At 41.0% G+C, this 234,738-nt stretch overlaps 1 protein-coding gene and 1 pseudogene across 2 annotated transcripts; one reads left to right on the forward strand and one right to left on the reverse strand.

The window, feature by feature from the left end:
• Positions 1 to 57,359: 57,359 nt before the first annotated feature.
• On the reverse strand, positions 57,360 to 180,396 carry TTC39B (tetratricopeptide repeat domain 39B). The gene is made up of 20 exons (XM_080819607.1): positions 180,109 to 180,396; positions 143,876 to 143,910; positions 110,142 to 110,237; positions 106,218 to 106,328; positions 103,290 to 103,421; positions 102,194 to 102,270; positions 98,234 to 98,301; positions 95,232 to 95,296; positions 88,073 to 88,178; positions 86,549 to 86,614; positions 84,819 to 84,927; positions 83,947 to 84,014; positions 83,797 to 83,856; positions 82,000 to 82,161; positions 81,285 to 81,376; positions 75,986 to 76,112; positions 71,867 to 71,975; positions 63,624 to 63,741; positions 61,970 to 62,086; positions 57,360 to 59,066 (listed from the first exon to the last, which is right to left on the reverse strand). Exons 1-20 carry the CDS (start codon positions 180,346 to 180,348, stop codon positions 58,976 to 58,978), a joined length of 2,049 nt encoding a protein of 682 aa, XP_080675733.1. The 5' UTR covers positions 180,349 to 180,396; the 3' UTR covers positions 57,360 to 58,975.
• A 34,424-nt stretch (positions 180,397 to 214,820) lies between these two features.
• On the forward strand, positions 214,821 to 231,991 carry LOC308353348 (large ribosomal subunit protein eL30-like; annotated as a pseudogene). The gene is made up of 3 exons: positions 214,821 to 214,885; positions 216,403 to 216,486; positions 231,576 to 231,991. The product of its transcript is annotated as a large ribosomal subunit protein eL30-like (transcript).
• The last annotated feature ends 2,747 nt before the right edge of the window (positions 231,992 to 234,738 follow it).

Raw genomic sequence — 234,738 nt, forward strand, 5'->3', positions numbered from 1 at the left:
GTTACAGAACAAGAAACTAGACACATACCGTCGTCTCCTCAGTCCTGCAGCAGGTGCTGTGTTACGTGAGATAGACAAGCTTCTGTTCCAGTGAAGCCGCCTTGCTGTGTCCTTGGCTACAAGAGCCGGATGTATATGGTAACTCGTTCATTATCTGGGTCACATCATGCATAAACACCAGAGTCCAATATTTGAACCCAAATCTGTATGAATCGAAAGGCCAGTTTCTTACTGACCGTACAGTCTTGCCCGCAGAAACCGAAAGGAGAAAGTGTATCAGGAGGTCAAGCTGGCAGTAAGAAAGGGCAAAAAAGCAAATTGATTTTCACTCGTTGGTGTCTAAAATAAGCCTGTGCCACATCCCCCTGAAAGCTTAGGCCCCCTAATCTTGAACAAGTCAACAGCTCCAAGGATGGAGAGGCATTCTGCAAACCCCAACTATACAAGCACAATGCCGACCATTGCAGATAAGAGCCGGATTCAGGTTTGCTGCGGGAAGCAACATGGCGAATGACCCCACGGAAGTAACATGTTGTCGGGGACACGTCCCAGCTGGAGTCCCAAGAGGCAGCACCAAGGGACCGTGGCTGCGGTCACTCCTCACCCCCACTCATCAAAGGCACTGCTGCCACCCAGATCCCAGGGGCACCCAGGAGCCCAATGCCAGAGAGTAGTCAGTTCAAAATCTATACTTCGAAAGACCCAAGTCTGGCTTGTTTCAGGGACCTAAGCAAGCGGCCCTCTTCCTCAGGAGGGAAGCCTCACTATCCATCAAAAAGGTGAGTTGGAGCGGCGCTTGGGTGGCTCAGGCGGCTAAGTGTCTGCCTTCTGCTCAGGTCATGATCCCAGGGTCCTGGGATCGAGCCCCATGTCGGGCTCCCTGCTCAGTGGGGAGCCTGCTTCTCCTCCTCTCTCTGCTGCTTCCCCTGCTTATGTTCTCTCTCTCTCTCTGTCAAATAAAAAATAAAATCTTAAAAAAAAAAAACAAACAAACAATGGTGATTTAGAGGTTTTTGTTGGATTTAGCTGAAACAAACAAACACTGAAGGACCTGTTTTTAGACCAGAAAGATGTTCAAATCCAGCAAGCAGGCACCCTCCCATGTTTCTATATTGATGCCCTGCCTGCGTGCACCCCCAACCCCTTCCCTGCCCTCCGTAACACTGAAACCCTGTCAGGGAGCGCTTTCGTATAGCATGGGATCGTGAAGAAATGACAGACATTTCTTTTGTGTCTGTGGACCTAAAGGAAAATCACAAAAATCCATTCCGACCCAAATGTTGGGAGCGAAGGACCCCATGTCACAGCCAAGCAATAAGGCTTCCAAACCCCAAATCAGCCCAGCTGTTTGTCCCGCTGGAAGAACGTGGGCCGAGAATGGTTTCCAGCCAGCCCCGCGGGCAGAAACAGAAACCCAACACCCAGAGAAAGTCCCAATCCCCCCATAAACAAAGAAGGGAAGAGCTGTTCATTACAGCCCCTGAAATCTTTTAATATCAGGCTCCAAGTATGTCAAGCACACCAAACAAATTTAGCTTCGCCACCTGTTCCGGAAAAGAAACGCCCATGCCAAAATCCCCCTAAAAGCGCATAGATATTCTCGGTGTGGATGAGCTGGGAGTCTTTTCAAATATGTTCTATATTAGAGTTTGTAAACTGGGCACTGGATGTACACCACATGGCCGCCGTGTAAGACATGCAAAGTTTTTGTTCCGTGCCTTAAAAAAAAAAAATCACACTCCTTTGCTTTACAATTTTTAGATGAAATTTGACAAAACGGTAAAAAGTAAAAAAAAAAAAAAAAAACAACAACAAAAACAAAAAAAACTCCTTTGGGTGTGACTCTGAGTTGGGGTCCTGGGGAACCAAGGAGGGAGCCTGGGGTCCTACTGCAGGGAAAAGACCCACACCCGACAAATGCCATCACCCGAGAGAGGCGATGAGAGAGGGCGGTTCGTCGCCAAGAGAGCGGGCTAGACAGGAATGGACAAAACACAGACTTTAAGTGTGTTGGTGCCAAGAGGTATGAAATGCTCTACTTTAGGCATGTAACAGAGAAACTCATGCCTTGGTGAAGCCACATAAAAGGGTTCAAAAGACAAAAGTGAGAAACAGTCCCTGAACACAGTTCCACTCCACAGGACTTCCTGTCTCTGGGTTCCGAGAGATGAAATGAGATCATGTCTGTAAAGTGCCAGAACTTAAATGCAAGAACCCACTAAACCCACTAAATTTTTAATACACACTGTTACTGTGGTTGCCACTGAGATGAAACTATGCTCCTGGGCCTGTTGTAGCCCACCCACGAACGCCCTGAGCTCCTACCCTTCCTTTAAGACCCAACTCAACTCTCCTCTGGAAAACCTTTATCCCACCCACCCCAGGCAGTGTTAGGAAATACTCTGCCAGCACTCTCCAAGCCTGGTCTTACCTACTCAGATCCCCCTCCCATGAATTCAAGAATAATTTAAAAGGGAGGAATGTAGACTTGTTGTCTAAGCGTTCACACATCTAGCACATAACTTGAACAGGGAATGATCAAGCCCCACGCGTTGGAAGGAAAGAAGTCGGGAAGGCGGGCCGGTGGGAACACGCCCTGAATGTGCCCCACACTCACCAACATTAATACCTCGGTAGGGAGAGAGACAAGCCTGACCACACCGCTCAAACAGGAATCCAATCCTTTGCAAAGCTCCTCTGAATTATGTCTGCAGTGGCTCTCACATGCGTGCGCTCAAATCAATCCTGACCACCATCTCTCTTTCTCCTTGCTACATCTAAGCCCACTCCTTCCCCTTCCCTCCCCTCCCCATGCCCCAGCGACACCTCTGCCTCCAGCAACCCTATGGCAGCACTGGGAGCAGTCCCCCTGCCCAAGCCCAGATCCCTGGGGGTCTGCCCAGCACAGACTCTCCATTCTGGCTGCAAAAACAGCCAGAGTATCGGGCACCTGGGTGGCTCAGTGGGTTAGGGCCTCTGCCTTCGGCTTAGGTCATGGTCCCGGGGTCCTGGGATCGAGCCCCGCATCGGGCTCTCTGCTCTGCGGGGAGCCTGCTTCCTCCTCTCTCTCTGCCTGCCTCTCTGCCTAGTTGTGATTTCTGTCTGTCAAATAAATAAAATATTAAAAAAAAAAAAAAAAAAAACAGCCAGAGTGTCTGGAGAAGGGAGAAGCAGGCGCCCTTTGCCAACACCTGGGACTCTAGGAAGCGAATGGGGGCTGAGGACAGGGGTGGGCTAAAGGGTTGGAGAGCTAAAGCAGGTTTTTCAGGGAACACACACACACACACACACACACACACACACACACACACGGCAGCCACTTCTTCCCTTTCTCCCTGGGTTGCCCACAGGAACTCAGAGAAGCAGAGCTGGGATGGGATGGGTACAAGCGCCCACCCCGGAGTTCTCATGCCGACCACATTGGGATGACAGTCCCCTTCCTCCTCCACCAAAAACTCTCTCAAAGGGCCCTCCCTCCAGGACTTTTAGCCACTAGGCACAAGAGACACAGGGCCCACAGCCTTCCAGCTCTCTGCTCCACAGCCTCAGCAAATCCAGAGACCTAGCACAGACCAAAAAAAAAAGCATTTGTTCCAAAAATTTTTAAACCCTGCAAAATTAAAATGAATAAATATTCAACTAAAATGTTTACCAAATGTGACATTACATCAGCTCAAGTAATATTTCCATATCAGGGAAGCTGATCCTAGAACATGGGTGCATTTTCACACATTAGAGTGACACGGGATAGGTTCTTCAAAAGCAAGCGCTCTGAGAGCCTCTGAGGGTCAAAATCGGCCATTGCTCTCTGCAGCTTTGTTCCTCAGACCATCTCCAGCCTCCTCAGTCCACCAGGCTTTCCTGAGAAGACTGAAATGCAACTGTAGGCACACTCCAGTGCTTCGACAAAAAAGAACTTTTGTTAGAAAGTGTTTGAGTATACACAAAAGAATGCAGCAAGCCAGAGAAACTTCCTCAGTGATAGAGTAGCTGGGGGAGATCTTCGTGGACACCAGCAACGCCACAGAGAATTCATCAACCCTCATACAATAAGCTTTACGAGCCTGCTCCTCTTGAAGAAAAAATAAGTTTTCTTTTAAATATTTTATTTATTTGGAACGGCTGGGTGGCTCTGTCAGTTAAGTTTCTATCTTTGGCTCAGATCGTGATCCCAGGACCCTGAGATAGAGCCCTGTGTCAGGCTCCTTGCTCAGTAGGGAATCTGCTTCTCCCTCTCCCTTTGTCCCCTGGCTCATGCACACATGCTCTCTCTCGTTCTCACTCTCACTCTATCGCAAATAAATAAATAAAATCTTTTTTTTTTTAAATTCTATTTATTTGAGACAGAGCACATGTGAGCAAGTGCGGTGGGAAGGGGGAGCGGAGGCAGAGGGAGAAGCAGACTCCCCACTGAGCAAGGAGCCAGACCTCTGACAAGGGCTTGATGCCAGGACCTCGAGATCATGACCTGAGCTAAAGGCAGATGTTTAACGGGCTGAACCTCCCAGGAGTCAGAGAAAATAAGTTTTTAAATGGGTTTTATTTCAAATTTGTTCTCCCTCTTTCTACAGAGAAAGACCTGTAAGCACTGCAGAATCACACACAGAATTGTGCAACACTGTGAAATGTACTCACAGTTACTCTGGTCATTCTTTGTTCATCTATAGTCAGATTGTGGCGGCTTCTTCCTCTCTGGGAGACAAAGTTGTCTCTTTGCCCCAGAACCCAATCAATGCCTACCGCACCTAGCCGACCTCAGTGCTTAGTATTACCTAAGAAATACTCCTCTCATCTTCTTCTAGCCCTCTTTCATCCATTCCCCCAACCCTAGCTTTGTCCAAACCCAGCCCTCTCTTGATCTGCCCACCACCTTACACTGGGGCACAGCTGAAGCCCCATTCCCCTCCCACAGGCTTTCAGTCTGACTAAACTCTAACAACCTTCCCTTCTCCAAAGTCCCCAAACAGAGAGCTTTACTCCCTACAATTCCACCCTTAAGCTGATGCTCTTGCATATTACCTAAAAATTATTTCTGCTTAGGTCTTACTCCACTAATAAGATTCTCTGATTCCCTCAAAGAAAGAACTGTGACTCACCCATCTTTTCTATCCAGAAGAGGGCTAAGCACCTGATACACAAGCATTACCTGTTATTATTGTAAGTTGCTTTGGAATTTCAGATCTAACCTGAGAACTGGCACTTCAGTTACTTGTGTGCTCACCCGGTGGGATTTCATAACTACATAAATACGTATGCAGCAATTTACGTGTGTGATATGGTGACAGTAAGGTAGAGCAGCAGATTTTCATTACAGTCCATTTGACATGTTGCCATAAAAAAAAAACCAAAAACTATCATTGCCATTTTGACCAATTCATTGATTAGAACCACAGACAACTATCCCAAAACGGGCTGATGTACAAGAGGTCAATGTTAGGGGCGCCTGGATGGCTCAGTGGGTTAAGCCTCTGCCTTCGGCTCATGTCATGGTCCCAGGGTCCTGGGATCGAGTCCTGCATCGGGCTCTCTACTCAGCAGGGAGCCTGCTTCCCCCTCTCTCTCTGCCTGTCTGCCTACTTGTGATCTCTCTCTCTCAAATAAATAAGTAAATAAATAAGAGTTCGACATTAGTGTTCTCCAAGGAGCACACGCTGAGTTTTCTTTTTTGTTTTCCGTGTCAGTATGGACTCATATACTCCTGGAATTCTATTCAATGCACTCCAAAAAGAAAGAAGAGAAAGAAAAAGCATTTTGCAATTTATCCTTAGTTAAATTTGATGTAGCAAGCAAGGTAGGAAAAAAATGTATCGTTTTAGCAGTTTTGCCACACCCTCCTAGGAGTGAAAGAGGCTCTGAGAAATTGATGAGCACTTGGAGTGTAAATTGAAACAGTAAGGATCTGGCTATCCAAGAAGAGCTTGAAATTGCTCTGAGGGCAACAAGGAAAGGAATTTCTTTGTTGTTTTAGAATGAGTCGGGGAGGCGGAGGAGAGAAAGAAGGGGAAAGGGAGCAGAGCGAGATTTACCTTGTGATAAAGCCCTTCCCCCTTTCCCTTTGGAAAGGGACAAAAGATGACCCCGAAAGGAGGGGCCCAAAAGGATTCTGGAGAATTCGTTATGGACTTCTGTTTGTTTACTCTACTACGTGAACTATGACCCCAGCGCTGTATGTTACCCAAATCTGCGGCCACACCATCCAATTAACTCTCTGCTCAACTCAACCTTAATAAAACTCAGTCTCTATACAACAAACTTTTCTCCACTCAACATCTACCCAAATAAAATTCTTACCTACTCAAATCTCTACTCAGTTAAAAACGCTCTCAATTCAATACTGACAGATGCTCTGAGTGAGGATGGTTTTTTAGAATTTGAAGAGGTTGGAATTCACACCACACGTGGGCTATAGCCACATAGCCCAAAGAAAAACACATGCACAGTTGTCAGAGAGGAGCATTCAAATGCAAGTTCCTTGTGAATTTTCAGAAATCTTGATGGGGATGGGCTTCTACAGGCTATGGTTTCAAGGTCCTAGTGTAAACTTACTAGGTATTAAAGGAAGGTCTCCGGTTGATGTGAGACTTACACACATTGTTTATAACTTTGAATACACCTGTGTAGATGCCACAAAAGTAGGAAAAATCCTTTAGAGTTGCTGCAGTCCAAGGTGATGCTTAATGTTGTCTATGCTTCCAGAAAAATCATTTCTAGCTACGAAGTTACTCTTCACATCAGAAGAAACAGAATCCCTGCACAACCTCTGTGACCACCATGCAATACCATTGGTGCAACAGGAGAAGAACAAAGAACTTGGGACTCAGAGGCAGGGCCTGAAGGTGCCCAGCCCAGAATGCATAGGTTGGAGAGCAAGACTATGACCATGAGCAAGTAGAAACACAGGCCATTACAAGGTAGTCAGCAACAGGCGTTTTACAACGCATCCTTTCATGGATAACGAACCTCCTTAGGAATTGCATTTCTGAAATCTTTGTTATTTATTTATTTACACTTTAAAGGGCACATCTGACATAACAGTGGGATGAAGAATGAAGAACAGCAATTATCCACCACCTCTTGAGGTGCCACTAAAATAAATTACAGGCATTAAAAATGTACAAGTGCAAATTAAAAATAGAGCTACCCTATGACCTGGCAATTGCACTACTGGGTACTTACCCCAAAGATACAGATGTAGTGAGAATAAGGGCCACATGTACCCCAATGTTCATAGCAGCAATGTCCATTATAGCCAAACTGTGGAAAGAGCTGAGATGCTCTTCAACAGATGAATGGATAAAGAGGATGTGGTCCATATACACAATGGAATATTACTCAGCCATCAGAAAGGATGAATACCCAACTTTTGCATCAACATGGATGGGACTGGAGGAGATTGTGCTGAGTGAAATAAGTCAAGCAGAGGAAGACAATGATCATATGGTTTCACTCACTTGTGGAGCATAAGGAATAACATGGAGGACATTAGGAGAAGGAAAGGAAAAGTGAAGGGGGGGAATCAGAAGGGGAGGCGAACCACAAGAGACTGTGGACTCTGAGAAACAAACTGAGGGTTATAGAGGGGAGGGATGTGGGGGGAAGGGTGAACCTGGTGGTTCGTATAAGGAGGGTACGTAAAACTGCATGGACCACTGGGTGTGGTGCATAAACAATGAATCTTGGAACACTGCATCAAAAACTAATGGTGTATTTTATGGGGACTAACATAACACAAAATTTTTTAAAAATAAAACAATAATAAATAAAAATGTACAAATGCACCAAGACAAAGAAAAAATGGGGAGGAGATAACTGCCAAAGAGTGAGGTCAACAAATGTTCAACAATGGAAACTAGACAGGGGAGTACTGGCAACTCTAGCAAAGGGAAGTGATCCAGTATCTAAGACAGAGAAAAATTATTTTAAAATACAAAGCCAAATCACCCCCAGTACCACGAAAAGCCTCAGAAGTGGATGCACCAGGAACCAGGAAGTGGACCTAGACCAAGGGAGGAAGGACGATCTGTACACAAAGTAAGGAGTGATCAACACGAAGGGCCTCTCCCCTTTCCCCAGTTCCCTGCAGCCAGGCCCTGGCCTTCTCCCCTTTGCTTAGGAGACTGGAAATTTAGCCTCTGAAAATACAGACCAGAGAGACCCAAAACCATCAGGTAACAGGGGGCTGGGCTGAAGCATGGAGCTTTGGGGATTGAGGGCCTTCATAGTAAACATTGGGTCTACTTATCCTGCTGCTGGGAGCTATACACCCTACAGGAAAGATAGTAACATATACTGATCTAAATAAATTAAACATCACAAGAGGAGAGAAAACTCAGCAGATATTAAATAGGGATTCTCTCAAGGAAAACCTTAGATCACAGCCCTAAGCGCATGTACTCTTCCCCCAGCTTCCAACGTGCTTTTAAGTGATTATTGTTTTAATGAGAAGACAGACAAGGGTCCTCAAACATGCAAGCAAAGTTGGTAGCCTTATACTACCGGATTTCAAGACCTAGGATTAGCTGCAGTAGTGTTCATGCAGGATAAACATACAGAACAATGAAACAGAAAAGGAATCCTATAAATACAGCCAGTTGACTTTTGACAAACTAGATCAGGCTATGCTCTGAGAAAAGAATAACAGAAGGATATTCATATAAACAAAAATTAACCTCCTTGTGTGCATGGAATTAACTCATAAGAGCTACAACCATAAAGCTTCAAGAATAAAACCTAGGAAAAATTTCTCACTCCCATCGATTGGCAAAGACTTTTCATACACAAAACTTAAAAACAAAACAAACAAAAAAAAAAAACTTAAAAGAAACTGATAACATGATAACGTGATTTTTTTTTTCCAAATGTCAAAAAATGAAAAGGTCAGCCAGCCAATTTGGGTGAAAATATGAAACAGATCTGTACCCAGAAAAGAACTCTTATTTCTCAATATGATAAACAACCCATTGTTTTAAATTAGCAAAATACTTTAACAATTCACAAAGGAAGCTAAACAAATGAAAATAGGCACAGGAAAATATTTTGAATCTTTAGTCACTAAGGAATTTCAAATTAAATCTCAATGAGATACCACTCACGAGAGTGGCTACAATTTTAGTTTTTTTTAAAGATTTTATTTACTTATTTGACAGAGAGAAAGAGAGAGTGAGAGAACATGAGAAGGGGAGCTGCAGACAGATGGAGGGGGAGAAGTAGGCTCCCCTCTCAGCAGGGAGTGGGGCTTGATCCCAGGACCCTGGTATCATGACCTGAGCTGAAGGCAGACACATAACTGACTGAGCCACCCAGGTGTCCCATGGCTACAATTTTAAAAAGTAACAATACCAAGTGCTGATAAAAATGTAGAGGAACTGGAACTCTCACATATTGCTGGTGGGATTGTAAAATGGTACACCCACTTGTCAGTTGATCATATACTTTTTTAAATTAACCATAAAATACCATAGAGAACCCAACAATTGCTCTCCCAAGTATTTCCTCAAAATAAATGAAAATGTACATCTATACAAAAACTTGTATATGAAATTAGTTACAGTTCTGTTCAAAATAGATCCAAGCTGCAATGTCCCAATAACCCAAATGTCCATGGATAAGTGGATAATCAAAGGTGATATATCTATATACCACTCAGCAATAAAAAGTAACTGATGTAGATACAGAATGGATGAATCTCAGGACTCCTGAGTGAGTCAGTGGGTTAACCGTCTGCCTTGGGCTCAGGTCATGAGCCCGGGGTCCTGGGATTGAGGCCCACGTCAGGCTCCTTGTTCAGCGAGGAGTCTGCTTCTCCCTCTGCCTGCCGCTCCACCTGCTCATGCACTTGTGCTCTCTCTCTCTCATAAATAAATAAGATTTTATTTTAAAAGATGGATGAATCTCAGAAACATTATGATGAACAAAAGAAACCGGACTACATAGTGGATGATTGCATTTATATGAAATTCATGAAATGATTGCATTTATATAAAATTCATATAAATTGTATTTATATGAAATTAGGCAAAACTAATCCACTGTGACCAAAAAAATCAATGTTCACCTGATCTGGGGGCAGACTGACTGCAAAGGAGTTTTGGAGATGATGGAAATGTTATAATTCTGGATTGCGTTGGTGGTTACCCATGTGTACAAAACTCATCAAGCTTGTATATTTTACAATGGGTACATTTTATTATATGGAAATTGTACTTTTTAAAAAGAGTTTATTTTTGTAAGAAAGAGCATATAAATAAATAAAACCTTTTTAAAAACCAAAAATAAAAATAAAGAGCTCTTTGAAATTGAAAAGTAGCTCAGCTAAAATTTTTAAAAACTCAATATGAGAGTTGGAAAAGTACAATGAAAAAGCCATGAATAATACAGAAGATAAGAAAATCAGGACTGATTCCTAATTCTAACTCAAAATTACACTTGATATCCATGATCCAATTAACAGAAGATCCAGGCAGAGAGAACAGAAAAGAAGGAAGGAAACTGCTAAAGAAATAAAATTAAAGAATTTTCCAAAACTGAAGGACATGGGTCTTCCTGCTGAAAAAAACGCATCACTTTAATCAGCACCTTGCAATTTTCTCAATTATACTTCAATAAAGCTAAAGAAAAAAAAAACTAGTTTATGAAAGACTGTAAATGAGGCCTTCAAAATCCTGGGAGATGTGAGCAGAATTCCATACCAGCAACACTATTAATTAATCGAGGCGTAATATACAATAAAGACATTTACACACTGCCCAAGAATTCAAAAACATGCTTCTCCAGCAAGGCTGTGCTTCAGGAAATCAAGATATGAAAAGGAAAGACAAGGAATGCAGAAAACAACTCATCCAAGACCAGAGAAGTCCTGCAATGATTCCTATGGTGTAGTCCCAGAGAGTCAAGTCTCAGCGTGGTTGAGGAGAAAGATGGAGATAGGGAAGATGGGGGTGAAGGGATGGAACCCACAGATTTTTTTCCAACTGTTTTACACATTTCATCAAATTATTGAAAGATGCTTGACAAATCCGTCGGAGCATCTGGAAAACAAATTATCAATGCATACATCGCAAACAAAGCAAATGAAAAAATAAGGCAATTGTTAACATCAAGTTGAAAAAGTCACACAAGAAAGGAAACGCAGTGCTCAAACATGACTCGCTTCTGCAGAGAACAACTTATAGGATCGTAATAATGTCAATGCCGAGCAAGGATTTAACCAAAGCTGTGGGCACAACTAGAATTGACTATCTTAGCCATGCAAACACACACATACACACACGGTGTGGTTTTGGGAGGGATTTTTTTTTTTTAACTGTTGTCTTCGGGATTTTTTACTCAGTACTTGCACAACTTTTTAACTGAACATCCACTTTCGTCTTAAGTAGAATGATGAAGTGTAAATTGCGTTACGTGAGCTGAGCAAAGGCACAGAATGTTCTCATCCATAGCATGATTTGGAACAACAGATTATGATAAAATGTCAAAACTTGACTACAAAAACAACTTAACCATACTAGGAAACCGCTCTGATTTCAAAGGATCTTGCTGTATTGGAGACTTCTTAGAGCTAAGGCTGCATGCTACTGTTGTGAAGTAACATATTCATAAACATATATTAATTGTTGAAATAGTCCACCAGGGTTGAAGTCCTGCCATATATAGTCCATGCAATGAACTGTGACTTAAAAAAATAATAGAGCTCTGTCTAAAAATAATGCAGTTACTTTTTTAAAAAATCAAATTATGTTCAAAGAGTTGCTTGTGTAACCCAAAGGCATGGCAATTTAAAAAAAAATCAAATGGCAAGCCCAGAATATGAGCCCACACTAAGTCTCCAGCAAACCCTCGCTAGAAAGAAAACAGGTAGTAAGCTGGTAGACACAAAAGGAGGTATTTCTAAATAGACTAGGGAACTTGTAAGCACTTTTTAAATCTAAAACCGAGGAGGTTTCTAAAATCTTTCCTTCCATGGTTACAAGAAAGACCATTTTGCAATAGTCATTATCAAGGCCCGTTCACCATGACAAAGAGTCTGGTGACTTTGAGATTGCTGAGGCCCTGAGAAGCCACATCAGTCACTTCTTGCCAGTAGCCTCTGCAGAGCTGGGGGGTGAATAATGCCAGAGCAACCCTAACAAAGAGTGTACCTCACGTGCAGCGGCTCCCAGAGTACCCACATGTATGTGGACACATGGACCCTATCTGGCTAAGGCGTGTGGAAGGAGGGAGTTCTCGTGTGGATGGTTACATAGTGGGGGTTCAACTGTTTAGTGACAGGAGGGCGTTGTGATTCATGCCCCAGATCCTGACACTCAGTCTGGGCTCAAATCCCAGCTCAGCCACCTACTTGATGTCTGTGCTTCTGATTCCTCACCTATTCAATAAGAATGATATCTCCTTCACAGGATTTTGTGAAAATTCATTGAGCACATACATAGCACTTAGAACAGTGCCCCACATAGAAGAAACACACAAAGATGGCTATCGCTACTATTCTCTGTTTATATTTTTGTTACCATGAAGTCTAAGCTAAAATACAGCAGATTAAGGAAAGGGAACCGACTATGGTGGAAGCAACCAAACTCAGAGGCCAAGATGGTCATGTCCACACTGGGGTGGCCAGGGAGGCGGCACCTCTGGGTTCGAATCCCACCTCTCCCATTTTTGTCACTGGAGTAAAACAGGTTACTCTAATTATACCCAACCTAAAAGGGGGCTGTGAGGACTAAATAAAATTCCAACAGTGAAAGTAGCTGAAAGTGAAAATAACCCAGCAGGTGCTCCCTGAACAGTATTTTACTTCTGATTCCCTTACAAAGTGGCAAACTACCAGACAGCAAGCCCCCCTGGGACTGAGTTAGCAGGTGTCTTGTTTCCTGCTGTTGTCACCAGCGCAGTAATAAACGGTTGTGCTGACTATATGCTCAGTCAATGGCAGTTGAGTGAATGAATAAGTGAACATGTTAGGCCATTACTGGTTAATAAGTGAGTGAATATATTTGCAAAGCATGTATTTCTATGGGGTTGTGCCATCCCTTACAAACTGATATTCAAACAAGAGATTTCACTGAATTGATCACTCCGAAGCAATAGATACAGATGAAATTTAATTAATATACGAGGTACTGAGGGGCACCTGGGTGGCTCAGTTGGTGAAGCGGTCAGCTCTGGCTTTCAGCACCAGTCATGATCTCTGGGTCCTGGGATCAAGCCCCTCAAAAGGCTCTGCACTTAGTGGGGAGTCTGCTTAAGGATGCTCTGCCCCACCCCCAACTCATGCGCATGAGTGTGTGTGCGCGCGCGTGCTCTCTCAAACATATAAATAAATCTTAAAAAAAAAAAAAAGAGGTGTTGAGAGTAACTATGATAACTAAAACGGTTTTGGGATATGGGAAATTATGAAAAGATCAGAATTAACCTAAATTCTGTATGATAATTGATATTTAGGCAAAACACTCTCTGACAAAAGTGACAAGCCTTTACAAAGAATGAGAAAATTAAAAATGGAGAGATATTACAGGGATATTTTTCTGTATATTTTTATTTAAATTAGAAAATATGTTTCCAGGGGCACCTGGGTGGCTCAGTGGGTTAAAGCCTCTGCCTTCAGCTCAGGTCATGATCTCAGGGTCCTGGGATAGAGCCCCACATCGGGCTCTCTGCTTGGCAGGGAGCTTGCTTCCCTTCCTCTCTCTCTCTGCCTGCCTCTGCCTGCTTGTGATCTCTGTCAAATAAATAAAATCTTAAAAAAAAGAAAGAAAGAAAGAAAATACATTTCCAGTCCTGAAGATGTCTGACCTCGGAGATGAGGAGAGTCCAGTGGAAATTAAAGATCCACACGCTAGTGGTGTAGAGGCCACGGAAGTTACTCGTTTTTCAGGACAGACACCAACATTCTAAGGAGTAAAGTCTTCTATATGGAAATTGCAAATGAGAGAAAGTTCAAGACCTGTCCTGCTAGATACAAAGCTCATGAGATAAATGCCATCTGAACAGCACAAGAATGCAAAGGTGCACGATGAATTATGAAGTAAGGATCCATGGGATGACCTCAGAACAGAGCTTATCCCATCATAACAGTTTCAGAAACAAAACCCAAGGAGAACTTTTCAAATGTTTTAAGACACTGTTTCATCACTAAAATAACTATATGGCCCTTCCACATGAGTTTCTCTGAAGAACCACATATATTTAGAAGTACACATTTCAGTTTGCTTGCTGAATTTCAATCTCACCTCCTTATACTCTACTTGTTTTGTACACACAAATGAAGATAGTTTGAGGGTAAAGTGATCTTAGGGATTGGATGATCTGAGGAGCACCCCCATGGGAAGTAAAATTTCCAGTGGCAAACCAAAGTTCTGGAAGAATACTACAAGAAAAGGGGGTGCATCTATTTTCCAAGTAAGATGCTTTAGTAAGTAACAACAAAGGTTCGAGGTATGATCTCAGAGAGAGCGAGCCACCTTGGGAAGGGCAACACCTAGGTCAAGGTTTCCAGAAGAGTCCAGGTACCAGATGTGCCAGGGTTAGGTACCAAACATCTCCATTTCATAAAGCCACCCTTTCTCAAATACTCTTGTTAAGGAGGGAATGAATTCTAAATGATATGCCCAGTTTTCGATTTTTTTTTTAATTAGCAGTCAACCATTGTGTTTCCAAAAACATTCTCCCCTTCTAATTATTTTTAACAATAAAGATCCCTACACAGAATTTTAATATTGTCATCATCTTGTGAGAAGAAAAATTCCATATCAAAACTGAAAAAAAGAATTACGATTTCTCCCTCGTTCTCTGAAAAAAAAAAAAAGAAAAAGAAATAAGAGCTTTGTTTTGGTATCTTCTGATCTTCTATGCACATGAGCGCTGGAAAATGGAATCAGTTAAATAACAACTCGGGTTGTTTCCCCTTCACAAAACAGAATAATAGTGGGAACATTTCTGTGACTCCAAGGAAGCAAATGTGTCTAATTAGTGAACAAGATCAGCTTAGGTAGCTGCTGGGGCATCTGTGCCTCTCATTAGGGACACCATCCTGTAAAGCAAAACAACAAAAACTGCCTGAATTCTGTTTGTGCAGGTTGCCACCTACCGAAGAACGCGCGGTACTGCAGCCAGCTTCCGGGGCTGGGAGCGCGGCGAGAGACGGGGAAGGAAGGAACAAGCAGGTGGGAATCCGGCCATCTGGTGAGACTTCTGCCCCAGAGAAGGCAAGAAGTGGGTACGGCACAGACTTAGCAGATACAGCTCTGGGTCCAAGAGGGTCAGGCTGGAAGGCTTTGTGTGGAGAAGGTAGTCACTGGGCCTCACGGGGTCCCTAGGGCTTAGCAAAGGAGGAGCGCCCGGAAGCGGAAGTAGTTTGGAGGCAGAGATGGGGGAAGCCATGATGAGGATGGAGTCTAGTGAGGGGGAGGAGACCGGCCCGACAAGAGTGTTTACGAAGGGCACTTGGAGGAGAGGAGAGGAAATGCTGAGGGCCTCGGGTTAGTACGTCAGGATTCCTCCCCAAGGCATAAAAGGAACCCCCTGCCTCGGCAAAAGAGCCTCAACCAAAAACACCGGGGCAGTCATTTCACAGTACCTACGGGTAGCGAGTCATCGCGTTGTACGCCTTAAATTCACATAATGTGGGGCGCCTGGGTGGCTCAGTGGGTTAAAGCCTCTGCCTTCGGCTCGGGTCATGATCCCAGGGTCCTGGGATCGAGCCCCGCATCACATCACGCTCTCTGCTCAGCGGGGAGCCTGCTTCCTCCTCTCTCTCTGCCTGCCCCTCTGCCTACTTGTGATCCCTGTCTGTCAAATAAATAAATCTTTAAAAAAAAAAATTCACACAGTGTTATTTGTCGACTATACCTCAATAAAGCTGGGGAAAATATAAAATAAATAACAGGGCACCTGGGTGGCTCAGTGGGTTAAAGCCTCTGCCTTCGGCTCAGGTCATGATCCCAGGGTCCTGGGATCAAGCCCCATATCGGGCTCTCTGCTCGGTGGGGAGCCTGCTTCCCCCTCTTTCTCTGCCTGCCTCTCTGCCTACTTGTGAACTCTGTCAAATAAATAAATAAAATCTTAAAAAAAAAATAAAAATAAATAAAATAAATAACAAAACATGTGAAGAACCAATGGATTGTGGTAACAGGGCTCAGTGAGAAATTACCGTACTGATGGTCAACCTCCGGACTGTTTGGAAATTGTCTCCAAGGAAATTACTTAGATTAAAGATGGACATAGTGATCTGACAGGTAAAATAGTGACTCTAATGCCATCCTGGGCCACCCAGCGCTAGGAGCTACAGCACTTATGGCTGCCCTATCAATCCATCAACATGGGAGCCCCCAGCCTGCCCCCAAGACACTGAAGCCCGGATTCTACCCACACACGCTCCTCTTTCTCTGCTCCCAGAAAAGCAATGCTCCCACTTCTACTTCATTCATCTGTTCTAAATATATTAAGAGAGACCCAACCATGTCCCTGGCATGGGAACAAAGGTGAAGGCAGATATGGTCCCTTCCTTCATGGTACTTGCCATCTAGTGAAGCAAGGAGACAGTTAATTAAATAATTACACAGATGCTAGTATAAAAGTTACAAGTAATCTAAATTCAAGGCTGTGAGAGCCTCACTACGGGCACCTGAATGAGTCGGAGAGTGGAGAAAGGTACCGAGAGGGATTCTTACTAAGGAACGAACATTCGGCCAATAGACATTGGTTATGACAGCAGGAGTCACCTGCAGGAGCACCTGCTGCCACAAGGGGGCAGGCAGGAGCACGGGGTTTGGAGGCCACAGGCCTGCTGTTGCCTTTGACAACTCTCTTTCCCTGGACAGTCACTTGAATTCTTAGTCTCAGTTTGCTCATGTATAAAATGGGGAAAGTAGTGGGAGTTAAATGATAAAATACACAGAACGTGCTCAGTGAAATGACTGGAACATAGTATACCTACAATAAATGTTAGCTGATACTATTTTAGTTATTATTAATCTTCTCTGTTTTCAGGTGGGAGTTTGGACAGTGAGGAAAAAGAGGAAAAGGGAAGAGTTTGCATTTAAAGACTAAATGGCTAAATGCTATTTATATGTGATATGTTACTGAACTTTTAGATTCCAGATAGAACACAAGATCCATTATGACACAGAAGCAAATAAAAATAATACAATTTAGGGGCACCTGGGTGGCTCAGTAGGTTAAAGTCTCTGCCTTCAGCTCAGGTCATGATCTGGGATCGAGCCCCGCATCGGGCTCTGTGCTCAGCGGAGCTCTGTGCTTCCTCCTCTCTCTCTGCCTGCCTCTCTGCCTACTTGTGATCTCTCTCTCTCTCTGTCAAATAAATAAATAAAATCTAAAAAAAATAAAAATAAAAATAATACAGTTTGAACTCTCAGCCATCTAGCTGGAAATTGAACCGTTATGTTTAACATCCTTTATGTGGGGAAACGTGTTCCAATCTAAACTGAATTAGCCAAAAAATCCTTTTGAATACAGAGCATTTGTATACTGGTGACTGTCCATTCTTTCACACAGAAGAGTTCTATAGGTGAGAGTGATGTTTTACATACAGTAGAAATCTCCTGAAACATGGGGCAATGCCTTTCCATGGCTGTTGGCTATTCTACCTGGAAAGGACCATAGTGATACCATGTCCACTGGGAAATTGTCATGGAAGTTACATGACTTACTCAGGGACAGGTAAATGCACCTGGGGCTGAAGTCTCTTAAGTCTGAAGTCTCTCTTCTAAGCCTTTTATTATGTTCACAGGACCAGTATAGGTCAGGAAGCAACAAAAACAAGCAATTTGGAGAGCTCCTGATGACTTGGTCCATTTGAATAATTGGGTGATTCAGGTAGATATTTGCTTATTTTTTTTTTTTTTAGTAAACTTAAGTGAATATTCTACCTAAAATGAAGTCTGGGATATTAAAATGTTTTAATTCTGTTCAGAATGATTTACAAACATGTGAAAAAAACCTATGCATATAAAGAAAAGATGGGGGGAAAAAGTATTAAAATGAATAAAAACTAATTGGTTTCCTGTGAAGAGGACACATAGAAATGGAAAGACATTCCCTGCTCGTGAATTGCAAAAACAAATATTGTTAAAATGTCCATACTTCCCAAAACAGTCTACATATTCAGTGCAATCCCAATCAAAATACGAACAGTATTTTTCACAGAGCTAGAATGATCCTAAAATTTGTACGGAAACACAAAAGACCCTGAATAGCTGAAACAAACTTGAAAAAGAAAAGCAAACCTGAAGGCATCACAATTCCAGACTTCAAGTTGTATTACAAAGCTATAGTCCTCAAAACAGTTTGGTCCTCGTACAAAAGTAGGCACATAGATCAATGGAACAGAATAGAAAACCCAGAAATAAACCCACAATTAGATGGTCAATTAATCTTCGACAAAGGAGGAAAGAATATCCAATGGGAAAAGGACAGTCTCTAACAAATGGCATGGGGAAAACTGGAGAGCTACAGACAAAAGAAGAAAAAGAATGAAACTGGGCCACTTTCTTACACCATACACAAAACAAAGTCAAAATATTAAAGACCTAAATGGGAGACCCTGAAACCATAAAAGAGAGCACAGGCAGTAACTTTCTCTGACATCAGCTGTAGCAACTTTTTTCTTGATGTGTCTCCAGAGGAAAGGGAACTAAAAGCAAAAATAAACTCTTGGGGCTACATCAAAATAAAAAGCTCTGGCACAGCAAAGGAAACCATCAGTAAAACTAAAAGACAACCTACTGAATGGTAAAAGATATCTGCAAATGATATATCCAACAAAGGGTTAGTATTGAAAATATATAAAGAACTGATACAATTCAACACCCCAAAAAACAAATAACCCAATTTAAAAATGGGCAGAAGACATGAATAGACATTTCTCCAAAGAAGACATCCAGATGGCCAACAGACACTCATCATGACAGAAATGTAAATCAAACCTCCAGTGCAGACCCCCACCTGTCCCTCGGTCCCAGAGCTGCCTCCAGCAGTCTCCTCTGCAGTGAGGTTCCACAGCCTAACGTCCTGACCCCAATACCCACCCGTGATTGCCGGCAGAGGCTTGGAGGGGGGAAGGGGTCATCACCAGGGTTTCCACCAGCCCACAAACAACAACATGGCAGCCATCCCCTCCAGCAGCTGGCTTGTGGCCACTCCCCAGTATGACCAGCGCTGCCTGGGCTCCACTTCCAGAAACAGGAAGTGCAGAATATCCTGGGGAAGTTGCCCCTCGCCCCCCCAGGCTCCCCATGGCCCACTTGGGTTGCTGGTGGGCAAGCTGCTTCTTCCAGAAGTCCACTCTCCCATTCATGGCTGCAGTGTTGGAGTCCCAAGAACACTCGGAGTCCCCTCCGGCCTCCAGCTCCACGATCACCATGAGCAAGCCATCTGGTGGCCAGCCTGGCAAAGCCAAAACCAGGCCCCAGTCCTGAGTGATCACCACCAGGCTCCACCAGGCCCTAGGCTCATCAGAAACCCCCTCCCCCTCCTGTAGGCTGCAGCCTACAGACTCAGTAGACTGCAGCAAGCAGAAACAGTTGGACTCTTTTATAGAAAAACCGCAAAACACCAAAAAGGACGCTAAGAGAACCCCACTCTGTACTACCCATGCCCCATGCCTGTGTGCCTTGCACCCAGTGAAAAAACAAACTCCAAGCAACCAATAAAACAAAACAAAACAAAACAAAACAAGCTACATGCACTAGCTTCTCACACCTGTCAGAGTGGCTAAAATCAGAAACACAAGAAACACGTGTTGGTGAGGATGTAGAGAAAAAGGAACCCTCTTACACGGTTGGTGGACATGCAAACTCATGCAGTCACTGTGGAAAACAGTATGGAGGTTCCTCAAAAAGTTAAAAATAGAACTACCTTGTGATCCAGCAATTGCACTACTAGGTATTAATTCAAAGAATACAAAAACAATCATTCAAAGGGGTACACGCACTCCACTGTTTACAGCAGCATTTTCTACAATAGCCAAGATATGGAAGCAGCCCAAGGTCGCTGGTGAATGGATAAAGAAGTGGCATAAATATATATAATATACCATATATATATATATATAAAATGGAATATTATTCAGCCATAAAAAGAATGAAATCTTGCCATTTGCAACAATGTGGATGGAGCTAGAGGGTATAAAGCTAAGCAAAATAAGTAAATCAGAGAAAGAAAAATACCATACAATTTCACTCATAAATGTAGAATTAAAGAAACAAAAGAGCATGGTGCGGGGGGCGGGGGGGGGGAAGAGGGGCAAACCAAGAAACAGACTTAACTATAGAGAAGAAACTGATGGTTACCACAGGGGAGGTGGATAGGGGAATGGACTAAACAGGTGATGGGGATTAAGGATGATGTATGGAATTGCTGAATCGGTATATTGTACACCTGAAACTAATATAACTGTCAACTATTCTGGAATTAAAATAAAAACACTAAAAATATGTTTTCTCCATTTTTTATATTTTCTCCAAGGGATGTAGAAGTTTAACATAATAAAGGAAAACCTTTTACTACATGGGACCAAAAAAAAAAAAATGCAGATAACAGAACAAAAACATGAAACTTCTCTTAACAGGGGAAAAGAATATTCACTTTCCACAACTCTCAGTAATTTCTCTTTATAGTCAGGCACCATGGAAATGCCAGAGGAACTGGGGTAAATATTTTTATTTTTTAATCATATCACCTGGAAGCAGTCCAATTCACTAAAAATCAATTCCCAGAAAACTATTTCAGTGAATTGCCAAATTACAGCAAATTGGTTTTCAGGAAGAAAAAAAAGGACCTAAAGCTGCATTACCCAATTCTTTGATAAAATATACCTAATTCACCTTATAAACAGCAGTACTAGTAGTAAGTGGACACACCCCGCTTCTCCTGCATTTAACTATTTCTTATTTACCTAGAAAGAGTGCAGTGATTTCTAAGACCATTTCAGTAAAGTGTTGAAACTCACAAGGGCTCCTAAGAAATAAGGTATTTTTCCTATCTGAGGCGGGAACAACACAAAGCACTCGATGCCCAGATCAGAATGGCCAGATGCAGAGATCCTACCCTGTCTCAGCTGTTACAAACAGCAAGGAGAGGTCCGGGACCTCTAATCCGGTTTCCCAAGTCCTCGCCTGTGTTGTTTGCTAGTATCTAACATATGCAATCATAGTCTACACACACACGCAGAGACACACACACATACACACAGAGCTATTTCTGCCATAAAACATCTTTTGTATTCTTATAGTTACATAGCTGTGATTCTCAAACTGGCCCTGGCACACGGAAGGCAGGGAGAGACTGAGGAAAGAGGCAGAGCACCCCAGATGGGTGGTGGGTTCAACAAGCACGGGAACCTAACTTACCAGGCTTGTCTCTGGCAGCCGCAAGATGAGTCAATGTCCGCACCTGCTGCCAGTCCTTGGGGTTTATACAGAGGTCTTGCCTGGGCTCAGTCACGTCTTCAGCCCAGGTGATCTCAGCCACACATGGCTCTTTCCAGGCTGTGTCCTTAAGACGGCTCCAGCTGTGGGAATGGTGGGCCGACCAAGCACTCTGAGGATGGGGGGAGAGGGTAACGAGCCTGTGATTGCCAGGGCCAGTTGGAGGGTCAACCCACAGTGCTGTCCTCCTGATGACCTCCCCCAGCAGTAGCTTGTGACTTTTTCTAGGAAGCCAGGCCCCATAAATCCATAGGTCCCGGGTCTGTTAATCATGATCAATTCTAGACAGACCAGGTACTTTCTGCTCTGCTAAAAATATTCCACAATTAGGGACTCTCCCATCAGAGAAAGCCATTAGAGTGCCCGCCAAGAAGTCTGTCATTAATATGTTTATAAAGAGATTTAACCAAGTCATCTCTCTGGCCAGGGAGTCTCTTGGTAAAAAGAACGGGTTGCATGCCTGATGCCACCTTCCCAGCCGCCGAAAGAAAAATAATTTGTATTTATTTGCTTCTTTCTTACTAAAAGTTTTTCTTTCTCATTTCAAAAAAAAAATGTTTGAGGCAAAAAATACAGATAAGCAAAATTTTTTTTATTTTTTTATCTTTTAAAGATTTAATTTATTTTTTTATTTGACCAGAGAGAGACACAGAAAGAGAGGGAACCCAAGCAGGTAGGGTGGGAGAGGGAGAAGCAGGCTTTCCACTGAGCAGGGAGCCCAATGCGGGGCTGGATCCCAGGACCCTGGGATCATGCCCTGAGTTGAAGGCAGATGCTTAACAACTGAGCCACCCAGGTGCCCCTAAGCAAAATAATTTTAAAATATTTAAACTACTAAAATCAACATAATCCCTCATCCCTCTGGATTAACTAAATTAAACAACATTAATAGATTATTAATACATTAATAGATTGTTGGACTTCTTTCTGCCCTGCCCCCAGGCAATGCCCTGCTCAGCAAGCAGGATGTCATTCTGAGACAAGGGGACTGTGTCCCTGTCCCAAGCTCTATAGCGCTTGACCATAGATTTGCCCAGTGAGAGAGACAAGCCCTAAGAACAGAGACCTTTGAATCTCTCCTCAAAGGAATGATTTTATTTGGAACAAGTTATGGAGAAATTTAAGCCCAAGGGCACTATTGAACCAACAGAGATTTTAATGGTAAGCAATTAAGAAAAAGCTGGTAACTTTATAAGAATAATAAGCTAAACTATATGGACACCTGGGAGCCTCAGTCGGTGAAGCGTCTGCCTTCAGCTCAGGTCATGATCCTGGGGTGCTGGGATCCAGAACCACCTCGGGCTCCTTGCTCAGCGGGGAGCCTGCTTCTCCCTCTGCCTGCTGCTCCCCCTGCCTGTGCTCTCTCTCTCTGACAAACAAATAAATAAAATCTTTAGAAAAATAATAGTAAGGTAAACTGTAGACCAATGGAAGGTTAACAGAGAGAACTAAGGAGAAAGACAGCTAAAAACAACACTCCTCGAATCAAAACAAACCTCAAAGACTGACCTCAAAGACTTTTACTCCTCAAAAAGGACCCAAATTTAACTGGACAAGATTGTAGAACAATTTAGGTCCCAGAGCACTGTCCAAAATGGTAGAGCAACCAGCGAGAAATTAGTGAAGACTAGTGGCTGGGTGTGATACCAACAGAGGGGGACGGCCGAATAGAGAGATGAGGGAAAGAGACGGTCAAAGCCAGCCCCGTTCAAGCTACTGTCATCCCACAGCGACTGCAGGCATACCCAAGGCTCTAGCCTATGAGGTGCAACATCAGAGGCTTTATCCTGGAGCAGGGAAACTTCCAGCCATGTCACCGAACAAATAAAAAAGAAATGACACATGAAAGTAACTTCAATCCAAAGGGACAAAAGGAAAGAACCAGAAAAGAAGTAAAGAGGGTTAACATAACAGGCATTACAGGTAAAGGGTTAAATAGCCCAGATCTATGAAACTGGCCCTTCGGTTAACATTCTAGCTCAATCTTCTGGAGACCCGATCAAGGTAAGGAGTCTGACTCCGTGTGGCAGAAACCACCCTGGGAGGGAAGTGCCTCTTCTGAACTGTCACTCTCCGTCTGGCTCCCTGTCTGAAACGGACCACCTCACCACTAATTCCTCAACAGGTGGGATGGGAATTGCGACACTAAGTGTTCGCCATTCAGGCATTGGTAACAAAGATCCCACAGACTGAGGGGACTTTCCTGGCATGTCTCTCCTGTCTTCCACTCGGAACTGAACTTCTACAAGGTCTCCCACTGGAGAGGAACGCCGTATGCTGCCCTGATGCACTGTGACTCCGGACTGACAACCTCCACAACCGCCTAGGCCAAGTGCAAACTCTGATCGCCTTCACTTTCAGTGTTTGATTGACTCTAACAAGACCCCCAGATGGACACTGCAGACACACAAACAAAGGCTTTTCTATTACTTTACAAAAAGCAAATCACACTGCCAAGGCTTGCCTTGGCCCATTTTTCCCCCTTAAAAATATGATAGCCATCTTTCTGATATTAAATATTCTATATTATTTGCAATAAGTGCATAATATTCATTTACTGAATATACCATAATTCACTAAGCCTCGTGTTGGGCATAGTTTTTTTTCCCAGTTTTTCTGCTATTTCGAACCACACCTTAAGAAACAAGTAGAATACCAAATAGTTTGATATATACACAACTCTTCTAAGGATATAGTTCTCTTTTTAAAAGATTTTATTTTATTTATTTGACAGGGAGAGAGAAAGAGAGCACAAACAGGGGGAGCGGAAGAGGGAGAAGCAGGCTCCCTGCTGAGCAGAGAGCACGATGCCAGGCTCGATCCCGGAGTCCTGGGACCATGACCTGAGCCGAAGGCAGCCACTTAACCAGCTGAGCCACCCAGGCACCCCTAAGGATATATTCCTAAAAATGAGAAAGTCACATGTATTCTGCCTGGATTCAGGCTAGTCCTAAAATTTCTACAAAAAGCCTTTTATGACTGTCTCTTTGAAATGAGAGCTTTTATTCAGTCCTTCAGTTCACTAGGTAAAGGCCTTATCCTTACCTATTTCTCAATTATCCTGTTCTGTATTTGTAAGGTTAACTAAGTAGTAAATATTATTTTCCAGAAATTTTCCATAGAATAAATCCACTTGATCCAGGCAAATATACTACTTAATAGCTTTATAAATCTAACAGTCATAGCTTTTTAGTTAGAGTTAAGGAATAAAATTAAGTTTATAGCCTATACATTTCTTTTTTCTTACCAGTAAAACTGAAACAAGGAGAAGTTTCTTTTCGTTCCTGGAGCATGTTTATAAACCTCTTCTAAAATTGGAAGTAATTTATGACTGAATGTTCTGTACAATACAGCTGCGTATCCATCTGGCTCTGGTGCTTTATTACCTGATATGTCTTATAGGGCACTTTTAAAAAATTTCTTTTCATCCACAAGGCTTATTTAATTTCCCTTTGCGTCTGGCCTCAATAATTCCAAAACTCTATTTCATCCTTATGGCAAACATGCAAAATAAATCCCATAATCCTGCATGCTATCTTCCAGCGGTCATATTTATAAGGTCCATAAATCAAGGGGAAGCTTTGAAAAAGTTTTTTCTTATATTTAGAATTTGTCAATCCCATGCATGAGCTAAACGTCCACTGATACTGAAGTTGGCTTTTGTCCCAAGTAGGAATATGCCTTTATAGCATCATAGATCTATCTACAAAGAAATTGCCAACATCTTACAAACATTTCTTCTCAAAGAAGAGATCATGTCTAAGAAGTTACTCACCGTATTTCAAGGGGCAACACAAGCAGGTCAATTAATTCAATAAGCACTTATCAAGCTTTCTCTGACTTTTGACCCAACAGGAATAAGAAAACAGTTACCTCGCGGTTCCAACAAGAGTGACACGGAGGGCTATCTCCTGGAAAGACCAAGAATCCTAAGCTAGGTGTGTGCTGTGGTTAATTATCAGAGGGGACCGGTGTGCGAGGCTTGGTACAGAGACCCAGTCTTTGAGGGCCCTCACTCTCACACTCTTCTTTTTCTAGACTTGAAGGCACAACCATGAGAAAGGCAAGAGGATGAAGTTATTTTTAATGCCTCATATAAGTTCAAGTGAGGGGAACACACTTCCACTGTGAATGCAAAAAGGCAGCATATTTGTGAAACGGCAAATCGTGGATCTTGAACTCAGGCAAAACCTCAGCAAACAAGGGCGGCTTATCTTGAAGAGGTGGTAGGCCCAAGTGACAGAGTGAGGGAAAGGCTGCCTGCCATCTGCTTGGGTCCCTCCACTGACCCATCCCCAACAATAAAATCAAACTTCCACTTGGTCTTGATGCCAATGGGAACTGTGGCAAATGAGGAGATCGTAGTGAGCCCCTCCCAAAGCACGTGTGTTGCCTGAGTTGAGGGAAGCTGGAGTTGGGTGTGGGAAGGGCTGCTTCGTACCGTTCTAGGGTATCATGTTACACATTCTAAAGAGAACCTGGACCACAAGATCGAAGGCCACCTATGTGAGTTTTGTTCTCAGTGTTCCTAAGCAACAAGGAAAATAAATTTGAAATTATAAATTATCCTTAACATTCTCTTCAACTTGAAGCACCTTAAGTACACGGCTAATCATGCCTACCATTATTTGCTTAAAGCTTCCACTCCTCTAGTGGAAGGTAAGGCTTCATGAGTAACATCTCATTTACTAAGTATCTAAAACAGCAGAGTATAAGAGCTAAGTAGTATAAAGCTATATAAGACTCTCTCTGGATTTCCTTTAGGGCAAGAAGTAGGTCTTATTTGCCTTTGCATCCATGAGACAGAGCTGGGCATCCAGTGAGCGCTCAGTAAATCTTAAACTAAATGATCTCAAGCTATAATAAATTCAAGCAGTGAAAATTCCTCCAGAGAGAAGGAAGTCTTACAGTTTTGGCAGTCATTCAGTATTTATTTTTAGTAATGTAAATGACATCATAGAAAAGTTATATCCCCTAGAGTATATTATTCTATTTACTTTAAATATGCCATCTCGAAATACAAAAATCAAAGCCCGAGCCTATTCTAGGAGCAGCATTCAATTTTACTTCCTTGTTAAGAGAGGATTTGTCCAACTTCTCCACAGCAGGACCTGTCCTCCAAGTAGCTTCCACAGAGCACCAGTCCTAAGGGTCACTCGTGGACACACACTCGAGTGTGCGCCATAGGCAATGCCATTGAATGGGTTCTGTGTCAAGTGAGAGTGGGCTGAGGAGTTCAACTAGTGTCTTTGCTGGAAGACATACTGGAATCTTTATACGACCCTAGGTACATTATAAACCTCCCCCAAAGAGGATCCCGGCTGTGGCATTTCTCAGATTCCTTGTGCAGGCAATTTCCTTTTTGTGATACATCTGGAGGGGCAAAGTTTTCCTGAACCCACTTCGGGAAGCCTCAGCCTGGGTCAGCTGTGCCTCTCCACCTATGTCTCCAGTGGTATTGTTTGTTCTACTTTCCTCGCTGGCCGTCCATTTGTAGTCCCTGGGACTCTTCTGCTTGTGGTCTCGAATATTAGAAGAGGTAAGAAACTGAGTGTTCCAGAATTGTCTCTTTTCGAGCACCAGCTTCTACTAAGGTGGCCAAGAAATGCTTTTGGAGGCAAAGATGACAGGATAATTGAGACAAGGAAAACTGAGGAGAACACGGGAGAAGAAGAAGAAGAAAAGAGAAAAAAGAAAAGACAACATAAGAAGGAATACCTGTTGAGAAGGGAGGTGAAACCACAAACAATTATGACCACCTTCCACATTAACAAGGTGACCCCAGAGCTGAGTTAAACTGAAGCCGTCAGTGAAGGGGTATTCCCGGAGGGGCAGCTGACCAGCGAGCCGCCTCAGCCCTCAGCCTCTCAGCCTTCACCTCCTGAGCCAAGGGAAGCCATCTGCACACACAGCCGACCTTTACTGCTCCTATGATGTCTTCCTAATGTTTCTCACTATTAGGGATTCTGCTATTTTGAAGGATAATGTACCATTTACTAAAATGATTTGATCTTGACAAAAGCAAAAGCACACAAAGGTTGAGTGGCAGACAAAGGCCATGACCATTGGGCTTTAGAGTCTCAGATTCGTAACTATTCAGAGTATGAAGGACCTCAGAGGCAAGCCTGTTTGGGTGACTGTCTCTGCAAGTGGCCCTGAGAAACGGGTGTGTGTAAACATTGTTCTTTATCAGGAGAGCATTAAAGGTAAACCACCAACTCCCCTGTTCACGGTGGCTTTCTGGCAGGAGGGGCAGTCGAGGTGATTCCTTGGAGCCTGTCCCCCAGTTGCTAAAATACTTGCACAGGCAGTATCTGATGCTATGCGGGAATTTGAAATGTTACCTGCAACAGTGACACCTGGTGGCTGCTATGTCTTACTGCACCTCCTCAAGGCAGAAAAGAGGTACAGCTTGTCTCCAAGCAATGTTTGAAGCAAGATTTGTTTTCCGTGATTTGCTCTGGAGTACGCCTCACCCACACACCTGCTAAATGCGTCACAGCCAGGTAACCCTGCCCGTGCACTGCGACTTTAAAAATTAAATGGACAACACGCATTCTCTCCTGAGAATTATGAAAGTGGGAGAATAAAAAAATAACATCATTTACCCAGAAAGATGAAGGCAGAGTGTCCCATAAGGTAGACAGATAGCCCAAATGGGCCCTGTATGCAAAGAAGTTTTGTGGAATCAGGGTCTAGGAAGATACAGACAAAGCTGGCCAAGAGAGAGAAGAAAGTAAACAGTGTGCAGAGAGAGTCAAGAAGCACAAAGAGGGCGCCTCGGTGGCTTAGTTGGTTAAGTGACTGCCTTCAGCTCAGGTCATGATCCTGGAGTCCCAGCATCGAGTCCTGCATCAGGCTCCCTGCTCAGTGGGGGCTCTGCTTCTCCCTCTGACCCTCTCCCCTCTCATACTCTCTCTCTCTCTCTGTCTCTCTCTCAAATAAAGAAAATCATAAATAAATAAATAAATAAATAAAAAGAAGCACGAAGAAAGGGCCACCTGGGTGGCTCAATCCTTAGGGTCTGCCTTCAGCATAGGTCATGATCCCAGGGTCCTGGGATCAAGCCCTGCATCGGGCTCCCCGCTCGGTGGGGACCTGTTTCTTCCTCTGTCATTCTCTCTGCTTGTGTTCCCTCTCTTGCTGTCTCTCTGTCAATAAATAAGTAAAATCTTTAAAAATAATAAAAATTTAAAAAAGAAGCACGAAGAAAAGGAAATCAGTGGAGAGAGAAGTGGATAGAGGCAGCTACCCTTGGTTTCTGTCCTCCTGTGAGTCTAATTTTTCTTTTTTCTTTTTCTTTTTTAAGATTTTATTTATTTATTTGTGGGGGGGAGTGCATGTGGGAGGCGGGGCAGGGAGCAGAGGGAGAGGAACAAGCAGACTCTATGCTGAGTATGAGTCCGACACGGGGCTCCATCCATGATCATCCATGATCTCCATCAGAGATCATGATCTGAGCCAAAACCAAGAGTGAGACGCATAACCAAATAAGCCACCCAGGTGCCCTGAGCCTAATTTTTTTTTACTTAAAAAAAAAAGTCACAGAGGTAACTTGAGTGATTTCCAAGGCACAAAGGAGTTCTGGATCTCTTAATTAAAACATCAAGTCTTTCTTGCAAATCTGAATCGCTTTTCATATTGCACTAATTCTCAGTACTCCTGTTGCCTGTGTTCCTTATTTATCTCTGATGCTCAATAGCACTGATAGAGAGGAATTTTCAACTGGAACAAGATTGGACATTTTGCTTCCAAGCAGTTGCATTAAGGACTCATCCATGTAAGAAAAATATAACCTAAGGATTTCTTTGTAACTGACAAAGGCCCAATTCAGTTCGTCACCTGTGCTGGTTTAGAGTCAAACCGAACATATTCAAATCCGCTCACCCATCTTTCCTGTCCCGCCCTGAAGACCTGGTCTCCCCTGTACTGCCAACTCCCTCCCCAGAACCTAGGTCAGAAAGCAAGGACTCATTCTAGATTCTCTCTCCTGCCCTACATCCATTCTGGTGTCACCAAATCTGTTTAACATGGAATCACAGAAGCAGAAATCTTAGCCACTGTTATAGACTGAAAGTTTGTATTCTCCCCAAAATTCATATGTTGAAACCTAATCCTCAATGTGATGGTGTTTGGAGATAGAGCTACTGGGAGGTTCTTAGGTCATGAGAGTGGAATCCTCATGAACAGGATTAGTGCCCTTTTAAAAGAGACCCCAGAGGGCTCCTGGGTGGCTCAGTCAGTTAAGTGCCTGCCTTTGGCTCAGGTCACGAATCCAGAGTTCTGGATCGTGTCCCACGTTAGGTTCCCAGCTCAGTAAGGAGTCTGCTTCTCCTTCTGCCCCTCCCCCCCACTTGTGCTCGCTCCCTCTCACTCACTCTCTCTCTCTCTCAAATTAAAAAAAAAAAAAAAGAAACTGTTTAAAAGAGATCCCAGAGAGCTCCCTTGTCCCTCCCTGTGAGCACACAACACAAGGACAGCTGTCCATGAGCCAAGAAACAGACCCTCACTGAATCTGCAGACACCTTGATCTTCAACTTTCCAGCCTCCAGAACTATGAGAAATGAATTTCTGTTGTTTATCAGCCACCCTGTCTAGACTATTCGGTTACAGCAGTCCAAACAGACTATGATAGCCACCAACTTGCTCTGTGTCGTTTTCTTACATAATGCTTCATTCCCTTGATCTAAATGCTTCTTAGACAGTTAACACAAAAACTTACTCATTGCCAGTCAAGATCAATGGGCATTGTTTCCTATTATAAACTGATACAACTATAGATCAAAATTGTTTCAGCCTCAAGTCAACATTTATTTATCTAACATATAATGGGACTAACTAATATGCACTGGGCACTCTCCTGGGCATGCAAGTAACAAATATGATTCAAATAACTTGTTTTAAAGAGACACACTTACAAATTAACTACAGTTAAATGGTATGCATGCTATAAGAAATATCTGGATAAAAAATACCAGGTAACACAGGAAGAAACAATGAATTCTACCTAAAGAATAGAGATGAGAGGGGGACCTGGGTGGCTCAGTGGGTTAAAGCCTCTGCCTTCGGCTCGGGTCATGATCTCAGGGTCCTGGGATCAAGCCCCGCATCAGGTTCTCTGCTCGGTGGGGAGCCTGCTTCCTCCTCTCTCTCTGCCTGCCTCTGCCTACTTGTGATCTCTGTCAAATAAATAAAATAAAAATCTTTTAAAAAAAGAATAGAGATGAGAAAAGAATGTCCATGTTTAGAATCAAGAAGGTAACACACAAAAAATTATTAGGAATATAATTTGTGTCTGCTGTTATGAACTAAGACAGAAAACATTATCCAAATACATGATTTATCTGATGTGTGATCGACCGCATGTAAAATGTAAAAAAACATTCTTTCCCAGCTATTCAGCACCATCCCATAGAAACAGTAGCAAAATAGGGGGGGAAAATGAGATCTGGCTTTTCCAAGAGGAAGGTGGTAAGGCCAATAATTCTTGAAGTTCTCCCAATGAGAGGACCTGGGGGCAGAGTGGGCAGTCTGTGTGCTGACCTGTCCTCGGGTGCTGTCCCCCACCAACCTGTGCCCCACCCACAGCCCAAGCATCCTCTATGGTCACGTGCTCATCATAATGGCAGATAGAGGATCTGGAAGGAAGAATCTTGCCCACTGATCAAGGTGGAACAGAACAAATCAAGTGAGAATTGTTCTGTGGATCAGAGCCACAGGAAGCAAATGACCACTGTCACACTGTCTTTGCCTTGTTGGTCAGGGATGTCAAAATGGACACCACAGCAAAGGACACAAACAACACAGCATTTTTGTACCAAGACCATTTTCTGAGAGAAACAGACACCATGCTGTGCTCCATATTCTCTCGTCAGTTCAAGGCCATCCGAGGGGGATGTTGGTCATGATGTTACCTACGTCATCCCAGACTTCCCAGAACATTCTAACAGCACACAGTCTTCACTCTTTCAAACATCACGGTGCCTGGTACACCAAAAACGTAGAATCCTAAGAACTCAGGAGAAGCAAAGGAGGGAGAGGCAAAGTGTGAAAAGTCTTCTTTATTTGGGACGTTACATTGAGCCTGAGGTGAACTAAATCAAGTAACTTCCGACCTCACCTCTGGGGACCTAGGGGAGCCGTCTTCCTCCCCTGGGGTGGGAATACAACAATTAACAAAGTGATATGGAATTTAAATACAAAATAAATTGTGCTGAATCTCACATATGGTGCCCTAAAAATGTCCAAAATGATGTCATCCGAAGTGGGGGGGGGGGCTGCAATTAGATGGATGAGGAAGAGGCATTTGAGAAAACAGATTAATGATGCCTTTGACACAATCAGCCTGAGAGGAATACTGGTTTCCATGACAACCAAACCACTTAACCTAAATTAACAAAGCTGTTAAAAGAGAAAAACTTAAAAGATGGGGAGGGGAAAACCCAGTGCATCCTCTTTGGGGAAATTAAGCAGCCTGTCCCATCAGCGCCTGTGAGAGGTGTGTGTTAACTACATATCCACAGGGTGTGTATTCTCTTACACTCCCTGGTTCCCAGTAATTAGTTTTCAGGAGCAGTCCAAAGATGTTGAGAAATTGCCACTAATTAGTGCAGTTTTCTGATAGAACAGCCTTATTATCCCGACGCAGCCTTAGCCAGACAGCAGGGATAGGGAACAGACAAAAGGTTTCCTCTTGCTTTTCCCCAACTTTGCGTGGATGTTTGCAACATCTTCCCAGAACCCCTTTCCCAGAACCAGGCAGGTCAGGCGGAACTCAGGATATCTCATTTGTAGCTGGGAATCGCTGCTTTTATGGAGAAACCTGCAGGCCATTCATGATATGATGCTCAAATCAAATAATACAATGTTTATGCATCACTGAGTGTCTCCCTTGGAATGATAAGAAGTGTATTTTCCTGAGTTGCTTTTAAGACAGTGGAGAACTATCCCCCAGATTTTCAGGGTCTGCCATGAACTTGTCTGAGTTGCAGCGGGCCCAGCCAGAGGTGAATTTATCAGAGCGAGGAGAGAAGAGAGAGAGCATCTCTCTTGGCTTGAAATTCTGCATTCCTAATCCAACACCAGTCCTCCACTCCTCCTGAGCCTGAAGATAACTGGAAAATGGGGATTGTGCCTCTTGGTTGTCTCTGTTAAAGATATGTCTCATATGGCTAGCCAACTGCCAACATAAACAAGAAAGAAAAAAATAGGAACCCAAAAAATATTGAGAGCACTGTCAAGGTTTCGAAGTTCTTAGAGGTGAGATTCTCTGATTTTATGAGGATAAAATATGTAAGTATTGTAATCAATTAAGTTACGGTAAACCCTTGTTAATCTGTATGGTAGTCCTGGGGGCCTGGGTAGCTCAGTTGGTTAAGCATCTGCCTTTGGCTCAGGTCGTGATCCCAGGGTACATGGATCAAGTCCCGCCATCTGGCTCCTTGCTCAGTGGGAAGCCTGCTTCTCCTCTGCCTGTAGCTCTCCCTGCTTATGCTCTGTCTCTCTCTCTCAAATAAATAAATAAAGTCATTTTTAAAAAACAAAAAAATTATATATAGTAGTCCTCCCAATGGATGCTTGAAACCATACAGTACCAAGACCTACCTACATGATGTTTTCTTCCTATACGTACATACCGGTAAAATTTTATTCACAATTAGGTACAAGAAATTAACAATAATAACTCACATTAAAGTAGAACAACCATAATAAAATACTGTAATTAAAGTTATACGAATGTGATCTCTCTTTTGAAATATCTCACCACACTGTACTCCACCTTCTAGTGACACAGTGAGATGATAAGATGCGGGGGGTGGGGGGCTGAGATGAGGGGAGGGGCAGGACAGAAGCGCTGTGACCCAGCTCCCGGCTGGCTGCCTCGGACCTTCTGAGGATATGTGGGGAGGAGGATCGTCTGCTTCCAGAGCATGGCCGGCTGTGGGTAACTAAACATGCAGAAAGCGAAACCATGCAAGACGGAGGACAAGTGTATTACATTTCATGAAACACGAATAACACGTGAGGATTTTTAAAAGGAAATCTCAAGTTTCTCGCAAGTTAAATTGTAATAATGAGGGACACCTGGGTGGCTCAGTCAGTTAAGTGTCTGCCTTCAGCTCAGGTTATGATCCCGGGGTCCTGAAATCGAGCCCTGCATTGGGCTCCCTGCTCAGCAGTGTGCCTGATTCTCCCTCTGCCTGCCACTCCCCCTGCTCATGCTCTCTCTCTCTCTCTGACAAACCAGTAAATTAAATCTAAAAGGTAGGAAACATGCACATTGGATTTTTTTTTTTTTAACAGGTAGCCTGGTGCACACGCACAGAGCACCCACACAGGTGTATCTCCTGTTTCATGCCTTCGTTGTAAATTTGACCGATATTTTGTTTTGCTTCCGATGCTGGGGATGAGAGAAGCATCGCTTCAGCTGAGAAAGAGAGTCACTGTTAATGCGGTAAAAGGAAAGAGTGCCTCGGAGTAAGTGTTGCCTTGCACTCACTTTTCACATGTCATCGGTGACTTGCATTCCTTCCTCTGTGTATTGCCTCTATGCATTTATTCTTCTGTCTTGGAATTTTTCTTGTAACTATTTATCACTTTAAAATTCACGATGTTAAAGTGTACAATTTAGTGGGTTTTAGTATATTCACAGTTGTGCAACTATCACCACTATCTAATTCCAAAACATTTTCATGCCCAAAAAGACCCCCTATCCAGCCTATTGGGGAGACACTCCCCAATCCGCCTTTCCTCCGCTCATCCAACCGAGCTACTTTCTGTCTGTTCTGGACATTTTGTCATATAAGAATCATGTCTTGGGGCGCCTGGGTGGCTCAGTGGGTTGAGCCTCTGCCTTCGGCTCAGGTCATGATCTCAGGGTCCTGGGATCGAGCCCCGCATCGGGCTGTCTGCTTGGCAGGGAGCCTGCTTCCCCCTCTCTCTCTGCCTGCCTCTCTGTCTACTTGGGATCTCTCTCTGTCAAATAAATAAACAAAATCTTTAAAAAAAAAAAAAGAATCACATCTTATGTGGCTTTTGTGTTGGGCTTCTTTCACTTAGTATAATCTTTTTAAGATTTGTCTATGCCTCAGTACCTCATTCCTTTTTTGAGTAATATTTCAATTTTATCCATTTTACCCATTCATCCCTTGATGGACATTTGTGTTGTTCCTACTTTATGACTATATAGTGCTGCTATAAACATTCACGTACAGATTTCTGTGTGGACACGTTTTTAATTCTCTTGGGCATACACCTAGGAGTGAAACTCCAATATTTTGTTTCATAATAATTTTCCCACTAACTTTTTATTTTTGCTCTTACAGTTAAATTCCTATTTATTTAAGGATTAGTTTCAGCACTAATCTCTTCCACTGTCCTGTCACTTCTTTTGCAAAGATACACATTTTCTGTTTCAGTGGCCTTATGTTTCATTACCTCATAGAGCAAGTCACCTTTAATTTTTCTTTTCTTAATTTCTCAACAAGTATTGTCTGTTTACTCTTCACTACAAACTGTACCATCGTTATGCCTTGCCACTGGTATCTTGATTGGGAGTGGGGAATTCATTTGGGAAAACTGAGTGATACCCTTTGCAATATCTCCTCTTTCCACCCACCAAGCATGTTACCCCTCTTCTTTTATTTAAATCTTCTACTATTTCTCCAATTTCCCTCACACAGGATTCACCCACTTCTTGTTAACGGAATAAATGGATAACTCTGAACTCTGAGAAGGCGACAGTAGGACTCCGGTGCTGAGAGGAAGTTAACCAAGCAAAGACCTGAGGAAGACTACCGGGGGCACAGCCGATGATAAAGCCAAGGCTCTCGGGTACACACAAGTTAGTACACGGAGGGAACAGAGAGAAGGTGGGTATAGCCGGGACAGTGCGAGCAAGAAGAGTGGAAGGAACGAAGTCAGACTTCTCAGGTCTCAGATCTAACAAGGCCTTCGTGGTGATATAAGGAACTTGGACTTCTGCCTCACACAAATAGGGAGCCCCGGGAGATTTTAAAGCGGGCATTGACATGATCTCCAATAAAGGCAGTTTGCCTCCAGTCCAGCTGGGAAGTGACTCTCTTGATGGGACCAGGGCCAAGACTGAAGAGCCACAGGGACTCTCCATGTGCTGGGAGAAGCTGGTCCATAAACACTCACCTTTTCTGAGTGGGCTCCTCTCAAGACCGCTAACCCCCCTCCCCAGACACAGGCCACCAAGCCCTGCTCATACACTGACTATGCTGGAGGCTGAACCTGAAGCCACTAGCACCCACCAGAGAGAACTGGGGGTTCTAGGAGTACCCATTCCCCATCTGCCCACTCAAACTCCTATGAAAAAGCCCACACAGGGGTGCCTGGGTAGCTCAGTCAGTTGAGCATCGGCCGTTGGCTCAGGTCGAGATCCTGGGGGTTCTAGGATCAAGTCCCGCGGCGGGGGCGGGGGGTGGGGGCTCTTTGCTCGGCAGGGGTCTGCTGCTTCTTCTGCCTGCTGCTCCCCCTGCTTGTGCGCTCTCTCGCTCTCTCTCTGACAAATAAATAAATAAAATCTTTTTTTAAAAAAAGAAAAAGCCCACACAACGACAGACACCACCAGCACATCTGGAAAGATGCTAGTCAGCAAACACCAGCCTCTCGACTACTCCTCCAATGTTCTCCTTCAGAGCTGCTACCAGAAAGAGCCTTGCAGGTTTCCAATACAGAGAGATGACCCAGAGCCACTGAAATCACCCACAAGCCCTAAGGGGTTCGTCACGGCCTCTTACGCAGCTGGAAGCCGCCATCTTCACAGCAGTTACAGCCTTGACCCCCATCCTTCCTGCTTCCCCAGCAGGCAACCCGGCGCAGAAACACCGCGGAGCTCACATCCTCTCCCCTAGCAAGGAAGCTGAAGCTGCCGCCAGGCTGAGCAGGCTTCTCCACGGTTGGGCAGGTTTCAAATTCTAGAGAACCGTTGCTCAGATCCATCCCAACCACCTTCCAGGGGGCCTTCCAGAACTGAAGACACTTAGAAGTTGAAAACTACATTTCCCAGATACCCTTGCTGCTGTAGCTAAGCGGGAATTCAGTGAGATGCCTGAAGGCAGAGATGAGGCTGATCCATTCTTCCTGCAACTTGGGGCTGTTTCCCCTGGCAAGCCAGGTCTTAGAGAGAAGGGATTTGTCTGCAGCAGGCTTCTGTGTACATATCTAAAGAGCGGATATTTCCTGATACCAGGATTACAACCACACGGCAGGACTTTTAACTCAAGGTTAAATGTGGTAGCCTCTAAATTCTCCACCTTCCAGATTGTGTCCGCTGGTGAGGACTTTTTGTGTTCTGGAGTCATTCCTGGAGTGCCAGCCTAGAACCTTCTTGTCCAACCACTCTAGTGATTTTGTATGCATATAGTCTCCTGGACAACTAAGAAATAGACTCTAATTATAGAGAACATGCTGATGGTTACCAGCGGGGGGAGGGGTACGGGGTTGGGTGAAATACGCGATGGGGATGAAGGAGGGCACTTGCGATGAGCACCAGGTGTTGCTTGGAAGTGTTGAGTGACTATATTGTACACCTGAAACTAACATAACACTGGATGTTAATAGGGATTGAAATAAAAACTTTAAAATAATAAATAAAAACACTTCTACGTTAAAAAAAAAAAAAAAAGTACCTAGAATGTTTTCTGTCAAACCCCAACTGATATTCAAACAGACAAGCAACCAGGAGAGAACCAGCAAGGGGTTTCTGTCCTTAGCAATCCCCTTAGCAGTCCGTGCAGCGTATTTACTGGGCCAGTGCATCGATTTTGCAAGGACTACTGTCCTAGAGTGGAAAGTGCCCACACGTCCTGCCTCTCCTCTACACTTACACTTAGCTATGGATCAAGTCTGAAGGAGCCTCCAAGCTTCTCTTCTCTGGCTACATAACAAATGCCCTTACTTTGCCAAGGCTGCTTGCAAGAGACTGTAAAAGTTCTCAAAGTCCCCAAAGTAAAGGTATAATCATGCCAAGGACCAGAAGGGAGCCACCAAATTGTCTCTGCTGATCAAATCTGTGTTAACACTGAAAGAAGAAACGAGCACATCAGAAGTGGGCTTCTGTGCCTGCCTGATCCTGCTGCCTTTCCCTGCAGCTCTAAAACCCAAAGGAGACTTTCAGCAAGGCAGCCTCCTTCCAAGAGATGAACATCAGGCAGCCTTAAGGCAGGTGGAAAGTAGAAATAGGGGAAAGCCATAGGGCAGCCCATTTAATCTTGAAATAAAATGTTTTTGCACAAGGCAGACTCTCCACATGTGTGTGTGCGTGTGTATCCATGTACACACAAGAACACATGCATGTATACACGCTACATTGGTAGGGATCTTAAGAGGGGAGAAAAAGGGGGACACCCGGGCGGCTTGGTTGGTTAAACATCTGCCTTCAGTTCAGATCATGATCTCAGGGTCCTAGGATCGAGCCCTGCGTTGGGCTCTCTGCTCTCTTTCTCTCTCTTACTCTTCACTCTCTCTCAAATAAATAAAAAATTAAAAAAAAAAAAGGCGGGGGGGTGGATCTCTTCTGGAGCACAGGAATTCTAAGCAAATGCTACCTGGCAATGGAGATTTTTCCCTTTGGCCAACAGGCTGTCTTCTGAATTGTCTTCTGAATTGGTTTAAGTCTATAGGGTTTCATATACAAAATAAACAAATGAGCAAATAAATAAATAAAATATATTAGTAATTATATGAGGAATCTTACATACATATGCATATGTAGAGACTAGGGGTCATCATGGCACTTCTATAGAGTGGCTGAGTTTTCATAGGGTTAGACCACAGGGATACACCCAGCCAAGCCTCTCAAAAAGCCCAGGTTCAGTCCTAACTGAACAGAATTAAACTCACTGCATTTTAACGAACTTGCGGTATCTCTAATATATATATATAAAATAAATAAATAAAATACATTAGTAATTATATGAGGAATCTTACATACATATGCATATGTATGTATGTAAGATTCCTCTTACATACATACATATGCATATGTTGTATGTAAGATTCCTCTTACATACATACATATGCATATGTATGCATGTAAGATTCCTCTTACATACATATGCATATGTATGCATGTAAGATTCCTCTTACATACATACATATGCATATGTATGTATGTAAGATTCCTCTTACATACATATGCATATGTATGCATGTAAGATTCCTCTTACATACATATGCATATGTATGTATGTAAGATTCCTCTTACATACATACATATGCATATGTATGTATGTAAGATTCCTCTTACATACATATTCATATGTATGTAAGATTCCTCATATAATTACTAATATATTTTATTTATTTATTTTATATATATATATTAGAGATACCGCAAGTTCGTTAAAATGCAGTGAGTTTAATTCTGTTCAGTTAGGACTGAACCTGGGCTTTTTGAGAGGCTTGGCTGGGTGTATCCCTGTGGTCTAACCCTATGAAAACTCAGCCACTCTATAGAAGTGCCATGATGACCCCTAGTCTGTCCCACTCAGAAGGAGCCCCTCGGCCTTCCCCTGGGGCATCCTGAAGTAGCAGACTCTCACTCTGGTCTGGGCTGTTATGTGACCTGCCCAAAGTCCCACTAACAGGAGTCCTCACGGAGTCAGGGAGTAGAGGTCCATGATGATAAAATTTGTTTTATTTAATGTATATCTGATGATCTGGGTTCTCTGAGTCTGGCCCACTCAGAAAAGAAGGCTTGGAACTAAAAAACAAACAGCTATGTCTAAAGGCAACTGCCAGGAAATGTTCCATGATGGCCTTTCCCCAAATCAAACTAGGAATATCCTAGTTGTAGACTGTCTATTCTTTTCTCAACATTTCATTTTTGGTGTCTGTGTTTTCTTTTGTAAATAACCATTCTCAGTCTTTTGATGATGCATCATTGCCTACAGTTTGAAACCCTCCTGTCTCAGTAGATGTCTGTCGTTCATACTCAGCATTATCTGAAGGATTTGGGAGAACAAAATGTATTGTCGAGAAGAAAGTGTACATGTCTTAACGACGCAATGATAACAGCCACTGGGTATGAGTTAGAGTCTAACCAAACCCAGGGACTTGAGGAAGGGAAGAGAGGCCGTAAAGTTCCCAGTTTTGCTTCTATTCATCATTCACAGCCTGTAAGGACCGGATGCCTGACTTCGTGAACGTGAGCTCCAGGCCAAGATCTAGCAGAATCTCCTTCAGTCCTACAGACATCCTGTTTTCAGGGCTCTTACTAAATAAATGTCTGAGCTATAACCCAGAACAAGGAAGCCCAGGAGACAGCGTGGAAGCCCGGCGTGAGCACCATCGCCAGCCCTACCCATGAACTATCTGTGTCATTCTGTAGCTACGGCCCACAAAGACAGGAAAGGAAGCAGCCTCAGCTTCTTCTCCAGGTCCTCCCCCAGGAAGGGCCACTGCCAGAAGAGCTAAGAGCAGCTGGAGAGTCCGGGATTGCTCACCACATTCGTGGGAGAGCCAACAAAAGGCAGCAATGAGAGGACAGTTGGTAGCTGGCTGTCTGCTAGAGGCCATCTGGAGAAAGAAATTGCTGCTCTTGGAACAGAAGGCTTTTCCCGTTGAACTAAGCTTTATGAACCACCCTTCCTCAGAGGGCTGAAGATTGCTCAACTAAATCAAGAAGCCAACTTTATGATGAAACAGGTGAGAAAGGAAGAGGTGAAATCACAAGGCTAGGGACACAAATCACGTGTCTGATGCTTCCTAAGATTCTGGAAGACTTCCAGGAATGACTTTCGGGGAAATGAATATCGAGCATTAACTGTTAATGGAAAAATCAGTATCAAGAATATGGAAAAAGAGAGTTTATCTAGAAGGAAAGAAGAGACAGTCATTGAACGTGTCCTTTCCTGTAGCTTGATGTTTATTAAGTAAGAGCCATGAAGATGACCTCTGTCTAGGAGACTCTCTGGACCTGACATTGACTTGTTGTTTGATAACCAATGGCAGACACAGGGCTTTAACATCAATTACTGGGAATCTGTGCTCCCTTGGTCTGAAAATTCTGATGATTTGAGTTCTCTTATACTTAGTATTACTTTCTTATAAGTACTAAGAAATCTACCTTTATTTAGTATCTGTCTGCTTCTCCCACTGTTTCTGTATCCCCATTAGATCCGTCAGCAGACCATGTAAATATTTATAGTGCTCATTAATCTAGTAAGAAATATGTACATTCTGACCTTCCAGTGCCTGAAATGAGTGCCATCGCTAGCTCTATCCAACAATGACATGGATTTTGTTAATCAAAATCCCAGGCGCTTATTGTTCTTTGATGTGTTTGAGTAAACTAAGGCTAGGGATACAAAATTCATCTGAAAAGATGAGGAAGGTGGGGTGCCAGGGTGACTCAGTGGGGTAAAGCCTCTACCTTCAGCTCAGGTCATGATCTCAGGGTCCTGTGATCGAGCCCTGCATCCGGACTCTCGGCTCAGCGGGGAGCCTGCTTCCCCCTCTCTCTGCCTGCCTCTCTGCCTACTTGTGATCTCTGACTGTCAAATAAATAAATAAAATCTTAAAAAAAAAAAAAAGATGAGGAAGGTATCTTGGAGGCACAGAAAGTTACACCAATCTGAAATACCACCCCTCCCCACAAACCCTGCCATCTCACTTTCTGCTTATTGGTGCCTCCTCCCCACTGCACAACCAAAACAAAACAAAACAAAACAGTCAAATTTAAGATGAGGAAAGCTCAGAACTACTATCCTAAACCATACCGTGGGCAGTACTCCACACACAGATTAGCTGAGGGACAACTTCTGGTCCTGAACAATGAATGAAATCTGGTGGCAGAACAGTCCTTGTTCTACAGATGAGCTGAACCTTCCCAGACAGCTCCAACAGAAGATTCCTTTCTAACAGCCTGTTTCGTTGACAGGGAATAGCATGCAGCTATTTTTAAAAGAAGGATTCAACAAAATAAAATAAAAAATAAAAGAATAAAAAGAAGCATTCATCTTTCTGACAGTCAGTAAGTCTGCTGGGTGGGAGGCGGGTGGGGGGGGGGGGACTTTGCCCAGTTTGGCCCTAGGAAGATGGCCTGATGGAGAAGCAGTGGAGGAGGAACAGGTCTTGGTCTTACTGGATGAAAGTCATACATAAATCCCTGATGGAGATTAGGAAAAAAGATTCTCCCAAGGCACTGGAATTGTCAGAATATACATATTTCCTACCAGATTAATGAGCACTATAAATATTTATATGGTCTGCTGATGGATCTAATGGGGAGTACAGAAACAGTGGGAGAAGTGGACAGATACTAAGTAAATGTAGATTTCTTAGTACTTGTAAGAGATACTAAGTACATTATTTTAAGTTTAACAGTATACCTATTGGGCACCTGGGTGACTCAGTCAGTTAAGTGTCTGCCTTCGGCTCAGGTCATGATCTCAGAGTCCTGGGATCGAGCCCGATGGGAGTCTGTTTCTCCCTCTCCCTCTGCCCCTCTGCTTGTGCGCTCTCTCTCTCTCTCTCAAATAAATAAATAAAATATTTTTAAAAAAAGAATACCTATTGTAATTATACCTGTTATACTTACATATACTAAATATATTACATTACCATATTATTATTATTAAAATAATTATGCTCAGATCATTTCTTAAAAAACTGCTTTCCTGGGATAAAGGAGTCTATCTCTTTTCAGAGAAGCCATCTTAAGGACAAAAGACAAAGGGTTTAGCTCTGTCCTTACATCGGTTCTATTTTTGCCACTCTCCACGTTTACCTACATACAGTTTGCCAAACACATATTTTGCCAAATGAAGATTTATTTGATAACGGAGGGAAATAAGATAATACCTGGTGCCTGAAGACTTCAAAAGATCATACTTAAAATCTCGCTTTTAAGAAGCTTTAGTGTTATAAATAACTCCAGACACAAATACAAAATGAAAAGAAAAAATGTTTCCTCTTTTAATGAAGAAAAACATAAAGTCTGCGAAATATTAAAATGACTCTACTTTGAGTCTCAGCATAGAAGGGCTTTGTTTAAATCTATTAATAGTTTACTAACATGAACCATTAAGGGAAGAAAAGGAGGAAAATAAAATGGAAACTTCCGGGCTAGAATGAGTTCTTCTTAATTTCCATTTAATATTTGGGTAGGAACAGTTCTTAGAAATGATCACAAACCCAATAATTACTGGCTTAATCCTAAATAGATTTGCAGTCATTTCTCTGCATGTTATTTTTGGCGTGCTGGCTGTGGTGGCAGGCCATAATGTTGATATAACTGGTTTCTCAGAAAACAAGATTTGTGACAATTTGCTCCATTCTGCTCCAGAGACAATCTGAGGCTTTCAAAAGGGGCTAAAAATGCACACAAATCTTCCCCCTCACAGCTGCTTCTTGTTTAACATTGTCAAATTTTCTTAATTAAAATTTCAGATTTATGCTTGGCTCTTTTTTTTCTCCCCTTTGAAGCTCAAATGTCACTCTGCCCCCTTTAAGAGGCTACAGAAAAGCCAGATAACAGCCCTGTTTTACTGCAAGAGCTCATTTTTATGTCTGTCCTTAATGTTATTCATCTGGATTAAATTGTATTCAATCCGAACCCCAACAGGCTCGATTTAGTTTTGACGGTGAGCAGAGCATATAATTCACCCCAAATCATAATTGTTGATGAAATATCAGGGTTACTCCCTGAACCCTCATTATAAAAGTCTCTGGTCCTATGGCTTTCGATGCCAGCTGTGTGCCGAGAACTCCCAATTTATTGTCTCAACCCAAACTCAAGCCCAACCCAAACCCCTCCCCTAAATTCCAGAGTCCCTTATCCTACGATAAGGGATATCCCTCGATATGAAGATGCCTCATAGATATCTCAAAATCATTCCATCCAAAATTGATTCCTGAGTATCCCCCCAAATCTGTCAATTTCCCCATCTCGGTTGAGGCAACTACGTCCTTCCAGTCGACCAAGACCAAACCCCACACTCTAGTCTGAGCCACCGTCACTATTTTTTTTTTAATTTAAATTTAATTAACATATACTGTATTAGGAGTTTCATTGGGTGCATATAACACCCAGTGCTCATTACATCATTACATCAGGTGCTCTCCTTAATCCCCATCACCTAGTTACCACATCCCCCCACTCCCCTCCCCTCCAGCAACCCTCAGTTTCTTTCCTGGTTAAAAGTCTCTCATGGTTTGCCTCCCTCTCTGTTTTCATCTTGTTATTTTTCCTTCCCTTCCCCTACGTTCATCAGTTTTGTTTCTTAAATTCCCCATGAGTGCAATCATATGGTGTTTGTCTTCCTCTGACTTATTTTGCTTAGCTTAATACCCTCTAGTTCCCTCCATGCCGTTGCAAGTGAAAAGATTTCATTCTTATTGATGGCTGAGTAACATTCCTGTGTGTGTGTGTGTGTGTGTGTGTGTGTGAGTGTGTGTGTGTGTGTGTGTACACACACAACGTTTTCTTTATCCATCATCTGTCAATGGACATTTGGGCTCCTTCCATAGTTTGGCTATTGTGGACATTGCTGCTATAAACATTGGGGTGCAGGAGCCCCTTCAAAACACTATGTTTGTATCCTTTGGATAAATGTCCAGTAGTGCAATTGCTGGGTCTTAGAGCAGTTCTATTTTTAACTTTTTGAGGAGCCTCCATATTTTTTCCCAGAGTGGCTGCACCAGTTTGCATTCCCACCAACAGCGCAAGAGGGTTCCCCTTTCTCCGCATCCTTGCCAACATGTTTCCTGAGTTGTTAATTTTAGCCATTCTGACTGGTCTGGGGAGGTTTTGGTTTGTGGCAAATCTCCCTAATGCTGGGTAATTGTGAGCATATTTTCATGTGTCTGTTGGCCATTTGTATGTCTCCTTTGGCAAAATGTCTGTTTATGTCTTCTGCCCATTTCTTGACCGGACCTTTTGGTTTTGGGGTGTTGAGTTTGATAAGTTCTTTATAGATTTCAGAGTCATTTGCTAATATCTTCTCGCATTCTGTAGGTTTTCTCTTTGTTTTGTTTCCTTTGCTGCGCAAAAGTTTTTTATCCTGATGAAGTCCCAAAAGTTCATTTTTGCTTCTCTTTCCCTGGCCTTTGCAAGAAGTTGCTGTCATGGAGCCACCATTACCTCTTGTCGGCATCACTGCAATGGCCCCCCATCTCTCTGCTTCTGCCCTTACCCACCTCACCCTATTCTCAAAATGGCAGCCAGAGTAATCTTTTCAAATCGTAAGTCAGCTCACAGTACTCCTTTGCCAAAAACTCTGCAGTGGCCCCGCATTTCAGTCAGGATAAAAGCCAAGGTTCTTTAAATGGCCCCATTACCTCATGAAGGTACCTTATAAACCTACCAGTGGGAGAAAATTCCCCTTGAGTCTCTTGCTTTTCTGCACATCTTGCAAGAAGAAACACTTCATTCCAGGCAATCTTTTCAGAAAGGTTTGGATAGCAAGCAGCTTTGGAAAATAGAGCATTTCCTTCCAGAGCCGAGAGCAGTTTGCTTGCTATCCAGTGTGACAATGATCATGTCTCCTCCATGCAAAGGCTAGGTAGGTTTGTTTGCAACCATTATAAGAGACTCTGCTATATCGCGTCCACCTGTGGACCTTGCATTGCCTCCCTGGGACTTGGAGGAAAGGGGAACTGATGGAAATACACTGCTGTCATGCTCCTGGTTGTGCCATGAATAATAAGGGTTTCGGTCTTTGACTCAGGAGTCTTGTGCCTTCTGACAGAATCCACAAAACTGTGCAGGCTCAATCTATTAGCTTGCAAATAGAAGAAAATCCCAGCCCCCACACAGTCCTGGACACCCATCCACCTACCTCCTACTGTAATCCCCTCACTCACTGGCTCGGCCACACTGCTCACTGTTCTTTGACTGCATTTGGCACACTCCTTTCTTAAGGCCTTTCCACTGCTTTTGTTTCTGCCTGAAATACCCTTCCCCCAGATATCTAGTTAGCTCCTTCCTCTTCGCCAAGGCTTTGCTCTAATTTCACCTTCTCAATGGGGCCGGCTCTATCCATCTCATTTCAAGTTGCAACTGACCCTCCTTCCTTCCTCAACATTCCCAGTTCCCTTGACTTGGCTCTATTTTCTCTTTTCTTCACTGCACATATCACGTTCTACACACTATATAGAGGGTCAGCGGATATTTTCTTGAAGGCCAGGTAATAAGTATTTTAAGTCTGTGGGCCTAAAGTTCTCTCTCGCAACTACAGATGGTCCCCAACTTAACGAAAGTTCGACCTACAATTTTTTGTTTGTTTGTTTACTATGGTGCGAAAGCAATGAGACTTCAGTACAAACTGTACTTGGAATTTTGAATTTTGATCTCTCCCAGACTAGCAGTAATACAGCATGATACTTTCTTGCGATGTCGGGAAGTGGCAGCGAGCCACAGCGCCCAGTCAGCCACGTGATCATGTGGGTCAATGACCAAGAGCTCACAACCACTTGGTACCCATACAGCCATTGTTTTCCGCTCTCAGTATGCATTACATGAACTGTTCGATACTTTATTAGAAAATGGGATCTGTGTGAGATGACTTTGTCCAACTGTAGGCTAATGCAAGTGCTCCTAGCATGTTTAAGGTGGGCTAGACTAAGCTAGGATGTTGGGCAGGTTTGGTGTATTGTATGCAATTTTTTTTCTTTTAAGATTTTATTTATTTGACAGATAGAGATCACAAGTAGGCAGAGAGGCAGGCAGAGAGAGAGAGAGAGGAGGAAGCAGTCTCCCTGCTGAGCAGAGGGCCCGGTGCGGGGCTCGATCCCAGGACCCTGGGATCATGACCCAAGCCGAAGGCAGAGGCTTTAACCCACTGAGCCACCCAGGCGCCCCTTGTATACAGTTTTGACTTAGGATATTTTCCACTTATAATGGGTTTATTGAGTGTAATCCCATTTTAAGTCAAGGGAGAGCTCTACTGAAGTCTGCCATTGTGGTGGCAAAGCAGCCATAGGTAATACATATGTGAACGGGTATGGCTATGTTCTAGTAACACTTTATTTACAAAAACAGACAGCAGGGGCACCTGGGTGACTCAGTGGGTTAAGGCCTCTGCCTTCGGCTCAGGTCATGATACCAGGGTCCTGGGATCAAGCCCCGTATCAGGATCTCTGCAGGGAGCCTGCTTCCCCTGTCTGTCTGTCTGTCTCTGCCTACTTGTGGCCTCTGTCTGTCAAATAAATAAATAAAATCTCAAAAAAAAATTAAAAAAAAAAACAGACAGCTGGCCTCTAGGCTTTAAATTGTCAACCCCCATATTATATAACTTAGTTATCACATTTACTGTTTGTTTGCCTCATTGCGCTAGAATATAATCTTCATGAAGGCAGAAATCTGTTTTTTTCACTAATATTTCCTAAGTGCCTGGAGCAGTGACTAAAGGGAATAGCAGGAACTCAATAAATTATTTGCCAAACAAAAGTACAATTGGGGAACACATACTTGTAGATCAATTTTCATATAACCTAAACCGGAATTAGATTCAAACTCACAGACCATATTTGAGATAGACAAAGTCAGGTAAGTCTAACTTCGTAATGATGCCTTTCCCTTAATGATCAATAGGGATAAACTTTCAGCAGCCCCATTTGTTCCAAATGGGCCTGTTCCCCTGGTCACAGTTATGTGAAGGGAGGGTCAGAATCTCTCCCAAGGTAGAATAAACCCTCCTTCCCCTCACAAGGACTTACACTGAAAAACCCAGTCATCTCATGTGGCTGGAAATGTAACACGGCAATTTAAAACTATGGACACATGTGGTAGAAATGTACTTCCCTGTCCCCTTGAAGCTGGATGTATGTACATGATGTGTTTCGAAAAATGAAACAGGAATGGAAATGATGCAGGTGAAAGATCTGGGTGAAAGCTACAAAAGCCAATGTGCTTTTGAACAAATGGTGATGGGATCATTGGACACTCACGTGCAGAAGAACGAAGGAGAACCTCAACTTCACATCATACACAAGAAATTAACTCAAAATGGGTCCAAGATCCAAATATAAGAGCTCCAATTATAAAATGACTAGAAGAAAACCTAAGAGTAAGTCTGTGTGACCTTGAATTAAGCAGGCAGTGGTTTCTTAGGACACCAAATCATAAGCAGCCAAAAAAAAAAAAAAAAAGAAAAAAGAGAAAAGAAATGTGTGTCAAAGGACACTATAAAAAAAAAAAAAAGAAAGAAAGAAAGAAAGAAAAGAAAGACAACTCCTAGAATGGGAGAAAATACTTGCAAATCTTATACAGGCAGAACTTGCAGATCCAGTTCCAAACCAATAGATGTCAATAGGATAAGTTAAATGGATTTTTTGGTTTCCAGGGGATATAAAAGTTATGTTTACACTGTAGTCTATTATGTGTACAACAGCATTATGTCTAAGAAAAGCAATGTACACACCTTATTTAAAATATACTTGATTGCTGAAAAATGCTAACCATCCTCTGAGCTTTCAGAGTTGTAATCTTGCTGATGGAGGGTCTTGCCTCCATGTTGACAGGGTGGTGGCTGCTGATGGCTGGGGTGGCTGTGGCAGTTTCTTCAAATAAGACAACAATGAAGCTTGCCTCATGGATTGACTCTTTCTCTCATGAACAATTTCTCTGTAGCATGCAGTGCTGTTTGATAGCATTTCAGTCAGGTAAAACTTTTCAAAAGTGGAGATAATCCTCGACACTTGCTGTTGCCTTACCAACTAAGTTTATGCAATATTCTCAATCCTTTCTTGTCATTTTAACAATCTTCACAGACTCTTCACCAGGAGTAGGTTCCATCTTAAGGAACCACTTTCTTTGGTCCTCCATAAGAAGCAATCCTCAGCCATTATAATTTTATCATGGGGGCGGGGAAAGCCTGGATGGCTGTTTGTTAAGCCTCCGACTTTTTTTTTTTTTTTAAGATTTTATTTATTTGTCAGAGAGAGAGAGATAGAGAGCACAAGCAGGCAGAGTGGCAGGCAGAGGCAGAGAGAGAAGCAGGCTCCCCGCTAAGCAAGGAGCCCAATATGGGACTCGATCCCAGGACCCTGGGATCATGACCTGAACCAAAGGCAGGAGCTTAACCAACTGAGCCACCCAGGTGTCCCAAGCCTCCGACTCTTAATTGCAACTCAGGTCCTGATCTCGGGGTCCTGAGAAGGAGCCCTGCATCAGGTTTATCTGCTGAGCGTGGAACCTGCTTGAGATTCTCTCTCTCCCTCTGCCACTTCACTGCCCCCTCCATCTCTCTCTCTTTTTATTTGAGAGAGAGAGAGAGAGAAAGAGAAAGCATGTGCACGTGCATACATGAGGGGAGGGGTAGAGGGAGAACCAGACTCCTTGCTGAGCAGGGAGCCTGACTTGGGGCTCAATCCTAGGACCCCGGGATCCAACTGAACCACCCAGGCACTCCTCCATATCTCTCTCTTTAAAAAAAAATTATCATGAAATTGCATCAATTCCGTCACATCTTCAGGACCCATTTCTAATTATTCAAGTCCCCTTGTTATTTCTACCATATCTGCGGTTAACTTCCTTCTCTGAAATCGTGGGCCCCTCAAAGTCATCCATGAGAGTTGGAATCCACTTCTTCCAAACTCTTGTTCACGTTGATATTTTTATGTCTTTCCATGAATCATGAATGCTCTTAACGGCATTTAGAATAGTGACTCCTTCCTAAGTTTTCAATTTACTCTTCTAGATCCATCAGTGGAATCATTGTCTGTGGCACCTATAGTCTTTTTACAAAATGTCTGTCTTAAATAGTAAGATCTGAAAGTCAAAACGATTCCTTCATCTATAGGCTACAGAGAGGATGCTGTATTAGTAGACAGGAAAACACTATTAAACTCATTGTTCCTCTCCATCAGAGCTCTTGGGTGACCAGGTAGACTGTTAATAAGCAGTAATATCTTGAAAGGAATCTTTTTTGCCTGAGCAGCAGGTCTCAACAGCGGGCTGACAATATTCAGTAAATCATGTTGTGAACAGATGTGCTGCCACCCAGACTTTGTTGTTCCATGTACAGAGCACAGACAGGGTCGATTTAGCATAATTCTTAAGGGCCCTAGGGTTTTCAGAATGGTAAACGAGCATCAACTTCTATGTAAAGTCATCAGCTGCATTAGCCCCAATAAGAGAGTCAGTCTGTCCTCTGAAACTTTGAAGCCAGGCATTGACTTCTCCTCACCAGCTATGAAAATCTTAGATGGCATCTTCTCCCAACAGAAGGCTGTTTGGTCTACACTGAAAATCTATCGTTTAGTGGAGCCACCTTTATGAATGATCTTAGCCGAACCTTCTGGAGAATTTGTGGCAATTTCTACATCAGCACTTGCTGCTTCATTTTGCGCTTTTCTGTCATGGAGACAGCTTCTTTCCTTCAACCTCATGACCTCATGAATCAACCTCTGCCAGCTTCTAACTTTCCTTCTGCAGCTCCCTCACCTCTCTCAGCTTCACAGAATTGAAGAGAGTTAAGGCCTTGCTCTGTATTAGGCTTTGGCGGAAGGGAACGTTGAGGCTGGCTTGATCTTCAATCCAGACCACTAAAACCTTCTCCATCTCAGCAGCAGGGCTGTTTCATTTTGTCATTCATGTGTTCGCTGGAGAAGCACTTTTAATTTCCTTCAAGAATGTCTCCTCTGCCTTCACAACTTGGCTAACTGTTTAGCACAAGAGGCCTAGCTTCCAGCCTATCTCGGCTTTCAACATGCCTTCCTCACTAAGCTTAATCATTTCTAGCTTTTCAAGTAAGAGATGTGTGACTCTCCCTTTTATCTGAACACTTAGAGGCCATTGTAGGGTTATTAATTGGCCTCATTTCAATATTATTGTGTAACAGGTAATAGGGAGGCCTGAGGAGAGGGAAAGAGATGGGGAACGGCTGGTAGGTGGAGCAGTCAGAGTATACACAACATTTATTAAGTTTGTTATCTTAAGGGGTGGGATTGTGGTACCTCTAAATAATTACAATAGTAACATTAAAGATTACTGATTATAGATCACCATGACAAACAATAAGAATGAAAAAGTTTGAAATACTGAGGCACCAAAATGTGACACAAAGACACAAAGTGAGCAAATAGTTTCAGAAAAATGGCATCGATAGATTTATTCAATGCAGTGTTGCTCAAACCTTCAATTAGTAAAAAAAAAAAACATAGTATCTGTGAAGTACAATAAAGTGAAGCCCAACAAAACAAGGTCTAGCATCCAGGATAAATAAAGAACTCTTACCAATAAATAAAGAGGCAATGAAATTTAAAAATGAGTAAAGAATTGGGGCACCTGAGCCCACAGACTACATCTCTCTGCCTCCTTCATCATTAGGTGAAGCGAGATGCCTGAGCTCTAGCCAATGGAATGTGAACGCATGATGCACACCATCTCCTTCACATAACCCTCTATGCCTCTGGCAGCTTGATGCTAAGTGACCTCAGCACCCATGCACTGAAGACACCAGAGCCACAAGACAAAGAACTTGGGTTGCTGAATCACAACATGAAAAGTCACCCACTGGCAGGAATACCTGCTTTATGACAGATGTTAGCTTACCCTAACTCATCTAAGGGAGTAGAAGAAAACATTTATGCTAGGTTACCCATTGGTGGTTCTTACATCCTCCTCATTTGATCCTCCCTGCAGCTGAACGAGGTAGTGAAATTGTCCCCATTCTACAGAGGGGTTAGGCAAACTTCAGAGGAGTGAAGTTGCTGGGGAAGAGGATCCCATGCCACTACATAGCCAAGTCCAGCCTCAAATACAGACTTCCTGATTCCCAGAGGCCAATCTTTTCCCACTGTATTACACTGAATGCTGAAGAGTCTTCCTTAAACTGAACATATTAGCACCTAATCTAAACCTCTAAACTAAGAAATAGAGTATAAAAGATGAAAGAGATGGTAATCCTCCCTCAAGACAAGTGGGCCATCCCATTTATCTCTTTGTGCCTTGTGCTCAGTCAAGAACATGGCATAAAGAGAGACCTTTTAAACATGCAAAGGTTTTAAAAAATCTTACCAAGAAACAAAAAGTTAAGTGTATACCATACTACAATTAGAGACCGGCAAAACAGATGTTGTATTGGTGTAGACCAACCACAATAAGACTAATTTCATCAAGTGGAATTTACTTCAATAACATCTAACAATTCAATTGCACGTTGTAGGTAAACAAGTTATGGCAATATGAGAATATAAAATTCTGAGACTACCTGGCAACTTAAACATGCATCTAATAACACAGAGTATTCTGTAATACTGAAGAATGAAAAAGAAAGCATGTTGACTTCAAGTTGGGATGATTTATTTGCACTTAAAAATACAACTTCTAAGATGACATCTGTTTTCAAAAATGTCTTAATGTTAAAAATATGCTACAGGAACTGTTGTCTTCATGTTGAGAATGTGGATGTGGTATCAGCATTAGCTTACAAATCATAGGTGATAACATTAACACAAAATCAGAGAGCAAATACTCATTGGGAACACAGTTTTTATATTAAAAATATCAGAAGTTCACAGTTTTCTTCTTTCTTCCCGACTTATATTGATAAAATGCTTTTGTAGCTACAATCTATTTCACTTTCTGGTGGCAGATCCAATGCCTATTTGATCAGCAGATGGATGCTACTAACACATTCTTCTTACATAGAATTCACACATCTTTAATTTCTAAAAATGTCTTGCTCTGTAAAACTGTGACCACTGGGAATGGGAAAGATAGGAAACTAAGTTCAAGTGTAAGGAGATGAGAAAGAGGGAGAGAAAATGTTGGCAATTTTTTACTAATGAAACATTGAATTATAAAGTACATACAGGTAGCTTTGATGATTCAACAAGAAACCACGCACTGATTTACAAAGTCTGTGACCTCTAACTATTTTTGTTTAATCCAAATGAAAGTGAAAAATACACATTTTCAAAGAATTTCAAAATCCACCTACACGGCAAGGTAACGTTGAGGGTTTTTAGGCAAGCAGATCACAAGACAGGTTTATTTTGTTTGTGTTTTAAGGCAAAGCAAAATTTCCCAAGTGAAATACCTACAAAATAAATTTGCTTTAGAAATAAATTTCAGTAACAAAATAATACTTCTCACTTATTAAATATATATTTTACCTTTACATCTGATTTAGCAACTTGCATCAAAAAATTCAAGAGTTCTATGAATATTTGCAAATAAATACTAAAAACACTAGCATATAAATGCCTCAGCTGGTATTCAGGTGTTTGGATGTCAACAGTTAGCAAAGGGAAGAAAAGAATAAATAATAAACTACCTATTTATAAAACTTTCCCCTAAGACAACATGAGAATGTGACATACTGGTTCAGAATGAAGTTATTTTTCTAGACAGCACATATCAGTGGAACACATGTGTTCTCCTTTACCAAATCAAAGTGCCCAACAGTACTGTTTCCTTCAACCATTAAATCAATAGCCTAAGATTTACATTTACCGTAATCTCTCTTTTCATGTAAAGTATTTTCTTAAAAAACAAATCACTGTATGGAAAGCAACTGTCTACTATGAAGAATAAAATCATTTCAGATAAAAGGCGAAGTAACAAATGAATATTGTTTAAACTCATTTACTAACCGGGACACTTGGTTTCAATAAAGACAAGAAGGAATTAAAATGTCTGTATGATTTCCCAAGCAGGGAGTGTCATCCCTTCAAACTGAGGAAGACTTTCCAGCATTTCAAAAGAACAGAATTTCTTTAAAACTGAAATGATAAGCAATATTCTCAAACATTTCATTGTATCCAATTTCTCTGCCTATCAGTTTGGTTACACTGAGACCAACTTTTTTTTTTCCTAAATAGTATCCAACAGACTACCAATAATTAAAACAAATTTCCTAGAAAATATTAAGTAGCAATAAAACCAAAGCTCCCACTGGGATATGCCAGCATCCCTGACATTCATCACTTTAACTGTGTGTTTCTAAGAGCTACTGGATTAACATACAAGGTGTATTGTGTATTAACATACAAGTTTTACTTTATAAACCTTAGCATTATACTTCAAAGTACCTTGAGATTTCCTATTAAATAGCTGACCTGTAGGCATCTGTATGCATTCTTTATTAAATACAGTGAGGCAGATGCTTGGATTTTTCCATGCAAGGTCAGGTTACAGTATTACTGCCTGATACATTTATACACTGGACAGAATGGGGGTTAGACTTCCACCGAAGCCAGATCTACCCAGCCCTTTGGGATGAGTCAGGCCAAGAACCTGCTCAGCCTTCTGAATCCACTAACTAGTCCTTGCGTCATTTCTTTCTGCAGTTTCCAAGTCATAAACAGATTGGAATGGACTTCCACGCCATCAAAATCAGATAACTGCTCAACAGAGAAGGTATTCTCCCTCATGATAAATTCAAGTTCGACAATCTGAAATAACTAAATATGACAGCAGATACAAAAAAGACAAAGCTATCAGCAATGGCAAGTGGGAACAGGGTTTCAAACAAGCACTTTAATACCTAAAGAAAAACATATAAATAACTGGTCTGCAGGAGGGGAGACAATCTGGAGAAAATTCAGCACTCTTTCTGGAAAAGCAGGATAACACATTGTCTATTTCATATTTATAAGCTATTTTCTATCTACCTACCTATCTGATCTAGACATGTCTATGGAGATTAAAAATATGTCAATTACATGAATACATATCACTCAAGTATATCATACATACTAAAAATATTAATAATAGGCAGCAAAAGGCTTGAAGTATGTAACTTTAAATAAACTATCTGCCAAATTATAAGTGGGTAACTAGTGCCTAATATTCCTTAAATAGTCATATTGGCATAGCTGAGTCAACGCTGAAACAGTGCACACCAAATTCTTCAGAATAATGTTAACCTTGAAAATATTATTTTAGGGGTGCCTGGGTGGCTCCGTCAGTTAAGCATCCAGCTCTTGATTTCAGCTCGGGTCTTAATCTCAGGGTCATGAGTTCAAACCCCAAGTTGGGCCTCATGCTGGGTGTGGAGCCTACTTAAAAAAAAAAAAAAAAAAATATATATATATATATATATATAATTTTAATCATAAAACCTACTAACATCTCAAAGCTGAGTTACTCTACAACTCTAGTAGTTTGTGCTGCTGCTTCTGAAAAAGCAAGGAACATTTGTAAAATCAGATTAAAATAATAATGTTAAAAATAAAGTCTCAGTCTAGTATTTAAGGGGCTCTGGGAGAGTGGAGAAGGACCCAAGATGACCTTGATCATCTACAGAATAAAATGATGAAATGAAAGTTTATGGGCACTCGAAGAGAAAAAGCAAACCTCACAGATACATATTTGAACCCGCTGTAAAAATACAACTATATACAACAACAGGAAGTAAAAGCCCGAACTCCAGGAAGCATGCTTTTGGGAGGTTTTTTCTTTGAACAAAACTGCAGCACATATAAAAGAGCACTCCCTCACACTTGGCATCATTCCAACACATGCCATTAGCCATGTTTCAAGCTAGTCCCAAGTGGCCAGTGGTCACCACACCAGATAGAACAGGCTGAGGGGAAACAAAACCATCCAGAGGTTGGGTGGGGTGGGGTGGGGGAGGAGATAATTTCCCAAGACCCTTTCTAGGCCCTATGAATCACAAAACCTTAGGGCATCTAAACAAACACTAGAGTCTTCATTAACTCATTTTAACTAAGTTAAATTTTTGAATTTATGATTTATAAGGATGGAGAGAATAGGAGAAAAATAGAAATATGTAAAAAGAAAAATCAATGAAGAATTAATCAGAGTAATTCCAAAAATTTTTCCCAGTTAGTCACAAAGACCTTTTCAATTATTATTTTTAGTCACTTGAAAGGAAGGATGAGGGGCACCTGGGGGGCTCAGTGGGTTAAGTGGCTGCCTTCCGGCTCAGGTCATGGTCCCAGGGTCCTGGGATTGAGCCCCTCATCGGCCTCCCTGCTCAGCAGAAAGCCTGCTTCTCCCTCTTTCTCTGTCTCCCAGATTGTGCTCTCACTCTCACTCTGTCAAATAAATAAGTAAGATCTCTTAAAAAAAAAAAAAAAGTAAAATAAAGGAAGGATGAGGAATAGAATCATAATGACCATAGGAACTATCACAATGTAACTACATTTACAGTAGCTTCAAAAGAAACACTCAACTTGTCTTCAAAAGGGGGGAACTTTTATACACATTCCACTGATTTGAAGCCCTTATCAAAGACTCAGAGAGTGACCTCAAAGTTCAACTATAAGTTCCCCAGCCAGGTAAGAATGATAGTCGCATAGCTCTGCTAACCTGCCTACTTTGCCAAAGAGATAGCTATATTCTTAGACGGCTTCACAATGACTAAAAATCTCCCTTGACGCTTATTAATTTGAAATTCACCTCCCTATAGCTTCTACCCACTTGTTGAGGAAACAGAATCAGTGCTCTTCTTTTTCCTATGTGACTTGAGACCTTCTTGTATCCAGGAGAAGCACAGAAACATAAAATATATGTCCATATAGGAGTTGATGTAGTTAACCTTCCATTAATTACCAAGCAGAAGTCATGCCTTCCTTGTCACTGATCCTATAAAGCAGAACCTCTGCTTGAGTCTTAAAATTTATACAGCACTAATCAGAACCCCGGCTCTCCATTTAAAAAAAAAAGAAAGAAAAGAAAAGAAAATTCTACCAAAAATGACACAAATTGTACAAACTGTCAGACACATTGGCAGCCCAAACCCATCACATATGCCCCTCAAAACATTAGATAAAATATTGTCACTTCAGCACTCATTCTTCACAAAGCACCCTGAATCCAAAGGAACTCCAAAAAAGCAGTATTAGCTGATGCCACATGAAACTTGTGCCACCAGGGTATCATGAATAGGGCTGGAAACAGAGAAATATCTGTAGTGTTAATGATCTTACAACAATTAAACACTGAAAGTCAATGGATGATTATCCATATTATCAGATAATTACAAAGAGAATAGGACAATCAGAGAAAGACGATTATCATATGGTTTCACTCACATGAGGAATGTAAGAAACAGCGCAGAGGATCAAAGGGGAAGGGAGGGAAAACTGAATGAGAAGAAATGAGAGACGGAGACAAACCATGAGAGATTCTTAACTACAGGAAAGAAACTGAGGGTTGCTGGAGGGGAGGTGGATGAGGGGGTGGAGTAACTGGGTGATGGGCAGTGGGTGTTACATGCAACTGTTAAATTATTGAACCACATATAAACTAATGATGTTCTCTATGTTGGTTAACTGAATTTAAATACAAAGAATAGGAAATAAAAAGAAAAACAAAATAAGAAAAAATAAAGGAAAAAGTTTAATGAGACATAGGAATTTCTTTTATATTTATTTGGTAACACAGAGTTAAAATAAAAAGAAAAAATAACCACTATACCTCATATTGTTTTCAAATTATACCAGAAAGAGAAGTTTTGACTGACTTTCACTCTGACCTGCAGCTTCTCACAAAAACAATATGGGTCTTTATATTTTGAAAAAATAATGCTACCAAAGCTCTTCTAAGGAATTTAAAAACTATTTTTCAAGTTGTATAAAAAATAATTATCAAACATATTTCCACTGGTGATTTAATAACGGTTCATTTTATTTCCTCTTGTCTGGACCTAAAATAAAGCTATGTAATTCATATGATTAGCACATAGTGAGAGCTCCCCCATGCTGTCTGAAGGGCTAGTTCTCTGACTCAAGTTGTATTAATCATCTCCCACCGGAAACATATCCTCAGTATTGGCCAAGAATTAGTACCTTAAAGAAAACAAGACCAAAATATCTGCCGGGTACAGACTCGCAAAACAGGGAATGAACAGTAAGGAGCAAATTCATAATCTGGGTTATTGTCGGTGCCAAACACAAGAATAAGTTTAAAAGTGTTGGAATTTCTGCACTTCTGTCATTTTACATCAGAGACCACAACTCAGCCAACATTTTCATATTGGTATTGTAATCAGCACATAAAAACCATAATTATTACAGCACTCATATATTCACATAGCCTTTTACAGTTTACCAAAAGCTATCACAGGGATTATCTAACTGATCCGTCACAAGCACCAAGCCGTGTGTTGTCTCCTCACCTACCCCCCACCCTGGGGGGCAGTGAGGGCGGGGAATGGAGTCGCAGAAAGAATGAAGGATCTTACACTGCATCAAGGAACTACTGACTAGCAGAGGTGGGCTCCAGACTCCCAATCTGGGGCTGTTCTGTTAAACTGCACAAGTTCCGTGATAAGTTACTCTTCAAAATGGAATGGAAATAGGACCACACCCTGATTTATGGATCCATGAATTATTTTTCCTCGCCCTGGATGCAATCCTGTCATTAACTCCAACACATGGGAGGACTGGGAGTAGACAGGATTATAGAATAAGACATGCACTTTGTGGTACCAGTTTGGGTTAAACAGTTTGACACTTTTGCTGAAAATGCCTAATACACAGACTCACAGTTACAAAACTGAAAGAGACCTTGAAAAGTCATCTGTTCTTTTTCCATTTCATAGTTGAGGACAATACGCTGCTGCAAAGAGCAGGGAGCTTTCTAAAGGTCACCCCAGTAACTGCTATGAAGTAGCAGAGCCAGGCTCTCCCCACATTCTTCCCTGATTGGGTTTCCCAGATAAAGGACAAAGCATGGTCCAGATATCTACAAGGAACCATCACAGTGCTAGATAGAGAGATTAGAAAATTAGATCTTACTCACCAACATCCTGAGTATAAAAATTATTGATACTTTACATATTTAAAGCAGCAGGAATTTTGCTTCCTATAAAAAAATAATCAACGTAGGTATTTTAGACTCTCATGGCTAAGGTTGAGGATAATTTCTAAAATAGGACTTTTTCTTCCCTTTAGACAGTTTTTTGAGTTTTGTTTTTATAATAGACTTCAGTACATTCAAAAAAAGGCTAGTTGCTCAAAAATGTCACCACCTTTAACTTACATGAAGAATTAAAAAAAACCCAAAACCTAACATTTCACCATCTTTCTAGATATGATTCTCTTCAACCCATTAAGGACATCATCCTGTCCCTATTCACATCCACTGTCTGTCTCTTTCAGGAGACTTCAAGTTATTGTTAATCTATTTTGAATGTAGGTGATTTTTATTTCCCCTCTTAAATTTAAATAGTAGACAACAAAATATCTCTAACCAACAAATCTAAAAGTGGCTCAATTTATCAGCCATTTGTTACTTAAACATTAATTTCCACATTAAAAAAATAAATAATCTAATCAGACTTTGTTGTACCTGTGAGTCCTTTAAAAGACTTCTTCACTCTCCAATTCAAATCTAATATGAAATTCTTTTTGGAGAGGCAAAATATAAGAATTTCTAGATAGTACTGAACATTGAACATTGTTTCACAAGGAAAAAAAAACATTTACACAGACCAACAATAAACCACACAGATGATAAAAAATATTGACAATAAAATTAGTTTTTTGTCTCTCATTCACAAGACCAGTTTCCACTTTAATACAAGGTCTAATCTATAGCAAATGTTGGTGCTAATTGAGGGAAAATTCCATCCTTCATGTTCTGATCAATCAGAGGAAGTTTTTTTCCAGAGGTGAAGAGCTGCCTGAATTCGGAAGTGTAGCCTGGACTCCATGGAGTAATCTTTGTAGTTGTTTCTAAAGAAAATAACAATGAAATTGTAATGTCAAAAATCTCTTTGTATCCAAGGGCAACACCACCACCTCCCCTTCTTCTCATCTTCATTCCTTATTTACTTCCAAACGTGAATATGCATTAACAGCAGATCTTGTTAAAATGTAGATTCTGATCCTCTGAGCGAAGGAGGATGACAATATTCTATACTTCTAGAAGCTCCCTGGCAGGGATTTGAAAGTCATACTTTGAGTAGCAAGTTCCTATTTAATGACCAAGCCATTCACAAACACAGCCACAAACTTATGAAGAGGGTTTCAACAAATTTTGGGAACTCTTCCTAAATAGTTGACTTCCTTTCCTAAACCAGGAATTTTAAAGCAGCTTCACATGAACATGATCGGTCACCGCCCCCTCCACACAAAGAAATCATGCTCAAACCTCATGAAACAACTACAACAAAGAAAGCAGGATTACGTGGTGACACCAAAATTACTTACTCCGATTCTAACAAGCAAATATCAATGGTTTGGCCAACAGTTGTGGGACAATGTCAGAAGGGGCCACAGAAATTACAGATTAAAAATTTTACTTAGATCACCCATGTTCACTCTGTCTGCTAGAATTGTTAAGAATCAGCAGAACGGAATGGCTTTGACTTTGGGCTCCTGCGTCCACACGCTGCCTTGGCCCGTGAGTGAACTGTAACTCCTTTCTTTGCAAGGGCAATGCTTTCCTTCTACAGCTCTTCATTTTACAGAGGTCTAAGAGCTACTCACTGGTAACCTTGACGAGGGTTATTATACACAATTGGGTTACCAAAGGATGTAACTGAGTGTTTTCCTAAATGCCTGGCCACTAATTTTCATGACTTTGCGAAGCTCCAACTGCATAAGGGAAGGTGCAGACAACTGAACGTCTTGAAATTATGGGAAGTCTGTTTATGGTGGCTTCATTAGCACTGGCTTGAGTTAGTGGTGACTTTTGACCACTGATGGTCTTCCATTTTAGTAGTGAATTACCAGTCTTTTATTTTCGTCATTATAAATTTGTTTTATAGTACATTGCTGAGATGACATCAAGTAGATCCAAACAATGAATACTGCAAACAACAGTAATGAGAGTCCCTAATTTTCCAATAGCTAGATCTGAAGGTACATATGTGTCAGTTGAATTATGAGTCATTCTCACTCTGAACAGAATTAGCTTTAAAAGTGACTCACTCTGATATCACCCTTTAAAAAACTCAGCAGCAGCAGCCTCTCTCCACTCCATGATACCCTGAAGCTTCTTTCCCATTACTAGGCTTTATTCACAGCAAAACATCCTGAAAAGTTGCCTGAAGTAGCTGACTCCATCTTCCCCCTTCATGGGTCAAAGTCACTGAGGATCTTCATGCTGCCAAGTTCCGCAGCCATTTCTCTGGACGCACCTTGCTTGACCTCTCAGTAGCTATCCTCAAAAATGATCACTCTCTTCTCATTGAAACACTTTGCTCACTTTGCTTTCCTGGATGTCTTCCTAACTTGCTGGCCACTTCTTCTTAATCTTATTGTTTCATTCTAAAAGGATGGCATATCCCAAGGCTCTGGGCTGGACCTCTTTCTCTCGCTATATTATTTTCCCAGAATCACTTCAAGTATCATGACTTTAAATACCACTGTCTCTGCGCAGGTGACTTTGAAATCTCTACATTCAGCCTTGATGTTTCCACTGAACTCCATGCTTGTATATTTGACTGCAAAGTCCCCATCTCAACATGGACACCCAACAAGCACCTCAAAATCCCATGGTCCTAAAACAGAGTATGTTTTCTCCTTTCCTGGAACCTGCTCTTCTAAGCAAAACCCATTTCAGTGAAGAGCATCATGTACTATCTAGTGGCTCAACCGCCCAGTTTAGAGGTTTCCTAGCTGTGACTTCAGCCAGGAATGCTCCCCACCCAGTCTTTTGGTGACTGATCATCTCAAGACTGGCTTTAAAGATGCAAATCTCAAGTACAATATCTCTCCTCAGGGAAACCTTCCAGACTCAACCCAATCTAAAGTAATACCCAAGGACTCTGTATCATATTAGAAATCTCAGCAAAGCATATACCATTGCTGGTTCTCCTACTTCTCAGCTTATTCAACACCTCTCTCTAACTAACCAAGAGGAAACGCTGCCTGTTTATGTATAGATGTCTGTCTAGAGCCTTTACTAGTGTCTGGCACATAATAAGTGCTCAGTGAATACTTGCTGATTTTGAGTAAATGAACAAACCAATGAATCACTAAGCTATTTATGGCTTAAAGCTATTATCTCATTCTTTCTCTACTGTAACAAGTATTCAGTGCAAACAGACCGCAGTGAGCCATGATCACAAGTCTGAGAGCCATTGTCTAGCAGAAATGAAAAAGCTTCAGAATTACTACACTAGACAGAAAGAAAAGAGAGCTAGAGAAAGATATAGAGAGCTTCTTCTAATCAGCGGCTCTTGAAGGAAACGAGAGATGTGGTTGAAGACACCAAGGGTCAGCAAATTATGACCCAAATAATGGCCAAGTTCAGAGACACCCATTTACTTACATATTGTCTTCTGTGGCTGCTTTCAGTACAATCAGAAGTTGCAATGAGACCTTATGCTTATGAAACTAGAAATACTTACTGTCTGGCCCTTTATAGAAAACATCTGCCAACCCCAATGCAGAAAAGAACAGGTTAAAAATCTGGCATAGCAATGCCAGCAATCACAACACTTGTAAACAGTCACCAGGTGTCAGCCGGTTGGAAATAGCACAACTAGAGCAGAAGTCATGCACTAACATTATTATTCATTTTTCATTCATGTTTTAACTTCTAAGTATATAAAATCACTGCTGTGGTTATACCAGTGTCAATGTTCCTGACTTCATAGCAAGCAGGAAAAGCTGCCATCATCACTTACCTTGCAGTTTCTAGGGTCTTTATAGCCTTGTCAATTTCCCCTTGGCTTCTGTACAGAAAGGCCAACTCAAACAGAGTAAATGGCACTAGATAGTGGTCATACTTCAGTAGCTTTTCACTAAAAGAGTGAAAGGAAAGCAATTAAGTCTTAACAGAACAAGAAACAAATCATTCTTTTTCAAAGTATGTACTTTCCCCATTCTGCAGAAAACAGGTGCACCACTAAGCCTATCACCAGAGAGAACCGTCATTATACAGCCAAGGGATCTAATAAATGATGGCAATAAATAGTTTGTTTTGAATATATTCCTCTTTTATTTTATTCTTTAATCTAAATCCAGTCCCGAGCATTATTTACACCCCTTAGGGAGATGAATGCATGCAAGCTCTTCAAAGATTAACCCTGGAGAGGACAAGGTCATTCTCCTAAAAAAAATGAATGTGTTCAGAAAATGACTCCATTTGGAAATTAGAACACTGTATTACTTTATACTGTTAAGTCTTATAAGGCTAAAAAAAAAGTCCATAAATAAGTGGTCAACACTTCTGTTTTCAGCAATAGTATGAAACCTGACCATAAAGCATCAAGAAGCACTAAAAAATATATATAAGTAACGCACTTCCAAATGCATAATTCAGCTCACAAGAACATAAGAAAAACTCTCAAACTGAAAACAAAGGCAGAACTCTAAGGGTGTGGATGATGTCAAAGCAGCCCTGGGATCTGCTTCAACCTGAGTCACCCAGGGCTTTCTATCTCAGTGTCTGCGCAGCGGAGGCCTTGAATCCACAGAAAAGCAGAGCCTGAGACCTCCATATAAACCTGGGGCCATTCTCCATCAGGGGGAGGGTGGGTTGGAAAAACCCACTCCCTGGCACAGGAGGAAGACAAGGGCAGTTGGCTCCTCAATCTGGGTCCAGGTTGGAAGGAAAAAAACACATTCTTTGGGAAATTAATAACGAACAGACCTGACCTCACATGAATTTGCAATTCAAATTTATGAATTTACATAGCCCAAAAGATCCAAGGACCTCTCAGCAATGCCATTAACATGAACCTGGGAGAAATAAAAGCAAAATCACTTTAGAGACTCTTCTTCCAGCCTAACCTCACAGGTGTCTCAAGATAAGACCCCACGGAAGGGGAGCTCACGGTCCAAAATCACAAAACACATGAGCAAACAATTCACTGTCAATCTGATAAACCTAACACATAGCACAAATGGGTCATCCTTTTGATCCTTCCAGAAACACCAGTAAAACCAAATTCAATGGCTACTTCTTCTTTTTTTTTTTTTAATCAATGGCTACTTCTTTAACATGTTTACTAACAGTAGATTACCTATTTGGGAAATAGACATGGTCCCTTTCCTCTTCATAAGAACACCAGTCCTCACCCGTCCTCTACATTCTCATCTAAGCTAGTGTTTAGATTTTGTGGAACTCAGCATTCCCCTTAAACACTATGTAGAAATGCATAAAGCCATCTTCTACTTGGGCTCTGAGTCTGCTCTCGAAGGACAATGAGAGAGCTACCGGATTCTCTTCCCGGTAACCCTGGAACACTCGCTGCAGGAGAGAACACGTTGCTTTCTCACAGCAGTTCCCTGGGAACCGCAGTCTGCACTCAGCTCGGCCTCCTCGTTTGTCCGTACCTCTGGATGACGTGATTGAAGCACAGCTCGGCTTGCAAGGGCCGCTGCAGGTTCTTCAGGCAACACCCTTTCAGCAGCTTTACCAGACACTCGTCATCCACAGAGTAGTCGCTCATGTCTAAAGCCAGGCAAACAGAAAGCACACACAAAAGGAAAATCACTTTAAAACATCCCAAGGAAGAGGGACAAAGAATAGCTATGAGGTTTCGGAGGGATGGCTGAGAAATAAGGAAGCTTACTACCTCAATACACCATTTGACTAAGGGCTGCCACTCTATCCACTTGAAATTCGTTCTTCAGGTGCTCGGGGTTCAGTCTCTGAGTTAGGTGGTCTTAGGTGTTAAGAGTAGGAAATCTGAACTCTAAATAAAGTAAGAGCTGTATTAATTCTATAAAAGGTAAAGCAGTGAGGAGCAAGAAGGCGGCCTCCCCCTGTGGTTCTGGTGTCTAACTGTGCTGGCTTCGCACCGGAGAGGATAACACGTCCATATGGAGAAGCAGATGGCTTCCTAACCATTAAAAATTCAGGAAGTAAGAATACCCTCTCCAGACCATTCTGTTTTACAACTTATCAATTCTTCCAGGTTTTGTTCTTTTGGGGGGAAAAAATCTGGCATAAAATTAGACAAAATGGTTCCCCAAGTACATGCAAGGTACCTAAAATCCTCACAAACTTGCAAGTGCTTGAGGCTAACAGAAAAGGTTTTCTTTCACCACGTTTTCCCTTTCAAAAATGACTCTGCCTTCTACAGCCCAAGGCTATGGATTATTAAGCAAAAGGAATCATACCCTGTGTGACATCAACCTGAAAAAGGTAGACATTTCCCATCTACCACTTTTGAATCTCAGTGCTTTCACAAGTGACTGAAACTAAATCATTCCCAAGACAGACGGATAATTTATACATTTCAGGCTGTGACAATACAGGGTGTTGGGGTTGGCGGGTGGGTAGTAAACCAGAGCACTGAGGCCTGGGAGTCCTCATATTCCATCAGATTCCCCTGCTTTCAGTACAAACCTCAGAAATCACTACTAACACGTGCCTGTGTTTGCATTAGTAAACTGCTTGTTTATGGGAGGTTAATGATGCCACTTAACCAACGGAAGGGGATCGCTTTACTCCTAGGGGCTAAAAACAGCTGATATTCACCTCTCACTTCCAAGCTCCGATAGCTCATTCACCAGGAAAAATCATGGACACCAACATCACGTTACCATTTTCCAGCCCTTCTGCCCTTCCCCCCCCCCCCAAATATATCTATGTTTCTAATCATGGATGTTCACTGAAATATCTTTCCAGGCCTAGAACCCAACCCTTAGGGGCCGTACTGGATGCTAGTTTTTAATATCACTTTTGTGCATTCTATTGATTTCTATATCAGCATTTTATGACAATTTGTCTTACCATAAACTTCTGGTGCTCAGTGAATGATGGTTTTGCTAAGGAACAGACATAAACTATGGAAAATTAAAGTACCAGTAAATCTGCACTTAGCTTTTATTTAGATCATGAGTTAAGGATATGAAAATGGGTCTGAAGACACCACCTTCCTCCAAACCTTAGCCAAACCATCATTTCCTTAGACCACAGAGTATTCTCTGTCAGATGATTATTTTCCCTTAAAATCTGAATTCTTTATCATGATTCTCAACCTCCTGGGTGAGTTCACAGATGAACATTTCAACACACAATTTCCATTTTACATTTCAAGAAAATTATACGACAATGCTGCCAAAGCACATTTTCATCACAAAAGAGCTGCTTAACTTAATAAAACAGAGGGTAGGCTGAGGAAAAAGAAAGTTTGAAGCCCAAACTACAAAAATATCCACATTGAACTTCTTAGAAACTAGCTGCAATGCAACAAAGGAAAAATTAAAAAACAGATTTAGAAAGTGAAAAGCCATAAAGTAGCATTTTCCCTTTTAATGTAACTCTGATTGCGTTTGCTATAGAATTTCACAAAGCAAATTAACTGTAACGAAGAGTCAGAGAAGATCTATTGTACCAACTTCTGGCTACATGTTGAGTTTAGTTAAGATTTCAAATGAAACACTAACGGAATTAGTGGCAGACACTGACTCCAGGCATATCACACCAAGTGTTCTTCTCTTATTAAACTGTATCCTTCCCTTTGTATCCCTAAAGGCCCTTTCATAATCGCATTGTCAGAGTAGAACACCAACTGTATCTTCTACCTTCTTTTACTTTAGAGACACTTGCCAAGGGGTGAAGAAGGGAAAATACATTCAATTCCCAATACTAGGGGAAAGGGGGTAGAGGCTGGAATCACCTCGGGGTTACAACTTCATTTCACTTTTTCAGTTTTGGATTTTTTCCTCCTTGCTCTGAAAGATAAGAGCTTAATTACTAAAAGGTCATTACTGAGGGGAGGGAGGGAGCAGAGATGGGAATCTGGTCATTTTTCTGCATAGAACAATGGACCTGGTAGAGATTATCATACATTTTGCGTACAAAATCTTCAGAAAACTTTTATTATTATTTTTTTAACCCGGAGGGAACACACACAAAAATAGAATTGTATGAAGTACAGTGCATCTGTCTCTGTGAGCTTTCCCCGGGCCCTCCTTAGATATCTCTAAGCTGATCATCTCGATAGATCATTAAAAGAAGAAGGAAGCAGATGGCTTCCTACCCATTAAAAATTCAGGAAGTAAGAATACCCTCTCCAGACCATTGGACAGAGCAGTCTGTTTTTTAAGCCTCTATTGCACTGTATATCCATAGTCTGATACATATATCACATCTTTACATTTTCCCCCCAACCAATAATGGGACAAAATAAACTTTGAGGTAAAGGCTGAAGAGTCTGTTCAAATAGAGAACAATCCAGAGGTCCCCCAGGACTTCTTAATATACAAAGGCCCCACACTCTGGTGGTGGTAAACATTAGTCTATACTACAAAGGATAGACATTCAAATGTCAGAATTTATTCAACTGAACCAAAGCCCTTAGAGTTGTAGAAAAACACAAGGAACAAGATGGTCCAGGTTTTTTTTTTGGGGGGGGGGGTACTCTACCAATGTTTTCATTTAATAAAAAGAGGTTTTCTTTCACCTCTCAGTTTTTATTATCCACTTATTAAAAAACATATCCATTTTCCCATCTGGTTTGTGGATATGTGGGTTTTAATCATAGATAATTCCCCTACTGGCAGGAACAATGTTTTCTCAGCCTATCACAATTCTATCTCTAGTACGGAAAATCTACGAGTTTTCAAATGAGCAAGTTAATAAAACGTAGCCAAAGTAGTTGAACAAAAATGAATACTAAAATTTGTTTAAAAGCCCAGATGAATTTTATAAAGGTGCATTTTGTGAAATCTCATTTTTTAACGTAAACTTTTGTGGAGTTTCATTTCATCTAAATTTCAAAATGATGTAACTTTATGTCGACTTTACACTCAAATCAAACTGAAATCTTTTTTCCTTTTTGAAGTAACTTCATACTGAAAATAGTAAAGATCATCTCACATCCATCAGAATGGCTACTACAAAAACAAACAAACAAACCACAATAACCAAAAAACCCTAGGATATTACAAATACTGGTGGAGATTTAGAGAAATTAGAACCTTGTGCACTGCTGGGGAATATAAAATGGAGCAGCCGCTATAGAAAACAGTATGGCAATTCCTCAAAACACTTAAAAGAGAAACGCCACATGACCCAGCAATTCTACTTCTGGGAACATATCTCAAAGAACCGAAAGCATGGTGCCTGGCTGGCCCAGTCAGTTAGGCATCTGCCTTCGGCTCGGGTCATGTTCCCGGGGTCCTGGGATGGAGTCCGGCATTGTCAGGCTCCCTGCTCAGCGGGTAGTCTTCTTCTCCCTCTACCCCTCCCCCTGCTTATACTCTCTGTATTTCAAATAAATAAACAAAACCTTTAAAAATAAATAAAAGAACTGAAAACAATGTCAAAAAAATATTTACATACCCATGTTCACAGAAGTATTATTTGCAATAGCCAAAAAGCAGAAGCAACTCAAATGTGCAACAGTGGGTAAATGGAAAACAAAAACGTGATCCATTCCATGAAATATTACGCAGCCTTAAAAAGGGAAATTCTCATATATGCTACAACATGGATATACCCTGAGGCCATTTTTTTAAAAAGATTTTATTTAATTGACAGAGAGAGGGAAAGAACAAGCAGGGGGAGCAGCAGAGGGAGAGGGAGAAGTAAACTCCCCACTGAGCAGGGAACCCAATGGACTCGATCCCAGGACCCCAGAATCATGGCCTAAGCTGAAGGCAGACACTTAACCCACTGAGTCACCCAGGGGCCCCATACCCTGAGGTGCCATTATGCAAAGCGAAATAAGCAGTCTCAAAAGGACAAATCATGTAGGATTCCACTCATATGAGCAACCTAATGTAGTCACGTTCATAGTAACAAAAAATAGAACTATGGCTGCCAGAGGCAGTGGGAGAGGGAAATGGAGAGTATTTTGAATGGGTATGGCAAAGTTCTGCAGACTGGTTGCACAGCTATGTGAATATATTTAACATTACCAAACTGTATAGTTAAGAATGGATCATGTGGTAAATTTTGTGTTATATATAATTTTAACTACAGTTACAATTAAAAAGAGGGGCACCTGGGTGGCTCAGTTGGTTAAGTGTCCGACTCTTGATCTCAGCTCAGGTCCTGGTTTCACGGTCATGAGTTCAAGCCCACACGGGGCTCCACAAAAAAAATAAATAAGTAAATAAAATAAAATAATTTGGGGGGCGCCTGGGTGGCTCAGTGGGTTAAAGCCGCTGCCTTCAGCTCAGGTCATGATCCCAGCGTCCTGGGATCGAGCCCCGCATCGGGCTCTCTGCTCAGCAGGGAGCCTGCTTCCTGCTTCCTCCCTTCTCTCTCTGCCTGCCCCTCTGCCTACTTGTGATCTGTCTGTCAAATAAATAAATAAATAAAATCTTAAAAAAAAATAAATAAAATAAAATAAAATAATTTTTAAAAATTAATAATATTTAACTGTAAAAAGAATCATAGAGAAGCTTAATGCAACTTTGTTTGTAGAAACTATGTAGATAATATGTCAGTAATGGAACATCTAGAACATACAAAGAAAGTCTAAACTGTCCATATAGTGAGTCTGTAAGTTTGTACTCATACATACACTCCTTTGGTTCTCTGTTAAATAGTACAAACTGTGGATTTCTCTTTCATTTCAGTTTCTTGAGACTTTTCATCCACTTGTTTCCCTGGTGCCCAGAAATCACAGAGAATTATCAGTCCATGAAGATAAATACCTCAATATTTTAGCTACTCTATCTAAGCCCCAGTTCATAGGGGCTGAGGTTTAATACTTTTCTGGAAGGGGGAGGGAAAAGGAGAGAAAGGGAACCATGGTTCTTTTATAAAAATGCTGCCTTTAATATGGGAGACGGACATTGCTCACCCTCCATCAACAGATGACCTTTGCAGGTGACTTTTTTTAATAATAAAGTAGAATATTCCATTTACCTGTTCTCCCTCTGATTACCAGTTTATATTCACAGAATGGTTATTTAGGAGATCCGGGGGGCAGGGTGTTGATCTGTGGCCTCAGAACATCATTGCTTTTTTGTTCTATTGACTTCTTCAGATATCCTGTCTGAAACCTTGACCTTATTAGCAACTAAGACCACTGATTCAGCTTTCATTCTTTTATATTTCTTCTCCTTATTGATGGTAATCTAAAACTAGAATTATTTTAAATATGGAAAGCAGCCTAAATGCCCAACAACACTGAAAGGGTTGACTAAATTATGATACATTAGCTCCATGGAGTGCTATGAAGCTTTCAAAATTATTATAAGAGCCATTTAGCAACAATTTAAAAGTCTATGATAAAAATAGAACTACCATATGATCTAGCAATTCCACCTCTAGGTATTTATCCAAAGAAAATGAAAACATCAACTCGAAAAGATATATGCACCCCCATGTTCATCACAGCATTATTTACAATAGCCCAGATATGGAAGCCGTAAGTGGATGAATGGATAAAGAAAATATATACTACATTTTCTGTATGTAGTAGATATATACCATGGAATATTATTCAGCCATAAAAAATAAAATCTTGCAGTTTTGCAACAACATGGATTGACCTTGAGGGCATTATGCTAAGTAATGAAATAAGACAGCAAAAGAGAAATACCATACTTTCACTTACGTGAAATCTAAAACAGAACAAAACAAAAAGATCAAGCTCGTAAATTGGTGGTTGCTGGGGTGGGGCATGGGAGGTGGGAGAAATGGGTCAAGAGAGTCAAAACTATAAACTTCCCATTATAAAATAAATCATGGGGCTATAATCTACAGCATGGTAATTATAGTTAATAACACTGTGCTTCTGGGGCGCCTGGGTGGCTCAGTGGGTTAAGCCACTGCCTTCAGCTCAGGTCCTGATCTCAGGGTCCTGGGATCGAGCCCCCATCGGGCTCTCTGCTCAGGGGGGAGCCTACTACCCCCTCTCTCTCTGCCTGCCTCTCTGCCTTCTTGTGATCTCTCTATCTCTCTCTGTGTCAAATAAATAAATAAATAATCTTTAATTTAAAAAGATAATAATACTGTACTTCATATTTGAAAGTTGCTAAGAGAGCAGATCTTAAAAGTTCGAACAGATGAAAAAAACTTTGTAATATGTATGGTCATGTATGTTAACTAGACTTATTGTGCTGATCACTAGAGAGTCCACAAATACTGAATCTTTATTGTATACACATGAAACTAACATAATTTTATATGTCAATTATACTTCAATTAAAAAAAGCTTATGATATATTAAGTGAAAAAAAAGTAGTCTAGTGTATGTCCAGGTACACTATGATTTTAACTGTAAAAATAAGGCTAGGATGGAGCAAACAAATATTCTAAATTAATTGTATCATAATAGCAAAAACATGGGTAATTTCTTTCACCTACATCTATCAATTATATGCTTAATTTTTTAACAATAATTTTAAAGAAAAATGTCATTTAACATTACAGCCTCATTCTATAGCTCCAAATACAAATGAGGTCCCTCATCCCTGGAGCTATGTTCAATATTTAATTTCCCATGTGGAGAATATATTGAGTATGGGGCTAGCCACTCCATCCATGCCCATCTTTTTCCAGTTAAAAAATATGAGTTAATGGTTACAATTTTCTTTGCCTTTACCTGAACTTCTATGCCCTTTACCATGTTTGTCGCCATGGAAGTTTTCATTTTACTTCTGTGGTTAGAACATTCCAAAGGATAAGACCTAAATGCTTGGGAGGTTGAAAAGGAATACTACAAAGGCTAGCATCTATAGCATCATTTGTCAAAGATAAATCCTCTATTTAAGCTAGAGAATTAGACAATGTCAGATCAAGAAAACTTTGGATACTATCTGTGTATTTTTGGATATCATCATCTCATGATATCCCGAAATGATGAGGTATGTTTCCCAGAGTCTCACAGCTGCAGAGCTGGGACTGTAAACCCAGACGGCCTGATTTTTCCGTCTACTATGCCAGCTGCTTCCAGGAAACGGAGCTTCCAGTAAACTGGAGAGGGGCCCCTAGGACAACCAACAGCAATGAGTAAAAAAATTAAATCGTGATAAAATTTCAACTTGAAAACAATCTTCTGTGTCTGCAAAAATATAATAGTCATTACAGAGCAAAAGAGGGGATGGAATGAGTCACGAATGAAAAACCAGAAATGCACTCTAAAACTCGACTGATCATCTTTCTCAGCGACAGACTTATTCAGATATAATTCACCTACTATACAATTCACCCACTTGAAGTACACTTTGCTGGTTTTGAGTATGCTACAGAGTTGTACAGCCAATAGTATGGTCTTAAAACATTCTCATCACTCCAAAAAGAAGTACCATATACTCTTTAAAAGCTATCACACGCAGACCCCAGTTCTTCCATCCCTAGTTATAAAACCTCTAGTCTACTTTCTATCTTTATAGATTTACCTATTCTCAGTATCTCATTTAAATGGAACCATGCGATATGCTGTCTTCTGTAACGAGCATCTTTCACATAGTCTCGTGTCCCCAAATTTGTCCATGTGGCAGCACGTGTTATTCCTCCCTTCTTCTGATCAAAATCACCCAGATTCTTGCAGCCCAAGAGCTTTGTCCTTGTGATACACACAAATGAACATGGGCAGATAGACACAGGGAAAGGTCAGGAGAGCGGTAATAAAAAAGATTTTCCGGCTTTTACTTTTCACACTTACTTTCATTTTGTAAAGTAGCCTCAGCCTTTTCAACAGTGACCAACAGATTTTCGGAAAGGTCTTTTCTCTTGCTCACTATTGGAAAACCGTTCCAGACGTACATCATTTCCTAACAAGGAAGAATGAAAAGCCATTTGCAATTATGTGAGGTTATTCAATGTCCTTTACAACAACGAAACCAATCTCTTGGTTGCTACAGATCTCAAGGTAACATCCAGAGATCACTTTCCTTAGCTTTCCTCATTTGGAGTGTAGTAATTATAATTTCCCCTTTTCTCATTTTATTTTATTTCTCATTTTATTATATGCCTTTTGCCTTTTATACCATGAAGTAATTCAGTATATACAGTATATTGTGTTTTTACTGAAAAATTTACTCATCTGTTTAAGCATCTACTGGTATTCAAACCTTTTGGAAGATAACGGGTTACAAATACAGAAATAAATAAAATATTTTTAACTGATACTATGAACAATTGTATATGATATAAATTTTTGTCATTACTTTTAAGTAAAGGGAAACATTTTTAAAATATCTGCCAATTATGTACATAAAATGTTCCCAAGGACTTCACTGGAAATGAATATAGAAAGTATTTTAATGGTTCTTTTATCCCATTAAAAACATGTGACAGGGGGCCCCTGGGTGGCTCAGTCGTTAAGCATCTGCTTTCAGCTCAGGTCATGGTCCCAGCGTCCTGGGATCGAGCCCCACATCGGGCTGCTTGCTCCGCGGGAAGCCTGCTTCTCCCTCTCTCACTCCCCCTGCTTATGTTCCCTCTCTCACTATGCCTGTCTCTCTGACAAATAAATAAATAAAACCTTTAAAAAAAAAAACAAAAACCACAAACATGTGACAGTCCAGCGATACAATCCAACATGCAGGAAGCGCAATCATTTAAAGGCCATATGGCTGAATGACAGCCCCTGAAAATGTAAACTAATGATTTCTCATTGAAAATTACATCTCATAGGCTAACAGATGAGAAATTTTTTGGACCAAAAGTAAACATGCTTTTGCTTGAAAATATTTTTCAAAACTTCCTGGTAGCACAGTTCATATTTTTAAGTGTATGAAATAGGGTAATTAGTATCTTCTTGGACATAAATGAATTTTAAAATATGATAAAGCTATTGTTTGAATAGCTTCTTAAAGGGAAGAAGTAGAAATGAGGAAAATATACTCAAGTGGCAGAAAGTCACTCTACTCTATGACACTAAAAACTAAGATCACAACACTCTAAAAAAATTTTTTTTACATCTAAAGTTTCTTATCACTAATGTGTAAGAGCTTGATTCAATAATTAACGGAATAATTAACTGATGATCTTTTAAATTTTATTTTTATTGATAGACTGTTTTATCAGAAGAAGGCAAGCTCATATGTGAGATTCTATAAAAATAACATTTTGGTGAAATTCCTAGTTACCACAAATTCAGACTGATTCTACACTTTTAAACCTGTAGAAAGAAGTACAGTGAGTTGTCCTTCCTTAAGACCCTTACTGAGCAAAATAGGATGTAGTTATGTACACACAAGCATCTAAGTTCTAGAGCACAGAAGGGGCTATTGTGCTTTGAAATCTTTTCACAAAAGTTCTGTGACACAAAGAAGAAATTTCCCAATGCAAATCACCTGACAGAAATCAATCAGGAATGGATCTAAAAGCCATAATTGGTGAAACAGCAAGAGGCTCTCACGTTAGCTGGGAAAGGGGAATTTGGTCACCTTTGTGATTTGCATGGTGTTCCTGTTTTTATCTGTGCTCGGATTTGATGACAGAATGCTATTTTTGTCTCATTCCATCACAGGCACAGAATAACCTGGTCTGACGGTAGTGCTCTCTGAGACTGCTGATCTTAAGTAGAGAAGAACTGGACCTAGGTATAGGCAAGTTCCTATCGGATACCTGATAGAGGCTGCAGTTTTCTTTCTCACAGAATATATAAAGAGCTTCTATGAGTCAATGATAAAACAATAAACAACCTAATGAAAAATTACTTTGGTATATGAACTCACAAGAGAAGAAATAAAAATAATAAGCACAAGAAAAGATACTCAACCATACCAACGGGGGGATATAAATTAAAATAGTGAAATGCTGTTGGTAAAAATTTAAACCAGTAGAGCCTTTCTGGAGGGCAATTTGGCAATGTCAAAATAATAAGTGCATATACCCTCCAACCAGGAATTCCATTTCTAGAAATCTTTTCAGAGAATTATATGACCATGTACCCAAAAAAAGCAATACAAAAGAACATTCGGGGTGCCTGGTGGCTCAGTCATTAAGCGGGTGCCTTCAGCTCAGGTCACAATCCCAGGGTCTTGGGATCAAGCCCCACATTGGGCTCCCTGCTCAGTGAGGAGCCTGTTTCTCCCTCTGCCTACTCCCCCTACTTGTGCTCTCTCTCTCTCTCACTGTCAAATAAATAAAAAAAATCTTAAAAAAAAAAATCCATTGCAACATATTTGTAACTGTAAAAACTGGAAACTAAACTGTTAAAGAGGAATCACTGAATAACTCTGGAATACAATAAATAAATAAATAAATAAATAATCAAGAAACCCCAAAGGAAGACAGCAGACATTCAGTTTGCTTTTAATGGTTTTCCTGTGCTGACTACCTATGCAAAACTGAAGCCCCAAAGAACCAGAATAATATGATACATTCAGTACTTTTATATATTTTTAAAGATTTCATTTATTTATTTGTCAGGGAAAGAGAGAAAGAGAGAGAGCCCAAGTAGGGGGAGTAGGCAGAGCAGACAGAACAGGCAGAAGGAGAAGCAGGCTCCCTGCTGAGCAAGGAGCCCGATTCAGGGCTTGATCCCAGGACCCTGGGATTATGACCTGAGACAAAGGCAGTAGCTTAAACAACTGAGCCACCCAGGCACCCCTATTCAGTACTTTTAAGGAAATATTCATGAAAAAAAAAATTCCTGTGGAAATTATGCCTTTCATGAAGTCTAGTCTTACCAGCATAACGATCAAGAATGTGAGGTCCAGGGGCACCTGGGTGGTGCAGTCGGGTAAGACCCCACTCTGGGTTTTGGCTCAGGTGAGAGCTCAGGGTCAAGAGATAGAGTCCTGCCTTGGGCTCTATGCTGAGCGTGGAGTCTGCTTGAGATTCTCCCTCCCTCTCCCTCTGCCCCGCTTCTCACATGTGCTTTCTCTCTAATAAATAAATAAATCTTTTAAAAAAAAAGAATGTGAGCTCCAGCACCACTGTGTCCAACGCAGCAACCACCAGGCACTGAGGGCACATGAGCACTGGAAATGTGGCTACTCCAAACGGAGATGTGCTCTAAGAGTAAAATACACACTGGACTTCAAATAATCAGTACAATAGAAAGGAATGTGAGATATCTCACTAAGTTCTTACTGGTTACATGTTCAAACAAACATTTACATATATCTGGTTAAACAAAATATATTCCTAAAATTATTTTCATGTTTCCTTTAATTTCTTACATTTTGTGACCTTTTAATTTTTAATGTGGCTACTAGAAAAGGTAAAATCATATAAGTGGCTTGCATGAGAATTCAAGTCAATTCTAATTAAGCCAACTCACCTCTCTGCCTGAATTTCCTTACCTGTAAAATGGGGCTACAGAGAGAAAGTACTCGCATAGAGTTACTGTAAGAATTAAATGATACATATTTTTAAATAGTTTTTCAAAAAAAAATTAAATGATATATTCTTAAATACCGTAATGCCTAGAACATACCAACTAGTAAAAAAACATTAGCTATGATTTTTATGATTATTTGATTATTAATAATTCACAAATGCTCACCTTACAAACACCCTTGCAATGGCATTAAATTGAGCTAAACTTCACAGGTGTGCTTCCCACTGCTGTGACTAGATGATTTCTTTCTAAAATACAAACAGTAGGGGCACCTGGGTGACTCAGTGGGTTATGCCTCTGCCTTCAACTCAGGTCATGATCTCAGGGTCCTGGAGTTGAGCCCCACTATCAGGCTTTCTGCTCAGCGGGGAGCCTGCTTACCTCTCTCTCTCTGCCTGCCTCTCTGCCTACTTGTGATCTCTCTCTCTGTCAAATAAATAAATAAAATCTTAAAAAAAAATACAAACAGTAAATAAAGACAAATACCAGGGCAGGCACGATGAGCTTCACAGGTGCAGGCAATGAGGCGGAGTAACGACGAGACTTCCTGACAGCAAACTTCTCAGTAGGGATAGATTTCCCTGCAATTCTCTGCTTCAAGCTATCCACCTGTCTGTGAAGAACCCAATCCCAACAAAATTAGAACACATACGTTACTGATACCAGCAGATTTCACAGGGTGCTCCCCATACCAGCAGCATCAGTGTCATCTGGAGGTGTGTTCTAAAAGCAAATTTTCAGGACGCCTGGGTGGCTTGGTAAGTTAGGCGTCTGCCTTCGGCTCAAGTCATGATCCTAGGATCCTGAGATCAAGCCCAATGTTGGGCTCCCTGCTCAGTGTCTATTTCTGGGGAGGGAGGGAGGGAGTCTGTTTCTGCCTCTCCCTCTGCCTCTTCCCTGGCTTATGTGCTTGCGCGCTCCCTCTCTCTCTCACAAATAAATAAATAAAAAATCTTTTTAAAATGTAAAAAACAACGCACAAATTTTCAGACTCCACCCCAGTGGTGGAGTGACCTAGTATTAGTGACTCTAGAGCTGGGCCCAGCAATCTGGAGTCTAGCAAGTCCTCTAGGTGATTTAGATGTGTGCTCAAATGTGAGAACCACTGACTGACACATACTTCTCTCTAGTTAACTTGGCTAACAACTGACTTTATCAAATATGATGAAGGAAATCTAAATAGAAAATTGACAATGAACCCCAACATTTACAGCAGCAATGTCCACAGTAGCCAAAATATGGAAAGAGCCCAGATGTCCATTGACAGATGAATGGAAAAAGAAGATGTGGGGTGTGTGTGTGTGTGTGTGTGTGTGTGTATTGGAATATTAGCCAACAAAAAGAATGAAATCTTGCCATCTGCAAAAATGTGATGGAACTAGAGGGTATTATGCTAAGCAAAATAAGTCAAAGAAAGACAAATACCACATGATTTCTTTTCACTCATATGTGGAATATAAGAAACAAAACATGAACACAGGGGAAGGGAAGGAAAAGTAAAATAATATGGAAATAGGGAGGTAAACCATAAGAGACTCCGATCTATAGGAAACAAACAGGGTCACTGGAGAAATGGGTGGGGGGGATGTGATAATTGGGTGATGGGCATTAAGGAGGGCACTTGAAGTAATGAACCTGGGTGCTACCTCTGAAACTAATAATATAGTATATGTTAATTAAATTGAATTTAAATTAAACATTTTAAAATACATAAAATAAAGATAAAAATTGGCAATTTCCATAAGAAAGGAGGAAAAGAATCCAAAGTATTTACTTACACTGTGGGTACTCAGAGAGAAGGAAAATGGTATATGATACATTTTATATTCTTATCTATTCCTACTTATTCCTGTCTATTTCCTAGGACACCGATCTATAGGATGATGTCATAGCTGTCATAGCTGTCAATTAATGTACAGTTAGAGAAAAGATGTCCCAAACATAGGTTATTTTGAAAATAATCAGCTAAAGACATGCACCATATTTACAAACTCCTTAAAAGTCTAAGAAATCCCAATTATGAAATCCACAAGCACACAAAAATGAGAGTAGGACAAAGAGACTATGTTCCCACAGCACTTTCTTACACACAAATTTGTAAGCGCACCAAACCGGTTGCTGAGACAAAGTTCAGGAAAATAAATAGCCAATTACATCACTGAAAGAAAAAGTAAGACAAAACAACAGAAAAAATATTCCAATAAGAGGACAAGATTGTGTTCAGTTCTTTCTGGGCACAATCTGGGAGTATGAATTGTAAAGCAGAATGCCCATGATTTGATGATCAGTAACACTAGTGGAAGAAGCAGTGGACATGTGAAGTGGGGGTTGAGGATGTGGGACAGAAGCAGGCTTTATTCTGACAGGATTTATTTTACAGGAAATCGTGTGGTTTAAAGACTGCAGAGTCTGTATGAAGAAAACATTCACTGGGCGACTCTCCTCTCATTATCCCAACAAATTGATGCTATCACATAGCAGACCTCAAACTTTCTCCTGAAAATAGGACTGGTTACGTGTTTCATCAAAATCGTTTTTTTTTTTTTAAAGATTTTATTTATTTACTTGAGAGAGAGAGAAGAGTGGGGTGAGGGATAGAGAGAGAGGGAGAAGCAGACCCCACTCTAAGCAGGGGGCCAATGCAAGACCCTGGGATCATGACCTGAGCCAAAGGCAGACATTTAACAGACTGAGTCACTTAGGCACCCCAGAAATTGTTCTGATATGGAGAAAACTTACTCCAATGTGGAAGAAACAGAGGGAGACTTAAAAGATTTCAAAATATCTTAAGATTTTATTCCATTCCATTCCACCTGTTATTTGTGTGAAGCGAGGACAGTAAGAGGGGACATGAATCCCACCATGGCTTCCGCTGATGTTGATTCTATAGTTAGTATACATGGTCCTTTTGTAAAAAAGAGCTTTTAGAAAAGAAGATGAAAAGTGGTCTTGGTCATACCTTCAGATTTGCCCTGAACAGTCTTGAAGGCTCAGCTAAGATATTATTTCTCATAACATGGGCACAGAATGCAGGATTCCATGTGAAAGGTTTTGTCATTAGTTATGTTTGAAGAATGTAGCAGAGCTTCTCTGTTCCTGAACTTCCTCATCTCCAGTGGTCAGCTCCCCCTCTACCACCGCCTCCAGCCCCTGCAGTCCTTTCAGACCACACTTTGGCCCCTGGTCTCTTCTACCTTGAAGCACAAATTCAAGCACACCACTCTGAACACCATTCTCTTCGTTCTAATGTGGCTGTTCTAGTAAGACTGTGTTAGTCTACTTGTCCTTCAACCTGCTCCCTATGTACAGTCTTCCTCTCTCTCCCTGTCCCTCCACACTCCTGCTTCGATGGCCCGTCCTTTACCACGGTACGCACTGGCTTCAGTCCTAAACTCCCTTGTCCACTGCCTAGTCACCACACTCGTCTGGCAAAAACCCAACCCTGGATGAGGTTCAGTGACCATCTCCCCTGCACCTGCACTGCAAGCAGACCACTATCCCTATAATTTCATCAGCACCCACCACAAATGGGCCCTTGTACTACCAGCCAGAGGCAGATGCCTCTGCCTCCAGTTTTGTAAAGAAAAACACAAGCTAGGAGATGGAGTGCCCTCCTTCTCATACTACAGCACAGAAGCTCGCCTGCCTCTGCACCTATATTCTAGACTGCTTCCCAGATACAACAGAAGACTGGGTCCTCTGCCTACTTAAAACCATCCATGCTGTCAGGGCTTTGGATTCTAACTCCTCCTGCCCTTTCAGGACACTTACAAATCAGTTATCCCATTTCTCACTTCTGTGCGTAACTTTCCTACCGGATCCTTTCCAGTGGTCCTTGAGAATGCTCACAACTCTCCCGTTAAAACAGGTGCTGATATGCCATCTCCCTCCAACCACCATTCTCTCACCCCCTCCCCTTCATAGTCAGGATTATCCAGGGATGCACTGATGCTCAACTCTGCATTTCTTTTCCTCAGCCACCTCAGTCTGATTCCCTCATCTACTCGAGGACCTTATCAGCCCTATCAGGTTACCAATGATCCCTGCCGCTCTGGCTTATTTTTAAATGAAGACTACATTCTGTGAGACATGTTTTGAGTCACGCTTAGCCTTTCTTTTCTTTTGACCTATAAACAGCTGACCCTTGAACAACATGGATATTAAAGGCACCAACACCTTCCCCCCGCAGAGTCAAAAATCCACATATGGGGTGCCTGGGTGGCTCAGACTTAAGCGGCTGCCTTTGGCTCAAGTCATCATCCTGGGGTCCTGGGATCGAGCCCCACATTGGGCTCCCTGCTCAGCGAGGAGCCTGCTTCTCCTTCCTTGTGTTCCCTCTCTTGCTATGTCTCTCTCTTTCAAGTAAATAAATAAAATCTGAAAAAAAAAATCCAGATATAGTTTTGACTCCCCCAAATTAACTGCTAACTCCCTACTGCTGTCCAGAAGCCTTACTGATAACAAAAACTGTTGATTAACACATATATTGTATGTTGAATGTGTTAAATACCATACTCTTAAAATAAAGTAGGCTAAAGAAAATGCTATTAAGAAAATCATAAGGATGAGATAATACAATTTCAGTATTGTACTGATCCAAAAAAAAAAAAAAAGTCCACATGTAAGTGGATCCACATAGTTCAAACTCATGTTGTTCAAGGGTCAACTGTACCTTAAATGTAGCATGATGTCTCACCAAATTATCACCTTCTGGTTCTTTAATGTGCAGTACTCCTTCCTGCAACAGGGTCCTCTCATGTGCTATTCTCTTGGTCTGAAATTGCACCACCACAGCTCCCTGCTGCCTCAGCAGCTCCTACTCCACCTTCAGACACGATCTCAACCATTACTGCCTCTACGTGCATATCCATATTTCTCTTCCCAGTGGGGGATGGGGGGCACTGTGGGGAGCACTGGTGATGCAAGTATTATCAGCTTCTGGCTTGAGAACTGTCGTCCCAGTCACCAAAAGAGGAAAGAATACTAGGTTTGTCCAGGAAGACTGAACACGGTAAGTTTAAAATGCTTTCAGGGTGCCTGGGTAGCACAGTTGGTAGAGTGTCACACTCTTGGTTTTGGCTCAGGTCATAATCTGGTCCTAGGATCAAGCCCCACATCGGCTTGGGACTCTCTCTTCTTCTCCCTCTGCTCCTCCCTACCCCTCTCTCAAATAAATCAATAAAATATTTTAAAAATAAGTAAATAACTAATTTTTTAAAATGCTCTCACATATCCAAGGAAAGGTGACAAATGGGAGCTGGCTGTATGGGTCGGCAGCTCAGTCAGGAAGTCTGAGCTAGGATTTAAACTTGGCCTGGCTAAGATTTCCTAAGGTTGTGGCTCTAAGACATCAACCTTCAATAGCTGGATAAAACAGGATGAGCCTACAAAAATACTGAGAAGGAATGGCAACAAAGGCAGTAAGGAAAAAAATTAGTCATGTACTACAATTTTGCCATTATTTGTGTGATAATTTCACTGATGCCTGATTCCACAACAAAGTTATACACGCCACAAGGACAGGAGCCCTGCCTGCTTATTCAACACCTCACACAGGACCCTTCACACAGCAGGTGCTCAAAAACAAGGTTCCAGAGGATGGGTGGATACTGATCTAAACACAGTTAAACAGAGCAGTTCACAGCAGACCTTGAGTGTGGTTTTGAAGGGTTCCTGCATCGAACGGGTAGACATTAAAGAAGATATGAAGGTCAAGTATGGGAGAACACTCGGGAAAAGAAAGATACATTCAGGATCTTCGTTCTAGCAAGAATTCCTGGCTCACCTGAATAAAGTCACTACATCCTCTTTCGTTGCTATGACAGCCTCCTCTGGAAGCATACTCAAAATTGCAGCTTTCAAGAACACATACGTTGCCTGGAGGAAAAGAAGAGAAGCAGCTAGTTATAGGGCATCTCTAGGTACATGACATTTCTCTCTTGCAAGTCGGGAATGACCTACAAATGGTCTAGATGTAACATTTAAAAGGTACCAAAGAAATAAAAGGAAATGAAGTCTTACAAGGCCGGTTCCTATTGAGAATAACACTTTTCAGTTAATTTTTACCATTTTCCCATTATACAATGATAGCATTTATGGGCAAGAAAGTACACAGAATGAACAAGAAATCATCTCATTTCTCCCAACTTCTCACAAACAGTTCAGAATTAATTTTAATTCTTGTGAAAAGCCTCGTCACCAGGGTATCATAAATCTATTAAAAAATTATCAAGACTGCTTGATAATTTTTTAAATGTAAGTGCATTTCATCCTCAGAGATAAAACCTCTTTGTTGACGAGGACTGTTTGGATGGCTGTTAGAGCATGTTGTGCTAAGGACCGTGCTTATAAGCAGTAGGTACCTAATGCCTATTTCCTCCTTTGATGAATTCCTGAGTTGAGAAAGTAGGTTGAAGTCATACTTCTGAACAGTCCCCCAAAAAATCATCCTGGACACTTACTAGCAAATAGATAACAGCAACAAAAGCACAGCACTTTACCTTGGACCATTTACTTTCTTTGCAAAGCAGATCAGAATAATAATATGCCTCCATCCAGTTTTGTTGGAATACATAAATCCACATCAGCTCCCAGTAACAGAGATGGTGAAACTGTTTCCATTCTTCTTGAACTGAAATGCATTTTCGAAATATCTCTTGTGCCTATAAGTCAATTGCATAAAGCTGATCATCCAGATATTAGACAAGGAGATAATAACCTAATGGAAAAATACATAAATCACTTTGTACAAAAAGAACAAAAGCATCTCTCATTAAACCACTCAATGTGATGGGATATGTTCCTTTCCCTACATGAAATGATACAATTAAGTTCTGCCTCTTGATTTAGCTTCGTGAGGGGGCTGTGGCACTTTATCATGTGGGAGTAGTGAAGTTCCTTCCCAAGGAAGATATAAAGAAGTCCTTTACCAAAGAACTGAACATAAAAGCCAGAACTCCCAGAAGTTAAAATATACCTTAAACAAAGTTAAAGGCAGACTGGGAGAAGATATTACTACATCCACAACTCTCCAAAATTAATCCTTATCAACAACAATTTAATAAAATCCATATAAAAAGGACAAACAACTCAATGGGAAAATTGTCAAAGATATGAATAGGTAATCAGAGAAAAAGATAAACATGTGATAAACATACACATGAAGAAATTTGTAAGCTGAAAAACATAAATTTAAAAATTGGGCATCTGGCTTAGTCAGTTGAGCATCGGACTTTTGGTTTTGGCTCAGATCATGATCTCAGGATCCTGAGATCAAGCCCCACGTCGGGCTCCAAGCTCAGCACAGAGTCTGCTTCACTCTCTCCCTCCCACTCTGCCTCTCTTCCATCCCGCACTTGCGCAAGTATGTACATGCTCTCTCTCTCCCTCTCTCTGAAATAAATAAATAAAATCTTTTTAAAACTTTGATTATGTTTTGGCTATGATATGGGCAAAAATACAACAGATAATGTGCAGAGTTGGCAAAGTGCATTGGAAACAAGTATTCTCGCATCTTTATAAGTATTTAAATGGAATAAACTTAGTTATTAACCTTAGTTAGAAGGTCAGCTTGGCTAGATTTATCAAGATGCAAACATCTTTGACCTACAAATCCTGATTATCAGTATCTGTGCACGGAAACATACACATAATGATGTTTACAACAGCACAGTTATAGTAGACAAATGTCTATCAATAGTGGACTGCTTCACTAAGTACCACATATGCTCCTCATGGAATGAAATCCAGCCATCAAAATGAATGAGGAAGATTTAGATATACTGACCTGGAAAGAAATCCAAGATGTAAGTAGGGAAAAAAAAAATCAAAGAAAAATATATATGTTTGATTTCATTTGTGCAGAAGAAAATTATTGGTGAGTATACTTATACGAAAAGCCCCACAGTTGTCTTCTTCAAGAGAATCAGTGAATAATTTCCTTTGATGAGGAGTATGTGCAGTACAGTGAAGCTGTATCTTACGCAGGAGAGAGATTTCAAAGTCAATATGCAATACAGAAATGGATAAACTTTCTGAAATTCCTTTAAAGGTGCCCACTTGTATTCTGTATATTCTACCCCGAGCTGCCTCACGTACTTAATACGTAAGTAATAGACCGTATTCAGTAATCTACATAGAGTAGGATACTCACATAAAATTAAATTGGGGCGTTTTGATAACATATTTTGTCTACATTTCTGTCTAGTGCATATAGCTGAATTTACTTATGTTGAATGAGTATGACACAACACCACCTGACAGACACTCTGCAAGATATTCCCCCCACGATAAATTACCTCCTCCACATTCCCTTTCAGCAGCTCTATCCGGGCATGATAAAACAACATGAGGGAGCCCTGGGGAGAAAGGAAGCAGACAGACTGATCAGTGGTCAGCCCTGCCTGACTGCTTATGGCTGAAACATGCACTTAAAATTCTAAGCATACATTTGGAAACTGCTGGAGGAAGGGCGCGAGGAGATTCTCTGCTTCCACAACATTCACTTCTCCTGTACCTAGAAATTCAACAGGAAAAGCCTCAGTCTTCACGAAATAGGGGACACACATAAAAGCAATTCTCCACATATTAGTAAAATATAGCAAACACCTATTCATGGAAAAGATAAGAACTGTTAATTTGGCAAGACAGGGCCCACCCATGACTTTAGTTTAAGAAAAGCTCTAGGACCAACTAATTCTTAAAAATGGAGTGAGTTGGGGCCCCTGGGGGGCTCAGTCATTAGGGTCTACCTTCGGCTTGGGTCATGATCCCAGAGTCCTGGGATCAAGCCCTGCATCGGGCTCCCCGCTCGGCAGGAAGCCTGCTTCTCCCTATCCCACTCCCCCTGCTTGTGTTCCCTCTCTTGCTGTCCTTCCCTGTGTCAAATAAATAAGTAAAATCTTTAAAAAAAAAAAAATGGAGGGAGTTATTGTTGTGTCCTAACTGGGTTTTCTGGTTTTAACAGCAATATTAACTTAGCCAAAAATTTAATTTTCTACTCAAAAAGAAATCCAATATGAATATGCTAAAACAGATCACCTTAAATTTTACAGAATGTTTTTAGTGGAGAACAGATACAAAATAGGCAACCTCTGCCAAATGTTACTATGACAAATGTCAAAAAAAAAAGAGAGAAAAAGAGAAAAAAGTAAACAGATACAGACTACTGGCTCTTGGTGATTTTCTTCCTAATTGTTTCAGTGAAAAAGTAATTAACATACAATGTTCTATTGGTTTTGAGGGTACAATCTAAATTTTTTACTTACTCAGATGAAAGGTAATCAACTTTCTAAGATATAAAACATAATCCAGTCCTTACCAAGTATGAGGGAGATGTAAGTATGAAAAGCTAGTATAGTTAGGCAGCATAGTGGAGACCTCATGCTTCTTCCTGATGCACCTTCCTGGAGCTGCAGGAGGCCCAACTCCTGTGGGAAGCAAATGCCTTTCAGAAGGAGAAAACATGATTGACTCAAAAGTCACATTCAGACACTACAGAAGCCAAGTTCTTGTATCTCCACCCTCCAAGAAGGTGGAGTTTACTTTTCAAGAGCTTAGAACAGGGAAAATGCCTGACCAGAAACAAACTTTACATTTTAAACTGGCATGAGATAAATCTCACAAATTCTTTCCTATTATGTGATTCTAGGGAAAGGATAAAGGCAGTGCTCATCCCATAGAAATGTTGAATTTCTCTTATAAAAATATTAATTTATTAAAACATGTTGAGGATGTAAGTGCAATGTATTATGGTGGGTATGAAAAAATAGAGGGTTTTTAACTTTTTAAATTTAAATTCAATTAATTAACATATAATGTGTTATTGGTTTCAGAGGTAGAGGTCAGTGGTTCATCAGTCTTATATAATACCCAGTGCTCATTACATCACATGCCCTCCTTAATGTCACAAGCAAATACAGGTTTATCTTCAAAGATCTTTCTATCAAGGGACGCCTGGGTGGCTCAGTTGGTTGGGCGGCTGCCTTCGGCTCAGGTCATGATCCCAAGGTACTGGGATTGAGTCCTACATTGGGCTCCTTGCTCAGCAGGGAGCCTGCTTCTCCCTCTGCCTCTGCCTGCCACTCTGTCTGCCTGTGCTCACTCTCTCTGACAAATAAATAAAATCTTAAAAAAAAAAAAAAAGATCTTTCTATTAAATAGGGAAGACACTACATGAGCACACGGTTGTGCTAGAATATGGTGAGTGTTGTAAGAAAGATGTATGGTTCTGAGTTAGGAGTACATGAGCCTCACTGGGAGAGAGTAAGGGAGAGATTGAGGAATAGCTGACATTTATCTCAAACCTAATGTATGGAGAGGCTCTCACAAGAACATTATTTGGGAGGCTGCTGGCTAGGGAGGATATCCAAGATAGAGGGCAGGAGAAGCACAGAAAACAGAAAAGCACAGGACCAGTGGGGCAGGTGGAGGAGGGGGCGGGGAGCAACAGCTTCAAATACTTGTTCTCATACAGTTCTCCAAAACCTGCCCTCTTCGCTAATAGGGACGGCTATTTCAATAAGGCAATCCTGGTAATAGCACATTGAATGTTAGGTTTAATGAATGTTATACACTACAAAAACAGCCACGCAGAAATATAATGAATGAAACTCAGGGAAAACAAAATTTCCTTCCTTAGTTTTATCATGAAACTTAAAAAAGTGCAAGGAAACCCAAAACAGCATGACTATGGGAGACATGGACATCTAGCCTTATTTCCTGGTTTTACAGAACACTCTGTGGTTGCTAAAAGGTTAAGGAAGCATATTTTAAACACACAAGAGTACCAAAGTCCAGCAAGTAGCCATGTTAGTAAAACATAATTTTTAATACCAGAACATAGGTAACAAAGATTTAAAAAAAGTTGCTTTCAATAGAAAAACCACCACAGCTCCTGAAAAGCACAATCAAGACCCCCATGACTTTTTACTGTCCTGCAAATTGTCAATAATTGCCATGCTAGTTAAGAAGATGTGCTGCACTGTCCTCGTATTCAGTAAATAATGTTTTATCTTTCCCTTCAAAATTAAGATAAAATTAAATGTGTACCCTGTTTCCTGAAAATCCTATAAATTCTAGCAGTCTGATAATCCGGGCTGGTAAAAGGGAGAGCATCTGCAAGGGGAAAAAAAAAAAAAAGTCTATTTGTTAGTGTATCTATGTACAGATAAATATTAACCTCCAAACAACTTAAAGGTTTCATGATTTGGTAATATGAAATATTAGAACCAAGTCCAAACCACTATACATATCTCAATCATCACATATTGCACATATGGTTAATCATCACTTGTGAATTAATTTCATTTAATTTTATCATTTTAACTTTTTCATTTAACTTTTCTAAATTAATGAATTAATTTCATTTAAGACAATGAACCTAAAAAATTAAAAAACCAACGAACCAACCAACCAAACAACAACAACAACAGCAAAATCCCTGGCCTTTTCAGGATGCTCAAGAGAATACTTGCTCCTCTTATGTGCAATGATGAAGTGCTGAGAAGGGAATCCCTCAGTGCCCACTTGCAAACAAGACCACTTTTTAACATCCTTTTCCAGAAAGCGAGTCTGTCAAATTCTGCATAATATGCAGGCATCACCTAAAAGTGAACAGCATGGTACTCCAGTTGCCTTCTAGAACATCCCTGGGGAACAGTGGGGAGGGGAAATCCAGGCAGGGCAAGAGCAGGTCACCTGCTTGTTCACTTTGCCTAGAAGGAGAAATGGCCATGTGTGTGATTCTATATGGGTTCATCGGCTGGAGCCAACGGTTTGGCTGTTTGGCTGGACGGTCAGGGATTTGGAAGGAATATCATTGGAATATTAATGACAAGGAAGTCTAAGGAAGAGTATAAACCTCTCCAAATGAGCAAAAAACATGAAGATATTTGTGTTGCATGTGAATGTTCACCAAAGCCCGACCTCAGCAGAGGAGGATCTGAATTAATCAAGGGAGTAGGATGACCCGTTGTAACAGCCAGCCAGCCTCTTTCCCCAGACACCCCTACCACTGACTAACTGGGCTCATGAACAAAGTGGTCACGGTGATGTGCACACTCGTGTGTATTATTCCCTTTACCAATGCATTTTCTCATTAATTATAGTCAAACCTTAATAAATTTCAAAATCTCTAAATAACATATTACAATTTGACAAATATCTATTCAAACTTCCATCTCCCTCACGGCATCAAAATCATGCCTCAACCTGTATGGCTACTGCCTCCCCTATTTTCAATTCCAGAGCCTCCATTGCTAAAGCCACAATATTTCTGATGTGGAAATGGAACCGGATTCCCGGCTCCTTATTACCAAAAATATTGCCAGTCCATTCAGCCTGCTGCCTGCTTCCCCTCTTGTATAATCCAAACCTACTCTAAGCATGTGCAGAACTTTACAACACATACTGGCCAAAGTTACCACTGGGTCACAACACAAAAAAAATTCGATCCCACTCTAGCCATTTGTCAACCAAACTCAGGCAGAGGTTCATACACTGTAGAGAAGGCACTGAAAACCTTAGGTTCTGTTAAAAAAGCTTTTGGCAGCTATTTTATAATTATTTACTTACCAAATTAAAGGCACCTATTCCAAGCTTGACACCCCCTTCAAATTCATAGAAGAACTGTTGTTCATCTTTATTCTTCTGAATTACATGCAGGATAGAAAGACATTCTCTGGATTGAAGAAAAAAGTTGTCACGTAAGTTTTATTATGACTCAGAAAATTAATGTGAAGTCAAAATTCACACAGACACGCTATGAGATGAATGTCATTAGCCAAAATGCTTGGTGATTTTTCAACAGAGGCAACTGTGCTGAGTTTAACCTTAAAGGCTACTTGGATAAATAGTCATGAAGGAAAAACTGACACAGCAATTTCTGCCCTGTTTATCAGGAGCAATCTTCCTGGGCTGAAACAAGACAGGGTTTAAACATCAGCACGCAGGACTCCAGAGCCCCAGGACCACAGGGCTGTGACCTTACAACTTTCCAGCAATGTCTCATAAAAGACTTCCCAGGGGTGCGCCATCCCTCGGTTCCCGTGCACGCTTGAGCAACCCTACTTTCCACCAAGTATCCGAGAAGCTACTGCCAAAAAGATGTGAATTTCAGTGTGATCACCATGATCTCAAATAGACCAAATAAATTAGAGCTTCCAAGTAGGAAAGACTGAAAAAGAACAGAAAATTTCATCAAACTGTACCATTTGTCTTTCTTTATCCTATTCCATCCAAGCAATTCTTTCCTTTTTCTCATTTTAATTTCTTTTCCGGGCCTTTCCCCCCTTCCCTTCATGTCTTTGAAAGGCAAATACTTATTCAGAGAAATGCAAACTAAAACAATAACAAAAATATAAAATTTGGTAATGAACAGGAAATGCTTACCAAATTGACAAATATATATTTAAAGGTAATAAGGAATAACCAGATACTATATATCACCTTGTGTAATATAATTATAAAGCATACAACTTCATTTATGATGTATTCTAGCCAAATTTATTTAACCTGAATCCAGAAAGCCTAGAGATCTAATTTCTAGTTACAGGGAATATAAGGCTCTAGAAGAACGCTATGGGATAAAAATTAATTATGCCCCCTCCAAGTTCATATGTTGAAGCTTAAGCCCCAGTGTGAGGATATATGAAGGTAGGGATTTTTAGGAGGTAATTAAAGGTGGGGTGCTACTCTGATAAGACTGGTGACCTCAGAAGAAGAGAAAGAGAGGAGATTATCTCTCTCTTGGCCCTATTAGGGCTGAGCGAGAAGCAGCTAGCTATCTGTCTATAAGCCTGAGCTTTCTCCAGAAGCTGACCATGCTGGCACCCTGATTTTGGACTTGCAACCTCCAGAACTGGGAGAAAATGAAATTCTGTTCTTTAGCCAGAAACTCCAGAAAGCCATCAAGCAAATCCATGGGATATTCTGCAGGACAACTGGCTTGGGCTTTTCAACAACAATCATGAATGGACAGATGGTTCTAGAATAAAAGATACTAAATGGACATAAACATAGGATGCAGGAGACAGTCCTGCGCTATGTTCTGGTACAGACATACCAGCAGGAAAAGAAACCAGGAAAACGTGAAGATAGACTCGAGTATTACGTGAAATGAAGATTTATTCACATGGAAAAGCAAAGATCATTAACTGAAAAAAGCAGGTTACAAAAGAGTATGCACATTAAAAAGTACACCTATCTTTAGATTTGGACAGAAAATATTCTGAAATAATATATACTCAGTTTTGCAGACATCATCACTGTGAAAAGAATATGGATTCTGTATGTTAATAGCTGCTCATCTACCTTCTCTTATTTTCCTAAATATATGTGCCATTTTCATGATAATAAGCATTATTTTAGTATTTTTAATGGAAAACCAATACTGGCAAATGAAAGAACAAATAGACATATTCATCTACTTTGGTAAAAAGGTGGTTATGGTATGGAGATTGGCAAACTATGGGAACATAAGCATGTTCATCCATTCTATTATTGTCTATGCCTATACTACACATAGAGTTGAGTAGCCACAATAGAGATCTTATGACCCACTAAGCCAAACACATTTACTATCGAGCCCTTTAAGAAAAAGTTTGCCAAGCCAATTATTTTCAGAATGATTTTGCAATATATATCAAAAGTCTTAAACACAGGTGTACCTTTAACCCAATAAATCTAATTTTATTCTAAGGAAATAGCATGGATAAACACAAAACTTACTTATAAGGAGAGATACTGTATTACTATTTATAGTGAAAATGTATAAACAAGCTAAACTGGCAACAACAGGAAATTAATTAAGAAGAGAGTCACATGAGTGCATATATTTATACATACACATGGGTGGTATACCCACATAATAGAATGCTACATAGCCATTAAAATCCATGAACTAAAAATATTGACTTACTGACCTAAATTTGTGACATGAAATGAGAAAGGAAATTTCAAAATGACATGAAGTATATGATTTCATTACATAAAGAGATAATTATATATGCTCATATGCATGCATTAAGAATACAAACATCAAAATATCAACAGGATGGCAGGAGGTAGAAATGATCTTCAAAATTCTTTTCGTTTTTAATCAAAATATAAATGTTCTATGTTCTGATAATAGATGATTGTTATAAGATTTTCAAATAACACAGAGAAAGTTTAAGTGCCCCTACATGACTATCCCACGGAGAGATGGTCACTGCTAACAGCCTGGTACATAACCTTCTAGGTGGTTTTATGCTTTAGTAAGAATGCAAACTTTAAAAACCACAAATGCGATCGTATAGTATATAATGTCCTATAGGTTATACTGATGATTTTCTATGAAAATGCATGAGAGCTACCTTATTTTTTAACAAGTGCATATTTTTCTATTTTATGGAATTGTTTATTTAACCAAATTTCATTATTAAATATTTTACATTGTTTCCAAATTTTCCATATTATAAACAATGTTGCTAAAAGTGTGCTTGTACATTCATCAAGTACTTTTCCTACATCAAGTACTGTAACTATAGTTAATCTATCACAACTACCCTTAGGATAAATTCCTAGAAAAGGGACTTCTGAGATCAAAGGTGATATACTTTCTTAATTTTGATACATATTGTTAAAACATCCTTCAGGAAAACTCTATCAGTTTAGATTCCCACCAATTTATGAGCTCCTCACACTGGCATTTGCCCTGAATCATTTGTATCACGTTTCCATTTGTACTTTTTATTATGGTGTATTTCGCCCTGATGAAAACCGAAATGTTTATTTGGCCAAGTCAGTCTTTTTGGTTCCTGATTTTATGTCACACTCAAAAAGCCTTCTGAAATTGACATCATGTGTCTACTGATACGATACACTACTAAAGACACAATATCACTTGCATGGTATCTTTGCCATAGATGCAAAATCTGGATGGAATCATGAAGAAACATTAGATTAGTTCCCACTGAGAGACATTCTACAAAATAACTGCCCAGTATACTTCAAGAATGTCAAGGTCATAAAAATAAAGAAGGACTGAGGGACTCTTCCAGATTAAAAAAGACTGAAGAAACATAACAACTAAATGCAATATCCCCGATCCTGGATTCAATCCCGGACCAGAAAAAGGATATTAGAGGGACAATTAGAGAAATTAGAGTAAAATCAGTGGAGTAATTGATACTACTGTGTCAATGTTAGTTTCTTGGTATTAATAATTATTACTGTGAAAAAAATAATTATTACTGTTGTTCTATAAGATGTTAACATTTGTGACTCTGAATGAAGAATATATAAAAATTCTTTGTAAAAATTCTGAAGTTATTTCAAAGTGAAAATTTTTAAATAAAAGTATAAAGGCTTTTGTGTTTTAGGACTATAAAAATATTTCCTTATGTTTTCAATAGTACCATTTTAAAAATATTTTAATATTAGAGGAGCTGGGTGGCTCAGTTAAGCATCTGACTGTTGGTTTCGGCTCAGGTCGTGATCTCAGCATTGTGAGACTGACCCCAGCATTGAGCTCTGCTCAGCACAGTCTGCTGGAGATTCTTTCTCTCTGCCCCCCCTCTACTCCTCCTGTACACGCACGCTCTTTTTCTCTCAAATAAATAAATAAAATCTTTTTAAAAATTTTAATTTAAATCTACATGTAATTTATTTTTATGCTCTCTTTCCAGAATGAAGAACCAATTTTCCCAAAAAGTATCTATTTTTCCCACTATTCTGAAAGACACCTATGTATATATAGGAATTTCATATATTTTTAATTCCCAAGTAAATATCTGTGTGTATGTACAAAAGTACATGAGTGCACACACTGATATGTTTGTGCCATTTTAAGACTACTTGAATTCATCCCGGTTTTTAAGTTCTGATGACTAGAAAAGCAATTAGCTCTTTCACATCCTTTTATTATCATCTAAAAAGTATTTCTTTGTTTTCTCAAAGATGTTATTTATTCATGAGAGACAGAGAGAGAGAAAGAGAGAGGGAAACAGAGGCAGAGGGAGAAGCAGGCTTGCCACAGAGCAGGGAGCCCAATGCAGGACTCGATTCCAGGACCCTGGGATCACCACAGAGCTGAAGGCAGATGCTTAACTGACTAAGCTACCCAGGAGTCCATAGCATCTAAAAAGTATTTCAAGAGGGGTGCTTGGGTGGCTCAGTCAGTTAAATGTCTGCCTTCAGCTCAGGTCGTGAACCCAGGATCCTGGGATCAAGTCCTGTATCAGGCTCCTTGCTCAGCAGGGAACCTGCCTTTCCCCCTCTCCCACCCTCTGCTTGTGCATGTGCTCTCTCTCTGTCAAATAAAAGAAAAAAAATTCTTTTAAAGAAAAATGATTTCAAGAAGAAAACTAAGAACAACAGTCAATTTCCCAAAACTCCCCCCTACCTCCACAATTTTGAATGAAATATAATTTTATGAAATCACTTTGAGTAAAATTATCTCTTAAGATACTAAATCTTGGTTCTGCTCTCACTAATGGGGAATCTGCTTTTTTTTTTTTTTTAAGATTTTATTTATTTATTTATTTATTTAGTTATTTGATAGAGAGAGAGAGAGATCACAAGTAGGCAGGGCAGCAGTCAGAGAGCCCCACTGGGGCTCGATCTCAGGACCTTGAGATCATGACCTAAGCCAAAAGCAGAGGCTTAACCCACTGAGCCACCCAGACACCCCTGGGGATCTGCTAATAATGACACACATAATAGCATAATAGCATTTTTAGCACTGGAAAGTGAAAACAAAAGGTAGTAAAAAACTGGAGAAGAGCTGAACTTTGAAAGGTGGGAACATCTCTCACACCAACTTTATATTTACATGGCTAGTCAGCTGAAGGTACTCTTGAATCCACTCAACGTGGGGTGCCTAGAACTGATACAGAAAGCCACAGTCCTATTGTTGGGCCAACTGGGTGGCTCAGCTGGTCAAATGTCCGACTCCCAGTTTCGGCTCTGGTCGTGATCTCATGGGTCATAAGACTGAGCCCCAGGTCAGGCTAGGTGCTCAGTGGGGGAGTCTGCTTGGAGATTCTCTCCCTCTGCCCCTCCCCCCATGCTTGAGCACACCTCACATGCTCTGGCTCTCTCTCTATCTCAAAGAAATTAATACATACATCTTTATGAAAAAAAAATTTGACACGGCATTGTGGGGCTTCTAATATATATAAGTGTGGTATCAAAGAATAGTATAAAAGACAAATGGTCAGTGAAACTATATTTTCACAAAGTTCTTATATTTTATAAGAACTTAAAGGCAGGAGTATATCAACTCTAAGTTGACTGTGATAAGTTAAGAAGGATATTATAATCACTAGAATGATCTTTTAAAAAATTAAGAAAACAATAAGTTTTCTTAATAATAATAAGCTAATAAGCTTATTAACAATAAGCTAAGAAAACAATAGAGTGATTGATTACACTGGAATATATATATATATATATTTTAAATTTTAGTAATGCAAAAAAGGCAAAAAAAGAAGTGAGAAAACCAAACGAGGCAAGAGAACAAGAAAAATGGTAGCTACAAGCACAAACATATCATTTGTTATACTGAATAAAAAAGCAAGACCCAACTATAAGCATCTATAAGAACTGCAATTTACATTAAAAACAAAGATAGGTTTAAAGTACAAGAATATGTCATTCTACACTTAACACTAATTATAAAAAAGCATGAGTAGCTATATTAATGTCAGACAAAACAGACTTCAAGACAAATATTTATTATAAGGAGTTAAGTAGAGACATTTCATAATGATAAAAAGGTTAAGTCATGGGGCGCCTGGGTGACTCAGTGGGTTAAAGCCTCTGCCTTCAGCTAAGGTCATGATCCCAGGATCCTGGGATTGAGACCTGCATCGGGCTCCCTGCTCAGCAGGGAGCCTACCCCCCCCAACCCCCGCCTGCTTGTGATCTCTCTCTCTCTCTGTCAAATAAATAAATAAAATCTTAAAAAAAAAAAAAGTTAAGTAATTGGGAAGATAAAATAAAATATATATATAAACCTAATAACAGAGGCTCTAAATATACAATGCAAAAACTGACAGAACTAAAGAAAGAAATGGGTGATCCCGAACCAAAGCTGGAAGTTTTTCACTCTGTGAGCAAATGATAGAGCAACTAGATAAAAATCAGTAAGGATATAGAAGATATGGACAACAGTATGGTCCATCCTAACTGAGCACTTAAATCACTACAGAAAATTCTATCAAACAGTGCTGCTCTAGAGTCTGGACCAAAGACATACCTGTAACTTTAAATATATATATTGATTTTAGAAGAGAGAAAATAAGATTATATAATTAGAAATTCTGTCAGTACCTTTTTTCCAGCTATTTTCTCCAGTTTGCATTTAAACCTAAATTCCGTTGTCCTATAGCACTGAATACATACACAGTAAACCAAAAAATCAGTGCATTTTTACCAACACCAAATAAAGCCTAGACATACTTTATGAGAATTCTGAAGTACAAATTTGACAGAATACAAGAATTATTTAAAAATGACATCTTAGGGGCACCTGGGTGGCTCAGTGGGTTAAGCCTCTGCCTTCGGCTTGGGTCATAATATCAGGATCCCGGGATCGAGCCCCACATCGGGCTCTCTGCTCAGCGGGGAGCCTGCTTCCCCCTCTCTCTCTGTCTGCCTCTCTGACTACTTGTGATCTCTCTCTGTGTCAAATAAATAAGCTAAAAAAAAAAAACCACTTTAAGAAAAGACATCTTAATTTTTAACTTACTTGTATATTTGGTAGCTTGTCCTAATTTTGAGTCCACCTTTGATGAAGTTGATCATATTTTCATCCTGAAAACAATTCAGTTAAATAATCAGATCATTTAGCAAAAGATTCTTACATGGTACAGTTATATATTCGTGTGATTAGAACAAAACACTATCTTTTGAGGACATAATTTTTAAATTAAAACATTCTTCTTGCTTTACATTTGCAATGTTCTTTTGCAATTTTCCTTCCAACTTAGATGGCAATAAGAAGAACACATTTTAAGCATTACTTCAAGCAAGTAATTAAGGAAGTAATCCTTACCACTTAGTGGCCAAATACGTTAGTCCAAATCTACTGTGATAAACATCATCTAATGCAGAATTTTCTTCTGGGTTCAACAGAATCCAAAATGGGTAATTTAAGGATATGCTCTAAGGACAAACTTTCTAGTCCATCACACTTCAGGAAATGGGCTGATGGTTCTTCTTTTGCACAGTACTTTAGCATTCAGTCTATTTAACACTGTAAATGTCACTTGTATACATTTCTAGAACAAAAATTATTGATCTGGATTCTAAACTGATTGTCACCAATACACAGTTTTGTTTTGGAGAAAAAAAAAGTCATTTCACTTTTCTTTGCCTATGGTCATCAACCATAAAGTGGAGGCAGAGGGCCTAAATGAATATCATTTTCAGGGTCAGCATTCTAGGATTCCAAGAGAATTGTTTAATAAATTATATCAAAACCTGCTTAAAAGAAGTTAATCTAACAGAGCTAATGGAGACAGTCCCATATTTCACACTTCTGAGGAAAGTATTTTTCTAGTCCATTGATAATGGAGAGAAACTCTGGTACTTATTTCCTGTGGCATCCTTCTAAAGAAGAGGAAAATTTGCTTTAGCTTACAATTTTCATTAATTATTAAATCTTTAACATTTAAATTATTCTAAGAATCAATAAATGCGAAATTCACTATGCAACTTAGATTTTTATCTTCTTATTTTAAGGAATCTTATGATTACACAAGTTCCAAGATAGGCCAGGAAAGAACTTCCTAAGTCACATTAAAATCTGCCTCAAATAGTAATATTTCATTTCATGATTCACCGAATATTTACTGAATGCCTATTTTATACCAGGCATCTGAATGAAACATCAGACAAAAGCAGTACAAGGTGCTAAGGGCTGGAATCATGCACACAGATGGAGATATGCACAGGATGTCAGGAGAGTGCAGAGCAGGGGCGGGGGTGGCAAGGAAAGGTCCATAGAAGCTTCCTGGAAGCATTGGGGCTTAAGGCACAGAAAATAACTAGGAAGTGGCCAGATTAAGGAAGGCAAAGCAGATACGGACCTTGGGAGCCAGGGAAAACTCAAGCAGTAGGAAAGGCAAGGAAGCATTAATGATCATGGCGTGCTTGGCCACCTGGGCTTACGGAAGTCAGCGCTGCCACAGAAGCTTCTACAGAGACAGAACGAAGGAAGAAAGCTACAGCTACCCATGCCACTCAGGTACGCAACACGCCTGTCAGTAGCATCTGAGGACATGGGTAAGAGGGGAGGAGGGAGCGTGGGCGAAGACATCAATTTAGTTTGAAAAAGCCTCCCCCCGCCTCCTTGCTGATATTCTGATACGGAACCACTGCCATAGTCCCTGAGAACGACTCAATGCTATAGCACAGCAATGACACGGTGACAGTCTCATCTCTGGGAAGACACTCAGCGGCACAATGGACAATGAGCAGGAGGTTAAGAGAAATTAGAGCCAGAGGGTCACTAGGTCGCTGCGCCATGTAGAGAAGAGCTGATGAACACCCCCACTAGAACACCCGAGAAGGAAGAGGAAGAGATGCCCCCGCTAAGTCTTCACAAGGTCAAAGAAACAGGAGCATTAAACTGGATACGGAGGCATGAGGAAGAGGGAGGAGTCTTGATTATCTCCCAGATGTTTAATTGCAAGTCCCCACTATATAAAATAAGTCTTCAAATCCCAGATTTGATTGCCATAGCCCCATTTGGAAAACACATCAGAAAAACTGGGGGGCCTCCGTGACTAGCATTACGTTTACCGAGGCATTAAGAATGTGGTTTTCAACCAGACTTCATAATACACAGGGTTTAAGGAAACTGGGTCATAGACCAGATTGGTTCAATTTTACCAAACCAGAATCCAACCTAAGAAGTCCATTTCCAGGAAAAAAAAAAAAGAAAAGAAAAAAGAACAGCAACTCTCAATGCAACGTAAAACATTGCGATTGAGGAAGAGCTTCAATTTTACAATTGCATTTCTGCCCCTTTACACTCTTTACCCTACCCTACCCAGTGTATCCATCACCACCACCCATGGGGCCTTGATGTTAAAATCCATGTTTCTTAGAGGCGCTGGAAGAATCAATGTTAGACAAGGCACTGGTTGTAACAGTTCCTAGAGGTCAAATTACAATGTCCCTTAAAGAAAGGTATTCATGGTTTGGTTTAGTGACTTTTTAAAACTGCTCTTCCAAAGGAAGAAATAAAAGCAGGAAAGGGGCACGAGAATAGAAGGAGGGGAGAAAATAAAATCGGAAGTATGGATGAAAAGCCTGGTGCTCCAAGCATGCATGCCTGAGCTTTGCTGAAGCATCTGGTGAAAGAAGGGAAGGGGCAAGGATGAAGACGCCTCTTTTGCCCAGGGCCTGTAGCCCTCTACCATTAGCAATTGCAAAGAGGGATAATCTCATACTTCTCATACAGAGAAGCATCCAGAAATTTGGTGCAGTAGTTGCAAAACAGTCCCTTTACAAGGCAGTGGTTCCCAATAGACTGAAATTCGAAACAGACTCCAAGTGCATTTGAGTAGGAACAAAGCTCCCTGGGGTCATTTTTCAGTCCAAGTTTATCAGAACAACAAGTATCTTCCATTACAAGTCAAAGTCAAAAGAACTGAAGCACGGACATCGAATGAGCCCCATTTTTCCTATGTAGTACTGGCAGGCTTCCCCGGCGTTACTGATTCGAAGCCAAACATTTATTACCTGCACAAACGTGAGTGCTGCTTTCTGCAGGAGACACTCGGCATAACAGATTTCGGCATGCATTTCCTCTATTAAAAACAAATAAAATGACATTAAGGAAAATCCTATGTCCACAGTAATTGCTCTGAGATGTTCAGGAAAGACTCGCAGCTCCATGAACCCAAGAGAGAAATCTAGGTTGCTTTGGTACTTCCATAAAAGCAGAACGATGACCTTGGTTCTCAGTCCCTCGGCAAGATTTTCCTAGAATGTGTAAAAGGATTTAAGGAAGTCATCTTTGGTCCCACTCAAATATAACCACAAAAAGTCAGGGGCTTGGCACCAGAGACCCAAACTCAGCTCACAAGAAGAAACCAAAATTTAAAAGCACTTAAAAAAAAATCACTCTTTAACTTAATAGTAACACAGAAGTTTAACCCAGTTAGAGAGATTGAAAAAACTATCTTAAATTTATGAATTCTAGCTTCAAAATATGCAGGTATGATAATCATGGCAATGACTAGACACAACGTTAACTTAAAGAGAAAGAGGCAGTTCTCTGGAGTTCTGTGAACAAGTATGGACCAGCACCCCCAAGTCATGACTCCTCACACACCGAAGACATGATCTAAAAAGAGCTCACACTAGCACAATTCCAGGCTATTTTGATCGCTGAGCTATCTAGTGCAGGAACGAGGCACTCACAAAAGGGACTCTGTAAAGCTATGTATATCCCAGGGACATATGGAATGCCCCAAAACACATGGCTGGGCTTCCCAAACAATACCTTACACTTGCAGAGACTGGGGTGGGAGGGAAATCTTTGCATTTTTGCATAAACAAAATCAGCAGATTCCTGTTTTATCCATGGGATGCAAACTGGCATTTTATTTAAGTAAATGAGCTTGGGGGATTTAACAGCCCGGGTTGGGGGGAAGGTTCTGCCGTGTCATGGGCATCCACCTCTCTGCAGCTGGCCACCTCGTTCATAAAGTCTAGCTGGTAACGTCTTTACTTCACAGCTAAAGAATCAAACGAGGAGCTGGGCAGAGCTCACTGTGGAGAGTAAGCCCTCAGTTTTTGTTAGCTACTTTCTCAGAGACTACTGCCCTTGGTCCACATTGGGCTTTTTCATAAAAGCTCAGAAAGCAGGACATTTTTATGTGATGTAAATAGCTGAAAAATAGGGTACTTCCGTGTTTGTGTGATGCTGTTGGGTCAAAGTGGAGAAGGACTAGCGTCCTTCTTCCCGTCCCCCTTCCCTGCCACCCGACACACGACAAGCTGGTTCTCACAAATTGGGTGCAATCCCTACCATGCTCACAGGCCAAAGGCTGGACTGACAAAGAAGCAACCAGGTGGTGGAGATCCTTCAATGGCCTGCCTACTGCTGGGGCCAACCGCACGGATGTAGGGCCTGTGCACGTTCTGGTGGCCATCACCAGCCAGGGGCTCGGTCCTTCAGAATGCCTCACCTCTACATGTGCCCCCCCAATTTTCTCAGTGTTGGGGGAATGAAAAGTAGAGTCTTCGATTTTTACAAAGCCACCTGAATTTCCTCTTCCTAGGTTCATTTGGAACAGAGTGGAAAGAGTTTTGGCATTGCTCACTTTGAAAGTCTGCTCAGTGACACAGATTGTGTGTGTGGCGGGGGGTGGGGGGGGAGGCCGGTGGGCTTGTGTGATGAAGCACAGGTGTGTAAAGGGAGGAGTGTAAAATAAATCTGGAAAGGTAAGTCGAGGTTCAACCATGTCAGAGACCGGTAACAACAGGTAACACTGAGTCCGTGCAGAGGTCTGAGCAGAAGGACTGGCTGCCTCAGGGTGAAGTTAAAAATGGACAAACCTCAGAGCAGCCAAAGCATGGGCCAAGAAGGCAGAGATAAAAGGCAAGGAAATTTGAACTCTGTCTACCATATGTAAGTGTCCTTCCCATTAAATCCCTTTCACATCCTAAGTACTGCATTTACATAGCTGTTTTTAAAGGAAATTTGAAAACCATTCAGGGCAATATGCCAGCCCTGAGAGAAGAAAGGGTATGTTCATGTTAAACCCACGAAAAGTTTAATTAAATATACTGACTCCTGCAGACAACCAGCCACTCAAGGATGTAAATGAAAATTACCAAGAGGAAAAACAAATCACATACTAAAGCTACAATGTTGTGACATGCTCCCTTGAACACAAAGTCTGTTCGGGTTGTAGTGACAGCCAAACTCATTAGGAATAAAATGCAACTTGGGACGCCTGGGTGGCTCAGTTGGTTAGGCGGCTGCCTTCGGCTCAGGTCATGATCCCAGCGTCCTGGGATTGAGTCCCACATCAGGCTCCTTGCTCGGCGGGGAGCCTGCTTCTCTGTCTGCCTCTGTCTACACTCTGTCTGCCTCTGTTCACTCGCTCTCTCTCTCTCTAACAAATAAATAAATTAAAAAAAAAATAAAGGAATAAAATGCAACTTAATTTATAAACGTCGCATTCCTTCACTCTGCTTGATTTATATTGGGCACTTTCCCCGTTCTCAAAATTAGCCATTTGGCATTTATGAATAGGTACCTTACCAGAACACTTCTTAATTATATTTCCTTAGTCTATGGAAGGAAATAGCTTCACCCTGTGCTAAAATGTTAGCTAAGCATCCCTTTGGGTGTAAAAGTCTAAATAAACCTGTTTTTCAGACTATGCTATAGTCACAAGCTAATTTACGTTTATTATTTTCTAATTAAGACTATTTTTTAAAGCAGTTTTAGGTCTGCAGCAAAATTGAAGGGAAGGTACAGAAATTTCCTATGTATCCCTTGCCCCATGCATGCTTAACCTCCCCTGATGAATTGATGAACTTCCATGGACACATCATGATCACCCAACATCCACAATTCACATTACAGTTCCTTCTTGGCAATGTACATTCTATGGTTTGGACAAATGTATAAAGACATGTATCCATCATTATGATATCTTACAAAGTTTTTTCACTATCCTAAAAATCCTCCGTGCTCCACATACTCATCTGTACACCCCATCCCTGGGCAACCACTGATCTCGTCAGTTTGACCCTTTCCAGAATGTCATACGCTTGGAATCATATAGCCTGATGCCTTTTCAGATTGGTGTCCTTTACTTAGTAATATGCACTTAAGGTCACTCCAGGTCTTTTCATGGTTTGATGGTTCATTTCTTTTCAGTGCTAAGTAATATTCCATTTGTCTAGATGGACCACAGTTCATTTATCCACTCACCTACTGAAGGACATCTTGGTTGCTTACATGTTTTGGCAATTATAAATAAAGCTGCTGTAAACATCCACGTGCAGATACAAGTTTTCTGCTCCTTTGGGTAAATATTAAGGAGATTGATTGCTGGATTGTATAGTTTTGTAAGAAATTGCCAAACTGTCTCCCAACGTAGCTGTACCATTTTGCATTCCCACAAGCCATGGATAAGGGTTCCTTTCACTCTACATCTCTGCCAGCATTTGGTGTTTGTGTTTCAGATTATGGAAGTTCTAATAGGTATATAGTAGTATCTCATTATTTGTTTTCTTTTTTAATAAGTAGTAATAAGTAAATAAGTAAATAAGTTGAGATTTTCTAAAGTGCCATGTAAAAAAAATTATAAAAAGATAATAACACAGCACCATCTACTTTCAGGATGTCTCACATAGGAATGATTCAACATTTCCCTCATCCATATGTGAACATTTTGTTCCCTTTTCTACAAGCCTACCAGAGAAAGTGTGGGGTACAGTGGAAAGAACTGTGGCTTGCAGAAAGGCAGATCAGCTTTGAACCCCACTCTGTTATGTGGGGAATCCTAATCCATTAACCCATTACCAGTGGTTACTTTCTGCAGGGTGAGTATGATGGGAAAAGGAAAAAATATTCCATGTCCTTTATATTCTACACTTGCATACTGAATATTATAAGTATGATCATGTTTTAACTTTTCAAAGACAGGAAAAACTTAATCTTTAAACAGGGCTTACCTTCAGTCAGCTGCTCCAATGATCCTCTAGAAAGAAGACTTGAGAAAGATTCTACAACCGTGCATTTTTTCCTATATCTGTGGAGAATAAGCAGAAGGGGAGATGGGAAAGAGAAAGAAAAAAATGACAATAAATCAGGCCAGGCTAATTTTCCTTTGACATTCATTTTTGTCACAGTCACACCAAAGAGTTACCAAGGAGAAACACTAACCCCTCAAGTCTATAGCACAGGGACCACTCTTTCCCACACTGCACACCCAGCACCCAGCACTGGGCAGGCATCCTGTGGGCATTCTGCCCAGGCTTACTGGACACGTGAGTGGACAAACCCACACAAAACAATGAATGCTAACCCTGCCAAGCACCTGCCCTGATCTGTTTGGCCAAAATCAGTATTTCTGGGGGGAAGAGGCACCTGCACGTTAAGAATCACTTAGATGGCAGTATTTGGAAACTCTCTTCATTTGTAGCGCAGCAACATAATGACACAAGGACATAGTTTCATGTTAAACTTCACCAATGCTAGTTAACAGCTGCTGCTGGGGTCTTGCTATACACACAGAGCAAAGATTAAAATAAAACTGAAAATCCCTCTCATTTTCACCAACTGGAAGTATCCAAATATGTCCTTTTAGACAAATAAAGCTCTCCCTTCTGAATAGATAGCATTTCCTGCATAAGAGGACACACTAGCTTGGCAGGCAGTAGCTGAACTCATCCACTCCAGAGAGACCCCTTGAGAGATGCGTGCTGCTGACCCCACACACGTCTCCCTCAGTTTTTCTCTATGGTTCAAGCTACCGAAGGAAGGAAAGAAGGAAAGAAAAGAACAGAAAGAAAGAAGGAAGGTGGGGGGGAGGTGGAGTTATGGATGCCAAGTGTTTGGCCAAACAAGAATCTACTATAATTCTTAACAGGAAATGTTAACTCTATTACATGGAACTACATGAGGCCCGGAAGCCTTGGAGTACAAGTCCCTTACTACAATTGGGGCGAACTTCAAACAGAGGTCTCCATCGGCAAACCACACTCACTTTGTCACACAGACATAAAGGTATGTAGTTGTATCTCAAGTAGTTAATTACTCAGTTCATACTTTTGGCAGGTTTGTAATGCATCCTTCATGGCAGAGATGCCGTTCTGGATGTCCTGTTGCTCGAAGGTCATGACTGCCTGCAACACCACAATAGTACTGTAGCCCAAAGCATGGTACATACTCTCCTTAGCCCTGGGGGCAAAACACAGGGAATTAATACATTCCAATTCGACTTAAAAGCATGTAGGTCTTATCTTATACTAATCAGAAGAAATCCTAATAAATGCATATCGTGACTTTGATAGTGATAACTTTTACTCCTACACCATAATCACTGAAATAATACAGACTGAGAAAGGCATGTCCTAAAAAACTCAAATATCAAGGACTTTCCAAATTGAGCCTCCAGAGGCTGCGCAGAATGTTCCAGGTTGAAGCAGAAGCCGACAATTGTTTTTCTCTGTTTCAGCACAAGGGGGCAGCCTGCGGACTCTTTTCCTTGAAAACATTTCAAAGCAAACCAATTTTTCCCAGTTGAACACCAGGCAATATACTTACTATCTTCAGCTCTGATATAAGTACTAAAATAAAGGTCACTGGAAATGCATTTTGTGACAGGGAGATTCTGATACAGAATCCGGAGGCCAAAGGAAAGCAAGATTTTTGCAATAAATTAGGTCAGCCCCAAAGGGCCCATGCAAAAGTATGTTTTAGACCTCATATCTAATCTAATCCCATTATCTACAATTCATGATTAAAGTTCTTGACAATTCCAGTTACTAAATTATCTGTGAGAATTGCTTGGACTCTTAAGGGCATTGATCAGTCCTAATGGACCGCACATCCCAGACTTTCAGGCTGTGAAAACCTCACCATCTCTTTCTCAAAACTTCTCATTAGGTCAATCTGTTATAAGATTTAAAATGGTAATGCACGGTTCTGTTTTTATCCAAATATAATGCACAACAGCCCACAGCTACGAAAAACAAATGCAAGACACATTATTCTTTTCCCCCATGGAAATAGTCTAAACATCCTTTGGTAATTTGCAGTTTGTCCTGACTAGTGAGGTCACTGGCTGTTTGGAAAAAAATCACAAGGAGTTAGGAGCAGCACAAAATTAATCATGTATTGTGGTTTTAAACATCACATTTTATAATTTTTTTATTTTTTAAAAGATTTTACTTATCTATTTGAGAAGGAGGGAATGAGAAAGAGAGAGAGAGAGAACACAAGAAAGGAAGGTTAGAGGGAGAGACCGACTCCACGTGGAGCAGAGAGCCTGATGTGGGACTCGATCCTGGGACTCCAGAATCATGACCTGAGCTGAAGGCAATCGCTTAACCAACTGAGCCACCCGCGTGCCCTTAAACCTCAAATTTTAAACTCAAAATTCCAAGAGAAAAACAGGAATTCACGTGGGAAAAACATATGTTTAACAATGAAACTTGCATAAAGATCAGAGAATATAAAACTTGACCAAATAAAATAATCACTTCTTTTCGTTCTGTGTTATGACCAGCTGGGTGTCTGAGACGGAAAAAAGGAATCTTGTGTGAATAAAAAACAAAGGAGACAGGCAGGTAAGCTCAGAGAGGAGAGATAAAAAGAAAAAGGTAGGCAGGCTGGGAGAGGAAAACAGAGAAGTAGAGAGAAGATAGAGAAGTCTGAGGACTGGGAAGGACAGAGGGAAACAAGGCAGAAGACAAGCAGGACAGACATGTGTTGAAGACAACACTGGACAATGTCCTTCAGCTATGGGCGATACCATCTACTTTATCATCTGTTCCTAAGGTCTGAAATACTCACAGCTCTTCTACATTGTAATAGAATTACCACAGCAGCGTCTGAGGAGGTAATGTAATTTTTTAAATTGAAATGTGTAGTTGACATAGGACGGTATACTAGTTTCGGGTGTACGACATAGAGATTAGGCAATTCTATCATTATGCAATGCTCACCACCACAAGTTTAGTAAGATTGAAAGTCTGTGATCAGAGTCACATTACCCTACTGACCAAAGAAATGAGATTCCCACTATTGTGGTCAAGTAACCCTCTAAAAAATTGTTAGGGTGCCTGGGAGACTCAGTCAGTTAAGCGTCTGCCTTCAAATCAGGTCATGATCTCAGGGTCGTGGGATTGAGCCCCACATCTGCCTCCCTGCTCGGCGGAGAGTCTGCTTCTCCCTCTCCCTCTGCCTCTCCCCACCAACTCCCGCTCATGCTCTCTCTCTCTCTCAAATAAATAAAATCTTTAAAAAAGAATAATAAAAGAAAAAAGAAAAATGAATAAAAAACTGTGATATAAGATCTAAGCTTCATCCAAGCAAGTGACTATGTCTGAAGGCACAATGTAAGACTAATCCTGTCAAGCTCCAGGCACACTGCAGACACAGTCACATATGTCCACCTGGGCTGTGGTCAAGGTGACACCTAGTATCAGGGCTGAGCATGGGTGTTGCTTCCACATTTGAAAAACGAACAGATATTATTAACTGAAATTAAATCGCTTAACTTATCACATAAATAGGGAGTCCCAAGAACATTTTTTTATTATCTTAAATTTCTTTTTGAACATTTGATATTAGCATATTCTAGTTCTTCCCATCCTATTTTAAAGGAAACTTTTTTTTTTTTTTTGGAAACTTTTTTTAATATATAAGCTTTAAAGGCATATCCATAAAAACATTTCACTGAGGAAAGCAAAATGAAGCTCTATGAAACTATATACAGTGACAGTATTTGAACACATAAAGAAATAAAAATATGAGAAAGAGTCAGAAATGTTCTACTGATTAAATTTGAAAAGACAGATTTCTCAACTGGATATTAAAAGTGACCAATGGTAGGGGGTCTCCACCAAATTAGCTTAGAAATGTGCAGGTGGAAATGCAGATAAATTAACTGACAAGCATGACATGAAAGAAAGAATCATCAAAAACATCTGAAAAAAATATATTTTATCTGAAAGAAATAAAGTTAATTACCACGGTCGAAGCAATTCTAAGGCATCTGTAAATTTGTTACTTAGAAATAAGTTCAATGCCACTTCACATTCTTCTAGGCCACACTTGAGATCCACCTTGTTTGATGTTGACCTAAAGACCAAAAAAATAAAAAAAATACACAATGTCTACAGCTTTTACTACAAGCACGTTGTCGCATGTGTGTGTGTGTGGACACTTTGGAGACGGAAGGCTGGAATTCTAACTCCACCACTGAGTAGCTACGTCTTTAACGTTCTGAAGCCTGACTGGCTCACCTGTAAAATGGGAACACCACCACCATCTACTTCATGAAGCTGTTATGAGGGGGGAAGAAATTGACAAATAAGGCTCATAGCAGGCACAAAGACCACAAGCAGGGGAACTACCTTTACTCATAAGAGAGGGAAAGTTATTGGGGGTTAGTTTGATCATGTAGGGGGAAAAATACGCTTCAGCGGAAAACTATGCATTATTGTCCAGACTGTAGAAGGGACCCCTTCGGATTGCTTTTTGATTCTAGGGAACTACCTTGCAACTCTGTAAACTGTATTTTCTTTTTTAATTAGAGTATAGTGGCCACACAATGCTTCCTTGGTTTCAGGTGTGCGACACAGTGACTCATCTTCTCTTGCTATTCTCACCACAAATGTAGCTACCATCTGTCACGGTACAATGTTAGTCTAATATCATGGACTGTATTCCCTGTGCTGTGCCTTTTATTCCCACAACTTATTTATTCCCTAAGTGGAAGCCTGTATGTCCCACTCTCCTTCACCCATTTTGCCCATCCACCCACCTACCCCATCCCTCTAGCAACCATCAGTTTGTTTTCTATATTTATAGGTCTGATTCTGCATTTTGTTTGTTTATCCATTTGTTTTGTTTTTTAGATTCAACACGTAAGTGTTGAATGTATTTGTCTTTCTCAGTCTGACTTATTTCACTTAACATTATATCCTCTAGGTCCATCTATGCTGTTGTAAATGGCAAGATCTCATCGTTTTTTACAGCTGAGTGATAATCCATTGTATACATACACCATATCTTCTTTATCCACTTATCTATGGTTGGACACTTGGGTGTCCATATCTTCTGTATCTTGGCTTCCATATCTTGGCTATTGTAAAGAATGTGAATAATCATGGGGCGCACCATCTTTTAGAATTAATGTTTTCCTTTTCTTTTGGTAAATACCTAGCAATGAAAATGGATCATATGGCATTTCAATGTTTACTTTTTTGAGGAACTTCCGTGCTGTTTTCCACAGTGGCTGTGCCAGTTTATATGCCCACCAAGAATGCACGAGGGTTTCCTTTTCTCCACATCCTGGGCAACATTTGTTATGTCTTGTCTTTTTTTTTTTTTTTTTTTTTTGCTAATTTTAGGCATTCTGACAGATATAACTGATATCTCACTGTGGTTTTGATTTGCATTTCTCCAATAGTTAGTGATGTTGAGCATCTTTCCATGTCTGTTGGCCATTTGTATGTCTTTTTGGAAAAATATCTATTCAGGTCCTCCACCCATTTTTTAATAGATTTGGTTTTTTAGTGTTGAATTGCAACTCTGTAAATTGTAACTGAGAGCAATGGAAAATAATTGTCTATAGACATGTCCATAGACATGTAAATTCTATCCTGACTAGTAGAGGTTCAATTACCTCTTCTCCTTCAGCATACAAAAAGCTAGTTTTGCTGACTTTGGACGTTAATTTCAATATTCTTTTACTCCATATAAATTTGTGCTGTTTCAATTTCTCCTTCGAATCTGTTATAACATCTGTCTAGTTCCCTCACTGATTAACGAGTTAAGTAAAATCTTTAACCTGTTTATTTCCATATCTGTATAATCATTATGATTTTACCCTTTATTAAAAATTATCTCTTATTTGATAGAAATTTTGCTCTTTAAAATTAGGGCTCTTAGGGTGCCTGGGTGGCTCAATCAGTTAAGTGTCCAACTCGATTTCGGCTGGGGTCGTGATCTCGGATTTGTGAGATCGAGCCCTGTGTGAGGCATGGAGCCTGCTTAAGATTCTCTCTCTCTCTCCCCGTGCCTGTGCCCTTCCCCTCAACCAAAATAAACAGACACATAAACAAATAATAAATAATAAAATCAGAGCCTTCTCCAAAATGTTTTGTGTAACTTTTTTTTTTTAAAGTAGGTTCCGTGCCCAGCATGGAGCCCAACACAGGGCATGAACTCAGGACCCTGAGTTCAACACCAGAGCTGAGATCAAGAGTCGGATACTTAACCGACGAAGCCACCCAGGCACCCCTGTGTAACAAATTCTAACAGGAAAATATTTCAGTAAGTAAATGAACAGTATGATAATTTAAAAGAACTTAAAATCCCATTTCCATGCCACCAACCTCTTCAAATCCCTTCCTTCAAGCATGAAAACAAAATCCCACTTCAGTTACTCTTTTACCAGAAATGGGTTCTGATGCTTTTGCCCAACTGCAGGCTAACGTTAAGTGCTCTGAGCACATTCAAGGTAGGCAAGGCTAAGCTATGAGGTTCAGTAGGTTAGAAGCATTGAATGCATTTTCAATTTATGATGGGCTCATTTGGGATGTAAGCCCACCGTAAATCAAGGAAGATCTAGAAAGGTTGATGCAGTAGTTACTTAGGAAACTATCAGATGAGTTAGAGGTTAACCCTGAGGGAGAGACTTATATTTCTACAGAAAGCTCAGATTTCCACAAGCAGAGACGTATGGAATGAAATCGTAATGTGAAAAATAAATGACTCTTAGATCCTTAGGAGTTAGTTCCAGCTTCATCTCCACTCATCAGTCTTCAAATCATCACACCCCTTCGTTGTACTGTGAGAGCTGAGCCCTGGGGCAAACTGCCAAAGCCACGAGTGTTAGGAACACACTCACAAGTAGCTGAAATTTCAAATGCAAAATCTCAAATGCTAAAGATCTGGTGTATAACTTAAAGTTTAAAAAGCCTGTAAGGATAGATAAAAAGCCCTTTCTCATAGTATAAAACATAGCTTTCACAGAGTCGCCTTTAATATCTGATAAACATACGTGTTCGAAAAGAAAGGACTCATTATATTAATTCTAGAATGGGCAGGAAAGGAATATTATTAGCAACTGTGATATTACAAAAATATTAATGGAAAGGAAAAATGTAATGATACATTAACTTTGAAAAAGCAGGTACAAAAGAAAGGTTGGAGGGGGCAGGGTAAAAAATAGTAACAAAATTTTTAAAAAGCAGGTTACTAAATAGTATATAGAACATGACGCCAAGTAATTAGAAAAAAAAGCACTCTATATATAAAGAGATAAAAAAGGATACACACACACATACACACACACACAAAGTTACAGTGATGGTAATATACATTTTTCTCTCTCTTTTGTAGTTTTCTGTATTTCCTGAATTTTCTACAATCAACGTTTCTTAAAATGCTCTTTAAGCCAAGGATACAAGAAGAATGTAAGTAGAGAAAAAATCATACTGCAACATTCAGTGAAAACACTATGGCTGCATCCATATCAGACAGAAGCATATGCCCAGGAAAAGACGAGAATACAGTTTAAGAGGTCATATTTATGGTGGATGTTTCTCCTTCCTTCCATTTTCTCCAATGCTTGAAAATGTGTTTATAATATTTTATAAAGGAAATTGATGATTTAAAAAATTTTAAGATACAAAAGCCTCAAAAGGGAAGGTGTGTCCCAAATGTTGAATTTAGCTTGGTTTCTTTTTAGGTAACAGTGCCATCCATTCACGAGTCCTTTAGCAGCTCTGCCTCTCCTTCCCTAATTTATAAAATAGACACTACACCTGCTTATTTCACCAGTCAGTAAAATACAAAGCCCTATTGTAACATCAACACTGCAATTCACCAGAGTTGTACTGCTCTCCCCTGTTGTCCCGAAAACACCTGCACCCTCTTCCTGACCTGCTCACATTAGATGATCCGAGCCGTCCAGAGGCCAGTTTTGTATCAAGTGATGCAAAGGGACGGCTGCTTGTTGCCATATCTGTGCGAGAAAACCTATTAATAAAAAAGCAAAACAAAATAAAACAGAATGAGGTTTTTATTTCTTTGTCCTACAGGAAAAGTCCCCATAAATTCAAGTATACAACATAAGACCTTCAATTATTTAATACATCTCACCTCTATGTCTAATCAATTTTAAAAATCCAGTAACAAAAATCTACGTACTGTTACATGGTGAACATTTCTGAAATATTGCAGCAATAAAATAAACTTATTTTGTTTATTCTAGCACACAAAAAAGAAATAAAATCACCCCCACAGCTCTCCATCCAAAGACAACACTGTATCCTGTAATAAATATCCTCCCAGATCTTTTCCCAAGTAAATCTATACATGTATTTTTATACTTTATTAAAATGGAATGCTATTGTAAGGATGGAAGACGTTTTCCTTGACCCTCTTAGAGTCCCTGGCTGGATGTGGAAATAAAACGGAGAAAGACAGATTAACAGGAGAAAAGCATATATATTTTACTTAATTCATCCTGTACATGGGAGCCTTCACAAGAGAACGAAGACCGCAAAGAAGAAAGCAGTTTTCACATTTGTGAAGAATTGGTGAGACAAAGGTTGGGGCTCAGAATAATATATGATGAAGAAGTAACTAAGAAGACAACGGTTACTTTAAAAAGGTTTCCAGAGTCGCTAAGCTGATACAAATGTCTTTCTCCAGTAAAAGGAGAATTTATTTCCTGCCTTTAGGCAGGAAAAGGGGAGCTTTTCCAGTGTTTACTGCTTCTTGATTGCCTTCAGCTCAAAATGATTTTTAGGTCAAATCATGGGGTGACAGGTTCTAGTTTCCTTCATCATATGTTTAATTTATCCTGAATCTTTTCTTCTCGACAGAGTTGCTTTATTATAGTTACTGTAACATAATTTGTTACTTGTCCCTTATTTGGGGGCATGTAAGTTGCTCCCAATGTTTTGCAATTACAAACACTATTGTAATAAGCTCTTTAGTCACTTGCCTGATTATTTCCCGAGTATAAATTCTTGAATTAAAGGACATATATTTTGCAAAGTATATTCTTTTAATAAATGGCTCCATTTCCCATTACATATACACCACACAGTGCTAAGGAAACAAAGAGGAGGTGGGGACTGATCTGGTTTGCAGACTTGGGCCATTTTACTGACCCAGAGCTCCCTCCACAGACACATGGAGGCAGGTCCAAGCAAGAGAAGGAAACTCACAGTTTAAGAGTAAGCCCTGCCCCGTGTTATAACAGAATCCCCAACCTCCCGCTTCCATTCACCTTAACTATACACAAGCCATAGAGAGAAAAGGGTTATTGACTTTCCCTAGGGAAGCTTTTTTTTTTTTTTAATTTTAAGTGTGCAAAGCCCTCAATTAAGTGGAGTTTGATTCTAGCCCACCTTTCAGACTTCCCAATACCCCGTAATATTTTAGATTCAACATTCAATCTATCTTGAATATATCAAGTTCCCTAAATTTTATACATCAGGTTAAGGGAAAATCAAGGTCTTCTCACAAAGGTGGTTGGGAGAAAAGAAAACACCAACCATACACAGAAAGAAATGTAGGTTAAGACAAGTTGTTTTCCATCACAATGCCATTTTTACCAGAATAGGGGAAGCACCCAACCCTGAGATCATGACCTGAGCCGAAGGCAGAGACTTAACCCACTGAACCACCCAGGCACCCCCAAAGATAATTTTTTAAAGACCATGTATTTTCCCCAGTGATTTGACATACCATCTATATAAATACTAAAATTTATTAAGTTCCACTAAAATCAAGTCTGCTGTGCCAGGTAAATGTTGCATGTTTCAAAGCTACAATTACACTATCCTTACCAGACAATAACAGATTTGAATTCAGCAGAACTTAATAATTATTAATAAAATAATGTTAGATTTTATTCACATTTTCGGAGGTATAAAAGTTTAAATTAGATCCTTCTAGTCCTTTATGCCTTTGTATACATGTACACGAAGTCCCTGAAATTCTATAGTATTTTAAAATTTATATTAATATCACAGTCAGAACATCAGGCTACATATGGATTTTTTTATTCAACAGTATTTTTTGATATAGACCTAATTCACTCACTTAGACTACTATATAATATTTCACCAACAACCTATTTTCTTCTTCTTTTATGATAAATGTTTCAAATACAGAGAGAAAATGACAGGCATATACTGTGAGAGTTAAATTTAATTGTTTCCCACATGAATAGGCAATTATCCCCACATCAGTGAATAAGTCATCTTTCAGCTACTCCTTGGCTTAGAAGAAACACAAAGAGAAAAGAGCATGTCCTTTCAACGTCATCTTGGAGCATTAGCGGACCCACCAAGCAATATTTCATTCTGTAAGGAATATCAGTTTCTTCGATTTACTATTTACTACCAATTAATGTTCATATTATGTAAGATAATACATAAACTTACAGATTTTCTTGGTCTGGTATTTGTGCAAATACTGCCTTACAGGAGATTAAAAAGTTTCTCCTATAAAAATCTTATTCCAACATTCATCAGTTGCCCAAATGCTCCTGGAACCAGTTTTACCATCTTGCTGATTTCCTCAATAAATAAATCTTTGACATTGTTAAAAGGAAAAACCACAAGCCCAAAATGGTGTCTCTTTGTCTCTTAGAGTTCCAAACTGGGGTTTAATAACTAATTCTAGTTTCAACTTCCCCCAGAAAAATAGTCTTAACCAGTCAGTCAGGAATTTTCCCCATCTGGGGCCAATGAGTCCTCCATGAGTCTGCCACAGGGGCCCTCTCCATTCCCCAGAGAAAGATGAGGTAATCTGCAAGGTAAGACCTGCTACTTTTCCTCCTTTGGGAAAGCGACCCTGCCTGGAATAATCCTTTCTTTTTGCTAACAACTTTCTGGCCCCTCGCTTCTTCCTATAAAATCCTGCCGTTTTGTACAACTCCTCAGACCGCCCCTCTACTTGCTAGATGGGATGCTGCCCAATTCACGAATTGTTAAATAAAGCCAGTTAGATCTTCAAATTTGCTAGGCTGAACTTTGGTTTTTAACACTACCTCTACAATACTGTATTTTCTCATCTATACACACATTTATTCAGATCTTTTTTCCTTCAATGTTTCTAATACATGGAACACGGCACTGAAGTTCAGATTTCCTCTAGCTAAATGCTCCTTAGACTGCTTCGGTCTTAGAATCTGTACCACCAAAGTAAGCACAATTATTAAAAATTTAACTGAACAGAATGACTTGACTGTTCTACTCCTAAGCATAACCTAGATGTTATATCCATAAGTTAAAAGTAATGTATTTTTAGATAGTGGAAAATACTATTATTGGGTTGATAAAAGATAAGAAAAACAATACATCATACCTCAATATTTTCAATTGTGTTGGAAAATTTGTCCTTCTTTTGCCCTGATTTTATGCCTTTTTTTTTTAAGTTTTTAAACAGCTTTATCGAGATATAATTCACAGACCATACAATTCACCCATGTAAAGTACACAGTCAAGGGCTTTTAGTACATTCTTAGAGGTGTTCGGCTTTCACCACAATGAGAGAGAGAATTGGGGGAGGGTCACGGAGGAGGCAGAGGGAGAGACTCTCGAGCAGACTCCCCGCTGAGTGCAGAGACTCCGTCCAACAACCCTGAGATCATGAGCGATAACCAAGAATCAGAAGCCTAACTGACTGAGCCACCCTGGTGTCCCTATCATCACAATCTAATTTTACAACATTCTGTCACCCAAAAGAAACCTTGCATCCATCCATTAGCACTCACTCTGCATTTCTCCCCTCCACCTCTAGTCTTAGGCAACCACGAATCTGCTTTCAGTATACACAGGTTTTTTTTCTAGCCTGGACATTTCATATTAATGGACTGATAGAATATGTGGTCTTCCGTGACTTGCTTTTTCACTTAGCATAAAGTCTTCAAGGTACATGTTGATGATGTATCAGTACTTCATTCCTTTCTATTGCCAAACAATATTCCAGTGTATGGATAGAACACATTTTGTTTATCATTTTATCAGTTGATGAATATATGTGTTATTTCTACTTTGGGGGTATTTTTTTAAAGATTTACTTACTTATTTTAGAGAGAGAAGGAGAGGGAGCACTTGTGCTCAAGAGTGGGGGGAAAGGGCAGTGGGAGAGAGAAAGAATATCAAGCAGACTCCCTGTCAAGCACAGAGCCAGATGTGGGGCTTGATCCCATGACCTGAGATCATAACCTGAGCCAAAATCAAAAGTCAGACATACAACCAACTAAGCCACCCAGGTGTCCCCCACTTTTTAGCTATTTTGAATAATGCTGCTATTAATATTCATGTACAAGTTCTTGTATAGAAATATAATTCATTTTTCTTGGCTATATACCTAGGAAGATAATTGCTGAGTCATATGGTAAGTTTATACTTGACATTTCAAAAAACTGCCAGTGTTTTTCCAAGTGGCTATGTGATTTTACATTCTTACCAGCAATGTAGGGTGTTCCAATTTCTCCATACCTTGGCCAACGTTTATTATTATTCATCTTAGTGGGTGTGATGGTATCTCATTGTAGTTTTGATTTGCATTTGTCTAATGACTAGTGGTTGAGCATCTGTTTAGGTACTTAATGGCCATTTGTATATCTTCTTTGGAGAAATGTCTATCCAGGTTCTTTGGCCATTTTTTAAATGGGCTATTTGTCTTTTTACTATTAAGTTTCATACTGCTCTAATTTTTAATCAGTAGGTAAAACTATTTTCAAATGAAAAGCTTACAGCTATTTTTAATACTTTTTCCTCTCATTCAAATCATAATTAGCAGAATCAATTCAAATTTCATTTCCCCAATAAATCCAACACAACGTGCTATGGTCCTGAACAATGAAATAAAAGCTAACCCATTTTTTTTTAAGATTTTATTTATTTATTTGAGAGAGAGTACATGCGTACACGAGTGAGGGAGGGGCAGAGAGAAAGGGAGAAGCAGATTCTGTGCTGAGCAGAGAGCCTGACGTGGGGCTTGATTCTAGGACCCTGGGATCATGACCTGAGCCAAAGGTAGACACTTAACTGACTGAGCCACCCAGGCACCCAAAGCTAGCCCCCCCCTTTTTTTTAAGATTTTATTTATTTATTTAAGAGAGAGAGAGAGCACAGAAGGAGCATGAGAGGGAGAAGTAGACTCCCCCATGGAGCAGGGATCCCCATGCAGGGCTTGATCCCGGGACCCTGAGATTGTGACCTGAGCTGAAGGCAGATACTTAACCAAAGAGCCACCCAGATGCCCTGCTAGCCCTTTTTAAAAAGAAGAAAAAATGAAATGAAATTTCAAAAATTAATAAAAGGACACTTAGTATCCTTTAAGCTTTATCATCAAAGTTAAAATCTCTCTTTTGGGGAGAAAAGGAATGAAAGTAAACAGACCAACTGGTATGTTCTGGGAGGCACCATTTATATACAATCTACAGTCTGGATGGGTGTCCACTGGAGTTATAAACACAAGACTCTGGTGGACACCACTACCAGGTTCCTGGGAAATCCACTGCTTAATATTTTCAACCACATGATCGGCTTGTGTTTCACTAAAGAAAACTCACATGAACAAATTCTGCCCAATGGCTGATTCCTTCAAGTAGCCATTCTCACAGCCTGTGATCAAGGAAGAGGGGAGATGTGGCTGCTGCAGCTGACTGAGCAAGAAGAGTCCAAAAATCAATAGGTACCCCCAAATGCACTGCCAGCCTCAACCCCAGCCTCTCACCGGTGCTACAGAATCAAAGCAAAGGAATGCCACCATTTTCTCTTCACTCAAGTCCTGTTCTGTTATAGGGAGGATCTACACGCTAAAAAAAAAAAAAAACAAAAGACAAGCACCAACAAAGGATATAATTATTCCATTAAGTCAGATACTAATGAATTTATAAACTAATTAACCTGCCCCTAAATAGTCCATGCTTAGGCTTAGGACAATCAAAACTGTAAACTTTCTTTCATATTATCTGTGGAGCTTGGGTGATTTTTATATTCTTTGTGCTTTTTGATGTTTTTTTTCAAAGTTTCAAAAATGATCATGCAGTATTTTTAATAATTGGGAAAAAACTATATATTTTGAGCAATTTAAGTTCAAATTCATGAAGGGAACATTTGAATATTAATTTAAGGAAACACCCTCTGTTCACCCCCTCTACGGTCACACACAGCTTACAATAGTTCTCTGGAAAAAAAATGCAAGAACAGTATATTATTTTTAGTCCTTTCCATGTAAGGAAGATAGAATACATCACTACCCAATGTGTCTCTAATGTAATTTTAGACCTTATTGAACTCTTCCAAATTTTCACTACTTTGAGAAAATCAGTACTTACATGTTGCAGTTTTTCTAATTTTATCTTTTCTGTTTCCTACACTGACAACACACTTCCATGCTATTTTAAGTTTCCAACTTAAAATACCTGTAATAATATATTCCTGAATTGCTTTCAAATGTGTTATTTTATATATACATTTATGATCTCAACCTGATTTTTAATGTAGCTATCTATTTGCTAAAAATGGATTTATTCCTTTATTGAATGGAACTGGCTCTCCCAAGAGACACTCTAATGAGTTCTCGATACTAGCCCCATTCCCATCTTCGGCAGATCTGAAAAATGCAGTACACCATGCCCGTGTGCATGTCAACAAGCCATATGCTTATATGAAAGATGGAAAATGAAAGTCCTTCACAAAAGATGGAGTTACTGGAAAGGTACTTCCTTTCACCCTCCTTTTACATTTTTATTAGAAACTGGGCTAGAAGATACAAAACAAGGTAACCAACTCTGCAAAAATAAATAAAGCTGGAAAAGGTAGCAGGGAATGGACCACAATCTAAAAAAGTAATGCACTAAATGAAAGGGTTAAATTTAGTAAATTAAAGTTTAGTTTTCCCTCACAAACATCTAGGAGCACGACACTGCAGGCACTATATCATGTGTCAGATACATAAAGTCATACAGTTCATGATCTCAAAGATGATACTGGAGAATAAATTATAGATTTTAAAGTACTTACAACTTTTTACCATCATGTTGCTATGTCACATTTTAAAAAATATTTTATTTATTTGAGAGAGAGAGAGAGCATGAGCTAGAGAGAGGGCAGGGAAAGAGGGAGACACAGACTCCCCTCTGAGCAGGGAGCCCAATGTGGGGCTCAATCCCAGGACCCTAGGATCATGACTGAGCCACAAGTCACATTTTTTTTATCCTGCTTATAAGTTCCTAACTCTGGATCAAAAGTCCAACTGGAAGGGGCGCCTAGTGGCTCAGTTGGTTAAACGTCTGCCTTCATCTCAGGTCAAGATCCTAGGGTCCTGGGATTGAGTCCTGCACGGGGCTCCCTGCTCATCGAGAAAGCCTGTTTCTCCCTCTCCCTCTGTCTGCTGCTCTCCCTGCTTGCTCTCGCTATCCCTGTCAAATAAATAAACAAAATCCTACAAAAAGAAGAAGAAGGAGGAGGAGGAGGAGGAGGAGAAGAAGAAGAAAAAGTCCAGCTAGGGGCACCCATATGGCTCAGTTGGTTAAGCATCCAACTTCTGATTTTGGCTCGGGTCATCATCTCAGGTCCTGGGATCAAGGCTGTGTAGGGGCTCTGTGCTCAGCAGGGAATCTGCTTAAGGATTCTGTCTCCCTCTCCCTCTGCCCCTCCCCTACTACCTAGTGTGTCTGTATTCTCTCTCTCTCTCAAATAATTAATTAAAAAAAAAAAGTTCAACCAAAAGCTTGCATACATGTCAGCAAGCTGTCTGCCAACTGTCCCCAGGCAGACCTGCCATGCAAGTGGAGAGCCTGACTTCCTGAATAAACAGACACAGGAGCGCATAGAAGTCAGCAGTGTACCCATCTGCTCCCAACAACACACCTGTCAACACACCTCCCAAGAACACACTGTTCCAAGAGCACCAACAACTGGAAATGCAACTAGGAGCCAAGAGCCAGGGACAGAAAGGCCTCAAAGCCAGTTCAGTAGAAGGAAGAGTTCAAGAGAGTAGAGAAGGTTAGCTCAGGAAAAAGGAGAGTTGGAGGAAAGCAGAGAAAAGGAAAGAACAAACATTCCTTCCCTTGCTCACTTGAGGAAGATCTCAATGCCCCCTCCTAGACTACCTTCTCTGGACTGGATCCTACTCCCAAATGACTCAAAAAGACATAAAATGATGTGCTTACAGAGAAAGAACAATAAAACAAATGTGGCAAAGTGTTAAAAATGGATTAGGGATATACAAATACTCTTATTCTCATACTCTTTTGCTCAGATTGAAATTATTGCAAAATAAGGTGTTTTTTGTTTGTTTTTTTTTTGTTTGTTCCTTTTTAAATAAGGTTTTTTTAAAAGACAACTTGGATGACCCTGGAGCAAAGGGCAAATGAGAGTAGCCATGGACCTCAGGCCCCCATGGACCAGCCAAAGCCAGTGTGGAATGCCAAGTCCTTGGGGTCATGAGCATACCAACAGATCCAGCCATCACAGGTGCTTTGGTGGCAGAGACAGTGACAACACAGGTTAATCAAAAACAAGTGGGTGGGGCTGTCAACCAGAGAGCAATTCCCAGGGTAAGGCTCTATCTCCATGGAACTTCTTCCCACACCCAGGTACTTTTGGGAAAGAGGAACGGGGGAGCCTTTGAGAAAGAAGATAATAAGCCTGATACAGAGTTTAAATTTTTACCTGACTGGGCACTTACCTCTCCCATTCCCCCCGAGAAAATCTAAGTCACTCTAAAAGAGACTATTTGAAATGTGAACAGATGATGGGATCTTTTATTGACAACTTAATGTTTTCTTCTGCCCTCATGGGGGATGAGAGTTCCAGAGCAAAGTGAGAACAGTTGCAAAAGAACAGAAGTTCATTTTCATGTAAACTAGAAAGCATGCCTCAGACCCTCCTCACTAAGAAAATGGACCCCAGGACTTACTGTTTCTTCAGGAAAAAAAAAGAAACTGCCCAAACAGTTGCTGTTTCTCTTGCCGGCACACAGAGCAAATCAGACAGAGCTGGAAACTAAAACCAGAGACTGTATCTTTTCAAATTCTTTCCTGAAGCAAAGCAAGCTGTACTCCTTCACAATATTTCAAACAAACGACAGAACCTCAGATTGGCAAGAGATACACAGGCAGCTCCTATTTCGTTTTGCTAGTTTTTTAATTAAAAAAAAAAAAAAATCCCTTCCCTATTGGAGGGTTTTCTTATTTCTAACAGAAAGCTGTTACCTAGTCTACCAATCACCTTTTCTCACTGTCCTACCTGTGGTGTGATGTTGCCGAAAGCGTGTTGGGATGCAAGGCTGAGCCCGGACCCCTGTCCCAGGTGTGCCGCTCACTTGCAAACAGCGACACACCGGACAGTTCGCCCGCGGCTAGGGATCTCAGGGTCCTCGTGTGCAAAAAGAGAGGAGGGTTACAAATCATAGAAAGCAGAGAGGTGGTGGCCAGGGGCTGGGGAAGAGGGGGCAGTGGGGAGTTCTTGTCTAATGAGTATGGAGTTCTGCTTTCCCTGATGAAAGAGTTCTGGAGACAGATGGCAGTGACGGTGGTACAACAGTGGGAATGTGCTGAATGCCACTGAACTGGACACTGAGAAGTGGGGAAGACGGTAGAGTACATGTTAGGTGTATCTTACCACAATAAAAAGAAAGTGGGAGGGAAAAACAAACAAACACATCGAGACAAAGAGCCAGAGGAGGGTTAACAACACTTGCCCCGTAGACTTTACACGGAAGTTATAAGGAGGAAACGCACTCCATTTTGTAAAATCACTTTTTAGGCTGAATACCACATAAATGCGGAGCTGATGTTGTTAGAAGAGTTAAACGATTAGGGCTAAAAACTTCCCATTAGCCAGACCACGGCATTCCTACGGGGCATTCCTGCTATTGGGGAGCTGGGTGGCTGAGGCTCCTTAGGCAGCACTTGGCCTGGTTCAGTTTGCCCCTCAAAGGAGAAATGAAGGTATTTTCAAGATGCAGAGTAAACACAGGATTTCCGTGGGGGGCAGGAGAGTGGGGGGATGGGGGGGTATCATTTCTTCTCAAACGTTACAAACTACATACAACAAAGAGTAGCCAAAAGAGAAATTTTTAAAAAGCAATGCTAGAAAAAAGTTTTCCCTTCATTTGGCTTCCAGCCCATGAAGGAGAAAAAAAAAATAAAGGCTACCTGAAGTCATTGCTTTTTTCACGCTAGGTAATGTGTTTCTCCTCTGGGTTCCTTGGTCAGAATTTAAAACTCATCATAGTATGATTATTGCTTTACTTTCAGCTGTGCGAGGTAGAGGATGAGTTTTCCAAGGACAGGAATTCTCTGTCTTAGCACAGTGATGCTCAATGAATTTTGGGGGGAACAAATGACATTTGTATTAATTCTATATTAGCGCCCTTGTGCCAAATACATTCTCAATACCTTACATTTTATATCATGTATGTAGATGGGAAATACCCATGTATGTATTATCACGAGAGTCCTCCATTTACAAATAAGTAAATTTCAGTAAATATTAGGTAAGACAAAAACAAACCAGAAGGGGAAGCATATACATACTCACGTAATTAAAGTTTAATTTTCTCTAGCTCTTTAATGTGTGACTGTTTTCATAGTGTGTGGTGTATAGTCAGCCTGTGATATCAAGCAGGCACACAAAATAGTTTTTGTATATAGGGATGCTACTGCTTAAAAAAAAATGAAGAAGAAGAAACACCTAAACTAATATTAAGGAGGGGTGATGCCACATAAATGTTATATATTAGGACTTGGTTTGCTGGATCACAGGAAGGCTCAAATTCTGCCCCACCCAGTGACCAAGAAGATAATGACCACATAATCCCAAAGGACAAGTGAAATTTGAGTCTTTTTCCCATACTTCCCTGCTTTCTAAAACATAGTCCTCTATAAGGACTTGAAATAAGATATTCTATAACGCACTAATACAAAAACAATAACGAAAGAAATCCGTTCATACTACTTGAATGGTCACTAAAGACTTTCCACACCTGCAGACTGATGAAATATCAAAAGAAAAGTAAACCACACATGAAATTCCTATCAAACCCATACCCACATAATCTGCCCATATATGCAGTCTGACCTTTCTAAAATGAGCCGGGGGTGCCCTGGCTGGTTCAGTCAGTGGAGGTGGGATTCTTGATCTCAGGGTTGTGAGTTCGAGCTCCACACTGAATGTAGAGATCAGTTTAAAAATGAGCCAAAGACATAAGTGTAAATGTGGTGTTAAAAAGTAGAAAGCATGGGGGCCAGGGTGGCTCAGGCTGGCTGAGCATCGGACTCCTGATTTCAGCTCAGATCATGAAATCAAGCCCCACAGGGGGGTTTCATGCTCTCATGGAGTCTGCTTATCCCTCTCCCTCTGCTTCCCCCCCTTCCCCGCTCTCACTCCCTCGCTCTTTCTAGTAAATAAAAAAAAATTTTTTTTAAGTGGAAAGCAAGTGCAAAATGTTAGGAAGATCTCCGGGTATAAGGCACCAAAAAAAAAATCATTTTTCATGACACATGTAACCAGGAGTACACTATGGCTTTAATAAATACATAAATAAATAAAATGAGGAGAGGGCTGTCTATACCCCAATCAATCTATGGCTAAGGGACACAGTACAACAGCTTTTCAAGGGGCACCTCATCTTCCTCATCTATAAAATAGGAAGGAGCAGTCAGCATAGTTTGCATTGAAAATACAAAGACAGACTCACCATGAGTACTAGGACTGAAGCAGACATTTTAAAAAGATTCTAGTTCATTTCTTTCCCACTAAGATATGAAAATCTTTAGTGGATGACAGAGCAAAAAAGGAAACCAGAGAGCCTCAAAATCCCCTACTTCATGGCAGGCCTCAAGCTTTTTACTAATCAAATGAGAAGTCTGTCTCTGTGCTGGAAACCAAATGTATTTTCTATACAAACAATGATGGAAATTTATTTCTTTGTGTGTATCTACATATATACATACATAGGTACATATATACACACATATGTTAAATTCTCAGCCTATGCCATAAAGTCCATTAAGCCCTAAATTATCAATAACTTTTGGCAGAGTATTAGAACCAAGAGAAAGAATCATATAGGACTGAAGCACACTCTTCCCCACCCCTCAGGCCAGTCTCCACACTGTGTCCAGGTCATCCTGTCTAAACACAAGTCCATGCAATTCAGTGGTCTGTCACCGCCCTTGCCACAGCTCCTTGGCAAGACGCCCTTGGCATCTGTCTTCCTCTGACCAGCCTATCCTCACTAGAACAGCAGGACTCCCAGGCTTCTTGATAAATCCTGAAGAGAACATGGTGAAGGGAATCAGAGTATGTCACCCTGAAATGTGTCACTCTGACATAAAGACTGTTTTGAGCTGAAGCAATTAGCTCTCACCCTCCCCATCCTGGCCAAAAAGGAGGGCATAAATTTCCTTTTGTAAAGGTGTTTCCCTTTCCCGCACCAGAAAGAGAATTACCTCAGGGATAAATCTTACCACCTGAGAGGACTCTTATCTACACAACAAACCTAACTCAATAATCCTTACTTACCACACATTTCCTGGTCATCTTCCTACAATTTAACACTCATCCAGAAACCTAAAACCCCTTCCTTGGCCTAGCCTCTTCTCCACACTTCATTGTACCTCAAGATAGTACATAAGCAGGGCATTTGGGTGGCTCCGTCAGTTAAGCAGGCAACTCTTAATTTTGGCTCAGGTCACAATCTCAGGATTATGAGATTGAGCCCTACGTCGGGCTCTGTGTGGGGTGTGGAACCTAACTAAGATTCTCCCTCTGTGGGGCGCCTGGGTGGCTCAGTGGGTTAAAGCCTCTGCCTTCGGCTCAGGTCATGATCCCAGAGTCCTGGGATCGAGCCCCGCATAGGGCTCTCTGCTCAGCAGGGAGCCTGTTTCCTCCTCTCTCTCTCTGCCTGCTTGTAATCTCTGTCTGTCCAATGAATGGGTAAAATCTTTAAAAAAAAAAAAAAAAAATTCTCCCTCTGCTTCTCTCTCCCTCTAAAAAAAAAAAAAAAAAAAGTATATAAGCCCCAAATTCTAACCACCTCCTTGAGGTACATTTTTTGGTGAACTCCCGTGTGTGTATGCAATTAAACTTTCTTTTTTTCCTCCTGCTCCTCTTTTGTCCATTTAATTTGCGGGGCCCAGGAAATACATTTAAGACAGTAGAGGAGAAAGTCTGGCCTCTCCTTCAATGGTCTCTCCTATCTCAGGACTTTGTACTTAATAAACCCTCCTGCTATAACCGATCAATCATGCCCAGCGTCTGTCTCAGTTCAGACATCGCCTCTTTCAGAAAGCCTTCTCAGGTCAGCCTCTGCCCAGATTCCTGCCCATCACCCCAGGTTGGGTTAGTCACCCTTCATCTTTGCTCCAACAGAGCCCTGACCTTCTCCACACCTCTGCATTTATCCCACTACATCCCAATGACAGTGTCCTTTTTTTTTTTTTAACTAACTACAGAGTTTCTTCTCTGTATCCTCCAATAAATTCTAAGTGCCTGAATGGCTATTAATGACCCAAGATATTTTCTCCTGTTTAAAAAAAAGGGGGAGGGCCTTGGGTGGCTCAGTCGTTAAGCGTCTGCCTTCAGCTCAGGTCATGATCCCAGGGTTCTGGGATGGAATCCTGCATGGGGCTCCCTGCTCAGCGGGAAGCCTGCTTCTCCTCTCTCATTCCTCCTGCTTGTGTTCCCTCTCTCGCTCTCTGTCTCTGTCAAATAAATAAATAAAATCTTAAAAAAAAAAAAAAATGCTAACTGTTTCCTCCAAGCAACCAACAGGCAACACAGGCAGACCTCTGAATCCGGGCTGTGAGGGAAGGCAGGTCAGGCTGCCACGGCCTCTTCTTCAAAGTTGAGGCCAGCCAAACACCTTTGCAAGTTCAGGCTCTTGCTGTTATTTTGCTTTGTTTTGTTTTACTTGGATGATTGGTTTTGGTCTGTTCTTTGCTTTTAATTCTGCTTTTGGTTTCTTAGTAGCTTCTAATACACTCCAATGAAATAAACAGCAGCTACGAAATCTGGTTTACTGGCCCCATTTTAACTTGTGTGACCTCTGACCTCACTCCCTACCTGTCTATAAACTGAAGGAGTAGTAGAAGAAGGGTTCTTAAACTTAGTTGCCCACAGTCACCAGGGAAGCCTGTAATAAACGCTGTTCTCCCTCTAGAACTCAGGTCACTGGTGACCTCCAGAAGGGGCAGAGACTGGAAATCAAGTCAAACCTGGGATCAAGTTCTAATTCCTCCACTTATTTCTATGTGACCCAGAAATTTCACCTCTCTGTATCGCGGGGTACCTGCTTGTTACAACAGAGATAGTTATGCCTTTTGTAGGGTTGAAGGGAAGTTAACGTGTGCAGAAACCAACCAGTGGCTGGCCCACTGCAGATGCTCAGTAAATGACAGGGAAGTCCTCGACCCCATCCTGTGTATTCTTCATGGCACCCTAGCATTTCTCCACTGAGGCCCTTAAGGAGTTTCCAGCCAGCAGGGTGTCTTTGCCATATTCTCCACCCCATCCCCGGTGCCCAGCACAGTTCCCATAACCATGCCCAACATCACAGCAGACACTCAATAAATAAGTATTAGATTAATGAAACAGTAAGATACTAAAATATACTAACATAACCGATTTCCCTTCCCCTCCCACTGCACTTAACTGTAAGCTCCCCCAAAGCAGGGACCATTTCTTATTGAGTGAAATGAAACCAGCACTTAATACAGTGCTTATCATATACTTGTTGAACTAATCAAATTATTTTCATAATCTTTTTCCAGCTCAAGTATACCAAGGATCTGTCGCTTCAGAAGATCTGGGACAGAAGGAGTTGCAAGGATCTGTACGCCCTGTATATATGTCTGGCCACAAACCATCTAGACTTCTACAGTTGAAAGATTACCACAGTTGTAATGAAATAATGAAGTACTTTTTAAATGCTCCCCTCACCTGCTAAAAATATCTGCTCCATGAGGGCACATACAATATCTTGTTCCGTATCATAACCCCAGGGCCTGGCAAGACCTTTGCAACAAATATAAACGTCTATTTAATGAATGAATGAATAATACACCTAAGTTCCTTATAAGTCTAGGTAAGGCAGAATTTCCTATTTTTAGGAATCCTTCCTAATTAAATTCAAAGTTGCTATGTTTAGGTCGAAGAAAATGTTTAAAAATAAAAACAGCATATGTTTGATCTCTGGGGGGTAGTTTCTTTTTTAAAATCCTTGATTTCCTTCACTCTGCAGGAAATCAACCAAAATACTGATACCCACAAAGCTCATACAGTATGCCCCCCTCAAATATATTCTATACCTACGAAGGTGACTGTTAGCCGTTGCCATTTAAAAGTATTTTGACTACTGATCTCTGAACAAATCAACTTTTAGGAATTGCTTTAGCTAATGTGATTTTTAAGATAAAGGAATGAGATCAGTAACCCAATGATATGAATCACTGAAATCATAAGACTTTTCATTTAACAAGGACAAATCAAGAACATATGGGGGTTTTGATGGGAACCAAAACTTAACCACTACCTTCACAAAATGTTCAAAATTGATTCCATAATATTTCAGCAAGGATACAGTTCCAGCCTCTGGTGAATTCCAAAGGGGGAAAGTGGGACACAGTGACTAAGGACAGATGTTAAGGCTAAAGAATCTACGTCATCAGAAAAAAATGGCACCAATTCAAATGCACAATTAGAAAAGGGGTGGTCATGCAAAGGTCACTTTTTAGTAATTCCCACCAGCTGTCACCTGCTAGAGAGATACCGAGAGAAGCCAACGCAGGGGTTCACAGTGAGAGGTAAAGTCTAGGACTATCAACCCCCACTATTCTGAGAGCATGCCAAGTGTACTTAATCTTTCCTTAAGGTTTTAATCACCCTAACAAAACAACATCCTATAATGAAGCCAGCAAAGGCCATAAGATGAACACAGTGAATCCACAATGAGCTATCATCAGCCTTCCATTGTTCTGCCGTCCCATGCACACCTTGCAGCAGCACTAAGCCAGCCATGGCATCCTGAAAAGACCACGTCCTCTGCAGCAGCAAGACGTACTGTTTTCTCCGGTCTCAGCACTCACCCTCAGGAAGCCCAAAAGGGGGGAGGCGGAGGGGGGGAGGATTGGGGGAGAGCCCTGACCAGCTTGACATGAAGCCTTTAATAAAGACAATGTCAATTAACAAAAACTGCAGGTCTCCAGTGAGATTTAACTCCTATTTTTAAAATTTTCACGGCTATCCTTAAATTAAATCCTCACAGATCGAAACAGAACTCTGCAATCAGACCCCCAGGAACAGCTTTAAAAATGCCACATACTCACAGATTTAGAGCAGCTGTAACTTTGGAGGAATGAGTCTAGCCTCACTGTGGAGATGCCTTTCCCTCTCTTCTACCAGATTTTTTAAGGCAAACAAAAAGAAGAAGACAGCCCTCGGTTCAAAGGCCAACAAAAATCCTCAGTTTCTGTTCTATGTCTTGGTCTCCAGTGAGACTCAATTAAAGGGCATAAGGAGAGAAGTTGCCGAGGCTGCAGACAGCATCCCAGAGCTTCCCAGAGCAGAATTTAAGACATGTCAGTTAAAGTGGCAGCTACACTCACTGCCGTGGCTGACGCTTCTGCGGGAAGGGATGCCGGGAGATTTTTTTCCCCCAGTCTCTGCTGCAGCCTAATTCCGATCCATCACCATTTAATTATCCTAGGGAAACAGGCAAGACAAACACAAATGGCCTGGATTAATCAATTCTTCAGGGTCTCTTAGTGATTTTTCACCTAATCCAAGCTTTCATCTCCATCTAAAGAGGGCCAGTTGAGGAATAAAAGGACTCCTTTTTCATTTTAAGAAAAACATAAGAGCAGGCAAATATTCCCAGGTAAGAGATATCCCAGGACTTCTTTAAAACACTAAAGTATGGGAAAATCAAGTTTTCTGAGGTTTTTAATCTAACAGGTTAAATGCACAAAATTTAAATTTAAATTAGCAAATGAAATATACAAATGACATGTCAGACCCATGTAGCTCTAAATGGCACTTCAAAATTAACATTAGATAAACAACATTTCAGCTAGTTTTGATGAAACTAAAAAAAAAAAAGTATGCTTAGAGATGGTCAGTGACTTTGCAGCTTTCTTGTCTTCCCCTAAGTGCTTTTCCTCATACTAGAACGGAACCATTTTTACAATGGGGCTCACCGTTTTATCTGATTATAAAAGTACCAGGTAATGTAGTCTAACATTTCCTGATTAGAAAATAATAAACTCCTTGAAGGGAAATGGAAAACAAAGAAGAAAAAATCCCAGCTGATAATCTCATAACCCAGAGATAACCAGTGTTAATATTTTACAATATTTATCTCGTCTTGTTCCTCCATATAGGTACACAGAAAACTGTTTTCTTTACTACTGTTTTACATGTTGTGTACTACCTTTTTCACACAGTTTTATGTTATGATTATTTACCCACACATTATTTACCCACACATGTCTAAAAGTGCTCTAAAGAGTTAGCATATGCAATGACAGTCATACGCTTATGCGCCTACTGTGTGCTGGGCACAGGGGACACAGCAGTGAGCAGAATACACATGGTCCCTGCTTCTTGGAGCTCTCGGTTTAGACGGAAAGCCAAATATTCAGCAAATTATAGCATATATGATAGGTACTATAGGTCAAAGGAGAACTACAAGACACTTTAGATATATCAAAGAGACCAGGTCTTACGAAGGTCAAGGTTTCTCAAGGAATGGCAAGCCCAACTACAAAATTATTAGTACAGTGTATTTCACACCTACAATTTCCTATCAACATGAATATCTTCTTATCTTTTTTTAGAAAATTTATTTATTTATTTTGAGAGAGAGAGAGCTTGCATGTGAGTAGGGGAAAGGCACAGGGAGAGAATCTTCAGGCTCTGTGCTGAGCGGGAAGCCAGATATAGGGCTTGATCCCACGACCCATGAGATCATGACCTGAGCTGAAACCAAAAGTTGGACGCTTAACCACCTGAGCCACCCAGGCACCCCGTGAATATCTTTTTATCTAATATTCTTTTTTCCTATATCAAAAGAAACTTTAAGTCCAGCTATATTTTTGTGAATAATGTGCAATATCTAAGAAAATAAATGATCTAACTTGTATTTTGAACACAATCTTTGAGATACTAGAACAGGTAACCCACCCAGGTAATTTCAGACATCCCTAAAATTGTGAGTTCCATGTTTCTAAGAAATCTTCAATGTAAAATGAACTTTGCCATGCTCAGAATCTCATAAAGGCTAACAGAATCCTTTGAGAATGTTGGAAGAGGTATGACAATTGGACATGAATCTGACAGAACCATAACGATGCATTCTAAGGACACAAACAAAACACCACACATCCAAGTAAGTTACGTAGTGGTTCCAGGTGAGCAAGGTCAACATCAACAGTGATAAATCACGTTGACAGCAGGCACTCTGGAAATGATATGATAATAACGGCACTTTATCCCTGTGCTCTTTCTCTCCCCCAAACCCCTAACCTTAGTCTCACCGTGAGAAAAGCACCAGACAAATTCCCACGCGGAGCATCCTACAAAGTGTCTGACTAGTACTCCTCAAAATTATCAAGATCTTTTCTTTCATAAAGAAAGAAAAGCCTGAGAACCATCACAACCAATTAGGAAGAAACTAAGTAAATCTGAATAAAGTATGCACTTTAGTTAGTGATAACATATTAACATTGGTTCGTTCATTATAATACATTATGCTACTAACGTCAGATGCTAACAATGAGGGAAACTGGCTGTAGGGTATATGGAAACCCTGTACTATCCACTTGACCTTTCTGTAAATCTGAAACTGTTCAAAAAATAAAGTCTGTCTTTTAAAAACATTCTCTTTCCCAAATTGATAATAAATTTTTCTTGATCATTAGTAAAACATATCCCATAAAAATTTAGACAATACAAAAAGGTATTAGGGGCCTTTCTGAAACTATAAATACCCTATAATTCTACCATGTTCAGATAACCAATCCCAAACTAAACAATTGTGTGTATGAGTGTATCATTAGACCATACATGGTATTTTTAGCTGTGTTAAACTCAGGAACGGTTCCCAAAGATATCCAAGTCCTAATCCCTAAAAATTATGAATGTTACCTTATGTGAGAAACATTTTTGCAGGTGTAATAAAATTAAGGATCTTGAGACGGGGAGATTATCCTGGATTATCTGAGTGTGCTCTAAATGCAATCACAAGTCTCCTTATAAGAGGAAGGCAGAGAGATATTTGACAGGAAGCCAGAAGATGTGTGACCGGGCTGCCTGCGTGGCTCAGTTGGTTAAGCGTCCAACTCTTGGTTTCAGCTCAAGTCATGGCTTCTCACTGGTGAGATCGAGCCCCACATCAGGCTTCACTTTGAGCGTGGAGGCTGTTTGGGATTTTCTTTCCTTTCCCCGTGCCCTCCACCCCCCCATTACCTCCCGCCGCTCATGCTCTCTCTCTAAAAAAAATTTAAAAATAAAAATAAAAGCTGTTAAAAAAAAAAAAAAAGAAGAAGAAGAAGAATATGATGATGATGTTGTGATGGTGGAAGCAGAGAAATCTGAAAATACTATGCTGCTGGCTTTAAAGTTGGAGGAAAGGACCATGAGCCAACCAAGGAATACAAGAAATGCAGCCACAGAGGCTGGGAATAGGCAATAAAATGAATTCTCCCCTAGAGTCTCTGAAGGGAGCATAGTCATGGCAACACCTTGGTTTTGATTCAGTGAAAAGCATTTCAGGGGATGCCTGGATGGCTCAGTCAGGTAAGCAACTGCCTTCAGCTGAGGTCATGATCCCAGAGTCTTCAGATGGAGTCCCACATCAGGCTCCTTGCTCAGTGGGGGGTTTGCTACTCCTCCTGCCTGCTGCTCCCCCTGCTTGTGTGCGCTCGCACGCATGCTCTCTCTCTCTCTGACAAATAAATAAATAAATGAAATCTTTAAAAAAAAAAAGGCACTTCAGACTGGCGACCTCTAGAACTCTGAGAGAATAAATTTGCATTTCAAACCATCAAGTTTGTAGTAATTTGTTACAACACTTATAGGAAATGAATATAGTACCCTTAAAGACCTTTATTTCTTCTTTTTCAGTTACCTGCATATATCCCTTGGACAATTATTTCCATCAGTATTCTCTTTCCTGATTTGCTTTTCGGGCTTAACCCTCTTTCATATATGCTCAAAATATTTCCCCAGTTAATTCTCTATTAACTTGGTTTATTGGTCAAAACTATCACTCTTTTTTCCTGTTGGTGTCAGGCTTAAAATATATTTTTCAACCCAAAAAATACAGAATTCCTTATCTTCACTTGCTTTTAATATTTAAAAAAACACAATCTCCAATTTCTTTTCTTCATTATACTAAGAATCATGTAAGGTTATACATTGCATTACCCTTGTCCCTCCACACTTCAGTCCCTGGACTAGCATCAACACCAAAACTTGGACAGAGAATAAATACCAAGGAGGGAGACGGGAAACTTCCTGGAGACCCCCACCCATACTCATACCCCCTATATTAAGTCTGTCCCCTCAAACTGAGTTACCTCACATAAAGAAAAGAGTATGGCAAACATTTGTTAAACTATACAAAACAGGCAAGCTCACTTTATCCCTGGTAAGGTGATGATGAGGTAGATCTCAGAAATGGGAAAATGGGGAAACAGTCAAGGGTAACAGTTACTCTTATTTCTCAGATATTTGTAAGATTTAACTAAATGTCTTCTTTTCTTTTCACTTTTTTAAAAAATGTTTTTTATCTTGAGGTAGCCATTTTGAGGCAGCATGAGAACAGTCATACCAAAATTTCTCATAATTGGGAGGAATAGTAGTTTTATAAAAATAGCAGTGCTCCCAATATGACATTATACATTAATTAATTGAGATGTATATTCTATCTGCTTTATACTTCACAATTTTTTAAAATGCAAATAAATTCTTTCATAACTTAAAGACATATATTACAAAATAATTTTTTTACTTACATTGAGTTGTCTGAAAAGGTATCCTTGTACTATTTTAGTGACTAAGTTCTACTGAAAATATAGGATCCACCTATGAATCTAAACAATAAAATTGTACTGAGATGTTGAGAATGTTCTTTCAAAATATATATGCTTTAAACAGTTTATCATGGAATTAATTTCCTTATAGTAAGTACACAGAACTATTTTAATCAAAGTAAAAAATTTATTATTGGTATAATTTCTTTCAGATTGAGAGTAAACTTTTTAAATGGCAAAGAATCGCTTAAATCAATGGGAACCTGACACATAGAACTTTACACACACACACACACACACACACACACAGGTTTTTTTTTTAACTGCATAAAAAGTCAAGTCAGGCTACCCCTGCAGAAAACTTTCTTACTGCCAAAAATAGAAACCAAAAGCTCCTAACTATATTGCCTCCAGGGGAGATTAAAACTACGCCTATACTTCTAAAAATGTTAATTCATCAGTTACATGGAGCTTTAACACATCTGGACGTCTAGTTATAACATTCTGCTTACAGGTAATGAAAAAATACCCCTTGCCAGCCTGAAACTTTCACTCTGGACAATAAAAATAAGTAACACAGAAATTACTTTACACAAGAATGAAAGTCATACACAAATTCCCAAATACCTCTTCAGGTTTTGTGGGGGGGGGGGGGTTAAAGATTTATTTATTTATTTGAGAGAGAGCGAGAGCATGCAAGAGCGCACAAGTGGGAGGGACAGAGGGAGAGGGAAAGAATCTCAAGCCGACTCGAGCTGAGTGAGGGGCTGGATGTGGGTCTCAATCTCATGACCCTGGGGTCATGACCCAGAGATCACAACATGAGCTGAAATCAAGAGTCTGAGGCTTAACCAACTGGGCCAACCAGTGCCCCAAATACCTTTTCAGTTTTAAGCAATATCAGAGTCCTTTAGATTAGACTAAGTCTTCAGACTATTTATTAAATGTGTATAACACATGATGCTGAACTACACAATATACACAAATGCAAATTTTAGTCCCCCTTTGAGGAGTTCTCCCCATGGTGCTCTATAAACACAATGACACAAAAGGGGGACAGCGGGAAGAAGGGGAGAAAGGGAAAACCTGAGAGAGTGATTAATTTTCCAAACATAAGCAGTGAAGATGTTCAACACATTTCAAAAGGCAAAGTTCTCGAGTATCTGCTTTTTGCGGTTTTATTAGTCATTTTAGGTTGCTATTTGATGAAGTTATCAAAACAAGGCAGATAAAGATGATAGAAAGTTAACAGAGGGTGGTCTAGCTCACTATCTCCCTGAGGATTTTGACAGCTCATTTACATTCCCCTCTGATGGAAAAAGCATCAGCCCTAAGTTGAGAAATGGCAAAGGAGACACCAACAATCCTGGATAGTATTTACTATGCCCAAACAATTGGACATGACCTAATTATGTCTGTACTTGGGTTGAGTAACCAACCAGCTGCAACTCAATCTTCATTAAAAAAAATACAAAATAAAATAACACACCCCAAAAGCTCTTTTAACTCACTCTCCCTCTGAACAATCACAGCCATTACCACTGTGCACTGTACTTAGAAAGTTCTCAATAAATGATGCCTGGATTGTTTTTAACGCACTGGAAATCCTTGCAGTCCACTCTGAATGCTCATCTACATTTTCTGACTAGTATATTAATTCAACAAATTCATTAATTCGACACACACAAATTGAGCATTTACTACATGCCAAGCATGGTGCATGGGTGCAGAGCACACCATGGCAAATAGAACAGACCAGTCCCACCCTCTTGAAACTTAGAGAACAAAGGAACAGATGGTCAAAAGCAAGCAACAATTAACTACAAAATGACAAATGAAATGAGAAACACAAGCAGGATGACAAGACAGGGAAGCGGGGGAAGGAGTAACCCATTGTGGTGGAGTCATTAAGAAAGGCAGGAAGACATTCAAGCTGACAGATGAGGCTGTTCAGGTAGAAGACCTGGGAGGAGTGGGAGGAAGTCACTCTAGTCTGAGACACCAGCTCAAATCTAGGGCAGCAAAGGGCTTGTTCAGTCAAAACCCTGAAGGAGGGTTGTGGCTGGAGAGCAGTGAATGAGAGTGGGGGGTGCCCTGGACTAGGTTTCCACCTGGATGTGGGGGTCTGAGCGCCTCAAGCTTTGTGGACCCAGTAGATTGGGGGTTTCATCCTCAGGGACATGTAAACTCATGGACTGGTGCTAAGTAGGGGAGTGTGATCATGCAACTTCGTTTCTTTTTGGTTTTTTTAAAGATTTTATTTATTTATTTGACAGACAGAGATCACAAGTAGGCAGAGAGGCAGGTAGAGAGAGGGGAAGGGACGCAGGCTCCCTGCCAAGCAGGGAGCCCGATGCGGGGCTCGATCCCAGAAGGACGGGATCATGACCTGAGCTGAGCTGAGGCTTTAACCCACTGAGCCACCCAGGTGCCCCACAACTTCATTTCTAAAAGGATCACTCTGCCCTAATTCAAAAAACATGCTGTTAAACAATTAATTATGAGACAACTGGGAAAATGTGAACACTGATAGTATATTTGATGACTACTGTTAATTTTGTTAGGCGTGATAAGTCTCATGATGCTTTTAAAAAGAGATCTAGCATTTATATTTGTGTGCTAAATGATACCATATAAGACATATAGATTAGATAATAGTTCTGTATCAATGTTAATTGCCTGACTTAATCTTTTAAAAAGGTAATTCTGTAAGAGAACATCTTCGTTTTTAGGAAGTACATATTGAGATATTTAAAGGTAGAAATAGATTATGTCTAGAATACAATTCCAAATAACTAAGGGGTAGGTTATAGGTGAAATAAAATTGGCCTTGGGTTCACAATTGTTGAAGGTGAGTGACGAGCACAGGCGAGTTCAGTTTCCTATCCTCTCTGTTTTTTGTACATGTTTGAAATGTTTTATATTCAATCCTTTAAAAATAAAATAGCTTTGGCTGCTGATTGGAGACTGAGTGGGGTGCCATTGGGAAGGGGGGAAGTGGGTGCCTTTGGGAAGGTGGGAGGACAGAGAACAAAGGAACCAAGAAAACACGTTAGGCTGCTCTTAAAGTAATTTGGGCAAACCTGAGACTGCCTTGAACTAATTAAACAGAAAGGAGAGAGAGAAAAGTGAAGAGATAGGAAATAAATTCTGGAGGTAGACATCATCAGGCTTGGTATCATGGAAGTCAGGGAAGAGAGAAGGGATCAAAGAGGTCTCCTGAGTATCTGGCTTGAGCAAGTCAGTGGAGATGGGGAAACCCAGGAGAGGAGGAAGGTGAGTATCACGAGTTCAGTCTGTAACAGGTGCATTAAGGTGTCTGTGAAACATCCAAGTGAGCAATCACATAAGCAGTGCCTGGACCGATTTCCCATTACAACTATTGAAACAGCCCCAGACCGAGCAGCAAGAGCAGTTGCCATGCACAAAAGAGCACTGACGGAGGAGGTGAGGACTCAGCACAGGGAGCAGGGTCCCTCCGGCTTTCAGACACAACCCCGGCATTGCTAGCTGCGGCTGAGTGACAGAGAGGCTCCCGAGTCCACAGAAAGGGCAACCACAGTGGCAAAGGCCCTGTTCATAGGGGTTCACCAGCCATTCATTTTGCCACCAACAGCACCAAGTCTTCTTCCTCCACTGGGCTTCTCGGGAATATGAGATAACTAGATCAAAGGGACACTAAGAAGCTTTCCTTTAAGCTACAAAATCCTGTCAGTCCTCCTCCGTGGGTGAAAGAGAGCATTTATGGAATATATGTACCCTAACTCAAATGTACATATACACTCTATCCCCCAATAACCTTACATAAAAAACTCATTTTGGAAGTTCCCAATATAGTCACAGACCATTAAAGGACACCTAAAAGTACAAAAGAAAATGCAAAGAAGAGCAATCCAAGTAGTGACAATACAGGTGAAAGACACTAGGGATACTGCTCAGTCTTGGTTTTTTTAGAGAACTTGATTTCCTTTGACTAACTCCATTAACTCTGACACACAGGTTTTCTTTTTTTTTTTTTTTAATTATTTAATTTTTTATTTGACAGAGAGAGAAATCACAAGCAGGCAGAGAGGCAGGCAGATAGGAAGGGAGAAGCAGGCTCCCTGCTGAGCAGAGAGCCCAATGTGACACAAGGGTTTTCATCATGTAATACCTCTGAAACCAGGATGCATCTTAAAACTGGGGGCAACTTTGGCCTAGATCAAAGTTCTTAAGGAGAGTATCTACATTTGCTTCTGCCAATTACCTGAGGGCACCACCAACCTAATCCACTTAAAATTAAATGACCTGCTTGAAGTTGTTTGGGCCACACTGATAACTAAAATTCAGACTACAAACCAGCTTGTTATTCAAACGTTAAGGGCGTTAAAAATGCAAACATAGGACCCATCGATTCCATTCCTGGTATGTATGCCAGAGAAGTGCAAACACATGTCCACAAAAGACTTGTACACAGGGGCGCCTGGGTGGCCCAGCGGGTTAAGCCTCTGCCTTTGGCCCAGGTCATGATCTCGGGGTCCTGGGGTCGAGCCCCGAATCGGGCTCTCTGCTCGGCAGGAAGCCTGCTTCCTCCTCTCTCTCTGCCTGCCTCTCTGCCTACTTGTGATCGCTCTCTCTGTGTCAAATTAATTAATTAATTAATTTTAAAAAAAAGACTTGTACACAGTTATTCCCACCAGCATTATTTACAGTAGCCAAAAACTGGAGTCGTCAACTTGTGAATGGATAAACAAAATGTGGTGTATCCATACATTTGAATATTATTCAGCCGTAAAAAAGAATGAAGTACTGATACATGGTACAACACGAATGAATTTCAGAAGCCAAATACAAAAGGACACATATTGTGTGATTCTACTTATATGAAATGTCTATAGAGACAAATCTAGAGACAGAAATTAGATTAGTGATTGCCTAGGGGGTGGGGACAAGAATGGGGAATGACAGTAAAGGGGCACAAAGTGTCTATTATCTCAGGTTATATAAAGTGCTTTGGAAATACATTATAGTGATGGCTATGTAACTCTGTAAATATGCTACACTTAATTGAATTGTACACTTAAAATGGGCATTTTATGGGACATAAGTTAGCATTGCAAGAGGGCTGTTTAAAAAGAAATTATCAGGGGCACCTGAGTGGCTCAATGGGTTAAAGCCTCAGCCTTCGGCTCAGGTCATGATCTCAGGGTCCTGGGATAGAGCCCCACATCGGGCTCTCTGCTCAGCAGGGGAGCCTGCTTCCTCCTCTCTGTCTGCCTGCCTCTCTGCCGACTTGTGATCTCTATCTGTCAAATAAATAAATAAAATCTTTAAAAAAAAAGAAAAAGAAAAAGAAATTATCAGGGCAGAGAATTTCATGAGAGGTTTTTCTCTTCCCTCCCTACTTAGTACTAGGATTGAAATACACAAGTTCTGCTACCATGTCCTCCTGCATGACAGTTTTCTTTTTCTTTCCTTTATGCAAGGTCTCCTATCAAATTCTTCTGGTTTTTTTTTCCTCAGTGGCATATGAGATAATGACAGAAATGCCATTGTAGGGGCGCCTGGGTGGCATGTTGGTTAAGCATCCACCTCTTGATTTCAGTTCAGGTGCTGATCTCAGGGCCCTGAGATGGAGCCCTGAGTGGGACTCCACACCGAGCATGGTGCCTACTTAAGATTCTCTCTCTCCCTCACCTTCCACCCCTCCCCCTCTGCTCACATGCTCTCTCTCAAAAAAAAAAAAAAAAAAAAAAAAAAAAAAAAAATTTAAAATTTAAATTCCATCTTCAAACAAATAAAGTAATTGACAACCTGGTTGAGATAAGGCAGGTGGGCTGAGGGGAGCAGTTCCTCTCCAAATTTGTATTGCCTCTCCAATAACTGTATTGCCTAAGAGGGGAGAGTTGGGCCAAACAAAATCAGAGAAAAATGAAAATAAATCCAAATCTGCCTGGAGTTACTATTTATAATTTCACCACTATGAAGAAAAACATTAACTAAATGTTTTCCAACTATCATTCACTGACTTTCACCTTAAATAACCTTAAACAGTGCAAACTAGTTGATCACAATTAGTTGATCTAACCTACTAAGAAAAAACAAAATAACCTTAAAAACTTTATCCCGTTGTAATCTACAATTTACAGTTCAAAAGAGAAAGAGTAAAGAAGGAAAAAGGAAAAAGTCCCTAAGAAATGCTATGCTACAGGGTCCCTGGGTGGCTCAGTGGGTTAAAGCCTCTGCCTTCAACTCAGGTCATGATCGCAGGGTCCTGGGATCCAGCCCGGTGTCAGGCTCTCTGCTCAGTGGGGAGTCTGCTTCCCCCTTCTCTCTGTCTCTGCTTGCCTCTCTGCCTACTTGTGTTCTGTCTGTCAAATAAATAAATAAGATCTTTAAAAAAAGGAAAAAAAAGAAATGCTGTGCTACAAAATATTTTTATTTCCATCGTAAGCTTCTTATCCCTCGGTTAAAAATGTCTATTTCAATTTCTGGAGGTAAGGATAAATTCACAGTAGTTCTTGCACATGAACACATTCATCCCCACTGCATTCACATTGCCTCAGGACTCGATTCAACACGTCCACATTTCTAGGTAAGGATAAATTCAAAAACTTAATAAGATGCTATGGAATATAAGAGATCACTGCTGCGAACACACTACACCTGCGTCTAACAGTCTCTGAGTAAAAAAGAAAATCTTAATTAACTAGTACCCCCACCAGGGCCCTCCAGTTAATTAGATTTTTGTTCCATGGCCCCCTATGGTTTTTATGAAAAAGAGATTCATCAAAAACACTACCAAGTCATGGGGGCACGTAGGTGGCTCAGCGCGTTGAGCATCCAGCTCTTGGTTTCTGTTCAGGTCATGAACTCAGGGATCCTGGGATCAAGCCCCGTGCTGGGTTCCAACACGGGACTCTGAGTGAAGATTCTGTCCCTCAGCCCCTCTCGTGCTCTCTCTCTCTCAAATAAATAAATAAAATCTTAAAAAAAAAAAAAACCCACTACCAAGTCACAAAGATTCCAAGTGGTTAATCTATGCTCTCCATGTGGCGGAACCCAAGGATCCTCGGTGACCCATCTTCGCTTGGCCCCACAAGTGTGTCGGGTAACTCTGGTATCCCTCAAAACCCAGAGCCACTGCCAGGCTCCTATCCCCATCTCTCTTTTGGAACCCCTGAAACATTTTATTTATTCTTTGTGTGTCATATCACAGTCAATTTATAAACAGACTCTTTTTATACCCACCACTCTACTGTCAGAGATGGTGGTTGTGCAGAGAACCAAGAACACGCCAGCAGGGAATTGTTAAATCAGGAAGCAAGACCGCTAATCCCTCTGGCAAATTTCTATAGATCATAACATGGGTCTAATTTACAGTCCCTCCCCAAGAGGTCATTTCCTTATGCCAACCAAGTCAGAAAGGTCCCAAACAACTTTAATTTTTAAAAAGGACCCATTCAATGTGCCACTAACTGTTAAAGAAAAAGTCTCTTCTTTCCCCTTCAGTTCTAATGGTGGAGATGTTTGTGTGATCGAGCAGTTTGCAAACCTAGCAACTTCCCAAAATAGTCAGTTAAAATAACACAGTGGTTACCACAAAGATTCAGAAGTAGAAAAATCTATGTCTGCAGTGGTAAATCCATTAAGCAGAAAAAGAGAATAGGAAATAGTTTTCTTTTGTGGCAACAACTTAAGGCCTCCCTCATCTGTTAGCTTGCATCTTTTCATTAGAAATTCAGGAAAAAATATTCACAGGAATAAATTAATCATCAGGTTGGCATGGGCACCATATCTTGCTACAGAGAAGTTGAAGGCTCACTACTGGCACTAGAAACATGAAACCAAAATGTGCGGCTCAATCAGCATGAGGAAAAAGAGCTCTACTGAGTTTAGCAGCTAATGGGTCATGAAAGGAATGTCATGGCATCACAAATTTAAGAGGAAACAAGAGAAAAATATTGACAAACTGAAATAAGGACAAACGAAAGTTCACACACATACAAAAAATAACTGAAGAATTGTTGACAATTAACATGTATTTGTAATCACAGGGAAAACAATTTGTTAAGGGAAAAAAGACTGAATAATGGATTACTTCTGCAATATTTTTAATTTCACAAAGGGTCAGTAACACAGGAGACTTAAGTACAGAAACACCACATTCTGTGTTGAGGAAATAAAGGAACCATCCAAGTGAGGTTTCCCCATGAATGAAGTATATCCTACTAACTTTCAAAATGTCATTTTAAAACATTTCTGGTGATTCTAAAATTCCCTTAATATATGTGACACAAGTCTCTATCTTCTTAAATGGAATATATTTGATATAATTTAACCATTTTTCAACATCTTAGAGACAGAATTATGAACATGATCTTCTCATTGGAGACTGAACATCAGTCAGGATTGGGGGGCGAGGGAAATAGGAAAGTGCCAATATTTACTGAGCACCTACTATGTGCTTTACTCCCATTATCACATTTAAATTAAATTTCATTTTATTTTCCCATAAATCTATGGAAGGATGAAGAAGCTGAGACTCAGAGAAATTAATTCCATGCCTCCCAGCCAATAAATGGGACATTGGGACTGAAGTGCAAGTTAGCCTTTCAAATCCGAGGGCTGGTCTCTCCAGAAAGATACATGTAGTTGTATACACCTAAGCAAGGTAAAACCCTGAGGTTGTGCTTTGGAGTGCCATGACTGTATGACACATTTTCTTTCTTCTTTCACTGTCATTTCTTGTCACAATCAACAAGCTGACCTCTAAAGCTACCTCCTTACCATACTTTCCATAACTCCAGCAAAATTATGCCAAAAAGCAAAGTTTAATAGAACCAGGTTAAAATTAATTGTAATCAGACTCTGGATGGAGGCCATTACTACAGGTAAAGAGCACGATTTTTAGAACATGAACTCTAATATCTACTTTAGCCACCCATTCTGGCTTTGGACTCTATTTCAAAAAGGTGAGGTTCTCTCTTAGGGGATGTATTACCATAATATATCTGGTGATATATTACTATAAGGTGTTGCTACATACCAGAACATGTACCAAGAACATTTTGGAAACATTAAAAAGGAAACACATAATTGTTTAAGAGACTGTCTTAAGGGATATAAGAAATAACATACACCAGAAATCTAAAAGAACAAGATAAATTCCAGAATGGGTAAAACTTTGGGTTTGCTAACCTATGCAGGACAGGGAAGTAAAAATTAAAAGAAGAAAGAAAATGCTTGTGGATATATACAGCCAAAGAGAGGCTGGAAGAAGCAATGAATGGAAAATAAAATGCTAGATACTTCAGAAGTGACGTGGTGTTCAAAAGCATCACCATTACAGAGGTCATTGTTGGGACACTGTTCTTTTAAAAACAAGTCATACTAACATTGAAACACCTAAAACAGTTGAACAAAGAGTAATTTTTATGCAAACACAGACACACAGATGAAAGGAACACAACAGAAAGCTTAGAAACAGAGCACCATTATTTTAATGAATTTATTATTTGATAAAAGAAGCATCATACACAAATCTTCTTTCTTTCCCAAACAGCTAATGGTGTTGGAATAGTAGGCTAACAATTTTAGGGTTGGCATGAGATAGGGACCTAAATTAAATCCAGCTGCATTAAGTGCAAGGGTTTTTATTTGGTTAGTTTCCGTTCGTAGTTCAACTATCCCTTTACTGATTTTCTGCCAACTGGATCTGTCCATTTCTGAGAAGGGCTTTGAAGGCATCAACTATGATAACAGAGTCATCTATTAGTTTTTGCCTCATATACTCTGATGCTCTGTTGTAAGACACATACACACCAAGAACTGTCACATCTTTCTGGAGAGTTGATCATTCTACATTACGTAATATCCTTCTTAATCTCTGATAACCTCCCTTACTTTGAAGTCTGAAATTAATTTGGCCACTCCTGCTTTTTTTTCATTAGAGTGAGCATGGTATATTTTTCTCCATCCATTTACTTTTAATCTATATGTGTCTTTGTATTTACGGTGAGTTTCTTATAGACAACATGTAGTTGGGTCATGTTTTTTGACCCATGCTGATAATCTCTGTCTTTTAATTGGCCCATACAGACCACTAATACTCAAAGTGACTAGTAATATGGTTGGATTAGTCTCTACCATATTTATTACTATTTTCTATTTTTTGCCCTTCTTTGTTCCTATTTTGGTCTTCTACTCTTTTTCTACTTTCTGTGATTTTAATTGAGTATTTTATATGATCTTATTTTCTCTCCTTTCTTACATATCAGTTATGTATCTTCCCTTCTCTTGGTGATTGCCCTAGAATTTGCAATACCCATTTATGACTAATTCAAGTCCGTTTCCTAATACTCTCTGTACTACTTTCACAATAATTTTATAAATCTAAAACTGTCCCAAAATAAAGAGCTTATTTTTTTTAATCCTAACCACAATTAACTTTTTCTTTTTAAATCACATAAACAAACTTTTATTCAACAATATAAACATTAAAACTTTTGGACAACCTAAAAGTGTGTAACTAACATAAGGAAAAATAGCAATTAGGGAAAATATTTAAACCAAATATAACAAAAGATTGGGGTGTCTGGGTGGCTCAGTCGGTTAAGCATCTGCCTTTGGCTCAGGTCATGATCCCAGGTTCCTGGGATCGAGCCCCACATCGGGCTCCCTGCTCAACAGGGAGCCTGCTTCTCCCTCTCCTTCTGCCTGCTGCTCTGCCTACTTGTACTCTCTATCTCTGTGTCAAATAAATAAAAAAACCTTTAAATAAATATATATATATAAAACAAGATTAAACTGTATATCTGTTTTAAAGTTCATAAGTACGTAAGACAGAGAAAAAGTTTAACATGTAAAAGAAGACTAGAACTTATATAAAAGGAACTACAATGTGGTAAACCATGGTAATAAAGAAAAATTTTAAAAACGTAGGAATTAGTTATTATTTGAGAAGCAAAACCATTTCAAATAGCACCCAGTGGTGATGTTACTTTTTTTTTTTAAGATTTGTTTATTTATTTGAGAGAGAAAGCAAAGGTGAGCAGAGGGAGGGGCAGAGGGTGAGGGAGAGAGAGAATCTCAAGCCGGCTCCTTGCTGAGCATGGAGCCCAATGCAGCGCTCAATCTCGCGACCCTGAGATCACGAGCTGAGCCGAAACTGAGTCAGACGTTCAATCACTGAGCCACCCACGCACCCTGTGATGCTACATTTTAAACCACTTCACTTACACAGTATTGGTAACCACATAAATTGATAATAAAACTCTTTTGAAAGTACTACGGAATAAACTGTGTCCCCCAAATTCTCGTGCTGAAGCCCTAACCTCCACTGTAATGGTGTTTGGAGATGAAACCTTTGGAAGATAATTAGGTTTAGATCAGGTCCTGAGAGTGGGACTCCTATTATGGGATTAGTGCCTTTGTAGGAAGAGGACTCTGTCTGTCTGTCTGTCCTGTAAAGACCCAAGAGAAGGCAGCCATCTGCAAGCCAGGAAGAGTGCTCTCACCAGAACCTAACCATACTGGCTCCCTGATCTCAGACTTCTAGCCTCTGGATCTATGAGAAAGTACATTTCTATTATTTAAGCTACCTAGTCTATGGTACTTTGTTACGGTGGCCCAAGCTGACTAATTTGGAAAGGCAATTTGAAATATATTGGGAGCACCTGGATGGCACAGTTGGTTAAGCCACTGACATGGTTTCACTGACATGATCTCAGGGTCCTAGAATCAAGTCCCCCTATCGGGCTCTGTACTTAGCGTGGGGTCTGCTTTGGATTCTCTCTCCTTCTGCCCCTCCCGCTCATGCTGTCTCTCTCTAAAATAAATAAATAAAATTTTTAAACATATTGCATATAACAGTTGTGGTTCAACAACCAGGGCTGAAGAAAAAAGTCACTGATTCTTTTAAAACAGAAATAAAATGAAATTTTAACTGGAAAAAAGCAAAACAAAACAAAACAAAAAACATATTGCATATAATAATAGAGCAATAAAAATCTCCCTCCTTTATAATCCAGTAATCCTACATCTGTGAAGTTAATCTTTGGACATAATTAAAAAACATGACAAAGCTATATACATGAAAATACTCATTACTTAGTTTTAAGTTTTTAAAATGGTTAACAACCTAAATGTCTAGCAAAGGAGAAATGGATAATTGTGGTGTTCCACTTGATCTAACAGGATATCATATAAAATCAGTACAAAAATGACGCAGACTTACAGGAAATGCTTTTAATAAAATTGAGTGCACACCAAAAGCGAAATCCTCAATATGAGGTCACACATGTAAAAATATGTGAACAAGATGTCATAGGGTTGGGTATAAACAAATAACGTTAAATTTGTTGGAAAACATTTCTTCTTTTGTTTTAGTTGAATTAAGGTTACAAGAAATAATACTCAAAAATAGATTTGCTAGTAACTCTAGATAGATTGTTTCTTAAGCATTAGCACATCATAATTCTTGAATTACAGAGAAGTGATCTCTTTCTTGGAGTAGTCACAACTCTCAAAAAATAATAAAGAAATATTTACACATTTTACATAAGAGGGCCATCAATTTTTCTTTACTATATATTTTTATCATGTTACTACTCACATAGAGATGGTTTCCATTGCATCTTCAAAGATGTCCTAGAGGGGAACAAAAATATAGTGAGTTTCTCAGGAATTAAGAACTCCAAATATAGAGAAAATGAGTATGTACAGAACTGCAGGGGTGAGGGTTAGGGGCAGTCTGGGTGGGATGCAGTAAATTCACACAACTTTCACTAACGGCCTGTCTTCCTAAGAAATCGAGCAAATGAATTTCAGTGAGGTTTAATTTTTTTTTTTTTTAATAATTAAGATTGAGAAAACTAGCAATCACACTGGGCTTCGTTGAAGAATGTGATTTCTTTAATGGAACTATTTTTCACTCCTCAATTTCATTCAACCAGATACAGAATAAAACAACACCTGGATTTGCACAATTTAGTCTTCTCTTGCTCCATGGCCAAGTTAGTATCCTCTGGGCCTTCATTTCACATCCAGCTCCACCAACCTCCTGGCTAGTCTTCCTGCCACCAACTTTCCCGGGTTAATCTGTACCAAAGAAGACAGCCCTTTCCCTCGTGCCACTGGCCTGCCTGTTCAAAAGCTACAACAGGAAAAAACCCAAGTGCATACTAATATGCACTTACAAAGCCACACACACACCTCACACTGATACACATCAACACACACTCAAACTCACAGTCATACATACATGTGCACACAAATTCACATCCACTCACAAACTTACACGCACACAGAGCTCCCTCATGGCTGTGAAAATCAAATCAATGCTCCTCGTTCAGATATTTGGGACCCACCACAACTTAGTCTGATCTTCAAAGCATCTTACTCCCTACATCTGTGCCACCACCACCATACCCAAAGCACAGGACTCACAGCTGTATTCTTTCCCTTCTTTTCATAAGTTCATGCCATGTCACTGTCCTAGACCTCTTTACAAGCTTTCCATTGCAATAAACAATAACAATAAACCCGAAATCCTTCCCATGATCTACAGAGCCCCAGATGGCTCTATCACCCTCTGACCACCTCTCCAGTGACCTGCACTCTGGCTCACCCCATTTCGTGTGCAGGTCTGTCTTTCTCTTCCTTGAACAAGCCAAACTCATCTCACACCGCTCTTCACCGTGCTCTCCTTCCTAGAATGCTCTTCGCCCAACTCTTCCTGTGGCTGACTCATTCTCACCCTTATATGCCCAGCTCAGAAAGAGAATGTCTCTAATAACTTCAATTAAAATTATTAAGAATAGCAGCTTATAATTTCTCATCATCTGATTTATTTCATTCATAAAATTTATCAAAATCTGTAATCATCTTGTTTACTTCCTTGGTTACAGTCTATCTCCATCAGAGCAGGTTCTTACTTCTTATGACTACAGAAACATCACCAGGGCTGGGCACAGTAGTTGCTCAATAAATACAAGTGACCTAATGAATGAGTAAACTGAGCTCAAGCCATCAAGGCACTGATTACATCACCTCATTTACAGCTATGATGCAGAAATGAGGAAAGAGGGTTATAGAACTTTTCCCTTGTGTGACAATGGATACTAAACAATGTTTAGACTACATCAAGCTCTTCATTTAGGCAGGAAAGGAAAAAAAATGTATAAACACTAAGAAGAAACAACACTGTAAGTAGTGGCAGAAATTCAGACTTTGGGATCCCTGACCCACTCATCTATTACATTAGGAGTTAGGTAGAGTCAAGGGCAACTCAATCTTAATCACACTCTTCCTGCAGCAAAAGCAAAAGTTTATAAACCAACTAGAAGAGAAATGAGCTAGTCCTAAAGCAAAAGAACCTAAGCCAAGAGTGAAAAGATGCTTCTCTGGGCTCTATTAAAAATGACCAATTAGTGGGGGCACCTGGGTGGCTCAATGGATTAAGTGTCTGCCTTTGGCTCAGGTCATAATCTCAGGGTGGTGAGATCAAGCCCTGCGTCAGACTCTGTGTTCAGATTCTCTCTCTCTCTCCCTCTGCATGCCCCCCCACACACATTCACTTTCTCTTTCTCTCTAAATAAATAAATAAATAAATAAATAAATCTTTTTTAAAAACCCTAATTATAAATAGACTCCCTTCTCCAAATCAAAGTTTGGTACCACTGATTCTGTCACTTTGAATCCCAGCATAATGTCTTACATGCTGGCACACAGGTTATCATGCAAGAGGCTACGGAGAAGGAGATAAATCTGCTCTCCAGGAACCCCAATCTGCTGTGATGACATCAACTCACAGTCCCTCTGGCACCACCGTTACCCCAACCTGGGCTGACCTTTCCCAATTAAGGGGGAATGTAAAGATCACACTCCTGGAAGGTTACTAGGCATCCTTCCCCTCCTTATAAACCTTAACCCAAACAGGGCACACTGAAAACACGGAAATACTTATGGAGTGACCTGCAAGAGGTATAACTCGGAAAGCCATCTCCTAATCTCAAAGGAGCTAAGGCAGGGCACCTGGGAGACTCAGTAGGTTAAGCATCTGCCTTCAGCTCAGGTCATGATCTCGAGGTCTTGGGATCAAGCCCTATGTCAGGCTTCCTGCCCAGCGGGCAACATGCTTCTCCCTCTCCCTGCTCATGCTCTCTTCCTATCTCTCTCTCTCTCTCTCAAATAAATAAATACATAAAATCTTTTTAAAATATAAAATAATAAATAATAAAAGGAGACAAGGCTTTTATTCTTATGCAAGAACTACTCCCTCGGAAAAATAAAAACTAAAGTATATCAAATAAGAAACATCTTCATTACAATAACATCTCTACTTTTGTCATCTGCAGAGTTCTCTAAATAAAGCGTACTATACAACATGATGACCATAGTTTACAATACTGCCTTGTAGATGGGGAAGTTGCTAAGAGAGTAGATCTTGAAAGCTCTCACTACACACTTGCGAGGTGATGGATAGTGTAACTAACCTTATTACAGGGCTCATATCACAATAAGTACATGTATCAAATCATTACATTGTATGTTTTAAACTGACACAATACTAAATATGAATTACATCTCAAGATAGAAGTTGGGGAAATTTTTTTTTAAAAAAAGAATGTGAGAAATCTATTCTTTCCATTTAGATGAATAATGGAAATTGAATAGAATACCTCCATGAGGAATGGAAAAAATCAGGACGCCTGGGTGGCTCAGTCAGTTAAGCATCTGCCTTCAGCTCAGGTCATGATCTCAGGGTCTTGGGATCAGTTCCACTTTGAGCTCCCTGCTCGGCAGGGAGTCTGCTTCTTCCTCTCCTTCTGCTAACTACCCCCTGCTTGTGCGCTCTCTCGCTCTCCCTCTCTATCTCTGTGTCAAACACATAAATAAATTCTGAAAAAAAAAAGAAAAGAAAAGAAAAGAAATGGAGAGAATCCACCAGAGTTCTAGGGTATTATTCTTATAAACTAGAGATGAGAAAGAGAGAGAGAAAAAGAACTTTGTCTATGAAGGACAGACAAAAGGTGAAATTTTTTTCATTTAAAAAGAGGGAAAGGTGGGGCGCCTAAGTGACTCAGCTGGTTGAGCATCTGTCTCTTGGTTTGGGCTCAGGTCGTGATCTCAAGGTCATGAGATCAAGCCCAACCCCAGGTTCCCATTCATTTAGAAGTCTGCTTAAGATTCTTCCTCCCATCCCTCACGGGGCACCTGGGTGGCTCAGTGGGTTAAAGCCTCTGCCTTTGGCTCAGGTCATGATCCCAGGGTCCTGGGATCGAGCCCCATGTTGGGCTCTCTGCTCATCAGGGAGCCTACTTCCCTTCCTCTCTTTCTGCCTGCCTCTCTGCCTACTTGTGATCTCTGTCTGTCAAATAAATAAATAAAATCTTTAAAAAAAAAAAAAAGACGACTCTTCCCTCCTCACTCCTGTGCCCCCTACCCTCTGCTCGCATGTGCTCGCGCGCTCTCTCTCTCTCTCTCTAAAATAAATAAATGAAATCTTCATATTTAAAAGAAGAAAGGTAAAGAGCAGAACTAAGATTGAACAAGTGCCTATAACGTGCCAAGCATTTCACAAAAGTTATTTCACTTGCTCCTCCCAATTCACAGCAAGTAAATCCGGGTAAATCATAGGTAATTACCTGATCAATATTATAGGGAAGGAACTGGGATTCAATCTCAAATCTTTAACTGCCAGGTATTTTTTAATGTCAAAATTATCCACAACTTGCAACTCAGGCAGTTGGGCAGGAGAGGTAAGAGGATGGGAGGGGAAGGGACAACATATCTTCTCAAAGTCATACAGCAACATTGTTGAAAAATTCCTCCCAGGGACTGTCTCATTCTCTAGGAGAATATCCTTGTGCTTGAGTTGCCTATTTACTGTCTGATTGGAATGCAGGCACTATGAGATTACATATTAACTTCTAGATTTCTCAATAGCAGGAAAACCTTATAGACTATAGTTTTATTACCCTGCAGGACTTTACCCGGGTTTACATATGACCTATAGCAATCTTAATCTACCATTGTTTTTTAAGCCTATAAATACCCAGTTCCTCAAATACTCTTTGAATCAGTTTGCCATCTCACTGGTTCCCCCCACTGATGGGTCAAATAAAACTTTGACATGTTCTTTTCATATCTTTGTGGGACTTATATTTGTAATTTGTGGAAAGTACACATGAACAGTGACAACACACTCTCTCCCTAGGTACGTGCAAATATGGTCTCCCAGATCTGTGGGAAAACAGATGTGGATTCTGCTGGGGGAAGAGACACCAGCAGTCACAGACCTCTGCTCAGACCTCAAGTAGCACATACCCAGGAGCCAATGGGTTTCTTCTCCGTTTCTCTACATTTTGACACCCAGTTCAAATTCTACCCTCTTCTGCTGCTGCCGTGGGAGCTCTCTTCTTCTGTGGATTCCCATCAAGACTTTTAGGCCTGGCATTAGATCCACTAGTCAACAGCCTCCCACCCAGCACTATGTACATCCACATATATTCTCCACAGAGCATAATTAGATTTCTCTACCTATGGTCTCTTTGCTTCTCCACTCACCACCAACTTCCCCGTGCTTCTCCATTGCTGATTTTTATTTCCCCAGTGATCACCACAAGCTGTTTCCCTTAAACTTTCCAGGCCTGGATAGGCTCACCAGGTGGACTCCAGCAGAAACACATACACTCATGGAAGCATCCAGAGTCCTTCTGGTTGAAAGACAGTAAGAGAGGAGAGATCATGCTGCTGATAAATATGACACGCTCATAGGAAAGCCCCTGTGTTTGGTTTCCTCCTGGAAGGCTGCTGCATGTGCCTTCCCCAGGCCCACGCTGGGCCAACCCTGAGGAGCGGCTACCCTTGAGCAGTGTATCAAATGCTTATTTGAGCCACATCTGGCTCCTAATCATGCATTGCCTCAAAATGGCACCTGACTTTTTCCAGAGCCTATCTTGTCTCCCTGGCTGGAGTCAAGGGCCATCGTACTCCTTTTGAATCCACTTTACAATCCAGAATACCACTTTGCACTTCATAGACTCAGCAAATAATCATTGCTGACTGGCTGGCTGAGCACCCTTGTCTTAAGAGGAAAGGTCCTTACCTTGAGAGGTTTTATTTTGCAATTTAGAAAATGGGCTAACCCTGTATGTGACAGATCCCCTGGAGGACCTTCTGGATGCAAGGCTGGCACTCCAGAGCCCACTCCTACAGGGTCGGGAGCCTGAAACCTCCCCCTGTCCCCAGACAGATGGGAAGAGACACAGAACTGAGGAAGGGGAGGGGGGTCGCTGCATCAACTACTAAGGCTTTTTTAAGCAATTTCACCTTAATTTGTTACATTCATCATATTCCGAGTGGCAAAATGCATGCAAGTGCATTTAAGTGACAGCAGGTTTTTAACAAATGTCTATTTAAGAATCTTAAATAATGAAAATACCAGTGATGAAAAGGTTTACATTCTGTTAATCCCTAGTGGGGCATTGCAAAGAATAAAGATGACAAATACGCTATTACCAGTGGTAATTTAAATACTCTGTATTGAGGCACCTGGGTGGCTCAGTTGGTTAAGGGTCCGACTCTTGATGGCAGCTCAGGTCATCATCTCAGGGTCGTGAGATGGAGCCCGACCTTGGCTCTGCACTGAGTGTGCTTGGGATTCTCTCTCTCTCTCTCCCTCTCCCTCTGCCACTCCCCCACCCCCAACACACGCACAAGCACACTCTCTCATAAATGAATGAATGAAGGAATAAATGAATAAATGATAGATAAATAAATAAATACTCTCTATTCAAACTTCCGAAGAGACCCAATGGATTTACAACTTTTGAAGCCTTTCCTTCTAAATTTTATTTCATTTTGCAGTATGAGAAGGATTATGTGGCAAATGTTACTCCAAGAAAAAGTAGGAAGAAGCATGATGAAAACTAGGTGCCATGAATCCAAAAGGCTGAACCACTTCTCTGGGCCTCTTCTATTCTCCCTTACCTCCTCCTCCCCTTCTTCCTCCTCCTCTACCTCTGCCTCCATTTTTCCCTCTCTGATATGGATGACTTCCTGGGTCTGTTGGCCGATGCTACCATGTTCTAATTGAACTGTTGTTCTTTTTAGGATGACAAGGTTTGGTGGGGTTCTGTAGACACCTTCCTCTCAGTAAGAGACCCCCAGCCCCACACCACAGCATCAGACACTCTTCACTGGAGCTTTCACCCAACATTCCATTCTACTGATCAATGAAGCTGTGTGTTTGGTACCATGGACTCAAAGAACCCTAGTGCTGCCAAGAACTCTGACAAGTCACAGATACTACCCCTGGCTCTGGGGCACGTCTGGATCATTCCCAGGACATGAGACATAAAGAGGATGTCCAAACCTCCCCCAAGACCAGGGCACAGATTAAGAGCCATGGGTGATGGGGTCCTAAGGGCTGCAAATATTCCTCTGCATGGCATTTCCCCCCTGGTGATCCAAGATGTTCAAAATGGTTGTTGAACCACTATATTTCACAACTATATTGTACACCTAATATAACACTGTATGTTAAGTATAATGGAATTAAAATAAAATAAAATTTAATTTTTTAAAAATGCTCAAAATGGGAAACCAGACTGATATCTGTTGTTATAGTTTTTCACAGTGACATACCAGGAGGATTTTTCAGATATTAGATGTAAATCTTTTCACACATAAGAAGAAGAGGCACATTGCTAGTTAAAGGAATCATATGAGAAATAAATAAACTTGAGGGACACCTGGATGGCTCAGTTGGTTAAGCAGCTGCCTTCGGCTCAGGTCATGATCCCAGCGTCCTGGGATCGAGTCCCACATCGGGCTCCTTGCTCGGAGGGGAGCCTGCTTCTCCCTCTGCCTCTGCCTACCACTCTGTTTGCCTGTGCTTGCTCGCTCTCTCTCTCTAACAAATAAATAAATTTAAAAAAAAAATTTAAAAAAAAAAGACATAAACTTGAGTGATATTATTCCCCACTATAATGTCAACAAAGTATTGATTTTTCTAAATCAGGTTACTTCATTTAAAAGAAATCTTTATTGGGGCACCTGGGTGGCTCAGTGGGTTAAAGCCTCTGCCTTCAGCTCAGGTCATGATCCCAGGGTCCCAGGATCGAGCCCCAAGTGGGGCTCTCTGCTCAGTGAGGAGTGAGTTTATTTATTTATTTATTTATTTATAAATAAATAAATAAATAAATAAATTTATAAATAAATAAATAAAAGACATCTTTATTGTGTGTCCATCAAGTGACTTTTAGAAGAAAGACTGGGCAAAGAATTTTTTTAAAAATATATGCACCCTGAGCTCACCTCTCAGGAATAATTTTTCATTCTGCTCACACCTGCCATCCATTTCTCTGCAATCTGTCAAGCTCAAAAATGAGTCCATGGCTTTCTGGAGCATATAAATCCCAACAGCATCCAGAAGGCTACCACCAGCTGTGTCTTACATGCAATGCTATTTTTTTTTTTTAATTTCATATCGTATGAGGGAGCAGCAAGGCCCTGAAACCTACTGAAGCTGAACACAGAGCCCAGCTTCAGCATCTCCATTACTGAGTAGGAAGGATGCAAACACCGCTCACATTCTTATTAGAGGATTAACATCAAGCAAGTTCTCTGTGAAAGCTTAACTGACCCACAGGGCTCTTAATCAAAGGGAAGGAAAGCAACTGGGGCCCATACACTAGACACTCACATTCCGAGTTCCCACCTGGCATTTGCAGTGAACAAAATGTGACCCTCCCAAGGTTTAAAAAGATTAGACTACAACATAATTCTCAAATGTGGCAGATTTAAAAAAAAAAAAAAAAAGACAGTTCATCTTCTGAATCTGCCCAGAAGGTTTGTAAAACCTGATTTTGGAATCGCTTCTCGGCCTTTTGGCTAAGATCAAGTGTAAAACCCGATTTTGGGGGGATACACAAAGTAAAAAACTGGAGGTTTTCAAATATTATTCAAATCGGAGTTTTTTAGGGACACTTGGTTGGCTCAGTTGGAAGAGCATGCACTCTTGATCTCAGGGTCATGAGTTTGAGCCCTAGGCCGGGTGGAGATTACTTAAATAAATTCTTTAAAAATAGAGTTTTTTAAAATTTTAATGATATAAATAGTAAGTCAGCTGCCAGAAGAAAAAAAATTGAGTCTTAGAAGATGGTTTGTTAAGCAGATGCCTTTAGCTCAGGTCATGATCCCAGGATTCTGGAAGCAAGCCCCACATCAGGCTCCTTGCTTAGTGGGCAGCCTGCTTCTCTCTCTCTGCCTGCCGCTCCCCCTGCTTGTGCACTCTCTCCCTCTCTCTGACAACTAAATAAATAAAATCTTTAAAAAAAAAAAAAAAGATTTTATTTTAAACACTTATCACTTGAGATTGAAAATAATTTCACACACTCTCCAAGTACAGCATTAATGTAGTTCTCTAGTTCCTCTCATGCCAGAAAAGTACTCTCATATTATCCCACAAGTTGTTTTAAGTTTCACATTTACGAAAAATTACAGATCTGATAGTGAAAACTGGGGATACAGAATAACAGTTCAGTAGGAAGGATTACCTTAAACACAAAAATAAACTGAGCACGTATTTACTAAGCAACCATGCCACGTTGGTGAGTAAGGTTTTATTCAATGATTCACTCAAACATCACACTGGTTTAGGCCCGGAAGTTCTATTTAGACCTGCCTGTGTTGGAACCTCAGCTCTACCCAACTCTGGACGGTTCTCGCCCTCATAATCCTCCACTTCCCTGTCTGTAGAATGGGGATTCCAACCACCTCCTCGGAGTGTTGCAAGGATGCTAGTGAGATAATGCATGTCAACACGTCTGACTCAAAACAGAATCAGTAAATACGGTGCCACAGGATACTAGATGCTCAGCTGTGGGATCAATCAGTGAACTCACAAGACAGACCTGGGATCCTTCAATGAATTTCCTCGATAACGTTCACACTAAAGATTCTGCATCCTCCTTTGGAAGAGAGACAAAAAACTGGATGTGGGAATATTTAGAGCAAATAGGTGCTCAAATATGTCAACTGCCTTTACTTCTCCCCTCTTAAAATGCCTTCATCTCATATCCGTTAATGCCCAGACCCTTCCTATTGGGTGCGTTACCCAGCATGATAAACATAACTTATGGGTACAGAGCCCAGGACCTCCCCTCACTGGGAAGCAAAGTGACCTTGGCCAACAACGTGACTTTAGCCAATACACCCAACCTCTCAGGGTTCAAGCCTCCTCATAAGTAAAGCAGAGAGGATGGCACAGATATCATTCCTTACTCAAATTCCTAAACTCTCTGAATTAAACAGAAATCTCCCTCAGTAAGGCAGCTCTTTGTCCATTATAAATGCTAAAACAAAATCAGTAAGATTGGCATTCAGAGAGACTGCATCTAAAAGGCATGCTGGGCCTTTCAAAGTTTGAGCCAAATCAGTGGTACTAACTTGATCCTCAAAAGCTACTTAGTGTGGGGTCACCTGGGTGGCTCAGTCAGTTGAGCATCTGCCTTTAGCTCTGGTCATGATGCCAGGGTCCTGGTATCAAGCCCCGTGTCAGACTCCCTGCTCAGCCAGGAAGCCTGCTTCTCACTCGGCCTGCTGCTCCCCCTGCTTGTGGTCTCTCTCTCTCTGTGTCAAATAAATAAAATCTTTAAAAAAAAAAAAAAAAGAAGAAGAAGAAGAAGAAGAAGCTACTTAGAGTGTTAAGTATCAAGCACAGCAGCTCACACAATGATTCTCGGGAAATTCGGAGAACTTCTAGTCAAGCACAGAGAGACCATGAGAATTAAAAAGAAACCACCAGATGTCACTCTCACAAACAACAACTGAATTGGACAGCACTGCTTTAGTTTCTAACACATAGAGGAGCGTGGCAAAAAAAAAAAAGAAAGAAAAGAAAGAAAGAGAGAAAGAGAGAGAGGGAGGAAGGAAGAGAGGAAGAAAAAAACAGTTAACTTTATGAAGGGAGGGAGGGAGAGAAGAAGGAAGAGGAAGAAAGAAACAGTTAACTTTACAAAGGAGGAAAAGAGTTTCCCTTTCTGCATTTCATTATAAATGTGAAGCTGAGTTGCAGCTATGGCTGGGGTTAAGCTCTAAGATGACCCTTTAAAAGGAAAATTGTGTATGGTCAAAATCAACATTGAACAAATCCTGTAAATTACCGTTATAAAATAGAGTACACGTGGCTTTGGATATAATCTCACAGAGGAATGGCTATATAACAAATGTAACATGTGCATAGTAATGTCTGGTGTGTAATTAAGAGTACATACGCAGGGGCAGCCGGGTGGCTCAGTCAATTGAGCATCAACTCCTGACTTCAGCTCAGGTCATGATTTCAAGGTCTTGAGATCAAGACCCGCCTTGGGTGCTGCACGCAGCAGGGAGTCTGCTTGAGATTCTCTCTCTCTCTCCCTCTTCCTCTGACCCTTCCACCTCCCCAGCACACTCCTCACTGGTGTGCACACGCATGTGTGCTCTCTCTCTAAAATAGATAAATAAACTTTTTTTTTTTTTTAAAAAGAGTACAGGGGCGCCTGGGTGGCTCAGTGGGTTAAAGCCTCTGCCTTCAGCTCAGGTCGTGATCCTGGGGTCCTGGGATCGAGCCCCGCATCGGGCTCTCTGCTTGGCGGGGAGCCTGCTTCCCTTCCTCTCTCTCTCCGCCTGCCTCTCTGCCTACTTGTGATCTCTGTCTGTCAAATAAATAAATAAATAAAATCTTTAAAAAAATAAAATAAAAAAAGAGTACATATGCTAAATGTTTTTTACAATTGTGTATTATTGAATTTAACATAAATAACTACATTATTTTACTCACCAACACATAGTCCTCAGCTACTATTTTTATGGTGGTAATAGGAACCTTGCCAACCACTTAACATGTCAAGCACTCCAGTCCTCTGGTGCCAACCCCACTTAATCTATTGTAAACAGAACAAAATCAAGGGCATACCGTTTTTGCAAGGGAATAATTTTACACAAAATAAGCAAACAGCAACAAACAGAACCAACAGGCTGAGTTTTAACATTTTAAACTACTGAATTTTGAAACCATCACTAGTAGAAGTATTTTAAAATTAAAAGAAACACAGCTGGGATGCCTGGGTGGCTCCATCGGTTAAGCATCTGCCTGGGATCAAGTCCCACATCGGGCTCCCTGCTCATCGGGGAGTCTGCTTCTCCCTCTCTCTCTGCCCTTCCCCAACTCCCACTTGTGCTCTCTCTGACAAATAAATACACAAAATATTTAAAAGGAAAGTAACACAGCTTATAGCCTCTTCCTATGAATAAATAATTATAAAGTCCATTTAACAACATCCAGACACTATACTCGATTCTTGGATGCTTATTTCTGATTCACAGACAATCATAAAAAGTGAGTTTTTCACCTCTACTATTACTACTACTACTATGTTCTCATAATAATAGTAACACATAACACCACTGAATGCCAATCTTTAACATCTATTAACTCATTTAATCTTCATAATGACCTTATGATAAGAACATTATTATGTCCAAATTAGAAACCAAGACTCAGAGATTTAATTAACATATCCAATAGCCCACAGCTGAGCCTCAGTTTCTCCATCTGTGCAACTGTTTTAATACCACTTAATTTATAACATTGTTGTGAGGTTTAACCAAGATAATGTGTTTAATGCATCTAACACCGCAATTACACAGCAGATACTAATGAACAATTTTTTCTGTTATCATTAAAATGTTCCTGCAGGGGTGCCTGGGTGGCTCAGTCATTAAGTGGCTGCCTTCAGCTCAGCCCATGATCCCAGGGTCCTGGGATCAAGCCCCGCCACCGGTTCCCTGAATATATAAGCAGGGAGTGTGTTTCTCCCTCTCCCTCTGCCTGCTGTTTCCGCTGTTTGTGCGCGCTCTCCCTCTCTCTCTCTGTCAAATAAATAAATTAAATCTTTTAATAAATAAATGAATAAATAATAAGGTGTTCCTACAGCTGAAAGTCCAGTGCAGCCTAAAGATGAGCACAATGAAACCTCTTGTATCATCTTGCTGGACCCTCAAATTTTCCAGCCATTACAGAAAAATGGCAAAGTTAGCATTCCCTTTCATAGCTCTACTCTTAAGTAAATGCCTTGAAATAGACTGCAGATTCTTGTCATTTAATATGAGTGATCAGAACAGGCAGTTCCTGAAGAATACAGCTTCAAAGGAGACCTTGAACTGAGAAAACCCAAAATTCAGGAGAGATAAGGAAGACTTGAACTTAAGTGGGTTCCAATCCCAGTTTCATCACTCACTAGCTCTGTGACCTTGGGTGAGCTACTCTCCTTCTCTGTGCCTCAGTTTCCCATCTCATGGATTGTCCATGAATTAAATGACACAGCAAAAAGCATGTGGAACAAATACTGAGTACAAAACACTAGTTATTACCCGATCATTGTTGGAACTTGTATCTCCTAAAGGCACTGGTGAGTGGTACTGTGTGCTACAGCTTGGACAGTTGGGGAGTGGGTAGGGCACAACACTTGGCACTAAGAATGCTTGCTTGTTCTACTCCCTCTGGTTGATATGTCCTGGTGTCCCCAAACAGATCAGTCCACCACAGCAAACCCTTGCACCAAATCTAGCCTACTGCCTTTTTTTGTAAATAAAGTTTTATTGGAATACTACCACACTCAATCATTTACATATTGTCTGTGGCTGCTTTCCACAGTTTAGTGGTTGCAAGTGAGACCACATGTTCTACAAAGCTGAAAATACTATCTGGCCTTTTACCAAAAAAGTTTGCTTATACTTACACAAATGGATAAAACATTAAATTTCCTTCCCTATCCCATTCTATGTTTTGAGGCTAGAGTAAGAAATAGATGTGGAAAAAAATCTATTAAATATAGGTTATTTACCAAAAGCCCACAGCCTTCAAGCTCTAAATTCAAGAGGGAAATAAGCCTAAGAACATAGGCTGTAGAGTCCCCACCATCATCTCCATCATTTATTGACTATGTGTGGTCTTGCAGAAGTTACTTAGAGTCTCTAAGATTCATATTCATCATTGTAAAATAGGAACAGCAACAATACCAAGCTTGTGGGGTTGAAGAATTACACAAGATGTATGTAAGGTTTAGCTTGGTATCTGGTCTATAAGTACTCAGTCATGTCACCTCTCATTAAATTATTACTTTTGTTGTTAATACTGCAGAGAAAAGTTATGTGTCCAAACACTAAACCACTCAGAAAGCACTTTGCCTCCCAGGGTATCTACCCTCATGAAAATTATAGGTACTAGCAAAGCAGAAATGTGGAAATTTGTGCTTTGGGGGCATTCTAAGGGAGAAAAGGCTAAGACTCCAACTTAATCATTTCTCTCAAGACTAAATTCTTCTTCAGGAGTGCCTGGGTGGCTTAGTCAGTTAAGCATCTGTCTTCAGCTCAAGTCATGATCCTAACATCCTAGGATCGAATCCTGAATCAGATTCCCCGCTCAGCGGTGAGCCTGCTTCTCCCTCTGCCTGCTACTTCCCCCTGCTTATGCTCTCTCACTCCCTCTCTCTGACAAATAAATAAAATCTTTAAAAAAAAAAAAGGAAAAGAAAGAAAGAAAATTTCACCAAGAAGCTAAATGCCTTACCTACACATTTGTATAATGTAGAGAAATAAACTTTACATTTTAAGACATTAACTGTATCAATCCCATCATAACTGAAATGCTGATGTGTTGGTTTCTAACAAGAAGCAAATAAAGGGAGCCTGGGATGCTCAGTCCCTTAACAGCCTACCTTCAACTCAGGTCATGATCCCAAAGTCCTGGGATTGAGTCCCACATCAGGCTCCCTGCTTGGCGGGAAATCTACTTTTCCCTCTCCCTCTACCCCTTTTCTCCTGTTCGTGCTCTCTCTCTCACATGCTCTCACTCTCAAATAAATAAAATCTTTAAAAAAAAAAAAAAAGAAGCAATTAAATACGGAAACTTACTCAAACTAGCAGGAGAGGCTGCCAGAAGGAATTAGTATAGCAGATCATATAATTAGTATCTTGAATATGTTATGCATCAAAAAAAATTTAAGAATTTAAAATTCTAAACATGTAAAAGACAAAAAAACTAAAAATCTAGTAAAACTAACACATTAAAAAAGAATTTAAAATAACTGTAAAGGGGGTACCACAGAGCAGATGCATTTGAGACTGATGCAAATGTTCAATATCTCCATTATAGTGGTGGTTAAATGGGTATACACAATTGTGAAATTTAACTTGTACACTTAATATGGATGCATTTTAATGTATGCAAATTATACCTCCATAAAGTTGGTTTTTAAAAGAATTTGGAAAAAAGCTAATATAAAAAATTTCCATATAAAGTGTTAAAAATTTGGATACTGATATCATAAGAAGGGTATTATAATAATGGTGTCAGTCTGCAGCTCTCCTTACATGCCAGGCACTGTTCTAAACACTTTTACATGTATTAACCCATTTGTTCTTCTTAACAACCCTCTGAAGTGGCTTAGTATTACCTCCACTTTACAAATGATGAAACTGGACACAGAGAGGTTAAATAACTTGCCCAAGTCACAAAGCATCTATAAGTGACAGATCCAAAGTTCAACTTCAGAATTTGTGATTTTATCCACTGTCATTAAAACCTTTAAAACTGGGTACCTGGGTGGCTCTGCCTTCCACTCAGGTCATAATCCCAGGGTCCCAGGATCAAGTCCTGCATCAGGCTCCCAGCTCAGCAGGAAGTCTGCTTCTCCCTCTGTCCTTCCCCCTGCTCATGTGTGCACTCTTTCTCGCTCTCAAAAATAAATAAAATCTTTAAGAAAATAATAAAACTTTAAAACTGGGGCACCTGGGTGGCTCGGTTAATTAAGCATCTGCCTTTGGCTTAGGTCATGATCCCAGGTTCCTAGGATAGAGCCCCACGCCAAGACTACCCCCAACCCAGCCCACCCCCCCAACCCCCACCCCGTGGGCTCCCTGCTCAAGGGGAGTCTGCTTCTCCCTCTGCCTCTTCCCCCAACCTCATGCTCTCTTCTCTCACTTACTCTCGATCTCTCTGATTAAAAATGAATAAATCTGGGTGGCTCAGGGCCAACAGCAGATGCTTAACTGACTGAGCCACCCAAGTGCCCCTGGGCTATTCTGATTAATAAGCTACAAAACTGTGATGGAACACATCAAATCTCTGTCACTATGAGAATATATAAAATATTTAGCTTGTTTATACAGCAAGCATTATATGCTTTGCTTTTTAAAATATTGTCTCATATAAACCAGATAGCATTGCTCTAAAAGAAGTACAATTATCATCCCAGAGCTAATAAATGGTTTATACACAGGCCTCTCTGACTCCATAGACTACGCTCCTATCCATCATGCCAAGAAATCTGATAAGTAGTTCTAAAGTTATCTGAAAGGAAAACAGGATTTTCCTGGACAAATTAAAGCTGTGGAATTGGTACAGGAACGTACATATATGTTCCTGTGCCACAGATATAGATAGAGAGAGAGAGAGAGATCAATAGAATATAATAAAGAATACAAACACAAATTTCTTTATATATAGGAATTCATGATTCAGTTACATATTTCAATTGGAGAAAGAAAAATAAATTATTTAATAAATGTTACCAAGTTAATTGGTTTCCTATTGGGACAAAAATAAAATCAAACTCATACACAAATTTTGATATAGATTAAGTATACACACAAGTATACACACATAAGAGATGAATGTATGGAGAATTTTTTTTATAATCTTGAAATAGGAACAATCTTTCTAAGACAAAACCCACAAAACATAAAGAAAAGAATGAAAAATTTGGTTACATGAAATTTTTAAACTTCCAAGACAAGCATATAGCTAGGAGAAAATATTTAAGGCTCCTTTACCAGACAAAAAATTACTATCCATAATAAGTAAAGAAATCTCACAGGGCAATAAGAAAGAGACAACCAAAAAGCTCAATAAAGGATGTGAAAATACAGTTCACTGAAGAAGAAATCCAATAGCTAATAAACTTGGAAATATGCACTTAAAAGGTGGCTCAGTGAGTTAAGCCTCTGCCTTCAGCTCAGGTCATGGTCTCAGGGGCCTGGGATCGAGTCCCACATCGGGCTCTCTGCTCAGCAGGGAGTTGCTTCTCCCTCTCTTTCTGTCTGCCTCTCTGCCTACTTGTGATCTCTGTCTGTCAAATAAATAAATAAATAAAATCTTTAAAAAAAAAAAAAAAGATGGGGGGCACCTGGGTGGCTCAGTTGGTTAAGCGTCCAACTCTTGATCTCAGCTCAGGTTTTGAGCTCGGGGTCCTGAGTTCAAGACCTATGTTGGGTTTCACACTGGGGTGTGGAGTCCACTTAAAAAAAAAAAATGCACCTAAAAAGTAGTAGTACTTTGTCCATATGACTGACAAAAATGTACGCGACTGACTGATAATGTCCACACTTGGCAGAGATGCTGGAAAATGAACATATACCTTTGTTACAGTCTGTTTATAAGTCAGCCTTACAGTTATCTATTTTAAAAATTAAATGCATATATATTGGCACAGTAATAGTACTTCTAGGATTCTATGCTTTTACAGTATTTATATACATATACATTATGGAACATATTATTTCGGGGAAAAAATTAGAAATTACCTAAATGATCTTCTATACAGAAATAGTAAATAAATAATGATACAGTTACATTACCCAATTCCCTTCAGTCATTACATAAAGAATAAAGCAAAGAGTGGAAATATCTCTAAGATATATTAAATGAAAGCCTCATCATAGGAAAGGTGTATGTATATACTTATAAAAACTCTACCACAGATTTCTTCTGAGGAGAAGGGAGGGAATGGTAAAGGAAAGAACATGTTTTGACTTCTGCATCATTTAGATCTTTCATAATAGAATGCTTTTATGTATTATTTGTATAATGTAAAAAAGAATGAACACTTAGAACAATATAAAAAAAAGGTTAAAGTATTACTTCAAGATAAGCAGATTCAACATATCTAGGAAAAAACTCCTCCACAGTAAAGTAACATGACTTTTCAGCTGAATTTGTTTCATACCCCAGTTACCGCCATGTCCAGGATAACCAAACAGCATTTTCAGTCCCTAGATAAGTTTTTTAAAAAACTCTTTATTTAGAAATAATTTTAAACTTAAAGAAGTTACCAGAATACGAACAGTAAAAAGAACACCTGTTTGCCATTTAAACAGATTCCTCTATTATTTACACTTTGCCCTGTTTGCTTTTTTCTACCTAGCTACCTAGCTACCATTTCTCTGAACCATTTGAAAGTAAATTACATCTATTGTGGCCCCTTGCCTGTGAATCTTTAGGGTATATTTCCTAAAAATAAGGATAACCTCTTATATAACCACCATACAGTTATCCACTTCAATTAACTACCTAAAACTACCGTCCATATTCCAATTTTGTCAACTGACCCAGCAATTTTCCTTTTTGGCATTTTTCCCCTATAGTACATGGTCTATGTAACAGTCATGTCTCCTTTACCCCCTTTGATCTGGAACATTCTCACAGTCTTTGTCTTTTACGACATTGCTATTTTTGGAGTACAGTGTCCCTCTCTCTCTCTCTCTCTTTTTTTTTTTTTTGTAAATAGAATCTTCATTTAAAGTTTCTCTGAGGGGCACCTGGGTGGCTCAGTCAGTTAAGCATCTGCCTTTGGCTCAGGTCATGATCCCAGAGTCCTGGAACTGAGCCTTGCTCCCCTGCTCCTCAGGGGAGTCTGCATCTCCCTCTGCCTCTGCCTCTGCCCCTCCCCCTGCTTGTGCACACTCTCTCTTTGTAAAGGAATAAATAAAATCTTTTCAAAGATAAAAATAAAAAAGATGAAGTTTCTCTGATGCTTCCCCATGATTAGACCCAGGTTATGCTACTAGAGAAGGGACACCGTGTCCCTTGTCAGGTCATTTATATCTAGAGGCACAGATGTTCATCTGCCATCACTGGTGATATTAATTTTGATCACCTGACCAACGGGTTGTCTGATATCTCCACTGCCAGTTACTATTTTGTCTTGCAGTTAATAAGGAGTTTGTGGTGAGACAGTGTAAGACCGTGTAAATAGGGGTACTTTGGTGGCTCAGTCAGTTGAACATTCCACTCTTGGTTTTTAGCTCAGGTCATGATCTCAGTATTGTGAGATCAAGCCCTACACTGGGCTCTGTGCTCAGGGGAGGAGACTGCTTAAGATTCTCTCTCTCTATCTCTCTCTGTCCCTCCCCCCAATTATGCTTGCAAGCACATGCTCTCTCTGCCCCAAATAAATGTTAAAAAAAAAAAAAAAGGACCATGTAAATATTCTCCTTATCCAAATCTGTCCCTAGATTCAGCACCTACAGTGATAGTTGCCTGACTCAATCTTTACTATGATAGCTAAAGACTGATTTTCCAAATCCAGCACTCCCTCCTTTTACTGAAAGTGCAAGCCCTCTCATATCCCCCATTTATCTACCTAGTTAGTAATCATTAATATGGGCTCAAGGAGTCCTATTACTTAAAATGGCTTGTACACATCACTGCCATAATTATTTTTGTGCTCAAATTGTCCCAAATTTGGCCTAGGCAACATTTAAACTTCTCACCCTTTATCTCCTCTGAGCATATTCTAATACTTGGAACTTGTTTACTATGAGAATTCTGTTCTGCCAAGGAATCTTACAAGGTTAAGCCACATCTAAACTTTAGCTATAATATTCAGTTATTGTTCTGATTGTCCTAATGAAAACTGAGGCTCCAGCCACCGACTTACACACTAATGTACATTACAAAATGGACTTTATTACAATGAGAATATTAAAGGTCTGCCTGATTTGCCACCACTTGAAGCTGTTTCATTACCAATTCTTAACTGTTTACTCATTACTCTAAATACTTAGAGGGGAAGCTAGAGAACTGTCAGCATTTATATCAGAATAATAGACCTCTAAACTATAAAACTAAGTCTCCTTAACTCATTTCTTTTTAATTAAGGGAGAGCTATCTATAGTGAAAACTGGCAAAAATGTGCAGCCAATCTGAAAACAAAAAACTGCCAAAATTAAGAGTCTGAGAAACATCTAGAGACAACAGAAGAAATCAATGGTAACAGAGTTTTGCTTGGGTCATAACAGACATTGGAGAAACTTCAATACACTTCATGGAGAGGAGCTCCTGAGAGCCTTACAGATTTGCAGCTGTGGAGGAAGTGGACTGACTCTGGGTGACCATTAAGCTACCCAAACCAAGATACACCTGTACCTGTACAAGAGCCAGAAGGCTAAGGCCATTTTCCTGCCCCCTTCTGACCCTTTCTGCTGTCAAACAAAAGTGAGGAAGCTGAGGTAATTTTATATACTTTTTTTTTTTTTAAAGTAGGCTCCGCATCTAGCATGGAGCCCACTGCAGGACTTGAACTCATGACCCTAGATCAAGACCCAAGCAGAGATCAAGAGTCGGATGCTCAACTGACTGAGCCACCCAGGCATCCTGGAAGCTGAGGTCGTTGCAAAAGCAACGCTCCAGCGTCCATTTTCCAGCTTCCTGTGTATAAAAAGCAGTGGCAATCAAAGCTTCTGGATTCTGGATTCTTGATCCCTGAATGACAGCTACTGCAAAGTGCCATGAACATTTAGCTCTAGAATCTTCAGCCAAGGAGTATAAGCACCTCCCCTTAGTGAGTCAGCTCTGGTTGGGGCTGAAGGTCATTTCTGGAGGCTCAGCCTAGAGCTCCTCCTTCAGGCCCTCTGCTCAGTTTGTGAACACCTACTTCCCTTCTTAAACTCATGTTACTTAAATGACCCACAGCAGTTTCTGTTTCCTGCACTGTCAACCTGATGGAGACAGATGACACGGAGAAAATAAACAAGATGACACAGACTCTGATTATATCAAAGAGGAAATACACAGGATGCATAACAGAGAAAAGACAGAGGCTGCTTTGAAGACAGAACCTCAGGAAAGCCGCACTTGCAACCTGATCTTTAAAGTGAGCATGGCAAGTTAAGAAGGAGCTGGTCATGTGAAGGGCTAGTTGAAACCTGCCAGGCTGGGGAAACATGCAAGAGCACAACGGTGGCAAAGAATGGGGCACGTTCAGGAGATCTACTGGAAGATAGGGTGGGCAGAACAGCAGGTGAGCCAGAGGAGGAAGGCAAAAGCCTGACCGCATAGACCACAGGAAGGAGCATGCATTGTATTCTCTTTTTTTTTTTTTTTTTTTAAGATTTTATTCATTTAGGGGCACCTGGGTGGCTCAGTGGGTTAAAGCCCCTGCCTTCAGCTCAGGTCATAATCCCAGGGTCCTGGGATCGAGCGGGCATCAGCATTGGGCTCTCTGCTCGGCGGGGAGCCTGCTTCCTCCTCTCTCTCTGCCTGCCTCTCTGCCTACTTGTGATCTCTGTCTGTCAAATAAATAAATAAAATCTTAAAAAAAAGATTTTATTCATTTATTTGAATGAATACAAGTATTCATATATTCATATAAGAGAGAATGAACACAAGTAGGCAGAGCAGCAGGCAGAGAGAGGGGGGGAAGCATTGTATTCTAACCATTCTAGAAAACCACGGAAGTCTTAAGCAGGGTAGTAACATGTAATAATGTTTGTGAGTGAGTATGAGGGCTGCAGAGAGGAGCGGGCTGCAGAAGGCGGAGGGAGCAGGCAGACCAGTTAGGATGCTGTCCAAGTGGTGAAGGCATGAGAGAATGGTGATGTGCACGGAAAGAAGGGGCCGGCCTGCAGTAAGGAGCCATGTTCTGGAGCTAGATTCGACAGGACTAGCTGACAGAAATATGGAAGTAAAAGAAGGGGAAAGTGAGGGGAACAGAGATGGGGAATCGTGGATGAGGCACATGGAGGGCTGGTTTGGTTGGACAATGGCGTTTTAAATTGTTCCCCCAAAGTCTTGTGTTTGCTCTTGAATTAATTACAGAATTGTCTCCATATTGAAATGGAATGCTTTGTGGTCTTTAATAAAGAGACAGGAGTTCATTTAAGCATGTCACATGTCCGAGAGGAGCCTAATCTTCTGTCCTGTGAAAACTGCTCCCAGGCGTGCAGACCCGAAGTGTGGACTGAGACTGGGCTTGTGTGTTTCAAAAACACACTGGCTTAAATTCAAATGTAACCTTCTCCTCTGCAAACTACAAAGGGAGGTAAGAACATGTAAGCATTTAGAAGAAGGAAATGATTCTTTAAAGCTAGTAGGTTTGCTTTTTAAAATGCCAAATATAATTAGATACATTTTTATTTGTGGAGCCTCATGTCTTAGTAAAGTCTTCTCAACTATTTATGAGATGAGAGTAGACGTACTTTATGTTTGATGGAAAAGAATTCCACAAACTTCAATGTTTTCTATTTGGAAAAGCTGGAAGAAATGCCCCCCCACACACGCTATTATTACTAAATCAGCAAATTGTTAGAAATGTGACCAGCTCCAGCTTCTAAAAGCATTAAGTGTATGAATAAATTACAGTCATCCTCATTTTGTGAGCGCTCCCGATCTTCCCCTGGCCAGACTGCATGTGTTATTTCACTTAGGCTCACTGTGGGAGCAGGAAACTATGGCTCCAGGTGCTTTGCCCTTGGTTACCCAGCTTGAGCCAGTTCTCCAGAAGGATATTTACCACTGCTGGCATTTTAAAATAAAAACAAGACAAAAACCTTCTCTCCCAAAACTAAATCTTCCGGACGCCTGGGTGGCTGAGTGGGTGGGTATCTGCTTAGGGCTAGGGTCATGATCTCAGAGTCCTCGGATGGAGTCCCACATCAGACTCCCTGCTCAGCAGGAAGCCGGCTTCTCCCTCTGCCTGCTGTGCGCGCTCTCTCTTTCTCTCTCTCTCTCTCTCTCTCTCTCTCCGACAAATAAATAAATAAAATCTTAAAAAAAAAAAAAAACCTAAATCTTCAGATTAATATCAGTAAATGAATTTTTAATTTCAAGATGTTCAATATAGCTAGTTGCTGTATTTGATACCATCTCACCATGATTCCTTCCTGCTCTATAAAATTTGACCCATCTGGCATGTAGTGCTAAAAAATGAAATCTATATATATTTGCTATTCAAATCAATGCCTGCAACTAAGTGTGTATAGTACAGCGTACACTGGGTGTGGGGTGCCAAGGCCGCACCCAGCACCCCTGTGGGGTAGGTATTAGAATCCCCCTTTGACTGAAGAGAAACTGAAGCTCACAGAGTATCAGATTAAGTAACTTGCCCAAGGTCACACTGCCAGCCAGCGGCAGAACCCTCTCAGGTGATGTCTGCTAACCCACAGGCCCACCTATATTCTTTCCCCTCTCTCTCACATGCCTTCCAAAACAGATCTGAAATTCATGGACACCTAAAAAGAGGCTGATTTCATTTGACTCTTTGTCCCACTTGAGACTTCAGCTATGGAGTCAGTCCCTTTTATTCAACTGCTAAATGGCTTAGAAATGCAACTGCTTGTTCATTCCTCTAGCAGGAGCTAAACGCATTGGATAAATAGCATCTGCCTTCGGGAATGAACTAGAAAATCAGGAAGAACTACACATCTGCTTTCCTGCAAACAGGAAAAATTCGTCATTTGGAAAGGGGTAATTCATGCAGCCCTCGAACCTCTCTTCTGATGATGTCACAGTGTAAAAGCCTAGTCAAGTGCTGACCAAAATGTACCCTTTTTAGGGGTGCCTGGGTGGCTCAGTTGGTTAAGTGTCTGCCTTCAGCCCAGTTCATGATCCTGGAGTCCTGGGATGGAGCCCTGAGTCCCACGTTGGGCTCCCTGCTCAGCAGTAAATCTGCTTCTCCCTCAGCCTCTGCCCCTCCCCCAGCTTGTTTTCTCTCTCTCTCTCTCTTTCTAAAATAAATAAAATCTTAAAAAAAAAATAAAAATGCACCCAGTTCTCCAGTCCTGTTTTTTGATGCCTATCACTTTTGCATTATCCCTATCATACATTCTGGCATCTCATTTTTATTTCTGCCTGAGAAATTTTATTTTCTTCTGGTGATTTTAAACTGTTCAATTATTTTAAGTGTTAAAAGTGTACGAAGGTGAGAGCAAATGGGTACATGGAATCTTTATGGGGTGATGGAAATGTTCTTAAACTGGATTGTGCAGTGGGGGGGGGGGCAAAATGGATGAAGGGGGTCGAAAGGTACATACTTCCAGTAAAAAAATAAATTAGTCCTGGGGATGTGAGGTACAGCATGGTGACTATGGCTAATAATAATATATTCCATATTTGAAAGTTGCTAAGAAGGTAGATCTTAAAGGTTCTCAAAGCAAGAAAAAAAATGTCACTAATAAATGGTGACAGATGTTAACCAGGTTCATTGTGGCGATCATTCTGCAATATTTACACATATCAAATCATTATGCTGTATACTTAAAACGAATATAAATATTTATGTTAATTATACCTTGATTCCAAAAAAAAAACTGGATTGTGGTGATGTGTGCACAATTCTGTAAATTTACTAACAATCACTGAATTGCACACCTAAAAGGAGTCAGTTTTATGGTATGTATTTACACCCCAATAAGGCTGTTTTGTTTTTCAAGTGCATTGAAACCAGGCCAATAGATTGTGGAGGCAAATTCTCCTTCCTGGTTAAGATAAAAATACCGCATTGTTAGAAATACCTAAAGGGAGTTCCTTTTCTCTCTCCACTGGAAAGAAAAGCCACCCTTTCCTTTTGGAACAAAGGGATGGCTCAGTCCCATCCCTGCTAGGTGTCATAGCATGTGTACCAAAAGAGAGGTATTTCTCCTTCTGGCCCCCAAAAATTCTACATAGTTATTGAGCACCTGGAGGGGAGGGAAGGAGGAAATAGCTAGAAAGGCTGGAGGAGAGGTGCCCACAGGTCTTAACCAATAAAGAACTGGCCAGGTGAGGGAACAGCATCTTTAAAGTAGGGACTGACCTTTTGGGAGGTGGGGAGTGCAAGGGGAGCTACAGGCACTTTCATACCATTAATCTTGTTGGGAAAGCAAACTTCTGGGAGCCACTCCAGACCTACTCAATAGGACCAGTTCGGAGGGGCCTAGGAATGTGCATCTTAATGAGTCACCCATTCCCCTAACCTGGGGATCTATGTGCACTAAAGTGTGAGAACCTTGAGCTACGTCCTAAGGAAGGCCCAAAATACCATGCTAAGGGGTCTGCATAATACCTCAACGGCAATGAGAAGCTGTGAATAGATTTGAAACAGGACTTGAACCTTAGGAAGAGCAGGCTGGCATGGCACATTGCCGTGGGGTTGAGCAAGGACCCTAGAACCTCCTCCAGGGCCAGGAGTGCGCACACACTGTCACCTCCTTTACTTTTTAACCTCTTACGCTAAGTAACGGAACACAAGCACACCTTTTACAAGTCAGTCTCCTGTTAACATCGAGGTGCTACATGAAAACTGCACAGAATGTTATGACATTCACCAATGTTAAAGAGGGGACTGCCCCGCACAGTAAAATGCTTGGAAAAACCGAAGGTTATGTACCATTTACGCGTTGATGGGGAAATGCCATTTTCAAAGTATAACTGTTACTGCCAAACGCCTTCCTGACAAATATTAACACGGTTCTGCACTGAGCCCCTGCTGACCACTCTCTTCTGTGGTAAGTGGTTTCTGCTCCCACCTCAGGAAAGGAAGTGTGAAGACTATTAACTCCAGAATTGAGCCAGCTGGAGTCTTGGGATTAGTCTGAGAGCGAACTGCATCCTAAAGGGATCCACCTGCTGGACGGGAGTTGCCCTGGAGCCTGGAGAGGCTGACCTTCACATAGCCAGTTCCTCATCCCTTTGGGAGAACAATGTCAAGCATCTGCCTGTGTGGTCTCAAATAGGATGGAGCCAAGAGCCAACTTTTGTGCCCCAAAAGCGAAGCACTTTACAGGGCTTTACTCCCCACAATAGCCCGCTGAAGTAGGTTCTGTTCTCTTCACTTTACAGATGAAACTGAAGCTTAATTTATCCAAGGTTGTACATGGAGGAGCAGGGGTTCAAAGCCATGTCCATCTAACTCTAGAATTTGTACCATACCACCTCATGGGATGTGTCAAACAGATTTCTATTTTTTTCGTAATTTTTGATGCCTATATGAGTATTAAGGAAATAAGCAATTTTTTAAAAAGATTTTATTTGTTTATTTGACAGAGGGATAGAAAGCACAAGTAGGCAGAGCAGCAGGCAGAGGGAGAGGGAGAGGGAGAGGCAGGCTCCCCACTGAGCAGGGAGCCCAATGCGGGACTCGATCCCAGGACCCCGGGATCATAACCTGAGCCAAAGGCAGCTGCCTAACAAACTGAGCCAGCCAGGCACCCCAAGGAAATAAGCACATTGAATTCAGAAGTCTTACAACACATTATAAACAAACTTACACATAGCCCCTAAAATCTTCCAGCACAAGGGTCAGCAACTGTTTTCCATAAAGGATTGGTAAATACTGGGAAGCTTGGGTGGCTCAGTGGGATAAGCATCTGCCTGCTGCTCCCCCTGCTTGTGCTCTCTCCTCTCTCTCTAACAAACAAATAAATAATATCTTAAACAAAAAAAAAGTTGATAAATATTTAGGCCCTATGGGCGATATAGTCTGTGTCCCAACTACTCAAGCTCCACAGTTATAGTGTGAAAGCCGCCACAGGTAACACCTAAATAAACAGACATGGCTGTGTCCCAATAAAAACTTTACTTCTGGGGCACCTTGGTGGCACAACTGGTTAAGTGTCTGACTGTTGATTTTGGCTCAGGTCATGATCTCAGGGATATGGGATTGAGCCTTAAGTCAGGCTCCGCACTCAGTGGAGAGTTTGCTTGGGATTCTCTCTTCCTCTCCCTCTGCCCCTCCACGTTCTTTCTCTCGCTCTTAATCTCTCTCTGTCCCTCTAAAACAAAACAACAACAACTTTATTTACAAAAACAGGCAGGAAGGGAGCAGAATGCATTTGTCCTTCTGACAAAGTCTACCACTCCCCACCCCGACCTCTGCATTCAACTGAATACAGAGTTAGAGCACTTGACTTCTAATGCCAATTTTGTGCCCAAGGGAGTTGAGTGACCCTGGGCCAGTCACTGCCTTTTTCTCAGACGTGTGCTTACACAGAATTTCCTTCTCAATTGGCTGCAAAAAAAAAGGCAAAACTATAGTTGAACACACTAAAACATTTGCTGCAGATTCTTCATCAAACCCATAAATAATAAATAGTGGCAGCAAGATCTTAAGGTAAAAGTGTATGGAAAAAAAGAACTGCCATTTTTGGAGCAATTCTGTATGCCGACGGCTTTGTCAAGTAGACTCTTATTTCAAATCCTCATCAGCAACCTTACAGGGTAGATATCATTATTCCCGTTTTATAAACGAAGAGCATCAGACAGGTTCAATAGCATGCCAGGTCACACAGCAAATGGGAAGCCAGGATCTGAACCCAAGCTGGCCCTCTTCAGAAGCTCAATACCACTCTGCACAGTGAACAGCTGCAATGAGCACCCCGTTGATGATTCTGCACAGATGATGAATCACGAGTGCTTCCGGGAGAGGTTTTGGAGTCAGGCCCCACTCCCCTCTCTTCAGGACTCTCCCACTCAGTCATCCGTCCTACCCACCTCCCTTTGAACAGATCACACCCCATTTGGCCTGACAAACGTTGCGAGAATCTGAGGTTTGTTTCCTTTAGTTCTGAATAGAAGGAACTGTGGCTGATGACTGAAAAGAGACCAGGACCCCCAGAACTCTGGGACAGAGTGGTCTAGGGAAGCGGGGAGGGAGAAAAGGACTAAGGAGACCCCCAGAGAAACCCGGACTGGTCCTGCTGACCACACCAGAGTGGTGGGTCATGTGGTTCTGCATCTCAGAACTTTGTAAGAATCTATGTGATGAAACATAAGCCTACGGAATTACTCAGGCTGTCTGACTTGTCTGCCTCCTTAACCACTGCATTGCAGTTGACAGTCATTAGTTTAAAATTCCATAAATGAGTTGGGAAAGGAGAAAGAGAAACTAAAACAGAATCATAGAATCATCATTACTTCCTTTACCAGAAGGGAGAGAGAGACAGACAAAGAGAAAGAGAAAGAGAGAGAAAGAGAGGGGAAAGAAGGAAGGAAGGAAGGAATGAAGGGAAAAAAAGAGAAGGAAAGACCTTCCCCAAATACAAAAGGATACATGTGTCAAAAAAGAAATCAGAAAAAAACCAAAGCCAGGCTCCTTAGCTGAGCACCGAAGGTCTATCAGAACCTGCTACCTATGACTCCCCTACCTCAGCCAAAGCTCTCGCACACCCTCTGCTTTGGCACAATGGCCTCTGTCATGCTTTGTCTGTGCCCGAGCATGTTTCCTCTGCTGCTCCCTCTGCTTGAAGGAATAAAGGCGTGATCCGTTCCACTGCTGCCTGCTGAAATCCACCCCCACCATCCAGATCAAAAGCCACTGTCTAGATCACAGATGTCAAAGTTCAAAAGAACCTCAGAAACAGATGGTCAGTGCCCACTCTCTCCCATTACCTATGAGAAAACCGAAGCCCAAAAGGCTTCAGGGACTTGCTCTAAGTCACACAGCTGGGTAGCGCTAAATCACACAAAAACTTGGTCAGGAAGCCGAGTCAGCTGACTTGCGGGTGGGGGCATGCCATCCCCACGTTGTCCTGATGACTGTCCTGATGACTGCTTCTTCCTAGGAGCGCCAGGGTGCTTATGCTGTCTGGACTCTCCCCTCTTTCAGGTCAGAGTTGTGTGCGTGTGTCTGTATTCCCAAGCATCTGGTCTGTATTGTACCCATTGAGTTATCCCACTGCTGAGCTACCCCAGCATACGGTTGGCCTCCGGTGGGCTGTAACAGTCACTGGACAAACAAAACACTGGAACACTACCTGCCTCCCCACCTTGGGTCCTGTGGCCCTCTCATCAGCCTGCGTACGCTGCCAGAGAAAGTCCCCAGACACCGGCTGATCTCTCCACACCTCTCCTCAGCTTAAACCCTTAAATGCACACAGTGATATCCACAGTTGGGCACGGAAGACTCGGACGGCCCTTCCTACCCTTCCAGACTTGTTCCCTGACACCCAGAGCACCACCAACTCCCCCTCACCTCTATATTTTATGCTACCGTTCCCTCCCCCTGGGACACACTTCAAGAGTTCCCCTCGTTTCCAACTTCTCTCCTACACAGCCAACCCCTATTCATCCTGTAAGATCCAGATTTTCTGAGAAGTGGCCTCCTCCACAAAACCATCCCTGACTAAAATCCCCTCCTTCAGATGCGTTGCCCCCATCTGTGTTCCCAAAGCACCCTGGTCTCCCTCCTCTATGGTTCTCAGCACCGAGTATTATGCCCATTTGTCCACAAACCGGCTCCCATTCCCCACTAGATCGTAACTTAGAGCTGGAGCTGTGTTTGCCCCTACAGCACCTAACACAATATCAACACATTAAATTAGACTGAATAATTCTTATTTACTAGTTGCAATCAGACCCAACAAATACATGTATGTGGCATTATTTCATTAAAATATTTTAGGGGCAAATTAAAAATATTTTAATTATTTCATTAAAATATTTTATGTGGCATTATTTCATTAAAATATTTTAGGGGCTCAGTCAGGTGTCTGCCTTGGGCTCAGGTCATGATCCCAGGGTCCTGGGATCAAGTCCCGCATCAGGCTCTCTGCTCAGTGGGGAGCCTGCTTCTCCCTCTCCCTCTGTCCCTCTGTCTGCTTGTGCTCTCTCGCTCTCTCTGTCTCTCTCAAATAAATAAATAAAAATCTTAAAAAATAAAATATTTTAAAATATGTAGGAAATATAGATGTGTGTGTGTGTGTGTATACATACACACACATATGTCAGCATAATATCAGCCGTACTAAGGGGACACGTCCACAGATCTCAGCAAAGAAGCACTTACTACATACCGCATCATGAACTGCCAGGAATCCAACACCCAAAAGATACCTTTAAAGAGGTGTGAGGCCTGAACCAACACAGCCAACCGGCGAGGGTGTATGACCAATATCCACTAAGCATGTGAGTGGAAGAAGAGCTCCGACACAGTCAGGCACCAGCAGAAAGCTCTCCCCAGGGAGCCTCATGAGCCCCCGCGCAGTCTCCATGTATTCATCTTCTGGAAAGTGAGCACACAGTGACTCCAGGAGACCCACCTGAGAAGGCCACTGGGGCCCCCAAGACTTGGGGCTGGGGAGATGTCAACAGACGGTTAGGTGGAAACCATGAGCGTCACAGAATTCAGGGTATCAGATTCGCACTGTGGATAATTAGTAACAGCACCCCTGGGCACGGAACTAAGATAAGAAGGCAAATAGCTAATGCCAGGAAGATCTGAGACCTGCCTAGAGAGAGAGCATACCTCTGCTACTGGACTTAAAAGGAAGGAAGAGGGTATCCAAGTACGAAGGGAAGGGGAAGAGAAACTGAAGGCAAGCTTCCCTGAGAAGGTGGCATTCCGAGGATAGATGGCATCTCAGGAGACTCAGGAACGACCATCTCAGGAAAACTGCCTGTTGGTTAACCTGAGCAGGAGTGAGAGGCTGATGGTATACACTGATGCTATTTTTTTCCTCCCACTGACCTGCGGAACCAATTTACAAACACGCTTTCTTAACCTGGCCCAAATTCATGCCTTTATAAGCAGAGCGTGCTCCCCTTGGTAAGGGAAGTCACAGTGAGCCACGAAGGGGAGCATATTGCATGTGAGGTCCTCCCCCATCCTCTGCACCCACTCCTCCTGTGTTAGCACCACACCCAGCCACACAAGGAACCCAGAATTATTACTAAGCAGCTCCTCACCCCTACCCATCCAACGACCCTCCAACTGGGGAAAAGGCCCCCAAGCCCGTCCTCCTCCATGTCCTCCCTCACGTCTAGCCTCTTCTCTGGAAGGCTGTGGCCTCTGCCCCACTTCAGTCCTCACCACCTCCCACATTAACTATTGCAACAGCCACTCGCCCTTCCTGCTGCCACCTCCACAATCTGGCTGCATCATCCTCGTCACATTTATCTTCCTAAAATTAATAACCTTACCTGACTTGCCTAGCTAAAAACCCTCCCAGATTGCCATTTTTTAGAAGATTTAACCCAAACTCCTTAGCATGATGTTCCAGACCCTGTGCCACATGATCCAAGCTGGACTTTGCAGTCTTAGCCTTCACCGGCCCTCCCTTCCTGCTGACCCCAGGTGTATGCTCATCCTCACCCACCTCAACTTCCACCAAACCTGAGCCCGTATCCCACTTGCTCTGTCCAGCACAAGCCTGCTCATCATTCAAGACCCAGTTCAAATATCACCTCTTCCTTAAAGTCCCAGCCAGCCCCTAAACTAGGGTGATATCTTTGTGTTGCACCCGTTGTCCTAGGGTAATTACTGAAAGCATCCGTTTACTCTCATATGGGCCAGCTAGGGATGATAAATTACACAGCCCTTCTACCTAAAACCTACCTTGACCAAAAGATAGAACTAATTACTTATATAACTGGGTCTTTTGCTAGAGTGTATGTTCCTCAAGGGCAGTTATGCTGTCTTATCTTAGTGTGCACTGAGTGTGTACTTCCAGCATCTACGGACTGTTAGCACCTGTCAGGTGCTCAACAAACAGTGGTGGAATGAAAGAACAAATCTGATTCTTAAAAAAATGGTAGCAATCAGGACGCCTGGGTGGCTCAGTCAGTTGAGCGTCTGTCTTCAGCTTAGGTCATGATCCCAGGCTCCTGGTATCAAGTCCCGAGTTGGCTCCCTGCTCACCAGGAAGCGTGCTTCTCCCTCTCCCTCTGCCCCTCTGCCTGCTTGTGCTTGCTTGCTTGCTCTTGCTCTCTTGCACTCTCTCTCGTCAAATTAATTAATTAATTAATTAATTTAAAAAAATAAATTACAGCAATCGAACTTATCTAAACTTCATCTTATATTCCAATGGATAAATTTTCTAAATTAGAATTAGATCTGGGGTGCCTGGATCACTTAGTCGGTTAAGCATCTGACTACTGATTTCAGCTCAGGTCATGATCTCAGGGTCCTAAGATCGAGACCAAGTTGGGATCCATGCTCAGCAGGGCAGCAGGGTGTCTGCTTGTCCCTTTTCCTCTCCCTCTGCCCCCCCTACCCCCCAGCCGCCTGTTGCCCTGTCCCTGCTTGTGTGTGCTTGCACACACTTGCACTCTCTCTCTCTCTCTCAAACAAATAAAATCTTTTAAAGAAAAAATTAGATCTAGGGGCACCTGGGTGGCTCAGTCGTTAAGCGTCTGCCTCCAGCTCAGGTCATGATCCCAGGATTCTGGGATCGAGCCCTGCATCGGGCTCCCTCTAGGCAGAAAGTCTGCTTCTCCCTCTCCTGCTTCCTCTGCTTATGTTCCCTCTCTCGCTGTCTCTCTCAGTCAAATAAATAAATAAAACCTTTAAAAAAAAATAGATCTAAGAAGAATCCACAGCCAAAAAAATTAAATTAAAATTATAAAAATTTTTAAATCCTGGGCCAAAAAGGCAGACCATGAAAGCATCTGCCACATGACGTATTTCTTTCTCCAACTCAGTGTTTCTCAACTTTTTTCATTATTGCCCTCTAAGGAGCCTTATTAGACATTTTTCCCTAACCACACCCACCATGAAATTTTAAAAGCACTGAGATATCTATATATGTGCTTTATACATTAAAAGGGCAAGCTAAAAGTTTATTCTTTTTATTCAATAATGAATTTGGAATAACAATAAATATTTTAAGTTAAATTAAATATTTTAAAAAATTACCATTTAACTTTATATTTGCTGAGTAGCTTTTAATGTAATGTATCAAATTACACAGGCAACTTTCCCATTTCTACATAACAACAACAATGTAACCAAATTTTTTTTTTAAAGATTTTTATTTATTTATTTGACAGACAGAGATCACAGATTGGCAGAGAGGCAGGCAGAGAGAGAGGAAGGGAAGCAAGCTCCCCGCCGAGCAGAGAGCCCGATGTAGGGCTCGATCCCAGGACCTGAGCCAAAGGCAAAGGCTTTAACCCACTGAGCCACCCAGGCGCCCCCCCCAAATTTTTAAAAGACATTCAACACTGCTATTTTTCCAGCAAAGGTAAAACAACTGAAAAATTATCTTCTTAAAAGTTACATTTTAGAGACGCCTAGGTGGCTCATTCAACTAGGCATCCAACTCTTGATCTCAGCTCCCCACGTTGGGCTCAAAAAAATTCTTATTTTTTTAAAAAGTTATTTTTTGGGGTGCCTGGCTAGCTCAGTTGGGAGAGCATACAACTCTTGATCTGGTGGTTGTGAGTTCATGCCCCACATGAAATGTAGAAATTACGTAGATAAATAAATAAAAATTTAAAAAGTTAATTTTAGTGAACTTAACTTTTGTTTCATATGAGAACACAACTTTTAACTTAAATAGCTGCTAGATATTCACATCCCATCGATTTTTTCTCTTTTCCGTACTTAACTGTACGTGGACTGAATAATAGGATTAAATAATAAAATATAAACTATTCCTATTTAATTCTCAAATACCAAATCATGCACAAAAACACTCAGGGCCAAACAAAAGCAACATCCACAAGGCAGCCAACAGGCAGCCTGCACATATGAGGAGGTCACCAAGAAAGAGATGACTTCAAGATCCAGTAACTGATAGGAAGTCCTCCAATTCTAGCCATTTATTTGCCTTAGGCTTATAGTATTGACCTTGCATACATTGTGTATATCTCCCAAGAACCTGATGTCAACATTGCATACATAATCCCCAAGAAAACTCAATGAGAGAAATTTTAATGTTAATAAGATATTGTTGACCAAGCTCTAAAGGGCTACAAAATCACTGCAATATCTAAGATGTTTCTGCCTCCCTCCCTTGCCACCCATGACGTTGCAAGCCCTACCTTCTATGTTCCCACACGCATCCTCCTAGCAACTAAACAGGAAAAAAATAAAAACAAAACAACAAACACCAGTTGACCCAGGAAAGCACCCCCTCTACCAGCTACTGTGACAGCTCCTCTACGACTCTCATGTCCTTAGAAACTCTGAAGAGAAGGAACTGCCATAGTATTAGCTCTTCTCCCAAAAAGAAGCCCCCCCAAAAAAGCACAGACTTCTAGAACTGGAAGAACACTTAGGGCTCATCCAGCCTCTCCTTCTTCAGAGGAGGAAACTAAAGAGAACCCTAAGAGAATGAGAGACTTGCTCAATTAAATCACTAGTTATAGACAGAGACCTGCTCTGTCTGGTTCACTGCTCTATCTGCAGGCAGATGTTTGCACACGCCATGAATAAATGGCTATTAGACAAACTAGTGACAGAAAGCATGGTTCATTTAATCCCTAGTCTACTACTTTTCCAGCTACACTGCTTTGTCTCTTCTACTTCCCTAGCATATAAAATAATGGCCACAAAGACCATCAAGTGTATACTAAGTGTGTAAAAAGTTCCCCAGCTGAAATAAGCCATTTTAGACTCGCATGCCCAGTGAAACCGATAAACTGGGTCTTGTTCACTCACGGTGCAGCGCTTCAGCCCACTGAAAGATTAAGGGCTTTCTACAAATGAGTCAAGAGTACCCAGTCCACAGTGCAGTACATTGTACTTGCTTACCCTGCCTTGGGCTCTCCTCTAGAGTTCTTGTACATGTGTCATATCTCCTTACCTAGACAGAGAATCCTAGAGAGCTAAAACCGTGTCTTCTCTTTCTAAGACACCTACAAAGAGCAAATGTTTCGGCACAGAGCAAATGTCCAATAAATGTTTGTGAAATTTCTACCAATAGAAATGGCATACCATGGAGGGACAAAAGAGAATCTGGCATGAACAAAATATTCTGTTTGTACTTCACTCATCTCCTAGGACCAATGTAGTACCTTACATGTAACAGGAAACTAACAGTTACTGAATTTAATAAATGAAAGATATAGTAAACACTGAGAAGTCATAAAGCAATATCACTTACGCTTTTATTCATTCACTTAGCAAATGAATATTTACCAAGAATCTGTGTGCCAAGCTCTTTGCTGTTTAAAACCTAACTTCCTCCACAGACCTAGAGTCCTTCTCCCTAGCTAATGCCTCTCAACGCTTCAGCTCATCTTGCAGACAGTGGGTATGGCTAGGGTGGCCATAGGTCTGAATATGCCCAGGACAGTCCCAGTTTACACCTATTGTCCAAGCATTATTAATAGCAACCCCTTTCTCACTCAACAATGCCCTGACATTATACAGCCCTAAGAGTACCAAACCTTTTTAGACAAGCAGACTAGGGATTCAAAAATTTCAATCCACATTTACTATGTATTGCCAGTCTTGTTTCCTCCTTTGTAATACCAGCATAACACTGATTAAACTAACTGATTGTACATAGGGAAGCAGCTGGGCATGGGCTGGAACATCAAACTGAAATCATACCGTAGAGAGCCTTGCATGCCAGACATATAAATACTTAATTTAATATACAACAGACAGCCATAAAAACTTTTGAGAAAAGGAGGGTATGTACAGTCAAAGCACGATTAGTTTTTCTACCTCAATTATAGAAAAGAACTAAGACAGGAAGAAAGAAAAACAGAAGCCTCCAGCCCATACCAAAGGACAGGCTAAAGCTATAAATAAAGAAAGGTTGTCATGGATGAAAATAGCAACAAATACGCTATTTCATCATTTGCCTTCAAATGTGTAAAAGTTTCAACAATAAAAAGATGCAACTTAGGAAGCTCTAGTTCATTGGTTTGTGGTGTTGGGGTCCTCATTGCAAGGGACAGGCTGTAATAAGGTTTTAAACAGCCTGACTTGCCCTCTTGCCTGTCAATCGAGTAAAGGAGCTGTCGTTTGGTTTTTGTTTCGCTTTTATTTTAAGGGCTACATTGAAAAGACAGTATTCGTTGTCAGGAGTTTCCCAACATTAAAGAGATGGACAGGAATCTTAACCCGCCTCCTCCAGATCTTCCACTATTGCATCATTTGAAACTAAACCACCTCCAGCAGCGACTTGTAAAATTCAAGTCAGGTAAAATGGCAGCGGCAGCAACTGTGGGTGCTGCGACGGCTGCTCCTGGGGCCGGCCTCAACTTCCAGCGCGAGAGGGAGCGTCTCTCCGGAGCTGCCAAGTGCTGAAAGGAACAGTCAATAAATCAACAGGTTCAGCGCGCGCTCCCGAGAGTGCTCAGACCCCGCGCGCCGGCCACTGGAGGAAGTGACTAATTACTTAAATACAGTTGAGAAGTCAGAAGGCCGGAGTCGGTTCTCCAAGCGCCTCCCCCCACCTCCGTCCACCACCGACACTGCGGACCTGCGTGAGAATGGCCTGTGCCCTGCGGACGGAGGAGAAAGCACCAATTCCCGGGCTGCGGCTCCAGTCCCCCAGCCCTCCAGCCCGCTCGGCAGCCCCTTCCCCGCCCGCTCGTGCAGACTCCCCGGCTAGCCCCCTCCTGTCACCAACTGTAAACCCTTCGGTTCAGCCACCTGGAAACTTCCATAGAAGTGATACTCCACACACCGCAGAGGGCCAGTGTCGGGACCTCAGGGTCAGATCTCAAAAAGCCCGGCGCTCCTGAAGAAGCTCAGAACAGCGCCGTGCTCCGTCCCGCGCTCGCGCGCGCTCGCACCCATCCACCCGCAGCCCCGACGTGGTGTCTTCTATCGCCACGACCCCACGGCGCCGGCGCCCCGAACCTCCGCAGCGCCTCCGCTCCGAGCGCCCTTCACGCTCGCGTCCGGACAGACCTCCCAGGCCGGGTGCCCCCACCCGCAGCCCCTGCCCTTGCCCCTTCCTCCGGACGGGAGGCTGCCCGTCCCGAACTGGGGACCGAGGGGGCGGGACCTTGGCCGTCCCTGATCGGCTCGCTCATCCCTCCGGGACTCCAGAGACAGTGCCCGCACCCCCACCAGCCAGTACCTCGTCCGCCTCCAGGTCGGCTCCGTTGCCTACGAGCGCCATGTTCCTCCTCAGGCTGCCACCACCCAAAAACCAAACAGGGAGCTCAGGACCGGCTCCGTTTCTCGGCTCCCGGCTCAGCCCAGCGCCAGTGAGGGAGGAAGGGGGCGGCCCCGCGCTCCGGCCGGGGCCCGGGCGGGGCCAGCGCGCAGCCGAGCGAGTGTTTTCCCCGCCCCCGGCGCCCGCGGACCCACAGAGCATCCATTTCCCCAGCGGGCGCAGAGCTGCCCGCCTGGCCGCAAGCTCCGCCCCTCTGCCGGCCTCGCCCCGCCCCCCCACGCGGCTCAAACTGAAGAGCCAACCAGGTTCCCGCAACGCGTCTCGGTCCCCAGCCGGCATCTGCCTCGGACCCCCATGTAGGCGGGGTCAGCAGTGGGCGGGGTCATCCCCTGGAAGGAGTCATCTCCCAGGCCCGGACTTCACGTCGCTTGGCCCCCCTTCTGGGCGAGTACTTGAGGGGACTGGTTTCCTGCGCTCGGCCGAGGGCTTGTGCTACCCTGCAGCCAAGAGAACGTCGGGCTGACGAGCTCAAGGTCAGGCCACGCTACCCCTGAGGCGGGTGGAAGCACCTACCTGGTCCTTGGGCCAGTGCCAGTCCACTTCGCTCTCCAGGTGGACACCCCGTCGCACAGACAGTGGGACCAGAGGGCAGCCCTGGGTCCCTCAGGATCACCTGTCACCCAGAAGCCTCCGTCACGCCACGTTCCCAAACACCATGTCAGATAGAGGTACGCTGTGTTTGCTTCTGTGTATGTTTGAAAAATAAAAGAAAATCCACGGGACAGGTATTTATACAACTTGGAGCTCCTCTACCCCTTCCCCCACTTCCCTGTCATGGTTGTGTCCCCATAGCATCCCATACTGACCTCTCTTGTAGCCCCAAACATATTATATCTAATTCGTGTTTGAACTGCACGCTCTGTGAAGATAGAGAGATGCTGTCCTCTTTAAGGCTTCATCCCCAGCACCTGGAACGGTGTCTTGCACATAGTAGGGACTCAACAAGTATTTGTTGACTGACTTTAGAAATTTATTCTTTAAAAAAAAAATTTTTTTTTTTAATTTTTTGAGAGAGAGTGAGAGGGGCAGAGGGAGAGGGAGAGAGACTCTTAAGCAGACTCCACCACCAGCGGGGATGGGGACCGGGCTCGGTGTCAACCTAAGCGGTAATCAAGAGTCCCCCGCTTATCTGACTAAGCCGCTCAGGTTCCCCCAGAAATTTATTCTTGCTTCTAACATGTGAAATAATCACACTATCCAACTAGGAAATTAAGAGCTTTATTTTTTAGGGTTGAGGCATTTTTTTGTCCGCTCTATTTTACCCAAATAAAATTCACCGAGTCTAAGTGTGTAATTCCATGACAAATGTTTACAAAACACCATCCCAGTCATAATATAGAGGACCCTCAAAAGTTCCCTGTGCCCCTTTGCTATCAATTACCTACCACCAGTACCTTGTCTCTGTCAATTGCTGATCTACTTTCTATCACCATCGTTTTGCCTTTTCTAGAATTTCACATAAATTGAATCAGAGAGCATGTGGTCTTTTGTGTCTGGCTCATGAAAATCTATTTAATGGTCATCCAGTGGTAATTATAAACATAGCTAAGATTTATGGGGTACTATGTGTTAGGACTATGTTGAGCACCACATACATATTATCTCATTTATCCTTCATAATCCCCTGAAGTAGCTACTATCATCAGTAAACTGGGGCTCAGAGAGTCCAAGTAACTTGTTTGAGGTTAGACAGCTTAAAGTAAATAAGGATGCCTGAATCTGAACTCCAGCAGTCTGACTAAAAGGGGTGGCTGGTAACTGTTGTTCTGTCCTGCTTCCAGCCACTCTGCCTCTCTTTCTCCCTATTTAATTCAGTAGACCAACCGCCTCCACATGTCTATTACACACATTGTCAATGAATCCCCTTTGCATCCTTCAAACTTGCTCTAAGATTTTAATAAATCACTATGTAACTTTATAGAAGAAAAATAAAGCAGTTTCTATCCCATAAACAACATGAAAAAATATGTTAGATTGTGGTGATGGTTGCAAAACTCTGTGAATTTTCTACAAATCATTGAATTGTATGCTTATCGGTACATTTTATGGTTATCTATATAATATCTCAATAAGGCCGTTTTTTTCACCGGTTAACACATTCTTTGGATGCTCTTAGAATCAAGTATATGGGGCTAGAAGGGAACTAAACGTCTTTTAATTCCAATACCCCTGAAAATTTCCGTTCCTCCTCCCTTCCACCTTTTTTTCTGTTTATGCTTCACTTTCTGAGGCTAGATTTCCTGCCTGGTCCAGATTCAACTCTGTATTACTCACAGATGATTCCACTTTTTAAATTCATTGATTTCTAAGTTAATATCACATCTTTTTGTTGTGAAACCATCTTACTGGTGGCTTCTTCCTCTCCTGTATGCTTTGTTTTGTCTTACAAATTTCATCTCAAATTTTGAAGAGATACAAAAGAAGTTGGCTTTAATTAGTGGCAAGATGATGTTTCAGAAATTTTTCAGGAATCTATCCTTATAGATAAAGTCTGATGAGGTTTAATTTTTTGTTTTAAGATTTTATTTATTTATTTGTCAGAGAGAGAGTACAAGGAGTGGGAGAGGCAGACAGAGGGAGAAGCAGACTCCGAGATGAGCAAGGAGCCCGATGCAGGACCCTGGGATCACGACCTAAGCTGAAGGCAGCCCCTTAACCAACTGAGCCACCCAGGAGTCCCACCAGTGGAATTTTTTTTTAATATCAGGGATCAAATTTGAAGCTCTGTATGTCTTAAATTCATGTCACTAGATAAACAACATTCATATTTCTAAGGAAGTTAATTATAAACACTAAACGTGTATATTTTAGCCACTGGAACATCTAATCAAATTTGCTTTGCTCCTGGCAGATGCCAGCTTTCTCTGCACGCATAAGATTTTGCAAGATCATGAATCACAAATATAAAATAGATTTTTTCAAAAACAATTAGAATGGATTTGTTTTTGCAACCGAATTCATTGCCAGTTTGCCGATAACGTTGTATGCTTAACAGTCAAGTGAGATCATTCAAATATTTAATTTCCCAAAATTAACTAACATAGGGTTTAAGCAAGAGAAAGTGCTTCACTTTTTTTTTTTTTTTTTTTTAAATTTTGAAGGCACACCTACTGGGGTCTGTTTGGATTTCAAAATCGTTCTAATACTGCTCACAATCTTTTCTTCAGTATTCCTTAACCTGTTATCCTTAGCCGATGTAGGATTTTTTTGTTGATACATGATTTAAATAAAAATTGCATCTTCATCATTTGTGTAGTGGGAGAGAGAATGGATTTCCATTTAGAAACGAAAATTTTTAGATGCTTGTATCAAGAAATAAGGGCTCATTGTAAATTATGCATTTGTCAATGGCTTTGTCTCACATTCGTATCTTAGCTCCTCAAGAAGAACTTTCCCCTCTAACATAGCCTTTCCCTCCCAATTACATGCTTCCATGTCCTCCTCCTGCCTTCACAGGACTTTTTCATTCCCGAACTATCTTGTTCATTTGTTTTCATGTTCGTGGTCTATCTCTCTCGACAACCATACCCCTCACACGTACTATAATGTGAACTCCATCAAGGAAAGAACCCTGTGTTTTGTGTTTCGAATAAAATCCCAGTGCCCAAAACTTAACATATACTTAATAAAAGGTTATTGAGTGAACAAACGAAAGTATCAAAAGTTCATAGTACACAAATAATTTTGTTTAGACCTTGTAATGCCAATGCTTTGGCATAATACTCTTTGCAAAAAGGAGCGAACCAATAATAATGAGGGAGATTACAGATGTCAATTTACATGAAGCCCAAAGAGTAAATACTGTTTTTCTTAGGATAATGTGCAAGGCATGATAACTGTCTTTAATGCCAACTCATTTTTTCCCCAAAATTATACAAGACCTAAGCACTTAGAGTTCCTTCAGTGACCTAAAAGGGATTAATTCATGTCTCTGGAAGAGGCTTAACTGCTAGGGGAAAAACCTCATCATTTGGTGGAGGCGGAAATCCTCCCTTAAGAATATCCCTATTCTAGGCATTTGGAGCTGGGTAAACATTCATTTTGCCCCGTTTATCAGTTCTTTGTTATAATATATATTTACATACAAATATATATTTATAAATTATATATGTATATGTATGTGTGTGTATGTGTGTGTGTATACACACACACATACATATATAATCTTTCCAATCACTTTCCTATTTATTTTCCAGAATCTACAGCAGAGACTGCTCATTGCCACCTGCTGTTCAATCTCCCTTATTTCCATCAGTAAGACAGCCTGATATTTTTTTTAAAGATCTTATTTATTTATTTGACAGAGAGAGAGAGAAAGAGAACAACCAGGGGGAGTGGCAGAAGGAGAAGCAGGCCCCCCACTGAGCAGGGAGACCGGAGTGGGCTCAATGTGGGGCTGGATCCCAGGATCCTGGGATCATGACCTGAGCCGAAGGCAGATTCTGAACCCACTGAGCCACCTAGGTGCCCCAGAACTTGATTTTATATAAGGCAGCCCAGTACCCAGCTAAAAGACTACATTTTTAAGGACTTCTTTACAACTAGGAATGGCTGATATAATTAATTTCCAGCCAATGGAATATATTATATTCAACATCCAGGAAAGCTGTCTAAAGGGAAATGACTCAACAGAGGCATGTGCCCTTCCCCCTTCTGCCTCTCCTCTTTCCCACAGCCTAGAAGAGATGTGGTGGCTGGAGCTCCTGCCATCCTATTGGGTCATGAATTAATACCTTGAGAATGAAAGCCATGAACTACTATGGTGGATCAAAGAGACGAAAGGAATCTGGATTCCTGATAACAGGAGAGCTGCCTCACAATTACTCGACTACCAAGCCTACATTTATATCACATGAATGATAAATCAATTATTATCTTGTTTAGCCCACCATTAAACTGAGTTTTCTGTGATATGCAAACAAACATAAATCTAAAAGTACACGTATCTAATTCAAAGTATTATTAGATGTTCTGGGTTCCTACATACCTTCCCACTTATCCAGCTAAAGCACTTATGGCTTCTTGTTGGTGATGGATTGCAGTAGGTGACCTGGAGCAGTTTAGCAGCCTGTGTATACCTTCTCTACTGAGGATACCTCCCACAAGTCCTCTTTCTCTAGGCAATGGTGGGCCTTCTTTTCTGGCTTTTTTTTTTTTTTAAGATTTTATTTATTTATTTGAGAGAGAGAGGGAGAGAGAGCAGGAGCAGGGGAATGGTAGAGGGAGAGGGAGAAGCAGATGCCATGCTGAGCAGGGAGCCTGATGCGGGGCTTGATCCCAGGACCCCAGGATCATGTCCTGAGCCAAAGGCAGATGTTTAACCAACTGAGCCACCCAGGTACCCCTGGCAAGTTAACCTTCACATTGCTGGAGTCTTTTATTGTCTTACAAGTCCAGATGTTTTCTGTATTCCAAAGGATACTAGCATCTTTTTTCAGCAATCTTCCCATTATATTTCATGCATAGGTTTGGCAAACCCATAATTATCTTTGACCATTTTCAGCTCTATTCTCATAGCCTTTTTCAGGCCCAGTATCTGCAATACTTCTGACTGGGGACTTTGGGTTTATTACAAAGCAGTTCCTATGCTCACCTAGAAGAGGCATCACAGATAAAACCTTCTCGGTCAGACTTACAGGAAGGAACATTTATGTTCTGAAATCAGTTTCGATTCAGCACTGTAATAAGTAGCTCTAAGCATCTCAAAAGCACTGATTCTCAAACTTGAGCATGCATCAGAATCATCTAGAAGTCTTCTGCCTTCAGCATGATCACAGGGTCCTGGGATTAAGCCCCGCATCGGGCTCCTTGCTCAGCAGGAAGCCTCTCTCACTCCCCATGCTTATGTTCCCTCTCTCGCTGTGTGTGTGTCTCTCTCTGTCAAATAAATAAATAGATAAAATATTAAACACACACACAGTTACTGGCCCAACCCCCAGTTTCTGACTAGGTAGGCATGGGGTGGGGCCCACTTGTTGCTACGGCTATTGGTTGCTGCTGGGGCTGCTAATTCAAGAACCATGCCTTGAGAACCACTGCTCTAAATTATGCAAGCACCTTGAGTCCTCTGAGCACAAGCAGCCAATCTGCCAGATACAGCCCACTGAAAGTTCAGGATGAGAAACAAGAAAAGGACTTTTGCGTTGCTACTTAGCATACAAGGTCTAACATGAACATTCTATCTCAATGAAAGGCTGTGGCAGTTTTCTCCTTGATGTTCTTCCAACAACAACAATAAAATCTAAGTGATAAGAATATATCTTTATTTTTCCATGTGATTCAATAAAACTACTTTAATTTCATTTTCATACATTTTTATTTTTGTCTGTTGACCGATGTGAAAACAGGGTTGATCCTCGCTGCTCCAAGTGAGCCTGACTGACTTCCAAGCAGATAGGAGTAAAGTCTCAGCTCCTAGCTCCTTGAGACCTGGATTTGTGATCTTTGAACAATCCACTTCAATTCTTTCATGTCATTGGGGGCGTGTCAAATATAGAATAAGGGGTTAAAGTACATAAATGCTGGAATTCTAATTGTTGTACTGAAAGAATGCTTTCTAGGGGTCCCTGGATGTCTCAGTTGGTTAAGCGTCCAACTCTTGATTTCAGCTCAAGTCATGATCTCAGGGTCGTGAGATCCAGTCTGGCATTAGGTTTAGCACTTAGCAGGGAGTCTGCTTAGGATTCTTCTCTCTCTCCCTCACCCTCTGTCCCTCCCCCCACCTCCACCCACCACCCACCCCCAACACATGCACACTCTCTCTCTTTCTAAAAAAATAAAAAATAAAAGAAAAAAGCACGCGGGTCACCTGGGTGGCTCAGTTGGTTAAGCATCTGCCTTTGGCTTGGGTCTTAATCCTGGAGTTCTGGGATTAAGCCCTAAATCAGTCTCCCCACTCAGTGGGGAGTCTGCTTCTTTATTTGCCCTTCCCCCTGCTTATGCTCTCTCTCTCTCTCTGTCAAATAAATAAATAAAATCTTTCAAAAGAAAGGAAGGAAGGAAGAGAGAGAAAGATGAAAGAAAGAAGAAGAAGGAGGACCTGGGTGGCTCAGTGGGTTAAAGACTCTGCCTTCTCTCAGGTCATGATCCTAGGGTCCTGGGATCGAGCCCTGTATCGGGCTCTCTGCTCAGCAGGGAGCCTGCTTCCCCCTCTCTCTCTGCCTGTCTCTCTGCCTACTTGTGATCTCTGTCTGCCCAATAAATAAATAAAATCTTAAAAATAAAAGAAAGAATGAAAGAAAAAGAAGGAAGGAAGGAAGGAAAGAAGCACTTAGAGTTATAATGGTGTGTGGGTGGTGAGTGGAAGTAGCCAAGTAGATAATTTTCCATGTTCCCAAATTCCCAGGTATCTCAAGTAATTTCTCCCACAATATCATACTGGCTAATGTGTTTGAGAGGACAAAAAAAACCTTGTAAAATGAAATCATTTATGCTATTTGATATACTTTGTACTACCTATATAATGTCTCTTACTTTTGATGTTTCCAGCTGACTTGGAATCCCCACTGGTTTCCCAATGGACAGCTTTATCTGGAAATGTATTTAAATATAGACAATTAGGTTCATATAGTCAATAATATTGTAATAACTTTGCATGGAGACAGATGGTAACTAGGCTTACAGTGGGGATCACTTCATCATGTCTAAAAAATATTGAATCAATATGATGTACACCTGAAACTAATGGGATATTGTATGTCAATTATACTTCAAGTAGATGAATAAATAAATAAAAAGAAAGAGAGAAAAGAAGGAAGGAAAGAAAGAAGAAGGAAAAAAGAAAGAAATTATAAGAAAATAAAATGGGCTCCAGGGTAACAGCTCTCAGGTGCAACCAGGGAACCTCTGACCCACTCAACATTGCATCTAGGGTGAGAGTCAGCACAGTATTATTCTGCATGTCTGGATTGTTTTCTTGTCTCCTAAGCACTTTCACAACAGCCCTGTGAGGTTGGCAGGGCTCACATTACACGTGAGAATGCTAAGGCTCTCAGATGACTTGCTCAAAGTCACTACTGAGTGGGAATACACCTCATCAATGCCCTTTACTAAAAGGTTTTTTTAAAAGATTTTATTTATTTCAGAGAGAGAGGGAGAGTGCAAGCACTAATGGGGGATGGGCAGAGGGAGAAACAGACACCCCGCTGAGGAGGGAACATGATGTGGGGCTTGATCCCAGGGTCCTGAGATGATAACCTGAGCTGAAGGCAGATGCTTAACCGACTGAGTCACCCAGGTGCCCCTGTAGCTAACAACACTTGACCCCAAAAAACCTGCCCAAAGGCACGAAAAAAAAAAAAAAAGAAGGTAAATTCTGCAGACAGTGAGACAGAATTTACTAACTTACTACGTGACTTCCTTGTTTCTTATGGCATTTGCCAAAGGACTGTCTGTGCAGTTGAGCTGATTCAAAGAACAGGACAGAGTACAAGGCAACCAGAGCAGCTGGAAGTTGAGAAGACATACCCAAGAAAGGGAAGATGTAGTGGGGAAAGCTCCAAGTTCTGGGGGCATAAACTCTCACCCAAATCTCTGGTTGACCCCCCACCCATGCATATGTGAGGCTAATTCCAAGCAACCCAGTAAAGCTTAAAAAAAAAAAAACCACAGGAAATTTTAGCAGCCACTCACCAAAGGGGAAACAGTGTTTATGTTTGTGTTCAACCAATGTCTACAAATGTCAAATCACTGGGTTGTATACCTAAAACAAGTATAATACTGGGTATCAACTATACTTCATCAAATAATCATAATTTAATCCTCTTCAGAGGATTCTAAAGGAATCCAATTCAAACTCTAGTATGCTGGATTCTAAAAACTATCTTCCTGGCTGCTGCACTTTCTCTCTGTACACTCTGTTTAAGGGATCTCTTTTCAAGCATCGTAGGTGGCAAATGACAAAATTAGCACAGCTTCCATAATAAATTTGGCCACAAAGATCAAGAGTTTAAAATTTTGCATAACATTGGATTCAGTAATTCCTCTCTAGGATCTTATCTTTTAGAGACAAGCAGACAAAAGCGTGAAATATATGAAAAAAATTAATTGTAACACTGCTTTTAAATTTTAAAATTGCTCATTAACTATCAGATAGGCAAAGATCAAAAAGTGTGAGAAAATGCTGTGTTGGAAAGGATTATTGTTGATAATGGGACTCTCATGGTTACAACTCTAGGGAGGACAATTTGGCAACGATCTACCAAAATTACAAAATCCCAACAACTCTACATCTGGAAATTTATCCTACAGATACACTTGCATATATGCAACACTACCTATGCTCAAGGTTATTTTCTGTAACAGTATCTGTAATAATGTAAATTTGACATCTAACTACCCGTCCCCAGGAGATCAGCTAAATACTTCCTGATACTTCCAAATAATGAAGTGTTATTGAGCCGTTAAAGAGAAAATACGTAAGAATAAGGAAGCGCTCTAATACAGATCTGATACAGAATCACCTCCAAGATCTATTAGTCCATGAAATAAGCAAGACACAAAACAGTGTTAATTGTTCCCCAATATTCTTTCATTCTTCAGCCAAAATTTTTAGCCAAATATTTAGTCATCCTGAATCCATTGTTTTTCCTAGTGTCCCTTGCAGCTGGGCATGGCCATGTGCTTGAGGGCTCCTCAGTGAGGTGTGAGCAAGGGGCACCTGGATGGCTAAGTTGTTAAGCATCTGCCTTTGGCTTCAGTCATGATCCCAGGGTCCTGGGTTTGAGCCCCACATTGGGCTCCCTGCTCGGAGGGAAGCCTGATTCTCCTTCTCCTGCTCCCCCTTCTTGTGTTCATTCTCTTGCTGTGTCTCTGTCAAATAAATAAAATCTTAAAATTAAAAAAAAAAAAAAGAGGCGTGAGCAGGACAGCTCCTCTGCAGCTTTTAGGACACTTCCTTAGGCATAGGTGTTCTGTGACTCCCCCTTTTTCTTCACTGGACACATCCTTCATTGGCTACACTCTATCCTGCTGCCTGGAACATGGATTGAATCGTGCTGGTTCATGATTATGCTGGAAAGAACTTGTATCCTTCTTGGAACTGAGGCAAGGACCAGCTCTAGACCACATTCTCTTGGAATTTTACACAAGAGAGATACTTGTTTAAACCTGTGAGTTTGAGTGTTATGTAAAGTTGACCCTAAACCTCACTCTTACACAAATATAAACATTGCAAGGCTTCTGTTAGATATGACTAAATTGCCCTCCAGAAAGACTGTGCCAAGTTGTACCACACGGAGTACTGTATGAATGGATAGAGGACTGCTTGCTGCACTGTCCTGCCTCCCAAATGCCAGAGTCCAGCTGTCTTCTGGATCCAGAGACAGATAGAAAGGATCCACATGTGTGACCCTGATGCCAGGACAAGCAGGGGCACCAATACCAGCATGAAGGAACTTCAAAGGTCCAGGCTTTCCTTCCCAACACTGGTTTCACCTAACCCTTTCTCTTCCAATTTCTGCAGAAGCCAGAGCTCTTTGTCCTCTCCCATTCTTTTGTTGTTTTCTTCTATTCTGGGTCTCCTGTGTTACCTGATGCGCAGACCCATTCCCCAGTGGAAAACTAAGAAGCTGGATACTTGCCCATAAATAGAGCAGGAAAGAACGGCAGCCTTTCCTTCACCCTCCCCAGGGCCCTCGTGTCTGCTTGGGACCCCTCCCCACTCTGGCACTGGCCAGCCCAGTGGGGCTCTCAGATCCTCAGTCTTGACCCATATATCGGACAACAGGAAACGGTAAGTTACAGACAAGTAGGAAGCAATTTAATTCTCTCTCCCATTGCTTCTTCTTTCTGGTTATGTTACTTTCTGCTCCTGCATGGAATCAGACTGGTGCCATAGTTTGTAACGTCACTTAGAGATATTCTAGAGTACAGTCCAACCTAATAATCATAAAACTACAGTGTCATTCAATTTAAAACTTCCGCCTACCCTGTATCAAGCTTTTGCAGCAGGGAAAAAGAAAACAGCCTGTTTCTTTCCTCTTTCTCACTCTTCCTCCCAATCCTCTGTCACTAGCTACAGTTTGGAGACCATCATCGGATAGATATTGGAGGGTACAAGCTGGTAAGTCAGTCCTGGGGCTCTAATGCACAGTATAGTGAATATAAACAACAGTATTATATGACAATCATCCAATTTGCTGAGAGACTAGAACATAATTATTCCAACCACTAAAAAAATGATAATTATATAATGTGAATGAGGCACTAATTATCGACTGCTACAATGGCAATCATGTTATAATACATACGTGTATCAAACTAATGTGTTGTACACCTTCAGTTTATATGATATTATATTTTAAATACAATTCCATTAAAAATAAGTAAAAATTTAAAATTGGGGGACCTTCCAGGGTTGGAATAACAGGAATAAAGGACACAAAAGCTCTTATTTGACTAGAACGTGTGCCCTTATTGTGTGAGAGAAGCAGCTGATCCTTCCTTTCACAGGGGGCCTTTGCAGTTCTGTGGAAATTTCTACAGGTGTGGGTTTTAATTGTTCTCATCCCCATATTGGGGACGCAGTAGTGGTAGGGACCCTTCACCTCTTGGAAAATGTCTGAGTGTCCCATCAACGACAACCTACAATCAGTTCTATCATGAAGGCCTCATCTAATGGTGTCTGAGAAATACACACTTGTCCCTAAGGTCAGAAGATGCTCAGCTTGGGGTGCCAGTCAGTTAAACGTCTGCCTTCATCTCAAGTCATGGTCCTAGGGTCCTGGCATCAAGACCCATGTCTGGATCACTGGTCAGTGGGGAACCTGTTTCTCCCTCTCCCTCTGACCCTCCCCCTGCTTGTGCAATCTCTCTCTCTTTTTCAAATAAATACATAAAATCTTTAAAAAGAAGCAGCAGCAGCAGCCCAGCTTGCTCCCCCAGTGAAACCTTCCAGGCTTCCTTTCTGCTCAGTCCCCAGCCAGGCTTCACCTAGACCTCTCTCAGCATATGCAGACACAAATTGCAATGCCTCCAAGCTCCGGTGGATGCCTATCACTCCTTTGCTGGAATAAAGAGAAGACACAGTCTCCAGCTGCCTATTCTCTTCTGCAGAGCAGGGTAGAGGGAGAACTGCACAGGACACAACAACATTCTCCTCCAATCAGCTTGCTCTTACTACTCCAGTGACCACTAATGAATTCTTAGCCTTCACTTGTATCACCTTGAAGTGGGTAATAATCCAAGATCACGGGGCATATTTGGGAACTTGCTCCCTTTGCATGCGCATGCAGGGTTTGTCTAGTCTCTGCCTTGCTCATAAGTGTGCCTTTGACTCACAGTGTTTCATAGGACTTTGGGGCTTCCCGAAAGGAAAGACAACAAGAAGTATCACATTCAGTGTCTTTTAGGTACTTGTTAGTTATCTATCGACAATAATCTGGAAGGATACAGAAGAAACAGGTAACACTGTTTGCCTCTGGAGGCTCCTGGGTGGCTCAGTTGATTAAGGGTCTGCCTTAAGCTCAGGTCATGATTCCAGGGTCATGGGACGGAGCCTCGCCTGGGGCTCCCTGCTCAGCGGTGAGTCTGCTTCTCCCTCTCACTCTGCCTCCTGCCCCTGCTCGAGCTCTCTCTCAAATAAGTAAGTAAAATCTTTAAAATAAATAAATAACCAACTTATCAGAACACACCTATTTCTCAATACATTTTCATTCAACATTCACAGAAGAAAAAATTTTATTGACATCCCCCAAGTATTTTTCAGGAAAAGTTTGGAGTGATACTCCAGATACAACTGGTAGAATATCAGAATCTCATTTGGATGCTTTTGAAAAGTCCACTGAGTGTCAACAACAGGGTCCTGCCTCAAAGATGTTGCTGAACCAGGGACATGACCTTCTGCTAAACTATTATTGTTTACAACGAGATTGTTTCATGAGATGGAGCATTTTCCAACCTAACAAAATTGTTTAACTGTGTTTTGATTACATTTTAAGAAATTTAGGGCAGCTGGAGTTGATTTTTAATGCATTATAATTTTTCCTCCCTTAATGTATTTACTAGAGCTTTGTCTCTTAATACTGCCAAAGAAGCATTAGGCTCTCTGTAAGTTTTATTTGACTTATTTGGCTTATTTGACTTGATTTGACTTATTTGACTAATGATTTGTCCCCAGACTCTGTAAAGTTAGATGTTAGCTTATAAACAGTTGATAAGTTGCAAACAAGTTCTGTCCAGAAAAAAAAGGGTTTTCCCAAAGGTTAAGGTTTTACTGTCCTAGAGTATCTTAAGCGGTTTTGTATTCGACTTACCAACCTCATTTTATATTCTTTCTTTCAATGGCTATAGAAACATATGTTTCTCTTACACTCCTCTGAACCATTGTTGCTCTCCTACTGGCTCCCTTTTTAACGAATTAGATACCTCTCTTTTTTTTAAGATTTTATTTATTTAATTGACAGAGAGAGAGATCACAAGTAGGCAGAGAGAGAGAGAGAGAGAGAGAGAGAGAAAAGCAGGCTCCCTGCTGAGCAGAGAGCCCGATGTGGGGCTCCATGCCAGGACCTTGGGATCATGACCTGAGCCGAAGGCAGAGGCTTAACCCACTGAGCTACCCAGGAGCCCCTAGATACTTCTTTTTTAAGCAAATGCTCTCCATATGTTTGTATGAGTCTGAAAATTCTAAAATTATAATTTACATGTTGGATGAAGATATTAGAGAATCACAATCATATCATTACGTTGATATAAAATGATGGATGCAAATGTATGTGTAAAAAGAAATATTTGAAATAATTTTATGAAAATGGTAACATTCATGGTTTCCTGTGAGTGGCAAGGGTGCAGTGGTTTGTTTTTTTTTTTTTAACTTTCTTTTTCATGCATTCCTCTATTATTTACATTATTTTACAATGAATTTGTATGTCTTAAAATAAGAAAAAATGATAACATAATTCATCCCCATTAATCACGATAGTTGGATTTGATAAAGTTGACAAACAGCAAATTAGCAAATACTGAACCATTGCTCCTGGAACAGCGTTCCTTTCATGCAAGCTCTGACCACACATTTTTGTCAACTGATTCAACAATATGTTAGTGTTTCATATGTGTTTCTGTTCAAAGACATGTATTTATTTAATATACATTATTAACATTATTTTGATTCACGACCAATAGCACTATAAGGTATGCTTAAACAAAGCATATCCACAGGTGTATTTTCTCTGGAAGGCACATCACAGTCTTCTTGCACTTAGGAACTAGATAGCAGTTCAGCACTATGTTTGGGGACCGTTTTAAGCAGTAAGTTCAATAACAAAAATACAAAAAAAACATGTCACTAAATGGACTATAGAAAGGCTAGTAGCTTCCAGCAGGAGATCGGAACAAGAAAGCAGAACATTGCCTTGTTTGACGTCTCCCGGGAACGTGAGCATTGGATGACTCAAACGTTCCACTGCTTTGCACGTCATGCTTTAGAACACATACCATTAAAAGTCTAATTTTAGAATGTTAGAAAGTTAAAAACCTGACTCTAATACAAACATACCATGAACACATACTCAAAACCTATTCCGTTCATCAACAAGGGAAACAACAGAAGAGTACTGCTGGTTCAAAAGAGCATAGGAGAGGGGTGCCTGGTTGACTCAGTGGGTTAAAGCCTCTGCCTTCTGCTCAGGTCATGATCCCAGGGTCCTGGGATCGAGCCCCGCATCGGGCTCTCTGCTCAGCGGGAAGCCTGCCTCCCTCTCTCTCTCTGCCTGCCTCTCTGCCTACTTGTGATCTCTGTCTGTCAAATAATTAATAAAATCTTAAAAAAAAAAAAAAAGCATAGGAGAGACCTCAAAAACTACCATGAGTATTGATTCAGGGGTTAGAAATAATCAAAATACCAAACCCACAAATAATGCAGATTGACCAAAGAGCAATTTTCACCATTTGAAACTACAATACAAACATTTTTTTTTTTAACTCACCTATGTAAGTTTGTCTCAGGTAGTGGCCTCTGAGTTTTAGAAGACAGGAGTCATTCCTTATTCACCACTAAACCCCCAACAGCTCCCTGAGTCCCTATAGCATGTACTTAATAAATGTCCTTTTCTCACCATCACCACATCTCTGAATGACAAACTCAAGGGCATACAGAGATTGATCTTCAATCTATAATGAAGTTCTGTTGTTCAGCGATCACCAGGTGGAAACAGGAACGACTAGAGGAGACACCTGTCATTGTTTTTAGCTAGCCAGCATGTAAAACTCTGATGGGTTCAGATAGGGTTTCACCTATCAGGCAAAGTTTACCTCCTACTTAAAGAAGCTAAAATGCCAGTGACTTGCATTCCCAACCTCCTCTGGAATGAGGATGCTATCGATTACAAGTGCCCAACACAGGCATTGCATTTGAAGCCGGTACATGAACCAGCAGCAGCATCCTTCAGAATCCATCTTGGAGAGGGGCAGTGACTGTGGGAGCTGCTAGAAGCCATTTCCAGAACCAGCTGTAGCAACAATCCTAGTGGAGGTGGTCGGTGCCTATCCAGTGTCACTAGCACTAGCAACAGCAGGGTGCAGTGTCTGTGCATGGTGGACCCTGCACCGTGGCATGAAAATGGGCATTGTTTTTGGTCGTAGACCAGGAGACTCTGTGCAGAGTGTGGATCCCGATACAGGGCTCAATCTCAGGACTGCGAGATCATGAACTGAGCCGAAGCCCAGAGTCAGATGCTTCACTGATGGAGCCACCCAGGCGCCCCATCCACAGCTTTAGCAGGTGCAAAAATTACAGCAGATTACATAATATGGAGAGTTTACTACTTTCTGACAAAAGGTCAAGGTTGGAGGGTAGTCCAGCAAGTGTGAGAGACACAGATCCTCAAGGTCACTTAGGGGTCCAGCTTCCTTCTATTTTGTTCTTCCCCCCTAGTCCATGGACAAAGCGGGACTGGCACTATCAAACACATTTCAGCCTGCTGGATGGGAACAGGAGGCCGAGAGCAAAGAATAACTTCTATGTATCTGCCTTACAATTGTACACATCAGTTCTCACTTCTCATTAGTCACAACTGAGTCACATACCAGAGAAAATGGAAGATGTAATCCCTAGCTGGGCAAAACTAAGAGAGTTGTGTAACTAGAAGGATGAAGTTGGGAATTAATATGGGGTGATTATATATTTATATTCCACAAAGAATGGCTAACATTTGGTGAGCAGGAACAATGCGCCAGGCACATCCCTTAACATTGTCTGATCTACTCTATGTGGTAGATTCTGTTTTGATTTCCACTTGACAGATAAGGAAACAAGCTTAAAGACATGTGATAGGGAATGTGGTTCCCACCTTTATAGCCATTCTCCCCTTCCTCCTTAGCAAGAGAAAATCCAGTTTTTAGTTGTGCATAAGTACCTCAAAATAGAGATTTACATTTCTCAGACTCATTTTCTCCAACTGTGACAATGTTAATATTAAGGTATATCCAATAATATGTACACATTAGCATTGTAAGGGTACTTCTGAAAACTTTCTTAAAAGGTTGTTGACCTTTACCTTTTGCTCCTTCCTCCTTGCAAGTTGCTGGGATATAGGTATAATCGCTGGAACTCAAGCAACTCTCTTGTATTGTGAGTTTGCACACTAACAATGTTGGACTAGCACAATAGAGACAACTTAAGTTCCCAGTGACCATGCCACCGTATCAGCTCTCTACTACCTATGTCTGGATTTCCTTTAAAGAAAAAAATCTCTGTCTTGTTTAAAGCACTGCTTGGATTTTTCTGTTGCTTGGAGATGAATGCTAACAAATTTAAGAGGCAGCTTGCCCCAAATCACTCACCTACTGATAAGACTGGAAATGAAACAGTGCCAGAGTCCTTAACCACTACACTCTTTTTACTGGGCTATGCCTATATTATATCCAGGATCTGGGAGACTAGTGCCCACTCAGAACTTGGTAGGAGCAGTGTTTTCTCCATTTTAGGCTCCAGGGACCTTCTTATTTTTCTCAAGGCAGAAGACAGAGGATTCATCTTTCCTCCTCCTCCTCATTTTCCCAAACTTCCACTCTTAGTGGTTTTTTTCCCTTCCTTTTTTTAATCTAAACTAATATAAAGGAATGTCATCAGACTCCAAATTAATAGACTGCTTTTCACTCCAAAGCCAATGAGGATTCACTTAGAGATATGATTTATCAATTAATTAAATATGGACAGTGAAAAGTTGATGAAACAATGAAGAAGATGATTATAGGCTCATTTTTTCTCATCTTATTTTTATTCTGTTTTCTGTTATACAGTTTTGTCTCAAACCCAAGTATACCTATACCTAAAATCCACTTAACCTACAATCAACTCAAATGTGTGTTTCTCAGTGGTTCTCATTTTTTTTACTGATCATTTTTTAAACATACATAAAAACAAAAAAAAATTAAAAATCTACATAAAAACAAAGCTTAATTAGAAGATAAGAGAAGGTGCTCAATTACAAAAACTGAAATTGAAGGATTATTTTTGGAGCAGAAAATCAGTTTTAGTAAATTTTTTTTGTTTTGGGTTTTTTTATTTGTTTTAGTTTTAGTTAAATTTTATGTTTTTGTCTCCCATAAAATTGATAGATACCATCTTTCAGATACCTTTAGTATAAAATAGAACTAAAAACCTCTTAATCTTGTCCTGCTGCCCTAAGTAGAAAACTTAAAGAAAGTGCCTATCACATAAAATCCTTTTTTTTTTTAAGATTTTATTTATTTATTTGATAGGCAGAGATCACAAGTAGGCAGAGAGGCGGGCAGAAAAAGAGAGAGGGGGGGAAGCAGGCTCCCTGCTGAGCAGATAGCCCGATGCTGGGCTCGATCCCAGGACCCTGGGCTCAATCCCAGGACCCTGGGATCAGGACCTGAGCTGAAGGCAGAGGCTTTAACCCACTGAGCCACCCAGGCGCCCCATCACATAAAATTCTTAAAGCCAATCTCTCTGACCTGATCTTGAATGAAAAGTGTAAAATTTTATACTAGAGAGCCTAGCTCTACTATAATCTCCTCTTTATGAATTTTTAGTGTAGCATTCTGCAGCCAGTGGAGGGAAGGTATATATGAATTATTTTTGAAGCTTCTGCTATATCAAACAACTGATATTTCAAACAGAAAAGAAAACTAAGGTATCTACTAGGCCTGACTTCCCCAGATGAAATTGAAAGTCCTGAGAATTTTCTCCTCTTCCCCATCACAGAGCTCTTTGTGTGCTTCAAGGCCCTGTTAGATTTCTTACAGGTCATGACCACACTGCCTCTCCCAAACTCTGGGACTTTTCTTAACTCATGATTTATTCCACCACATTTCTTCATTCGACAAACACCTACTGTGGCTTACCTTGAGCAAGGCACCATGCTAAACCTGTAGATGTAAGAAGGAACTTAAATTAGGACAATTCACTCACTATTGACTAATAATAAAAAATGATACAGGACAAAGCTACCTTCTGTGGCCCTGAAAGGTATAAAGATTTAGCAAAAGAGGAATTAGGGGTACAAAACTAGAAATATGAAATTAGGTATGAATATTTAGAATGAGAAAGTAAATAATTTAAAGCGCTAGAGGCATGGAGATTCAGATCCCCATCTTCTGACATCTCTTTGGACAATTTATCAGAAATGCTTTCACAGAAATGCTTCCTGGTTGCAGCTGGCTTCGCCACACTTGGAAATACCCTGCAACTCCCAGCACCCACAGTGACCTGATCAAGCGAGGAACCCAGAAGTTTAAATCTCATTAGCTTCATGGTATTAACAGTTAATGTGCCTCTGGTTACACAGACCTTGTAAATTCTCCAAAGGTCAATTCAGAGTATCAAAGGAGCTTGAGGAGGACTGGCTTTGCTCTAACTGGTGAAGACTTCCAAGAGCAGTTAATGCTGAAGAAAACCCAACAAAGAGAAGAGTAAAAAAATGGAAGAGGAACTAGAATTTCAGCCTCGTTGAGAATTTGGGAGTTTATCACGCACCACCCCAATCCCATTTTGAAACTATCTTAATTGCTATCTTCCTCCCGGTTTTGTTTTTCCTATGATGTTAAAGATGGCATATGGTCTTTCTTTCATGTTTTAAATTCAATGCTTCCAAGTGGTTTTTAATCTTTTCTGTTGAAGGTCCACTCTTAAAGTCCAAAAGATTAAAACTGAACATCATTAATATCCAGATTGAAAAAAAAAAAAGTACATCTAATGGTAAAATTCTAGTTAGGGCATGCTCTAGCCGACAGAGACGAACACGCTCTCATAAGAGGGAATTTGTTACGGATGAAGTCCATACTGCGGTGGAGACAGAGGTCCTGGTAGAGGCACTCTACTCCTTATGATAATTTGCTCCTCATTCTCTTTCTTCCCTGGGAACTATAGGATCCCATATTTCCCCTGGCCCCACCCCAAAAATTGTCAGGACACTCTTCTCATCCCATGCTGTCTTCTCTCTGGAGAATCTTCTTCCCTGGGAACTATAGGATCCCATATTTCCCCTGGCCCCACCCCAAAAATTGTCAGGACACTCTTCTCATCCCATGCGGTCTTCTCTCTGGAGAATCTTATCCAATGCACATGTAAAGTCTCATCTAAGTATAGAATTCCCAGGTCAGCTTCTCCAGCCTGACCTCTACCCCGGTTCCAAATCCAAGTTTTGTCAGCCAGCTTGACATCTCCTCCCACACTTCTCAGGGCATGTCAAACCCCTCCCAAATGGCTATAACATTCAAGAGTCATTGTTGACTCATTACTGCCCCACAATCCCACTTTTTTTTTTTTTTTTTAAAGAGGAGAGAGTATGCGGGATGGGCAGAGGGAGAGGGAGAATCTTAAGTAGGCTCCATGCCTAGCATGAAGCCTGATGCAGGGCTTGATCTCACAACCCTGGGATCATGACCTGAGTGGAAATCAAAACTCAAATGCTTACCTGACTGAGCCACCCAGGCACCCCACCCCTCACAATCCAACATTTAATCAGTCACCAAGTCGTATAATTTCATCTTCGTAATGCCTCTTCTCTCCACCCACCTGAATCTGTGTAGTCACATCCCGTCATTTCTATCTTTAATTTTTAGCTGATCTCACTCAGTCCAGTTCCTTGGCTCATCAGTGGATCCTTCACATCAGAGGCAGTTTGGCACAGGATAAGCAGCCAGATTCCAACATGGGTTCAAAAAGAATCTCAGATCCCCTACTTTGTGACTCCTAGCAAGTCACATAATACAACTAAACTTCAATGTCTTCATATAGAAAATGAAGGCAATTATAAGTCATACAGATGTTCTAAGGAGTGTAAAAATAATCTACATTACATACCTAGTACATATTCTTAGTACATTTTACCTATGATTATAATAATTCTTATCAAAGTTGTGATCTAAAAATAAAAGGCTGGTCATGTGCTAGAATTACTAGAACAAATTATATCTAGGTCTTGTCTTTGGGGTATGTGGGAGACTGCTTCTTGTTCACCTTCCAGTTAATGGGGCCATGTGACTAGCTCTAGCAAATGGGCCAAAATATAGAAAATTAGACATTTTGATGTGTCTGTCTGTGGAACCACAGAACAGAGCCCTGCACCACTTTGCAATGGACACATAGTGGGAGCAATCCAGATTTGGGGGACTCAGGGGTGGTTAATATCTGCCAACAGCCTAGCCCACTGTATCCTGACTAATATAAGACACCACATTTCGCACTGCTCAAACCTGAAGATGAGGGGTACCTGGGTGGCTCAGTCGCTTAAGCATCTGCCTTTGGCTCAGGTTGTGATCAGGGCATTCTGGGATGGAGGCTCCCATCAGGCTCCCTGCTCAGCAGAGAGTTTGCTTCTCTCTCTCCCTCTGCCCTTCCCCCACCCCACTTGTGCTTTCTCTCTCCCTCTCTCAAATAAATAAAATCTTTTTTTAAGATTTTATTTATTTATTTGAGAGAGAGAGAGCAAGAGACAGAGATAACAAAAGGGTGCTGGGATTTCCAAATACATCTACTGTGTATTTTGTTCTCTACAAGCTGGGAAGAGAGGGAGAAGCAGGGGGTCATAATGTGAGCCAAAGGCAGACACTTAACTGACTGAGCCACCCAGGCAGCCCATAAATAAAATCTTACCAAAAAAAAAAAAAAAAAAGAAAGAAAGAAAGAAAAAGAAAGAATGAAAGAAAAGAAAAGAAAAACAAAAAACAAAACCTTATGATGGACCACCAGACAGCAAAAGTTCTAATTATTTGGGGATAAAATAATGTCTATAGTTTCAGCTTATTTTTTGAAGTTCTTATCTCTGTATATATTGACTTGAAAGTGATAAAAAATGAGGCTAGCTTAAACAAAACAGGAAATTTCTTAACCTACATGAGTTGCAAGTCCAAGAATGGATTAATCACAGCATGTGCTGGATACAGAGGCTCAAGCTAGTTTTGAAGTAAGACCAGTTAGTCTTACTTTTTCTAGCTCATCTCTGGTTTGGTTTGGTTTGGTTTCTGGTATGTTTGTGTGAACAACATTTCCTAGCAGTCTCCTCTTTTTTGGAAAAATCACTGCCAGCAGTTCTAGTATCAGATTAGATTGAGGACCCCTGAGCCACATGCCAGGACTCCACCTGCCACCCAGTTCTCTCTTAGTAACTTCCCCCATAAAGAAGGATTATCTCAATAGTTCTGTCAAGTCTTAGCATTCACTGTAATTGGACCAGATTGAGTCACATACCCGACACATACCCAAAACCAGTGATGGGAACCAGAGGAATACATTATTCTGATTCGCTGCTCTACATGGTCTACTGAGCCCTCATTCTGGCAGGGGGTAGAGAAGTAGGGAAGACACTTATGGATGGAGACAGGGAAGTGGCGTTTCTCCAGAGAAATCGAGGAAGTGCTACCGAAAGAAGAGTGAATTGACACGGAAGGGGAAAAAAATAACACTATCACTATGGACATTAATATAATCCATACAGAAATTTTAGAGAAATATGTAGCCAGTTAAGGAAATTTATGAAGAAGATAAGATGAGATAAAAACCTATACACCAGGGACGCCTGCTGGGCTCAGTTGGGTAGGCATCCGCCTCTTGATTTTGGCTCAGGTCATGATCTTGAGGTCATGATCTCAGGGTCATGAGATCAAGCCCTGCATCTACCTCCACACTCAGCTGGGAGTCTGCTTGAGGATTTTCTTTCTCCCTCTCCCTCTACCCCTCCCCCTGCTCTAAAATAAGTAAATCTTAAAAAACAAAACAAAACAAAACAAAAACCTACATGCCTTACGGTGAAAGCACCATCTTTCTTCTGAGTGCATTGTAAGTTTCAAAATAGTAGCTTTCAGATTTGTACCATTCCCATTACCCACCATGGCTGTGTGTGGTAGGCTTCTTAAATTAATCAAAACTTTGCAACTTTAGATTGCTTTTACATTATTCATGTTAGTAAATGCAAAAAAGAAAGTGCAATACTGTATATCGTTTTCTTTCCTTTCCTGTTCTTGAGGGGGTGTGTGTGTGTGTGTGTGTGTGCAGATAATTTACGTGCATGTTTACGTTTTTTTGTTTGTTTTTGCTTCATGTATCAAAGCTTTGGAGACTTGCTAACTTGGAAGATGGGATGAAATTCCCACATCAACCATTTTACCTTCCACATCTCTTCCCCCAAGTGGGCTGTTCATCTGGAGAATTTCTGGATTCAGCAATTCGAGTGAAACAGTAACAGACACAAAGTAATGTGTGAAGAGAAACAACCTTGGCAGATTGAATCTGCCTCTTCCTGTGATTGGGACCTCTGGAGAAACTGGGGTGGGACACTGATTGTTGGCTCCTCCACAATTTGCAGAAGGAAGACAAGGGGTTTTGCTGGTAAAACCTTCTAGGTTGCAAGCACCTCAAGGACTTGGAATGCATTTTATCCATGTCTGGTTCAACAGCTCCCAGCAGTATGAAGGATTAAAGGATGACGAACTCTGCCCCCAGATTGTTTGTAGTAATCTAGTGGAAACATAAAACTGGTATATGAATAACCAAAATACAGTCCAGAGAGTAACCTACTGACAAAAGGACACTGGGATTTCAAAGGAGGTGGCAATTCTGTCCAGCTGAACGGACAAGAAACCTACCAAGGAAGTAGCTTTACGAGAAGGAGAGGAGGGAGGGGCAGAGCTGGGAGCAGGAAATGAGAAAAGCTGGTTAAAGAAGGCAAAAAGGTGACATTCTTTATCTTAATCACTAGCACCAGGATAGGAGAGAACATTCCTTGTTGGGAAAAGCGCTTCTGTAAGCTACTAGACTAAGGGTGAGAACTGAGGTTCATGGATGACTGCAGGGCCCGAGCAAATATCCTGATCCCTGCACTATGCTGGGTAAGACTCTTGACACATAGCCAGGTTGGGGGACTAATTCCCTGAGCCATACACCCTCCCCTATTATGCTGGAATTCCCTAAGCATTTTGGGAAATGGCAAGGAGTTCAGAGGGGCTAAGATGTTGGGATTGCCCAAATTTGCCATGGAAGACAGCCTAAAAATATAAGTTGGGGTCATAACCTAAAGTCCAAAGTGCTGTCATAAGAATTTTAGTTTATTCTTTTTTTTTTTAATTTTATTTATTTATTTGAGAGAGAGAGAGAGACAGAGCATGAGACGGGAGGGTCAGAGAAAGAAGCCGACTCACCGCTGAGCAGGAAGCCCAATGTGGGACTCGATTCGGGGACTCCAGGATCGTGACCTGAGCCAAAGGCGGACGCTTAACCAACTGAGCCACCCAGGTGCCCAGAATTTTAGTTTATTCTGATGTACTCAGACCATTCTGATAGCCGGAGACCATGGTTCTTTTCAGTAATTCTCCCACTATCCACTTTTTTTTTTAAGATTATTTATTTATCAGAGAGAAAGAGAGAGAGAGAGATAGCAGAGCATGTGAGAGAGAACATGAGTGTGGGGAGAGGGGCAGAAGGAGAGGGAAACGCAGACTATCCGCTGAACAGGGCTCCATCCAAGGACCCTGGGATCATGACTTGAGCCAAAAGCAGATGCTTAACTGAATGAGCCACCCAGGCACCACCCCCCTTTTTAAAAGAGAGATCCTATGTGCGCTTTACTCAGTTTCCCTCAATGGTAAAATTTTACAAAACTAGAGTATAGGAATACCTGGGTGGCTCAGTTGGTTAAGCAACTGCCTTGGGCTTGGGTCATGATCCTAGAGTTTCGGGATCAAGTCCTGCATCAGGCTCCCTGCTCAGCAGGGACTCTGCTTCTCCCTCCCCTTCTGCCTGCTGCTCCCTCTGCTTGTGCTTGCCTTCACTCTCTCTCAAATAAATATATTTAAAAACAAAAACAAAACTAGATTATAGAACCCCATCCAGGTTATTGGCATTGGTGAAATTCACCGATCTTCTCCAGATGTCCTTTATTTCATTTGTCCTCACGTATGTCCGTGCATTTTGTTCTCTGCAGTGTTGTTGGCATGTGTAGGTTTGTGGGTCCACCACGACAGTTAGCTGAGCAGTCAGTCCCAACACCACAGAGATCCCTTGTGTTGTCCTTTGATAACTACACCCACCTCCCTCCCATCCCCCATCGCCCCCAACCCTCATCCTTAACCCCAGGCAACCAATAATCTGTCATCCATTTCTAAAATTTTGTCATTTCGGGTGCCTGGGTGGCTCAGTCGGTTAAGCATCTGTCTTCGGCTCGGGTCATGATCCTGTCTTGCATGGGGCTCCCTGCTCAGCGGGGAGCCTGCTTCTACCTCTCCTCCCTGCTCATGCGCGCTCTCTCTCTCTCAAATAAATAAATAAAATCTTTAAAAAATAAATAAAATTTTTCATTTCAAAAATGTTATATGAGTGGGATTATACAGTATGTAATTTTGGAGTATTGGCTTTTTCCATTCAACATAATGTTCTCATGACTCACCCAAGTTGTTGCTTGTATGGATCGATTGTTCTATTGTTGCTAAGCAGTACCCCAGGGGATATGTGAACTACAGTTTGTTTAACCACTCATCTGGTGAAGGACCTCCAGTTTGGGCGATTACAAATAAAGCCGCTATGGCCATTCACGTACAGGTTTTTGTATGAACATCAGTTATCGTTTCTCTGGGTTACAGGCCTGAGAGCGCAATTGTTGGGTCATACGGTAATGGGATGTTTAGTTTTATAAGAAACTGCAGCTGTTGCCATTTGACATCACCATGGGTAATATATGCGTGACCCAGTTGTTTCAAACCCTCACCAACGTTTAAGTGGTGTCACCATGTTTTAGTTCAGCCATTCTGACCAGTACGTACCGTTAAAAAGAAAACCACAGACCCAAAATGCTGTCACTTAGGTTAAGGCCCCACCCAGGTCAATAAACCAACTTAACATCCTCCCTAACTACAGTTTTAATCCCGCAGGAATGTAACCTTTAACCAGTCAACATGGCAATTTCCTGGTCAACACTAGGAAATATACTGAGAGGCCCTTTGGAAGGGCGACCTTGCCTCAACCAATGGCTTCTTTGCTAATAATTTCTTTTTCCCCACTCCAACTCTACCTTTAAAAACCTGTCTTTTTCTGTAGCCCTTTGGAACTCCCTTTTATTTGCAAGAGGAGATATTGCCTGATTTGTATATCAATATAACTAATTCGATCTCTAAAATTTATTCAGATGAATTTTTGCTCTTGAACACTAATCATAACTCACTGTACTGTTTACTTGCATTCTCCAAATGCTGGTGGTGTTGAACATCTTTTCATGGGTCTGTTCGCCCTCTAGATATTGTATTCGGTGAAATGTCTATTCATGCCTTTGTGCCTTTCCTAATTGGGTTGTTTCTATCTTTGCTCTTGGGTTCTAAGAGTATCCTAGACACTGACTTTTGTTGGGTATGTGATTTGCATATAGTTTTTCCCTTTCTATAGCCTGTCTCTTCACCTTCTTCACATGGGTGCTCACAGAACTCAACTTTTCATTTTGATAAATTCATATTGATCAGTTTTTCCTCTCATGAATCATCTAAGAAAACTGTCTAGTCTTAGGTCGCGAAATTTTTTTCCTATTTTTTTCCCAGAGTTTTGTAGTTTTATATTTCAGTTCATGACCCATTTTAATTTTTGTATTAGATCAACGTTTGTTTGGGTAGAGTTTCATTTTTTGGCTCTGGATATCCCGTAGCTTAAAACCCAGTTTTGAAAAGGCTATACTTTCTCTACTGAATTGCTTTGCATCTTTTTTTAAAAAATTTTATTTATTTATTTGAGAGACAGAGAGAGACAGATCATGAGCAGGGGGGAAGGGTAGAGAAGAAACAGACTCCCTGCTGAGCAGGGAGCTGATCCCAGGACCCTGGGGTCATGACCTGAGCCGGAGAGAAACGCTTAAACTACTGAGCCACCAAGGCACCCAATTTTGCACCTTTCAAATATCATTTGTGTGGGTCTATTTCTGGGTTCTGTGTCTTGTTGCATTGATTTGTATGTCTATCCGGCACCAAAACCACATTGTTGCAGATACATCGTAAGCCTTAAGAAGAGTGATTCCTCCTCCATAATCTGTCAAGACTGTTTTGGCTGGGGCGCCTGGGTGGCTCAGTGGGTTAAAACGTCTGCCTTTGGCTCGGCCGTGATCCCAGGGTCCTGGGATCGAGCCCTACATTGGGCTTTCTGCTCAGCAGGGAGCCTGCTTCCTTCTCTCTCTCTCTCTCTCTCTGTCTGCCTACTTGTGATCTCTGTCTGTCAAATAAATAAACAAAATCTTAAAAAAAAAAATGTTTTGCCTATTTGAGGGACTATGATTTTCCACAAATTTGGGGATAATCTCCACTCTATTGCCAAAAAGCTTGCTAGGATTTTGACAGGAATTGCATTAACCCTATAGATAATTTGAGAAAAACTGACATTTTTACCATGTTGATACTTCCAACCCAAAACACAGTATGTCTCTCCATTTTTTAATCAGCATTTTGTAATTTTCAGCATATAGAACTTATACATGTTTCGATAAGTATATACCTAAGTATTTCATTTTCTTTGGAGCAATCATCAATGGTTTTGCATTTTTAATATCCATTTCTGCATTTTCATCCTTAGTATATAGAAATGCTCTGAGTGTTGTGTTTTGATCACTTATTAGTTCTAGGAGTCTTTTGTAGAATCCTTGGGATTTATTTTCTTTCTTTCTTTCTTTCTTTCTTTCTTTCTTTCTTTCTTTTTCTTTCTTTTTAAGATTTTATATATCCATTTGTCAGAGAGAATGAGAGTGCACAAGAAGGAGGAGCAGGCTCCCTAATGAGCAAGGAAACCCTCACGGGATGGGATCTCAAGTCCCCAAGATCATGACCTGAGCCAAAGGCAGGAGCTTAACCGACTGAGCCGCCCAGGAGTACCTGGAATTTTCTACAAAGAGGATCACATTATATGCAAATAGAGACAGGCTTATTTCTTCTTTTCAATCCTATATGCCTTTTATTTGTTTTTCTTGCTTATAGCAGTGGCTAGAACTTCCAGTACGATGTGGAATAAGAGTGGTGAGGGCTGGCATATTGCTTTGTTCCCAATCTTATATATTTTTTTAAGATTTTATTTATTTGTTAGAGAGAGAGTGCATGAGGGGGAATGACAGGCAGAGGGAGACACTCCCTGCTGAGCAAGGAGCCCAATGTGAGACTGGATCCTAGGACCCTAAGATCATGACCTGAGCTGAAGACAGACACTTGACCGACTGAGCCACCCAGGCGTCCTGTTCTCAATCTTAGAAGGAAAGTGTTCAGCCTTTCACCATGAAATATGATCTTAGCTGTAGGCTCTTTGTAGATGCTCTTTATCAGTTTGAGGTAATTCCCCTTCATGACTAATTTGTTGAGACTTTTCACCCGGAATAGATTTTCAATGTTATCAGATACTTTTCCTGTATCAGCTGATATGATCATATGATTTTCTTCTCTTTAGCTTGTTGATACGATAGATTACATTGATTGATTTTGAATACAGAACCAGCTTTGCATTCCTGGAATAGATCCCATTTGGCTAGGGTGCGTAATTCTTTTTCTCCATTGTTGGCCCACACACTTTTGAATTCCATATTCCAAGATGTCATCCTTCTTGCTTCCCTTGCCCTTTCATACATTACCGTTACCCATTACCCCATTACCCATTACCATTAGCCATGTCCCATTACCATGACTTTTACCTCCATTTCAACTACTTCCCTGCCGGCTAAAGTCCCTGCTCTCTTGCTTGTTCTATTTCAACAGCCTCCTAATTGGTCCCCCTGCTTTAACTTTTGCTTCCTTCCACCGTTTTCTGCAAAGCAGTCAAGGATATGCTCATAACATAAATCTAATTTTGATGCCTCTTTTCTTAAAATCCTTCAAGGGCTTCACACCAGTTTTTTGGTTTTTGGTTTTTGGTGGGTTTTTTTTTAAGATTTATTTACTTATTTGAGACAGAGAGAGAGAGAGAGAACAGGGCAGGGGAGGGGCAGAGGGAGAGAAAGGGAGAGTCCCAAGCAGAGCTGGATGCAGGGCTCGATCTTATGACTCTGAGATCATGACCTGAGCTGAAATCAACAGTTACTTAACTCACTGAGCCACCCAAGTGCCATGCTTCATACCACTTCTTAGGTTAAAACCCCGCATCTTGAATGTGGCCTCTCTACTCTGGTCTCTCTTTAATTCATAAAGCCTATTCCAAACCACTCTCTGTGCCTCAGAACATGAGTCTTCTCTATTCCCCCTGACTCGTCTGCCTTGGGGCCTTTGCATATGTTACACCACAAGCCCCTTCCCCCATTCTTTGTTACTATGACTCTTACACTGACAAACCACTTTTCCAGGAAAATCCTCTTGGCCCCTCTAGCTTCATCAGGTCCCTGTTATACCTCCTTTGTGCCCTTTTTCATTTGGAGCATTTGTTACAGTTTCTAGATATATATTTGTTTATATAATTATTTCATTACTGTTAGTCACTCCTGAGACTGTAAACACTGCATGAAGGCAGGGACTGTAATTGTTTTGTTCAACAAACATACTTTTTGAATTAATACATGAAATCAACTGTCCTACTTAATTCATTGGTCAACACATGTTTACCAAACATCACATGTACCTTATCAGCACAGTAACTCATTTAAGAGAAGGAGGAGGAGAGAGAGAGACAGAGACAAGAGCAAATGCTTATTAGGTACATACTGTGGAAAATCGAAATAATCCTTGCGTGCAGTGTCTTATAATTTTATCAGGGTAAGGACGTTTTCTGCTAATTTAATTAACAAAAGAATTATTAAATAGTGATATGGTCGAGTCATCTCTGGGTGATAGGATTCCAGATCATTCTTAATTTCCTTATAGTTCTGTGTTCTTTTTTGTTTTGTTTTGTTGTTTTTTAAAGACTTTATTTATTTATTTGACAGACAGAGATCACAAGTAGGCAGAGAGGCAGGCAGAGAGAGAGGAGAAAGCAGGCTCTCCACGGAGCAGAGAGCCCGATGCGGGGCTAGATCCCAGGACCCTGGGATCACGACCTGAGCCAAAGGCAGAGGCCTTAACCCACTGAGCCACCCAGGCGCCCCTAGTTCTGTGTTCTTTTTCAAAAACTGTAAAGTGAGAGGTGCCTGACTGCCTCAGTGGGTAGAGCATAAAACGCTTGATCTTGGAATCATGAGATCGAGCCACATGTTGGGTGTAGAAATTACTTAAAATTTTTAAGAAATTCAAAAATTAAAAGTAAAAAAAGAAATTATGTAAAAATAAAATCTTTAAGAGAAAAATTATAAAATACGTACCTATTTTCCTATTTTAATATATTAATAAAAAGATCTTAGTTTACCAACATATTAACTAATAGAACACTGCCTGGAAAAGGCTCTAGTTTTATTCACCTTTCCTTAAAATATGTAATCAAAACAAATCTCAAAAGATAAAACTTAAAATATACTTTAAATATATTAGTTCTCAAAGAAATGATAGAATGTTAAAATTTTTAATTATCTCTCTTATGATCATTTGTGTCAAAAATACTATACTGTGCTTGAATTCTATTTCACAAAAAACGTAACATTCCACGCCCATTCAGAAACAACTTTGTAGGAATATACCAAGGAACTGTTAGCTGTGACTCATTCTGAGGCTTATTTAGAATGGAACTGAATGATGAATTAGGAGTCAGGCAAGAGACTTAACTTGTACTTTGTATTATCTGTGCTATATTTACATTATTTACTTAGGCATATGATATTTTCCTATCTTAAAAGAAAACCACTATCTTAAAAGAAAACCACTTTTCAAAAATGGGGACACCTAGGTGGCTCAGTGGATTAAAGCCTCTGCCTTCAGCTCAGGTCATGAGGGATCGAGCCCCACATCAGGCTCTCTGCTCAGCCTCCTCTCTCTCTGCCTGCCTCTCTGCCTACTTGTGATCTTGGTCTGTCAAATAAATAAATAAATAAAATCTTTTTAAAAAATGCGTTTGAAGATGAATTTTTAAGAAACAAATGAGAGACACCTGGGTGGCTCAGTCAGTTAAGCGTCTGCCTTCAGCTCAGGTCATGATCTCAGTGTCCTGGGACAGAGTCGGGCATCGCACTCCCTGCTCAGCGGGGAGCCTGCTTCCTCCTCTCTCTCTTTCTGCCTGCCTCTCTGCCTACTTGTGTTCTCTGTCTGTCAAATAAATAAGTAAAATCTTTTTTAAAAATTTTAAAAGAAAAGAAAAAAGAAAAGAAACAAATGACATTGACCCCTGTGACCTTTCCCCATCACTTCCCCTGGTCACACACATTTATCAACAAACACGAAAATACATACAAACACACACTGCAGCTCCAATGGAGCAGTTCCATTATCTACGCCAACCTCAAAAATAATAAGAAAGCGACTCCTGCTTCTCAACAAGATAGAGTAATAAGGCTCAGATCTATCCATCTGCATGAGTAAAAAAATAATGTGTGTAATAATTGTGCATGGAAGCTATGTTTTCCAGACACTGTATGTCAAGCCGTGCAGGATAGTCCCCGAGAGATAGGAAACAAACCAAATGAAGCCCTATCACCGTCCACGCTCACTACCTGGAAGGAGCTTCCATGCTGCCACTTAGGGTGGTGGAAATTAGTTAAAGCCCGAGTTTCCCTGAATGGAGGAAACAAGTGGATGCCCAAGGAGGTGAAGGTAGCAGCATTTCACAGGGCAGAGTACTGGAGAGGGGGGAGTGGCAGAGAGAGAGAGAAATCCGGAAGTCTGCAGAAGATTCCCCTTACATCCTCGGGTAATTAATCATCAGCACATTGGTGGCTAGATGAAACAATCTCGGGAGGTCATACAGTGACAGTAATAGTTAATAGTGGTATTTTGTTGTAACAGCCCAAAGAGACTAAGACGGAATCCCTTGGTTGTCTGCGATTTCTTTTTTTTTAAGATTTTATTTGTTTACTTGAGAGCAAGAGTGAGCAAGAGAGAGAGAGAGAGAGCACGAGCAGGGGGAGGGGGAGAGGCCGAGGGAGAGGGAGAAGCAGGCTCCAGGGGAGGCTGATGCGGGGCTCGATCCCAGGATCCCTGAGCCACAGGCAGACACTTAACCAGACTGAGGCATCCAGGCGCCCCAAATCATCTTCGATTTTAATGTACTCCTACTGCTAAAGCATCTGCCTGCATCTGAAGTATCAGCTGGCCAGTGAGGGTTTCAAGTTCTCACATGATGACATCACCTATAAGCTACTGTCACTGTGGAGCCTCAGTCTTAGGCAAAAAGGAGAAAAATGTTTGTCTTCACATATGGCATCACCATTCAAGTCAGCATATACACCCCTCCTCCAGGTTCTATCACTGCCACACTGCTGTCTCTACCTGACCTCCAAGGATGATGGACCCCACAGTGCCTGCCCTCTGGAGCCCTAGAGCTTACTCCTCCCCTCAACCCCCATGTCCCCATGCTCTGGGGAGTCCGTCTAGTACTTCTCGACTGAGCCCCGCACCCTCTTGCACCTTCCGGCTTCCCTCACCCTCACCCCAGGACAAGGTGCCCACTTGCCTGCAAACACCTGACATATTTTAGGCCCCTGGGAGTGGAATGCTCTTTCTTGTGTGTGAGTCTCCCACTTGACCTTCGGGTACTTAACCTACAAACAAATTTCCAAGAGCATGTTATGTACAAAAGTAGAGACTGCCTGTACTAGAAATAACAAAAATTGACCAAGAGAAACCTAATGAGGGACATGTTGTGTTTTCTTGTCAAGAGGAACACTTCCTGAAGGTATGAGAAAGAAATCAACCTGGCTTTAGAGGAAAAAAAAACCTGAATATTATTTATAATGCTTAGTGCCACTTGAATTTATATCACTAATTAAGGTTTGGTATGAACATGGTATGCCTAGAAGAATTTTTTTAAATATTTATTTAATTATTTGAGAGAAAGAGAGCACAAGCAGTAGGGAGGGGCAGAAGGAGAAGGAGAAGCAGGCTCCCCGCTGAGCAGGGAGACTGACCCCAGGACTCTGGGATCATGACCTGAGCCAAAGGCAGCCACTTAACCAACTGAGCCACCCAGGCGCCCCAAGAAGAATATTTTCAGTTAGGTGTTTTGATCATCCCTCTGACCTACACACTCAAAAAATTCCAGCACAGTTGCAAACTCTTGGTCAGGGAACATAGAATGTTATACACACATACATACGACTCACACAAGCTTACACACTCATTCCTTCGTTTTGCAGTTCTTAGATTTCCATACAGCTTTGTGAGTGGAATTCAGAATGGTTGGGGAAAAACATTGCTCTGAGCAATCTCTTGTAAAGAAGAAAAAAGCACAACCATAACCCCACAGAATGAGGCATTTGGCTGCAAACTCAAATTTAGTCTCCCTCTCTTAACAGAGTTGAGGGAGGGGGCGGGGGAGCAGCGATAGCTGGCTCAGTGAGTGGGGTGCACTACTCTTGGTATTGGGGTTGTGAGTTCAAGCCCCACACTGGGTGTAGAGATTACTTAAAAATAAAAAAAATTAAAAAAAAAAGAATTTGAGGCTTATTATAAATGGCAAGGCAGTATGTTCTCTGTGTTGAATGAAACTGAATTCCCTGCGAAGCTTCCAGGGGAAGCAGTGACCCACCTCACATACACAGTCCCTGACCTCAAGGCTCTTGAACACTAATGAGACTCCAAGAGGTAAAAGGGGAGGCAGAAAACCCAAGGGACGCTCCCCTAAATGTGTGCTTAGTTCACCTAGAAACTATCTAGATAATCTGAAATAATTGGAGTTGAAACAATACAAACTATAATCAAAGGACGCCATTTTACAGGTAAGGACAGGGTGCCTGGGTGGCTCAGTCCATCAACTCTTGATTTTGGCTCAGGTCACGTTCTCAGGGTCTTGAGATCGAGGCTATTCACTGGACATGGAGCCTGCTTAAGATTCTCTCTCCTGAGGCTCCTGGGTGGCTCAGTCAGTTAAGGTCTGCCTTCGGTTTGGGTCATGATCCCAGGATCCTGGGATCAAGTCCCACATCAGGCTCCCTGCTCGCCACAGGAGCCTGCTTCTTCTTCTCCCTCTCCCACTCCCACTGCTTGTGTTCCCTCTTTTGCTGTGTCTCTCTGTCAAATAAATAAATAAAGTCTTTAATAATAAAAAAAAAAAATTCTCTCTCCCTCTCCCTCTGCCTTCACCCCCTAAACCCCCAAAATAAAATACAACAAAGGTAAGTCCAAATCACAATGGTTCCCTGGTGGAACAGTGAAATTCTTCCCAGTAGCTGGCTTAAAATAATCTACAATTGCTCAGTTATTTTTGCCCAAGGGCAGACACCTGGATCTGGCATCCATTAGAGAGTCATGGGTTCCTGTGATTCTGGGGGCGACTTGGGGGTAGAACATAGGGCTTGTCAACAATATGAACTCACAGAAGGAACATATGACTAGCAATTTCATCATATCCTTTAGGGCACACACTGTGTCAGAGGGGAACACTGTGCTGAACACTTAGCTCTCTTTTCCACAGAAGAAAACAAATATGGCCGGCCTCCTGGTGTTTCCTCTTACCCCATCCTGCACACGTTCTTTAAGTTGCTTTGGAAGTACAAGATGTTCTTGTGAATATGTGGGTTGTGCCATAGTCAGGAAGTCAGCAAGTGAAGTGTCAGCACTTCCCTCTCCAACACTAAATTCATATTTCTCCACTCAGTCTTCCAGGGGCTCTGTCATCTGACCTCACTTCTTGGTGTTCCCATCTCTCAGTTGAGTCTCCTCACTCACTCAGATGCACCACTTCCAACCTGGGAACTCCTGCCCAAATTGTCCCCTTCTCCTGGAAAGTCCTTCCCCCTCACTACTCCACAATCCCTTCAGCTGCCCTTAACCAATAACATGGATACCCATGTTCTAGAGAACACATCAGTCAGTCATCCAGTGTTTCTCCAAAACCATTTTAAAAACTGATGTTTGGGGACACCCAGGTGGCTCAGTCGGTTAAGCATCTATACTCGGCTCAGGTCATGATCCCAGAGGTCTGGGATTGAGTCCTGCTTTGGGCTCTCTGCTCAATGGGGAGCCTGCATCTTCCTCTTCTATTTCCCCTACTATGTTCTCCCTCAATCTCTCTGTCAAATAAATAAATTAAATAAATAAATAATAAAATAAAAAATAAAATTAAAACAAATAAATAAATAATTAAAAAAAAAAAAGGCATTGAGTAGGAAGAATTCACCAGGCCCTCTTGGGTGGAGATGGGTTTCCCTGAGGGACTAGCAGATAGCAAAGCAGTGACATATGAACAGCGGCTATGGGTCAGGTCTGTAGGTGGTACTATTTGTATGAACTCTGTTGCATTAAGCATGAGAGACTAACAGAAGGTCCAGACCTTGTGTGGCATTTTGGAGTTTGGATGACAGCCTGCTCTGCCTACTAGAACTTTATGATGGTAGGGTGGTGTCCCGGTGGCTCAGTTGGCTGGGCACCTGCTTTCGGCTAGGGTCATGATTTCAGGGTCCTGGAATCGAGTCCCACATCCGGCTCCCTGCTCTGTGGGAAGGCTGCTTCTCTCTCTGCCTCACTTTCTCACTGTTTCTCATGAATAAATGAATAAAATCTAAAAAAAAAAAAAAAAGTAATGTGAGGAAACCATTTTAAAAAAAGTTTAACAAAAAAAAAAGAACTTTGTGATGGTAGAAATTAAGGGGATGGTTCAAGCAAGACAGTGGGTGGGCATTCCAATGGCAGACTCACATCTGAAGGGGAGGTCTTGGACCTCTATTACAAGTTTGGGAAATCAATGTTTTAACTTGAATAAATATTTAAAATCTGCTTGTCTTTCTTTCTTTCTTTTATTTTTTTTAATGATTCTCAATTCTGACAACCTTTTCGTGTTCATAGACCAATCACCAGAGCAGAGCTTCTTCTAAATGCTGCAACTAAGGATACAGAGATTCCATTTGTGCTGTTGTACCGATCAGTAATATGGCTTACCCCGACTTAAAAGGGAAGTGGAGCCCTGCCCCGCCCTTGTTAAAAAATCTCACTTCTGATCCACTCTTCTCAATCTGCTGTTCACTCCTAGACTGTCTTGGTTTCGACCCCCCCGCCCCAGCCTCCAACCCCTATCCTTGTTTGTAGCTTTCATCTTTGTCTTGAGCTCAATCCTGTCTTACTAGCTGCATCCTCGACTTCTCCAGACAGAATTTCTTTTTTTTTTTTTTTTTAAGATTTTATTTATTTATTTGACAGAGAGAGACCTGGCCAGAGAAGGAACACAAGCAGGGGAGTGAGACAGGGAGAAGCAGGCCTCCCACTGAGCAGGGAGCCCCATGTGGGGCTCGATCCCAAGACCTCGGGATCATGACCTAAGCCGAAGGCAGATGCTTAATGACTGAGCCACCCAGCACCCCTCCAGACAGAATTTCTACCTTGCTCTGTCATCCCAGGAGACTGGGCAGAAATCCATGGGCAGTCCAAAGTGCCAGCCCCACAGGGGGGTCCCAGCAGGGTGGCTCCAGCTCCTGAAGAAGGTCAGGGAAGAGGAAGAAAGAGATCCTGGGATGGTGCCCTGGTTCTGTCTCAGATGATTCAATGGGCAGAGGTGACAAGAGAGGATCCTGGTCCCCAGAGCGGAAACATAGGAAGACAGATATGGGAAAGAAGTTAATGAGTTCAGTTTTAGGGGTATTAATTTTGAAGTGTTTCACATCTCCCTCTTGAAATCAGTATAAAAATCAGATACCAAAACCTGGTACGCAGCAGCCTGGTGTTCCTCTAGGACCCCTTCCCCAACATCCCTTCTTCCCAATCGACTATTCTTCCCATTACTTCCAGTTTACGTGTGTCATCGCACTTGCCAAACCTGTGTGAGCTGCTGGAGCTGCCTTTGTCTTTGAACCCCACCACCAGCCACAGCACGTAATGTGTAGTCTGTGTTACATTAAGTGGGACGGATATCAGTGAAAATTCATTGAACTGGTTACCATGAAGAGACCAGAAGTACAAGGATTAGGTTTGAACAAGGACAAAAAAGAGGATACTTTTTCTATAAAAGAAAGGAAAGGCACATTGTAGCTGTTCCCCCGAAAGCTGACATTGTTTTACACCCTTCAACAAATGAAGTACGGGTTTATGATTCACTTTTATTAGGGAAAGTCCTAAATTGGCTAGTCACACATTTGGGAAACCGAGTCAGTGTCAAATTCCTTGTGGCATGCTTTAAATTTATAAGCACAATGCTGACTCAATTATAATACTCAACAGACAGGTAATCTTGCATTTAGGGAGCTCCCAGTTAATAGCCCCTGAGTGAATGAAGAAAAAAAACTTCTGGCTTGTCCAAGGGGTATGGGCACTAAAGGCAGAGAATCAAAGGAAAAACATATTCCGGTTAAAAAGATTTACTTTAGCCACCACAGGCTTACTTTCCTCAGGAACACCCCTAACAGCTGAGTGTAAACTAGTGTTTTATTAACTTACTCAAAGTGTCGAGGCGTAATTTAAATTTTAACAGGATAAAGCTCAGCAAATGGTAGTTGATCATTTCTTACTTACATAAACACAGAGCGAGATGCAATAGGACTATCTCTTCTGGGAAATATCCATGATAACATTTTGTATCCCTTTGCACTTAGACAAATTTGGGGGTAAGATATGTAATTATTTACAGAGTAATTTTTTTTTAAAGATTTTATTTATTTATTTATTTGACAGATAGAGATCACAGGGAGGCTGAGAGGCAGGCAGAGGGAGAGGAAGGGAAGCAGGCTCCCTGCTGAGCAGAGAGCCTGGTGTGGGGCTCGATCCCAGGACCCTGGGATCATGACCCGAGCCAAAAGCAGAGGCTTCACCCACTGAACCACCCAGGCACCCCTACAGAGTAATTTTTAAACAAACTTTTCCATATTTTTGTTTTGATTATTTTGTTCTTTGGGTAATCTTTATTTGGTTCAAATTCTGTCGTTAGTCCCATAAAGCCACGTAGGGCAAGAACTCAATTTACAAGATCATGGGCATATATTCAACAGAGAAGTCAACCCACCTGTTCTCAGATGCCCTGGCTGCTACTGTGGAAACGAGTAAACCCAGATTCAAACACCATGGTGCTCTGCTCAGTGATAAGAGTCTCCTTTCACAACTCCTCCCCTGGGCATGGAACTGTCTTCATGCCTATAAATCACTGTCAAGTGGTTAAACATTGCTCTTCTCTCATTAGGTTTTTAAAATTAAAATGACTTTATTTCTTATTATGAAAGCAATGTCTTGCATGATAGAAAAATCTGGAAAGGCAGATAAGTAAAGCAAAGCAAAGAAAAATACCCTTGAGGTAATTGGACTTCTTGCTAATAGGTCATCCGGTGAGATGGGGATGGAGATACACTGCTGACTGGCATAGACAAGAAATGTCTGCCAAAAAACACTGAGGATAAAGGTCTAGCAGTGAGTGTGCCTGAAATGTGCTAGGAATCCAATCCTGGCTCACATGTCAGAGCAGCTCTCAGTCCCAAGACCAGTTTTGCCACATACTAGTGGTTAAGAGACATCCAAATGAGTGTCTGCCTCTTCAAGAACTTTGTAATTTGTGGCATACCGTAGACACCCAATAAATGTTCAATGAATATTAGCCAAATTGTTTTAGGAGACAGTGAACCATTTCTCGTAATGTTGTCATTGGTCCACATATATTTTAATGATAATTTCTCTTCAAGGTAACTCCCTTCAGATTTTGTCTTTTATTTCATAGCCTCAAGATTATTCATTTTGGATAAAGCCAAAAGTTGCTCATAGCTGATTTTAGAAAATCCTGGAAGGGCCCAAAAAGTTTTGGAGAAGCCACAGTATGAGCCCAGGTTACTACAATGCTTTTTTTTTCCCCCATTACTGGAAATGTAATGGTACATTACATTACTCACACTTGAAAACAATGGGTTGATTACACAAGATGGTCTGTTCTGATTGGTTACGTGTGCTACCAGGATGAATTCTCAGTTGTCACAAAAGCTCTTCAACATGGGTTCTGCCTATGATTTTAACAACTCAGGGGTTTGGAACAGTGTTCTGCCACAGACTTCATTATGTTTTTTTCCAGGTCATGGCAGAAAACCCTTTTTTTCCCCAACTTCCATTAAAATAAGAGGAGGGGCACCTAGGTAGCTGAGTCCATTAAGTGTCTGCCTTCAGCTCAGGTCAGGACCGAGCCCCATGTCAAGGTCCCCACTCAGCACAGAGTCTGCTTCTTCCTCTCCTTCTGCCCCTCCTCCTGCTCATGTGTTCTCTCTCTCAAATAAAAAATTAAATTAAATTAAATTAAATTAAATTAAATTAAATTAAGGATATTTTTGGCTACTCTGTTCATCCCTCAAATGAGTGGCCAAATCTTCACAGAAATATTTCCCAAAGCTTTTTTCCAAATAAAAAAAAAAAGTTTCTTTAAATTTAGTTCTTATCGTTCTTTTTAAATTATAATTGTTTAGAGCACCTGGGTGGCTCAGTGGATTAAGCCTCTGCCTTCAGCTCAGGTCATGATCTCAGGGTTCTGGGATCCAACCCCACTTCGGGCTCTCTGCTCAGCAGGAAACCTGCTTCCCCTCTCTCTCTCTCTGCCTGCCTCTCTGCCTACTTGTGATCTCTGGCTCTCTAGTAAATAAATAAACAAATATTTTTAAAAATAAATAAATAAATTATGATTGTTTGATATTCACTCTTGTGGGGGAGGAAAAAAAACTTTTCCCTCTGCTTTTTAGGTTCAATAAATGGGGCCCTGCAAATTAGACTGAAAAAAGAAAATAGAATAACGGGAGAAAGAGATTACTATGTATGCATACGGGGATGGATCTTACGGAATGGAATGAAAACCCCAAAAGCCCTAGATACTTATATACCATTTTAACAAAGGGCAATAAATTTTTGAAAAAGAGAGATAGAAAAAAAAATGATTCCTTCTAGGGACAGTAAATTGTGGAAGGTAAATATACACGGAAACTAATGGAAGATAAGGGTCATTTTAATAAGATTTTGTGTGCAACTCCATCTAGGTGCCTGCTTTCCATCTGCGGAATCTTTCCATTTGTGCAAGTTTTCTGCAAAACTTCGCAGGAGAGGGGGTTTATGGCAATCCTCATTTTTCAGAAGTTTCTGCTCTTAGACAAAGGAAGTTCTGAGGAGGCTTCTCTCTGCATCTATTGATTCTCAGCTGTCTTCAGCTCAAAGTAAATATGCAAAGGTGGCGTCCTTGGAGATGGGGTACTCTGATTCCTTTCACTCTCATAATTAGTCATCTATTTGAATACGCTGAACCTCAGAGAATGGCTTTCTACAATGTCAGAGACATTTTCCCCATCACCTTTTTAGAAAGAAGTTCCCTAGTTACTTTTAATCACTTATGTTGGCTTCAGATCTTTGCTTTTCATCTTAATTGTCTTATTCTAAAGTGTCTAGTGTCTTGCAGGTAATATCCCACAGAACTGTGTATTCCTTCATTCAAATACCAATTACTCATAGAACTCAATTACTAATATAAATTATGCATGTCCATTCACCATAGGACCTAGAACAACCCAGAGCAACAAGGGAGTGTCTCACTGGGTCACACTCTCACTAGGACCACACCTTCTTGGCTTTTATAAACCATGTTGGAAGCTTATTTCTTGAGAAATATAACTTAAATGGGGAAACTTCATACTTTGTCAACAATTCTCAATAGACTTTCTTTACTCTCAAAATATCTGCAATCAGTTTCATTCCTACTATATAGTATTATGGGACGAAAATAGCCATGAAGGACTAAATAACAACGCTAGCCTGGGTTGTCTTTGCATACAGTAAATCAGTTTGTAAGGAAATCATAGTAGAAACAACAGGTCCTAGGGCACCTGGGTGGCTCAGTGGGTTAAGCCTCTGCCCTCAGCTCGGGTCATGATCTCAGGGCCCTGGGATCGAGCCCTGTATCTGGCTCTCTGCTTAGCAGGGAGCCTGCTTCTCCCTCTCTCTGCCTGCCTCTCTGCCTACTTGTGATCTCTCTCTCTGTGTCAAATAAATAAATTAAATCTTAAAAAAAAAAAAAGTAGAAACAACAGGTCCTGATTACAATGATCATTTGTCTATGGACATTGCTCAAAAGAAGAAATAACTTTCGGGCTACTCTTTGTTTGGCAGCATCAGTATCTGTGCTTGGAAGGTGGCAAGAAGGAAAACAAGTCTTGTAAGTCACAAGGTTTATAAAAATCTACTAAGTTAAAAAAGAAATCAGGACAGTGGTCACCTCCATAGAAGTAGGGGGCCCCATCATGAACTTCAGATGCATTATTAATTTTTATTTCTTAAGCTCCATGAGAAGAAAGAGAAGAGGAAGAAGGAGGAGTTTGTTATGGGGACAGAAAAATGGCCCAAACTGACTCTATCTTAGAGATTCTGATTCAATTGTTCTGAGTTGGAACTAGATTTGGCTTTTTTTGGTAAGTATCCAAGGGCAGCCAGAGTTGAAACAGCTCATTACAGAACAGAATAGCTGTTAACGTAATTAGGAAGGAAAAAAAATTGGTCAGTGGGGCCACCATTTAAAAGTCATTTCACGGGGCGTCTGGGTGGCTCAGTGGGTTCAAGCCTCTGCCTTCGGCTCAGGTCATGATCTCAGGGTTCTGGGATCGAGCCCTACATGGGGCTCTCTGCTCGGCAGGGAGGCTGCTTCCCCTCTCTCTCTGCCTGCCTCTCTGCCTACTTGTGATCTCTGTCTGTGAAATAAATAAATAAAATCTTTTAAAAAATTGAAAATTAACAAAGAAAAAGTCATTTCACTTGCCATTTGCAAAGATGTGGGTGGAACTAGAATGTATTACACAAAGTGAAATAAGTCAGATAGAGAAAGATAAATACATTATGACTGCACTCCTGAGTGGAATGTAAGAAACAAAACAGATGAATGTATGGGAGCGCGGGAAAGGAAAGAGGGAAACAAACCATGAACGACTCTTAAAGATAGGGAACTAACGCAGGGTCGATGGAGGGATGTGGGTGGGGGATGGGCTAGGCGGGTGATGGGTATTAAGGAAGACACTTGGAGCACTGGGTGTTGTATGTAAGTGAACCGAATTCTACTCCCGAAACCAACATTTCATTATATGTTAGCTAATTAGATTTAAGTAAAAATATGAAAACGAAATAAATAAAAGTCATTTTAACTATCTGTCATTTTTGCAAAACCAAAAGCAATCAATGTCATATTTGTTTTTGGTTTTTTTTTAAAAGATATTTATTTATTTGTCAGAGAGAGTGAGCACAGGCAAACAGAGTGGCAGGCAGAGGCAGAGAGAGAAGCAGGCTCCCCGATGAGCAAGGAGCCCGATGTGGGACTCGATCCCAGGATGCTGGGATCATGGACCTCAGCCGAAGGCAGCCACTTAACCAACTGAGCCACCCAGGCGTCCCATCATATTTGTTTGTTTGTTTGTTTTTTTAAAGATTTCATTTATTTACTTGACAGAGAGAGATCACAAGCAGTCAGAGAGGCAGGCAGAGAGGGGGAAGCAGGCTCCCCGCTGAGCAGAGAGCCCGACAAGGGGCTCGATCCCAGGACCCTGGGATCATGACCTGAGCTGAAGGCAGAGGCCTTAACCCACTGAGCCACCCAGGTGCCCCTCATATTTGTTTTTTAAAGTGTTTTAAATAGGATGCCTGGGTGGCTCAGTGGGTTAGGCCTCTGCTTTCGGCTGGGCTCATGATCTCAAGGTCCTGGGATCAAGGCCCACATGGGGCTCTGCTCAGCAGGGAGCCTGCTTTCCCCTCTCTCTCTGCCTGCCTCTCTGCCTACTTGTGATCTCTGTCTGTCAAATAAATAAATAAAATCTTAAAAAATAAAATAAATAAAGTGTTTTAAATAAAAGGGTCCTAGCAGTCTGCATCGGGGGAAAAAACAGATCTAAATTGGATGCTTTATAGATTCACCAATGTGATCTAATACAACCAAAGCAAAGTGTATGGACCCCCTTCGACAAAAAAGAGTTCAACTGGTGAGACATTAATCAGTGGGAAGAACTACTGTATAAGCAGTTCTTATGCTTGGGAGTTTCCCAATTGGAAAAAAAAAAAAGGAGAAGGAGGGGGAGGGGGAGAAGAAGAAAGAAAGAAGGTAGGAAGGAAGGAGGAACAATTATTTCTAGGGACAGTGGGTACCTGGGTGGCTCAGTCCTTGGGCATCTGCCTTCTGCTGAGGTCATGATCTCAGGGTCGTGGGATGGAGCCCCGCATCAGGCTCTCTGCTCAGCCGGGAGTCCGCTTCCTCCTGTGCCCCTCACCCTGCTCCTGCTTTCTCACTCTCTCTGTCATTCGCTCTCAAACAAATATATTTTTAAAAAAATTAAAAATTTAAAAAAAGATTTACCCATGTTGATCCGTGCAGCTATAGGTCATTCATTTCATCACTGTTCAGTATCCTTTTATATGAATGTATTAGGATTTATCCATTCTCCCCTTAACGAGTATACAGATTGTTTCCAGGTTCTTGTGATTACAAGGAACCCTTTAATGAACTTTTAGGCACATGTCTCCTTGAGAAAGGAAAGAAGAGTTTTTTTGATGATACATAGTTAGAAATGGATTTTTTTGCATTGAAGGATATGAACATTTTCATTTTCATTCAACTAAATATTGTCAAATTACCCTTCAAACTGGTCACACAACTTTACATATGCCCGAGCACTGTGTGAGAGTACTTAATGTTCCAGTGCAGGTTACCAACCTTTAAAAGTTTTGTCTAATTTTGCCTCTTTAAAAATGTTGCTTATGAAACAGTATCGGTTTGGGTTTTTTGGTTTGGTGTTTCTTGATTTTTTTTTTTTTTTTTTTTTTAGTTTGGGTTTTTTTAATTTGCACCTTTCTGTTTATAACTGAGGCTGGTTGTGTTTGCATACATTGATTTGCTTCTCTTGCTTCCTCTTTCAGGAATCACTTATTTACTTGCTTTGCCCATTTTTATATAGGATTTCTCTTCCTTTTTAAATTGACTTGCACAATTTCAAGAGGTATTCTGGATACTATCACCTTCTCAATTGTGTGTGAGTTGTAAATATCTTTGTCCTATTTGTGACATCATTTCATTCAGATTTGAGGTCTTTTTTGTCCAGAAGTTTTCATTTTATTTTATTTTATTTGTTAGGATTTTATTTATTTATTTAATAATATTTATTTATTTATTTATTTATTTATTATTTATTTATTATTTTATTTATTTATTTATTATTTATTTATTATTTTATTTATTTATTTATTTATTTATTTAATTTATTTAGAGAGAGACACAGCAAGAGAGGGAACATAGGCAGGGGGAGTGGGAGAGGGAGAAGCAGGCTTTCTGCTGAGCAGGGAGCCGGGTGCAGGGCCTGATCCCAGGACCCCGGGGCCATGACTTGAGCCGAAGGCAGACACTTAACAACTGAGCCACCCAGGAGCCCAGAAGTTTTCATTTTAGTATTCAAAATGCTCAAAACTGATGGCTACCAGAGGGGAGGGCCAGGGGCAAAGTAGGTGATAGGGATTAAGGACTGTACTTGTCGTGATGAGCACTAGATGTTGTATGGAAGTGTTGAATCACTGTATGTACAACTGAAACCAATATTACACTATACATTAACTAACTGAAATTTAATAAAAATATTCAAAATATTTCTGCCTGCCTCTCTGTCTACTTGTGATCTGTCAAATAAATAAACAAAAATCTTTTAAAAAAATTCAGAATGTTCTTTCAAAAGTCTTTCCCTCCATGTTTTATGCTTATTGCATCTCATCTAAGAAATACTTTCCTACCCTGACAGACATAAATATATTCTTCTATATTAACGTCTAAATTTTCTTTTTTTTTTTAATTTTATTTATTCATTTGAGAGAGAGAAAGAGCACGAATAGGGGGGGAGAGGCAGAGGGAGAAGCAGACTCCCCACTGAGCAGGGAGTCAGATATAGGGCTCAATCCTAGGACCTGGAAATCATGACCTGAGCCAAAGGCAGACACTTAACCATCTGAGCTACCCAGGTGCCCCTAACTTCTAAATTTCCTAAAGCTTTGCACCTAACAATTAAATCTTCAATCCTTCTATAATTTATCTGCTTATGGTGTGAAGTGACGATCTGATTTTTTCCCGTATATGTAACATATTATTCCAGCACCATTCATGGAAGAGTTTAATGGTCTATAACAGTAACTCTGTCACATCAGGTTTTCAGCTTCCTCCCCTCCATAGGTCATTACTTTTCTTAATTTCCTATGTATCTTTCCAGAATCTCTCTCTCTCTTTTTTAAAGATTTTATTTATTTATTTATTTATTTATCACATAGAGAGAGCACAACCAGGAGAGTGGCAGGCAGAGAGAGAGGAAGAAGCAGGCTCCCCGTCAAAGAGGGAGCCCTATGGGGGACTCGATCCCAGGACTCTGGGATCATGACCTGAGTCGAAGGCCCCGCTGAACCGATTGAGCCACTCAGGCGTCCCTCTTTCCAGAATCTCTTTATGCATATACAAACAAATATAAATATGGATCTTATTTTTCACTTTTTTCCCTCAAAACAGTGTCCTCCACCTTTTTTTCATATATAATATATTTTAAGGCTCTTTGCACATCAACTTGTAGATAACATCCTGATTAATTTCACGTGTCATCTTATTTTATGTATGTATGTTTAGCCAACCTGCCCTTGATAGACTTCGGGTTGTTTTCTACCCTTTCCTTTAGCAAAAGATGTAAACATCTTTTTTTCCATGGGTAAGAATATCTGTAGCATAAATTTCTAGAAGTAGAAATGCTGGGTCAAAGGCTATAGGTGCTTGTATGTATTTTATATGTATGTATAGGCTATAGGTGACTGTTTGTATTTTGGTAGATGTTACCAAATCTTGCCGTAGGCATTGTGTTGGTTTACACTCCCACCAGCCTGTATCACAATGCCATTTCCACACAGTTTTCCCACAGAACACGTTATCAGACTCTGGGTGTTATGGCAGTCTGACAGATGTTCACATTCCTTGCTCCTTCTTCTGTTGGGTTACTAGTTTTTGTCCTCTCGATTTCTAGGAGCTCTTTATATTCCTTTTAGTATATTATCCATAATATAGGTTGCAAATGTTATTCCCCGACTGTCTGTCTTTTCATTTTGTATACTTTATTTTTTTGCTTTGGGTTTTATTTTCATGCAAACTTTGCCTTTATGTAATCAATTTAAGAAACTTTTCTTTTATACCTTCTGGATTTTAAGTCATAGGCTGAAAGGGCTTTCTCACTTCAAGGTTTCAAAGGATTCCCTCCTGTTTTCTTCTAGAACTTTCATGGTTTTATTTTTCACATTTAAATATTATATCCCCGAAGGCACCCTGTGGTCAAGGGTTGCAGTCTTGATTTCAGCTCAAGTCATGATCTCAGGGTTGTGAGACTGAGCCCATATCAGGCTCCATACTGGGTGTGGAGCCTGCTTAAGATTGTCTGTCTCTGGGTCACCTGGATGGTTCAGTCGGTTAAGTGTCTGCCTTTGGCTCAGGTCATGATCCCAGGGTCCTGGGATCAAGTCCCATATCTGGCTCCCTGCTCAGCTGGGAGTCTGCTTCTCCCTCTGCTCCTCCCTCTGCCCCTCCCCCTGCTCATGCTCTCTCTCCCTCCCCACAAATAAATAAATAAATAAATAAGGTCTTTAAAAAAGATCATCTCTCTCACTCTTCCCCTACCACTCCTCACCCTAATAAATAAACAAATATCATAGCCATTAAATAGTATGCCTAGGAATTTATCATGGGATAAGTTGTGAGGTATGGCACTAACTCCTGTATTTTTCAGATGCTAGTATTATGAGGCTTTATAATATGTTTAATATCCTGTATTGTTATTTTTTTGTCATTGCTTCTCTTTTCAGGTTTTTCTTACTGTTTTGTACATACAATTTAGGATCAAGTTTTCCAAACTAAAATATTTTCAACAAACTTATTGAAATGTTTTTGGGGACTGAATTAAATTTATAAACTACCTTAGGGAGAATTAAGGTATTTATGGTACCAAGTCTTCTTTTACATCTTTAAGAATTTTTAAAAGTTTTCCTCAGGGGTGCCTAGGTGATTCAATCTGTTAAGCATCTACCTTTAGCTCAGGTCATGATCTCAGGGTCCTAGGATTGAGTCCTGCATTGGGCGGCGGTACACACTTCTCCGTCTCCTGCCTTCTGTTCCCCCTGCTTATGTTCTCTCTCTCTGTCAAATAAATAAATAAAATCTTAAAAAAAATTTTTTTCTTCATATAGGTCTTAGACATTTTTTATTTAGTTTATTCCTAGGTATTTTAATTTTGTTTTTGTTGTTGCTATTGTAAATGAGGTTTTTCTTCTGTTTGTCTGACTGTGGTGTGTGTATATATATATATATATATATATATATATATATATATATATATGAAGCTACTAAGCCTTTACCTAACTTATTTTACTTGGTAGTTTCTTATTCAATTATCCTGAGTTTCCCAAGTGTATAATCATAACATCCACAAATAGTAATAGTTTTACTTTTTCCTTTCTAGTTTCTACCTCTCTAATTTACTTCTCTTGTCTGACTACATTAGCTAAATTCTTGGGCACCCTGTTACATAACAGTAGTGATAAGGCACATCCTTATCTTGTTCCTGACTTTAATGGAAATGTTTCTAAGTTCCACCATGAAGCAGGATGTTGGATTTTGAGCCGAGATCAATTCATTTTGCCATGTTAAGGAAATACCTGTTTATATCTATTTTATTCAGTATTTTTATTGAACATAGTTTTTTAATTTGGTCAAACATATTTTCAGCACCTATGAAGATAATTATATAAATTTCTCCTCATATTAATATAATGAAATATATTAAAATTTTACCAATATTGAAATTTCTAGAATAAACTGTATCCCAAATTTCATTTCCTCCTGCTTTCTGGCCACATCCTCCTTTTTCTCCTCCATCTCCTTCGTAAGTTCTTATATTTCTGATTTGGGTCCTCTTTTAGAGAAGCAATTTCATATATTTTTTAAAAGTTCATAGCAAAATGTTTGGCGACTATTTTCAACATTATTTTTTGTTGTGTCTTCTCTGGTTAGTTTTGCTGCTGTTTCTCACCTTTTATGATTTCAGTATCTCAGTTTGGGTGTCATGGCTTTTTTGTGACTCAGTATGGAATGAGTTGAGTTTCCCCGGCTCAGCTATTTGCAGTAATTATTTTCAGAGAGTCTATTTTTGCTAGCATTTTCTGAAGTGAGCTGTCTCTGAACCACTGCATTATTTTCCACATATCTTTGTTGCACTCCATGAAAACTTGCAACCTTTTCCAATTTTTTCTTTCATTGCTACACATTTCGTACTTATAAAGGCTAAATTTCCTGGATTAGCTACATTAACACGAATGAGGCTATTTTTTTCGCATTAATAAGATGCCCAAATAATTATTTTCTGGTTTTTAATGACTTGATGATGGGTGGGGAATGGTAGACGAGTCTTGTTTCCTTTGACAAAGTAGAAATAATTTTTTCCTCGAATTATAAAGTAAAATATTTTAATTTTTTAATGCAGATAATATGGAAACATGGCTCTGCAATTCTACCATGAATAATTTATTACCGTTCACATTTTGTTGTTTTAGGCTTTCAAGCTTTTTTCTAAGTATACTCTCAAAGTATACATGCTCACATGCATTTTTTTTAATGAAATAATAGTATGGATTCTGTTTTGTAGCCTGCTTATCATGGCCTTCTTTCTGCTAATAAATATAAACTATAGCTTTTCAGTGAATGCAGCATCATTTATATCACCAATCTTCTGCTGATATTTACTTAGGTGATCTCCTGTTTCCACTACTATAAATAATATTTCCATGAATATCTTTTGCTCTTGTCTAGTTGTTTTCTTTTGTTTTTATTGCAGTATATTTGACATGAAATAGCCTATTAGTTTCAGGTGTACATCATTATGATTTGGTATTTTTATCCACGGCAAAATGACCCCCACAATAAATCTACTCACCATCTATCAGCATACCAAGTTATTACAATAGTATTGACTATATTCCTTAGGTGTACACTGCATCCCCATGACTTATATCGTTTTAACTGGAAGTTTGTATCTCTTAATCCCCTCCATCTATTTTGCCCACCTCTAACTCTCTTCCCTCTGGTAACCAATAGTTCATTTCCTGTATCTATGAATCTGTTTGGGGTTTTTGTTTGCTTATTCATTTGTTTTATTTCTTAGATTCCACATGGAAGTGAAATCATATGGTATGTGTCTTTCTCTGTCTGACCTATTTCACTTAGCTTCATACCCTCTAGGCCCATCCTTGTTGTGGCAAATGGCAAGATTTTACTCTTTTTGATGGCTGTGTAATACTCCATTATAATATTTCACATGTCTTCTTTTTCACTTCATCTATTGAGGGCACTTCGGTTGTTTCCGTATCTTGGCTCTTATAAATAATGCCACAATGAACATAGGGGTGTATGCATCTCTCCGAACTGGAGTTGTTTTTTTTCCTTTGTATAAATACCCAGAAGTAGAATTGCAGAATCTTATGGTATTTCTCTTTTTAACGTTTTGAGGAACCTCCATACTGTTTTCTATGGCAGCTGTACCAAATTACATGCCCACCAACAGTGCATGGGGGTTTCCTTTTCTCTACATCCCCACCAAAACTTGTTATTTTTTTTGTCTTTTTGATAATAACCAATCTCGTTATTTTCCTAAAATACATTAATTATTAAGCAGAAAACCACTAAGTCAAAAAGTATAGCTATTCTATTTTTTAAAAATTTTATTTATTTATTTGACAGAGATCACAAGTAGGCAGAGAGACTGGCAGAGAGAGAGGAGGAAGCAGGCAGAGAGCCTGATGCCGGGGCTCGATCCCAGGACCCTGGGATCATGACCTGACCCAAAGGCAGAGGCTTAACCCACTGAGCCACCCAGGCACCCCAAGGTATAGCTATTTTAAAAGCAAATCACTGTTTATTAAATGTAACTTCAATTAAGCCTGAATATAACCTAACATTCATGTATTGATTTTTACTACTACAATAAATAGTTATAAAATGTTCCTACTCTAAAATAATTTATAAACAAATCTCAAATAAATGAGAATGCCTAATTCACAGAAAGTTTTTGTCCTCCCCTCTGAGGACAAAAGTTTCTCGTCCCCCCAAAACAAAAAATCCTGTTTTATGTTAAAGTCCATCTAATACTTCTGTCTTCCTAGAAAAAGAAATGATGTATTAGAATTAATTTCTTTACAATGTCTTTCAACAGTATAAAAAAGTCTAAGAGTAACCATAAAAAGACTTATTTTATTTTATTTTGAAGATTTTATTTATTTATTTGACACAGAGAGAGAGAGAATGAGAGAGGAAACACAAGCAGGGGAAGAGGCAGAGGGAGAAGCAGCCTTCCCATTGAACAGGGAGCCCCAGGACCTGGGATGACGACCTGAGCTGAAGGCAGACACTTAACATCTGAGCCACCCAGGTGTCCCAAGACTGTTTTTTTAAGTCAGGTTCATGAAGGTATAATCTGTGTACAGAAAATACTCTATTGAATGTACAGATTTATGAGTTTTGACATATGCATTCAGTCATGTCACCACAGTTGAGATATAGAACGGTTCCATCAGCCCAACAAATTTGCTCAGGCTTTCTTATTGGCAATCCCTCCCCAGCTCCAGGCCCTGGAAACAACTAAGATGATTTCTATTCAAACAGTTTTGCTTTTCCAGAATTCCAATTAAACAGATTCATACAGACTTTTGAAACTGGCTTCTTTTACTCTATAGATGGAGATATAAGAGTTGATATTGCAGTCCAGAATCTTCGGGGCATGCTGGTAGGCTGGAGACTCGGGGCGGGTTTCCATGTTTCAGTCTTGAAGCAGAATTACTTCAAGAAACTCAGCCTTTGCTCTTAAGAATTTTAGCTGATCAGGGATGCCTGGGTGGCTCAGTCTGTTAGGCACCTGCCTTTGGCTCAGGTCATGCTCACAGGGTCCTAGGATCGAGTTCCACATTGGGCTCCTTGCTCAGTGGGAAGCCTGCTTCTCCCTCTGCCTACTCTACCTGCTGCTGCCCCTGCTTGTGCTCTCTCTCTCTCTCTGACAAATAAATAAATAAAAATCTAAAAAACAAAAGTCATTAATGTAAAAAAAAAAAAAAAGAACTTCAACTGATCAGACAAGGCTATCACATTAAGGAAGGTATATGCATTATTCTAAATCTGTTGATTATAAGTGTTAATCACATTTTTAAAATATATTTGCAACAATATCTAGACTCGTGCTTAACCAAACAACTGGGCATCAGAACCTTGCCAAGCTGACACATGAAATTAACCATCACATACATAAGTGTACATTTAACTAACTATCCTCTCTGTTTTCTTTTTTTTTTTAAGGTTTTTTTTTTTTTAATTTATTTGACAGACATAGATCACAAGTAGGCAGAGAGACAGAGAGGGTGAAGCAGGCTCCCCACTGAGCAGAGAGCCCGACTTGGGGCTTGATCCCAGGACCCTGGGACCATGACCCAAGCCGAAGGCAGAGGCCTTAACCCACTGAGCCACCCAGGCGCCCCATCCCCTCTGTTTTCTAAAGTGGCTGTACCACCAGCAATGTATGAGTGTTCATGTGAGTGATTTTTTTAAAACCTTCATTTGTTCAATATTTATTACATACATACTATTTGCCATAAGCCCTGGAGATGTAAAGAAAGTGAATCAATGTTAACCTCAAACATCTGTAAACATCCAAATGAGTATTTTCTACTTCCGAGTATCAAGCATTGGAGGAAGTCCATACATTCTAACACAGGTTTAAAAGGTCGAGTTTGATGTTCAATGTTTCACAGCTCATAAGCCTAGTTTACTAGTCAGTTGATCATAGTCTTCAAAATTTGGCTGGCATTTACAAATTTAACCATATTATCTGTCTTGCTTCCAGACGTCTTGGCAGCTGCTTGTGGTTGACACAGTCCTGCACCTAAAGGAAGAGTGTGGCCGCAAAGAAGGTGAAAAAGGCACTGGAGTCAATCAACTCTAGGCTCCAACTTGTTATGGAAAGTGGAAATTACCTGCTAAGGTACAAACGACTCTGAAAATGATCAGACATGGCAGAACAAAACTGGTCCTCCTTGCCAATGACTGCCCAGTCTTGAGGAAATCTGGAATAGAAGATGGCGCCATGTTGGCCAAAACTGGCATCCATCACTACAGTAGTGATAATATTGAATTAAGCACAGTCTGTGGGAAATACCACAGAATACGTTCGCCGGCCACCATTGATCCAGGGGTTCTGGTATCATTAGAAGCATGCCGGAACAGATGGGTGAAAGGTAAATCATGCAAAATGTAACTTTAATAAAACTGGCCAGAGCTTGTCTAAAAAGAAAAGGAAAAATGTAACCATCTTATACATGCCCTCAGCAGAGACCAATATCTTAATTATAAGGATAAAACCAGAAAACCTAAAAAGGGTGGACCATCTTGACCATTATTTTTACCTCCCTCCATAGGAGGAGATGTCAGCTATTAATGAAGAATGGGGGGGGGGGGTTATGCATGTCAGCTATGCCTCATCAGGGAAGAGAGGAAAGAACAACTTCTTTTAGAGGATGGTGCTTAGCTCAGTGCCCAGCCATTCATCTCATTTCCATGGTAATACTGTCTCTCCTTCCCACTCCAGTGACCTCTGCCTACCTCAGCTGATGGACAGGCCCAGCAGCATCTGCATCAGAAGTCAAATAACACTTTCCAATAAAAACCTCAATGACGACCTCATACAAAAGGACTAGAACCACAAGGATCATGGGCAGTGGCTTTGAGAGAAATGAGCAGAATGAGCCCAACGTTTATGACTTTCACTTTTAGCATCATTTCACCCTTTAGCAACATGGGAAATCGATGACTCAGAAATCAGGAAGCTCATAGATGAGCAGGACTTAGCACCCAATGGGTAGAAGTACTAAGGAAGAAATAGAGCTGGAGCTTTCCCCCGCAAACTCGCCAGGTTCTCAGGACTGCTCCCAGCGGGCCCTCCCCAGGGCCTGGCCCCACAGTGCCTCAGTGCTTGTCCAAGAACTCCCTCCCTCTCTCCTGGGATTCTACCTATAACTCTTCTCTCACCTTCATTCTAAGGCCACCTGCTGGGGAACGCTCTCCCGGCCTATCTGCCCCCAGGGTGCTCCTCACCCACCCCATCGCTGGGGGTGGGCACTGAGGGTTCTTTCCCTATTATCTATTTTCATGTTCTATCATTTCCTCTTGTTATCATCCTATTCCCTATTCCCACAATTCCTTTAGGATTTTTTCCTCTTTCTTTCCCTTTGCTGCTCTTCTCCCCAGCTTAAGCCTTAAGTACCTTCACAAAGACAGACATGCTCCTTTTTCCAAGGGAAAGGCTCTGGGCTATGGTGGATGGCCAGCCACCAAAGTCCATGCCCTATAACATAGGCCCTAATATAAAATACTGGTGAATAGATATCCACAGTGGAAAGACGTCCCTTTGGGGCACCTGGGTGGCTAGGTCAGTTAAGCGTCTGCCTTTGGCTCAGGTAGATCTGGGAGTCCTAGGATCAAGTCCTGCGTCAGGCTCCCTCTCCCTCTCCCTGTCTGCACACTGCTCCCCCCCCCCCACCTTGAGCTCGCTCACTCTCTCAAAAATAAATAAATAAAATCTTTTTAAAAAATCACTCACACACACACACACACACACACACACTCACACACACAGAAGATGTACCTTCTTCAAAGACATAAGCCATCCTACTTTGTGGCTACACATAAAGGCACATTTACGTCAGCATTCTTGTTGGGTAGTCTTCACATGCCCATTTCTCCTTCTTCTTCACCAGCCTCACCCAAGTTTAGTAAGTGCAGCAGTGAGTCAAGCTATAGAAAACGACATTTCTTCACCAAGGATGACCAATGAGAGGTGAGTGGTTGTGAGTTGGGGCTTCAGGGAAAGCCCATTAAAGAGGGCTGGTCAGCTGACACCTGACATACACTTTTGCCTTTTCCCCTTTGCTATGGGTCACACTGTGCTCCCCCCCACCTCCCGCATTCATATGTCAAAGTCCTAATTCCTAAAACTGACTGTATTTGGACATAGGGTCTTAAAGCGGTAGTTAGGTTAAACCAAGGGTTATAAGCATGGCCCCTAATCCAATATGACTGGTGTTTTTAGAAGAAGAGGAGATTAGGACACAAACATGGATGAAAAGGGAAGACTGTGTGAGGACACAGGGAGAAGCCAGTCAATTACAAGCCAAGGACAAAGGCTCCAGAAGAAGCTAACTCCGCCCACCCCCTGATCTCTGACCTCTGGCCTCCAGCTGTGATATAATAAATTGAGGGGGGGTGCACCTGGGTGGTAAAGTTGATTAAATGACTGACTCTTGGTTTCAGCTCAGGTCATCATCTTAGGGTCCTGGGATGGAGCCCCCCACTGGGCTCTGCGCTCAGCTCAGAGTATATTTCTGCCTCTCTCTCTCCTTCTCCCCCAGGTTCCCCCAGTTTCAAGAAAATAAATACATCTTTGAAAAATAAATAAATAAATAAGTAAATAAATAGAGGTTTGTTGCTTCAGCCACCAAGTCTGAGGTACTTGAGGCAGCCCTAGGAAGCTAACACACCTTTCCCTGTCTTCCCACCTCAAAACAGGAGTCGTGGAATCAACCACAGAGCCATCTTGAAACCATGGAAACCCTCGTGCTCCTTGATCGGAATATGGAGCCTGGAGATAGAAGACCCCAGGACACAGACGACACCATGCAGCCCTCTAGCCTACATTGTCAACAGCTCTGTTGGTGCAGGTCTTCATATCAGCAGCCACACGCAATGTTTACCTCTTTACTAACTGGGCACTTTTTTTTCTCAGCCCCATCTCTAGCTTTCCTTACAAAATCCTCTCCCTCCCTTCATTCTGATTTTCCGGGACCCCCTCAGAAGAAAGCCGCACATGCAGCAACCTATTGGCTCCAGGTCCTTCCTCTCTGTTGTCTTCCCATGTGAACAGTCCCTAGTGTTAGGTCACCCGGAGGACCTCCCCCATGGCCACTGCAAGTGGCAGCTCTAAGAGATCTCTGAAACCAACGCCAAATGCCTTATTTCCCAAATCTAGCCCTCAGATGGCCTCTGCCCCTGACCCTGTG

Source organism: Martes martes, assembly GCF_963455335.1.
Source record: "Martes martes genome assembly, chromosome: 12".
NCBI lineage: Eukaryota > Metazoa > Chordata > Mammalia > Carnivora > Mustelidae > Martes > Martes martes.

Coding starts and splice junctions, on each gene's coding strand:
- TTC39B (XM_080819607.1), bottom strand. CDS start 180,348: ATGCTCTGTGGGTCCGCGGGCGCCGGGGGCGGGGAAAACACTCGCTCG. Junction 110,238..143,875: donor GCAATGGAAACCATCTCTAT/GTGAGTAGTAAC, acceptor TTTTATTAATAG/GTTTTCTCGCACAGATATGG. Junction 82,162..83,796: donor TGAAAGGGAATGTGGAGGAG/GTAATTTATCGT, acceptor ATTGACTTATAG/GCACAAGAGATATTTCGAAA.